The sequence below is a fragment of the Panthera uncia genome, chromosome D4 (assembly GCF_023721935.1).
Source record: "Panthera uncia isolate 11264 chromosome D4, Puncia_PCG_1.0, whole genome shotgun sequence".
Classification (NCBI taxonomy): domain Eukaryota; kingdom Metazoa; phylum Chordata; class Mammalia; order Carnivora; family Felidae; genus Panthera; species Panthera uncia.
In genome coordinates this window covers 6,259,251-6,547,608 of record NC_064807.1, presented here as the reverse complement: position 1 = coordinate 6,547,608, position 288,358 = coordinate 6,259,251, and the positions used below count along the sequence as shown (strand labels likewise).

The 288,358-nt window shown below is 38.0% G+C and overlaps 4 protein-coding genes, 2 long non-coding RNA genes, 1 other non-coding gene and 2 pseudogenes across 14 annotated transcripts in view; 5 read left to right on the top strand and 4 right to left on the bottom strand.

Annotated features, from left to right (window-relative positions):
- The first annotated feature begins 48,445 nt into the window (after nt 1–48,445).
- LOC125913316 (splicing factor 3B subunit 4-like) lies at nt 48,446–49,656 on the top strand (annotated as a pseudogene).
- Nucleotides 49,657–57,272: 7,616 nt separating this feature from the next.
- Nucleotides 57,273–174,041, top strand: JAK2 (Janus kinase 2). 6 transcript variants are annotated; one of them, XM_049643202.1, is made up of 24 exons: nt 57,273–57,352; nt 98,181–98,430; nt 112,200–112,323; nt 118,665–118,782; nt 123,795–123,940; nt 130,890–131,211; nt 131,947–132,066; nt 134,812–134,969; nt 136,738–136,849; nt 139,820–140,006; nt 140,649–140,776; nt 143,199–143,333; nt 144,657–144,744; nt 148,100–148,227; nt 148,975–149,113; nt 150,821–150,972; nt 151,124–151,274; nt 152,106–152,239; nt 160,604–160,793; nt 161,626–161,750; nt 161,923–162,095; nt 170,730–170,847; nt 172,169–172,282; nt 172,743–174,041. In XM_049643202.1, the coding sequence occupies exons 2-24, from the start codon at nt 98,205–98,207 to the stop codon at nt 172,848–172,850; spliced, it is 3,396 nt and encodes a 1,131-aa protein (XP_049499159.1). In that variant the 5' UTR covers nt 57,273–57,352; nt 98,181–98,204; the 3' UTR covers nt 172,851–174,041. The 6 variants fall into 6 exon arrangements, with proteins under 6 accessions (XP_049499159.1, XP_049499167.1, XP_049499194.1 ...); XM_049643210.1 differs by lacking the exons at nt 118,665–118,782; nt 123,795–123,940; XM_049643237.1 differs by lacking the exons at nt 148,100–148,227; nt 148,975–149,113.
- Nucleotides 73,718–73,822, bottom strand: LOC125927982 (U6 spliceosomal RNA). The gene has a single exon (XR_007459518.1). It is a non-coding gene; the product is annotated as a U6 spliceosomal RNA (small nuclear RNA).
- Nucleotides 98,437–107,916, top strand: LOC125931536 (uncharacterized). Its single transcript, XR_007460461.1, has 2 exons — nt 98,437–107,460; nt 107,699–107,916. It is a non-coding gene; the product is annotated as an uncharacterized LOC125931536 (long non-coding RNA).
- On the top strand, nt 123,947–130,121 carry LOC125931498 (uncharacterized). Its single transcript, XR_007460454.1, has 2 exons — nt 123,947–125,715; nt 125,890–130,121. It is a non-coding gene; the product is annotated as an uncharacterized LOC125931498 (long non-coding RNA).
- LOC125928236 (uncharacterized) lies at nt 152,278–152,411 on the top strand (annotated as a pseudogene).
- A 26,842-nt stretch (nt 174,042–200,883) lies between the features above and the next one.
- Nucleotides 200,884–214,765, bottom strand: INSL6 (insulin like 6). Its single transcript, XM_049642666.1, has 2 exons — nt 214,391–214,765; nt 200,884–201,297 (listed from the first exon to the last, which is right to left on the bottom strand). The coding sequence occupies exons 1-2, from the start codon at nt 214,671–214,673 to the stop codon at nt 200,939–200,941; spliced, it is 642 nt and encodes a 213-aa protein (XP_049498623.1). The 5' UTR covers nt 214,674–214,765; the 3' UTR covers nt 200,884–200,938.
- A 40,242-nt stretch (nt 214,766–255,007) lies between these two features.
- Nucleotides 255,008–260,561, bottom strand: LOC125930734 (prorelaxin). Its single transcript, XM_049642781.1, has 2 exons — nt 260,229–260,561; nt 255,008–255,444 (listed from the first exon to the last, which is right to left on the bottom strand). The coding sequence occupies exons 1-2, from the start codon at nt 260,434–260,436 to the stop codon at nt 255,107–255,109; spliced, it is 546 nt and encodes a 181-aa protein (XP_049498738.1). The 5' UTR covers nt 260,437–260,561; the 3' UTR covers nt 255,008–255,106.
- An 18,145-nt stretch (nt 260,562–278,706) lies between these two features.
- The window catches only part of PLGRKT (plasminogen receptor with a C-terminal lysine), a 43,347-nt gene continuing 33,695 nt past the window's right edge, over nt 278,707–288,358 (bottom strand). For all 3 annotated transcript variants that reach the window (XM_049642964.1, XM_049643033.1, XM_049642891.1), the window contains 3 exons: nt 283,564–283,694; nt 282,877–282,986; nt 278,707–279,125 (listed from right to left, as the gene is read on the bottom strand). In XM_049642964.1, coding sequence (XP_049498921.1) covers nt 279,004–279,125; nt 282,877–282,986; nt 283,564–283,694 — 363 coding nt within the window. In that variant the 3' untranslated portion in view covers nt 278,707–279,003. The remainder of the gene's footprint in view (nt 279,126–282,876; nt 282,987–283,563; nt 283,695–288,358) is intronic.

Below are 288,358 nucleotides of genomic sequence, written 5' to 3'. Positions count from 1 at the left end.
TACTTTATTATAAGGACAAAGTGCTTCTCTGGTTGTTTCTCATTCTGTAATCTTCACTGTATATTGATAGAGAGACTTGGAAAGAAAGCATGTGTTTTGAATTCCCTTGACTGCATGTGACCCTTATGGTGTCCCCCACAGTGCCAGGACCAAGGCAGGCTTGATCAGATCTGGGCTCAGACAAGAGTTGGCTCTTGGAGGAATTAGGCAGCTTGCTGGATTTGCTAGGTGAAAATGGTTCTTAGTAGGGATGCCAGTAAATGTTGGAAAAAGATCAGTGCTGGGGAAGCCAACACGGGGATGGCAAGCCAGGAACCAGGAGGAGACGGACCATGCACATAAGGCTTGTCAGAGACACAGATTCCAACGAGAGCAACGGAGACGGTATGATAGTCAGCCAAAGGATCTTCCATCTGAACCAGGATTGGCCATGTATTTTAATGCTGGTCTATGCAAATGATAAGGAGTCCTTTAAAAGCCGTGGCCCAGGGTAGCCTGTCTGTCCTGTCCAGGCTTGAAAAAGCCCATTCCAAGGATGACCAAGGATTTCCAACAGGTCTGTACCACTTTTCTGTGTCATTAGATGCCATGTTCAGACTGCATTTGTACTGATTTATTTTTCATGATTTTCTTTCAAAAAAGGATTTCAGGTGGTTTAGAATAAAAGCACAGATACACTAAGATCAGCACCAGGAATACATGTTAGAAGGCAGAAACCCAAGCAGAGAGGGATGAAATTAACACTATATTAAAAAGTCACGGCTTAAGGAAATGACATTGTTAAGAGCAAAGTCTGGCCCTGCGCTTTCTAGCATCCTCAACAAAATAGGAACTACATGGGTTTTATATTTCAGAATCTCTCTTAAATGCTTTCAAAGTTTTGCAGAGCTAAAAAAGAGTATCTCTTCATCAGGAGAGGAAATTCTGTCTTGGCTGTGAGCCCTGAGAGGGATTGCCTGCAGATCTTTATCTAAGAGGTACTGAGCAATATAATAAATTATTCAGATCTGTAGTATCCTTATTAATACTCTTTTTGATAGTGTTCTGAAAGCAGAGGATTAAAATCTCTTCATTGTAGTTACATTTCTACCTTATTTTTATACATTTTTATGTTATGTATTTATTGCTATATTTGGAACATAAATTCAAGATTATTATTTTTATCATTATTTATTATGGCTTCTGTTAATAAAATGTTCCTATTTATTGCTGTAAATGTTTGTCTCTCAATGCTTTTTGTTATAAAATTGACATGACCAGACACCATAATTGAACCCTTAAAATGGCATCATGAGTTTGCTTATATTAGCCACATTTTGAGTAATTATTATCACAAATCTTTGCTCAATTGGTTTAAATCTCTTCTCTTGCTCCCATCACTGCTTTTGGATTATATGCTATCCTACACGTACATTGCTATCATTCACTACTCCTGCACATTACAAGTTTACCAACTTTTTGAGGCTCTGGAACTATGTATTTTCCAGATGGACTGTGCCAGTTAAGCAGGGCACAGCATTGTATGTACTAGCTTCAAGCAAAAGTGAATTTAGAGTGAAACGCTGGGCACCTGCCTGGCTCAGTTTTGGAAGAGCATGTGACTCTTGATCTTGGGATCATGGGTTTGAGCCCCACGTTGAATGTAGAGATTACTGAAAATGAACTTAAAAAAAATTTCTTTTGGGGCACCTGACTTCAGCTCAGGTCACAATCTCACAGTCCGTGAGTTCGAGCCCCACGTCGGGCTCTGTGCTGACAGCTCGGAGGTTGGAGCCTGCTTTGGATTCTGTGTCTCGCTCTCTCTCTCTGCCCCTCCCCCACTCATGCTCTGTCTCTGTCTCTGTCTCTCTTTCAAAAATGAATAAACATTAAAAAAAATTTTTAATAAAAAATTTAAAATAATGTTAAATAGATTGAAGCTCTGAAATTCCTTTTCTGTGTTTCTTATTTTATATATAATCTGGCAAGCTGATGCCAAAAGTGAACCGCCTGTCATAATAACACCCACTTACCAAGTCTTGTAGATGCCTCACCGATGAGTTTCTCAAATCCCTGGCTTCTAATACTTAAATTCCTGGTGGTATTCATTACTGGAGTCCTTGTCCATTTTCTTTAGGACCCCTTGGAACCTGAGGTTTCCGCATCTCTGTCAACAAAAGCGGGGGTTGAAGTCATTTTATTTACGTAGAATTGTTTACGTAGAATCATTTGTAACTTGTTTCCTTGGGAGTTTCAAATGTGCTTTGCCAACTTTATTACTGCTTGATATTGGGAAAGGGAATGATTTTGTCATCGGTGTCAAAGCTGTCAAGATCTTGTATGAGTTATTCCTGAATTATCAGGCACAAGGTCTCACTGAAATGTTGATTGTTGTATTTTGTGTACTGCAGCCAAGGTGTGGAAGTCACTTTAGCTTATTAAACGGATATTTCTATATCCATACTTGCCTCTACAGGAATGTGAGAAATCAGACAAAGGTGGAAGTGGTAATAAGAAATATTCAATAATCCAAAGTAGCTGATGAAAGCATCTGGGCCATAGAGGGAGAGCCTTGGAGGCATGTTTTATTAGGCTGAAGAAATATGGGTGATGAAAATGTGGTTGGATATGGAAGACCTTCCTAACAATGAAGGTTGTTAAGTCTTGACTGACTAAGCCAGCCAGGCGCCCCGAGAAGGAAGCATTTTAAGTATAGAAGGGATGTGCATCCTTCACCATGCAAGAGAAAGCGACACAACTGAGCCTCGAGGAGACAGGAACCAGAGGCTGGTTTTGCAGCCTGAGAGGCTCTGGAGACCTTGAGTGAATGGAGCTTTCCCATGGTGCTCCTTCATTAACGGACCCTAGCTATTCTTTGCAAGTCTGCTGATTTCTGCTCTGCAGTTGGATTCTTTCTTTTTGATGACTCTATTTCCTCTACCCCAACTTCTGCTTCTTACAAATTCAGTTTGCACAAGGCTTATCAGGGCATCTTTTCAGTTCCCACAGCTGCCATTGCTAGTGACCGCATTGTCATAGTCGAAATTCTCTGGAGGTACCAGAAATCTGATTGGTTCAGCTCACCTTTCCGTACCAGGTAACTTCGGTCACCGTCAGGCAGTGGTCCTTCTCCTGGTCCAACCAGCCGGACTACTTAGTCTCCTCGGGCAGGAGTGGTGTGTAGGACAAGTTGCACGTGGCAGGGATGGAGGGAAGGGCAGACACAGCTGGCGTGTCGCGAATAGAATGTGACCCAGAGTTGGCCTCTCTGTACGCTCTTGTGAACTCAGGTGGGTAGCGAACGTATTTTTCCATAAGGAGGTACGGGTTCATCACGAAGCCTGACTTTCCCACCCCGTTTTAAAGGCAAGTGTCTTCTTAAATATGCACTTATGAAACAATGAGTGAAAGGGTCCAAATCCTCCCATGACCGGTAGGGTTGCCAAATAACACACAGGCTATCCAGCTAGATTTGAATACAGGCGGTGAATACGTTTCAGATAAGCAACATCAATGTTAGTGACGTATGTGCACTAAAAAAATTCTCATTGTTTTTGTTATTTTCTTTTTTTTTAATGTTTATTTATTTTTGAAGGAGAGCGAGAGGCAGAGTGTGAGCGGGAGAGGGGAGACACGGAATTTGACGCAGGCTCATGACCTGAGCCGAAGTCGGGTGCCCAACCGACTGAACCACCCAGGCGCCCCAGTTATTGTTGTTTTCTAAATTGGGGAAACTGTAAGTGACCGGAGGCTTTTCCCAAAGAGAAAGCTACTCCTGAGGCGTGTAATGAAGAGGTCTGAGAAGTAGGGAATGGTCTGAAGTATCCCAACCACCTTCTGCGGGTGGGGGAGTTTAGTTGCATTACAGTATGTATTTCGCGGTGTCTGTATTATAATTTGGTTGGTGCTTAAACTTCTACTCCAAAAAAAAAAAAAAAATCACCGCCGCTCCGTACAGCTACTTTATCCCATGGTGCACCCCAGCAGGGTGACCTGAGGAGAGGTCAACAAAGGGACTATTCACAGTGCCACAGGGAGTGCAGTGCGTAGGAAACCATGGACAGGGGCAACCCAAGGCAGGCACGGTCACCTCATCTCGGCTTTGAGGTTACCTGTCGAGAGACCTCAGCAGCCCTGTGATGACCCTCCAGGTAGAGAGCCATAGTATATATATCTCATCTTCCCTCTCCTGCCTCCCTGGTGCCCTCAGGTGACCAAATCCAAGCAGAAGGCAGCCCCCAGGGAGGTGGAGAGGAGAAGGGAGGTGTCCAGACGGTCAAATGGAAGAGTCGAGCTTCCTCTATGCCAGGCCCTGTTCAGCATGTAGCATGGGCACCTCGCTGAATCCTCACTGCAGCTTTATGAGGAAAGAATTATTAATGCCCCCTTTTACGGATGTGGTAAAGGATTAGTGATAATGGCTCATGGTCACACAGTTAGTAAACAGTGCTGGACTTGTAAACTATCTGTTCATCTTATCACTGTAAAAGACTTTCAGATGACATCTTTTTGTCATATTTGTTTTAAACTTTCATGGTGTTTTAGGGGCGCCTGGCTGGTTCAGTTGGTTAAGCGTCTGACTTCAGCTCAGGTCATGATCTCACAGTTGGGGGGTTCGAGCCCCGTGTCGGGCTCTGGGCTGACAGCTCAGAGTTTGGAGCCTTCTTCAGATTCTGTGTCTCCCTCTTTCTCTGCCCTTCGCCTGCTCTCTCTCTCTCTCTTAAAAATAAGTAAACATTAAAGTTTTTTTTTTTTTTTAACTTTCATGGTGTTTTAAATTTTTCAGTGTTCCCAACTACTAAAAAATCGCTGAGGACCTAGTTTACAAGCCTGTATACATAACCTGCTCACTCAGTGTTTGTTAAACTTCGGGCTGATTTCTGGTTTGGGGTGGCAGCTGTAGCGGGGAGTCCAGATTTAAGAGTTGGGTCAGTCTGTTGTTTCCTTGCGGGACAACTGATGGAAGGAGGCACCTACTCGTAATCCATGGTTCACTGGCAGAAGGCAAGAACCATCAAATCAAGGTTCTCAAACTTCCCGAAGGATAATTTTACAGAATCTTAGACTTGCGAGGGACCTTAGAGGTGACGTCACCTTCCACTTCTCCCTAATGAGTAATTCTTCTTTTTGATTTAATTAGCCCCTTGTGCTTAGGGTTGCCATCTGAGTAAACATATGGAGACAGTGTCTGACCAAGAGGTTTGGTGAAGGGTCTCCAACTTTCCTGAGTGATTCTTCTTGCAACCCAAGACTTCCATTCACAGCTGACCTTTGATGAGTCTTGGTTTGTCCACTGATACCATGGAGGTGGGTAATGTCAGGTTTATTCATCTCCATGAGCTCCTTGAAAATGTGGAGTGCTTCTCAAAGAAGGTGCCAAGCTCTGCTGTTGAAAAAAGTGGTAACAAACTTAGGCCCTCCCCTTAATTCAATTAGTTAAATTTCTGATCTATAAAAATCAGAAGAGGGGAATGTGGGTTGAAAGCTTTAATTGTGAGACAAAGCATGAAAGATGATTCACTTAGTATGTCATATAATTGGAAAGTAGAAATAATGGAATGGAAACAGTGTTTATTTCTGGGAAATGAAACAGAAAGAGATAAAAGCCAAGCAACTTAAAAGAAAAAAAAAAACCTCAAGCCCATTATCTACAAAAGCTAAAGTCTTTCCTTTTATTTAGGTTTTTGAATCATTATTCCCCCAGAAAAGTAGTTTCTATTGAGTTAGTGATTCCTTTACAATTGAATAAATTATTTACACTATGAAATTTATTTCAATTTTATATATTGTACATAATTTTTATATTTTTTCTTCCAACTTTTATGTTTAGAGGTTTTTAGTAGTCAGAGAAGATATTTTGAGTTCAAAAACTCAGTTTCAGAGGGAGGTTGGGTCAAGGGAGAATTTTAGGAGGTTTTAGGAGCACAGGTGTTGTGGGCTTAAACTCTGTGTTCGCCGTGCCTGTCCCTGCAACCCCTGACTCCCCTGAGTACTGTCACCCAGGGCTCCCCCTGCCTGCTCCCAGCACACCTCAGGCACACGTCTATACAGCACACATCTATTGCACATGTGTCTCCCCACTGCTGGACCAGCGGGGCCTGTGGGTAGAATTGCTGTCTCCTTGATCTCAGTAGTCCAGTGTGCCTGGCTCGTAGTAAGTGCTCAACAAATGTTGGATGGGCAGGGAGATTACTTCACTGTCTGTATGACTGCGGGCCAGGGAGATTAGTTGCCTAAGTGACTGTGTGGCCATTGCAGATTTTCTGCTGTTCATGCCTGTTCCTGGAATTTCCTACTTTGTGCCTCTTTTCTTTGACTTAGGACAAACAGAGGCTTTACTCCCACTTAAAAAGCATGTGTCCTCCAGAGAAGTAACTCTTTAAACTTTATGAAGGCCTAAACCTTATTCTACACCTTACGCTGTAGTGTAAATCCACCTATGACCTCTAGTTCTGGGAGAGGGTTTGTTATACGAGGGCGGGGGGGGGGGGGGGGGGGGGGAGGAAAAAGAGGGGGGGGGGGGGGGGGGGGTTGGGGGGGGGGGGGGGGGGGGGGCGGTGATAGAACAAAGGGACTGATGGCCTGAGGGAGGATACAGAAGCGAGGAAGCTGAGGATACAGAGGGAAACCTGGAATTAATTCTGTGTCACCTGCACCACCCTGGATGTTAATGCTTTTCAAAGGGCTCCTTGGGCTGTGAGATGAGAAGAGACTCTTAAAAACATCTTCTTTTCCAGATTTGGGCTTTGCAACAAAGGCCTTTAGAGCTAATGCCTGGGTCTTTGATGTCTAATTCCAGCTGAAAAGAAAAATATGTGAGGGAATAACTTAGGAGGATGGTGGAAATGGCAGGTCAGGAAAGACAGCACTCTTAGAATTTGAGGGTCATTTGAAGGGCAGAATGGCCTTTCTGGTGGCCCTTAAATCATACAAAGCCAAGGAGTTAGCTTAGTCTGCTGGCTGCTAAGATCGGTCCAGGATAATGCTGTAGTTTACTCTTGGGAAAGAATGAGGGCAGCCCACTGTCCTGGTTAGTCTGGGACTGTCCCCACTTTAGCCCTGAAAGTTCTGAATCTTGGGAAACCCCCAGACCGGTGCTTTCTGGGCACCTTTTAAGACCCGGTTATAAGGTTGATTATGTTCTCTTAATCTTAACAGTAACACGACTGCTGACTTGGTCTCTGGTACCTGTGGGAAAAAGATAAATATTTAAATAAGTAAACAACTGGCCCAGTTGGGGAGGATGTCACCTCTGTTCTCTCATTACGATAAGGCAATCTTATAATCAGCAGAGAACTCCCAAATGCGGTTATAAAAGTAACAACAGTTACATAATTAAACTTCCCTTGCTTAAACCAGTAGGAGACATTGCCAAATTTTAATTTAGCGTGTGAAGATAAGTGCTTTACCTGCACAGATGTTGCATTACACACACACACACACACACACACACGATGATTTTTATTTTTCTCGTTTAGCATTCTTTTGTTTTAATTAAGGTTCCACCAGTTTTCACCATATTAAGAGAACGCAGTTGGTTTGTTGTGGTGGAATATCACTTAAATGGGTACCTGTTGCTATTGTTTACTGAAAGCACTGTACTGTGTTCTCAATTTTTTAAATATATATAATGAAACATCCTTTCATTTATAGCCCATCTGCACCTCGTATAAACTTCTGAGAGTTAGCGTCGTTTATAGAGATACCAATATAGAGACAGGAGATCTGGAGAAGACAGAGCCACCAAATGGCCGCTGGCCTTCTTTTTTAAAAAAATTGTTTTAATGTTTATTTTTGAGAAAAAGAGACAGAGCGTTAAGTGGGGGAAGGGCAGGGAAAGGGCAGAGAGAGAGACAGAGGGAGACACAGAATCCTGAGCAGGCTCCAGACTCTGAGCGGTCAGCACAGAGCCCGATGCGGGGCTCGAACTCATGAGCTGTGAGATCATGATCTGAGCCGAAGTCAGACGCTTAACCGACTGAGCCACCCAGGCGCCCCCCACCCCAACCCCATGGCTGCTGGCCTTCTAGTGCCTAAAGAATACAAAGGCAGTAAGATTTCACAAATTGAATCAATAATAATACCCACCAAAGTCATACATTAAAAAAAAAATTAAAAACACGTTACTAAATAACTCTTGGGTTAAGGAGAAAATCAAGTGGAAGTTAAAAACCATGTAACGATGAGTGGACACAGAAGTATGCCTTTACAAAATCTGTGGTTTATAGCCTACATGCTACCCAAGAGGAAAGGTATTTAAATATATGTACTAGAACATCAGAAATATTGAAAATAAGTCAAGCAAACTCACATATAAAAATATAACACCCCAGTCCAACCATCAGTCAAACAAAAATAACAAAAGAAACATTCAGAAAAGGGGAAAATGTAGGGGCGCCTGGGTGGCTCAGTTGGTTAAATTTCAGACTTCGGCTCAGATCATGATCTCATGGTTTGCGAGTTTGAGCCCCGCATCTGGGTCTCTGCTGTCAGCAAAGAGCCTGCTTCTGATCCTTTGTCCCCCTCTCTCTCTCTCTGCCCATCCCCTGCTCTCACTCTCTCAAAAAGAAATTTAAATAGGTTTAAAAAATTAAAAAAAAATAGAAGGGGAAAATGTAAACGATGTAATGGCAGGAAACCATGAAATGGAAAGGGATGGTGGGAGCAGCTGAACTTGTGGAAGCCCTCTGTTTACATAGGGATCTCAGCCACCCGAACTCTGGCTTAGATACTCACCTTCCAGTCCACAGATTGTGGGTTATGGACATTGAAACGGAGACAGAAGGAAGACAGCAGGAAATCCGTGATTGTGCACACCTCTGTGGGGAGGATGGCCCAAGGGGAGAACAGTAACCAACATTTCCCTTAACAATAAATCTTCCTCATTTACAGATGAGAACACTGAGGCACAGGGTAGCTTCGTGATTTCTTCGCGTTCACCATACAGTAAGTGATGGAGCTTGGACTTGAACTCTGGGAGGGCTATTAATTAGAGTTTAATTTGCTACGTGTTGTCAGTTAAAGATGCCATTGGTTTTAGAAACAGCGTGGTTTGTAAACTCCTGTCTGGCTGAGAAGGTCACGGGCTATCGGTCATTCACATTTTAGAGGGAAGTGGTCCACACCTAGCTGAGGCGACCAGTGTGAGAAGAATGGGTCGTTGGAAATGGTTGGAGAGCGTGGAGGAATGTGGTGGGAGTGGTCCTGCTTGGTGGTGATGCCCCTTCGGCATGGGGGGCAGCCGAGGTGTGGAGGAGATGGTAGAGCTAAAGTACAGGAAGGGAAGTGGGAAGATGCCCAAGATAAAGTCTGACTATTTCAAAATTCTGGCAAGGGGAAGCCCCGCCTTAAGAGGAGAAGGACAGGTTCTTCCTCTTTCTCTGTCCTATACCAATCAGTCCCCTCTTCCTGGGCCCCAGAGGGCCAGGCCTGCTAGGGAAAATAGAGCAGGAAGGGACTTCCACACCATCCCTCCTCTCAGCACCGGGCCTCCCTCGTACCCGTGCGTTATCCCAAACGACCTCACACCGTCTTTGCTGGAGCGGCGTGATATGAAACTTGCTCCTTCACCAGGCAGCCCGGGCATGATCTGGGTTTGAGCTAATTGCTAGAAAGTTCTTCCTATCGTTAGCAAAAGTCTTGTCTCTCAACCTTTCTCCATTGGTCCCACTTCTGCCCTCTGTGAGGTGTTTGTTCAAATGGAATTTGATCTGTCATGTACTGTTGTTTTTGGCTGATTTGCTAAGTTGATTAGATCCCTCTATAAACTCAATGCTTTTGGATCAAGGTAAATGGCTGATAAAATGTTCTAGCAATTATTTTTTCAGAAAGATTTTGCCATTGCTCTGTTTTTTTTTCTTAAAGAATGCTCCCAACTTACATACCCACTCTGTGAGAATAGGTTTGTATACAAATCTGTAGAATAATACACATAGAGATCCACATAAAAAAGAAACAATAAGCATATGTTTTATTATTGCTAGGCACTACCTGAAAGCTACTTCAGTACTTTTGTGGTATAATAAAATATAGTATCTATTTACATATTGAGAAGAGGAGATCATCTAGTTAACCAACATGGGAAAATGTCCCATTTCACTTTTAATTTAAAAGGTAACAATGAAGGGGCACCTGGGTGGCTCAGTCGGTTAAGTGTCTAGTCATGATCTCACAATTTGTGAGTTTGAGCCCCACGTCGGGCTCTGTGCTGACAGCTCAGAGCCTGGAGCCTCCTTCGGATTCTGTTTGTCCCTCTCTCTCTGCCCCTCCCCTGCTCACGCTCTCTCTCTCTTTCAAAAATAAATAAGCGTTAAAAAATAAATAATAAATTAAAAGTAACAATGAAAATGACAATAAAGCTCTTTTTTTCTTCCATTCATTTGGCTATGAAACAAAGCAACATTCCTAATAATATTCAATATTTGTTAGGAAAGAGTAAAACAAGTCCTCTCATACATTATCATTGGGATTACAAAAGTCTATTAGAAGTGGTTTTAAGCAATAGCTATTAAGTGATTTTAAAGTATTCATATCCTCTGGTCCCAAAGAATCTTTTGGGAATTTGTACTAAAGAAATAATCAAAAGGTTAAAAAAATATATGACATAAGTTCATAATCCATTACAGGAAAGTTATTCATAATAGCAAAAAAGTTGGTCACAGCTTAAAAATCCCAACGAGAGAGGGGTGCTTAGGTGGCTCACTCGGTTAAAGGTCTAGCTTCAACTCAGGTCATGATCTTGTGGTTCACGAGTTCAAACCCCGCGTCGGGCTCTGTGCTGACAGTTCACAGCCTGGAGACTGCTTCAGATTTTGTGTCTCCCTTTGTCTCTACACCTCCCCCACTCACGCTCTGTCTCTCTCAAAAATAATAAATTTAAAAAATTTTTAAAAATCCAACAAGAGAAAATTGTTAATCAGATTATGGTACATCCACTCAATGAGAGATTAGGCGGCCATTACAAATAATGATTGTGAAAAAAAAAACACTGTGTAATCTAGATGGCCCTCGTGGAAATAGCTTTAAGTCATTAGTGTGAATGGAGAAAAATGTTGAGACTCACTAGTTTGTAAGCATAGGAAAAATTCTTACAGTACATAAAAATTATTTATAGGCGAAATACATTGAAATTATTCTTATTATAGGAAGATGGGAGAACATTTTTATAATTAATGAAGATAGTAGCCCAATGCCTCACTTTAAAACTATATAAATTAATTTTCCTCTGGACTGTTGCCAAGAACTGCATCATGAACCTTGACCAATAGAAACAGATCTATTGCTAGAATATGCAAATGTGAAAGTAAGTAGCCCCTCTCTGAAAATAAGCATCTCAGGGATGTACCCAACTTCTTATTCCTTCCTGTGCTGCTCCTCTAACAAAATCAGAGAGAGACTGCAGAGAAGAAAAGCTTCCCAGAAGCAGAGTTTTGAAGTATTAAAAAGATACTACATAAACCCATCTCCTTTTCTCTGGGATACCTGTTCCCAGTACCCTGAGCTCTGAGTGGAAGAAGTACTCAAGTAGCTAGTTGCAGAGAGAGGAAGAGAGAGGAGACGCTGGCAGAGGGGAACACTTCAGGCCCCGTGACTCTCAGAGAGAATTCAGAGCTGGACTGTATCACTGATTGTTTGGCCAGCGGAGTGGAAGGTGGATTACCTGGTTAAATACATACCTTCTTCTCCGCTCTTGCTATTTCCCTTGAACTCTTACAGAATCTTTGGAGCTTTCACACATTTTTGCTGGCTCCTTTACTCTATTTCTTTTTCTCCAACTTCATTATGGAAGATTAGCTAGTATTTCCAATTGGCCTAGGGTTCCCATTGATGGTGGCAAGAAACACTGGTTATTGGGATCTGCATGATCATTTGAGTCTCCAAAGCTCCTGGTCATTGCAGATTTGGGGACCCAGAGTTAATATAAGGATATGACCGTGTCAGTCGCTTATCACCATGTCTATGCCATTGAACACACAAAACTATGGAATATATTAGTCAGCTATTGTGTAAGAGCGGAGTGACAAATAGCCCCCAAACTCAGTGGGTCGCAAAAACATGCATTTATTTTCCCTTGTTCATGGGTGTGTAGATGAGCTAGGACAGCTCTATTTCCATGGCAGGTCAGCGAGGCTTGTATCAAAGCTTCAGGCTGGGATCAGTTGTGCTCCATGTGTTTTCGTAATCCCATTAACTACCTGAGATACATTCTTTTCCTGGTGGACCACCACGCATAAGCAGCCAAGTCAAGCCACTTGTTTAAGGCCTGTACTCACATTTGCTATTATGCTGTGGGCCAAAGCAAGTTGATTCATTACTGCACCCAAGATCAATGAGATGGGGAAATAATCCTCATTAGAAGTTCACGTGGCAGAGGGAGGGACTGAATAATTTAGAACACTTCTCTAATTTATCATAGGGGACAATGTATAAATAGATTGATTCAAATACTTCAAAAGGAGTACCTACCGATTTACAGAATAAGTAGAATTATGTCCATGTGTGGAAAATATCCCGTTTTCTAATTAGACTAATAAAAACTTTTAAAAAAAGTCAGTTACCATATATTTTTAAAAAGAACATACAACATCACTATATTTTAATGACAGTTCCTGGTTATGACTATGTTGGGTGTTTAGCCAAGTAGGAACCGGTTTAATTGCAGGTGAGTTTCTAATGTTGGGCTACACACACACACACACACACACACACACACACCCCACTTGTTTTTAGGTGTTTGTAATCAGTGAGTAAAATGTGCCCTGAAAGGAAACCACTTGGTAAGAACCACTATTTGGTAAGAAAAAGTGACTCAAGAAAAGAAGTTCCTTGTGGTTTTAAACTTGATTATGTTACAGGTCTCTACAAAAATAGGACTTCCTTTATAAAATAAGCTGATTTAAGGCAAAAGTTTTAAACTAGAGGTGTCTGTTTTAATTTTTAAAAATGAGAACACTTCTTAGGAAAATTTTCTATTTCTTTTAATAGAAAGGCAAGGGGTAAAATAAAATCTGAGTTCAAGCTTGGTAAGTTTTTTTTTTACACGAGAACAACGTTAAACTCTAGCAAAGAGAGCTGGTGGTTCAGAAGAAAGTCAAGTAATGGATTTACGGAAAAATTGGTTATGACTTGTTTTTTCTGTTTGATATTTGAGTTAGTAGCAGTCTTTCCCCCAAATTTTTCTGGCTTTTAGAGTCAGGTTAAAAGTCAAATAGGTACGAGCGATCAGGGAATTAGTCAATAACAGAGAAGGATGGAGTAATTTCAATTTCAGAAAATTCATCTAGCTTTGCCTGGATGGGCAAATGGGACCAGTGAAGTGTGAGAGTTTGGCATTCTGTGTCCCAGCTTAGAGGACTTTCCCCTGAAATGGAACTGTCACTTTGAAGCCCAGCATCTAGTTGCCTTTTTACAAAGAAAAAGGAAGTTGCACGTTCTGATTAACCAGCATTCATTATCCCCAATTAATAAAGAAAGCACAGTTTTTCAGTACTTTACTGCCTGGCCCTCTGGAAGCAATCAAGTGAGGCAAGATCCCTATAGCTATAAGAGCTTTTTTCCTTTTTTCTTGAATAGACAAAAGTAGGGTAATTAAGTGCGTAAGAGCAATGATTTTATAATCACAAAGACTGCAACAGATTTAATCAGTTCTTCGACAAATGCATTAGAGTAATATTCATGCCGTTCTAAAGGCCAGCATTCAACATGGATTAGGAGAGGAAAATGTTTTAATAACATTTCAGCAGACTTCGTATCATTAATTTTTTAAGGTGCCTTTGTATCCATCATTTTATTTTATTTCACAGTATTTCTGAAGCGAGTCAGGCATTTTAATATTCTTTTTAAAGATGTCTCTAATAGAGAGGTTACATTTTCTAAATAAAGTCCTGCAACCACTCAGTGGCTATGATGTAATTAGGCTATGAAGCTTTTGAGGACGTCTAAAATCGGACTCATGCAATCCATATAATGCACTATGAATGCTCAAAGAAACTGTGCTTCATGTAATTTATCCTTATTAAAATAACTTAAAATTTACATTTATAATGGATGTTTATATAGAAAGCTATCTTCCACTGATTAATTTATGATGGAAAAAACACCTATTTTTTTTTCTGCTTTCATGGAAATGGTAGGAAATTTTAAAAAACCTAAAGTGCATTTTTTTCTTTGTAAAGTTATTCTGCACCATTAAATATAACTTGGGGCTCCTGGGTGGCTCAGATGGTTAAGCGTCTGACTTTGGCTCAGATCGTGGTCTCATGGCTTGTGGGTTCAAACCCCCCGTCAGGCTCTGGGCTGACAGCTTGGAGCCTGGAGCCTGCTTCAGATTCTGTGTCTCCCTCTCTCTCTACCCCTCCCCTGCTTGTGCTGTCTCTCTCTCTCTTTCTCTCAAAAATAAATAATAAACATTTTAAAAAATAATAAAATAACTTGAAAAATATTCCAGAGTTTCAACATCCGAAGTCAATAGTATTTCCTTTTATGCATAATTTTCCCCAACATTTTATTATGAAAATTGTCAAATATATTGAAAAAGTGAAGTATCTGTACAGTGAATCATGTATACTCGTGACTTAGATTCTACAATTAGCAGTGAATTTGCTTTATCACATATTCATCCAACCATCTATCTGTTGATCCCTCTATGCATTATCAATCCATCTTATTTTTTAATGCATTTTAAAATATGTAAGTTAAAATATATAAGTTGTAGACATCAGTATACTTCATTCAATATGTAGTGTGCCTATCATTCATTAGAGTTCAATATTTATTTCCGTGTTTTTCTGAGGTAAGCTTTATATACAGTGAAAGCATAAGCTTTAGTGTACCATTCAATGAATTTTGGCAAATGAATATATTTGGGTAACCCAAAACCATATGACAAGATGAGATATTCTCATCTCTTCAGAGAGTTCACTCATACTCCTTCCCAGACAATCCCCACATGCCCATCCCTCCATGTTTTTCCACACAGCTTAGTTTAGCAGCAGTATTTAAGAGTTACTATTGCTGTGCATCCTCACTGACATTTGGTATTGTCAGTCTTTGTATTTTGTCCACTCTGATGCATTTACAGCACTGTCTCACTAACTAGTGATTTTGAGCCCTTATTCATGTGTTTGTGGCTTCCTATATTTTCCTTTGTGAAATCTCAGTTTAAATCTTTGCCTATTTTCTATTGGGCTGTTTGAATTTTTATCTTTTTTTAAGGTTTATTTATTTATATTGAGAGAGAGAGAGGGAATATGTGTGTGAGCAGGAGAGAGGCAGAGAGAGAGGGAGAGAATCCCAAGCGGGCTCTGCACTGACAGTGTGGAGCCCAATGAAGGGCTCGAACCCACGAATGGCAAGATCATGACCTGAGCCAAAATCAAGAGTCAGAGGCTTAACTGACTGAGCCATCTGGGTGCCCCTATTTTGGCATTTTCTTACAAAACATAGTCTTACCTTACAATCTAGTAATCACACTCCTTGGTATTATGCAGGTAAGATGAAAAAACGTCCATATGGATGTTTATAGCAGCTCTAGTCCTAATTGCCAAAACTTGGATGGAACCAAGATGTCCTTCAATGGGTGAATGGGATAAATAAACTGGTAGATCAGTAGAATGGGATATTTATTTTTCAGCAATGAAAAGAAATGATCAAGCCATGAAAAGACATGGGGGAACATTAAATGCATATCGATCAGTGAAAGAAACCAATCTGAAAGGTTACATATTGGATGTTTCCAACCATATGACATTCTGGAAAAGGCAAACTTTTGGAGACAATACAGTATCAGTTATTTCCAAGGGGGTTGAGGGAGGGGGGAAAGGATGAATAGGTGGACCACAGGGTATTTTTAGGCACTGTAACTAGTCTGTGTGATACTGCAATGTGGCTATATGACCTACAAAATCCATAGAACTTTACAACGCACTGAACTCTCATGTAAACTATGGACTTCAGTTAATAATAATGTATCAACATTGGCTCATCATTTATAACAAATGGATCCCACTAAGGCAAGATGCTAAAAATAGGGCAACTGTGAGTAGGGAAAAGAGAGTATGTGGGAACTCTGCCATCTGCTCAGTTTTTCTGTAAACCTAAAACTGCTGTAAGAAATCCAGTCTATTAATTTAAAAAAGATATATACACAAAGGTCAAAGTTTAGTCAAGTTAATAATTTGTACTGATTCATCAAGACAGGCACCTCCTGATTCATCAACCCATTCTTAAATAAAATTGGCTTTTGGGGAGCCTGGGTGGCTCAGTCGGTTGGGCAACCAAGTTCACTCAGGTCCTGATCTCACAGATTGTGGGTTCGAGCCCCGCATTGGACTCTGTGCTGACAGCTCAGAGCCTGGAACCTGCTTCGGATTCTGTGTCTCCCTCTCTCTCTGCCCCTCCCCGACTCGCATTCTATCTCTCTCCTTCAAGAGTAAATAAACATTAAAAAAAATTTTTTTAATTAAATAAATAAAATAAAGCTGGCTTTTTTTCTTCTTTTCTTGTTTTTTAAATCAGAGTTTCTGGTGGTGTAGAAGATAACGACTGTTACTATAGTTTGGTACCACTGCCTTGATTCGTGGTAAGGTGGCAGCCGTTTGACCAACTATTGCTTTTGCCTCATTAGTGTAAATGTCAACCAGTGAAAGTGGTACATATTCTCTTCATATTATTCTGAAGAGTTTTGACCTTGCAAGACTCTACCAAAATATCTCAGGTATCTCTAGACGTCCATGGCTCATCTTTTGAGGACTATTGGACTATGATGTTCCTAGCTGTCATTTTCTTCAAATTTATCCTCTTTGGAATTTTTTGGTATCCTTGGATATGTAAGTTTTTGTTTTTACTAAGCATGGGGAAATTTCAGTCATTATTTTATCAAACGTATTTTTTCATATTCCACTCGTTTTCTTCATGTGAGACTTAATTAGATAAATGGTAAAATATTTGACATTGTCCCACAGGTCCCTGAGGCTGTTTCATTTTCCCCCCCAATTTTGTTTTCTCTTCTTCAGTTTGAATCATTTCTATTAATCTATCTTCAAGGTCACTGACTCTTTCATCTGTCATTGTCAATATGCTTTGAAACCCACTCAGGGAAATTTCATTTTTTTTTCACATATTGTATTTTTGCTTCTAGAATACTTTCTTAGAATGCTAAAATAGGAAATAGTATGGTAGTAAAGAATATTTTACTTCTAGAATAGAACATTTGGTTCTTTTTATAGTTTTTTTAAATGTTTACTTATTTTTGAGAGAGTGCAAGCGGGGAGGGGCAGAGACAGAGGGGGACAGAGGATCCATAGCAGACTGTGTACTGACAGCAGCAAGCCCAATGTGGGGCTCAAACTCACAAACCTTAAGATCATGACCTGAGCCAAGTTGGATGCTTAACCAACTGAGCCACCCAGGCGCCCCACCTTTTTTTTTTTTAACAGTTTTGATTTTTGTCCTTTAAGATATCCTATCCATTAACTCATTATGAGGATATTTTCCTTCACATCCTTGAGCATTATTATGATGGCTGCTTTATTCTCTTTTTTACATTTTTATTCCAGTTAGTTAACATAGAGTGTATTATTAATTTTAGGTGCATAATATAGTGATTCAACACTTTCATACATCACTCTGTGCTCATCACAACAAGTGTACTCCTTAATCCCCATCACCTATTTAACCCATTCCCCCCCTCCCCCACACCTCTCCTCTGATAACCATCAGTCTGTTCTCTACAGTTAAGAGTTTTTTCTTGATTTGTCTCTTTCTCTATCTTATTTTTTCCCCTTTCCTTGATTATTTTGTTTCTTAAATTCCACATGTCAGTGAAATTATATGGTATTTGTCTTTCCTGATGGATTTATTTAGAGAGAGAGAGAGAGAGAGAGAGAGAGAGAAAGAGAAAGAGAATGTATGTGTGAGTGTGGGAGGGACAGAGGGAGAGGAAGGGAGAATCTTAAGCAGGCTCTATGCCCAGCGCGGAGCCTGATGCAGGGCTTTGATCTCACGACCAAAAGATCATGACCTGAGCTGAAATCACGAGTCGGAAGCTTAACCAACTAAAGCGCCCAGGTGCCCCCTGACTGACTGACTTATTTCACTTAGCATTATACTCTCTAGCTCCTCCATATGATGGCTGCCTTGAATCATACTGTTTATTCCTACAGCCAAGACATCTTGGAGTTGGTTTCCATCGATTACCTTTTTGGGGGGTGGAGGGGATGGGTCACATTTCCCTATTTCTTTGTATGTGTAGTAATTTGGAATTTATTATGGACATTGTAAATAATACATTAAGACTTAAATTCTGTTACGTTCCTTTGAATAGTTCCCATTTTTCTTTTTTACTTTACTTGGCTGAACTCAAACTCGAAAGTCTGCCTTTCCTGTCATGGGAAACAGTTTAGCTCTGAATCATCTCGGTTAGCTTAGCTGGGTTGTTTAGAGTATGTGCTGTGCATGTGTAATTCAGAGGTCAACAGAGAATTTGGGAAAGTTTATATGGTATTTACTGAGATTTGTCCCTTCATTTCCAGCTGCCATGTTTGCCCAAAACCATATCTCCTGACTCTTTAAAAGAATTTTTTAAGTTTATTAATTTATTTTGAGAAAGAGCGAGCACATATATGAGTGGGGGAGGGAGGGAGGGAGAGAGAGAGAGAGAGAGAGAGAGGCCGAAGCAGGCTCCACACAGTGACAGTATAGAGCCCAATGCGGGATTCAAACTCACAAACTGTGAGATCATGACCTGTGCCGAAATCAAGAGTCAGCTGCCTAACCAACTGAGCCACCCAGGTGCCCCTCACCCAATTCTTTAAACCAGCAAGACTGCATGTCTTATATCGGAGTGTTGGCTGCCCAGTTTGGCCCTGACCGAGACTTGTCCTCAGGTCAAGAACTATAAAACCAGAAAACTCTCCTGGTGATATTGCCTGTTTCCACCTGTAGACCTCCGTTCAATTTCCACCTTCCTTAGCTTACTCTCTAGTGCTTTCAGATAGTTGTTTTCTTGGTCAACTTTGATGAATGTTTGTCACTGTTTTCATAGAACAACTTTTGGCTTTATTGATACTTTCTATTGTTTTTCTATTCTGTATTTCATTTGTATCAGTTCTAATATTTATTATTTCCATCCTTCTGCAAGATTTGAGTTTAGCTTGCTCTTTTCCCCCCCATTTTGTTAACACATAAAGTTATATTATTGATTTGGTAACCTTCTTTTATTAGAATATATATCTATACATTTTATTTTTATCATGAAGTGATTTCAAAAAGGAGTGAAATCGAGAGAGGAAGAGAGAATTATATATTAAATAGCAATATGAAACATACTTACAATCCAGCTTAAAATAGAAAATATTCGATTCAGAGAACTGTTCCCTAATCCTTCCGGATCTCATTTCCAACCTCCTAACCAAAGTTAATCATCATTGTGAATTTGAAATAGTGGTTACAAATTTTATTTATTATTTTATACTTCATTATATACGTATACAAATTAAATTAAAGCAATATATATAGTATTGTTTTGTTTTAATATTTTAATTGTATCATTATGGTGATTCATTCAGCTCTGTACAGCTCATTTCCAGAGCTGTAGAATGCCCCCGTGTATGCATATACTAAAATTTCTCATCTGTTCTTATGCTAGTAGACATTTTAATTATTTCTAAATTCTTATGATTTCAAATACTGCTCCTCTGAGCATTCTTGTACACATCTGTAAGAGAAAATACTTAAGTGTTTCTTTAGGGCATAAACCTGGGGTGTAATGGCATGGTAAACATATGTAGCTGTTCAACGTTACGAGGTGTTCCCCAACTTATTTCCTCGGTTTCTTTTTTTTTCTTTAATGTTTATTTATTTTATTTTGAGAGAGAGCATGCACAGGGGAGAACCAGAGAGAGAGAGAGAGAGAGAGAGAGAGAGAGAGAGAATCCCAAGCGGGCTCCATGCTGTCAGCACAGAGCCCAATGTAGGGCTTGATCCCACAAGCCGTGAGACCATGACTTGATCAGAATTCGAGTCTGATGCTTAACTGACTGAGCCACCCAGGTGGCCCACCTCGGTTTCTTTTTCTAATGTAAGCATTTACAACTATAAATTCCCTAGTGGCATTGCTTTTGGTATATTCTTATGGGTTTGGGTATGTTGTGTTTTCATTTTTATTCATCTCAAAGTATTTCCTTTTTTCTTGAGCTAAATGGTTATTTTCTTCCAGTTTCATTGAGAAATAATTGACATGCATCACCAGTGTGATGACTTCATTTACATATATCGCAGTGATTACCATGATTGTATGACATGATAACACCATATAGATGCAATGAGAAGAAAGGAAGAAAATGTTCTCCTTATGAGAATTTAAAGGATTTGCTCTCTTAATGACTTTTCTATACATCATACAGTAGTGTTAGCTCTAGTTATCATGTTGCTTATTACTCCCCAGTATTTATTTATCTTATAAATGGAAGTTTGTACCTTTTGACAACATTTTTAATGTTTTAAAATTGACCACCTTCAAAGTATTTTCTAATTTTATTTGTGATTTTTTTCTCTGACCCATAAATTGTCTAAGAGTGTGTTGTTTAATTTCTACATATCTGTAAATTTTCTACTTTTTCTTCTGTTATTAATTTCTAATTTCATTCCGCTGTGGTCAGAGAAGATACTTCGAAAGATTTCAATATTTATAAATTATTGAGACTTGTTTTGTGGCCTAGCTTACCCTCTAACTGGAAAATGTTCCATGTACACTTGAGAAGAATATGTATTCTGCTGTTGTTGAGTGGAATGTTTTCATTCCATTAACATATGTCTGTTAGGTCTAGTTGGAGTGTAGTGTTTTTCACTATTTTCAGTGTTTTTCAATGTTTTCATTATGGGTCTTCTGTCGGTTCATCTATCCATTATTGATCATGGACTATTGAGTGTCCAATTATTATTGTAGACCTGTGTGTTTCTCCCTTCAATTCTGTCAGTTTTGGGGATCTGTTGTAGGTGTATATGATTTTATAATTTTTACAACTACTTAATGGATTGACTTACCAATATATAATGGCCTTCCTTGTCTCTTGTAATAATTTTTGTCTTAAAGTGTATTTTGCCTTGTATTGGCATAGCCATCCCATTTCTCTTTTGGTTATTACTTGTGTAGAATCACATTTTGCTTTCTTTTACTTTCTTTTTTTTTTTTTTTAACATTTATTTATTTTTGAGACAGAGAGAGACAGAGCATGAGTCGGGGAGGGTCAGAGAGAGAGAGGGAGACACAGAATCCGAAGCAGGCTTCAGGCTCTGAGCTGTCAGCACAGAGCCCGACGCGGGGCTCGAACTCACGGAACGCGAGATCATTACCTGAGCCGAAGTCAGATGCTTAACCGACTGAGCCACCCAGGCGCCCCGCTTTCTTTTACTTTCAACCTGTTTATGTCTTTGGATACAAAGTTAGTCCCTTTAAGGCAACATATAGTCAGATCATTTTTTAAAATTCATTCTGCCCATCTCTGCTTTTTAATTGGAGACTTTAATGCATTTACATTAAAAATACTGATAAGGAAATATTTGTTTTCTACATCTCTTATACCTTTTTGTTCCTCAATTATTCCATTACTGCCATTTCTTTGCTTGTTTTTTTTCTATTTTATTGTTTTGATTTCCTTTTCATTTATTTTTTTGTGTAATTTTTTTTCCTTCATGGTTATCCTGGGGATTACAATGAATATCTTAACTTTATAACTTCTTTATAACTTTATGAACATCTATAATGAAGTTTGAATTTATACCAAGTTAGTTTCAACAATATACACAAACTATGTTTCTTTTCTTTTTAAAAATTTTTTTAAAAAATGTTTATTTATTTTTGAGAGAGAGAGACAGAGTGTGAGCAGGGGAGGGGCAGAGAGAGAGAGAGAGGGAGAATCTGAAGCAGGCTCCAGGCTCCAAGCTGTGAGCACAGAGCCTGATGCAGGGCTCGAACCCACAGACCAGACCATGAGGTCATGACCTGAGCTGAAGTTGGACACTCAACCGACTGAGCCACCCAGGCACCCCAACTATGTTTCTTTACTAGTTCATCCTTTCCTCTTTATGTTGTTATTGTCACAATCACATCTTTATCTATTGAGTGCCCATTAACATAGCATTATAGTTACTGCTTTGTGCACTTGCCATATATATCAGATAGAAAAAAAGAGGAGGTACAAACCAAATATGCAATACTACTGATCTTTATGTGTACCTATGTAGCTACTTTTACCATTGTTCTCTAGTTCTTTGTATGGCTTCAAGTTGCTGTCTAGTGTCCTTTCATTATAGCCTGGAGAAATCCCTTTACCATTTTTTGTAAGGCAGGTATACTAGTGACGAACTCCCTCAGTCTTTGTTTATCTGGGTATGTCCTAATATATCCTTCACTTTTAATTAGGGTTTTTAGACCACTGATGTTTAAAGTAATTATTGATAGGGGTGCCTGGGTAGCCCAGTTGGTTAGGTTTCATCCCTTGATTTTGCCTCAGGTCATGATCTCACAGTTTGTGAGTTTGAGTTCATGCTTACAGCCTACAGCTCGGAGCCTGCTTGAGATTCTCTCTCTCCCTGTCTCTGCCTCTCCCCCGCTCACACACTCTCTCTCAAAAATAAATATATAAACTTTAAAAATAAGAAAGTAATTTTTGATATAGATTAATATCTACAGTACTTGTTACTGTTTTCTATTCATTGCCCTTGTTCTTTGTTCCTATTTTGTCTTCCATTCTTTTTCTGCCATTTGTGGTTTTTAAAAAATTTTTTTATGTTTTTATTTTATTTTTGAGAGAGAGAGAGAGAGAGAGACAGATAGACAGACAGATAGACAGAGTGTGAGCCGGGGAGGGGCAGAGAGAAAGGGAGACACAGAATCCAAAGCAGGCTCCAGGCTCTGAGATGTCAGCACAAAGCCTGATGCAGGGTCAAACTCATGAACTGTGAGATCGTGACCTGAGTTGAAGTCAGACACTGAACCTACTGAGCCACCCAGGTGCCCCTCTGCCATTTGTGGTTTTAATTGCATATCTAATGTGAGTCCATTTCTTGCTTTCTTAGCATATATCATGCTTCTTATTTTTTTTTTTTACTTTGTTTTGTGGTTTCCCCTAGAGTTTACAATATACATTTACAACTAATCCAAGTTCAAATAACATCGTACATCTTCATGCTCAGTATAAGTACTTTATAACAAAGTGATCCCAATTCCTCCCTCTCATCATTGCTGTCATTCATTTCACTTATACATAAACATACATAAGGATATATATAATATTATATGCTCTATATTATATATGGACATATTTTCAAATACATTGCTTTTATTTTTATTTTGAACAAATTGTTTTCTGTTAGATCAATTACGAATTGAAAAATAAAATTTTAATTTTATTTTTATTTGTTCCTTCTTCAGTGCTCTTCCTTGCTTTACGTAGTTCAAAGTTTCTGACATATCATTTTCTTCTCTCTGGAGAACTTTTAACATTTCTTGCAAGGCAAATCTCCTGGTGACAAATTCCCTCAATTTTTGTTTGTGTGCGAAGTTTTTATTTTTCTTTCACTTGTGAAAGATAATTTCACAGCGTACCAAAACTTGGCTGATATTTTTTTTTCCTCTCAACACTTCAAGTATTTCACTTTACTCTCTTCTTGCTTCAATGGTTTCTTTGGAGAATCAGATGTAATTCTCATTTTTGCTTCTCTATACATGAGGTAAGTTTTTCCTTCTGGGTTCTTTCAAGATTTTTTTCTTTATCTTTGATTTTTTTTTTTTCATTTTGAATATGATATGCCTAGGTGTAGGATTCTTTCTGTTTGTTTGTTTGTTTTGGCATTATCCTGCTTGGTGTTCTTTGAACTTCCTGGATATGTGGTTTGGTATCTGACATGAACTTGGGGGAAATTGTTAACCATTATGTTCCTTTGTCTCTTTCTTCTCTTTCTGGTGTTTCCATTTCACACATGTACACTTAAAAAAAATTTTTTTTTTTTATTTATTTTTGGGACAGAGAGAGACAGAGCATGAACAGGGGAGGGGCAGAGAGAGAGGGAGACACAGAATCGGAAACAGGCTCCAGGCTCCGAGCCATCAGCCCAGAGCCCGACGCGGGGCTCGAACTCACGGACCGCGAGATCGTGACCTGGCTGAAGTCGGACGCTCAACCGACTGCGCCACCCAGGCGCCCCAAAAAAATTTTTTTTAATGTTTATTTATTTTTGAGAGAGACAGAGACAGAATGAGAGTGGGTTAGGGGCAGAGAGAGAGGGAGACACAGAATCTGAACAGGCTCTGAGCTGTCAGCACAGAGTCCAACGTGGGGCTCAAACTCACAAGCCATGTGATCATGACCTAAGCCAAAGTCGGTCGCTCAACCAACTGAGCCATCCAGGCGCCCCCACACATGTACACTTTTTATAGTTGTTCCACAGTTATCAGATATTCTATTCTGTTTTTTACCCGAGTCTTTTTTAGTTTTGCTCTTTGTTTAGGAGGTTTCTACTGACATATTCTCAAACTCAGAGATTCTTCCTCAGCTACATCCAGTCTACTACTGAGTCCATCAAAAGCATTCTTCTTTTCTGGGGCACCTGGGTAGCTCAGTCCATTAAGCATCTGACTCTTGGTTTCAGCTCAGGTCATGATATTACAGTTTTGGGAGTTCAAGCCCTGCTTTGGACTCTGTGCCTGCAGTGTGGAGCCTGCTTGGGATTCTCTCTCTCCCTCTCTTTTTCCCCTCACCCACACGCACTGTCTCTGTCTCTCTCAAAATAAATAAATAAACTTAAAAAAAAAAGTATTCTTGGGTCACCTGGGTGGCTCAGTCAGTTGAGCATCTGACTTTGGCTGAGGTCATGATCTCACAGTTTGTGGGTTTGAGCCCTGCATTGGACCTTGTGCTGACAAGTCAGAGCCTGGAGCCTGCTTCGCATTCTGTGTCTCCTTCTCTCTCTGCCCCACCCCTGTTCTCTCTCTCTCTCTCTCTCAAAAATAAATAAATGTAAAAAAACGTAAAAAAAAAAAGAAACCATTCTTCATCTCTTTTACAGTATATTTGATTTCTAGCATTTCTTTTTTGATTCTTTCTTAGGATCTCCTCTCTGTTTACATTGCCCATCTGTATCCATTAGAGCCCTTAATATATTCATCACAGTTCTTTTAAATTCCCAGTTTGGTAATCCCAACATCCCTACCATATCTGAGTTTGGTTCTGAGGCTGTATCTCCACAAACTGTTTTTTCTCTTTTAATATGGCTTGAAATTATTTTTGTCAAAAGCCAGACACAGTATAATGGGTAAAAGAGTATCTGGTAAATAGGCATTTAGTGGTGTGGTGGTAGGGGATGGAGAGAGGGGAAGCATTCTATGCATATTTGATTAGACTTTTAGCGAGTCTGTGCCACTGGGCTGTGAGCTTCTCCCTCTCCCTCCCCATTAGGTGGGACTGGATGGCTAAAAAGGGCTAAAATTGGTTATTTCCTCTTTCCCACGTGTAAGGCTAGAGTGGGCAGGAGTCGCATATTTCCCTTCCTCTAGGTTGTTTAGGCTTTGATAAAACCCCAATAGTTGAGGCTTTGGTAAAGCAGTTTCTCTTGAGGCAGCTCTTATTAAGAACAATGGAATGTTGTGCCCTATTTCAAAATGGTTCCTTTTCCCCTCCTCCTGCCAGATGGTAAAGGGCATTTCTCTCCAATATTCCTTGAGAACCAAGTCGGTTACAGTGTAGGTTTTCTTCCCCAGACACTGGTTCCTTTGAAGGTTTCTGCTTGAGAGTTCCGGCTCTAGTTGTCTTGATTCTCTGTATCTGTCTGCCTGCCTGTCTCTCCCGTGTTTTGGGTGGTAGTTTGCCCTGTGAACTCACTTCTATGATGGATCAGAGAAGAGTTGTTGATTTTGTTTGTTTGTTTGTTTGTTCAGCTTTTTATTTGTTGTTGGAATGGGGTGATGATGTCCAAACTCCTTACAAGCTGGACTAGAAACTAGAAGTTTCTCCTTCATTTTTCAAAGAGGTTTTTCTAGATCTAGAATTCTTGGTTGACTTTTTTTCTTTCAACATTTTAAATATGTCACCCCACTGCCTCATGGCTCCATGATTTGTGACTGGAAATCAGATGTTAACCTTATGGATCCTTTGTGCATGATGAATTCCTCCTTTCTTGGTGCTTTCAAGATTTTCCCTTTAGTTTTGGCTTTTGGCAATTTGACATTAATGTGTCTCTGTATGAATCTCTTTTGGTTTATCCTGCTTGGAATCTCTGAGCTTCTTGGATGTGTAGATTTGTGTCTTTCATCAAACTTGGGAGCTTTTAGGCCATTATTTCTTCAGATATTCTTTCTGCATCTCTCTCTCCTCCTCTCACCCAGGACTTCTATTATGTGTATATTAGTATACTTGATGGTATCCCCAGGGTCCCTGGGGCTCTGTTCACTTCATTCTTTTCTCTTTTTGCTCCTAAGACAAGATCCTTTCAAATGACCTATTCAAATTCACTAATTCTTTTGCCAGTTCAAGTCTGCTGTTAAACTCCTCTAGGGAATTTTTCATTCCAGCTATTATAATATTTAGCTACAGTATTTCTATTTCCACTATGGATTGAATGTTTGTGTCCCCCTCCCCCCAAATTCATATGTTGAAATCTAATCCCCCAATGTGATGGCATTTAAAGGTGGGACCTTTGGAGGTAGTTAGGTCATGGGAGTGGAACTCCATGAAGGGGATTAGTGCTCTTTTTAGAAGATGCCAAACAGTTAGCTCACTTTCCACCATGTTGAGGATACAACGAGAAGATGGCAGTCTGCTACCTGGAAGAGATTTCTCATCAGAACCTGACTGTATTGGCATCTTGATCTCAGGCTTCCAACCTTCAGAACTGTTGTGTATATAAACGTGTTTTTTATAAGTCACCCAGTGTATGGTACTTAGGTATAGCAGTCCAAACTGACTAAGATAGTTCCTTTTTATGGTTTTTCTGTCTCTTTGTTGATACTTTCTATTTGGTGAGAAATTATTCTCCTGGTTTCCTTTAGGTCTTTGGGCATATTAAAAGGTTGATTTGAAGTCTTTGTTTAGTAAGTCCTGAGCCTCCTCATGGACAGTTTTTATTAATTTGTTTCCTTGAAGGGGCCATGCTTACTTATTTCTTACATGCCTCATAATTTTTTGTTGAAAATTGGATGTTTTGAATATTGTAATGCAGCGACTATAGAAATATGCTTCTACCCCCTCCCTAGGGTTTGTTGTTTTTTCTTGTCGTGGGTTGTTGTTTGCTTGTTATGCCATTTTTCTAAACTATTTTTTGGAAGTGTATTCTTTGTCATGTGTAGCTACTGAAGTCTGTTCTGTAGGTCATATTTGGACAGTTACTTTAAGTGCCTGGAACCAACAAAAGAAAAGAAAAGGAAGAAAAGAGCCCTCTTCCAGTTTTTGGAGGTTGGTTCTTTGTTGGGGCACTCCTTCAATGCCTTGCCAGAACTTGGCCTTAGACTTTACTTTTGCTTGCACAGAATTTGCAGGCCAGCTAGATGTGAAAGATTTGGGTATTCTTGGGCTTTACCTAAGCGGGTGTCCTGCCTTGGGTATGTTCATGGCCTTCTTGATTCCCTGGTACACATGGGAGCTTTTAAGATCCCTATTCCCCCATGTATTTGCTTTTCAATCCCTCCCATTCTAGTCTGTCTCTTTCTTGTCTCAAGTGTTGTCCTTTGGTCCAGGCTGCTGTGTCTCATACCTCTACCTTTAAATGCCAACAGCAAAAGCTACCCGGAAATAGCCCCAGCCCTGGGAATGCTCTGAGTAGGATGGAACAAAGGGAAACCTTTGTGTAGTTCCTTGAGGGAGCTGCCAGAGAGGTCGAGACCCATAACCACATGACTTGGAGAATGAGGTTTGTATTGCTTCCTCCGGCCCTAGCAACCCGCACAAGGGTTGCAGGCTGTCACCCTCATGGCCACTTTCATTGTCGTTGTTTGTTTGTCTTTGTGGAAAGATTTTTTAACTCTGAATTAAACTTATTGTATAGACATTGGGCTATTCATTTTACCTACTTTTTTTTTTTTAAGATTTTATTTTTGGGTCACCTGGGTGGCTCAGTCAGTTAAGTGTCCAACTCTTGATTGCAGCTCAGGTCATGATCTCATGGTTCATGAGTTCAAGCCCCACATCTGTCTTTGTGCTAAAAGTGGCCTGCTTCAGATTCTCTTCTCCACCGCCCTCTCTGCCCCTCTCCTGCTCATGCTCTCTCTCTCTCTCTCTCTCTCAAAATAAACAAATGAACATTTAAACAAGCTTTTATTTTTAAGTAACCTCTACACCCAACATGTGGCTCAAACTTAACAACCCTGAGATCAAGAGTCACATGCTCTACTGTCTGAGCCAGCCAGGTGCCCCTACCTACGCCTTCTTTAGTGAATTTTGGTAGTGTCTTTCAAGGAGTTTTTCTGTTTCATATAAATTATCCAGAGCATGGCATTATGCTGCTCATAACATTTACTTTTTGTTACTTTATCTATATATATATATATATATATATATATATATATATATATATATGATATGCAGTGATGCCCCTTTTCTTATAAAAATATTGGCAGTTTTTGTCTTGTGTTTTCTCTTTTTTGATAAGTCTCTCTAAAGTGTATCAGTTTTGTTGATTTTTTAAAAACAGCCAGCTTTTGTGTTTAGTGACTTTTTCTATTGTCTTTCTATTTTTAATTTCACTGCTTACTAGTCTTATCTTTATTATTTCTCGCCTTCTTTTTGCTTTGGTTTTAATTAGCTCTTCTTTTTCTGTTTTCATAATGAAAGCTTCTATTTTTGACTTGAGGCCTTTCTTTTTTTCTAACGTAATCAATTAATGGTATAAACTTCCCTCTAATTATTGCACTAACTGTGCCCTAAAAATTTTGATATGCTGTGTTTTCGTTTTCAATCATTAGGGTATTTTCTAATTTCCCTTGTGATTTTTGTTTGCTTGTTTGTTTCATCCACAGAAGTACTTAAAATTGTGTTGGTTAATTTCCAAACTGTCAGTGATTTTCCAAGTAAGTTTCTATTAGTGATATTTAGTTTCAGATGTTCAGATGTTCAAAGCTTGATGCTTTTTCTTTATGTGAGAGAAGGGTGTGAGGAAGTAGGCAGGATCTCATCCTGTCCACAGAGGCTGATGATCACCAAATGCACATCTTAGCCTACCAAGGGAGGCTCTCTCAGTTTCCTAATTAACATCACTTACTTGTCACTGTTAATCTGAGGCATGGCGGGAAGTGGGTGGGCAATTTAAAGCACTGCAGTGGTCTCTTAGCACAAAGCAGCAGCTTCTTTCTTTCTTTTGTTAATGTTTATTTGTTTTGAGAGAGAAAGAGAATGCACGAAGGGAAGGGGGAGGGGCAGAGAGAGAATCTCAGGCAGGGGCATGCTCTCAGCACAGAGCCTGATGGGGGTCTCAATTCCACGACTCTGAGATCATGACCTGAGCCGAAACCAAGAGTCAGACTGAGCCACCCAGGTTCCCCGCAGCTTCTTTCATTACTAGATCTTCTGGTTGTTGTAAGTTTTTGAGTAGGTTAGAGAGCTGTGCGAAAGTTAATTTCTTAACTTTTAAGAAATTAAAAGTTTTTTTAGCCAGCTCATCAGCTGCTTTTGCAGAGGGACAGAGCCCTGGATTCTCTACTCCACTATTTTCAGTTCATTTTATATATTTTAATGAACATAATTTTGGTTGTTGAATAAAATTATATCTGGTAGATTATCATGATTTATTTACAATTTTTCTATTGTTGAATATTTAGCTCATTTATAATTTTTTGCTATTTTAGATAAGGCTACAAGGAGCTTCTCTGTATGTAAAGCTTTTAGCATTTCATTGGATTCTTGCTTTAGGATTCATTTCCAAAGTGCCATTATGAGGTCTGAGACTATAACCATTTTAACATTTGTAATGTGGGGTGCCTGGGTAGCTCAGTTGGTTGAGCATCCAACTTCGTCTCAGGTCATGATCTCACTGTTCATGAGTTTCAGTCCTGCATTGGGCTCGCTGCTGTCAGCACAAAGCCTGCTTTGGATCCTCTGTCCTCTTCTCTCTCTCTGCCCCTCCCCTGCTCGCTCACACACACACATAATGTCTCTCTCTCAGAAATAAACATTAAAAAAACTACAAGGGGGGGCGCCTGGGTGGCGCAGTCGGTTAAGCGTCCGACTTCAGCCAGGTCACGATCTCGCGGTCCGTGAGTTCGAGCCCCGCGTCAGGCATCTGGGCTGATGGCTCGGAGCCTGGAGCCTGTTTCCGATTCTGTGTCTCCCTCTCTCTCTGTCCCTCCCCCCTTCATGCTCTGTCTCTCTCTGTCCCAAAAATAAATAAAAAACGTTGAAAAAAAAAAATTAAAAAAAAAAAAAAAACTACAAGGGCTCCTGGGTGGCTCAGTCGGTTAAGCGTCCTGACTTCGGCTCAAGTCATGATCTCACGGTTCGTGGGTTCGAGCCCCCTGTCAGGCTCTGTGCTGACAGCTCAGAGCCTGGAGCCTGCTTTGGACTCTGTGTCTCCCTTTCTCTCTGCCCCTCCCCTGCTCATGCTCTGCCTCTCTCTGTCTCAAAAATAAACAAAACCTTAAAAAAAATTATAATGCTATTACCAGAATGTTGGAAGGATTGTACCAATTTGTACTTCAACCTCATAAGTAATTTTAAACTTTGAATTTTTCTACAGTGGATCTGTTAATGACAAAATTCTTATGAGAAGTAATATATCTTTTAACTTAACAAAGTGTTTCTCAAACTGCAACGTGCATAAAAAATAACACCAGATTTTGTTAAAATGTAGTACCCAATGCAGTGCGTCTGGGGTGGAGCCCAAGTTCCTGTTTTTCTAGCAAGCTCCCAAGTTGTTCTGATGCTGCTGGTCTGATCCCACTTCGAGTACTAAGGCTTTTGAGGCTTAAGCAGTGATATGAAAGGAAGTGGGAAAGCCTTTACTGGGTTTTAAAAATGAAACAAGTTTGAGAAATGTCACCGAAAAAAAAGTCCCAAGGAAAGTAATCTCTCAAAATTGTCTAAATTAAATCAAAGAAAAGGAAAAGGATGCAAGGTTGTTAATGATATTAATGAAGAGCAAAAACAAAAACAAAATAAAACTAGGGATAGTACCTGTGGTTTTGGCTAAAAATTCAGGTTGTAGAGTCTCTCTCTTACAGAGGTAATCTGAAGCCTGATAGTAAAATTAATGTTAAAGTAGATCTTTTATCTAGCTAAATAAGCAACATTTTCAGTTTTGTTGATCAAACGCATAGGTCTCTTTGGTATCGTGGATTTCTCTGTAGAAATTTCACATAGTAACACAAATATGCCTAAGAATGTTCTTCCCGGGGCGCCTGGGTGGCGCAGTCGGTTAAGCGTCCGACTTCAGCCAGGTCACGATCTCGCGGTCCGTGAGTTCGAGCCCCGCGTCGGGCTCTGGGCTGATGGCTCGGAGCCTGGAGCCTGTTTCCGATTCTGTGTCTCCCTCTCTCTCTGCCCCTCCCCCATTCATGCTCTGTCTCTCTCTGTCCCAAAAATAAATAAAAAACGTTGAAAAAAAAAATTTAAAAAAAAAAAAAGAATGTTCTTCCCAAGTTAAATAGATGCTCACAAATAACTTTATTTTTCATTAGGCAAATTTTAAATATTCTTGCTATTCTAAACAAATTTAAGGGGTGCCTGGGTGGCTTATTCGGTTTAGTGTCAGACTCTTGATTTTGGCTCAGGTCATTATCTCATGGTTTGTGAGTTCAAGCCCCATGTTGGGCTCCATGCTGATAGTGCAGAGCCTGCTTGGGATTCTCTGTCTCCCTCTCTCTCTGCCCCACTCTCTCTCTCTCCCTCTCTCAAAAATAAATGAATAAACTTAAAAGAGAGAAAGAAATAGTGGTCTTCAGATACTCAGCATTTTATAAGTGGGCCAACCACTATGTTGCAATGGTAAACAGATCCCTCTGTAGAGTAATATTTCTTAGCCCATAACTTATGCTTCTTTTTAATGAATGCAAAATTCACACACACACACACACACACACACACACACACACACACCATCGAATGAGGCTCTGATATTAATCCCATTCTCCTCCTTGCTAATAGTCTGTCTAGATAGCTCTGGGACAAGTATGGTGTAACAGTTGTTATTTCTTTGGTAGTCAAATTGCCTGGCTCCTTGAGGATTAAGTATTAAGATCAAGTATTTTAAACATGTGAAGAAATATAAGTAACTGCATCTGGAAGTAGCTTTCAGGGTCAAGTCAATATTAAGAGTCACACCCTTAATGTGTGTTAATTTGCTGGTATGGTATTGGTGCATTAGAGTTCCATGTAGGATGACTCATCCCTCATGCTTGGGGATAAATGAAGGTAAGAATACTTTTTGCTCTATTTTAAAATTCAGTCAGTGATTCCATGGAAGGTTCTGCTTCTTTCTTGGTACTTTTAATTATTGTGCACCTCCTCTTCCAACTCCTAATTTTTGCCTCATAGACCTGGACTGGTACATGCAGCGTTCCTGGGGACTCTTGTGTGGAGGGAGGCAAGGTGCTGAATGGTGAAGAAAAAGGCTGGAGGTCTTCATCAGAGGAGGTTCTGGAAAAGAGTTGTCTGAACGGAGTCGCTCTCTTCAAGTAAACCGGTGGCCTCTATCTGAGTCCTTTCAAGGACTGCTAAATGTATCAGGCTCCCCTCTAACTGTATGACACAGCTACAGATCTCCACCAGAGAAGAAATGATTAGGGGTATGGCTGGCTATGCAATGCCCCAGAAATTAAATATCCAGTGCCTGCGGGATTCCCATATCTTAAAGGGCAAGAGGGGGTGAGGGCAGTTTATTCATTCTAATCCAATATTATAAATTTCACCTTATTTTAAGAATGGGTTTATCAGCATCATGTACAGTTGCGTTTCGACTCTAGCTGTCCGTTGGGATCAACTGGGAAACTTTTTAAAAACACCAGTGCTTGGGCTTCTTTCCAGACCAATTGAGTCAGAGTCAAAAGACAGCAGTTTCCTCTTGGCCTTGGTAATTACCCAAATGCATTAAGGAGGATGAGAACAGAAACGTAAATGCCATTTTTGATCAGCTTGGGAGACACCTATAATCGTGAACCACAATATACGAGGCTGTATGAGAGAAGAATCCTTGCGGCTGTGGAGCTCAGACCCACTCAGCGGAAGATAGTTCTCCAGAGCATGAGACATACCTTGATTTGAAAGGCAAAAGAGTGTTTGGATTAATAGGAGTAGGGTAGGCAAGCTGGCAACAAAAGTTTCCCTGAAACCCTGCTGCCTTCTGTTGCTCCACCTCCTCTGTTTCTAGATCACTCCTTCAAGTATCCTAACACTAAGAGTCCTTCAACCATCCCCTACTGGACAAGCCATTAATACTTTTCTGTTGCCCTCACTGACCTCATATCTTCTCTTCCTTGCTTACCCAATTAAAATTCAATGATCAACTATTATAATCAGTTATTGCACACACCCTCAACTTCCTTGCCCTGTTTTCACTTCCTCTTACTCACCTTGGAAAACTCCAACCCCGCTTTAATTGAAGTTTCTTCATTCTGAGCTTTGACCTGAGCAGCTGAACGTGGGTGGAGAAAACCCCACAACCATGTTTCTGAGTCCCATTTTGAATTCTTGAAATCTAGCGGGCTCTTCACACCACCAGATTGTCCAGCTACATTTTCTTGGTCCTTTCAACCTTCTGCTTTTGTAGATGACTTCACCTTTCACCTTTATCTTCAAACCCCAACATCTGCACCCACTCTCACCCAGATTCACTGTCAGTTGATGACCTCATTTCCTATGCATAGAGAAAAAGTAAAATCACAGAAGACTCCTCTGTCAGTATGGTAGCCATGTAACCTGACTTCTTTTACTCTTCGGCAGCCATGGACGTTCTCCGCTCAAGGGAACCTACCGTGAAGTGTGTAGTTGGCTGATGGCCTCCAGTTGACATGCTTATGGTTTTACTGCAGAGTTTACAGAGAGAGCCCTCCCTTTCCCCCTACTTCTACCTCCCTTCTTGAGTCTCTCTCAGCCAGTGACTGAGCATGGCGAGAGTACGAGAGCCGTGTCCTTTTTGCCCCACATGTGATTCCTCTGACAGGCAGTCAGCTCGAAGACTTCCTCTTGACCCAGCCAAGACTTTCTGAGTAGCCCTGCAGTCTGAGTCTCTTCTTACCCGATCCTCTTTTTTTTCCTTTATGTTTTTAAAGCTTTATGGAGATATAATTCACATACCATACACTTCACCTATTTACAATTACAGTTCAATAGTTTTTATTATAGTCACAGAATTGTGCAACCAACATCTCAATTAATTTTAGCATGTTTCCGTTATCCAAAAAGGAAACTCATGCCTGTTAGCTCTGACTGTCCAAACTGCGAATCCCCTACAGTCTTGGACAACCACTAATTTACTTTCTGTTCTCTATAGATTTTTTTCTCCTCTTGGATAATTCATATAAATGCAGTCACGTAATATATGGTCTTTTGTGACTGGCTTCTCTCACTTAGCACATTTTCAAGGCTCATTGAACATTGCTGAACAATGTTCTGTTATATGGACATACCACATTTTGTTTATCCATCCATCAGTAAATAGATACTTGGGTTGTTTCTCCTTGTTGCCTATTATGAATAATATTGCTGTGAACATTTGTGCATAAGTTTTTGTGAGGACATTTGTTTCCATTTCTCTTGGGTATATTCCTAGGAGGGTCCATGGGCAACTCTGTTTTTAACCTTTCACAGAACTACCCAATCCTCTTTTATTTCTTCTTTTCTTTCACAGATCTCAGACTTGCATCATGGTCTGAAGGCTCTTCCCACCTACCTTCCCACCTTTCTCTTTTATCCTTCGCAAGGGTTCCTCCCGAGAAATCTCTTGCACATCTAATTTTATCCTGGCATCTGCTTCTAAAAGGACCCAAATGTAATGTATTTGGGATGAATGCTCTGTGCTCCCATGTAAGGTCAAACTTTTCATTTGTGATCTAGATCTGTTTCCCCTTCCTATTCAAGGACATGGCTCCAACAATTCCCCTTCTCCTTCCCTCATTATGAATTATTACCTTTGTACTGAACCATTTCACTGGATTACATACATGCTCTTATTTCTCAGAATTGCTTAATTAATTAATCATTCTTCTCTTGGCTCTGCTTCCCCTTCCAGTACTTGCCACATTTCTCTCTTCTTCTTTAATAAAAACTTCCCCTAATACTTGTCTATATTTACCATCCTCTGTCCGTTCTCTCTTGAATCTATTAGATCAAGATTTTGCCTCACTAATCTGCAATTGCTTTTGTTAAGGTCATCATCAGTGACCTCCAGTTGTTCAATACAATAGATAGTCTCCATCCTTTTCTTAGTTGATGTAGCAACATTTGATGCAATCGTGAATAGCTTCTCTTTATAATACTTTATTTGGCTTCAAGGTCACTGTACTGTATTGATTTTTCCCCTATTTTACTGGTCCCTCCTTATCAATCTCATTTGCTGGCTCCTTCTAATGTCTGCAAACTGTGAACACTGGAGTATCCCAGATCTATGTCATTGGACCTCTTCTCTTTTTCTATCTAAATCCACATTCACTCTCTTGGTGATATCACCTAATCCTATGGCTTTAAATATAATTTCTGATGTGCCTGGGTGGCTCAGTCAGTTAAGCTTCTGACTGGATTTTGGTTCAGGTCATGATCTCATGGTTCATGGGTTCAAGCCCTTTGCTGTCAGTGAAGAGCCTGCTTGGGATTCTTTCTCTCCCTCTCTCTGACCCTCCCCTGCTCTCATTCTCTCTCAAAATAAATAAATATGTAAACATATATATAATATCTATACTTATGACTGCCAAATTCATATCTTCAGTGCAGATATTCTCTCCTAAACTTCAGTCTAGTATATTTAGCTGCTTATGTGACTTCTCCTCTTGAATATCTAATGAACTTCTTATACTTGACATATCCCAAACTGAGCTTGTATACCTGCTTCTTACCCAGTTTTCTTCATCTCAGTTAAGGGTGGTCTTACAGTAGCTCAGGCCAAAATCTTGGAGTAATCTTTGGCTGCTTTCTTTTTTTTCTTTTTAGAAAAGGTTTTTAATGTTTACTATTCTTGAGAGAGAGAGAGAGAGAGAGAGAGAGAGAGAGAGAAAGAGAGAGAGACGGAGCATGAGCAGGAGTCAGGCAGAGAGAGAGGGAGACACAGAATCCGAAGCAGGCTCCAGGTTCTGAGCTGTCAGCACAGAGCCTGTTGCTGGGCTCAAATCCACAAACCATGATATCATGGCCTGAGCCGAATTCGGACACTTAACCAACTGAGCCACCCAGGTGCCCCGGTACTCATTTTCTTCAGGCCAAACTTCTGTGCTTCAGATTCCTGCCTGAAGGTACATTACTTCCATAGTCAGACCTTTGCCCAAGGAGTTAAAGTGGTAATTTGTTTTCGATAGATTAGAGGTATTATTGGTACAGGGGTCACTAACCCTCATCTTGTCCTACTAGGGTTCTTATTCATTAATTCACTCATACAATAATATTTCTCAGCACTTGCTGTGTGTCAAACCTTGATTGGTACGGGATATGCAATGGGGAATGAGACAGATATTTCTGCCTTCATAGCTACAAGGGTGTCTTTGCGTTCTTATGCAATGCATTCTTCCTACACCTATCCTACCAGGTAAGAAATAGGTGCATTGCCTGGGCTACATCATCTTTGCAAACACTGTACTGTATAGAACATGGTATTTAGACTTGATGATTGTATCTAGTCAGTGATCCCTATGATCAGTAAGGTTCTTCTACACCAACACTTTGTGGTTTTAGAATTTGATTTGTATTAAATGTACTCAATGCTATCTGACTTCAATTCATTGCATTGTAACAACATAACCTTAATAAAATTAGGGACCCCCAAATAGTCTAGGCATTATACAGTAACTGCATTCAAATATCATGAGTTTAATACCCACGAATAATTGAAGAGAAAATTTGAGTTGTTTTTTTAAAGTTTTTGTTTAAATTCCGGTTAGTTAACATAGAGTGTAATACTAGTTTCAGGTGTACAATATAGTGATTTAACACTTCCGTACAACACCTGGTGCTCATCCCAAGTGCCCTCCTTAATCCCATCGTGTATTTAACCCATCCCCCCCCCCCCCCTCCCCTCTGGTAACCATCAGTTTGTTCTTTATAGTTAAGAGTCAGCTTCTTGGTACGCCTTTCTCTTTGCTCATTGCCTTGTTTCTTATATTCCACATATGAGTGAAATCAGATGAGATTTGTCTTTCTCTGACTGACTTATTTCACTTAGCATAATACATTCTAGTTCCATCCATGTCATTGCAAATGGGAAGATTTCACTTTTTTATGGCTGAGTAATGTATCTATCTACTATCTATCTATCTATCTATCTATCTATCTAATGTATCTATCTCAGATATTCTCTATCCATTCATCAATCAATCGATGGGCACTTAAGCTGTTTCCATAATTTGGCTATTGTAGATAATGCTGCCAAAAAAAAAAATATATCCCTTCGAGTTAGTGTTTTTGTATTCTTTGAGTTAATACCTAGTAGTGCAATTGCTGGATTATAGGATACTTCTATTTTTTACTTTTTTGAGGAATCTTCATACTGTTTTCCACAGTGGCTGCACCAGTTTGCATTCCCACCAACAATGCCAGAGGGTTCCCCTTTTTCCACATTCTTACCAGCACCTGATGTTTCTTGTGGTGTTGATTTTAGCCATTCTGACAGGTTTGAGGTGACATCCCCTTGCAGTGTGATTTACATTTCCATGCTGATGAGTAATGTTGAGCACCTTTTCATGTGTCTGCTGTCCATCTGTATGTCTTTGGGAAAATGTCTATTCTTGTCTTCTGCTCATTTTTTAATTGGATTTTTCATTGTCTGGGTATTGAGTTATAAATTCTTTATACATTTCAAATATTAACCCTTCATGAGATGTGTCATTTGCAAATATACTCTCCCATTCCACAGGTTGCCTTTCAGTTTTATTGTTTCCTTCACTGTGCAGAAGCTTTTTATCTTGACAAAGTCCCAATAGTTCATTTTGCTTTTTTTCTCCTTGCCTCAGGAGATATATCTAGAAGGAAGTTGCTACAGCCGATGCCAAAGAGGTTACTGCCTGTGTTTGCCTCTAGGATTGTTATGGTTTCACGTCTCATATTTAGGTCTTTCATTCATTTTAAATTAATTTTTGTGTTTGGTGTAAGAAAGTGGTCCAGTTTCATTCTTTTGCATGTAGCTGTCCAGTTTTCCCAACACCATTTGTTGAAGAAACTGTCTTCTTCCCATTGGATATTCTTTCCTGCTTTATTGAGGACTAATGGACCATATAGTTGTGGGTTCATTCCTGGATTTTCTATTCTGTTCTCTTGATCACGATATCTATTTTTGTGCCAGTGCCATACTATCTTAATCACTACAGCTTTGTAAAATAACTTGTAGTCCAAAATTACAATGCCTCCAGTGTTGGCTTTCTTTTTCAATGTTGCTTTGCCTATTTGAGGTGTTTTGTGGTTCCATACAAATTTTAGGATTCTTTGTTCTAGCTCTGTGAAAAATTCTGGTGGTATTTTGATAAGGAATGCATCGAATGTGTAGTTTTGGGTAGTATAGACATTTTAACAATATTTGTTCTTCCCATCCATGAATGTGGAATGTTTTTTCCGTTTCTTTTTGTCATCTTCCATTTCTTTCATCAGTGTTTTATAGTTTTCAGAGTACAGGTCCTTCTCTTCTTGGGTTTGGTTTATTCCTAGGTATTCTGTTGTTTTTGGTGCAATTGTGACTGGGATTGTTTTCTTAATTTCTCTTTCTACCACTTCATTATTGGCATACAGAAATGCAACAGGTTTCTGTAAATTGATTTTGTATCCTGTGACTTTACTGAGTCCATGTATCAGTTCTAGGAGTTTTTTGGTGGAGTCTTTTGGGTTTTCTAAATGTAGTATCATGTCATCTGCAAATAGTGAAAGTTTTACTTCTCTTGATGATTTGGATGCCTTTTTATTTCTTTTTGTTGTCTGATTGCTGAGGCTAAGACTTCTAGTGCTATGTTAAATAACAGTGGTAAGAGTGGACATCCCTATCTTGTTCCTGACCGTAGGGTAAATCTCTCAGGTTTTCCCCAGTTAGGATGATATTAGCTGTGGGTTTTTCATTTATGTCCTTTATTATTTTGAGGTATGTTTTCTCTAGACCTACTTTGTTGAGAGTTTTTGTCATGAATGGATGTTTTACTTTGTCAGATGCTTTTTCTGTGTCTATTGAAAGGATCATATGGTTCTTATCTTTCTTTTATTAATGTGATGTGTCATGTTGATTGATTTGCAAATATTGAACCAACCTTGCAGCCCAGGAATAAATCCCATTTGATCATGGTGAATGCTTCTTTTAATGTCCTGTTGGATTCAGTTTGCTAATGTTTTATTGAGAATTTTCACATCCATGCTCATTAGGGATATTGGCCTGCAGTTCTCTTTTTCAGTGGAGTCCTTATCTGGTTTTTGTATCAGGGTAATGTCAGCCTCATAGAATAAATTTGGAAGTTTTTCTTCCTTTTCTGTTTTTGGGAATAATTTGAGAGTATGTATTAACTCTTTAAATGGTCAGTGGAATTCCCCTGGGAAGCTCTCTGGCCCTGGACTTTTGGTTGTTGGGAGTTTTTGATTACTGATTCAATTTTTTTTGCTGGTTATGAATCTGTTCAAGTTTCTATGTCTTCCTGTTTCATTTTTGGTAATATATATGTTTCTAGGAATTTACCCATTTCTTCCAGTTTGTACAATATGTTGGCATATGGTTTTTCATAATACTCTCTTGTAACTGTTTGTATTTCTGTGGTGTTGGTTGTTATTTCTCCTCTCTCATTTGCGATTTTATTTATTTAGATCCTTTCTCTTTTCTTTCTTGATAAGTCTGGCTAGAGATTTACAAACTTTATTAATTTTTTCGAAGAACCAGGTTCTGTTTTCATTGATCTGTTCTATTGTTTTTGAAGTTTCTGTATCATTTATTTCAGCTCGAATCTTTATTATTTTCTTCCTTTTGATGTCTGTAGGCTTCATTTGTTGTTCTTTTTCTAGCTCCTTTAGGTGTAAGGTTAGGTTGCTTGAGATTTTTCTTGTTTCTTGAGGTAGGCCTGTGTTGCTATACTTCCCCTCTTAGGACTGCTTTTGCTGCATCCCAAAGATTTTGGAACATTGTGTTTTCATTTTCATTTGTTTCCATGTAATTTTTTTTATTTCTTCTTTGATTTCTTGGTTGACCCATTCATTGTTTAGTAGCATGCTATTTAACCCCCATGTACTTGTGGTCTTTCCAAATTTTTCTTGTGGTTGACTCCTAGTTTCATAGTGCTGTGGTCCCAAAAGGTGCATGGTATGATTTCAATCTTTTTGTGTTTTTTGAAGCCTATTTTGTGACTAATATGTGATCTATTCTGGAGAATATTCCATGTGCACTTTGAAAGAATGTATATTCTACTGTTTTAGGATGGAATGTTCTGCATATATCTGTTAAGTCCATCTGGCCCAATGTGTCATTAAAAGCCATTGTTCCTTTGTTTATTTTCTGTTTAGATGATCTTTCAATTGATATAAGTGTTGTGCTAAATTCCCCTACTATTATTGTATTACTAATGATTAGTTCCTTTACATTAGTTATTGTTTTATACATCTGGGTGCTTTCATGTTGGGTTCATAAATATTTATAATTGTTAGATCTTCTTGTTGGACTGTCCCTTTTATGATTATATAATGTCTTTCTTTGTTGCTTTTTATAGTCTTTGTTTTAAAGTCCATTTTGTCTGATGTAAGTATTGTTACTCTGGCTGTCTTTTGATAACCATTTGCATGATACATGTTTTCTTTTTTTAAAGTTTTTGTTTAAATTCCAGGTAAATGTTTCTCCATCTCCTCACTTTCAATCTACAGGTGTCTTTATGTCTAAAATGAGTCTCTTGTAAGAAGCATACAGACGGATCTTGTTTTTTTATACATTATGACACCTTACATCTTTTTTTTTTTTTAACCATGTTTATTTATTTATTTTTAGTTTACATCCAAGTTAGTTACCATATGGTGCAACAATGATTTCAGGAGTAGATTCCTTAATGCCCCTTACCAATTTAGCCCATACCCACTCCCACAACCCCTCCAGTAACCCTCTGTTTGTTCTCTATATTTAAGAGTCTCTTATGTTTTGTCCCCCTCCCTGTTTTTATATTAGTTTTGCTTCCCTTCCCTTTTATTCATCTGTTTTGATCTTAAAGTCCTCATATGAGTGAAGTCATATGATATTTGTCTTTCTCTAACGGACTAATTTTGCTTAGCATAATACCCTCTAGTTCCATCCATGTAGTTGCAAATGGCAAGATTTCATTCTTTTTGATTGCCGAGTAATACTCCATTGTATATATATGCCACATCTTCTTTTTTTTTTAATTTTTTTTTTTTTTAAATTTTTTTTTTCAACGTTTTTTATTTATTTTTGGGACAGAGAGAGACAGAGCATGAACGGGGGAGGGGCAGAGAGAGAGGGAGACACAGAATCGGAAACAGGCTCCAGGCTCCGAGCCATCAGCCCAGAGCCTGACGCGGGGCTCGAACTCACGGACCGCGAGATCGTGACCTGGCTGAAGTTGGACGCTTAACCGACTGCGCCACCCAGGCGCCCCATATGCCACATCTTCTTTATCCATTCATCCATCAATGGACATTTGAGCTCTTTCCATACTTTGGCTATTGTTGATAGTGCTGCTATAAACATGGGGGTGCATGTGTCCCTTCAAAGCAGCATACCTGTATCCCTTGGATAAATACCTAGTAGTGCAATTGCTGGGTCATAGGGTAGTTCTATTTTTAATTTTTTGAGGAATCTCCATACTGTTTTCCAGAGTGACTGCACCAGTTTGCATTCCTACCAGCAGTGCAAAAAAGATTCTCTTTCTCTGCATCCTCGCCAATGTCTGTTGCCTGAGTTGTTAATGTTAGCCATTCTGACAGGGGTGATGGGGTATCTCATCGTAGTTTTGATTTGTATTTCCCTGATGATGAGTGATGTTGAGCATTTTTTCATGTGTCAGTTGGCCATCTAAATGTCTTCTTTGGAGAAGTGTCTATTCATGTCTTTTGCCCATTTCTTCACTGGATTATTTGTTTTCTGGGTGTTGAGTTTGATAAGTTGTTTATCAATTTTGGATACTAACCCTTTATCTGATATGTCATTTGCAAATATCTCCTCCCATTCCATTGTTTGCCTTTTAGTTTTGCTGCTTGTGTCCTTCACTGTGCAGAAATTTTTATTTTGATGAAGTCCCAATAGTTCATTTTTGCTTTTGTTTCCCTTGCCTCTGGAGACGTGTTGAGTAAGAAGTTGCTGCGGCCAAGATCAAAGAAGTTTTTGCTTGCTTTCTCCTTGAGGATTTTGATGGCTTCCTGTAAATTTTGGTCTTTCATCCATTTTGAGTTTATTTTTGTGTGTGGTGTAAGAAAGTGGTCCAGGTTCTTTCTTCTGCATGTCGCTGTCCAGTTTTCCCTGCACCACTTGCTGAAGAGACAGACTGCCTTTACTCTATTGGATATTCTTTCCTGCTTTGTCAAAGATTAGTTGACCATACGTCTGTGGGTCCATTTCTTGGTTCTCTATTCTGTTCCATTGATCTGAGTGTCTGTTTTTGTGTCAGTACCATACTGTCTTGGTGATTACAGCTTTGTAATACAGCTTGAAGTCCTGGATGGTGATGCCTCCTGCTTTGGTTTTCTTTTTCAAGATTGCTTTGGCTATTCGGGGTCTTTTCTGGTTCCATACAAATTTTAGGATTGTTTGTTCTAGTTTGAGGAATGCTCATGTTATTTTGATAGGGATGGCATTGAATATGTAGATTGCTTTGGGTAGTGTTAACATTTTACAATAATTTGTTCTTCCTATCTAAAAGCATGGAATATTTTTCCATTTTTTTGTGTCTTCTTCAATTTCTTTCATAAGCTTTCTATAGTTTTCAGTGTATAGATTTTTCACCTCTTTCGTTAGATTTATTCCTAGTTTTTTATGGTTTTTGGTGCAATTTTAAATGGGATCGATTCCTTGATTTCTCTTTCTGTTGCTTCATTTTGGTGTATAGGCATGCAACCGATTTCTGTGCATTGATTTTATATCCTGCGACTTTGCTGAATTCATAGATCAGTTCTAGCAGTTTTTTGGTGGAATCTTTTGGGTTTTGCATATAGAGTATCATGTCATCACAAAGAGTGAAAGTTTGACCTCCTCCTGGCCAGTTTGGATGCCTGTTATTTCTTTGTGTTGTCTGATGGCTAAGCTAAGACTTCCAATACTAGGTTGAATGACAGTGGTGAGAGTGGACATCCCTGTCTTGTTCCTGACTTTAGTGGGGAAAGCTTTCAGTTTTTCCCCATTGAGGATGTTAGCACTGGGTCTTTCATACATGGCTTTTATGATCGCAAGGTATGATCCTTCTATCCCTACTTTCTTGAGGGCTTTTATCAAGAAAGGATGCTGTATTTTGTCAAATGCTTTCTCTGCATCTATTGAGAGGATCAGGTGGTTCTTGTCCTTTCTTTTATTGATGTGATGAATCACAACGATTGTTTTGCAGATATTGAACCAGCCCCGCATCCCAGGTATAAACCCCACTTGGTTGTGGTGAATAATTTTTTTAATGTATTGTTGGATCTGGTTGGCTAATATCTTGTTGAGGATTTTTGCATCCATGTTCATCAGGGAAGTTGGTCTATACTTCTCCCCTAAATCTTTTGATTGGAGCGTTTAGTCCATTTACAAATTAATCATTGATAGATATGTATTTATTGTCATTTTATTACTTGTTTTGTCATTGTTTTTGAAGATTTTCTCTGATATTTTCTTGTCTTTATCACTTTGGTCTCTCCTTGGCACTCAGAGTCCCCTTTTTAGTATAGGTGCTGCCGAAGCAAGCACTCAGAGTCCCCTTTAATATTTCTTGCAGGGCTTGTTTAGTGGTCATGAACACACTCAATTGTTGCTTGTCTGGGAAACTATCTCTCCTTTTATTCTGAATGATAGCCTTGCTGGATAGAGTATTCTTGGCTGTAGATTTTTCCCATTCAGCACTTTGATTATATCATGCCACTCCCTTCTGGCTTGCCAAGTTTCTACTGAGAAATCTCCAGCTTGCTTTATGGATTTTTCCCTTGTAAGTTAAAGATTTCTTTTGTCATATTGCTTTTAGGATTTTTCTTTATTTCTATATTTTGCAGAATTAACTATAATATGTCTTGGTTTTGGCCTGTTTTTGTTGATTTTAATGGGAGTTCTCTGTGCTTCCCTGGATCTGGATGTCTGTTTCCTTCCCCAGATTAGGTAAATTTTCAGATATTATTTCCTGAAATAAATTGTCTGCCCCCTTTTCTCTCTCCTCTTCTTCTGAGACTCCTATAATATGAATGTTATTACATTTGATTGAGTCACTGAGTTCCTTGGATCTATTCTTATGTTGCAAAATTCTTGTTTCTCTCTTTTGCTCAGCTTTATTATTTTCCATTATTTTGTCTTCTAAGTAACTAATTCTTTCCTCTACTGTTCATTGAATCAAGCCTGTTTCCAGTCTCGTTTATTGCGTTCTTTGTTGTTGATTGATTCTTTTTTTTAACTCCTTTATCTTTGTGGTAAGGGTCTCACTGATGTCTTCTATTCTTTTCTCAAGCCCAGTGAGTATCCTTATGATTGTTGCTTTAAACACTCCTTCAGGCATGTTACCTATATCTATTTTACTTAGATCTCTGGCTTTATCTTGTTCTTTCATTTGGGATAATTCCTCCATCTCTGCATTTTGTCTAAGTCTCTGCCTTCTACTTTGTGTTAGAAAAGCCAGTTATATCTCCCACTCCTGAAAGTAATGGTCTTATGAAGAATAGGTCAAGTAGTGCCCAGGTGCTTCAGGGAGTTTCTCTGGTGTGTGCTGCATGTTTTGGCTGCTCTATCTTTCAGGCCAGTCATCTGCAGAGGCTCTTCTTGCCTGCTGTGGGCAGTGTTTGGTCCCTGGCCTGAATGTGGTGAGGTTAAATAGGTGTTCTCTTGTCTGCTTGTGAAATGAGACCTGATACCACCTCCACCAGAACTGAAGCCCTGAAGAGCTCTCTGGTCAGAAGATGTGGTATGGGCAGGGGTTTGTGCTGGTCTTCTAGGGTAGGGGCCCACTGTGCTGGGACTGAGGCAGTGTTGACTGAGAGTGAATAATCTACCCACTGTGTGCCCCAGGCATTTTTCAGATGCTGTTTCCACATTGTCTGCTCCTGGGTTCTTTGTCTGCCTTCTCTCCAGGAACAGGGAAGTGCCCTCCAGGCTCTATCCCAGCCAAGTTCAGTGACCTTTAAAAGTCAGCCTTTATTTGTAACAATGTGGATGAAGCTAGAATATATTATGCTGATTGAAATAAGTCAATCAGAGAAAGACAAATACCATATGATTTCACTCATATGTAGAGTTTAAGAGACAAAACAGATGAACATATAGGAAGGGGGAGGAAGAAAAGAGAAGAGAGGAAAACAAACCACAAGAGTCTCTTAATTATAGAGAACAAACTGAGGGTTAATGGAGGCAGGTGGGTAGGAGATGGGCTAGATGGACGATGGGTACTAAGGAGGGCACTTGCTGTGATGAGCACTGGTGTTGTATGTAAGTGTTGAATCACTGAATTCTACTCCTGGAACCAAGATTACACTGAATGTTGGCTAACTAAAATTTAAATTAAAAAAAAAAAACACACACACACACACACAAAAAACCCTCCAGGCTGTAGGCCCCACTGGTTACAAGAACGCACAAAATTCAGCCCCTCTCATTTTCCAAGCCAATGGCTTTGGGCAAGTGTTCTCCTTGTCTGTTTCTGTGTGTACTTCTCTCTCTTTCTCTCACCCTTCTCCACAACCATGGCTCCCTCCTCTCCGCAGCAATAGTGATCCAATTCTCTCCTGAAGCAGTTCTCCACACTTCTTACCTTCTTCAATGTGGCCTCTTCTCTCTCTTTAGTTGTGGAGTTTTGTTCCATCAGCCTTCAGGTCAATTCTGGGGTCTTTAGGATGATTGATAGTTATCTAGCTGTGTTTGTGGGACAAGACATGCAAGGAGCCTTCTATTCCATTGCCATCTTGAAAATCGAGTTGTTTTCTTAAGAGCATGAAAGTGCATCTAATTTATAACACAAAGCAAAATGTTTTAAAATGATCTCTGCCATCCATCTTTTATTTCCCTACACGTACTGCCACAATATTAAATAAAATTTTCTTCTTTTTGTTCATCCTTCAAGGCATTTGGGCCTCACTTGTCTTTCATCTTTCCCCCTTCCCTCTCTTCTCTGCACATCTGTTTATTTTGAAAGTCACTCTGAGCTCTTAGGCTATTTCTTTTCTTTTCACTTCACCCGTATCATGGATTTCCTACAACAGTGGTTCTTAAACTTTTACATACATCAGAGTCATCTGGAAGTCTTGTTAAAACACAAGTGACTGGGCCTCATCTCCATAATTTTATACAGGAGTTTTGAGTTTGGGCTTAAGTATTTCCATTTCTGACAAGTCAGGCAGTGCTGATACTGCTGGTCCAGGGACCACATTTGGAGAATCACTGCTCTACAACCTAGGAGCATCTGGAGCTGTTCCAGCAAACAAGAGTCTGTCCCTGGGTAGGAGCCTTTGTTATATACTCTATGTAAATAATATTACCTGATTCCTTAAGAATTTAATGAATCAGTTTCCATCATCATATTTATATTCTTTAAATAGGGTTGTGTACAGCCTCTGCCTTAAAAAGAGAAGAATAAAGGAAATAGTATTTATTGCTTGATTGCCTATTCAGGAGACTGTAGAGTGTGGTTGGCTCTGAGGCCAGACCATCTAGGGTTCAGTCCTGGTTTTGCAGGATTTAACGAAGTCCCTAGGAAGGTTACTATTTGTGCCTCAGTTTCTTACTTTTGAAATGAAGATAACGAAATGAACCACTTCACGGAGTTGTTGTGAGGCTCAAGTGATTTAATACATAAAAAGCCCTTGACGGATGACTGGTGTGTTGCAAGCACTCTGATGTCACCTATTATTATTATCAGGATTTTGTTGAGTGTTTTTTATTTGTTATCTCATTATAACTTAAAATCAGTGCTCAAAGGTAAGCACCCCTATTATTCTCATAGGGAAGATTAGGAAACAGAAGTTCAGAAAGGTTGAATAACTGATCAAGTTCCCCCAGGACTTTTACCAGAGTAAAAATCTCTGGTCTTTGTATGTCATCAGTATTTTCCCAAAGGAATCATTTTTCCCATAAGAAAAATGGTATAAGGCTGCTCATTTCAGAAGTATATTTGAATGTGATTGAATAATTACTTGCTTGGTTAGATGGTTGGTGAATTTTATGATCTAGCATTATTATGTCTACTTTAAGTATATTAAAGACAAAGGAAGACAAGGAGAGGTAGAACAGTGGCTGTATAACATACATACTCTGCGAGGTACCTGTCACATAAGAGGTGTTTAGTAAATATTTGTTGAACTATTGGAATTAATGTGATTTGGAATTAAAATCACCTAAAATTAAAGATTCATAATATCCAGAGTTAGTGAGATTATAGAGAAATGGGCATGATATGCTACTCTGAGATTTTTGAAAGTCAATTTGGCAATAGCCCCCCAAATTTAAATATGTATTTCCTTTGGCCCAGACAGTCTCTGTCTATCCTAGGGAATACCTTTGTGCCCATGAAATGTATATATAATGATGTGCAAATTTAGCACTGCTTTCAATTGTGAAAATTACAAACCTAAATGTTGATAAATGCTGGAATTTTTGAATAAATTATAAGTCACCTATTTCATTGGACCCTGTATAAGAGTTAAAAGGCGTGAAGGAAAGCAATACATATTGAATGAAAGATCTCCAATATGTGATAAGTGAAAAAATGGTAACAGAAAAATGGGTAGAATTATCCATTTTATTTATGGGGCTCAAAACTACATCTGTAGGAGGTATGTAGCAGAAAAAAGTCTGAAAAGTTACACACCAGACAGTCATCAATGGTTACCTCTGGCAAGTGAAGAGGGCTAGGGGAAGAGGACCAAGGGGAACTTCTACTTTGTACACTATACAGTGTGTATTATTTGGATTATCCACAAGTAGTATGTATGAACATTTACTTATGAGATCAAAACAGAAAAAAGAAGCTTGTTCAACAAATGTAGTTAGCTCTTTGATATGGATAATAGATAATAGAATAATAAGAATAATAGATGCGTAATTCTTTTTTTTTTAAGTTTATTTATTTATTCTGAAAGAGAGAGAGAGAGTTAGGGGGAGGGGCAGACAGAGAGGGAGAGAGAGAATCCCAAGTGGGATCCATGCTGTCAGTGCAAAGCCTGATGTCAGGGCTCAATCCCATGAACCATGAGATCATGACCTGAGCTGAAATCAAGAGTTGGATGCTCAAATGACTGAGCCACCCAGGCACATGCCCAAGGATAGAGTCAGGGCAGTACAAACGCTACAGAATCTTGAGTGAGGAAGATACCAACTATGCCATTAACTCACGAACATGGCCAAACTCAGTGGGAAACCAATACAGGTGAACAAGGCTCACAAGAACCTGGATTTTGGGGCTAACATTTTCGTTGGCAATTTGGACCCAGAGATTTGTGAGAAGCTGCTTTATGATAACTTCTAGCACCTTTGGAGTGATCTTGCAAACCCCTAAGATTATGTGGGATGCTGACACAGGCAACTCGGAAGATTATGCCGTTATTAGTTTTGCTTCATTTGATGCTTTGGATGCAGCTGTTGAGGCCATGAAGGGCAGTATCTCTGTAACCACCCAATCACTGTGTTCTATGGCTTCAAAAAGGACTCCAAGTGTAAGCACTGTAGCTCAGTATCCAAACAACTTCTGGCAACCCAGAACCCACTTTCCCAGGCTGACTGCCTTCATCAGCTGTTGGCAGATGCATCCCACTCTCCTCACCCCCACCCCACCCCCCAATTCTGTGGTATCATCACTGGGGCCTGGGCTTCCTCCACCAGGCATGCCCCTTCCTCAGTCCCTCCCACCCCCATTGCTGCCCCCTGGAGCCCTTCCACCTGGGATACCCCCAACCATACCCTCACCACCTATGCTTCCTGGGGCTGGAGGACAAGGCCCACCATCAGCAAGAACCCCAGAGGCCGGACATCCTGGATACAGACACTCTTATCCTCACCCATTTCCACCAGGTGGGATGCCTCATCCAGGGATGTCTCAGATGCAACTGGCCCACCATACTCTCATGGCTTAGAATAACCCCCATGCTGGGCCCCAGGCTCTGGGAGGCAGCCACCACCCGACTGTCCCCTGGAATGCCTCATCCAGAACCTCCTCCAATGGACATGTCCCTCCAGTGATCTCTGTTTGGATCTCCCATGGATCACCTGGGTCTTTGCGTCCACATGGATACACTGGGCCTCCTCCACTCATGCCCCCTCGTGGATATGCTGGGCTGCCAAGACCCCCTCGCATGGCTACCAGTGGGGGCCCCTCCCTCCACCCAGACCCACCTCCCGGCCTCCAGTTCCCCTCATGGCCCACTTCCAGGCCATTTTCCTCAGTAATTTCTCATTCTCTTGCCTCCTGTTCTATGGTCCCAATATCTTTCTCAATTCCTTGGACCAATCAGAATTGCTGTAACTTACTAGGGCTAAGGCACTAATTCCTCTCAGGACATTTTTTAGTGTAATTTTTTTTTCATAAGAGGTTTTATTTTATTTTTTTCTGTGTTGCTCCTAAATGTTTTGCAAATGCACAGAGAAAATAAAACTAAACTCCTTGTTTAAAAAAGACAAGTAAGTACTGGGGCATCTGGGTGGCTCTGTTGGTTGAGTCCACCTCTTTTTCTTTTTCTTTTTCTTTCTAATGTGCATTTATTTTTGAGAGAGAGAGAGAGAGAGACAGAGACAGAGCATGAGTGGGGGAGGGGAATAGAGAGGGAGATAAAGAATCTGAAGCAGTCTCCAGGCTCTGAGCTGTCAGCACAGAGCCTGATGCAGGGCTTGAACTCACCAACTGCGAGATCATGACCTGAGCCAAAGTCAGATGCTTAACTGACTGAGCTACCCAGGTGCCCCAAGTATTTAACTCTTGATTTTGGCTCAGGTCATGATCTCATGAGTTCAAGTCCTGCTTCGAGCTCTGCGCTGACAATGCGGAGCCTGCTTGGGATTCTCTCTCCCTCTCTCTATGCCCCTCCCTGCTCTTGCTGTCTCTGTCTCTGTCTCTGTCTCTCTCTCTCTCAAAATAAATAAATAAATAAATGAATAAATAAATAACTTCAAAAAAAATACTTCATAGTCATTCAATTACAATAATCTCAACAAAAGTCCAGAATGACATTGGTGGTTTTTTTTTTTTTTTAAATGTTTATTTATTTATTTTTGAGAGGGAGAGAGAGAGCAAGCATGCAAGTTGGGGGGAGGGGCAGAGAGAGGGAGAGATAGAATCCCAAGCAGGCTCCACGCTGTCAGCACAGAGCCCTGATGTGGGGCTCGAACCCACAAACCGTGAGATCATGACCTGAGCCGAAATCGAGAGGGCACTTAACCGACTGAACCACCCAGGCACCCCTAGGTGTATTTTTTTAAGAAAACAAATTTCAAGTCAGCAAATTCAGGCATATACCACTGTGATGGGTGTCAGGTCTAAAAGAGAAATGAGAAGATAAAAATGTGGAGAAAGTAAGACCACCCTAAAGCAGGTGCTCCCTCAGCACCAGCTGCCTCTGCTGGGAGGAAAATGCTGGCTTTCCCTTTGGCCAACTCTCATCATGGAGAGATAGAGAGGTGCAGCCTCCAAACCTCAGAAAGAGAAGGCATCGAGAGAGAGACTGGGCGTGAGGAGGGGTCTGCTTGTTGAGCAAATACACTCAAGGACAAATTGTAAACATTGGGGGTATGCAGTCTTGTAGGGTTAGAAGTTGAGAACTGTTGTATGTAGCATCCTCTGGTCCAGCTGTGTATTTCATAGGTAAAATTGAAATACACAGTGTTTAAACACAACAGTATGATGCTTGAATATCACATTAGATTTTCTTTTGATCAGTAACGTAGCTAAAGTGGATTGACCATTGCAATTACTATAGATATGGCCCAGAAGATTCACAAAACTCAGTTAAAGACAAAGTTGGGTGAAGCAAGGGAGAAAAGAAAACCCAACAGCCCTGAGAGGGAGTGATGATAGGGAGGAGGCGGTGAAGGTGATGAAAATTTCCCTGCAGGAAATAGCCACCATACTCAAGGGCAGCTTATTTCTGGCTAACCTATGGGTTCTATGTAATGTCTCAGATTGTAACTAATACCTTCTATAGTTATTCTTGACTTCATAATTGAAGATAGACTTGCAAATTTGTGAGTAAATTGGATTTTTAAAGGACATACGTCTTCTCTGTCATAATTTGAGAGGTTTTTTTTTTTTTTTTTTTTTCTTTTCTCATCAGCATGCTATATATCTGTCTTCCTTCAGGTTATTTCACTGCAAGTAGTCTGATGGAAGTAAATCTAGCTTAAGTAAAAAGGACAAATTTGTCATAAGGAAATATTTTCAAGATACCAAATACAGGAAGTTTCTTTGGGCCTTATAAGGAAGAGGAAACTGAAACATTATGAGGACTCATTCTTGGTATGTTCTCTTTTTCTCTTTCCTCTCTTACATCTGCATTACTCTTTTTTCCCCACAGCAAACTAACTTTCTGTGCAACTCCACGTACAGGGAGAAAGATGGTAACACCACAATAGCAGATTTAATGTTAGAGCATGAGTGGCTTCAAGTGAACAGAACAGTCTGAGCAACTGTCTTTGAATCCCAGTTTGGGCTTCCCCAAGAGGGGGACCCTGATTGGCTCAGCTTGATTCATGTGACAACTCATGGTGCAATTAAGAAGCCTGATGGGGTGGGGGAGGGTCATGAAGAGTAACACCGGCTAGAGGTTGGCTGGCTGCTCTGGGTGAAGTAAGGCCATTCCTAGAGAAAGAGGGCAGAATCCATAATCTTTATAAATAAGAACTTTATAAATAAGTCTGTAATCTTTATAAATAAACTAACAATTATGACAGGGGGATTTCTGTTTTTTAAGAGTGAATCATGGTATGAATCCTTTTATAAAGTTTTTAGTGGATTTGTAACTATACCTCTATTTTGAATACAAAATTTTTGCAAAGTAGAACATAATTATAACAGACATTTTGCATATGTCACCAAATAATTATTCTCACTCAAAGGAGGCTATTAATTCCTGGTTTACAGAGGGGAACACTTTTGGTTTTCATGCATCAAAATTAAATTTATCTGGTTATCTCAAGGAGGGACCTGTGTGCCAGGAACACCTTTATCTTTGGGACTATAAGGAAGGATGAGAGGTCTGATGTAGCAGCAGGGATCTGCTGAAGTGCAGAGGAGGTATTGGACTGTTCCATATCTTTCCATATCCTTCCATATCTAACCAAACTTTGAAATGAATGATTCTAAAATATCTGGATGATTCAAAGTAAAAAACAAAACAACAAAAGAAAACAAAAAAAAAACATTGCTTGCTTTTCTGTCTACCCGATTCACACTCCCGCCTTTGCTTTTTGGTTTATATTACTAGACCTGGAATAAATCAGCCTCTCTCCATAGCTATTTCCCTTGCCTTCAGAAAAGTATATCTTCCCTGTCTTGGAAATAAACAAAGTAACTCTCTGTCTATCCCCAACCCTTTGCTTGAATCTGTTTCCCTTTCCAAGGACTTTCCTGGTTTGTTTTTGTTTTTGTTTTTGTTTTTTTTTTGCTGTCACATTTTTTTTTTTTTGCTCATTTTAAGATTAATGTTTTCATTATTTCATCATTTAATGGCATAGTTGTTTGTTTTTTATTTTTTTAATGTTTATTCATTTTTGAGAGATAGAGACAGAGTGGGAGCAGGCAAGGGGTAGAGAGAGAGGGAGACACTGAATCAGAAGAAGGTTCCAGGCTATACACTATTAGCACAGAGCCTGACACAGGGCTTGAACTTCCAAACAATGAGATCATGACGTGAGCTGAAGTGCATGCTTAACTGACTGAGCCACCCAGGCTCCCGTTTGTTTGTTTTATTTACAAATGCAAGTCTTTGCATTTATCTCTGTTACAACTCAGCCCTTATCATTCCAGCCCACACAGTTCTGTGTAATGTGACACATTGTGACAAATGCTTCGGGATTACTAATAAAATCCAACATATTTCTTATACCTCCCAGCTTGGTGAGATCTGTAAATTGTCCTTATCACAACTATAATACACATTTAATAACTGTGCAAAGGGTTTAAAAATACTTTTTCATCTAATCTTCAAAATGACTTTTCAAGGAAGGTATTATTATCCCCATTATACTGATGAAGAAATGGAAGCTTAGAAAATCTAAACGACTTCCTTGGTCAAAGCTGTGATTGAAACCTGGGTCTGCCAGACTCTCAAGCTTAAGTTCTTAAACCCTTGGCTGTGTATTTGCAACCTTGGCGTTGCATCAAACCACCTAAGAACTTTAAAAAGTGATAGCAGCCAAAGCCCCATCTCACAAAACTGTCACAGTCTTGTTGCAGGGGTGGGTTTGGGGAGTGGTAGTCAAGGACCACGGCTGCCATTTTCTGCTTCAGCCCAACGGCAGGATCTTGCTGTGTGCCATACGCTTTGCCCCAGAGGTAACAATTAGCTGCTAGTTTTTACTTTTAGATATGGCCATATCATCAGTTTTGAATCTAAATGTGTAATTCTCCAACCCATGTTTCTTATTTCTCCATATTGTGTGAAAGAATGTCACAAAAGCCTTGGTCCAGTTTGTTCTCATGGAATTCTTTTTTATCCTTATCAAAAATAGGAGAATCTTGGATCGCCTGGGTGGTGTAGTCGGTTAAGTGACTGACTCTTGATTTCGGCTCAAGTCATGACCTCATTCATGGCTCATGGGTTTCAGCCCCATGTCTGGTTCTGCACTGTGCTTGGGATTCTCTGTTTCCCTCGCTCTTTCTCCCACTTGTGCTCTCTCTAAAATAAATAAAAACTTAAAAAAAAATAGAGGAATGTTTCTGAAATATTTGCTCTGGGAGCAAATTTCTAGCTATGCCACTATGAGGGATCACACAAAGAGCTAGACAATTCTCTACAGTGTGAAAAGAGCTCAACATTCCAGGGCAGTATTGACTTCAAACTCATACTACCTTAGTGAGAAGAGAGGCTTGCACTCTCTGAATGATGACACTGGGCAAGTCACTTTCTGGGCAGGTAGGTAGAGATTTCTCAATTCCATAAACTTAAGAATAATGTATTTCCTTTCCAGTCCACCTGTTTTTCATATCCAAATCACTTTTATAAAAAAAAGAGTCCCTTTCCTCACAAGAAACCCTCAATAGCCACTGTTACAAATGACCTCCCCCCTGCAAACAGGCCGTGGACAGTAACAGATACCATGTCTGGTTGAACAAACATGTCATTGTAAAATATAGAAAGATCACTTACTGCATGGAATGCTTCTGCTCTGTTTCAGAGTTCTAAAATGGACATTTTTTTTTTCCTCACAAAAGAGAATGTTTCCATTTCCACAGTTCAGATGATTTTAACTTTAGCTGTGATATTAAAGACAACTTGGCCATTTTGTCTTCTTTGTGTGAGCCTGCGTTCTGGTTTCTACTCCAGTAACAATTTTCTTTTGTAGAAAAAGGGAATTCTCATGATAGTTGCTGCTTGTAATTTCAGCCTTTATATTCGAAGATTTTCGATTTGCCACTGAGTCACAACCAGTTCCAGTTCCTTTTTAGAAATTAAAATTAAGGACTCTCCAGCGTATTTTGCTTGCGTATTTTGCTTACAGAACAGTAACCGTAGGAATGCAATTGTCCTGTAAATCCCTCCCTCTTAGGAGAAAAGGAGGGCTGTAGTTCATTATTTACTTTAAAGGAGTCAGTGTGAATTCAAGTCATTTCCTATCCTGCTATCATTTGCTGAAAGACCTTTTGCAATGGGTCTTATGTAAGAAGAAATGGGGGAGTTGCTTTGGTGAGTTGATTTAGAGAAATCAATAAATACAAGTTAGACCTGAAGCTCAGCATCATTTGTGAGTGGGGAAACAGGGGCTATAAATGCATCCAGTGTTTCAGATTGAAAGAGGGCTAATATGAGAAAAAGACCGTACACAGTTGGGTTCCAGGCTACTCCTTTGGCCTCATCTCTTACCCACTGCTCCCTCCTTCACTGTCCTCCAGCTACGGTGACCTCTTTTCCAGGTCCTTGAACTTACCAAGCACATTCCTTTCTCAGGGTCTTTGCCCCTGTTAGTCCCTCCGCCTGAAACTCTTTTCCCAGATAGTTGCAGGACTGGTGCATTCTCATTCCCCACATCTCTGCTCAAATGTCACTTACTCTGGGAGGTCTCTCTTGGCCACCCCTCGCTAAAATAGCCTACTGCCTCCTCGCTTTCTATCCCTTTACTTTGTTTTATTTATCTTAGTGGCAGTTATACACTGGCACATCATGCGTTTCAAGTATGTTTGTCACTTTATCAAAATCCACGCTCCGGTAGAGCAAGTAGAACGCGCGTTGTGATTACATAGCATCCTTGGGGGCCTTACGGTCCGGCACCTGGTGGATGGTATGCGGATATGTGTTGAACGAATGAGTGGGGCTTTGGGGGACGGTGGGCTATGTTTGTCCTCATTCGCCAGTCCGCAGGCAGCTGGGCGCCTCGTCCCACCCTCACCCTATTCTCGTAGAGGTGAGGGACTGGAGTCGGGCGCACCTGCACAGAACTGCGCGTGTGAACGCTGCCCCAACTCTCGGCGCCACTTCCCCTCGGGCCGAGAGGCCCGGCCTGGGGAAGGACAGGTCCGCGGCACGAGGAACGTGGAAGCGAAAGCAGAAGGGGAACGAACGACCGTGCCCCGGAGGATAACGTGTGTGGTGGCCGGCTGCGTGCAGGGGGCGCCTTCCCGGCCAGGCTGACTCATTCCCAGCCGCCTCCACGGCGGGCGGCCGCCACACACAAACGCCCATCTGGGGAGGGGCGGGCCCAGCCCCGGCGCCCGGCTCCCGCTGGCTCCGCGGCCCGGCTAGCCAGCTCCAGCTCAATTTCCCCGCCCGTTCGGGCTCGGGGGACGCCCCGGGAATCTCCGCGCGCTCCCGCCGCCTGGCCGAGCAGCGGGTCGTGCGTGGCCGCCGCCCGCCAGCCCCGCGGCGCGCGCGCCCGGAGAAGTGCGGCCCGGGCGCTCGGCGCACGCGCACACGCGCAGTCCCGGGGCGCGTGCCCGACTCCCGCCCCCGCCCCCGCCCGCGGGACCGTCTCGGTCGGCAGCGATCGGGCCGCCAGACTGCAGGCGGACTCCGACGCAAATAGGGCGTCCGGACCAGTATCGCCTGAGGCGCCGAGAAGCCGGTGTGGCCCGGGAGAGGGTGGAGACGACGCCTGTGACGGGCTTCCCGGCCGCCCGAAGTGGGAGTGGTGTGGGCTGGAAGAAGGAGAGAGGAAGAGGAGCAGAAGGGGGCAGCGGCGGCCGCCTACGGGCTTCCCTGCGCGCTGACAGGCTGGGCCGGCGCCCGGCTCGCTCGGGAGTTGGTGCCGCCGCCTCTGCCGCTCGGCCCCTGGGCCCGGACTCGCGGCGCGCGTCGGGGCGGAGAGCTGCTGCGGCAGCGCGGGGCCAGGCCCGGGGCTCGCCGCCGAGGGATGTGAGTGGGAGCCGACCCCGCGCGGGAGGGCCCGGGAGGGCCCAGCCTGGAGGACCCCGGCACCCCTGCCCACTCCGGGGGCCCCGCGGATCTCGGCCGGCGGCGGGCGCCGGGCGCCGGGGCGGAGCGGCCCCGGCGGGCCCCGGGGGCGCGTCCTCGCCGCGGGATCGGTGCAGCTGGTGCGTGCGATTGCTGCGTGGCCTCTGGCTGGGGGGCCCGCAGTCGTCTGTCCGCATCCCTCCCACCTCCTGATGCCCGCTGTCCCCCCTGCTAGTGGCCCAGTAAACTTCTCGGCAAAAAAATCTTCCCCCTCGGGGGGGGGGGGGGGGGGGGGAAGCCTGCAACGGCGTGTTTTCCTGTTGCTGTTTGCATCCATGTGTGCCTCGTAGCCGCCTTCCCCCCTCCCCTTAAACCTCTTTAAAATTTTGTAGACGTCCGCACCGCCTAGGGAAGAGCATCTATTTCCCCAGGATTTCTGCGGTAATAACCGCTGCTTGCTTTTTTTAGGTTTCAGAAGCAGGCGAGGGAACAAGATGTGAACTGTTGCTCTTCGGAAGAAAAAGGTCCCCGCTGCCCTTCCCGCGAAGGTGGGTTTGAGATCCCGGCTGCGGTGCTCCGTGGCGGCGGTGAAGGCGAGTGTGGACTGCGTGCGTAGGAAGGGTGGGAACGTGTGTAGACAGGCAGGGCTCACTGAAAATGGCAGTGCTGGACTTAGAATGTGGGTCGGGGAGGGTAGTTCGGGGGGTGTTTAGTGTTGCTCTTGGATCCTTTAAGAAACATTCATTGCTTCTTTTCCTGCGAATTAGAAGAGCAGCGAGGCTTTACGTGGGGGGGTGGGGAGCCTTGCGCCTTAACCCTTTCTTCTCCAGCAGCCAGAGCTCGGTAATCTTTCAAGGAGGGACATTTTCAAGTACTCAGAGATACCTACTGGGAGAACATGTTAGCTGTTGTGCTGGGGTTTCTGCTACCACACTGAATGCTTCCTGGATGGTTTTATCTGCCTAAGTTTGGTGCGTCGGTTGAATTCACCCAGTTTGCTTTCCGGTGGTGATTAATGTGTCAGGAGAAACTCCTTTTCTCTGAATGAAAGGCCAGGAGCGGCCGAATATGTCATAGAGGGGAGGGGAAATGTGGAGAAGGAAATTAGAAGTGGGAATAAGAGCGATGACGACTGCGTTTGGTTTCTTAATAGTGTGTGCAAGCGAGTTGTTGGGCTACTGCAAATAGCCTTGTGTGACACCCAGCAGATGTGAAGATGAATAATCAACCTTTGGACTCCCTTTCCCCACCCCCCTCACCTTTTAGCACAAGTGTGAAAATCACTAGCTTGCATGTGCGACAGGTCTGCAAACTGGATGTGCCCGGCACTTGCCTTAATAGTGGGTGTGTTTACCTGGAGAGGAAAGCCGCAGCCCTTGGTCACTGGATACGCGGGAATGCCTGCGTTGGCTCCAGCTGAATGGCCCGTGTTTTAGGGACAGTTACAGAATAGTTTGTTTCCTATACTGGTGTTTCCTCGGGTTCGAGGCAGGTGCCTCAGGTATGGGAAGGAAACGTGATACCTTGTGTCTCCTTCCCCCGGCTGTTGCTGAAAGGCGGGATGCTTTGGAGGCAGAATAGGAAAAGAGCGCTGGCCCTGGTGTCAGATCTGGGTTTGAATCCTGGTGTTCCTGCCACTTTATGGTTGTATTATTTAACCTCTCCTTGAGCCCCACTTTTCTTAGAAGGTTGTTGTGACGATTCAGTAAGATCATGCATGCAAAATAGTACATCGCTTGGCTACTATTAAAGGCTCCGCTACTCATGGCTGGGCGGGCAGAGGAGATTCAGAGAAGGACACAATGACCCTGCGCGAGGTGGTCTGCCAGGGACCAGTGTTTCTTCCTCTTTAGTAGAAGGAGATAAAGGACTTTTAGGTCTGGAACTGGTTAACAGGTCTTAAAGCCTTTTCATGGAAAGGTTAACTCCTCTCTCTTCTTGACACCCCCTGCCCCCACCGTTGTGCCTCCTTCCCGACTGTTGTGCTGCCCTCTTGTGGTTAAGTGTGCTAAGAACTTTCTTCTGCTCCTCCCCCATCACATTCCGCAACCCCCCCCTCCTCCCCCACCCCCGGTCTTTTGAGGCCCCTTGCCTTTGCTCCCAGTTTCCCAAACTGTGTGCTGAGGTGCCCCGGAGCACCAGTGAACTCAGCCTTGAGCTATTAGTTTGAGGTAGTTCACAGTGTCAACATTAAATTGACACAGTTCTTTCTACAATGTCCTGTCTTTGCAAAGCAGTTTCTTTAGAGGTTGCTCTCATAAAAAGCAACTACTGTATGAGAATCAGTGTGACAGAGGAAATGAGAGTGTGATGTTGTCCAGTTTGATTCCAAGAAGTTGTAGGAGGCTGAACAAGCACTAAGTTGTAAGGACATTAAATGGTTTGAATCTACCTCCTGAAGTATTTCTCTTGGCCTCGGGGGTGCTGTGAAAATATTACTAAGAACTCCCTGAATGGACAGTTTGGGAACCTTTGCCTTAGCTTTTGGTTGGCTTTTCTGATACACACAAAAGTCTTTTTAAATGGAAAAACTGCATTTTTAAGTGTTGGTCACAAATTGTTTCCCTTCCCCACCAAAAGTATTGATACAGTTATTGATAAAATTATTGATATCCCGCTGGTGCCAGCTGATCATGGCTTAGTATATTTCCTCTCCTATTTAATATCTTTGTAGCTTCTTCCTAGTGTTTTCATTTTAAAACTAATCCTATTGCTTATTTGTCATTCTAGTCACTTCCTGGTTTTTCCAGTCCTGTTCTTGGGCTCGTATTTTTGACTTGTCGTGTTGTCATCGTCTTCTTCTTCTTCTTTTCTTTGTAATGTTTATTTATTTATTTTGAGAGAGAGCGAGCACAAGTGTGGGAGGGGCAGAGAGAGAGGGAGAGATAGAATCCCAAGCAGGCTACCTGCTCTTAGAGTAGAGCCTGATGTGGGACTTGATCTCACAAACCATGAGATCATGACCTGAGCTGAAATCAAGAGTCGGACGTTTAGCCAACTGAACCACCCAGGCGTCCCTTGACTGTCTTTTTTTTTTTTTTTTCTTCAACGTTTATTTATTTTTGGGACAGAGAGAGACAGAGCATGAACGGGGGAGGGGCAGAGAGAGAGGGAGACACAGAATCGGAAACAGGCTCCAGGCTCCGAGCCGTCAGCCCAGAGCCCGACGCGGGGCTCGAACTCACGGACCGCGAGATCGTGACCTGGCTGAAGTCGGACGCTTAACCGACTGCGCCACCCAGGCGCCCCTACTGTCTTTTTAAACTCACCATGCCCTAAATGAAAAATCATCATTTTATACCCTTCTGTAATTTCCTTCTCTCCTGGTCATAATAGGCTTTAAATTAGGCATCATCTTTAAACTTTCATCTTTCATTTACCTCTTGTATTAACCTATTTAACATGTTCATATTTCTTTTGTCCCTTATATCTCTGCTTACTTCACTTTACCACCTGAATCCCAGGACTTGTTTCTTCAGCCTACAATATTGAAAGTCATAGCAACCTCTCAGAGTCCAGCTTCTCTTTCTTCTGTTTATCCACAATAGAAGTGTCACTAATACTCCTTATTGTGGCATTTCTTTGTCCCCAAATCTTCAGTGGCTTCCCACTTTCTACCTCTTAAATTTAACTTCCTCTTCCTGGCTTTCACTCTACTGTGTCATTACTCCCTGCCCTGTTTATTCAGTCTTTGGTCTAAGGACCCTCAAAAGGCATTCTCTGCTGTAGTGTTTCAAGCCGCTTTCCACATTTTCTAATAATAGTTATGCTATTTCATCTTTTAACTTTCATTTATGTTTTCCATCCTTCTTCCACCAAGCCCAATTCTGTATCTGTTTGCATTACTCACTAGGTATGAAATAACTAAGCCAGGTCTCAGTCTCATCTGAAAAAAATGAGAATGACTCTAGTACTTTTTCCATAGGGTTGTAGTGAGAAAGAAGTGAATTAATACATGAGAAGTCCTCAAGACCAGTGCCTAGCACCTTAAGTGCACCTTAAGTTTTAGCTTTTATTATTATAATTATTTATCACCACTATTATTATTAGTACTGTTACTATGGCTGTACTCCCAGTTAAAATTCTCCCTCATTTCTGAAACTATTTCTCACTAAATGCAGTTTTTTCCTTTCTATATTTCCAGTTTTTTAGTCATAGAGGATCTTCTCATAGTTTAATTATATATTATGCTTTGGTTGTTTGATGATTATTTCTCTAGTGTTGACCATATCTTTTCAAGTTGATTGTGTATGCTTTGAGGAACACACAGAGTGCTGAGCAGATGGGGAGCATTCAATAAATGCTGTGTATTAAAAAGGAACTCTAGTCAGTTACCAAACAAATATTTGTTAATACCTACGATGTAAAAGGTACTTTGCTATGTCCAAAAGAGATGCAGAAAGATATAAAATAGGTTCCTTTCACTGAGAACTTAAAATGTAACTGGGAAATAAGTAATAAAAGTTATAGATATTTGAGACCATTTAGAGTTGAAACGAGCAAGGAAGGCTTCTGAGAGGAAGTAGAATCAAAACTAGGCAGGATTTGATTTTGTGTAAGAAGAAGGACCTTGTATAGGTGGTAAACAGAGGCAAAATCTGCATGACATTTTCAGAGAACAGTACGGAAAGTAACTTAAGTGAAATGAAGGTTTGTGTGGCAGGGTAGTAAGAAATGAGGTTGATAATATAGATTGGAAGCAGAATACAGATACCTTTGAGTGCTAGGATGAGAAGAATATACTTTGCCTCATAGGCAGCTGAGAAGCTTTAAAAGTTTCGATGGAGAAAGAGCTTGCTAAAAGTATCTTAGGTGAAACAGACTGGCACAGTGCTAAGTATAGTATGAATTGGAAAGAAAAGTGATAGAGCGAGGAAGATAATCTAGGCCTAGTGTTTGGATTTGGTGAAAATAGGACTGGGGAGATGTCACACAAGACTTCATTATAGACTGGATAAGAAAGGAGGATGTGGTGGGGTTGGGGGGTAGGGAGGAAGACAACTCATCAAAGATGACTTTGAAGTTTTGATCTTCAGTGCCATAAGAAATTCAAGAGTGTTGGAATGTCAGGACGTCTGAGAACATCTGGGCTAGCCTCTGAATTTTGTGCATTAGGAATCTGAGACCCAGAGAGATTTAAACATGTGTCCCAAATTACTCAACTAGTTAGTGATAGAGAAAGAACTAGAATTTTTTAAATGGCCATCCTGACAGAAATAGGTATGAAAATATTAGTAGCTAGTTGAAGAGATACAGACAGCTGGACTTAGATTTTGGAGATGTTGAATTTGAGGTAACAGTGAGATAGTCAAGTGAAATAGATAGCTAGATGACTGGAACTTGGTAGAGAAATTTCAGGCTGGAATTGCAGTGCTCAGAAAGAAGAGCAGTGGACCTGAAATTGAGGCTTGGGAACTGCCCATAACTACAGGACGAAAGGAGAGGAATTAACAAAAGAGACAAAGAAGGAGCAGTCTGTCTGAGAGGAAGGTGGGTGGGTAGGTTAAGAGGGTGGGAATGATTATCATGTTGATCACTGTTGATCACTGCTAAGAAATGAGAATCAGAACTGAAAAAAGGCCTTAGAAGTGTATACTAATGTTTTTTCTAACATGAAATCTAGAAAAGCAGAAAAAGAAAATTACTTATGGTTTTCCCATGCAAACATCGCTACTGTTAATATTTTGCTCTCTCTAGTGTAAGAGATGACCTTTGGATTTGACAGTTGGGTGAATAATGGAGACTTCTACACAAAGCTCTCATCACTGGGACTAAATTTGAGAATTTTAGGCATAATAAAGACTGGGATGTATTTTTGACAGTGTTTGTCATTCATCTGTGTCCTTTTATATCACACTATACATGTACTGCTGTTCCTTGTGGGAATTAGCCCTATACTTATTATTTGAGTGAGTAGACATTGAGTGTTTTTTTTTTTTTAATGTCTATTTATTTTTGAGAGAGAGAGACAGAGTGTGAGCTGGAGAGGGACAGAGAGACAGAGAGAGGGAAAAAGGGAGAAAGGGAGAGAGGGAGACACAGAATCTGAAGTAGGCTCTAGGCTCTGAGCTCTCAGCATAAGAGCTGGACATGGGGCTTGAACTCGGGAACCACGAGTTCGTGACCTGAACTGAAGTCGGATGCTCAACCAACTGAGCCACCCGGGTGCCCCAACATTCATTGGTTCTTTTTTTTTGAATTAAACATTTTTTTTAATTTAATTTTTTAAAATTTACATCCAAATTAGTTAGCATATAGTGCAACAATGATTTTAGGAGTAGATTCCTTAGTGCCCCTTACCCATTTAGCCCATCCCCCCTTCAACGCCCCCTCCAGTAACCCTCAGTTTGTTCTCCATATTTATGAATCTCTTATGTTTTGTTCCCCTCCCTGTTTTTATATTATTTTTGTTTCCCTTCCCTTCCCTTATGTTCATCTGTTTTGTCTCTTAAAGCCTCATATGAGTGAAGTCATATGATATTTGTCTTTCTCTGACTAATTTCACTTAGCATAATACCCTCCAGTTCCATCCACGTAGTTGCAAATGGCAAGATTTCATTCTTTTTGAATGCCAAGTAATACTCCATTGTATATATATACCACATCTTCTTTATCCATTCATCCATCAATGGACATTTGGGCTGTTTCCATACTTTGGCTATTATTGATAGTGCTGCTGTAAACATGGGGCTGCACGTGTCCCTTCGAAACAGCATACCTGTATCCCTTGGGTAAATACCTAGTAGTGCAATTGCTGGGTCATAGGGTAGTTCTATTTTTAGTTTTTTGGGGAACCTCCATACTGTTTTCCAGAGTGGCTGCACCAGCTTGCATTCCCATCATTGGTTCTTATTAGACATTCAGTAGCCTGGCAGGTTAGACAAGTGATCTCTGGATGCATTTGTACTGGCAGAATCTAAATCAACTGATAAGGTATTAATTTCTTTCTTTCCTTTTTTTTTTAGTGAGAGAGAGAGAGAGTAGGGGAGAGGGGTGGAGGGAGAGAGAGAGGGAATCATTGAGCAGACTCAGTGCAGAGCCCGACTTAGGGCTTGATCCCACAATTCTGGGATATGACCTGAGCTGAAATCAAGAGTTGGATGCCCAACTGACTGAGCCACCCAAGCACCCCAAGGCATTACTTTCTAAAAGGAAAGAGAAATCCTTGTAGATAACTTATTGAAGTGAATGTAGCATGGTTAAAAGTATTTAGATTAGGAGAGCTGGAGAGGGCAAAACGAAGCATTATCTGTTTTTAAAGCCTATATGGTATAGCTATCAAAGGTGGACTAGGTTCAGATAGTCCCTGGATGGTTAGTTTTGCTTGAATGCTTATTTTGATTTCCCAAGGACATATTTTGGCCTGCTTTTTTGCTGTCAGTCCTTGGGAATAGTGTATTCATTACTGCTTACTAAATGACTTTAATAAATTCTGATTATGAAATTAATTGTCACTAGGTAATATTTTGTAATATGAAAGGCAGTGTGATGTGAAGAAGTGCGCTGTTTTGGAAATAAGGGCCTCGGGGACTAACTGCTGTCAACCTAGTGTGTGAGTTTGAGCCAGTCACGTGATCATTGAGCCTTAGTTTTTTTTCCTCATTTGGAAAATGAGGGAATAAAATAAATCTTAAAAAAAATTTTTTTTAATGTTTGTTTATTTTCGAGAGAGAGAGACAGAGTGCGAGTGGGGGAGGGGCAGAGAGAGAGGGACACACAGAATCCAAAGCAGGCTCCAGGCTCTGAGCCATCAGCACAGAGCCTGATGCAGGATTCGAACTCACGAACCGTGAGATCATGACCTGAGCCGAAGTCAGATGCTTAACCAACTGAGCCAGCCACCCAGGCACCCCTATAATAAATCTTTTTAAAATAACTTTGTTTACTTTAGAAACACCAATAAACATGGTAAACTGTGTACTATGGTTTATAACAAAAATCAGCAATGTCTTGCTCCTCCCCCATCTCTGATTCCTGTTTCCCAGTAAACTACTTTCAAATCTCTTAACAGTGTCTTTTGGTATTTATCTCCATATTTCTAAATAACGTAATCTACCATCAGTAACACCTCTTGTCATCCTGTATCTGTGCCTAAACTCTGCCCTTTTCTCCTTTACAACGAATGAACTCAGGGATGCCTGGGTGGCTCTGTTGGCTAAGTGTCCAACCTCAGCTCAGGTCGTGATCTAACTGTTCATGGGTTCGAGCCCCGCTTCAGGCTCTGTGCTGACAGCTCAGAGCTTGGAGCCTGCTTGAGATTCTGTGTCTTCCTCTTTCTCTGCCCCTCCCCCACTCGTGCTTGGTCTCTCTCTCTCTCTCTCTCTCTCTCAAAAATAAATAAACATTAAAAAAAAATTTACAATGAATGAACTCAGTGTCCCATCTTAAGCTTCTCCTGCTTGGGTACAGAAACCCATCTCCTTTTACCTTCAAGGACTTTACTATTGTATTTCTCCCTCTTTTTCCTGCATTATTAATTTTCCCTTCTACTGGCTCATTTCCAGATGCTATTGCTGTGTGATATAACCACTTCAAAGCGTAGTGATGTAAAGCAGCACTTTATTAGGCTCACAGATCTTACTGGTCAGTAATTCACATAGGGTACACCAAGAATGCCTTGGTTTATTTTATTTTATTTTATTTTATTTTATTTTATTTTATTTTTAATTTTAATTTTTAAATTTTCATGCAAATTAGCATATAGTGCAACAATGATTTCAGCAGTAGATTCCTTAATGCCGCTTACCCATTTAGCCCATACCCCCTGCCACAACTCCTCCAGTTCTCCATGGAGAACTCCTCTGTTCTCCATGCTTAAGAGTCCCTTATGTTTTGTCCCCCCTCCCTGTTTTTATATTATTTTTGCTTCCCTTCCTTTATGTTCATCTGTTCTGTGTCTTAAAGTCCTCATATGAGTGAAGTCATATGATACTTGTCTTTTCTCTGATTGACTAATTTCTCTTAACATTATACCCTCTAGTTCCATTCATGTAGTTGCAAATGGCAAGATTTCATTCTTTTTGATTGCTGAGTAATACTCCATTGTATATATATACCACATCTTTATCCATTCATCCATTGGCTCTTTCCATACTTTGGCTATTGTTGATAGTGCTGCTATGAACATGGGGGTGCATGTGTCCTTTCGAAACGGCATACATGTATCCCTTGGGTAAATACCTCGTAGTGCAATTGCTGGGTCATAGGGTAGTTCTGTTTTTAGTTTTTTGGGGAACCTCCATACTTTTTGCCAGAGTGGCTGCACCAGCTTGTATTCCCACCAGCAGTGCAAGAGAGATCCTCTTTCTCCACATCCTCGCCAATATCTGTTGTTGCCTGAGTTGTTAATGTAAGAATGCCTTGTTTTTGTTCCACAATGTCTGGAACCTCAGTTGGGAAGACTTGGCCAAGGGTATCTTGAAGGTGGGGGACTAGAATCATCTAGAGGTATCTTCACTTACAAGACTGGTAGTTGATGCTGGCTGTTGAGTGAGATCTCAGCCGGGGCTGTTAACTGGAGCATGTTCATGCGGGCTGGACTTTCTTACGACATGGGAGTCTCCATGTAGTTGGCTTTCTTACATGGTGAGTTGAGATTTAAAAGCGAATGTTTCAGTGAACATAGTGTGGACAGGGAGTAAACTCCACTTGTTAATTGGAGAGTGGCAAGGTCACATGTGAAAGAAAACATGCAGGATGAGAGAGATTGTTATGGCTATCTCTGGACAATACTGTTGCCATAGTTTGCCTTTTTTTTGCTGCACTTCACATGCCTCCCACATCCAAAATACGTGAAAAATACACCAACCCCCTTCTCAGAGACCTCTAATTCACATCCCATCAGGACATCAGCTCAAAATTTAGTATCTCATCTACTAAGTCAGGTCCAGATGCTGTTGAGGTTCCTTGGGAACCTTGGATATGGTTTCTTGACAGTGACTGCTCTTTAACCAAAAGTCCTCTGAAGAGACAAGTTGTAGGTTATATGCCTCCACATAATTAACCTACAAGACTGGAAAGGCACGTGTTAATTGCGGTGGCCATTCCTGCCCAAAAAGAGGGACAAAGGAGACACATGGTAGTATATAGCAATTCTGAAACCTGGCTGGGAACACGTTGGCAGTTTCTTGACTAGGGTGCAATCCTGCTGTCTAGAGGTTGTTCTTTGTGGGCCATGACTGCTTCTTTTGGTCATTGATTTCACTTCTGAATCATTCAGTTTCACCAAAAGAACTCATCTGTCTTTGCAACTTAGTAACCATCTGAACTTGCTTCCTGCCTGTAGTCCTTCAGGGTCCAAAAGCCACCTTTTATTTTGTATAGTTATACTGCCCCTTTCATTCTAAGCTGATGTAGCTCCTTTAAAAAGTTCATGGAGGGGCGCCTGGGTGGCTTAGTCGGTTTGGCGTCTGACTTAGACTCAGGTCATGATCTCACTGTTTGTGAGTTCGAGCTCTGCTTCGGGCTCTGTGCTGACAGCTCAGGAGCCTGGAGCCTGCTTTGGATTCTGTGTCTCCCTCTCTCTCTGCCCCTAACCCACTCGTGCTCTGTCTCTGTCTCTCAAAAATAAATAAACAATAATAAAATAAAAAATAAATAAATAAAATAATTTTTAAAAAATATTTCATGGACTTCCTGTGTATTAGTTCATAATCTACTCCGTCAGACAAAAGCCATACCTACAAATCTTTTTTAAGAGGAGCTTTTTCTTATCTTCGGCTAACTGTGAGGCTGCTGTGGAACAATACCCTTAAGTGATCCTTAGAAAATTTTTTGTCTGAAAGGATCAATTTGCTGCTTAGATCTTCCTAAGTTTTTTTTTTTTTTTTAATTTTTTTCAATGTTTATTTATTTTTGAGAGACACAGAGACAGAGCGTGAGTAGGGAAGGGCAGAGAGAGAAGGAGACACAGAATTCAAAGCAGGCTCCAGGCTCTGAGCTGTCAGCACAGAGCCTGACTTGGGGCTCAAACCCATGTACCGTGAGATCATGACCTAAGCCAAAGTCGGACGCCCAACCGACTGAGCCACCCAGGTGCCCCAGATCTTTCTGAGGTTTTAACTGTGGATCTTACAGTCCCACTGTAGATTATCTTTGTCGGGAAGCCCTTTCTTACTTTAAGAATAGTCTGCTGGCTGGGAAGGATGTTCTGAACCCTTCCTTGAAATTGCACTCAAAAAGTGGCTCATTCTTTAGTTTACCTCTCTAATCTCTTAATTATAAAGGCAGCTAGAAGAAGCCAGCTGCTTCTTCAACATTCTACCTAGAATTTCCTTAACTCATTAAGTATATATTACGTTTCCCATGTTACTGTAGGTGCTAGTTTTGCCACACTTTACTATATAACAAGGGTATCCTTTTATTGAGTTTTCAATAGCATTTTCCTTACTTGCCTTTAAACCTTTGTGGACAGCCTTGTTAAAGCTTTTTTGCTTTCATTAAGTCTCCTCAGTGCCCTTTAAATATGTGAATACAACCAGAAGGGTCCTCATCTGTTCTTTGGCTGTACTAGAATTGTTCCCTAACCTGGTGGTTTTATCATAATTACCTAGAGGGCTGATTGAAACATACATTGCTAGGTACCACCCTCAGAGTTTCTGTCTCAGCAGTTCTAAAATGAGACCTAAGAATTTGTATTTTTTTTTTTTTTATTTTTTAAAAAAAAATTTTTTTTTTCAACGTTTTTTATTTTTGGGACAGAGAGAGACAGAGCATGAACGGGGGAGGAGCAGAGAGAGAGGGAGACACAGAATCGGAAACAGGCTCCAGGCTCCGAGCCATCAGCCCAGAGCCTGACGCGGGGCTCGAACTCACGGACCGCGAGATCGTGACCTGGCTGAAGTCGGACGCTTAACCGACTGCGCCACCCAGGCGCCCCAAGAATTTGTATTTTTAACAACTTCCCAGGTGATGCCTATGGTGTTAGTTTGAGGACAAGACTGAGAATCACTGATTTAAAACAGGGTTTGGATGTACCTGGGTGGCTCAGTTGGTTGACTCTTGATTTCAGCTTAGGTCATGATCCCAGGGTCGTGGGATTGAGTCCTGTGTTGGACTCTGTGCTGAGCGTGGAGCCTGCTTAAGATTCTCTCTCTTTCCCTCTGGCCTTCTCCCTGCTTGTGCTCTGCTCTCTCTCAAAAATATAAAATAAGATAAAACAGGGATTGGCACAGGAATCTATGATGCTATGTCTATGATGTTGCTGTTCACTGCTTTTCTTGATGGGCCTAGTACAATCTTGGGAACAGAGTTGCTGTGTGCTGAAGGTTGGACAGTAGCTGTTAGCCTTGCCTATCTTAGGTAGTTATGCTGTGCAGTTTTTTTGTTGGTGTACCATATTTGATGTGTCCCTGATATCTTTGGAGTTTTTCTGAGAAATGGAGCAATATATGCAGCATCAATTTATTAAAATAAATTCTATTTATTTATTTATTTTTTAATGTTTTATTTATTTAAAAAAAAATTTTTTTTTTTAACGTTTATTTATTTTTGAGACAGAGAGAGACAGAGCATGAATGGGGGAGGGTCAGAGAGAGGGAGACACAGAATCTGAAACAGGCTCCAGGCTCTGAGCCGTCAGCACAGAGCCCGACGCGGGGCTCGAACCCATGGACAGTGAGATCGTGACCTGAGCCGAAGTCGGACACTCAGCCGACTGAGCCACCCAGGCGCCCCGGTTTTATTTATTTTTGAGAGAGCACAAACGGGGGAGGGGCAGAGAGAGAGAGAGAGAGAGAGAGAGAGAGAAAGAAAGAAACAGGATCTGAAATGGGCTCTGTGCTGACAGCAGTGGGCCCAATGTGGGGCCTGAACTCACGAACCATGAGATCATGACCTGAGCCAAAGTTGGATGCTTAATTAACTGACTGAGCCACCCAGGTGCCCCCATTTTTGGTTTTTATGCTATTCTTTCTATTAGTCATTGCTTTTATTATTTTTTTAAAAAAATTATACTTCGATCTCTTCTCTACTCTGAAATTATATCTTGAAACTTTCCCATGCTTTCTTGATCCATCTGGAATTTGTGTTAGTGCAAGGTATAAAATGGGATCCAACTTTTTTCCCTCAGATGATTGTTCTAACACTGGCATCAAATAATCTATCTTTGCTATGGGAAATACTAATATTTTAAATTATGTATATAGTTGAGTCTGTTTCCAGCCTTTGTTTTGTTCCAACGGTGGCCTCTGTGAAACTACTGTGATTTCTAGGTCAGGGAATAGTTCTATCAGTTTCTTTATTTTGAAGTTCTGTACAATGTTTAGCATATGGAAGGTATTCCAGTGTTTGAAAATAAAATGAGGAAGTCAACAGCTTAGGGTTATAAGCAGATCTTTGTGCATATTATTTAATTTGATTATTCTATTCAATTTCTTTCTTTATTCTTATTTTACACTTGGATTTAACCTTGGTTTTCTGTTTTTATTTTACTCTTTTTGGCTTTATTGTGAGGTGTTATTTTTTTGTACTTTATGAATGGGTATTTGTTAACTTTGAGTCTGTTCTTATTAATCTATTTTTGGATTTAAATTGTTAAAAACTAACAATATGCTTTATCTGTATTAAACTTGCATATGCAAATTTGCATATGAACCTGATGCGAGGCTCATTCTCGTGACCATGAGATCATGACCTAAGCCAAAATCAAGAGTCAGATGTTTAACCGACTCAGCCACCCAGGCACCCCTATAGTAAATTTTAATATACGATGGGTAAATTTCTTCTTATTACTTTTCTGACAAATATGTTAAGAGCTTTGATAAATTATAAAAATGACAAATACAACAAAGGAAAAATAGGAAAAAGCCAGACACAATTCATAAAGAAATACACATGGACAACAAATATACCTAGCTATCTTCACCAATAATAAGGAGAATTCAATGAAAAATAAGGACTAACTTCTCTTTTTTTTGCCCGTATACTGTTTCTAGCAGATAGTTTGAATTACAAGCTATGCCAAAAAAAAAAAAAAAAAAAAATCCCATCCTTAATCGTAAGAACTTTTAAATGCCTATCAAATACATTCACACAGAATTTAATAGGATCTGCATTATTAGGAGATACACACGTCTTATCTAATAAGTCAGATTCTTGTGTTATCCCAGAAGCGTCTTCATTAGTCCTTTTGTACTATTACGTTTAAAAAAATTTTTTTTTAATGTTTATTTATTTTTGAGACAGAGAGAGAGAGAGACAGAGTGTGAGTGGGGGAGGTACAGAGAGAGAGAGGGAGACACAGAATCTGAAGCAGGCTCCAGGCTCTGAGCTGTCAGCACAGAGCCCAACATGGGGCTCAAACTCATGGTTTCATAGTAGATGTGCTTACTGTGATAGTGTCTACCATTTCTGATTTTATAACATTTTTAATGTAATGTTTATATTCAAACAAAATGAGCAGCATAATGGATTAGATGGTGTGAAGATGAGATAAAAATACTTAAAAAGCAATCTCTGTTAAAGCTTTTTTCCTAAATTAATTTTCCTATATTTTGAATAATTTTATATCTAGAATTCATTTTTCTTATGCCATGTTACCTGGACATTCCATTTTTGACCAAAGAAGAATGTTCAGTCTCTAAAGAACATACAAAATTAAATCAGTTTACATGTAATTAATGTAATCAAAATTAGTGTTACTGTTTTCAAGCAGAAGTTGAGGGAAGAACAAGTTCTGGACCAATTAGTCAGTAGAGCCTAGACCACATTGTCTCCTTTTCTCCTTTTGTTCTCTTTAATAATAGCATCATTGTATAGCATGGGTGTAGTTGGTGCTGTCAGTGATCCACCTTTATCCCCTGGGAGCTTCAGTGTGCTTGAGTTAGTGTTTGCATCTCCCACCAGCTGACTCTTCTTGAAAATGTAGGAAGCCATACTTCCAATGCTCTGGCGGCCAGGCCAGAAGTGCTGTGAAATTAACACTCCTGTGTGTAGCCCTCAGCCACTTAACTCTTCAGGGGTTGCTATTGTACAAACAAAACACTACAGCTCATCCCTGGGATGGGATAATTCTGAGATATTATGCTTTTTATACTGTTTTCTAGAGCCTTTCTGAGGGATTAGGCTCACTCTGGTAGCTGGTTTGAGAGTGCAGTTTATAGGCTGCCTTCCCTTTCTTATACCACTTCTCTGTTTCTCTGTCGTAGTTTCCTAAATTTCAGATCTAATTTACTTTTGAATCCTGTATGAGGTTTTGCTTCCAGGAATATTTAAACTAAGACATCATGTCTTAGGGGATAGTGTGACTAAACTTCAATGAGAAGTTTCATTTTTCAGCAGTTTTATTTTTCAACATATATGAATTGCCATACTTTTTTCATCCTCGCTGCCTATATTATTGGAAAGGGGAAAAAAGGAAAAGAGAAAAAAAGAAAACAAAGGAAAAGAAAACGAAAAGCTAGGGGCGCCTGGGTGGCTCAGTTTGTTGGGTGACGAACTTCGGCTCAGGTCATGATCTCACAGTTTGTGAGTTCGAGCCCCGCGTCAGGCTCTGTGCTGACATCTTGGAGCCTGGAGCCTGCTTCCGATTCTGTGTCTCCTCCTCTCTCTGACCCTCCCCTGCTCACGCTCTGTGTCTCTCTGTGTCTCAATAATAAATAAATGTTAAAAAAAAGAAAAGAAAAGCTCTAGCATCGTCTAATAAAGTGTGAAGAGAAGGGAAAGTGTTAGTCTCTGGATGAGATTAGTTCAGGTGGATTATTGCGTTTAATCATTACAACAGTCCTCAGAAGTCATGGCCATTATTATTCTTTGTTTTAAGAAATGAGGGAAACTGAGTGCAGAAAGATTAAACTGACTTCAGAGTAACATCACACAGGACAGAATTCAAACCCAGTTCCATTTCAAACTTGCGTCCCAAACCAAAGACTATATTCTTCCTCTTTGTTTTCATTTCAGTATTTAAAAATACTTTTTTAAATATTCTTAACATATAGGAAATTAGGAAAATAAAATTGTCTGTATTTGCCATCCACTTTTAACAATATTTTGTTACTTTTTGCTTTGGATCTTATTTTCTTTAAGAAATAAACATTATAGATACAGTCGAAGCCCATCTACCTATTGCTACTCCTGTCTCTCCCCTGTTTACCTCACTAGAGGTAACTACCTACTAGCCTGAAGTTAGTATCATTTTCATGCCTATTTTAAACTTTTATTTTATGTGTATATATATACATATACATATATATATATATGTATATATATATACTAAGTATATATTTAGTATATATAGTAGTACCTGTAAATATATAAATATAATTTATAAATATCTATATCATATAAATATATATATTTATAAATGTAATTTATAAAATATATAGTAATAAATAGAAATATATAACTAATTTATAAATATATAAATAAATCACATAATATCTATATATTAAATATAATTTATGAATATATAAATAAAAATATAAAGAATATAGTAGTATTAAACTGTGGGTTTAAATAGATTGCATCACACATAAATATCAATCTACAACTTGCTTTTTAAACCTCACTTATCTTTATGACATTCATGTATCTGTGTGTTCATATATATAGCTCTAGTTCATTCATTAAAATTGATGTATAATATTCTCATTATGAAGATTCTCCAATTTATATACTGGTTTTTTTCTACTGATGAACATTTAGATTATTTGTTTTATTTTATTATTTTATTTTATTAAGTTTCATTTTAATTCCAGTATAGTTAACATACGATGTTATATTGGTTTCAGATGTACAATATAGTGATTCAACAATTCTGTCCCTTACTCAGTGCTCATCATGTTAAGTATATTCTCAATCCCCTTCACCTATTTCACCCATCCCCCCACCCACCTCCCCCTCTGGGAATAATCAGTGTGTTCTCTATGGTTAAGAGTCTGTTTCTTGGTTTGTCTCTCTCTCTCTCTTCTTTTCCCCAAAATATGGGGTGCTTCACAGATTTGTATGTCATGCTTGCACAGGGGCCATGCTAATCTCTGTAGTGTTCTAATTTTAGTATCTGTGCTGTCAAAGGGAAGCACTGTGTGGTTTTTTTGTTCTTACAAATAATGCTGCTATGAACATGATGCAGTACTACATTCATTTCTCTAGGGTTATAACTAGAAATGGAATTTCTGGTTTGTAGAATAGTTATATCTTCAGATTGATTGAATGTAGCCTAATTGCTCTCTAAAACCAGGTGTTTGAAGGGTCCTTCTGCTCTATATCTTCTCCATCACACTTGGTATCTTCGGACTCCTTAATTTGGCAACCGGATGGGTATAATTCGATATCCCACCTTAATTTGCATTTTCTTAATTACAGGTGAGATCTACCGTCTTCTCCTATGTTTATTGGTCTATTCATGTCTTTCATTCTTTTTTTCATTAGGGTTTCTTTTGTTTATTGATTTGTATTTTGTAGTTACCTTAGTTTATAGTTTGGCTTCTGATCAACAAGGGTTAGTACCATTTGGCATCTGTCAATTTGACAAAAATGTCCTTTTTTGGTTAACTTTTCTGTATGGTTTTGTGTCTCTTCTAAGCACTGTATACCTTGATTAAAAAAAGAAAATCCAGTCTGACGTTCTTTGTCTTCTAGAAAGTGGTTTTAATTGGCTAATTTACATTTATTGTACTTGTTGACATTTGGACTTAAAAATTTTTTGTTACCTTATTTTGCTTTTAATTTTCTTTACTTTTTTCCTTCTTTTCTGCCTTCTTATAGATTTAAAGATCTTATAAGTCTTTTCTTTTAATGGCTAACTTAAACATTTTTGACATAAATACTTAAATATTCACTTTATAAAAAAGCACAAAGTTATTTAGTATACTTCTTCTACAAAACAGGCAAGGAGGAACCAAACACCCTCTGTCATCTTACTCTCAGCTAAAATTTCAGTTTCACATGTTTCTTTTTTCAGTTTTTCATTTTTAAAAACCTGCCAGTACCTAATACTACTTGTACTATATTTAGAGATCAGAATTTTTTTTTTTAACGTTTATTTATTTTTGAGACAGAGAGAGCCAGAGCATGAATGGGGGAGGGTCAGAGAGAGGGAGACACAGAATCTGAAACAGGCTCCAGGCTCTGAGCTGTCAGCACAGAGCCCGATGCGGGGCTCGAGCTCACGGGCCGTGAGATCATGACCTGAGCCGAAGTCGGCCGCCCAACCGACTGAGCCACGCAGGCGCCCCGAGATCAGAATCTTTAAAAGAAAAAAATCTGTAATAAATTTTATGAACAACCTTTGCTTTCAAGTGTACATGAGAGATGAATTGTAAAATACAAAACAAAATCTGGGATTTCATTTCCTGAAACTTTCTGATTGAATAACCTGAAAACACTCTTATTAAGAAATGCTAGATTTGCAACTATGTGAATGGAACTAGAGGTTATTATGCTAAGTGAAATTAGTCAGAGAAAGACAAATATCATATGACCTCACTCATATGAGGACTGTAAGAGACAAAACAGATGAACCTAAGGGAAGGGAAACAAAAATAATATAAAAACACGGTGGGGGACAAAACAGAAGAGATTCATAAATATGGAGAACAAACTGAGGGTTATGGGAGGGTTTGTGGGAGGGGGGATGAGCTAAGTGGGTAAGGGGCACTACTCCTGAAATCATTGTTGTACTATATGCTACCTAATTTGGATGTATATTAAAAAAACAAAATAAAATTATATAAAAAAAAGAAATGCTAGATGAAATATAGCAAACATCCTTTAAAAAAAGCTTTTTCCTTGGGGAGAATTTTGAACATACAAAAGTAGACATAATGGTGAAATGAACTCTTACATACTAATCACTCAGCTTCAATAGCCCTTATTACCTGAGCCATTTCTGTGCCATCTGCTTTCTCTATCACAGTGTTATTTTAAAGCACATTGTAGACACCATATCATTTCTTCCATTATTTCAGTATTCACCTCTACAATATAAGAACGCTTTTTTAAATTAAAAAATTACAATACCTGGGGGCAATCTGGGTGCCTCAGTCGGTTAAGCATTCCGACTTTGGCTCAGGTCGTGATCTTATAGTTCATGAGTTCGAGCCCCACACTAGACTCTGCACTGACAGTGCAGAGCTAGCTTGGATCCTCTGTTTCCCTCTCTGCCAGTGCCCTGCCCTCTCTCTCTGTCTCTCTCTCTCACACACACATTCTCTCTCTCTCTCTCTCAAAAATAAATTAAAAAAGCTTTACAAATAAAAAATTACAATTCCTTAATATCTTAAAATATTCAGCAAGCAATCAAATTTCTAATTGTCTGATATATCATAAATGGCTTTTTAAAATGGCATTGGGTATTTTTTTAAACTAGGATCCAAATAAGGTCCACACATTGTGACTTTATAGTCTCAATCTATATTTCTCCTACGTCTCTTCTCTTTTTTATTTTTAACTACACTAGTTATAATTTCCCACAATGTAGATTTTGCTGATAACCTTTTCATGGTATAGTGTACTGTGGTCCCCTGTTCTCTGCATTTCCTATAAATTCGTATTTTATAGACTTGATTGTATTCAAAATTTTCATACTGCCAGAAAATATTTTCTTACATGTTCTTACATGTTCTTGTTTTATTAATTCTACTTTTTCAGTTGACTGCCTTCCAGTCCTTTTTATAGGATCCTTCCAAATTTCCCTTTCCCTTGTAAATTGGGTTTTCTATAGCATGTTTCCTTCTATTCTTTACCTTCATTGAATGTTGTCTTTCCTAAAGGTATTACATCACATCTACCCTAGGGTCTAGAGGAAGTATTTACATTGCTACTTCCATAGCTCTTTATTATCCTGATACAAAAAACAAAAATCTTATCCTCTGAGATTAATATGATACAGCTTATATCCTCAGTCCCTCCAGTTATCCTTTGCTGCTCTTTTCTTGCCTATTCCTGTGTTACTGAGAATTTTTGACATCTAACTTGGTTTTCCTTTATATTCCTTTTTCTGACATTTTCATGAGGTTATATTATTATCCAGGTGAAGAACTCACCTAAAGACATGTTAAGGTTTCTTTGTATATATTTGACTCTGCAGTGTCATCCACGTTTTATAGCAGTACTGCATTCTCATGATGTCATTCGAATTAAGCCTTGTTATTATCTCAGATTGGTAAACTGTTAATGTTACCAATCTCTGCTCGTATTCTCCGGTATTTTTAGATCTTTTATATTGCATACCTGTGCTCTTGATCCTGTCCCTGTCCATCCTAGGGCTAACACCTTGCTTCTTTGTTTTTCCTTTCTTTCTTTGGTATTATCACTGTTTGCCCCCTCTGGTAGCTTAAGAATTATGCTTTAGCTTATTATGATTATGATTATGATTATTATTTGTTCTCTTCTGCTCTTTGACCATTAGCAGGTACCCTTTCTCTTTTCTGCTCTTCACTCTTTTTTTTTTTTTTTTTAAACATTTATTTATTATTGAGAGAGAGACAGAGCATGAGCAGGGGAGGGGCAGAGAGAGGAGGAGACACAGAATCTGAAACAGGCTCCAGGCTCTGAGCTGTCAGCACAGAGCCCAATGCAGGTCTCGAACTCACAAACCGCGAGATCATGACCTGAGCCGAAGTCGGATGCTCAACCGACTGAACCACCCAAGGGCCCCAGCTCTTCACTCTTAAAAATAGCCATGCCACCTTGATTTCCTTATTTCCTAATTATTCTCTTAATTTTTTCCCCAGATATTTCATATACATTGGTTTAAAAATCAGATCACACAGAAGAGCTTAAAATGCAAAAACAGTTACAATGAGAAGTTTTATTCTTCTGACTTCAGTCCTTTTCTCCCAGAGAAAGTTAGCTTTGACTGTTAACTTTTTGTAGTTCAATCTCTGTTTCACCTATACCACTGTTTCCTTCCCCTTCTCCTCATATTTATTCATTTCGCTGTATTTGATGTCTTTGTAACTTGAGGTAGTATATTATAACTTTATTTCTTGTTCCAGAAACCATAGACAATATTTGTTGATTTCTTACTTTCTAGGGTTAATGTACCTTTACCAAGATTCTCTTTAGCTACCTCTTGCTTTCACTTCTCAGCGTTAAGCATTTGTATTTTTATGTCAAAATGAACATTTACATTGAGTCTAGTAACGTTAATGGGCACTTTAGTTCTTTGTAGGCGATTCCAAATTTGCAAAACAGTAACAGTGTTATATTGAGGATTATTTGTTGTAGAGCCAGGAGCATACTGTAATTTCATTCCCATTCTTGTCAAGTTTTCTTCCATTGGAATTACCTTTTTTTCCCTTTTTTTTCACTGTTATTTTCCTTTATTATATCTTCTGTGGGTGTGTTGTGTTGTGTTGTTTTGTATTGTTTGTTTTTAAGTGCTTCATGGCAAGCAGTCTGATACCACTTTTTTCTGAAGTCTTCCTTCCAGAGTCCTCTCGCTGGGCTGAGTGCGCTTCAGGCCTGCTGCCCAGCTGTCTGTCATCATGTGACTTAACTACTTCTTTCCAGGGTTGGATCTATTTTCTGGACCTGTTGTCATCTTTTTGATTTACTCCTTTGGTTTGGTTGGTATATCTTAAGAAAGTAACTTCTGAAATGCTGCCTTTGAGGTAAACTTTGAATATTCGGATGTTTGAAAATTACTTTATTCTGCTGGGTAAGAATTCTAAGTTGAACACCATGCATGAGATTAGAAGATTCAAAATAATAGTATAGAATGAAAGGAAAAGCCATCTTTACCCTTCACATCCTTTATCTATGCTAGTCTTTTGCTAATTTCTTAATTGCTAAATTCAGTGGATTTTTTTCCCTTCTATCTTATTTAACCTCTTCACAATATTTGATAATTCAACTTGTGATACTCTTTTTCTTTCTTTTTTTAAAAGGAACTCTATTTTTATTAAAATTTATACAGAAAAGCACAATAATCAGAAGTATACATATGGCACAAAGTGAACACTTCCAGCTTTTCTCCTACTTCTCGACTATTTCAAGAATCTGCTACATTCCTCTTTATGTTCTCCCATTTCTGACAGTTATAAATAATTCTTAAATGTTTGGGTTTAAGAATTTGATATCCAACCCTCTTTTTATCTTATATATCTTACATCTGGGCAGCATGTATACTTTATGCCTAATGACTTTAGAATCTCTAACAAAAGCACATAATGTTTTTCTTAGCCTTTGGAAATCTAGCTGCCTATGTGATATCTCAGTCTGGGTGTCTTATTGGTAACTGAGATTCATTATGTGCCAAACTGAATTCATCATTCCTCCACAGCTATTTTTCTTCCATATGTCCTACTCTGTGAATTCTAAGACTGGACACCCAGCCTCCCAAGCCCCAAACCAAGAAATTATTCTTAATTCCTCATATATGAAGCTGATTACTGCGAATCTTCCTTTTAATTGTCTTATAGGTGCTTCATATTCCAAACATCTAAAATCCACTTTCCTGGGGTGCCTGGGTGGCTCAGTCAGTTGAATGTCTAACTTCAGCTCAGGGCATGATCTCATGGTTCGTGGGTTGCAGCCCTGCGTCAAGCTCTGCACTGACAGCTCAGAGCCTGGAGCCTGCTTTGGATTCTGTGTCTCCCTCTCTTTCTCTGCTGCCCCCTGCTTGTGTGCTCACATGCTCGTTCTCTCTCTCTTTCTCTCTCTCTCAAAAATAAAATTTAAAAAAATCCTCTTTCCTTTCAAACTTACTTTTGTTATCTATCTTGGTGCGTAGCATTACTTTTTTCATACCTAGTTGCTTAGTTGGAAATCTCAAATTCAGGTTGATTCCTCCCTTTCTCTGAATGTCCAGTTGGTAATTAAGGTAGGTTTATGTGGTAAACCTATGTGGTACACAGTCCTGTCCTTTTCCCCCTGTGTATTCGAATATTACAGTTCCTGCAACACTTCATGTATTGTTTTATATCTGTCCACATTATTTCCTTTCCCTTCAGATGAAGAGCTTTTAAGGCAAAGGATTGTCTCTTTCTTTTGGAAAATGTTGAATGTGTAAATGAGTATTAAGTAAGTTGCGATAAAGTCAGGTGATACAATAATATGTAAACAGAAAAGTGATGGAATACATTTAGACTAGAAAATTTGACATGAGCGAGCAAGTTTAAAAATTCCAGAATTTCTCTTAAGTTAACAAATCTAATACATACCTGTTTTATCTACATTTTGGCTGAATTACTCCTAAAATACCTTTGTAAAGAGAAGGGAAATATATAAGTAAGTGCAGTATAATGACATTTTATCTTCTTTTATTAAGGATTTATAAAGTAGAATTTTATATTTTACTGTATCACCAGGAAATTTCTATGACAGTTATAGATTACTGTGGTATACTTTCTAAAATCGGCTTCATTCTGTGAACATTGGTTTTAAGTTTTAAGTGATTTTTTCTACTTTTAATTCTTTATAATTAATAGCGAATAATGGAAACCAACATACACTTAAAGGAAATATAGCTAACTTCCAACAGATTAATTAAAATATATTCCAGATATTAGCAATTAGCAATCAGTAAGAAAATGTTTTATGAAATGTATATCAAAGTGGTTTTAAGGTTAGCCTAGAGGCTAATTAAGACATTTTTAGGGGCACCTGGCTGGCTCAGTCAGTAGGGCATACAACTCTCGATCTCAGGGTTGTGAGTTCAAGCCCCACATCGGGCATGGAGCCTACTTTAAAAAAAAATTATTTTTTAAATAATATCATATCAAAGAAAAATCCTACTTAATGAAAGAGGTGATAGAAACAAAAACTAAGGGAAATAATACTGACACCAAAACATGGGTTTTTAGAAAAAGGCCCTCTTATTTTAGATGGAAGTGTATAATAAAGCCAATTTCTTAAACTGACAAATAACTTAAAAGTAGATGAGACTAAAAAATAATTGATACTTCTTGCTGTTCCTTTTTAGCTGTCTTTCCTCAAATGTTAGTTTAGCCTTTGAGGAATGTAGGGAAACAGAAGAGTAGGTACATTATGCCTGAAGCATCCTCCTACCGTAGTTCTTAGCCAACGTTTCTTTGTCATTACCTTAGGAAATTCTGTCTGATAAAAAATATCCAAGCCCTTTTTTAAACAATAGTTGCTGATAAGTAGATCCAAATTTTTACTAACTGATGATTTCTGTTGAAGACATGATGTTCCCAATACCATTGACAAGAAGCTCAAATTGGACTTTCTCTGCCCTTGTGCAATTCACGTTATGTAACTTTTCTTGGCTGTCGCTATACTTGGATGTTTGATTATGGTTTAGGGAGGTATTGCATTAGATATAATTGGCCAAATGTGAACTTTAAAAGTATGTTTGGGTAGCCAGATATCTGGTAGAAACTGATCAAACTAAAGTAGGAATGAGAAGAGGTAAAGACAACAAAACTTTGTTTTGATGCTAACAGCTATCTGGGGGAATTGTTTTACATTTTCTATGTTTCTTCTAAGAATAGATGTACTTTTTAAAAAACAGTTTTATTGAGATGTAATTCACATACTGTACATTTTGCCCCTAACCATACATTTTTGCTTTAAATTGAAGAAGCAAAACTAGAATCTGTGTGAATGGGAATAGTGAGAAATTGTATTTAGATATCATTCTCAACTGCATTCCTGGGATTGACCCCTCTTGGTCTTGATTTTCTGACTTTTTTATGTGTTACTGGTTCCATGTTCTATTGTTTTGCTATGTTCTTGAGAAACATTTGCCTTTTGTGATACTCACATCTAGTTTTGACATCAGAGTAATGATTATAAAATAAAATAATTTGGGAAGTATTTCCTGCTTCTCTGTTTTTGGTAAGAGTTTGTATAGAATTGGTATTATTTTGTCCTTAAATTTTGGCAGACTTTACCAGTGAAGTGATTTGGCCTGGCGTTTTCTTTGTGGATAGATTTTTAATGAAAAATTTGATTTATTGAACAGATGTATGTATGATACAATTCATGTTTTCTGTTTCTTCCTATATCAGTTTTGTTAAAATTACTGGTATAAATCATTGTAATCCCTTTTCCACTTAGTATCTATAAGATCTGTAGTGATATCCGGCTTTTATTCCTGCTATTGATAATTTATGTGTTTTTTTTTCCTTTCATTATTGATCATTCTACTTAGAGATATAAATCTTATTAATCTTTTTCTAAAACTAACTTTTGGTTTTATTGATTTTCTCTGTTTTCTCTGCTCTTCATTACTACTTTCTTCTCTTTTCTCTGGTTTCTTTTTCTAGCTACTTAGGAAGATCATTGATGCCAGATCATCTTTCTTAACATAAGTACTTAAAATACACATTTCCCTTTAAACATCACATTAGCTGTATTTCAAAAATTTTATTTTTTAACAGTTTTTCTTCTTTTATTTTTTTTTACTATGTAATAACATTTTTATTTATTTCTCCAATAGCCAAGAAATAAAGTATAAAATTGTTTTCTCCATTTTCTTTGGAGAAATTATTGAGAAATTTCAATTATTATTTTAATGTTTATTTTTACTTTTGAAAAAGAGAGAGAGAGAGAGAGAGAGCGCAAGCGCGCCTGGGGAAGGGGCAGAGGCAGAGGGAGACACAGAATCCGACACAGGCTCTGAGCTCTGAGCTGTCAGCACAGAACCTGATGCAGGGTTTGAACTCTTGAACTGTGAGATCATGACCTGAGCTGGTTCTTTGAAAAGATCAACAAAATTGGTAAGCCTGTAGCCAGAAATCATCAAAAGAGAGAGAGAGAGAGAGAGAGAGAGAGAGAGAGAGAACCTGAATAAACAGTATTAGTAATGAAAGAGGAGATATAACAGTCAACACCACAGAAATACAAAGAATTGTAACACAATATCAATATTATGAAAACTGAATATTATGAAAACCTGTCTATGCCAATAAATTGGACAATCTAGAAAAAATGGATAAATTCCTAAAAACCTATAACCTACCAAAACTGAAGCAGGAAGAAATAGAAAATTTCAACAGACCAGTTACCAGCAATGAAATTGAATCAGTAATCAAAAAACTTCCCAAAACAAAAGTCTAGGAGCAGATTTCTTCACAGGTGAATTCTGTCAAACTTTTTGGGTTAATACCTATTGTTCTCAGGCTATTCCCCCCAAAAAAAGAAGAGGAAGGAAAACGTCACTGAGGCCATTGTCACCCTGATACCAAGACCAGAAAAAGACATCCCCAAAAAAGAGAGCTACAGGCCAATATCTTTCATGAATATAGATGTAAAAATCCTTAACAAAATTTTAGGAAACCGAATCCAACAATACATTGGAAAAATCATACACCATGGCCAAGTGGGATTTATTCCTGGAATGTAAGGGTGGTAAAATATTTACAGAACAACCAGTGTGATATATTACATTAGTAAGAGAAAGGATAAAATCCATAAGATCACTTCAATAGACACAGAGAAAGCATTTGACAAAATACAATATCCATTCATGATAAAAATTCTCTGTAAAGTAGGTCTAGAGGGAACATACCTCAACATAATAAAGGCTTTGTATGAAAAACACACAGCCACCTCAGTGGTGAAAAACTGAGAGTTTTCCCTCTAAGGTCAAGAACAAGACAAGGATGTACACTCTCACCATTTTTTATTCAACATAGTACTGGAAGTCCTAGCCACAGCAGTCAGACAACATAAAGAAGTAAAAGGCATCCAAATTGCTAAGGAAGAAGCAAAACTCTAACTCTTGGCAGATGGCATGCTACTATGTATAGAAAACCCTAAAAATGCCACCAAAAACTACTAGAACTGATAACTAAATTCAGTAAAGTCACAGGATGTAAAAACAATGGACAGAAATCTGCTGTGTTCCTATATGCTAATAATGAAGCAGCAGTAACTAAAATTAAGAAAACATTCCATTTATAGATGCACCAAAAAATAAGAAAATACCTAAGAATAAACTTAACCAAAGAGGTAAAAGATCTGTACTATGAAACTGTAAAACACTGATGAAAGAAATTGAAGATGATGCAAAGAGGTGGGAAGACATTCCATGCTCATGGGTTGGAAGAACAAATATTGTTAAAATGTCCATACTTCCCAAAGCAATATATAGATTTAATGCAACCCCTATCAAAATACCAACAGCATTTTTCAAAGAACTCAAATAAACAATTCTTAAATTTCTTTGGAACCACAGAAGACCTTGCATAGACAAAGCAATCTTGAAAAAAAAGAACAAAACTGGTGGCATCCTTCTCCCAGATTTCAAGGTATACTACGAAGCTGTAGTAATGAAAACATGGTGCTGGTATAAAGATAGACATACAGATCAATCTAATAGAACAGGAAACCCAAAAATAAACCCACAATTGTATGGTTAATTAATCTTTGACAGAGAAGGAAAGAATATACAATGAGAAAAAGACAGTGTCTTCAACAAATGGTGTTGGGAAAACTGGCCAGCTACATGGAAAAGACTGAAGCAGACCACTTTCACCATACACAAAAATAAACTCAAAATGGATTAAAGATCGAAATGTGAGACCTGAAACCGTGCAGATCCTTGAAGAGAGTGCAGGCAGTAATTTCTCCAGCATCAGCTGTAGCAATATTTTTCTATATATGTCTCCTGAGGCAAGGGAAAGAAAAGCAAAGATAAACGGTTGGGACTACATAAAAAAAAAAAAAAAAAGCTTCTGTACAGCAAAGGAAACGATCAATAAAACTATAAAGCAACCTACTGAATGGGAGAAGATATTTGCAAATGACCTATCTGATAAAGGGTTAGTATCCAAACTATGTAAAGAACCTATACAATTCAACACCCAAAAAACCAAATAACCCAATTCAAAAATGGGAAGAAGACATGGGACCACCTGGGTTGCTCAGTCAGTTAAGTGTCTGACTCTTGATTTCGTCCCAGGTCACATGGTTCAAGAAGTCAGCCCTGAGTTGGGCTTTGCGCTGACAGCTTGGACGGAGCCTGCTTGGGATTCTCTCTCTCCCTCTCTCTTTGCCCCTCCCCTGCTTGTGCTCTCTCTTTCTCTCTCTGTCTCTCTCAAAATAAACATTAAAAAAATGGGAAGAAGACATGCAGATGGCCAACAGACCCATGAAAAGACGTTCAACATTACCTGTCATCAGGGAAAACGCAAATCAAAACTACAATGAGCTACCACCTCACCTATTGGAATGGCTAAAATCAAAAACAGAAGAAACAACAAGTGTTGGCAGGGGTGTGGAGAAAAAGCAACCCTCATGTACTGTTGGTGGGAATGCAAACTAGTATAGCCACTGTTTCCCATAGTGGCTGTACCAATTTATTCCCACCAGCTGTGTACCGGGGGTTCACTTTCTCCACATTTTTAACACCACTCATTTTTTTTTTTTTTTGTCTTTTTGATAATAGTCTGACGGATGTGAGGTAATATCTCGTTGTGGTTTTTATTTTTAATGTTTATTTATTTTAGAGAGTGAGCGAGCACATGTGTGCGTGAGTGGGGGAGGGACATAAAGAGAGGGAAACGAGAATCCCAAGAAGGCTCCATGCTTCCACTGCAGATCTTGATATGGGGCTGGAACTCACAAACTGTGAGATTATGACCTGAGCTGAATTCAAGAGTTGGATGCTTAACCGACTGAGCCACCCAGGTGCTCCTCTTATTGTGGTTTTGATTTGCATTTCCTTAATAATTAGTGATGTTGAATGTCTTTTCATGGTCATATTGGCTGTCTCTATGTCTTCTGTGGCAAAATGTCTATTCAAAGTCATATAGCTTACATCCTCTGTTTTCTTCTAGGAGTTCTATTATTTCAGGTCTTAAATTCAAGTTATTAACCCATTTTGAATTTATTTTTGTGTATGGTGTAAGATAGTGGTCTAGTTTAATATTTTTGCATTTAGCTGACCAGTTTTCCCAACACAATTTATTGAAGAAACTCTCCATTATGTATTCTTGCCTCCTTTGTCATAGGCTAATTGACTATATATGTGTGGGTTTGTTTCTGGGCTGTCTTTTCTATTACATTGGTCTATGTGTCTGTTTTCATGCCAGTACCATATTCTCCTTTGATTACTAAAGCTTTGTAGTATAGTGTGAAATCTGCTTTATTCCAGCTTTATGGAGTGATACCTTCAGCTTTATTCTCCTTAAAATTTCTTTGGTTATTTGGGGTCTTTATTCTTCCATATAAATTTTAGTATTCTTTGTTCTAGTTCTGTGAAAAAGCCTTTGGTATTTTATTGTATTTTATTGTATTTTATTGTATTTTACTGTATTTTATTGTATTTTATTGTATTTTATTTTATTTTATTTTATTTTATTTACTTACTTACTTATTTACTTATTTACTTAGTTAGTTAGTTAGTTATTTAGTTAGTTAGTAGGCTCCATGTCCAGTGTAGAGCCCAACACAGGGCTTGAACTCTCAAGACCTGAGCTGGTATCAAGGTCAGGTGCTTAACTGACTGAGCCATCCAGGCGCCCCTGCCTTTGGTATTTTGGTGAAGATTGCATTGAATCTATAGATTCCTTTGGCTAATATGTGTATTTTCACGTTACTAATTCTTCCAATTTATGAGCATGATGTATCTTTCTATTTACTTATGCTGTCTTCAGTTTCTTTCATCAGTGTTGTATACTTCTCAAGAACATAACTCTTACAAATTCAGGCTTTTCAAATGTAATCTCTTGTAATTTAAAGTTTATTTCTTTTTGAGAGAGAGAGAGAGAGAGAGAGAGAGAGAGAGAATGAGTGGGGGAGTGGCAGAGAGAGGAGGAGAGAAAATTCCAAGCAGACTCTGTGCTGTCAGTGCAGAACCCAATGCGAAGCTCGAACTCACAAACCGGGAGATCATGACCTGAGCTGAAATCAAGAGTTGGACGCTTAACTGACTGAGTCACCCATGCCCCTGGATCTTCAATATTCTTATTTTTTTCATCTGTTTTACTTCTGTTAATTCCTGACAGAGCAGTATTAAAATTTCTAGCTATTAGAGTTGTTTTTCCTATTTCTTTCTTTACTTTTTTGCTTCATGTGACTTGAAACTATTATTACATGCATATGAGAAGTCTAATATATACATCTATTTATTGTAGTTTTTTTTTTTTTTTAATGTCCTGTTTTAAAAGCTGTCATGAAGATATTTTTTTCTGGACTATTATATGACCTTTTACTTATTGGTCGGTTATCTATCTCAAATTAACATTTTTGGGTATTGGTTTAAGTTGGAGGTCAAGATTGCTTTTTCTTCTTGCCACTTAATAGCCATCGACTGACATACTTTTACTGAAAAGACTGACATTTCCACCAAAATGCAGTTGACCTTGTTTTCAGTTAGGTTATCTTATGTGAGGATATTTTTCTCAGCTCTATTTGTTCCTTTGGTCTATTTTTCTATATTTTTTTAAAATATGAAATTTATTGTCAAACTCGTTTCCATACAACACCCAGTGCTCATCCCAACAGGTGCCCTCCTCAATGCCCATCACCCACCCTCTCCTCCCTCCCATCCCCCATCAACCCTCAGTTTATTCTCAGTTTTTAAGAGAGACTCTTATTTTTCTGTATTTATGCCAATACCAACTTGACTTAATTATACTAACTTCACAGTAAATCTTGATGTCTGGTAATGTAAATCCTTCCAGTTGGCTCTTCTAGATTGTTTTGACTCTTGTAATCCTTTGTTTTCCATGCAGATATTAACTTGTAAATTCCCATAACATAAGCTGCTAGGATTTTAATTGGGACTGTGTTGACTCTATATATCAATTTGGAGAAGAGTTGCTACCTGAGCAATATTGAGTTTTCCTATAGTCTTTTTTTTTTTTTTTAAGTTTATTTGTTTTGAGAGATAAAGTGCAAGTGAGAGAGGGGCAAAGAGAGCGAGAATGCCAAGCAGGCTCCACACCGGCAGTGTGGAGCCCGATGGGAGGCTCAAGCTCTGAACTGGGAAATCATGACCTGAGCCAAAGTCAGACACTTAACCTACTGAGCCATCCAAGCACCCCCAGTTTTTCTATACTCTTATATCTGTATGTTCTATTCTTCCATTATTTAACTGGCCTTTATTTTTTCTAGCAGTGTTTTATAGTTTTTATTAGAGTTCTTACAGATATTTTAGTAGATTTATTCCTAAACACTTGACTCTTTGTTACTATTGTTAATGATACTGTTTTTAATCATCTTCATTTTTAAATTTGTTTCTGGTATATGAAAATCAATTAAATTTTGTATATTGATTTTGTATGCACTATCCTTTCTAACTTCATTTAGTAATTGTTATATTCTTTAAATTTTTCTGCATACATAGTCATATCATCTGTGAATATATCAGTTTTACTTCCTCCTTTGTAATCATTATACCTTTTATTTCCTTTTCTTGCTTTATTGTGCTGGCCAGGAACTCCACTCAAATGTTGAGTGATGGGCAACCTGACACTTGATTTCAGCTCAGGTTGATCCCAGGGTTGTGGAATTGAGCCCCAAGTTGGGCTCTGTGCTAAGTGTGGAGCCTGCTTGAGATTCTCTCTCTCCCTCCCTCTGCCACTCTCTGCCATTTATGTGCGTGCTCACTCTCTAAAAAAAAAAAAATTTTTAGGGGTGCCTAGGTGGCTCAGTCACTTTAGTGTTTCACTGTTGGTTTTGGCTCCAGTTGTGATCCTGTGGTCGTGGGATTGAGCCCCACAACAGGCTCTGTGCTGAGCATGGAGCCTGCTTAAGATTCTCTCTCTCTTCCTTTGCCCCTCTCTCCCGCTTGTGCTCTCTCTCTCTCCAAAAAATAAAATAAAATAAAATGAAGATAAAATAAAATATTGAGTGGAAGTCATGATTTTAGACATGCTAATTAAGTTTTTGAATTCAAGAAGCATGAGATCAATATTTAACCATTAAGTATTTTAAGTTATTTTATAGTTATTTTTTATAAGAACGAGGAAGTTTGCTTTTATAGCTAGTTAACTGAGAGTGTCTAATCACAAACCATTGTTGAACATTATGAGTTAGTTTCTACACATCGAAATGATCATATGTTACTTTCTCATGTATTCTAATAATATGATAAATTCTGTTGATTGATATTTTAATGTTAAAATAGCTTTGCTTTTTTGGGGTACACTAACCCGGTTAAGATTTGTTAGTCTCTAAAATATTATTAAATTTAATTTGCTAGTATTTTGTTCATTATTTTTTTCATATATGTTTGTAGGAGATATTTACATATAATTTTCTTTCCTTGTCACAACTTTATTACATTTTGGTATTCTGTTCATACTGTACTCTTAAAATATGTGGAAAATTGTTTTGTAATTTCTATTTACTGATATAGTTTGTGTAAGCTCTTTTTTTATTCTTCAGATGTCTGGAAAAATTCACCAAGAAAGTCAATAGGCAATGAATTTTCTTTGTGGAAAAGTTTTAAGTTAAATATTCAATTTACTTAATAAATGTTAAAAGTTTGAAATTATATCTTTCTTCCTTTTTCAGTGTTTTTTCCTTCCTTTGTCCATTTTAATAAAGTTGTGTGTTTGAGGAAACCTTTTTTCAAATATTTCAAGCTTATTGGAGGATGTTCCTATATTGACATATATTTTTAGGGACACCTGGGTGGCTCAGTCGATTAAGCATCTGACTCTTGATTTTGGCTCAGGTCATGATGTCACGGTTCATGGGTTCAAGTTACCTTCCTTAACTTCTCTCTACCTTGGTTTCCCCTACTGGCAACCATTGATAGTAATAATGTCAATCTCAGGGTTTCTGGGTGGTTCAGTCAGTTAAGCGTTTGACTCTTTGATTTCGGTTCAGGTCATGATCTTACTATGGTTTGTGAGTTGGAGTCCCGCACTGGGTTCTGAGCTGACAGTGTGGAGCCTGCTTGGGATTCTGTCTCCCTCTCTCTCTACCCCTCCCCTGCTTGTTCTCCATCTCTCTCTCAAAATAAATAAAAATAAATTTAAAAAGCCTATATTTTTTGGGGAGCCTGGGTGGCTCAGTCCGTTGAGCGTCCGACTCCGGCTCAGGTCATGATCTTGCGGTCTGTGAGTCTGAGCCTCGCGTCGGGCTTTGTGCCAACAGCTCGGAGCCTGGAGCCTGTTTTGGATTCTGTGTCTCCCTCTCTCTCTGACCCTCCCCTGTTCATGCTCTGTCTCTCTCTGTCTCAGAAAAATAAATAAACGTTAAAAAAGTTTAAAAAACATATATTTTTAATATTGTAAGCTCTGCTAATGATGTCTACTTTCCAATTCTTGATATTGGCCCTTTATTTTCTCTCTTTTAAAAAAATCAATCATTTTAGTGTTTTAGCAATTTTATTAATGGCTTTTTTTTAAAAGCCAACTCTTTGTTTTTCTTTTTGTTCCCCCCCACTGATTTCTGCTCTTAAATATTTGTCCTTCTATGGTTCTTAGCTTAATTTGTTGTTCTTTTCCTAATTTCTTGGTATAAAAGCTCATTCTATATTTTGTTTAACCTTCTTTTCTCACATATGAGTTTAAGACTAAATATCCTAGTAAACACTTTTATTGCATTTCTTTCATATTTTTATCATTTTTAAATTAAAGTATTTTTTGATTTCTTCTTTACACCATTTGCTCTTTAAAAGTGTGTTGCTAAATTTCTGAATATGTGGGAATTTTCTAATCATTTTTGTTATTGATTTTTAGTTTAATCCCATTGTGATAAGAGAACATACTGGTTAATAAGTACATGTTGTGGAGGCACGTGGGTGGCTCAGTCACTTAAGTGCCTGACTCTTGATTTCAGCTCAGGTCATGATCTCAGAGTTGAGAGCAAGCTCGGGTTGATGAGATCGAGCCCCATGTCGGGCTCTCTGCTGTCAATAAGATGCTTCCTTGGAATTCTCTCTCTCTTGCTCCCTGTCTCTGCCCCTCTCCTGCTTGCATGCTCTTACTCTCTCTCTTTCAAAATAAATAAATAAAGATTAAAAAGTACATGTCGTGATACTTTTATAAGTCGTCATAGTTTCCATAATAGATTTTTGATTTGAACACTGTTAGTAAGTTTACATCAGTTCAAATGTAGAACTTTGTATTTTTTAATATATTTTTTCTTTTTGACTGAAGTTATTAAGGATAACATGAATTTACAGAGTATTGAGTGTTATTGATTATCTTATGTCCTATTTTGCGGTTTAAAGCACTTTATTAATTCTTATTAAACTAAGAGTGTTGTTTCAGAGAATAAAGAGTAGGTAGTGATTAAGGTCGCTTTCACTTTTTTATGTTATCCTCTAATGTTGTTATTTCTTCAGTATTTTTAAGAATTACATAAATTAGGGGCGTCTGGGTGGCTCAGTCAGTTAAGCGTCTGACTTCGGCTCGTGGTTCATAAGTTTGAGCCCTGCATTGGGCTCCATGCTGACAGCTCGGAGCCTGGAGCCTGCTTCAGATTCTGTATCTCCCTCTCTCTCTGTCCCTCCCCTGTTTGTGCTCCGTCTCTCTGTCTCTGTCTCTCTCTCTCTCAAAAATAAACATTAAAAAAAAAGAATTGCATAAATTAATCATAGTATATGCAACATTAAACCAACATTATGGGTCTTAAATTGATAAAATGGTTGCTTGCTCCATTGTTCATATTTTTAATATATTCCTTTAGTATTTTTTGACAATTGCTTTATGGTAGAACATGTTTGTTTTCAGAAATTTTCCAGGTGCATTTGGAAAGGATGCGTTGTTGGTGTCCTCTTTTGATTGTATTTTTCAGTGAAATATAGGGAGTGGAAAGTCAGAGTTGGAATGGCAGCTTTGGTGGTAGAGGAGTAAGGATAAGGTACGAGGTAGTTAATTAGAAAAGTGGGAGAGTAAATAGATTAAGGAAATAAATAAAGTAATAAATAGTAGATTGTAGGTGCACAGCACTAAAGGCCCGTTTGAATTTAGAGTTTATGAATTTCAAGATAGACCAATCTCAGTGCATGTGTGTTTTCATCAGCTGTATTTATATATATAGGCAGAAGTTCTGAGTATTGAGTCAAATGTTGAACTGGTTTAGAGTTTCCTTACCATCTTTGGTGTTCTGACCCTTTATTTTGACTTCTGTGAGTTAAGCGTTCTTAAAACTAAAGTTTATCTCTTCTCAGAAGATTATTTTAATATGAATGTAGGCATCTCTAACACCAATGAAATTTCTTCTTTTATTCTTAAATGTTTTATTCTGGTCTGTTTTCTTTTTTCTGCCATCTAGAGCTCTTGGAGTTACACTTCCTGGATTGATGCTCCCTGTTTAGTTTTTGCTCCTATTTCTTTCTCTTGATCTAGGAAACTGGGAGTTTGTCTTGACTTTGTCTTCCAAATTATTTGGTCTCCAGTTGTGTTATTCAGTGTTTTCATTGAATTGTCATCTTTTAAAACTTAACTATTTTCATTCTCTTCTCCTTTTTAGTGATCATGTAATGATGCTTTATGTTTTCAAAAATTCTGAATCTCTCTGAGGATACCAAGGAGAATTTTTATTTATTTTATTTTATTTTATTATTTATTTATTTATTTATTTACTTACTTACTTACTTACAGAGAGCACGTGTGCCTGCAAGCAGGGGGAAGGGCAGAGGGAGGGAGGGGAAGAGAGAGAGAGAGAGAGAGAGGGAAAGAATATGCCAAGCAGGCTCCATGCCCAGCCCAGCTTGGAGCCCAACGTGGGCTTGATCTTCCAACCCTGAGATCGTGACCTGAGCTGAACTCAAGAGTTGGACACTTAACTGACTGAGCCACCTAGGCAATCCCCAAGGAGAATTTTTCAAAATATTCTCTTCCCTGTATTTGTTTCTTCTGGTGTTAGTTTTTGCTGTTCATTTTTGTCCTCCTCTTTTATGCTTTCTTCCTATCCCCCTTCACCTCCAGTGTGTGGTCATCCTTGATTATCTTGGCATATTTATTCTTTTTGTATGTGTGTGCAGAAAACTTTAATGCTTATTAATGCCTTCTTCTGTGTGTATTTTAAATAGAATCTATTTATTTCCTACACTTTGTTTTCTTTGTCATCTGTTCCTGTCTACTTTTTGTCTTCCATCAGTTCTTCAAAATTCTTTCTGATTTTGCTGATAGCACTGTTGCTTATTTTTCCAAGCTATCATGAATTTACTCACATAAACTTTTTATTTTACTCCTTTCTGTCCTTTTGGCTATCGTTGTCATATCTTTTGCTTTTACATCTATTACAAGTTTTACCATATGCTATTATCATTATGCTTTTAAACAATTGTTAATTGTCTTTTAAATAATTCAAGAAAGGGAAGAAAAATGGAATGTTATAGTTACCCACATATTTACTGTTTTTGACTTCTTCATTCCTTTCTACAAATCTGAATTTGCATCACTTATCATTTGCCTGTAATCCAGAGGACTGTTTTTTTTAAGCATTTCTTAAAGTTTTTTGTTGTTGTTGTTGTTGTTGTTGATGTGTACTCCCAGTGTCCATTTATCTGAAAATATATTTGTTTAGCTTAAGTTTTAAAGGTTATTTTTGTGGACTATAGAATTTTAGGTTCAACAGCTCCTTTTCCTCCCTAGCAGCATGTTGTCTTCTGGTCTCTATTGTTTCTGATGAGATGTCAGTTGTATGTCTTATCTTAGCTCTTCTGTATGTAAGTGGCTACTTTTAAGACTTTTCTCTATGATTTTTGGCAGTTTGACTATGATATGACTATATGGGGATTTTGCTGAATGGAGCTACATGAACGATTTTATTCATGGTTTGATTTTTTCAAATTTAGAAAAAACTTAGCCAGTATTTTTCCAAATATCATCTTCTGTCTTGTTCACATGTGTTAGATTGCTCAATATTGTATAGGTCATATGATTTCTATGTCTTCATGCATTTATCTTTGATTCTTTTGCATGTGTATCATAGTAAACACATTTTAGAAAATCCAACATTTGGGTTTGCTGTCAGTCCCATTTCTATATATTTTATCTCTTGACTCTACATCACATTTTTCTTTATGTTAAATAGATTTCACTTGACTGTTGTCTCTTGTGGATGATATCTTGTACAAACTCTGGGCAGTGTGGATTTTAGTCTTTCTTTGAAGTGTAGGGCTTTGTTCTAGCAGGGACTTTACCTTGATCCTGTGGAGACTTAGTTTTAGGCTTTGTTAGGACTGTCCATTTCAGTTTTGCCCTTATTTCTGATATGTGGTTCTTATTCCTCAAGTGTGGTTTTTCTGGAGGTTCAGTGAAAAGCCTGAAATATTTACCAATTCCTTCTACATCCAAACTCTGATTCTCCAGAATCAGATAGCTATTGAAATCTCTTCCTATATCTTTTAGATTTTTAGTTGTTGCCTCTCCCTGGGCTTTTTGGATTTTCATCCCATGCATGGGAATACAGGAGTGAGCCCCTCAAGATTCTCTTTTTTTCTGGGGTACCTGGGTGGCTCAGTCATTTGAGCATCCAACTTCAGCTCAGGTCATGATCTCACGGTTCATGGGTTTGAGCCCCACGTCGGGCTCTGTGCTGACAATTTGGAGCCTGGAGCCTGCTTCAGATTCTGTGTCTCCCTCTCTCTCTGCCCCTCCTCCCCACCCCTTGTCTCAAGAATAAATAAACATTAAAAAAATTTAAAAAAAAAAGACTCTTTTTCTTTCCAGGATTTCTGCCTTCAGTTTCTATCTGTTTACCACCTCCAGAGTTTGTTCCCGGATTCTTCCAGCCAGCAAGACTACAGCTTTGTATAATAGCTCTGTCCTTTTCTCCAGCATCTATTGGGTACTACAAAGACTGTGTAGTTTCCTCAGGATAAAAGATGGATCGATGTGGGGGCACCTGGGTGGCCCAGTCAGTTAAGCATCAGACTTGTGATTTTGGCTCAGGTCATGATCTCACAGTTTGTGGGTTTGAGCCCCATGTTGGGCTCCATGCTGTCAGTGTGGGATTCTTTCTCTCCCTCTCTCTGCCTGCCCCCCGATCTCTCTCAAAATAAATAAAATAAACATTAAAAAAAATATATGGGTAAATGAGGACCTCCTTCACTGTTTTTCTTTCTCTCAGGGGTCAGATCCCCTGTAGTTGCTGTATCTGCTTTTGTTTGCTTGGCATTGCCTTCAGTGTTTTTAAGATATTTTTCCTAGACTTTATAATTGTTATCAGTAAAGCATATGGGTTTGTATCAAAAGCATCCAAATCAGAAAGGAAGAAGTAAGTATGTATACACACACACACACACACACACACACACACACACGAATATTATTCAGCCTTAAAAAAGGAATAAACATTGTTTGCAACAACATGGATGAACCTTAGGGGCAAGTAAAATAAGTCAGAATGACAGATACTGCATGGTACCACTTACATGTGTAATAAAAAAAAAAGTCTAACTCTAAGAAGCAGATAGTAGAAAAGTCTTGCTAAGGACTGGAATTTGGGAGAAATTGGTAAAAGGCTATAGGTTTTTGGTTATAAGATAAGTTTTGAAAATCTAATATAACACATTGACTACAGTTGAGAACATTGTATTGCATAATTGAAATTTTTCTGTATTGTATAATTGAAATTTTCTAAGATAACTTAAAAAAAGTAACTTCATGAGGTGATGGATGTGTTGATTCAGTGATGGGGAGTCATTTCACCGTGTATACAGTGTCAATCATGTTGTATATGCTAAGTATCTCACAGTTTTGTCAATATAGTGGAAAGGTTTTTTTCAAATAAGACTGCAACTTGAAAATTGTTAAGGCCTCACTGAGAGATCTGCTAAAAGATACATTTCAGCAGAAAAAAGTCCAAAAGGAAAGCATAAGGTCCAAAACAATGGTGAGCACAAATTGATGAAATTCTTGCAAATTTGCCCCTTAATGGCTAAGAGTTCATTTTAGATGAATTTCAGTAATTGAGTATAGAAGAGACAGTACTTGAGTATAGTAAGTTACAAGAAAATTTTTAAAAATTCTATATTTTTGAGCAAATTAAAATTGTTTAAATTTGTATATACAGTTGCTTTTGGACTTCAAAAATCTTGCAGTTTTAACAGTTGCTGGCTTGTTGTTTTGTTGTGTTTTTACTCACCAGAAGTCCTATGATATTTGAAGAACTAAGTATTAACTCTAGTATTTAATATAATAAAGTCCTTATAGTTATAGATCTAAATTTCACCTTGCACATCCCTTAATCATGTTTCTTTCCTGTAATGTCTGCACTTAGTACAGTGACGTTCAGAAATGCTGTGTGAGTGTGTTTGTCATTATTTTCTCCTTCTCCCTTCACATAGCTCTGCTCATGATTTAAATGAACGTCTATGGGGAAATCTTACAAATATCAATCTCATGTTTTAGCTGCCACCTAGAGTCTGGTGTAATTGTCCTGCTTCCATTTCTAAACAAAAGTGTGTAAAGGAGTAGTCCTTATTCTATTCCTTTGTCCAATGTCCAATGTCAAGAGGCAAAGTCTTCATTTCCTTATATCCATTAATGGTATTATAGATCTTCCAAGTTTGAATTCCTCGCATTGTCTTTTACCCCTGGCTTAAAAATTTTTTTTATTTGAGTGTACTTTGATTCGAGTTGCATTAGTATCAGGTGTACAGAATAGTGAATCAGTAGCATCTCTCTGTGTTATGCTGTGCTCACTGCAACATCATTGACTTCATACCCTGTGCTGTGCCTTTTATTCCTGTGACTTATTCATTCCATGACTGGACTCCTGGCTTCCTCTGGATTCAGTCAGTTACCAGGTTGCATGAAGTCTTACTGTTATATTACCATTCATCATTCAACCATTGCTGTTTCAATTAAGGATATTACTACTATCTAGACTATTGCCGTAGCTTTTGTTTCTACTTCACTTTTTAATTCATCATTTGACTGTAGGATAAAGTTTACATTCTTTGATCCCTTTTTTTTTTCAAGTAGGCCCCATGCCCAATGTGGGGCTTGAACTCACAACCCTGAGAGTGAGAGTCCATGCTTTGTGGGGAGCCTCAGTGACTCATTCAGTTAAGTGTCCAACTTTGGCTCAGGTCATGATCTCACAGTTTGTGAGTTTGAGCCCCACATCAGGCTCTATGCTGACAGCACAGAGCCTGTGTGGGATTCTTTCTCTCTCTCTGCCCCCCTCCCCCTCACCCCCCCCTCCCCCCCGGCTTGTGCGCGCTCTCTCTCTCTCTCTCTCTCTCTCTCTCTCTCAAAAATAAATAAACATTAAAAAAAATAATAAAAGAGTCACATGCTTTACTGACTAAGCCCAGCCAGATGCCCCTTAAATTCTTTGATCTGACATTCAGACTTTTCTTAATTCTTTACTCTATCAGTTAGGATTGCATTCAATTATAAATAATAAGATGTCTTGTGGTAGAAAGGTGATTCTTGACACTGATTCAGGTGCTTAAGTTTGCCAGGTCTTTTATTCTCTTGGCATTTTCTTCCTGGTTTTAAGGTGACTGCCCTACCCTGCTCGGAGGCAGGTAGGAAGAAAGTGAAGAGAGAAAAGCTAAAAGGAGTCCAGTGGGGCACCTGAGTGGCTCAGATGGTTGAACGTCCGGCTCTTGATTTCCACTCAGGTCATGATGTCACAGGTCATGAGTTTGAGCCCCATGTCGGGCTGTGCTGACAGTGCAGAGCCTGCTTGGGATTCTCCCTCTCTCTCTGCCCCTATCCTGCTTGTACTCGCCCCTTTCTCTCTCTCTCTCTCTCTCTCTCTCAAATAAATAAACTTAAAAAAATTAAAAAACAAAAAAGAAGGTCAGGTCTGCTTTCTTTTAAGGAATGGTTCTGGAAGTACCACCCAGCAACTTCCACTTAAATCTCATTTGTTGAAACTGGTTCACGTGGCTATTCATCTGTGGGGAAGTACAGTTCTTTGGGGGTATGTTGCTCTCCTTAAAAAAATTGGGCCTCTCAAGAAGGAAAAAATGTATCCTGGGTATGTAGTTGCAGTTTTGCCACAAATATTCATCTGTACTTTCAGTCCTTTCCTAAATGGCATAAGTGCTCAAATACTGCACTGTGGCCCAGTTAATTAGAGTATCTTGTGCCTTTCTGTTTCTCAGCACAGTTCTACTCTCCTGGAATGTTCTACATCTTCCGTTCATATAAATCCAATCTGTTGTACAGAGTCAACTCTGTATATGAACTCCTCTAATAAAACTTGTAAGTTTAAACCCAGTTTGAAATGTTACTTACCCCCTGCAGACCCCAGTAAGCAGTTGTCACACTAATTCATTTGTTTTGAATTTATGTTGTCTAGTTGGATCTCTTCTCCTGTTACCTGTGACTGATTTTGTTTGTTCATTTTGTTAGTATTACATATCTGTATTATGTTTCCTCAGTTAAGTTGTAAACTTCAGTTTTATAGGCCTTGTCCACAGGAAGTTTATAATCTCAATGCCTCTCACTGTGCTTTGTACATAGTACACGATATTTATTCAGTTACCAATTTAACAGAGTCAGTGCTTTCAGGGAAGGCTTCTTTGTACATGAGGGATACTTTATCAGTATCACTTTCTTTTGTAATGTTATTGTTTTTTCTTAATAGGCAAATGTTCTGAAAAAACTCTGCATGGGAATGGCTTGCCTTACCATGACGGAAATGGAAGGAGTATCTGTATCTCCTGTACATCAGAATGGTGATATTCCTGGAAATGCTAATTCTGTGAAGCAAATAGATCCACTCCTACAGGTGTATCTTTATCATTCTCTTGAGAAGGCTGATGGAGAATATCTGAATTTTCCAACTGGGGAGTATGTTGCAGAAGAAATTTGTGTTGCTGCTTCTAAAGCTTGTGGTAAATATTCAAAAACATATATTTTCTCCTTGTTAATAGATCATTGTTTCAATTATACTACTCTAATGTACATATATAATGTATTATTCTTTGTGTTTTAAAATGCTTATATGACTGATGGGTATGTTCTTACATACGTAATAAAAGGAGAACGTCACTAGAGTACATTTAAGGTAAATCTGCCTTGGGCTCGTCCTACAGACTGAATGTGTTTCCCTAAGGTTGGTGATGAAATCTATTGCTCTAATGTGATGGTATTTGGAGCTGGTTCCTTCAAGAGGTGATTAGGTCAGTGGGTGGATCCCTTATCAGTGGAATGAGTACCTTTAGAAAAGAGACCCCAGAGAGCTCTGTCACCCCTTCTTCCATGTGAGGACATGGTAAGAAAATGAATCAGAAGAGGGTTTCTGTGAACTAGAAAATGGGTGCTCATTAGGCAACCAAGAGTTTTTAATTCCTAGCCTCCAGAACTGTGAGAAATTTCTGTTGTTTATAAGCCCCTTAGTCTGTGGTATTTTTGTTGTAGCATCCTGAATGGAATGCTTCGAAAGTTGGTACTGAGAAGTGGGGGACTGCTGTAACAAATATCGAAACATGTAGAAGTAGCTTTGGAACTGGGTTTTGAGGAACACGTTAGAAAAAGCCTATCTTACTGTGAATGGACCTTTAAAGGGGATGCTGGTGAGGACTCAGAAAGAAAAGAGGAGAGCCGTAGAGAAAGTCTTAATATTCTTAGAGAATACATAAGTAATCTGAATAGAATGTTGGTAGAAATATGTATGATAAAGGCCATTCTGATGAGGTCTCAGACAAAAATGTGAGACATGTTACTGGAAATTAGAGGAAAAGCAACCGTGGTGAAGTGGCGTTGACCTTAAAAAACAAAAGAGCCAGTTATTTTATCAGCAAAATGACTTTATTTAGGAAGAGCAGAGGAATGGCAGTTTGGGACCAGCAAACTCTAGAGAACCACAGACAACTTCAGAGAACAGAGGAAAGGGCTTACTTTTATAGGAGAAAGGAGGAAGCTGGGAGGAGCGGTTTTCTCGGAGTCCTTATTGGCTGGGTTTTGCTGGGCGGGAGCAAGTCTTTCTTCTGCTGGGGCGTGTAAAGTAAGCCTCTTCCTGTCAGGGAGTGTGATGTAGGCTTAGGGCAGGTAGTAATGTGGGGGAGCTTCCCCTTCAGGGCTGCCTACTCCATTTTATTATATTTTATTATATTATATTATATTTTATTTTATTATATTTTATTTTATTTTATTATTTCATTTTATTTTAATTTAATTTAATTTAATTTAATTTAATTTAATTTTATTTTATTTTATTTTATTTTTTCCTACTCCATTTTAAATGAAGTTTCCTTTTTTTCATAGTGGAAAAGAACTTGCCTGAATTGTGTTTTAGTGTTTTGGTGAAAATAGAACTTGTGAGCAAAGAAATCAGATGTATTTACCTAAGCAAACTCTCGAAGGTGTGGGTTGACTCCTCCTGACTGACTGCTTTAGTAAAACGCGAACAGAAAGATGGAACCGTTAAGCAAAAAGGAAGGCGAACTGAAAAGATTTGTAAAATTCTCAGTCTTTCCATGTTGCAAAAAGTGAGAAAGTGGTTAGAAGAGAGCACTAAGGATGTGGCCAGTGGACCATTTAAGATTTGTGTAGCTCAGCTGTTTCTACATTCGCTAGGAGCTTTGATGGGACAGGCCTCTCCCGTCACAGCTCCTAGTGCCGGGGCCCGCCCTGGGGAGCAGAGTGCTTTCAGAGCAAAAGCTGCCAGAGCTTGGAGACCTGCTTGCTGCCTGGTGCTGCCTCACTCTGAGGGCTCTTCTTGGAGCACTGCCGGCCCCAGGTGCAGCCCCTGCCTTCCAGAGGGTGCAGGCAGCAAACTTTGATGGAGGGTATTGTTTCCAGCAGGGAAGAGTGTACAGGCTCAGGGGACGTGGCTGCCTCCACCTGGATTTCAAAGGATGGAGCCACCCAAAACCATTAGGTACTGGGCTGCCTGGAGCCTCGGGGCCCAGCCTCTGCCGGGTAAAGCTGCTTGGACAGGACTTGCCCCAGTGGGTCCTGTAGGCAAGCCCTCTGTCCTAGGGGTCCTTGACCACAGCTTATCATGTCAAAGAGGATTATTATAGAGCCTTAAGGTCTAATGGAACTTGCCCTGTTGGGTTTTAGACTTGTTGGGGATCTATCACTCTTTTCTTGTTTTCTCTGTCTCCCTTCTGGAGCAGAAATGTCTGTTTTAGGAAGCATTTAACTTGTTCGATTTCACTGACTCACAGCCAGAGTGCAGTTTACCTCAGGTTGAATGGTACCTTGAGTCTCACTCACATAAGATTTAGTTGATATTCAGGTGAGACTTAGAACTTTAGACTTTTGAGTTGATGCTGGAATGAATTAGGACTTTTTGGGGCTGTCGGAATGGAATGAATATATTTTTAATGTGAAAAGGATGTGAATTTGGGGGTACCAAGGGCAAAATGGTAAGTTTCAATTGCCGTATCTTCTCATCTACTTACCTTCTGCAGTTTTTACTCTAGACGTTTTATTTGGGATGCTTTTTAATAATTGCCATTACCTCATCATGTTCATTTTTTTCCCTCATTTTTTTTTTATTAAGTGGAATATATCGTAGTACCTGATTTAACTTTCTTGGTTGGTAATTCTGCCATGTCTGTCATTTCTTGCTATCCTACTGATTGATGTTTCTTCTAGTTATGGGTCATATTTTCCTGCTGTTTTGAATGCCTACAATTTTTTATTGGATGGTGGATATTATAATGTAAATTTGTAACTTACATTGTTGCCTGCTGGATTTTATTATATTCTTTAGTGCTGGCCTTTTTCTGGCACTGTTAGGTAATGGGTGGTTTACCTAGCTGCTTTTGAGAGCTTCTTTATCTTCGTCTTCCCCTCCTCCTTTTCCTTCTCCTTCCTTCTTTTGTTAAATAATTCAATATTTTTAGTATATTCACAGAGCTCTACAATCATGTCAGTTTTCACCACCCCCAGAAAGAAACCTCTTACCCATCAGCAGTCACTTTCCATGTCTTCCCCAACTCCCCCCAACCACAAATCTACTCCTAAGAATTTGTACACTTGGGACATTTCATATAAGTGGAATCATGCAGGCCACATGTGCTTTTTGTGACAAGGAGTTGAATTCCTGAGTCATATCATAACTTTGTGTTTGATCTTTTGAGGAACCGCCCTCATGTTTTCAAGGCATCTGCATCATTTTACATTTCCAATAGCAGAGTATGAAGGTCCCAATTTCTCTACATCTTGATTAACACTTGTTACGACCTTTCTTTTTGATAATAGACATACTAGTGGGTGTGAAGTGATATCTCATTGTGGTTTTCTTGAAAAATCTTTATAGATAAATAATTCACATATCATACATTTCATACTTTTAAAAAGTGTATGGTAAAGTAATTTTTAGTATCTCCAGTTGATTTTAGAACATTTTTTCACCCCAAAAGAAGCTCTGTGCTTATTGGCTATCACTCTCTCACCCCCTCTTCCTTCTTTAGTCTTAGGCATCCCCTAATCTATGTTCTGTCTCAATAAATTTGTCTATCTAGATATTTCATACAGATGGAGACATATAATATGTGACCTTTTATTACTGGCTTCTTATACTCATAATTCCCACCCCAAGGAAATCTTTAGTAAAAGGTGAAAGATTTATGTGATCTGGAGAGAAACTCCAGACCGTTAAACTCATAGAATTTTCATGAAGTTCATCCGTATTTTTTTTTTGCATGTAATCTATTTATTTATTTATTAATATGAAATTTGTTGTCAGATTGGTTTCCATACAACACCCAGTTCTCATCCCAACAGGTGCCCTCCTCAATACCCATCACCCACCCTCCCCTCCCTCCCACCCCTCATCAACCCTCAGTTTGTTCTCAGTTTTTAAGGGTCTCTTATGTTTTGGCTCCCTCCCTCTCTAACCTTTTTTTTTTTCCTTTCCCTCCCCCATGGTCTTCTGTTAAGTTTCTCAGTTCACCCATATTGTAACATCTGTCAGTAGTTAATTCTTTCATGGCTGAATAGTATGCTGTTGTGTGGATAATACCACGTATTGTTTAACCGTTGATCATTTGATGGACATTTTGGCTGTTTCTGCCTTTTGTCTGTCATGAATAACGTTTCTATGAACATTTGTGTACAGTGTGGACAGGTGATTTCATTTCTGCATATATACCTAGGAGTGGAATTGTGGGTCACATCGTAACTCTATGGTTCCTTTTTGAGGAACCACCAGACTGTTTTCCAAAGTGGCTGCACCATTTTACATTCACACCAGTAGCGTGTGAGGGTTCTGATTACTCCACATCCCTAATAACACTTGTTGTTATATGACCTTTTAAAAATTCTATCCATTCTATTGGGTGTAAAGTGGTATCTTGTTGTAGTTTTGATATATATATTTTTTCTGATTAGCAGTTCTTTTGGGTATCTTTGCCTGGCTTACTGGCAACTGTGTATCTTCTTTGGAGAAATGTCTATTCAAATCCTTTGTCCACTTTTAAAATGTTTGTTTGTTACTGAGTTGTTAATAGTTATATTTTCTAGATCCCTTATCAGATACTGTATGATTTGGAAATCTTTTCTCCCGTTTTATGTTTTGTCTTTTCACTGTCTGGATCTGGATAGTGTTCTTTGAAGCAAAGATCTTTAATTTTAACGAAGCCTCATTTGTTTATTTTTGTTGTTGTTGCTTGTGTTTTTGTGTCATATCTAAGAATTCATTACCAAATCAAGTTCATGTGGAATTTCCCCTGCAGTTTCTTCTAGGAGTTTCCTAGTTTAAGGTTTGCGCCCCTTTAAGTTCATTTTTGCTGATGGTTGAGGGTAGGGATCCACTGTCATTCTTTTGCATGTGAATATACACCTGTTACTGACTTCCCCCACTTTATATAGTGTTTATAAGGTTCATACATGTTGTACCATGTATCAGTACATAATTCTTTTATGGATGAATGATATTCAGCTAAATAGTATCAAATATATGATACAATATGGATAAACTTTATAAGTATTGAGTGAAGTGTAAGAAGCCAGTATCAAATGGATATCTACATGCAAATCCCAGCATCATTTGATGAAGAGGCTGTGAGTTCCCATACTCAGTAGTCTCAGAACCCTTGTCAAAGCATCATTTGGCCATAGATGAGTGGGTTTGTTTCTGGATTTTCAATTCTGTTTCATTGGTCTATATGTCTTAATGCCAGTACCATACTCTCTGTATCACTATAGTTTTGTAGTAAGTTTTGTAATCAGTGTGAGTTTTCTAACTTTCTTGTTCTTTTTCAAAATTGTTTTGATCTTTCCTAGTCCCTTTAATTTTTATATTAATTTTATGATTAGCTTGTCAATTTCTGCAATAAAGACAGCTGAGATTTCTATAGGGATTACCTTGAATATATAGGTCGGTTTGGGGACTACTACTATCTCATTGAAATAAGTCTTCCAATCCATGAACATGAAATATCTTTTTGTCTATTTGGGTCTTCTTTAATTTTTTTCTGCAGTGTTTTATAGTGCTCAATGTATAAGTCTTACCTCTTAAATTTATTTATAGGTATTTTATTCACTTGGATGCTGTTGTAAATGGAATTGTTTTTATTATACTTTTTTGGATTGTTCATTGTTCATGTATAGAAATAGAGCTGATTTTTACCTGTTGATCTTATGTCCTTTAACTTTGTTGAATTCATTTATAGGCTCTGACATTTTTTTGGAGGGGTTAACTATTTTCTGTATATAAGATCATATCATGGGCCAATAAAGACAATTTTGATTCTTCCTGCCCAATTTGGGTGTCTTTTATTTTCTTGCCTAATTGCTCTAGCTAGAACTCTCATTGCAGTGGTGAAGGTAGGCATCCTTGTCTTGTTTGTGATTTTAAGGATAGATTTTTAGTCTTTCACTGGTGATTATGATATTGTTTGTGGGTGTTTCATAAGTGCTATTTATCAGGTTCAGGAAATTACCTTCAATTCTTATTTAAGTATTTTTTTTAACTCATTAAGGAGTATAGAGTTTGTTACTTTTTGTGTATAAATCGAGATGGTCATTTTTTTTCTTTCATTACATTGGTTATTTTACTATCTGGAACCACCCTTTTATTCCTGGGATAAATCCCACCTGTACATGGTATATAATTCTTTTAATATTTTGCTGGATGTGGTTTGCTACTATTTTGTTGAGGAAATTTGCATCTATATTCATGAAGGATATTGGTCTGTAGTTTTCTTGTAGTGTCTTTGTTTGGCTTTGGTATCAGGGTAATGCTGGACTAATTAAGTTGTTTAGGAACTGTTACTTTTTCTTTTTTTTTTTTTTTTGAAGATTTTGAGAAAGATTTATTGTCATTTTTCTTTAAATGCTTGATGGAATTGTCCAGTGAAGCCATCTGGTTCTGAGCTTCTCTTGGGAAGTTTTTGATTATGGATTTAATCTCTTCATCTTGTATAGGTCTATTTATAGTTTCTGCTTTTTTCTTAAATGAGCTTTGATAGATTGTGTGTTTCTAGGGATTTTTCCATTTTATCTAGGTCATCTAATTGTTGGCAAATATTTTTTCATCATATTTTATTACATTCTTTTTATTTCTGTAATGTTGATAGTGTTGTCCTCACTTTCATTTCTGATTTTGGTAGTTTGAATCTTTTCTCTTTCTTTCTTGTTTAGTTTAGCTAAAGGCTTGTCAGTATTCTTTATTTTTTTCAAATAAACAATGTTTGGTTTCATTCTTTTTTTTTTCCCCCTGAATTGCTTTTCTATTCTCTTTGCCTGTAGTGTTTATTATTTTCTTTTTTCTATTGGCTTTGGGTTTAGTCTCCTTTTTTCAAAGTTACTAATGGTATCTAGGGAGATTATTGATTTGAGATCTTTATACTTTTTTAATATAGATGTTTACAGTATAATTTCCCTCTATCTGGTTTTGCTGAATCCAGTATTTTGATATGTTGGTTTTTTTGCTTTTATTTTTCTCTATGTATTTTCTAATTTCCTTTGTGATTTATTCTTTGACCCATTGTTCGTGTGTTAATTTTCACACATTTGTGAATTTTCCAGTTTTTCTTTCGTTATGGTTTCTAGTTTCATTCCATTTTTGTCAGAGAAGATATTTTGGATGATTTCAGTCCTTATAAGTGTATTCATATTTCTTTTGTGACCTAACTTATGGCCTATTCTTGTGAATATTCCATTTACATTTGTGAAAAATGTATATTCTGCTTTTGTGGGGTTGTATTCTGTATATGTCTATTAGTTGATTTATAGCACAATTCAGTTTTTCTTACTGTTTTTTCTTATTGTTCTTCAGTCTTGTTTTACTGTCTTTTTAAAAATTTTTTAAGTTTATTTATTTTGAGAGAGAGCACAAGCAGGGTAGGGGCATAGAGAGAAGGGAGAGAGAGAGAATTCCAGGCAGGCACTTGCTGTCAGTGCAGGGTCCGAAGTGGAGCTCGAACTCGTGAACTGAGAGGTCATGACCTGAGCCGAAGGCAGATGCTTAACCCACTGAACCACCGAGGCACCACTCGTTTTTCTGTCTTATTGAGAACGGTGTATTGAACTTTTCAGGTATTATTGCTGAATTGTCTATTTCTCCTTTCAGTTTTCATTTTTTGGTTTACATGTTACATCTTTTGGGGCTAATTTCTTACGTATGTATATGTTTATATTTACATTTTCTTAAGGATTTAAATTTTCATAATGCTCTTTGTCTTTTGTAAACTTTTGACTTAAAATCTGTTTTGTCTGATATTAGTATAGCCATCCCGGCTTTTTTTTTATTAAAAAATTTTTTTTAAATGTTTAGTTTTGAGAGAGAGAGAGAGAGAGCGAGCAGGGGAGGGGCAGAGAGAGGGGGAGACACAGAATTCAAAGCAGGCTCCAGGCTCTAAGCTGTCAGCAAAGAGTCCGACATGGGGCTTGAACTCGCAGACTGTGAGATCGTGAACTGAGCCCAAGTCAGACGCTTAACAGACTGAGCCCCCCAGGTGCCCCACCAGCTTTCTTTTGCTTACTATTTGCGTGGGCTATGTTTTTCCATCTTTCCCATTTCAAATTAAAATGTCTTTAGATTTATTTATTTATTTTATTTTTTAAAGATTTTATTTTATTTTTAGAGAGAGAACACGAGTAGGGGAGAGTAGCAGAGGGAGAAGGGGAGAGAGAATCCCACTAATTAAAAAAACTGAGATTTCAGGACTATAGATGACAAAGAATACAGACTTTATAGTTTAGAAAAGTCAATAAACAACTGCCACCCAAAACAAGTGACAAAAACAAAGGAATTTTGAATTTTTCCGGTAAATGTGAATACTTTCCTGTTTTTATGCCTGCTTTATAAATTTTGGTTGAACATTGAAATGTTGGCCATTTCAAATTTGTAATGTAGCAACCAGAAATCTGATTCCAACTCCGTTTACTTCTATTTATTTTTGGTGTTGTTACCATACTTATCGTGTGTTTTCCTTCTGTAGACATCACAGGACACTTATATTATTGTTGCGTTAAACAATCATTGTTCTTTTATATTTATCCTTTCCCTTGTTCCTCATTCTTGCCTGTAGCTCCCTGCTTCCATCTGCCATCTCTTCCTTTCAGCCTGGAGAACTCCTTTCAGTATTGCTTGTGTTGCAGGTCTGCTGGTGACAGATACCTTCCGCTCCTAATTATCTGAAATGTCTTTTCTTTGTCTTTATTTTTCCTTCAAACTCTCTAAGCTTGCTGAATTTGTGGGGCAGTGTGTGTTTAGCTTTGGAAAACTCTTGGCTGCGCTTTCTTCAGTTTCATGTGAGTCTGGTCCATTTGACATGGCTTACATGCCTTTTATATACTCTGTTCCGTTCTTCCCATTCTGTTACTTTTTGTGCTTCAATTTATGTTTGTTTTTTTATTGACTTGCCTTCTGTTGACTAATCCTATCTTCTGTTGTATGTAGTGTCCTGTTAAATCCGTCTGTTGGTCCGTGAATTAACAGTATCAGTAATACCAGGGAGCTTGTTTAGAAATGCAGTATCTCTGGGGCGCCTGGGTGGCTCAGTCGGTTGAGCGTCCGACTTCAGCTCAGGTCACGATCTCACGGTTCGTGAGTTCGAGCCCCACGTCGGGCACTGTGCTGACAGCTCAGAGCCTGGAGCCTGCTTCCGATTCTGTGTCCCCCTCTCTCTCTGCCCCTCCCCCATTCATGCTCTGTCTCTCTCTGTCTCAAAAATAAACATTAAAAAAAAAAGAAAAAAGAAAAAGAAATGCAGTATCTCTCTCAGGCCCCTTGCCAGAATCCGTGAATAAGAATCTTTTCTTTTTCAACAAAAATCATGCTTTTCAAGCTTTTCAACAAAAACCGTGGAAGCCAAAAGACAATCTCCAGGTTGTTATTATGAACGTTAAATTTTGAAAAATACTAATCTGCCTCATTCTAGCTTATTCAGTTAGGGGAAACAAAAACCTGTTTATTTATACAGTTGACGAAGCCCAGATAGGATATACCCTTGGGATCTTTACAGTAGAACCTATGTTATGTGCCATATACTTTGCTAAGCACTTTATCCATATTATCACAGTTTTTCCTTCCAGCTATCCTCTGAAGTCAGATTTCTGTCCTTATCCTTTAGAAGATGAAGCATAAGCTTAGAGAGATTAACTACCACAAGTTTACCTAGCTAGTAAATACCTGAACTCAGACTTTACCCATATCAGATTTTAAGCTAATGTTTTATAGATTATCACTGTTGAAACTGGAACACTTTTGAGATGTAAAGACAGGCTATTAATAATTATTCTGGGGCAGTAGACAGAGCAAACCTGTCTTGGTCCAGCCAGGTGATCTGCTCATCGTGTCTGCAGCTCTCTGCTGTATAGCACCTCTCTTTTCTGCATAGCTAATTTAGCTTCAGGAGCATTTGCTGCTGCTCGTCCATGCCTATGCGATATTTTGTGTGCTCGGCTTGCCATTACATAGAATGGCTAGATCCTCATGTGCTTTCTTCAGCTTATGCATTACCTCTTCAGAAGCTTTCACTGGAGTCTTTACTTCTTCTGACCTACCTCTGTTAAAATCAGAGCTGAATAGAAGTTAAAGTGATGAAAATGGATTTTACTTGATAAACTACTGTAATAGGGAAGATACTCCATTATAGAAGTGAGCTTGACTCTGAATACAGCCTGAACAAGTGGGGTTTTGTGGCCAAGGGACAAGTTTGACAGGGCATTGGTGAATGGAAAATTACTAAGAGTAGACATCAAGTCTGGGGGGATTCTGAGTAAACCAGCCTAATATGATTCTTGCTAAAGGCAGGTCAATGTGATCAGATATCACCTGCAGGATAATAGGGGTGAGGAGTTTGATTAGATATCTAAGGTGGTTTGCTAAATGGACTTAGCAGGATTCTTGCTAAAACTTGATTCTACGAGGAAAAACATGTATGGGCCGTGTTTGGGAGGGTTCAGAGGGGCCTTGATAAAATTTGGCCAAGCAAAGAATATTTTTCATTTCTCCCCTGTACTTATTTGTTTTTTTGTGGTCTTTACTATCATGGCACTGACCCTTTTGAATTATAGTTCTCCAATGGCATCTCTGAGTTCATCTCTTATAATGTGAGATCCTTAAAGTTAGGCACTATTTTTCCTTTTTGTATTTCCTGTACCCATTTTGTGCTTATTATGTAATAGAGTCTCTGTTAATATTAGTGGAATGTTGACTGTCCTTGCTCTAGAATGATATGGAACCGAATCACACTTAGATAATGGTTTGGAAAAGAAGAAGCACATTTAAGTGCTTTTAGTAAATAAAAATAAAAATAACTTTGATTGGGTGTGTAGGGAAAGAGTTAAAAATGACTGAGGTTTCTGTTCTGTTCTTTTCCGTTGATCAGAGCGTCTGTTTTTGTGCCAACTTAGAATCTATTCCAAATGACATTTCTAGCAATTATGTAACATGGTCCCCCACCATCCCATCAGCCCTAGATGTTATCCCTCTTGTTTTCGCTAGTTGAATGGATATAAGGTGATATCACATAATTTTAACTCACATTTTATTCAACGCTAGGTATTACCATCCTCTCACATGTTTATTAATTATTTTTAATTATTATTAATCATGGATTTGCTCTATTGTAAATAATTTATATCCACTTTTTTGCCATTTTCACTTTTTTATTTTGCTTTTTTAATTCTGATTTTTTGTTATAAAATATTTAAAGTAATACTTCACATAGAAAAATATATATCACTGTAGTCACCACACAGCTTTTCAAATATATCATTTTGCTATTTTCAGATTTTTCTCTGATTCATTGTTATGAAGAATTACATTTTTCCAATTTAGCCATCTCTGCTATTCTAGGATAAATGAACTTTATCTTAGTTTTTTTTTTATTTTTTAAGAATCATTGCAGGATTTGGCTTGCTAAAATTTTAAATATTTAGGATTTTTGTACCTATTTTGGTAAGTGAGTCTATTTGATTATGATATCTGGCTGGTTTTGGTATCATGGTCCAAGTAAACTCACAAAGTATGTTAATTTCCCTGTTCTCTCTTTTTCTGTTCTCTGTAACAGTATACTGAAGGTTGGAATTGTCTTTCATGTTTGGTTGAACTAGTATATAAATTTTATCTGGGCCTCATGGTGGTTTTTCCTTTCTTCTTATTTCTTCTCTTTCCTCCTTTTCCTTTCTTCTCCTTTATTTTTGTAAGTAGATAGTTTCTTTAATGGTTATAGTTCTTTTGAAGTTTTTAATTCTTAAAAAAAATTTTTTTTAACGTTTATTTTTTTTGAGAGAGAGAGAGAGACAGAGCATGAACAGAGGAGGGACGGAGAGAGAGGGAGACACAGAATCTGAAGCAGGTTCCAGGCTCTGAGTTGTTAGCACAGAGCTTGAACTCATGAGCTGTGAGATCATGACCTGAGTCGAAGTTGGACGCTCAACCAACTGAGCCACCCAGGCACCCCTGAAGTTTTTTATTTTTGAATCCATTTTTTAAAATTACATATGGCTTTAAAATTGTCTGTCTACATTTTCAAATTTATTGTCATTGTTTATTCTCTTATTGTCTCCATAACCTATAATTATACTTTTAAAAACATTTTTATTAATTTTTTAATGTTTATTTTTGAGAGAGAGAGAGAGAGAGAGAGAGAGAGAGAGAACGAGCATGAGTTGGGGAGGGGCAGAGAGAGAGACACACACAAAATCTGAAGCAGGTTCCAGGCTCCGAGCTTTCAGCACAGAGCCCTATATGGGGCTCAAACTCATGAACTGTGAGATCATGATCTGAGCCAAAGTCGAACACTTAACTGACTGAGCCACCCAGGTGTGTCAGTTATACTTTTGAAAAATCATTAGTGTTTATCTGTGGTTTTTTTTCTTGATCAGATTTGACAAAGGCTTGTTTATTTTGTTAGTTATTGCAAATAATCAGCTTTTATTTTCTTGATTCTCTTTATTGAATCTTCTGTTAACTTCTGCTCTATCACATTTTCAACTGTCTTCTGGATTATTCTGTTGTTTTTTAATGTATTGAGTTAGATAACTTAGATCATTCTTTGTTATCTTCTGATATAATCAGGTTAAACCTATAATTTTTCCTCTTAAGTATCACTTTAGCTATACTCCATGATTTTTAATACATGTTATTAATTGTTCATTATAAATACTATTTAATTTCTGTTATAATTTCTCCTATAATCTCTGGATATTGAGAAGTATGTGTAAATACAAGAAAGAGTACAAGGATACAGTTTAAAAGTTGTTACTCAATACTGTTTTTATATGTAACTTACTGAAATTATTATATATCTATGAGTAAACAGTTGTGTTGATAATTCAAATGAAAATTTTATATCTTTACTGTCAGTGTGTTGAGTTGGTGTCATTCTTGTCTACAGTGGAAAAGATCAAAACATTACTAGAATAAAAATAACGTTTGTTTTTGTGAGGCTTATGTTTTCAAATATATAGGATTAATTATGTTAACTAACTTGAATTTAAAAAAATTAAAAGAAAATTTTTTAAGTATTCATTTCTGATTTAGCTGAAATGTGGTTAGAGAACATGTTGATTATTCTCTGGCACTTTGGGAGACTTGTTCTTAGACCCCAAAAAATTGGAATGTGTATGTGTGTGTCTATGTGTGAATGTTCTATATGTGCTGGGAGATAATGTGCATTATTTAATTGTGTGGCTTTTTGTTTCATATGCTTTTTAAAAAGTTCAGTAGTCTTCAAACCTTTGTTAATGTACCTTCGAAAATATCTTTGAAAAAAAATCATATACCCCTGCAGTTTAAGATGACATTAAAATATTTTCCTTGTAAGTGTAAAAAGTGCAGAAAGTATAGTTACTGGTGCACTGTGTAAAATTTAACATTTAAAAAAAAAACTGTTGTGCCGTTCTCTTAAAAGTATTCAATGATCTCCAAATAGTTTAGTTGATACTCTCATTATCAATTAAAACACACACAGATTTGAATTCACCTTTCTGTGCAAGATACCTAAAAAAAAGTTAGATAAAATGTTTTTAAAAATCTGCTTGAAAGAGTCCCAGCAATCATATTTTAAAATGTAGGGAAAAAGATTAAATTAAGAATTGAGTTGTAAGTCATGCTGAACCAAAAGATGTCAATTGCTACTGCACTTGTGCCGAATAAGAGTTGTTATTTCAATCCTGTTACAAATTGCAGATGTTCTATAAATGCACTTGCTGCTGTCTGTAATCATTTCTTTTCTTACCTCTTTCCTAGGAATCACGCCCGTGTATCATAGTATGTTTGCTTTAATGAGTGAAACCGAAAGGACCTGGTATCCGCCCAACCATGTCTTCCATGTAGATGAATCAACCAGGCACAACGTACTCTACAGAATAAGGTACTTTCTACAGTAAAGTGACTCATTTAGTGGTTAAAGGGCAAAGTGAGAGAAATTATCAAACATATACGTACATTTTTTCTGAGTTTATCTATTATGAGTGGGGGAAGGGACAGAGAGGGGAGAGAGAGAATCCCAAGCAGGCCGCACGCTTGGCCTGGAGCCCAGCCTGGGGCTGGATCTCAGGACTGCGAGATCACAACCTGAGCCGATCTCGAGTCAGACGCTCAACTGACGGAGCAACCGAGGCGCCCCCAGACATATCTTTAAATTGCAGAGCACTTAATAACAGGGACCAGAGCTTCATTTAAGACTTTTTCTCGACTAGGGGAAGTGTTTATAAATGTTTTTTGTCTAGAATCCTCCGAGCTTTTCTGGTGGGATGCTACTTTACCATTTAGTATTATAATTAAATTTTAAAAAGGATGTGAATGGCCTTTACTAATAAAATCCTGAATAAAATCCAAATAAAATTTGGAATATTGTTGGTTTCCTAGGAAATTCAATATTTTGTGCAACAAAATGTAATCTCCCATCTCTTTTTAATAATTTTTTTTAGTAGAGCACCTGGGTGGCTCATTCAGTTAAGCGTCCAACTTCCACGATTTATGAGTTTGAGCCCCGTGTCGGACTCTGTGCTGATAGCTCAGAGCTTGAAGCCTGCTTTGGATTCTGTGTCTCTCTCCCTCTCTGTCTGCCCTCCCCACTTGTGCTCTCTCTCTCTCAAAAATAAATAAGTAAGCTTTAAAAAATATATAATTTTTTTAGAGTCGAAGTGAAGTAGAGGTATGATTTTGCCAGTGTTATTTGCAGCCGCAAATTATTAGTTAATTTATTTAATAATTTTCCACTCAAAATGATAAAACAAAGAAATACGTTTGATCTGTGGCTCTTATGAAATAGATTCATTCCATGCAGAGTCAGTGTTACATAGTAAAAATGCACATGGACTCATTCATGATTTTTAAAAGGAAAGAAAAGGAAGCCTTAAAAAACTAAAATTCAAGAGAGATATCCTTATCATGGTAAAGGGTAAAGGATATTTACCAAAGGCAAGAAGCAAGTAATATTCTCAAATGGTAAGAGGTCAGAAGCAGTCTCTAAAATCACAAACAAGATAAAAAACAAAAATAGCCACCACCACTGGTTCTATTTAGGATTTTAGTGGCGTTCTCAACAAATACAGTTAAGACAAAAAAATACACAAAATATTTAGTAATTGAGAACAAAGAAGCAAAGAGTCATTATTTGGGGATGCTATGATTGTTAACATAGAAAATGTAAACAAATGTATAGGCATCAATAATAAATGTTCAGCAGAATGCTAGATCTATATGATCAGTATGTTAAAAGTCAACTATTTCTGGAGCACCTGGGTGGCTTAGTTGGGTGGCTCAGTTGGTTAAATGTCTCACTCTTGATTGTTTTTTTCTTTTTTTCTTTTCTTCCTGACTCTTGATTTTTAATGGGATCGAGTCCCATGTCAGGCTCCACACTGGGCGTGGAGCCTGTGTAAGATTCACTCCCCCGCCTCATTCTGCTCCTCTTCCTCACTTGTGCGCGTGTGCGTTCTCTCTCTCTCAGCAAATAAATAAACAAACAAACATTAAAAGAAATCAACTATTTCTGTACACCACAAACAGAAAAGAGGTCATTTAAAATAACAACTAATAGCAACAAAAAATGCAAAGTACCTAGGGTTAAATCTATCCAAAGTAAGACTTTTATGCAGGTTTTAAGACTTTACAAATTTGTATCATTTATTTTATTTTTACTTATTTATTTTTTTAATTTTTTTATTTTTGAGAGAGCGTGAGTGGGGGCAAGGCACAAAGAGGAGGAGACAGAGGATCTGAAATGGGCTCTGTGCTCACAGCAGCAAGCCCGATGCAGGGCTCAAACTCAAAAACTGCAAGATCATGACTTGAGCTGAAGTCAGATGCTCAACAAACTGAGCCATCCAGGTGCCCCCAAAGTTGTATTATTTAAAAGAAGCATGTTAACATGCTCCATAGATTGGCAAAATACCAATATTTTATTGGGAGTATTTTTTTTATTACTTTCTGTAATGACTGTACTTTCTGCAGTTAGTAAGTGTATCTTTTGCTTTGAGAATGTTTGTAGAGGAGAGGTCTACAGTCTTTTTCTGAAAAGGCCATTAGTAAATATTTTAGGCTTTGAAGCTATACTATCTCTGTTTTCACTCTTCAGCTCTGTTATTAAAGTGTGAGAGCAACCATGAATAAGAAGTAAATGAATGGGCATGACTGTGTTCCAGTAAAACTTTATTTATAAAAACTCACAGTGGACCAGAATGGGGCTATGGGCCAGAGTTTGCTGATCTCTTCTCAAGAATTAAAAATTGTTTCCCTTATCAAATTTTGTCCCTTATTAATTTTTTTAATGTTTATTTTTGAATATTAATTATTATTTATTTATTTTTGAGAGACAGAGAGAGAGCATGAGCAGGGGAGGGGCAGATAGAAAGAGAGACATACACAGAATCAGAAGCAGGCTCCAGGCTCCAAGCTGTCAGCACAGAGCCCAATGCGGGGCTTGAACCTGCAAACCGTGAGATCATGACCTGAGCTGAAGTCAGATGCTTAACTGACTGACCCACCCAGGTGCCCCAAAATGCCTTTTTAAAAAATGTTTATTTATTTTGAGAGGGGGGGTGTTTATTTATTTGCAGAGAGAGAGGGAGACAGAATCCCAAGCAGGTTCCGCACTGTCAGCACAGAATCCAGCGCAGGGGTTGATCTCATGAATGGTGAGATCATGATCTGAGCTGAAGTCAAGAGTCGGACACTCAACCAACTGAAGCACCCAGGTGCCCCCCAAAAATTAACTTAAAATGAATCAAAGACTTAAATCTAAGAGCTAAAACTATAAAACTCTTAGAAGGCAATATAGGAGTAAATCTTTGTGTACTTAGAGTACGCATTGGTTTCTTCAGTATGGCACCAAAAGCCCAAGTGACAAAAGAAAAGTATGTTAATTGGGATTCATCAAAATGTATGTTTGTGCATCAAAGGTTGCTGTCAAGAATGAAAAGACAAGGGTGCCTGGTTTGTTCAGTCAGTTGAGCATCTGATTCTTGATTGGCCCAGGTCATGATCTCATGGTTTGTGAGATCAAGCCCTGTTTTGGGCTCTGTGCTGACACCGTGGAACCTGCTTAGGATTCTCTCTCTCCCTCTCTCTCTGTCCCTCTCCTGTTCACATGCATGCTCTCTCTTTCTCTCTCAAAAATAAATAAGTAAGCTTTAAAAGAAAAAAGAATGTGAAAAGACAGCCCACAGAATGGAAGAAAATACTTGTAAGTCATATATCTGATCAAGGTCTTACATCTGGAATACATAAAGAATTCTCCACTGAGAGAATGGAGCCCAACTTGTGGCTCTATCCCATGAACTATGAGATCATATCCTGAACAGAAATCAAGAGTCAGATGCTTAACCAACTGAGCCACCCAGGCACCCCTGGAATACATAAAGAATTCTTAACGGTTCAATAGTACAGTGACAGATAACTCAGCGAAAATATGAACAAAGGATTTGAATAGACATTTTTCTAAATAAGACATACAAATAGCCAGTAAGCACATGAAGGGATGCTCAACATCATTAGTCTTTAGAGAAATGTAAATCAGAAACACAGCAGGACACCAGTTCACCCGTTAGGATGACAAAGATATAAAAGATGGACAATAACAAGTTGTTATGAATTTGCCTAATTATTACTCATGAAATAGGGCACGGGGTGTTGGATGGTGAGCCATGCTTCAACAATAGCACAAGAGAAATTGAAATAGAAAAGTTTATTACTCAAAGGTTCTGGAGGTATCCAGCATGCCTTGAGGGGCCACATGGAGAGATCAAGGCAGGGTACAGAGAGAGACATAGGACCCAGGGCACACGGCTTCCCTAGGGTCTGTGGGTAGAGTGCTTTGGGGTTCCTTGCCTAAGGCCCAATTTGGTCGATTCAAGCCGAAAGAGCTGGTCTTTGGTAAGCTACACGGGAGTCTTATTGAAGGGGCTTTTAAGGGCTAGGTGCTGGAAAACAGGGGAGATTGTTGATCACAAGGGTGTTGGGGAAGTTTTATCAGAAACTCACATTTGCTTGTGACTCAGTGGGCTGTTGTGTAGGGCGTGCACTTGCATGAAGGGGCTAGTGTCAGTTTAAGGTCACTGCAGGCCTCTTGGTTAAACAAAATGGACGCCAAGTCAGCAATACCAAAGACTAACTTAGCGAAACTCTCCACGTGTTGTCAAGGATCTGAACTATTGGGACACTTATATGTTGCTGTTGGAGATGTAAATTGGTGCAGCCACTTTAACAGTTTGTCTTCAAAAAGATGGACGTAGAAAACACACACGCCCTTACGCTTGTACATACTGTTCCTAGCAGCCTTATCCACAATACCAAAAAGATGGAAACAATCCATATGTCCATCGTGTGATGAATGAAGAAGCAAAATGTGGTTTATCCATACGATCAAATATTAACTGGGCATTAAAAAGGGAATGAAATACTAATGTTTGCTATAATGTAGATAGTCCTTGAAAATATTATGCTTATGAAAGGAGGTAGAAAAGGCCACATGTTATACGATTCCATTTATATAAAATGTTCAAAACAGGCAAATTTATAGAGATAGACTAGGGGTCACTTAGAGGTGGAGAGTAGTTGGGATGATTTGGGTATGGCTGTTGGTAGGTATGGAGTTTCTTTTAGGGGGGATGAAGATGTTCTAAAATTAGATTGTGGGATGTTTGTACAATGTTTCAAACATACTAAAAACCATTTTGAATTGTATGCTTTAAATGGGTAAACTTTAAGGTACGTGAATTATATCTCAGTAAAGGTGTAAATGGAGCAATAGAGGTTATGTTTTGTTTCTTTGAAGGACAAGTTTTTAGCTTGTTTCATTGATTCATTCATTTGTACTGAAGTGTTGTTGACATACTCTTGGTTTCAGGTATACAACCGAGTGATTTGACAATTCCGTACATTATGAAATGCTCACCATGGCAAGCCTACTTGTCATCTGTCACCATAGTTATTATAGTATTAGTGACTATATTCCATATGCTGTACTTTTCATCCCCATGACTTCTTTATTTTGGCACTGGAAGTTTGTAGCTCTTAATCCTCTTGACCTATTTCACCTGTGTTCCACTCCCCAAAACAAATGCCCGTTTTTTTCTCTATAGTCTGTTTCTTTTTTATATTTTAGTTCATTTGTTTCACTTTTTAGTTGACACATATAAGTGGAATATGGTATTAGTCTTTTTCTGTATGACTTCTTTCACTTAGCATAATACCTTTTAGGTCTACCTATGTTGTCATTGGCGACATTGCATTCTTTTTTATTGCCGAGTAATGGTCCATAATGTGTGTATTCCACACTTCATGTGTTCATCTGTTGATGGACACTTGGGCGGCTTCCATATCTTGGCTATTGTAAATTATGCTGCAGTAAGCATAGGGGTGCCTGTCCCATTTCAAATTAGTGTTTTCATTTTCTTTAGGTAAATACCCAGTAGTGGAATTACTGGGTTGCATGGCGTTTCTATTTTTAGTATTTTGAGAACCTGCATACCGTTTGTCATCATGGCCGCACCAACTTACAATGCTTCCGACGGTGCCCGGAGGGTCTCTTTTCTCCACATCTTCGCCAGCACTTGTTACGTCTTGTCTTTTTGATACTAGCCATTCTGACGGGTGTGAAGTGGTATCCTGTGGTGATTAACCTCCATTTCCTAAAAGAAGAAGCCATTGTTTTCATACCAGTTAGCATTTTCAGATTCCTCTACCGATATCACTGGATTAATATTAAAACAATTTTTTGTTAATATTTTGTTTCTACATTTTTTCTGTTTCCTCTTGCTTTTGCATTCTGTGCATAGAAGCAGGCAGCTAACGGGAACCTGGGTGGCTCAGTCGGTTAAGTGTCCGACTCTTGATTTTGGCTCAGGTCGTGATCTCACAGTTTGTGGGACCCTGCTTGGGATTCTCTCTCCCTCTCTCTTTGCTCCTCTCCCACTAACACACACACGCTGTCTCCCTCTAAATAAATACGTACATACATACATAAATAAACTTAAAAAAAAAGGCAAAAAGCATATTGATTTTACACTTACGTTTCTTGTATCTTCTGTCTATACTATTATCATGGTCTTACCCAGATTTTCTTTTGTCCCTACCTTGTATTTAACACTGTTAGCTGTGTTTTCTGATTACGGGATAATACCTTTCAGTATGTTGGAAGTGGTTATATGTACATAGTATGTTTATATTTGAACTATTTGGAGGCTGACTGAATGTTTTGTCTTGTAGATTTTACTTTCCTTACTGGTATTGTAATGGCAGCAACAGAACCTATCGGCATGGAGTGTCTCGAGGTGCTGAAGCTCCTCTTCTTGATGACTTTGTCATGTCTTACCTTTTTGCTCAGGTATAATTATATTATCTTACTTGTATACGTGTTAAATGATAAGAATCTTGCTGTGTTCTGTAGCTCTTCATCAGGAAAATCTTCATCTATGGGAAAATTGATGTTCTGTCTTGCCTAGCAGGTACAGAAAGGTAACAAAATTGACTCTTTTTATCACTAGTTTTTAATCTTTTGATCACTAATTTTTAATTTATTATTTATAACTTATAAATAATAAAATCTATTTTATAAAGGTTCCCTTAATTAGCTCTTTTTATTTATTTTATTTTTTTAATGCTTTGTGACATTTTAAGGATTTCACAAAGTTCAGATTGAGTTATAGCACATGATTCACGTAGATATAAGTGTCTGGAATATAAGACAGCGAAATTAATTTAGAGAAAAAAAATTTTTTTTATTCCTGAACAATTTCAGACTTAAATAGTGAGTAATAAAATGTAAAGAAAAGTAGGAAACTATATAAAAGTGAGTTAACAATAGTGTGTTTAGCTCCTCATAAGAGGATGGCTAGGTGTTAATACTTGATCTGAGAGCTGTGTTTTAGTTATTTGTTCATTAATACTGCTGTATTAAATTTTTGTAGTGTATTTGAACATTTTAAAATGTTTTCTTATTGTTACCTTAATTTAAACAATAATTGAAATGTTATGTCATTAAATAACTTCTGTTTTTATGTGCCATAAGACTGAGGAGTAGAAACTAAAGAAAAAATTTATTAGTGCTTTTGAGTAAAGATATGCTCTTCTTATTCCCAAAATGTCAGAGTAAGGAGTTCTGAATCCGATTTGCAAATATCATAGGAAATAGCTACACAGATCCTCATGGCTTACATTTCTTTTCTTTCTTTCTTTTTTTTTTTTTAAATCCAAGTTAGTTAATATATAGTGTAGTCTTGGATTCAGGAGTACAACCCAGTGATTCATCACTGACATTAACACCCAGTGCTCATCCCAACAAGTGCCCTCCTTAATGCCCATCACCCATTTAGCCCACACCCCTACCCAACATCCCTCCAGCAGCCCTGTTTGTTCTCTGTGTTTAAGAGTCTCTTATGGTTTGCCTTCCTCTCTTTTTATCTTGTTTTTCCTTCCCTTCCCTTTCCTTCCCTTAAGTTCATCTGTTTTATTTCTTAAATTCCACATATGAGTGAAATTGTGTATCTTTTTCTGACTTATTTCGCTTAGCATAATACACTCTAGTTCCATCCACGTTATTGCAAATGACAAGATTTCATCCTTTTCGATCGCCAAGTAATATTCCATTGTGTGTGTATGTATGTATACGTATATATGTATCACATGTTTTTCATCCATTCGTCAGTCAGTGGACATTTGGGCTTTCTCCATAATTTGGCTATTATCAATAGTGCTGCTATAAACATTGGGGTGCATTTGCTCACGGCTCGTATTTCTAAGATATCTAAGAAAGCTGGTTCAGTTTGTGAGCAACAAACTGGAAGATATTTCTCTTTTGGGTTATGAGAACAAGAAACTTTCTCTGAATTCTAGTAAAATATATTTAGTAAAAGTTACCATTTTTACATGGACACATTAGTGGCATTAAAGTACATTCACATTATTGTGCAACCATTACCACCATTCATTTTAGAACATTTTCATCTTCCTGGACTGAAACTTCATACCTGTTAAACAAGGTCTCTTGTTTAATGCCTCATGCTCTTCTGGCCCCTGGCAGCTATTTTGCTCTCTGTCTCTGGGTTTGCCTCTTCTGGGTGCCTCGTGTAAGTGGTATTATACAGCATTTCCTCTCTTACAACTGACTTGTCATAACATAATGCCTTCAAGGTCATCCATGTCATAGCATGTCAAAATTTCCTCCCTTTTTAAGGGTGGCTAATATTCCATCGTATAGACCACATTTTGTTTATCCATTTATCTGTTAATATTTGGGTTGCTTCCACCTTTTGGCTCTTATGAATAACACTGCTGTGAACATAGGTGTACAAATATCTCTTTGAGATCCTGCTTTCAATTCCTTTGGATATGTATCCAGAAGTAGAATTATTAGATTACATGGTAAATCTATTTTTTATTTTTTTGAGGAACTGCTACCCTGTGTTCTATGGCAGCTGCACATTCCACCAGCACTGCCCAAGGATTCGTTTCTCCACATCCTCACTAGCACTTACTTTCTGGTTTTTTGATAATAGCCATTCTGATGGATGTGAAGTGATATCTCACTGTAGTTTTGATTTGCATTTCCCTAATGATTAGTGATGTTGAGCATTTTTCTTAAGCTTTTTGGAGGTTTGTACATCTTCTTTGGGTACATTACTATTTGTGTCCTTTGCCCATTTTTTAATCAGGTTGTTGTCAAGCTGTAAGTGTTCTTTATGTATTCTGGGTACTAACCCCCGATCTGCCATATGATTTGTAAATCTTTTCTCCCATTCTGTCTATTGCCTTTCACACCTGTTGATGTGTCTTGTGATGCCCAAAAGTTTTAAATTTTGATATAATCTGATTTTTTTTTCTTGTATTTACCTGTGCTTCTGGTATCATGTCCAAGAAATCATTACCAAATCAGTATCATGAAGCTTTCCCCCTATATTCTCTTGCAGTATTTTATTGTTTTAGCTCTTATGTGCTTGTGTTTAGATCGTTGATTCATTTTGAGTTAACTGTTATTGATGGTGTAAGGTAAAGGCCAAATTTCATTCTTTTGCATGTGGATATCTAGTTTTTCCAGCACCATTTGTTGAAAAAACTGTTTCTTTCTCCATCGAATGATCTTGGTGCTCTTGTCAAAAATAATTTGACCACCACCCAGCTTTTAGATAGCTTCAGTAGCTTTTAAAACCTTTGTTTCAGTAGCCATTAAAAAGAGAGATAGGCTTTTGAGAATAGATACTATGAGGTTATGACTTTATGTTCTTTTATGATTATGTCACCTGTGCTGCAGAACTGGTTTTTATTTTGGTGGCATGCTAATTTAAATCCCATTAAGAAGACGATTTTCCTAAACTGTTTATTCAGCTGCTTTACCGTAATATTAATACTGTGATATCTCATACTTATGATCAAGAAAAATTGTGGATGATTTCTAATTTTGTCTTCCTAGGAAGAATTTTCTTACCTAGCACAGCAAAATAATTTCACAATAGAATCCTAAGTTGTATCTAGATAATAAATACCACATGTAATTTTCTATTAATGTTTCTATTTCTCTAAATCTGTGCCCAGAAAATACATAAGGTAGTAATTAACTTATCCAGCTCATATTGATACCAGGTGAGATTATACGCATATTATAGACTAAATAAAGCAGATTTGACTGGTGCCATCATCAAAGTATAAGATATGTTGAGATTTTTAAATAACTAAAAAAAGTTCAGCCACTAAAGTATAAAGTACATAAGATATTACTATAGAAAGATAGATTTGGGAAAGGTAAGCCAATAAAAGCCCAAAATCAGATGTCCCTTTTATTTTTTTTATTTTTATTACATTTTTTTTTTTAACGTTTATTTATTTTTGAGACAGGGAGAGACAGAGCATGAACAGGGGAGGGTCAGAGAGAGAGGGAGACACAGAATCTGAAACAGGCTCCAGGCTCTGAGCTGTCAGCACAGAGCCCGACGTGGGGCTCGAACTCACGGACCGCGAGATCATGACCTGAGCCGAAGTCGGACGCTTAACCCACTGAGCTACCCAGGCGCCCCAGATGTCCCTTTTAAATTCATTTTCTTCTGAGGATTGTCTTATAGCACCTCAGTAAATAAATAAATTGCTGCCCTGTGACAACCTTTAATGAATTCATAGATACTCAGCAAAAAATGTATATTCCCTCCATATTGTTTCTTTAAAACCTTGGTTAAACATTGGTATTTCAGCTAATATTGTAATTCTTACCTTTCTTATCAAGAAAATTGCTATTACTTTTTAGAATATTGGTGCTTTTTATGTTTTGCTGTTCTTTTCTCCCATTACATGTTCAGTCTGATTTCCATATTCCTAAATCATCTAGACCAAAATCTTGAAATTTTTGTTTTTTCTTTTTCTTCATTTTTTATATCATGATAACGTTACCATTTTTTTTCAAACTCTTTTAGTGTCTTCTGTTCCCTACATCAGATCCTTGTTATCTCATATTTGTACCTCTTACAGAGTCTCCTTGAATACACATTATTTCCTTAAAGCACTTTTTTATTATCATTGGTATGTCTACCAATGGAAGAGGCATGATGCTTTAAGAAAAGGTGCTGTGAGAAACTGATGCTTTAAAAAAATGGTTGTCTGTTGCTTGTTAGGATCAAGTCATTCAAGGGTACCTTCAGTTTGACTCCAACTTAGTTTTCCAAGGTTTAGTCCACACTATTCCCTTACATAAGTTGTCTGCCCAACCAAACTTGTTTGTACCTGTGAATATGCCTTGTGCTTTGTTTTTGTATCATTCCTTCTATTTTATCACCCTGTTTTGTATATCAGAAATTTCTTCATCTTTTAAGACTACATGAAATTTTGAATTTTCCATGAAACCTTCTCTGATTATCTCAACTGGTATAATTTCAACTTCTTTTCAAGTCCTTGAAACATGTGTTGTGTGGCACTTAGTGTAGATATCTGGTGTTATAATACTTTATGTGTTTAGCTTCCCTGCTAGATTTTAGTCTCCTTGAGGGAGACTTCTATTTGTATCTCACACAGTCCTTAGTATAATGCTTTGAACATATGTGGAACTCAGGACATATTTAATTAATTAATGTCTTTTAATTTGGGTAATTTTTATGTAGGGGATATAACTTGGGAAGATATAAGCAGTGAAATAGATTGACATCATATGTACTGTATAATGGGGAACCCAGTTTAAATCAGTTTCCATTGACAAAACTTTTACTAAAATTTTATGGCAAAATAATTGGACATCAAGGAAGGAGGTGACGTTCTTTTTAAATGCATATGTTCTAGAAATTATAGGTTAAAATACGATAGTAGATTAAAATGTGATAGTGAAATTTAAGGTATATTTCCTTCTAAATTTTTTTCCTGTAGTGGCGGCATGATTTTTTACATGGATGGATAAAAATACCGGTGACTCATGAAACGCAGGAAGAATGTCTTGGAATGGCAGTGTTAGATATGATGAGACTAGCCAAAGAGAAGGATCAAACCCCATTGGACATCTATAGCTCTATCAGGTAGTTTCCTTATGCAAATCCATATACATCAATATGAACAGTTGGGAGTTTTTCTATAGTTAATTGTATTTTCTGTGTGTTGATACTTTTTGATCTTATCACAGTTAAAACTTCTATGGGTAACTGTTCTTCCTTGTGTACAACACATACTTTGTGAGATAAAAGAAATTCTTTTTTCCGGCTTTTCTTTTAGTTTTATTGAGACATAATTGGCAAATAGCACTTATAAGTTTAAGGTGTAGAGCATCGTGATTTGTCTTATATATATTTGTGAAGCAGTTACCACAGTAAGTTTAGTTAATATCCATCATCTTGTATAGGTACCAAATAAAGAGAAAGAAAAAGAACTTTCTTTTCCTTATGATGAGAATTCTTAGCATCTACTCCATTAAAAACTTTCTTGTATACCAGACAGCAGTGTTAACTATAGTCATCATATTGTACATTACATCCCAAGTACTGATTTATCTTAGAATTTAAAAAAATTATGGAAAGAGTTGGAGTACTACACAAAATATCACAGGGGTTTGATACCTATTCATTATTTGATTCATTTATTTTGAAAAGGCTAAGTAAAGTCAGAAGGATGAAAAGAACACCTGGAGGCATAATTTCTGATAGCAGATCCTCAGATTGTGTGTGTACATAATTCTGAAGCAGTATTTCTCACATATTGACCCGTATTTTGCTTGAATTAGTATCACCTGAGGTGCTTGTTGAACTTGAAGATCTTTGAGTGCTACCCAAGAATTTTTTTTATGTTTATTTATTTTTGAGACAGAGAGAAAGAGAGCATGAGTGGGGGAGGGGCAGAGAGCGAGGGAGACACAGAATCCGAAGCAGGCTCCAGGCTCTGAGCTGTCAGCACCGAGCCTGACGCGGGGCTCAAACCCACCAACCATGAGATCATGACCTGAGCCGAAGTTGGATGCTTAACTGACTGAGCCACCCAGGCGCCCCAAGTGCTACCCAAGAATTTAGATTCCGTAAATCTGAAGTGAAGTCCACAAATATCAGTCTTCACCTGTTCTCCAGGGGATTCTCTTAAAAATATTAGCTTTATTGAAGTTTCATTAACTTATAAAATTGTAAGATGATTGAAAGTGTGTGTACATCATGGTGGTTTGATATATGTATACGTTGTGAAAGGATTCCCCCCATCTAGCTTATTATCACATCCATCACCTCATATGATTATCTTTTTTATTTACGTTTTTGTTTTTGTTTTTGTTTTTGTTTTTTTGGTGAGAATGTTTAAGCGCTCTTAGCAAATTTCAGTTCTACAATAGTGTTATCATTTAGAGTCACCGTGTTTTACATTCGATCCTTAGATCTTACTCATCTTATAACTGATCCAGCAGATTCTTTTATAAGTGATCCACATTCCACATTCTCCATATTACTCGTTTGCATGTTGAATTTTGACAGTCATGCCTAGTAGGATTTGTTGAAATACTGCTCCTACAGCCCAGCGCAGCTTTAATGGCTGTAAAATTTCTACTCCTTTTAAAGGTACATATTATTATAACAGTTCTTTGAGTTTTTCTTTAATTTCAAGACTAAATCTATGTTTTACATATTGCATACTTAGGATTAAAAGTTTGAGGGTGTTATGAATCTGGTTAAAACTCCCTTTATTTCTCAAGTCCTTCTCTCAATAACTAGTTTTGGTCGCTCCTTTACGGAGTAACTTAAAAACAGTTACGTACCCAATTTGCAGGGTATTAATTAATGTGTTTCCTCTTTGTTTTTAAGTATTTTTGTTTTGTTTTCAGGTGACTGTTACGCCTTAACCATAAAGTTCACCTATTTAAAATGTACAGTTCAAGGGGCACCTGGCTGGCTCAGTCGGTTAAGCATCTGACTCTTGGTTTTGGCTCAGGTCAAAACCAAGAGTATTAATTAATGTGTTTCCTCTTTGTTTTTAAGTATTCTTGTTTTGTTTTCAGATGACTGTTAGGCCTTAACCATAAAGTTCACCTATTTAAAATGTACAGTTCAAGGGGCACCTGGGTGGCTCAGTCGGTTAAGTATCTGACTCTTGGTTTTGGCTCAGGTCACTATCTCATGATTCGTGAGATTGAGCCTCATGTCGGAATCTGTCTCTGCCTTCTCCTGCATGCTCTTTCTCTCTCTCTCAATATAAATAAATATTTAAAAATAAATAAATGTACAACTCAGTATTTTTTTTATTATTGAGTTGTAAGAGTTCTTTACATAATTCTGGTTACAAGTTTCCAGATGAAAGTTAGTATATGTATGATTTGCAGATATATTCCCTATTCTTTGGATCATTTTTTCACTTTCTTGAAAGCGTCATTTCCAATACAAAAGTTTAAATTTTGAAGTAGTCTAATTTATTTTTCTTTTGTTTCTTATGTCATGACATGTTAATATTAGATAAATACTATCTGCCTGTCCTGAAGCAAATCATTCCTATATTGCTTGCCTTTTTAATATAGTTTAACTCAACTGATGTTTTCTGAATTCCTATTTAGTGCTTATTTCTGAGAAATAATCAGGAAACTCTACTCAGTGTTAAACTATTCAAGATTGGTGGGAGAATAGATAAATGATAAGTTGCTGACAGAATGAAATAAACTGTTTTGTTCTCAGAAATATCCACTAGGATATGGATCTCTGATTAGTGTAATAAAATATATATTCCCTCCCAGACTTAAAAAAAACGCATGTAAGGTGCATCTCTTTGTCTGTACCCGTGTGTTAGATGTGTCCCTGTCTGTGAGCACATGCCTCTGGGTGTGTGTGTGCACCTGTACGTGTGTGTGCAGCTCTTTGTGCGTGTGTGTGTTAGATGCTGTTTTGTATGCCAACTCCTAATTGGACATGATGGCTTAGGTGTTAGAGTGTAGAAAGTGAGGGAAATGCATAAGATTTTTGTATTTTCATTCTTTATCTGCTCTTTAAAATCTAAGTTTCTAAAGGGTGGGAAGAAAAGAACTCGAGAATGCTAAGAGTTGAAAGGAGACTGCTGAGTTTGTAAATATCAGGCCAGGATCAAGGCCACTTACATAGCAACTTGAGCTACTCAGCTCATCTCACTGGACTCCCTTTCCTAAAAAACTAAGTGAATAATAAAGTTTCTAATCCTACTCCAACTATAATAATAAGATGCAGATTTTATTTCATAGTACAAAAAATAGTATCGTTTCTAAGCCAAGGCTCAATTTCAGAGCCTTTAGGAACCTCAAGTTTAGAATTCTCTAAAAACTCAATATAAGAAAAGCATGGGGAAAAATGTTTTTATGCTTCAAGAGTTAATAGCTTTAAGTCTCTTGAAAAAAATTTAATGTTTCTAACAAATCTAGCTAGTTCTGATAGTATGACGCTGAAGTGGATTCATCATGTTCAGGAATCACACATTCCTATGCTATTCCCTCCCACAGGATGTATGCCGGGTCCTTTATGCCAGGCATCAAAGTAGAAAGCCTTGTTGTATGTGTTATTTTAAACTCCTCTTTTTATATCCAAATACGTTTTCAAAAGCCTTTTTAAAAAGTAGTCATTGATGGCTGTGTATTTTGCATTTTTGTGAAATGTTTATGTAAATCGCATTCCAAATTTAGTAAGTCTCCTGGTAACTAATGTTTTTGACTGAAGTAGATAAAGTGAGAATCATTTTGTATTCTGATTCTATTTTTAAATCTTTTCAGTGTTTATTCTGTACTTCCTGAGGCTCTCCTCTATGCTATCCAGACTTTTATTAAATTTTATATATTTGCTTATTATATATAATTAATTGTTATGAAAAGAAATGGAGTGTGACTTTTTTTTTTAATGTTTATTTATTTTTGAGAGAGACAGAGACAGAATGTGAGTGGGTTAGGAGCAGAGAGAGAGGGACAAACAGAATCCGAAGCAGGCTCCAGACTCTGAGCTGTCAGCACAGAGCCTGACATGGGGCTCCAACTCACAAGCTGTGAGAGCATGACCCCAGCTGAAGGCGGACACTCAACTGACTGAGCCACCCAGGCGCCCTCAGAGTGTGGCTTTTAAAATCTGAAAAAAGAGTAGAATTTAATGGGCAGAGTGGGGAGTGATGGATTGTGTGGAGACTCGTGGAAAAGGCCTTGTAGCAGAAGGGAGCATAGGAAGAGTAAAGAGAATCAGTATGGCTAGAACCCAAAGAGTTATTAGCAGGAGGTGAAGCAGGGGCTAGACCAGAACCTAGGACCTTAGAGCTATGTTGACAAGGTTAATAACACTCGGAAAATATGCAAGAGGATTAAGCAAGGGTGGAATGATTAAATTTGTGTTTTTAAAAGATCCCGATGACTCCAGTGTAGAAAACAAATCAGACAGTGGAAAGAGTAAATGAAAATGCTGGTCGCCCAGAGAGTAAGGCTATTACAGTATTTCCTCCAGGCGGTGCTGTTCGTAATGAGTTGGTAATGAGAAAAATGGGCAACTAAGAGAAATATTTAGAAGGTAAATCAGGGGAATGTGGTGATGAATGGAATAATGGGGATTGAAGGAGAATGTGGCACCAAGGATGCCTACTGGTGCTGTTTACTTAGGTAGGAAACGCTGTAAGAGGATCTTTTAGGGGCATTAGCAGGACTCAGGAGTTTGGTTTGACACATCGTTTAAGCAGCTTTGGGGACATTGAAATTAAATGTGTAGATTGACTTGTATTTGGAAGATACGGATATGGAGTTTAGAGGTCAGTGCTGCGGACACATATCAGAGTCATTTGGATACAGAGAATCTAGAGAGAAAGAGAGTATAAATAAGAGAAGAGGGCCCATAATAAAGTCTTGAGGAACTTTAACATTTAGTCACCAGGCAAAGGGGAATGAACCTGTGAAGAAGATTGAGGAGTATCCCACGAGACAGTAATAAAATCAGGAAAACTAAGGGGAGAGAGTTTAAGGAGAGGTGCTGCTCCTTAACAGTGCGGTAGGATGCTACTGAAAAATAACAAATAAGACGAATGTGGGAATTTGATTTTAGCAACTTGGAAGTTTTTCTTGATTTTAGCAAAAGCATATTCTGTGAAATGATGGATCAGAAGTTAGACTGGAGTGAATTGAAGAGTAAGTGGAAATGGCTGTATAAACTCTAAAAAACAGCCCAGATAGGCCGTAGCTGGAGGGACATGTGGGATAAAGAGATTTTACGTTTAAGGTGGGGCCAACATTGGTATTTTGTGGATCGAAGAGGATCAAGAGGGTAAAACATCCCAGAGGGTGGATGTATAGAGAGGAAGAGAGAGGCTCCAGGTAAATACAAATCAAAGAAGGGGCTTTACATCATTTATTGTAGCAGGTGCGAAGGAGGAGGGAATGAGTGCACATGTTTGTAGGTTTGCTAGCCGGATATTGAGGGGGCTCTGCTTAAAGAAGCTTTTTTACCTCTAGGAGAGAGGTGAAGTCGCTTGATGAAAGTAAGGAGGAATTCAGCTGAGGGTTCAGGCAGAAGAAAGGTAGGCGGTTTGGGGAAATTTCAGAGGGTGGACGTAGCTGTAGAACTTCGGAGAATGTGTTGAACCAGAGAAGTGTTGTAAAACTGATGGTAATGCTGCAAGCATGTTTGAAATTGGTGATTATGAGTTTGTCCTGCCCTGTCTGCCACATCAGTGAGTCTCCAGCAGCTGTGCTACTCAAGTAAGGAACAGAGTGTTCCTCCGGGGGCTTCAGGTACTTTAGGGAAGGGAAAAGCAGGGGTTTGCTGGCCCATGTGTAACAGCCAGTTCTCGAAAAAACCAAAGATGTGATTTGTTTGTTGTCTTTGCTGATATACGTGGTGTAAAGCCTGTCTATGGCCGGTTTCAGGGTATCGACCTGACGTGCCAGAATGTAGAATTGGGAAGAGACGAACAATAGCCGGTCTTTTTCACCCCTCATGTATGAGAGGGGTACACAACCTCAAAAGCCTAGTAGTAAAATGTTAAATAAAATTTTAAATGTAAAATAATTCGGAAGTGATACATTTTGAGTATTGCCTATATTTTTAATATAATTTATTTATAGCCTTATATAACTTAAACTTTAATGATGGCTCTTTAGCAGTGAGCTCAGTAGTCTTCTGTTGTAATAATAAGCTCTCAGCATGAGTCAGCTCAAGTACTAGCTATAAATACTGAAATACAGGATAGAGTGATAAGTGATACTATGGAATGGTGCACAGAATACTGTCTGACAAAGGGAGGACCATCTAATACAGTCATTGAGAGAGGTTACCTGGATTGGATGATGCTTGAGCTGGGACTTTTGGAATAAGTAAGAGCCAACCAGATAGGAGACGGGTGATGGGAAGAAGGATTAGCACATGGGAAGGCATGGAAATTTAATGTACCTTCAGAAATAAAATTTTCTTCATTTGTCAGATATTTGAGCAGGAGGGAAGTTATCTCTCTTCTTTAGGATGTTTTACATAGAGGCAGAATTACCAAAGAGTCATTTCTAAGTGGAATCATTTGGATTGCAAAGGAATTATTAGGAGTTATTGAAAATGACCTAGAAAATAATGTATACCAAAGAAATATGTTTGCATAAGGAACAACACTGGCTTCCAACAAAATGTAACAGTTTCCAGAATTCAGATACATTTTGGTGTATGGCATCATAGGAAGTATTTGCAACACAGTGCCCAAAAAATGATATGTAAGATGATCAGAGAAAACAAATTTTTAGAGACTCCATTATTAACTAGACTAAGTCTTCATTTCATTAGGGGAAGAAAATTAACATATCCTGTTCTAAACATTTGTGGTAACTCAGAATTTTTGTATATTTTCACGTCTTCAGACAAAACCTTCAGGATTTATATTATACCGGTGCCAGCCCTGTCCCCTTTCTCCACTTGACTACTTCCTGCACTGCTGCATTTACCTGTCGTGGAGAAAGGTGCTAATTTCTCTTTCAGTTTCATTTTAGATTTGTGTTCCAGTTTGTTTTGTCTTTCTCTGTGTGTTCTTCATCCATAGCTACAAGACATTCTTACCAAAATGTGTTCGAGCAAAGATCCAAGACTATCATATTTTGACAAGGAAGAGAATAAGGTATAGATTTCGCAGATTTATTGAGCAGTTCAGCCATTGCAAAGCCACTGCCAGAAACTTGAAACTTAAGTATCTTATAAATCTGGAAACACTTCAGTCTGCCTTCTACACAGAGCAATTTGAAGTAAAAGAACCTGGAAGAGGTCCTTCAGGTGAGGAGATTTTTGCAACCATTGTAATAACTGGAAACGGTGGAATTCAGTGGTCAAGAGGGAAACATAAAGAAAGTGAGACACTGACAGAACAGGTAATCCTTAATGATATGTTCTCCTTCTTTGTTAATTTAAGTGAATGCCAATAGAAACAAAGTAATTTTTCTCATTTGAAACATGAACTTGCGATTCTCTTCTCTCATTGATAAAAGTGGAAGTTTTTAATACTGTGAAACCATCAAGGTCATGTCTATAATTCTTTTCTTATTGTTCTTAAATGGTTTTTTATTTATTTTTTATGACAAATATTACTAATGGTGTTCTTACAGTTTCCAAAAGGGCTTGAATTCTAAAAGTGATTTTTAAGGTAGTTTTGCCTCTTTTTGAAATTTTACCATTATTGATAATAAGCACAGTCATAAAGTTTAATTGAAAAAGTTTAATTTTAATTGATTTTAAGATGATGTCTACTTGTTATTTTTTTAAGTCTTAACACTACAAGTTTTAAGTTTGTTCGTATCTATGTTCTTGGATTATTATTAGATTACGTTCATTCTTTCTTGGTTAAACTTCAACTTTCTGGCAATAGTTCCTATCCATGTTGATTGGATTGAAGGGTACTGTAGCATAATTAGTTCTTGGTAAACAAGACACAGTAAGTCTTAGGGTTAGACTATTGAGGGAGGGAATCCCATTTAATGCTGATCTGTTGCTGTCAATACTTTTTTATTTTAAAGAATTTGGAATGAATGTTATGTCCTTCATAGTCTTATTTTAAAATGGCTCCCTTAGTTCTGCGTGTTTTTAATTTCAAATGCGCTTAATTATAGGATTTACAGTTATATTGTGACTTTCCTGATATCATTGATGTGACTGTTAAACAAGGAAACCAAGAAGGCTCAAATGAAAGTAGAATTGTAACTATCCATAAGCAAGATGGTAAAAATCTGGTGAGTTTGCTCTGTAGTTACATAATGATTACGTTTAACAGTTGTCAGAAATAAGTGCTTTAGAGTCCTGAAACCAGAGTTATTTTCTTGTAGGCATTCTGACGATAGCTTTAAATATAACTCTGAATGTAAACATCAGTTTAGCAAGTTTTTGGGTACAGCTAGCTTCTGTATCGCTACCAGCACAATCTTCCCAGAATGTCTTGAGCATTAATGTGTTTCTCACTCATTTTTATGATTGGCAAGTTAGCAGTTCCTCCACTCCCCTGCTGTGGGCTGTGTCAGTTCCCCGTTGTAATGCTCAGTCCTGACGACCTTCCTTTTATCAGTAGGGATGTGCATAATGCCAGTCATGCTGCCTCATTAAAACAGTGCTTTCTGGGATTCACATAACAAAACGTAAACCAGTCCCAGGTTAGCCCTACCTAAGCTGTAACACGTGATTGGTTCTAAAAGATGGTCCTTTCTCTTTATTTGGTCAGCTTCAGAACACCCACTTATTTTGTTTTTTATTAAAAAAACTTTTTTACTGAAGTATAGTTGACACATAATGTTATTTAGCTTCAGATGTACAACATAATGATTTGATAATCCTGTACATCACACAGTGCTCAGCATGATAAGTGTCGTTAGAAAGCCTGCTTATTTTGGGGCGCCTGGGTGGCTCAGTCGGTTAAGCGGCCGACTTCGGCTCAGGTCATGATCTTGCGGTCAGTGAGTTCGAGCCCCGCGTCGGGCTCTGTGCTGACAGCTCAGAGCCTGGAGCCTGCTTCGGATTCTGTGTCTCCCTCTCTCTGACCCTCCCCCGTTCATGCTCTGTCTCTCTCTGTCTCAAAAATAAATAAACGTTAAAAAAAAATTAAAAAAAAAAAAAAAGAAAAAAAAAAAAGAAAGCCTGCTTATTTTAACTGAAAGGGAGGAACTAAATTCCCTTATACTCTGCTCTTAAATTGCTTACCTGGTTCTGTCAGGGGATGCCTTCATTCTGTAAATGTGGTGTTTATAAAACAATAAGTATTTCTAGAAGAGTTTATTGATGCTAATATGAACATCCTGTAGTAACATAATGTACTTTATGGGATGGTATTTGGACTTGTTGGCTTTATTTTTGTTATTACTTTCTTAATGTTTATTAACATTTTTGAGAGAGAGAGAAAGTGAGCAGGGGAAGGCAGAGAGAGAGGGAGACACAGAATCGGAAGCAGGCTCCAGGGTCTGCACCATCCACACGGAGCCTGACGTGGGGCCCGAACCCATGAACCGTGAGATCGTGACCTGAGCCAAAGTCAAACGCTTGCCTGAGCCACCCAGGAGACCCTTTTTTAAAATTTTTGTTTTGTTTTGTCTTTAAAGTTTATTTTGAGAGAGGAAGAAGGAGAGAGAGACTCCCAAGCAGGCTCTGCACTGCTCGTGTGGAGCCTGACTTGGGTCTCAGACTCACGAACCGTGAGATCGTGACCTGAGCCAAAATCAGCTGTCGGTCACTTGATCTACTAAGCCACCCAGGTGCCCCGTCTTTTCTTTTTATCTTTAAAAGTGTGGTGAAATACACTTCACACAAAATTTAGCATCCTGTTCTAGGAGTTCCACTTCAGGGTGTGTATCCAAAGGAAACAAAGTCACTACCCTGAAGAGAGGTCGGTACCCTCATGTTCATTGGAGATTCCTTGAATGTTATCAGGTTTTAAATATTTTACCAAACTGATGGATAAAAATTGCTGTCCTGTGCTATATTTAATTTGCTTAATTAGAACCTGAGATTGAGCAAGCTCTTACGTGTTTGTAAACCAGCTGCTTGTATGTCTTCTTCTGCAGATTGTCTTTTTATAACCTTTGACTAATTTTCTTTTCTGCTTTTAATTGATTTTGTACATTTTTTGGTTAAGTTTAATCTTAGGTACTATTTTATGTGTGTGTTGCTATTATAAATGGGTCTATTTTCTCATTACACAATCTGACTACTTTTTATATCTGTGAAAGCTATTGATTTGTATATCCTATCTCCCAGTGAATTATCTTTGTGATGTAGTAGTTTAGTAGTTGTATTCTTTTGGGTTTCCCAAGTACACAATCATATAATCTCCAAATAGAGGTACTGCTAGTCTTACATTTCTTTCTATGGCCTAATTATGTTAACTAAATACAGTACAACACAGTATTAAGTATTGGGCTTTCTATCTTATTCCTGATTTTAGGCGAAGTTGCTTCTATTAAATAAGGGTTTTTCCATTGTAAGAGATGTTGCATTTTAGGCTGATTATATGCTCGCTTACGTGTATGTATGATACAATCATGGCATAGCTATATATGATTTTAGTTTATACTATATACATTTGAGTTTACAGCATGAATGTTTTAACCTTAGTAGTGTATACTTGGTATGTAAAAATAAATACTTATTATTTCTAATTAATACCAACTTTTATATCAGACCAGATAGATTTCTAATTGAGATGACTGGCATATTTGTCTAATTGGGGTATTGGGAAATACAGCAAAATTATGGATAAAAGTGAACTAGAAAGATGTGATAAGCCCATATTTGAAGAGTGTAAAATCTCATACATAAGAATTTACAATTCATATTGAGTAATTGGGAGGCATAAAAGACATTTGAGCAATTTATAAGAAAATTAATTTAAGAGAATTCATCTAATGACATGGAGTGGAGAGAATTTTCAATATGTAACATGCAGTTGACCTTTTAAATGATACTTACTATTTCCTTTTCTTTTCTCTGCTTAGGAAATTGAACTAAGCTCATTAAGAGAAGCTTTATCCTTTGTGTCATTAATTGATGGCTATTACAGATTAACCGCGGATGCACATCATTACCTCTGTAAAGAAGTAGCACCTCCGATGGTGCTTGAAAATATACAAAGCAACTGTCATGGCCCAATTTTGTGAGTAATACAGACTTTAAAAGTAATTTTTTTAAAAAGTCAATTAGATACTGACAAAGAATTTTTTACAATGAAGTGATATACGTAGGTTTAGGAGTTTAGGAACAAAATACTAACCTTAATTTCACAGAAGTAGTTTTTTCTTTTCCTTAACAAAAGTTGATTTGCAATCAGATTGTATAATAATTAGAATCATTTAGGATGTCACTTGCTTTCTGTATCGAAGCCTATAAGACTTAAATTGAGATTAAATTTAAATTTAATTAATTAATTAATTTAAGCCTATAAGGCTTAAATTGAGCCTGGTGTTTAGCTGCCTAGGTGTGTTTAAGTAACTCTTGAGTGTTAATTTTTTTTAAAAAAAATCATCCAATTTATATTTCATTAATTTTGAAATACTGCAGAGGAACCACAGTGCAAAATTTAGTAATCATTATTTTTTGATAATCCGGCTCCTCTTACTGAAAACTTGTGTTCACAAGATGTGTTGTGATGTCCCTGTTTCGAAGATGAGTGAGTGGCGTGCAGTGCTTTGTGCGGGGATGAAAGTGACAGCGCTCTGTTTCTGTGCTGTTCAATACAGTAGTCGCTAGCTACTTGTGGCCAGTTAGCGTTCACGACGTGGCTAGTGCAACTGAGGGACTGGGTTTTGAAACTGAATGTAGTTTTAATAACTTTGTACCTAAATAGTGCCCTGTGGCTGCTAGTTCCATATGGATCCACACAGGGACAGACCCTGACTGTAGTACTGGATAAAGCCAAGTGTCCCGCACAGCATCTGTTTAGCCCGAGTTTTAGTTATCGCTCAGCCTGTATGTACTTTCGGATTGGTACCAGGCTTGAAAGACTTGTAAAGAAGAAAGAGTCTGGAAGTGTCTTGACCTTAACCTGCCCTTAATTAAATATTTGCAAAAAACGTATCCGGACTGATGTTTAAGACTTGTTTCTGTCTATACCTCTAATCTGTTTAATAGTAAGTATGGTTGTTATGAAAAAGTTGCACTACTTGAACATTCTATAACTTACGTATTTAGTATTTAAAAACTCCTACCATTCATTCGTTCATTCTTCATCCATCCATTCAAGCATTCTTTCATTTATTTATAGAACATTTGCGGGGTGCCTAATATGTGCCACTGGTTTGTGTATGAGAAATACAGTGATGAATGAAACAGATTTTTCCTGCTTTCATATAGATGACCTTTTAACTTTTCTTTCAAGATGTCCAGCTTCAATAAAACATATAGTAAAATTTGAAAATCAGTAATCTTTGTCACTTGCCATAGGTCTTCTATTATACTTTGGTATTAAATACTAAAATAAGGTATATAAATTTTTATACTAGTAATTGCGATGGTAGCAAAGACATAAGTGTTTTATGATATATTGTTTGCATAGTTAAATGAAGTTTTCTGGGAGTGAACGTGGTTTTTAAAGAAACTAAATTTTTAATTATAAGACAGAAAATTCAAATGAACAAAAAGTTCTTAGTGATTTTCTGTATCTTACTATACCTTTTATTTGTGTTTAAAACCCTTGAATTGATTTGAACTTATCGCAAAATAGCTTTGAAATAGTTAAAAATTGATTTGAACTTATCGCAAAAAGTACTGTAATACTTTTCCTTATAAGGTAATTGATAAGCATATAAAATAGAGGAGACTTATAAAAAGCCTGAGACTTTTAGATTTGACTTTTGATCTCTTAGATTTTTGGTCTTAGTGTCATGGGACTTGCTATATTATTCAAATTACTTCTTTACCTTTAGAATGGATTTTGCCATCAGTAAACTGAAGAAAGCAGGTAATCAGACTGGACTCTATGTACTTCGATGCAGTCCTAAGGACTTTAATAAATATTTTCTGACTTTTGCTGTCGAGGTTAGTATTTCACAATAAATGGTAACTTTTTTTTAAAATTTCATTTCCCATCCCACTCCCCTCCTCTGGCAAAGGTAACGTCTTTATTTAGCCTGTATAATTTCCCCCTCATGTTTATCTACAATTTTTTCTTTTTTTTAATACTCAGAATGACAGCTTTGGATATGATAACTAGAATAATAATGCTTAGTTAAGCTCAGAGATTCTGTATCAATAAACAAGATGTGGGGGCGCCTGGGTGGCTCAGTCGGTTAAGCGTCCATTTCTTGATTTTGGCCTCAGGTCATGATCTCACGGTTGGTGAGATGGGCCCTGCGTCAGGCTCTGTGCTGGCAGTGAGGAGACTGCTTGGGATTCTCTCTCTCTCTCTCTCTCTCTCTGATCTTCCCCAACTCATGCTCTCACTCTCTCTCTCTCAAAATAAATGAATAAACTTAAAAAAAATAAGATATAATTCCTAGGATTTATATAAAATTATTTATAATGTCTTTTCATTTGGTATTTATTTCTTTTTTTTAAACGTTTATTTATTTATTTTTGAGAGAGAGAGAGCACAAGTGAGAGAGGGGTAGAGAGAGAGGGAGACACAGAATCCAAAGCAGGCTCTAGGCTCTGAGCTGTCAGCACAGAGCTTGACGGGGGGGTTCAAACCCACGAACCACGAATCATGACCTGAGCCACCCAGTTGCCCCTGAAATTTATTTTATTTTTTGACATTTGGATGTTACTAGCGTGTCGAATTTGACCAAGTCTCTTCAAGTCTCTTTTTGCAAAAATGGAGATCTTTACCAAAGCACAGAACCAAATGAATCAGAAGCAAATTTTCCTTTTATGGTAATTGGTTATAGAATTAGAATGAAATAGGTCAATAACAAATAAACATAATTTGTTTAACTAGTGGTTTTCCAGTATTAAGAATAATGATCTACCATGTATATGTTTTAAGGATAAAACTACAATGAAACCACACTGTTAATACAGGCAATTTTGAATCTCATCTAACATTGTTTACTACCCCAAATATCTAAAAAGATACTCTTACTTATAAGGCAGTTTCATGGTATAAATCTTTTTTTTCTTTTTCCCTTTTTTTTGTTTTTTAATTAAAAATTTTTTTTTCTTTTTTAATATGAAATTTATTGTCAAATTGGTTTTCATACAACACGCAGTACTCATCCCAACAGGTGCCTTCCTCATGCCCATCACCCACTTTCCCCTCCCTCCCACTCCCCCATTAACCCTCCCTTTAAAAAAAAAATTTTTTTTTTTAATGTTTATTCATTTTTAAGAGACAGAGTGTGAGTGTGGTGGGGTGGGGGGCAGACAGAGAGAGAGAGAGAGAGAGAGAGAGAGACAGAATCTGAAGCAGGCTCCAGGCTTTGAGCCGTAGCCTAGAGCCCAATGCGGGGCTCAGAGTCTCAAGCTGTGAGATCATGACCTGAGTGCAAGTCGGATGCTTAACCGACTGAGCCACTCAGGTGCCCCTCATAGTATAAATCTTGAGAAACTTTATAGCAGCTTCCAAAATTTTCTTACTTACAAAAGTATACAAAGTAATGGTTTGGTTATTCAATTATTTTAATTTTTATAAAATTCAGTCACTTTATATTTAGCATATAGAGTAGATTAATTGTCCATAAGTATATAAGGTGGGTTACTTGATAAGTTTAGCATTTAATATTACTAATAATCTATCCTAATTTCATTGTATCTTTTTACTGTAATATATAGCAGTCCAACATATTTAACCATCAATTCAAAATGTATTTTTTTTGTTTACTTTATTTGCTCAACCTAATATGAGGGCTGTATACTAGAGAGTGTATGGCATAACCCTGCTTTAAGAAATGTATCTTTTGGGAAAACAAAAATAGGAAGATATACCAAAGAAGTACTAAATTGAGCATTGTAATTAGTCAGTATAGACAAACATAGACAATAACAAAAAAGGGTTGCAATTAAGGAAGAGCTTTTGGAGTAGGAAAGATTTGGGGTATTTTGTCAGTTTCATTTCATAAGTGGTTTTAAGGAGGTTGAATATGCTAATAAGTAGCTCAAAAAATAGGTGAATAAAGAAGTTCATAGTATAGCACATAAAACAAACACTGAAAAACTGAAAATATTAAAATCACCAGGAGAGTTAATTATGCAAATACAGTAGTGGTACAGTGAATGGGCAATCATCTTTGCGTATGAAATGGGGTCAGGGTTGTTAGGGAGTACCTCACAGAAAAGATGATACTTGACCCTAATGTTAAGAAATGTCTAGGGGCGCCTGAGTGGCTCAGTCAGTTAAGCGTCTGACTTCAGCTCAGGTCATGATCTCACGGTTCATGAGTTCGAGCCTCGCGTCCTGCTCTGGGCTGACAGGTCAGAGCCTGGAGCCTGTTTCAGACTCTGTGTCTCCCTCTGTCTGCCCGTCCGCTGCTTGCACTCTGTCTCTCGCATTGTCTCAAGAATAAAAATTAAATAAAAAAGAAGTGTCTAAAAGTCCATTGCTCAGAAGGAGAGGATGTATATTCATACGTAGAGAACAGCATGACATTTGCTTGCAATTTTTAAAGTCGCTTAATACAGCTAGAACAGGTTATATGTTGGCTCCGGTAGAAGGTGAGGTTGGAGGTAGAGGCTGAAGCCTGCTCTTGGAAGTCCTTATTTATAAGTTACTTTTAGATTTTGTCTTGTAAATGATGGGAAGTTTTTAAGGATGGTATTATAATTATCATTGCTTTCTTACTTGCTTTTTAAGAAAATCAACTGTTGAGCCATTATGTAAGGTTTGTATTATCATCAGATACCTTTTTGAGGAACCAGGCACTTCTCTCACCCTATACCAGTACTGTGTTAGGATTCACAGTTCATATGTCTAAATGTTCTGTTGGTTGTTTCTGTGATAACATTTTTGTCGCAATAATTACTGTGGCGACCATTGTGATTTTTCCCTCTGTCTTTGTAATTAAACTTATTTAGCGAGATAATGTCATCGAATATAAGCATTGTTTGATTACAAAAAATGAGAATGGAGAATACAACCTCAGCGGGACCAAGAAGAACTTCAGTAATCTTAAAGATCTTTTGAATTGCTACCAGATGGAAACTGTTCGCTCCGACAGTATAATTTTCCAGTTTACTAAATGCTGCCCCCCAAAGTTGAAAGGTAAAATAATTTTCTAGTTAGTATTAAAATACTGGTCATGGATTGTGTATATGGCAAAAGGCATCTTCAGTGTATCGATTACAAAAGAAATATGAGAGAAGCAGCTCCAAACACAAATTAATTTTGTCTGGTTCTCTTGTATAAGGATCCTCAGATAGGATTATTCAGTTTAAGTCTATATGTCACTTGAAGTTCCATAATGCTGAAATGACATTTAAGAAATGACAATCACTTGGTATAAAATCACTTACTGAAAGACTCCTCTGCCAAATCTCGTATGTTGTTCTAAGTAAAAACTTTCATACTCTTTTAGAATTTTAATTTCTATACTTTTAAAATAACGATAGTAAGATTATAAATCCCTTGAAATAAGAGGTTTATTAAAAATTGTTATTAAAATTCCTGAAAAATTATGTTAATTAAGGAAATCATTACAATTTTGGATGTTTGAAATAACTGGTTAAAATGCATCAAAGCCCAATGAATAAATTCCTAAAATAAATTTCTCTTTGTTGGAGAAATGAACAAGTTGTAAGTGTTTCTTATGTATAGAACACATTTTATTTTACCCCTTTGGAGCAGTTTATATCCTCAGTGTGTTTGGTTATGTATATTTTTTTCATTTTTTTTTTTTTTAAACAGATAAATCAAATCTTCTAGTCTTTAGAACCAATGGCGTTTCTGATGTACCAACATCACCAACATTACAGAGGCATAATAATGTGAACCAAATGGTGTTTCACAAAATCAGAAATGAAGATTTGATATTTGTAAGTCATTAGATGCTAATTATTGTCCTTTTTGTCCTTGTAAAACAACTGTTTTCTTGATTTCCTATCCCACATTATATTCATGTGACATTTGGAACTATCCTATTATAACCTATATTATCAAAATTTTATCTCAGTTTAAATATTTTTATTTCTTGTGAAAATGTGATACCAAACTTGAGTTAGAAATGAGCAAGGGGCATCTGGGCATCAGTTATTTAAGTGTCCACTCCCCTCCCATTCTTTCATGCCCGTTCATTTTTTGAGAGAGAGAGAGACAGACAGAGACAGAGAGACAGAGTGCAAGCAAGAGAGGGGCAGTTGAGAGATGGAGACACAGAATCTGAAGCAGGCTCTAGGCTTCGAGCCATCAGCACAGAGCCCACACGGAGCTTGAACCCGTGAACTGTGAGACCATGACCTGAGCCAAAGTTGGATACCCAACTGACTGAGCCACCAGGCACTGCAAGTGTCCAGTTCTTGATTTTGGCTCAGGTCGTGATCTCATGGGTACATGAGATTGAGCCCCACATCAGGCTCTGCACTGACAGCACAGAGCTGGCTTGAGATTCTCTCTCTTCCTCTCTCTCTCTCTCTCTCTCTCTCTCTCTGCCCCTGCCCTGCTATGCTCTCTCTCTCTAAAAATAAATGAACTTAAAAAAATTAAAAATATTTCTTTTTAAATCTTAAATTAAAACTTAAAAATCTTCTTCTGCAAAAGACCTATGTCTTAATTCTTAAGTTCTCAAGAAAGTAAGGGAAATGCATGGAGTTAAAAATAAAGAAGGAACTGAAAACAAAGTGTGCATAAGAGCTGATGTTTGGGCTGCAGGATGATGTTGGGGGGTTGGGATTTGTTTCATTAAACAAGGGAATTAAGATCACAAGCAACACGAAGAAGGGCCAAGCCTTATAAGGCCTCCACAAGACCAGGAGTTAAAAGTGAGACCATCTCAGAATAAAACCAGGACCCTCAAATAAATACATCCCCAGTAAAACAACATGGGTATGAAAAATTCATCCACTAGGAAAAGGAGAAGAAAAGGAGTCTTGTCTGCTTTTGTTGGGTTCTTAGAGAAAAAAAGTCTCTCCTGAGAATTTGTAACTATAAGCTTTCCAGTTTCGATTTCTTTATACCATCTGCATAGTCTGAGAAACCCTAAGCCAATACATTAAAATAAAAGTGTTACCCTGTGATGCTTGGAAGAAGCAAATACAAAATCTTTTTGGAAGAACATACTCTTACCCTAGGCCACCCAGAATCCCCACAAAGAAAATAAACATGAGCTTTTAATCAAAAATTGTAAAACATTCAAGGAAATAATTCAGAATTAGGCAAGAGTCAGCAGACCAACAAACATCTACATTAGACCTTTTAAGAACTTCATATAACAGACTTTTCAGATTGAGGTTATAAAATATATATGTATGTTTAAAGACACAAATGGGGTGGAAAACATGGGGAAAAAACCAAGACATTATCAAAAAGACCAGAACAATTTGGAGAAAGGAAAATATAGAAGTGAAAAATATGCTCATTGACGTTAAAACAAAATAAGGAGCAGATTATCCATTGTTGAAGGGAGAATTAGTGAATTGCAAAATCTGAAAAATTTTCAGGTGCAGCAGATAGGGAGAAAGAAATGGAAATTATGAAAGAGATTAAGGGACACAGAGAGTGGAATGAGGAAGAATAACTGATGTCTGAGTTCCGTAAGGATACAATAGATGGAATTATACAGAATTATAAAGACTTGAATCTTCCTGTAAATAACAGCAAGCAGAGACTTGCTACGTGACCTAACGTTACAAAACTAGTAACAGTAGAGCTTCAGTTTGAACACCGACAGCCCAACTTCAGGGTGCAGTCTTTCAACAACTGTTTTGTAAGGATAAGCAAGAAACACTAGTGATAGCAGTAATAACTAACGCTTATCAAGTCCATGTGGTATGGACTGTACTAAGTGCTTTCATGTATTTATTAATTTATTGTTCATAACAAGAATATGCAAAATTGATTATCCCCATTCCTGAGATAAGGAAACCAGGATACCTGCAGCACAGAGACCAAACAGCCGCAAAAGGTCATGCAACTGGGAGTTCCACACTCTGCCTCCACAGATCAGGCTGTACTGCCTTTCACTATTATGAAAGGCAAACAAGAATATTCGTATGTAAATAAATGTAGGTAAACACTGACACTATGAAAAAGTGATAGTTATAACTAATTCAGGGGGTTTAAGAACATGGTGGAACCAAAATGCACTTTATTCATTAATCCCTATGTTCTGTCTTTTATTACAAAGTACAGTTAATATTTGCTTATGGATTTTTAAAAACCCTTTGTCATTAAACATATTTCCTAATTCCTATATTTTCTTCATCTTTGCTGATTCTTATTTTTCCTTTTTTTCTTTTAAAGAATGAAAGCCTTGGGCAAGGCACTTTTACAAAAATTTTTAAAGGTGTAAGAAGAGAAGTAGGAGACTATGGTCAACTGCATGAAACAGAAGTTCTTTTAAAAGTTCTGGATAAAGCACACAGAAACTATTCAGAGGTGTGTATATTCTTTGTATAGCTCATGTAGTTCATGACATTTAAACATATGCAATCATATGGACACAGCACATTCATGCATGCAGCTTTTCAAAACTGTAATTTTTAAAAGTATACATATCAAGGACCTTTCTGAGGATGCTTTCTGGGGGTGGGGGTGTAGAGAATTATAGGATTTTTTAAATAATAACTTATTTCGGGGCGCCTGGGTGGCTCAGTCGGTTAAGCGTCTGACTTCGGCTCAGGTCATGATCTCACAGTCCGTGAGTTCAAGCCCCGCGTCGGGCTCTGTGCTGACAGCTCAGAGCCTGGAGCCTGCTTCACATCCTGTGTCTCCCTCTCTCTCTGCCCCTTCCCTGCTCATGCTCTGTCTCTGTCTCAAAAATAAATAAACATTAAAAAAAAATTAAAAAAAAAATAATAACTTATTTCTAATTACTCATAATATTGTATTATGGGTATTACTACATTTCTGCATATATTAAGCCAGTGGCTTTCAAACTTGGTTCTCCAGAGCTTTACGGGTTTCTACAGATTTCTTCCATGGTTTAATCTATTTTTAAAAAAATTTTTGAAAGGCACTGTCCTAAAGAATGCTTCAGGTGAAATGCGGATGCCTCTGGGCATGATCTGGAGATGCTAGCCAGCAGAAACCTGCTTGTCAGTTGTCAGGGTCCTTTACATAGCAAAGCATCACCAAACATGACATAATAAACATTTGTGGTGAGTAACATGTCTTAAATGATGTTAGCGGAAGGTGACGTGAAGCATACAAGTGAAAGTTTTTCTAACCCAGGATACCACAGTGTTGGTGGTTGTGATCCTTCACAACTGTATCCAGAAGGTCTAGTCAGAGGTTAGTTGAGTTAGAGTGATATTAATAACATGCCTGACATAGTTGTCATGATATTTTATCTGCACAGTGATCAGTCTTAATTCTTTGAGAAGTTTTTTGAAGCTCTCGTCCATTTACTTAGTGTCTCTGGCGTCTGCCTCTGTTCTCTCCTCCAGGTGCTGTGGGTCTAAGGCTGCTGATCTTGTATCATTCATATTGCCCTGTGCCACTATTGCTCTCTCTCGCTGATATTTTCTTATTCCAGGCTTTCTCAGGGGCTTTCTCTGAATGAACTCTAGCATCGAGGTTGATAGAAGTGTCAAGTCCATCTAAGGGAACCACAGCGCATTAGCCTTGTCTGTGTCCTGAGAATAAGGAAAAAGTGCATTTCTCTTATGACAGACGGGATCTCTCTGACCTATGAACATTTTTAGACACAAACAATAATTCTTTTGTATTTTTTGTATGTTTTTTTTTTCTTTTCCTTAGTCTTTCTTTGAAGCAGCAAGCATGATGAGCCAGCTTTCTCACAAGCACCTGGTTTTAAATTATGGAGTATGTGTCTGTGGAGAGGAAAGTAAGTAAAACTACAGGCTTCCTTATGTTCATATCATGTCTTTCTCAGAGCATCTATTGTGTATATAGAAAATTCAATTTCAGGATCGTAATTAAGTATCAGTATAAACCATGTTGAAAGGAATTAAATATTGTTGAAACCAAAAACATCGTAAACTGTTCAGCAATGTCTTCTAAAAAAGGAAATGAATGAGTGAAATTAAAATGCAGAAAACAGTTAATATGCCTTATGTCAAAATGTCCAAACAGCAGAGTCTTCGAGTAAACATGTCTTATAATCTTTTTTGTTAACCATACCAATACAGATTGTGGCTGGTTCAATATGTCATTGGAATAACTGGCCATTTTAGCACAAATTTATTTGGAATTACATAAAAAAACATAAACTATAGGTTGAATTTGTAGTGGAACTGACTGAAATGATTGGATGTTGATATTTGATATATTCTATGGCTAAATTTAGACTGTTCATAAAAACCAAGTTTACATTCAGAAAATTACATAATTCTCTGTTTTCTATTAGTAATGTGGAGTAAATATGCATCCATGCTTATATAACATGTCTTCATATTTTTGAAAATCGATTGTCTTTTCAAAGACAGTGATTTTCAAATCTCTTCTGTGGAGGTATTTAGGTACCTCAGGGGGTTGATGAAGTGAGAGTAAACCTAAGTGCAGTAATGAGACTACTGCTCACTTATCCCTGACTAGAGTGGTTCTGAATTTCTCTCTTTTTTTAATGATGTTTCTCATAATTTTTCATTAAGGGGGATGAAAGAATACATTTCTTTAAAAAGTCGGACAACAGTGTTTCAGAGCATGTAATTCCAGTTCTTATGCTTGCTTGTATATTTCACTGATCCTGTGAAACACTTTTTTCACATTTAAAAATACCTGAAATTGGGATGTGTGATATAATCAATGATAAGTCATTATTTAATTGGCACTTTTTTTCTTTTACGACACAGAAAACAATGGAACTTATGACAGTCAGTTGGTATCTGTGAAACACAGTAGGTTTTTAGTGCCGCATAAAATAGTTTCATTAAGCTTTGTCCATTGTAACTCTTAGATATTTATTCTTTTTTTTCATTTCCTTCTCTTTTTGACACTTGCTGTGACATAAATTTACCTGTGGTCAGCTCTTAATTATCAGTATATGGATTGTGTTTTCTAAATTAACTATGGGTAGCAAAACAGTCATTAAATTTGTCTTAGTTACCCAGCAAGGTCCAAAACTGATGTATACCAAGTGAGAACTAAGTAATTGTAATATTAGATCAGGCAGAATCACAATTTGAGGTAAGACCTACAGTACGCATTTTAAAACAAATAATGTGAAGCATAGGCCTGTATGTAACATAGGCCCCGAATTGCTCACTAGGCCATGAGCTAACATGGATTGCAGTGTGAAAGTCTGTCAGAATTTCTTTAAAGATATGTATCACGATGCCATGTTGAAATTTTTTGCTTGAATTTTTTTGGTTTTTATTTTATCTTAATTTTCCTTTTTTATGATTAAAAAGATGAAGTCCTTTTTTTTCTCATTTATAGAACTTACTGTTTATGCTTAAGAAACAATAAAATAATCTCAATAAATTTATATTTGAAATTGAGAACCTGAGCTTATTATATTACAGATTAGTACTAGATGACTGTAAATAAATCCTAAACCCAGTTTAATTATTAAATAACATGTCTTAATGTAGAAATAGTCTTGGCTTTGGGGAACTTGGTCAATACTGACAGGGCTGGACATTTTTATATGTCTTAAAGGCAGTCAGGAGTTTTTTAGAAGCAAACCCTTGTTTTTCTGGCAAAATATATCATAATACTATTTTAAAAATATACTTTTGGGGCGCCTGGGTGGCGCAGTCGGTTAAGCGTCCGACTTCAGCCAGGTCACGATCTCACGGTCCATGAGTTCGAGCCCCGCGTCAGGCTCTGGGCTGATGGCTCGGAGCCTGGAGCCTGTTTCCGATTCTGTGTCTCCCTCTCTCTCTGCCCCTCCCCCGTTCATGCTATGTCTCTCTCTGTCCCAAAAATAAATAAAAAACGTTGAAAAAAAAAATTTATAAAAAAAAATATACTTTTAAAGATAAAGCCATGCAAAACAAATTTTTGCTTTTTTGCAGCATAAATTAAAAGGATGAATGGAGTTCAAACTCACATTCTCCTTAATGCCTGTAATAGAATAGACATTGCTATAAATTTTTATGTGTAGAAGAAGAATTTCAGGAAGTTTTGATGTCTAAATACAGTAGTCCCTTCTTATCTGCAGGATATTGTTCCAAGACCCCCAGTGGATGCCTGAAACTGAGGACAGTAGCCAACCCTATATACACTATGTTTTTTTCGTATACGTACATGCATATAATAAAGTTTAATTTATAAATTAGGCACAGTAAGAGATAATAATAATAACAGAACAGTAATGACAATATACTGTAATAAAGATTTATGTGAATGTGATTTCTCTCTCTCTCAAAATACCATATTTTATACTAACCCTTCTTCTTGTGATGATGTGAGATGATAAAATATGTATGTGATGAGATGGAACGAGGTGAGTGACGTAGGCATTGTGACATAGCATTAGGCTACTGCCTTCTGACAGGAAGTCGGAAGGAGGATCATCTGCTTCTGAACCTGTTGACCATGGGTGCTGCAGCTGTGGAAAGCAAAACCACAGATAAGCTGGGGACACTGGGGCACTTTGGTGGCTCAGTAGGTTAAGCGTCTGACTCTTGGCTTCAGCTCATGTTATGATCTCACGGTTTCTTAAGTTCAGCCCCACGTGAGGCTCTGGACTGGCAGCCCGGAGCCTACTTGGAGTGTTCTCTCTCTCTCTCTCTCTCTGTCTCTCTCTCTCTGTCTCTCTGTCTCTCACCCCCTCTCACACTGGCACTATCTCTGTCTCAGAATAAATAAATAAACTTAAAAAAAAACAAAAAACTGGGGATGCTACTGTAGTATCAGGCAAGAGAAGTTAACTCTGAGGAACTTTCATTTGTTTAAAAAAAGCAGCCATAATTCAGTACTAATACATGGAGGTATGCTGGAGTAGTTATATATGTATATTAACATTATAAGAAAAGTACATAACATATATATTATAAATTATATATATACGTAATTGTTTAGATACCTATGTCTTGCTTTTGTGAATAAACTAAAACCCAAAAATACAATGGTATATCGTTGTTAAGTTTTCTTTAAATTAGTAGATTTTGCATAATTCAATCTCTTTACCTATAATACTCATATATTATAAATATATTTTATGAAATTTTAAAATTACATGTATTTTTATTGTATTTGTACTTGAGCCTTATTGTTCGTATATTTTAATGCAGATATTCTGGTTCAGGAGTTTGTAAAATTTGGATCATTAGATACATACCTGAAAAAGAATAAAAATTCTATAAGTATATTATGGAAACTTGAAGTGGCTAAACAGTTGGCATGGGCCATGCATTTTCTAGTAAGTAATAAGTGTAATTTTTTATCAAAAACATTCTGTCTTCCGAAGCAATGTAGAAAGGATCTTGACCCAGGAACAAGAAAGAAATCTGTGAATGAACGTTGAGTCATTTAAAAGAATCTGTTAGTTGGTGAAAGAGATTATTTTAGGCATATATTTATTTATGTAAAATCATTTCTGAAAGAGTTTTGTCATCCTTTCTCTTAAAAGCGCTGGTAGACAGTCTGTAGTTTGTGTCCGTTGGGTTTAGAGAATTTAATAAAAAATTACACAGAAACACGTTCTGCTAGCTACAGATAGCAGAAAATCCCTGCAGAAAATACCTTGTTATAGTACCTGTGGACAACCGGCCCTTATGTGTGGTGAGAAAGCAGCACTGCCAGAGGAGCAGAATACCAGAGGGGCCGCCGGTGATCGGACCCCTCAGAGTGCACCCGTGTCCTGCCGCTGAACAGGAACAGTACTCATTACTGTTTAAAATCGCAGCTTTGGCAAATGAAGTGGAACTGAGTAATTTTAAGATCTTTGTTTCATCATGGGTGCAGATTGGTGTGTCACTTGAAAAGTAAAACAAAAAGCACAGTGCTGCCGTAAAACTTTCTTTTATGTCAAAGCATGCTTCCAAATTAATGTTTATTAGTTAATACTGCCCTATTTTGTTCGTTTAAATCCATTTTGGGACTTTGGATATACTAAGTGTTCAAATATTTGTGGATTGATATTTGAATGTGCATTTAACTTTGACAGGAAGAAAAAGCCCTTATTCATGGGAATGTGTGTGCCAAAAATATTCTGCTTATCAGAGAAGAAGACAGAAAGACAGGAAATCCTCCTTTCATCAAACTTAGTGATCCTGGCATTAGTATTACAGTTTTGCCAAAGGACAGTAAGTTCGACAGGAATCTCATTTAACTTTTTTTTCTTTTTGATTTTTTTTGTTTGAGTATAGCTGACACACAATGTTACATTAGATTCAGGTGAACGACATAGTGATTCCACGTCTCTATTTGGACAGTGGTACAAAAAGCATGTTGTTAATTTTTTTCTCAAACTCTTTTATTGACATGTTCTTGATTAATAATAAAATTCAACTACCATTTTTAGCAATCCAAATTAAGTTATAGTTACATCCCAGTCTCCATTTTTCCTTTCTTATATGCATGTTATCGTGGACTGTAAAATGATTTTTTAAACAGTTTTAATCCCTGCTTGTATGGAAGTTCAGATTTTATCCATTTTTTAATGTGAAATTTCTGATATATTCTTTGAGACACAAATAAATTATCTAAATTTTTCTTTCCTTCAGTCACTAAATAAAATTTTGAGAAGACCTATTACCTACTTTGAGATCTTATTTAGTTTAATTATTCAGCTAATTCTGACTTTTTAAAACTTGAAAAAAAAATCTTTTGTGTTTGTTAGCTTTCTATTTAACAAAGTAAAAATTTCAGTCACATGGTTGAAAGGAGTTTTCTTGGTACAAATAATGTTGTAACTGTATTTCATTATCTTAGCTAGTTTCTCTAATTGAATGTACTAGATGTAGGCTGTCAATTGATCAACATTTGTGCCTTGATGTATCCTATTTGAGCCAACAGTATTGAAACTTGATAGCTTCTCTGACAGTAAAGACAGACAATAAGGTGGAAAATGTTATAGGATCTTAGAACCTATATTAAGGGAAATTTCATTCTTTGGAATGGAAATTAAGGAGAAAATTTCTTCATACGGTGAAAGAGAAAGGAACCTGTACTCTTTAATCTCTTCATTAGCAAAAATATTCATATTGCTTTACCAAAATATACTAAAAGATGCAGCAGATTATCCTTCATTCTTCTATATCATTTTATTTACTTTTCTATTTATCCATACCAGATTACCAGAAGGTGGATTTAAAAGTTCTGTCTCCTTCCTTGGATGACGGTTTTCTGATGAGGTCAAAAAAGACCCTAGCACCTTTACTTGTGAAATTCCATGATCTTAGCAGAGACCACCTGTATCAATTCCGTATTCAGAATATCTTGGGATAATTAAGTAATTCATCTGTCTGTTGGTCCTTGTATTTTCGTGTACAAGTTGGAATTGCCACTGCTCCTGAATCATTAGCTCAGAATGATGTTAACATTACCTTTACTATTTACGCATTGTAAAGAAATACAAAAATCAAAAGGCAATTTAGGACAAGTGTTATGGGAAAAAAATTTTATTGAATGCACAACTCCTAGGAAGGGTAGAGAGAGTTGGACACAAGTTGAAACACTATGGCTCAATGAAAGGAAGTTTAGTTGATCCACAGTTTGTTGTCTAAGATTCTAATTCTCTCCATGCTGCTAACAAATTTTGTGACTTTAGGCAAATTATTCAGTTTTTATGGGTCTCAGTGTTGTCATTGTTAAAGCTGAGATAATGAATTAGATGCCCTCAAAGGTCCCTTGTGGCTCGTAAATGTGTACATTTGCTTGTGTGGTGCACACAACTCACAGCCACGCAAAAAAGACCAGATTATCCAAATCAGTTTGAAATTATTTGCATATTAAAGAATCATTTACTTGTGGGAACTATTTAACCATACTTCATTGCTATCATTTCAAAGTTCTTCAGGAGAGAATACCATGGGTACCACCTGAATGCATTGAAAATCCTAAAAATCTAAACTTGGCAACAGACAAATGGAGTTTTGGTACCACTTTGTGGGAAATCTGCAGTGGAGGAGACAAGCCTCTGAGTGCTTTGGATTCTCAAAGAGTGAGTTTATATCCACTGTGAAGTTGGACTTACTTTGTGACCCTTGATTTTCTTTCCTATGATTTGATACTTTTTAGCCTATCTTATGTTTAAAAAAAAAAAAGCTTGATTATCACATTATACAATTTCTCATCTGGTTCTTTCATTATAGAAGCTCCAGTTTTATGAAGATAGGCACCAGCTTCCTGCACCAAAGTGGACAGAATTAGCAAATCTTATTAATAATTGTATGGATTATGAACCAGATTTTAGACCTTCTTTTAGAGCCATCATACGAGACCTTAATAGTTTGTTTACTCCAGGTATGTATTGATGGAATAGTCTTACTGCTTTTCCGGGTCCCCTTTCTATCTTCATAGTTTTTAACAAATCTTTACTAATTTTGTAATCCCTTACAAGAAGTTCCTCGATATCTTTTTTTTTTTTTTTTGGTCTTAATTTTAATTCCAGTTAGTTAACATACAGTGTTATATTAGTTTCAAGTGTACAATATAGTGAACATTGATGCCTTTTAGACTTAGTCTCTTATGTTCATATGACTTTTCCTACTTCGTACATATTCTAGTTTTCTTGATTCAGCAGTCTCTCCCTTTTTAACAGAGGCCTCTTCAATAACCCGGTTTTACTTTACCAATTAATGAATGTATATTGTATAAGTTTATTTGGCTTATTTGACTTTTTAAAAGCAATTTTTCTTTTTTTTTTGTTTAGCTATATTTTATAGTTGAGTGGTTTTCTAAACATGAAGTAGGTTTGTTTTTATTTGCCCGCTCCGCCTTTAAAATATGTAGCTAAATGTACATATATCTGACCCATAGGTATTTCCTGTTCCAGTACTACTTACCATTCTCACTGCGGAAGTCAAAATAATATAATCTTACTTAAAAATACTACTAAAACTGCCTGTTTTTAGCAAGTAATTTTCCTTTGCAAAAGTCTTTTTTGAAAGCCTGTTAAGTTATGGGTAATAAAGACTTTGTTAATATAGCTTAAACTATTAGAGTTGTCCTATATTAATTTGTATTTAGTGTTTCTAGATCATTCTGATTATTTTGGTTAGCTTGTATACATACCTTTTAACCCAGACGATGTAATCTGCCAGCCCACAGTACTCATGTACTTTCTCTCTCCAGATTACGAGCTATTAACAGAAAATGACATGTTGCCAAATAGGATAGGCACCCTCGGGTTTTCTGGAGCTTTTGAAGACCGAGACCCGACACAGTTTGAAGAGAGACACTTGAAATTTCTACAGCAGCTTGGCAAGGTGAGGTGTCAGAGTTTTTTTACATAGCTAACGTATGTATCGCTTCTCGGCCTTTTGGCTAAGATCAAGTGTAAAGGGTTAACGTATAATCATAGAACATTTTATTCAGAAAATAAAGGCTTTAAAGATTCTCTAATTTTCACTTTCTGCAAAATTTTAGGAAGTATCTATAGAAAAAAGGCTTAGTCATCACATGTTGGAGAAACGCCGTGTTCAATAAATAGCTCCTTTTACTGAAGAACCTCTCAGAACTTTACATGTAGTGTGCATTGAACATCTTTAAGAGGATGATAATTAGTATTTCCCCTATTGATTTGACCGTGGGAGTCTTTCTTGGTAGAGGCACTTCAGTTATGCAGTAGAGAAAGGAATAACTAAGTAAGCCTTTCTACCTATCTCCTTTTCTAGTCGTATCAGGAAGAAATAATCTGTCTGACTGGACCATGTTCATTAGCAAGACAGTCTTCTGTCTGCTAAAAGTCACACAGTCATACATAGCCTACATATTTTAAGTAAGACCAGGAAAAGCTTAGTTCTTTACAGGTCCAATTAAAGTGGTAAGCTCTCTTTCTTCCCCTAAGCTTGTTAGCGTAGAGTTCTGTACCATGTGGCTTACAAATTGGAAATAGAAGATGTGGGCATTTGGGGTGTATTAGTTATCTGTTTCTGTGTAACAGATTACCCTAAAACTAACAGAGGAAAACAACAAACATTTATTTTCACCCTAGTTTAGGAATTAGAAATTTGGGAGCGACTGGGTGGTTCCAGCTCCCGGTCTCTCCCAAGACTGCAATCAAGTTGTCACGCAGGCCTTGCATTCTCATCTGAAGGCTTGGCAAGGGCACGATCTACTTCCAGGTTCGCTCACATGGTTATTGACAGGCTCAGAATATCTGCCTCCAAGCTCACTTATGTGAGCCTTTCTGCAGGGCTGCCTCACAGCATGGCAGCTGAGAGCAGACACCCAAGGTGGAAGTCATGGTCTTTTTATAACCTAATCTCAGGGATGGCATCTCATCACTTTTGCCGTATTCTGTTCATTTTAAATGAGTTGACAAATTCCGCCTACAGTCAAGGGCAAGGGATTGTAGAAGAGCATGAATGTCATAGGTGGAGAACATTGGAAGAGAACTTAAAGGCTGCCAACCGCACTGGGCATCTTGGCCACACCTCTGTGTTGACAGCATCAATTTCTTGGTAGTATGCAGTGTGTCCAAAACTTAATAAACCTTTCGTCATCCACTCCTCCAATTCCCCACTCCTAAAATTTCTCTGTGGACAGTTCAGAAAGCGTTGTCCAGAAGAGTTTGGGAGACGGTGCTTTAGACTTAGTTAACCTCTTCGTTTCACAGGGAGAAAAATTAAGGTCCAAAGAAGTTAAGTAACTTGTCTTTGGTCAAACAACTACATAGTAGTTGTGAGATCAGAACCTTTCCCTATTTCTATTTCCATGTTATTTCTGCTATCTCACGCATATATTTGATTTTGTTTGAGTATGCTTCAGTTTTATTGTCATCTTCTATTTTGTCTTTTTGGGGCAAATCATATACTGTGAAGACATAAAAAAATGATTATTTTATTCTCACCAGGGATTACATTGGGAACAATAAATTGCTTATGGAAAAGGCAGAAAGTATTGTAATATGACTTACATATTTATTACTTACATGTTTGTGGTTGAATACATCTTGATTTATTGTTAGTTATATGCAAATATTTTCATGACCAGACGTATTAGTCATTAGATTAGTAACATGGTCACTAGTCACAAAATCATGAAAACCTTGAAATTATTTTTTCTCTGTTGTTCTGAACAAGCCACTTAATTTCTTTCATCCATAGATCCCAGCTTTTAATGTGAATTATTTTATCTCCCAGAGATTGTTTTTTGGTAGACTGTACAGAAAGTTTTGGAAAATAAAATGCAACTTACTTGAAGTAAAGGGAACAATGTGTAGTGAAGTTTTATTATCTTCAGTTGATGTGGGTATTTTTAATAAGCTTCTTAATACTCATACTTCTGTATTTTCCCAGGTGTCAATATGAACGTGAATATACGAACATTTGTATGATAATAAGGGCATTTTCTAGGAAAACAATGTTTCAAATTCCAAAATCCACTGTAGATTCCTTCACTTTAGGAGTCAGAAATTTTTAAGCCAGTGCATGAAAATCTAAAGGGTAATCTAGGAACCAGACATCATTGGGAGGGTCTGAGTTACTTCTAGTTGTTAGTTTTTTTCCTGAAATGATGTGGGTTTTTTTTTTAATGTTTATTTTTATTTTTTTTTTCTTTTTTTTTTTGGGACAGAGAGAGACAGAGCTTGAACGGGGGAGGGGCAGAGAGAGAGGGAGACACAGAATCGGAAACAGGCTCCAGGCTCCGAGCCATCAGCCCAGAGCCTGACGCGGGGCTCGAACTCACAGACTGCGAGATCGTGACCTGGCTGAAGTCGGACGCCCAACCGACTGCGCCACCCAGGCGCCCCTATTTTTATTTTTGAGAGAGAGTGAGAGAGAGGGAGAGAGCAGGGGAGGGGCAGAGAGAGAAGGACACACAGAATCTGAAGCAGGCTCCAGGCTCTGAGCCGTCAGCACAGAGCCCGACGCGGGGCTTGAACTCACAAACTGGGAGATTGTGACCTGCGCTGAAGTCGGACACTTAACCTACTGAGCCACCCAGGTGCCCCTCATGTGGCTTTAATATACAAATATTTGAGTTCTTACTAAGTTCCAGGTGCCCGACTGGTCACTATGGATATAGGATGTAGCCATTGTCTTGGTAGTTTATAGCTTAGCTGGAGGAGGTGGATTGCAACTAACAGTGTGATAAGTACATTCACTATTTAAATTAAATTTCATACTGATCACAACTTCTAAAATTCTCATAATGTGTGAATTGGTACAAGTGACACTTGTACCAATATTATTTGAGATATCACATAGTTTTCTAATTAAAGATTGCTTTTTCATGTAAAATTCTATTAATAGGGCCCTTACCTAATTTTGGTTATTAGTTGTAAGAATTTTTAAAAAATAGGATACAACACTATGTTGTTATTCAGTACTTGATTGGAATTTGTTTAAAATTGCCCAGAAAAGTGGTGCCTGGGTGGCTCAGTCACTTCAACAGCTGACTTCGGCTCAGGTCATGATCTCGTGGTTCGTGGATTCGAGCCCCATGTCAGGCTCTGTGCTGACAGCCCAGGGCCTGGAGCCTGCTTCAGATTCTGTGTCTCCCTTTCTCTCTTCCCCTCCCCAACTCGTGCTCTGTCTCTCTCTCTCTCTCTCTCTCTCTCTCTCTCTCTCTCTCTCAAAAATAAACATTAAAAAAATAAAATAAAATAAAATTACCCAATAAATATTTCTAAGTCAAACAGTTCTGCAGTGAATTGTAGTATACTTACCTATACAAGAATATTATAAAATTATTTTCAGGAGTATTATCTGACATTATTGGGGTATTTTTTTGTTTTTTATACAATTCCTTATTATTCATAATTACCCTAAAGTCTCATTAATTTAAGCATAATTCATTCAATATTTGCATTAATTCAAATTCAGCTAGATTTAAGTATGTATGTAAATTATGTTATTAAAATGTACTTTTATAAAAGAACACTTAGGCCTATAAATGTGATGCATCTACATATATTCATAGATGGGAGTTACTTAAAAAAAGTTTAAGTTAATATAACAAGCCTACAGTTAGTTCAGTAATTACCTATGATTTACTATCCGCCTATTCAGACTATACTCTTTTATTTAAATTTCTGATTTCTTACATTATTTTCTAAAAGTAATAGATACTTGAACTTCCTTAAAACATCATTATAGTGTTTCCCTCCTCATTTACCTTATTATATAATCCAAACTGTGTATTTCTCCTTTATTTATTTATTCTTTATTAAATATTGATGTGCTTTCTCATAGCTGGCGGTTGAGACTGATTTAGGGGTAGAAATGAATTAGGAAGTATAAACTGGGAGGTAATGGAGCAGTATTCTAACAGCCACACCTCCCCTTAAGCTTTCACCCATTTTTGGAAAATGAATGTTCCAGACAGCAAAGTGTGTACCTTCACTATCTTTTGGCTATCTAAACCACTATCATGGTTCATGGGTTCGAGCCCCTCATCGGGCTCTGTGCTTACAGCTCAGAGCTTGAACCCTGCTTTGGATTCTGTGTCTCCCTCTCTCTGCCCCTCTTCCGCTTGCACTCTCTCTTTCTTTCCCTCTCTCAAAACTAAATAAACATTAAAGAATTAAAAATAAATAAAGTGATACAATCAATAAATCTTAAAGTTTGATTTTTAGAATCAGAACTTACCTTACCCTAGATTCTGTCTGTGGCATTTGTGAGTCTCTCCCACGTCACCAGTTTTCTCTTCTTAAAACAAGTAAAAATATGTACAGACACACCTTTAAACTTTTAACCTAAGCATACTCCTAAATAAAAGAGAAAGAAATATTTGTGTTTAGTGTTTCCTTACATAGTGAGTGCCATATTAGTGTTATCTATGCCATAAAGATTTTCCTAAGATGTCTCCAGCTGTCATTAATTTTCCTCTTTTCTGGAAGCATATAGCATTCATACATTCATTGTCTCTCCACACAATTTAGCTTTTAATTTCAGTCCTTTGTTGTTTATTAGATCTTGGTGTATGGATATAATGAATATAATGAACGTATTTTAGCGATATGTGCTAGTATTTAAGAAAGAGACGTAACAAAGAATACATTAAAACATCGCTAATTTAGATGAGCAAGGAGGAAAGATCAGACTATAGAATTATAAAGTATATTTTCTTTCTTAGAGTGACTTTTTTCCGGTTATGAAAGCGACATGTATTTGTTGCAGAGTAATTGGAAAATACAGATGCATTTCTTTCACTTCAGTCTCTGTACACATACACACAAACTTTGCTTCAGAAGGGAGATCATTCTATATATACAATTTTCTCAGGGTGTCTGGGTGGCTCAGTCAGCTGAGCATCCTACTCTTGATCTTGGCCCAGGTCATGATGTCTTGCTGTGTGGGTTTGAGCCCTGTATTGGGCTCCATGCTGACAGTGCAGGGCCTGTTTGGGATTCTCTGTCTCTCTCCCTCTTTCTGCCCCATCCCTGCTTGCTCATGCTGTCTCTCTCAAATACATAAACTTTAAAAATTACAAAAAAAAAAAAAAAAAAATATATATATATATATATATATATATATATAATTCTCATTATTTTTCATTTGTTATATCAGGATTTTCCCATTATTAATATTCTTTTGAAACATAATTTTGTAAGTGAATATACTGTAATATATTTACAACATTCCCCATTATTGCAGCTTAAAGTTTTTTTCCTTTTGATTTTTAACATTTTTAGTTTTGTTTTAATTTAATTTTTTATTTTTTAAAATTTACATCCAAATTAGTTAGCATATAGTGAAACAATGATTTCAGGAGTAGATTCCTTAATGCCCCTTACCCACTTAGCCCATCCCCCCTCCCACAACCCCTCTAGCAACTCTCAGTTTGTTGTCCATATTTATGAGTCTCTTCTCTTTTGTCCCCCTCCCTGTTTTTTATAACATTTTTAGTTTTTTACACAGTTCTTTGGATTTAACATTATTTTAAACATAATGTAAATTGAGGAGACTGTAAGGGTGACATTTTCAAAATATATTTACAACCGTATGTATTTCTCAGTAATTTAGTTTGTAGGAAGTTAAAGGAAAAATGGTATGGTACTTAGTGGCAGCATTTTTTTTTTTTTCAGTTTTAAAGTTTGTTTGTTTATTTATTTGTTTATTTTGAGAGAGAAGGAGAGAGAGAGAAAGCGAGCACGTGTGTGCAAGTGAATGGGGGAGGAGCAGAGAGTAAGGAGAGAGAGAATCCCAAGCAGGCTCCATAATGACAGCACGGAGTCCCAGGCAGGCTCAAAGCCAAGGAAGCAGAACCCTGAGATCGTGACCTGAAGAAACCAAGAGTTGGACACTTACCCGACTGAGCCACCCAGACTCCCCTAGTGGTAGTTTTTTAATGTAGATATTTTCTAGCTGCATTTGACAATATAATATTAATTTCATCTTCGCTTATTTGAAAGAATTGATTGTTCAGTGGTCTAGCTATTTGTATTGCCTTATTGAAGCAATCTAAAACACCATCTCTACAAAAGTGCACATCACTTTTTCATTTTATAAAAGCACAATTTTTGGTGTACTGCATTCTTTTATTCTTTTCAATTAGCAGCATGGTAAAAATATTCAAAGGAGTACTCAAGACTATTTCCATATTTTTTAAACCAACAGAAATAATGGTATATTTTAATATTCATAAAAAGAGTTAAGAAAATATTGTGAAAACTTTCTTCTGCTATCAGAATTCTAAAATGAGTATTTTTGTGATCTTTTATACTCACGTCCTCATATACTTATATTCTTTACTCGTTGCCTCAATTAAAACCTAGCTTTTTGGAAATCCTCTTTATTACCTATTACTCTCTGATGCAGATCTGGGACACACAGATCTGGACCCTGCTGCTACTTTTCCAAAGTTAGAATCTCCAGCATCATATATAGTCCTATGTGAATATGGTTAGTCTCTCCTCATCATTGGCCAACATCTTGGTTGGTAATCCACATTTCAAGTACTTTTGGTACTCCTTGTTTTCATCTTCACCTTACTCCTGCTATTATTTGGGGCATCCATTGAATACCTTTTTAAATTTCCCAATCTCAGTCTGTGAACATGTTAATGAGTGCACTTTGAATTCTGTAATCCCTTATAATAATCTTACTTATGGAATTCAGACCCTGAAATCTCCCTCTTGACTATAACTTCGTATCTTTAGACTCTTCCCAACACATACATCCTCCTTTGGTGTCTTTGTCATTGCCAGTGTCTTTGACCCTTTCTTGTTCCTGAAGCCTGTGAGCCACCTTCTAGATCCAACTCTCGTTTTCCAGAGGAGGTACACCTCCTGGTACAGCAGTTACACTCTGCTTCCGCTGCTATCCACAGTGCTGTCACCTTCCCTTCCATGATTGTCTCTTTTAACTTTCCCCGTCATTTCCTAGTGCAGGAACAATAAAATTCTGAATTATTTTTTTCTATTTGTGTTTTCAACTCTCGAACACTGTTAAGAAAGAAATCAGATCAATAAACATCAATAAATGTTTATTGTTTCCATTGCAAATTGATTTCCAACATTAGCTGGTACTTAGGATTGTTTTAATTGATAGTTCTTTTATTCTCCCTTATTTGATTTCTTCTGTGGTGCCTGCCCATTCCAAACATTTTCATTCTCTTCTGGTTTCCTGTCCTAAATCTTTCTTCCCACACAGTGTTTGCCTTTACCTTCTTCTTCCAAAAGAAAGTAGAGGCATTCCAAATTTAAACAGTGAGATTGATTTGTGCCTATCAAATTGACAAAGATTTAGAAATATTAACAATGGTTAGTGTTGGCAGGAATATGATAAAATTGACATTTTTTCCACTGCTTATGAGAGCTTAAATCTAGTGAAGGTGACCCCTTCAAAAGTGTCTGCTGCAGCATGTGTGAAGGACCTTTGAAATGTCCATATTCTTTCAACTGCGAGTTCCACTTTTAGCAAATAAATCAACCTTGTATTAGTCTGCTCAGGCTGCTGTAACAAAATACCATACGCTGGGGGTTAAACCACAGATATTTATTTCTCATAGTTCTGGAGGCTGAAAGTCTAAGGTTAAGGTGCTGGCAGGGTTCAGTTTCTATTGCATACTCTCTTCTTGGCCTGCCTCCATATGGCCACCTTCCTGGCTGTGTCTTCATGTGGTAGAGAGCTCTGGTGTCTTTTCCTCTTCTTACAAAGGCACCAGCCATATCGGAGTAAGGCCTTACTTTATGATCACCTCTTCACAGTCTTCAAGTACCTGTCTTCAAGTACACTCCCACTGGTAGTTAGGGCTTATCATAGGAATTTGGGGGAAACACAGACACTCAGTCCGTAACAGACCCTTCCTTGTTCCATCCAGCTCACTGACAGTGATATCAAAGGGTATATTGTGAAGAAGCAAAGATCATCCTGGAAATTAGTGATAGAGATTTAGGAATTATCTTGGCTTATCTTAATAAATCATGTTCATGATTTGTTTAAATGCTTGTTTGAAGTTGTTTATATTTCAGCCTATAATTCCTTTTGAAGAAATCAAATTTATAGACTTACTACCTACCTGTTGAAATATTATTTCCTTTTCTTATTCTGAAAGTTGCCTAATGTAAGCTTAGAGGTATGTCTGCTAATTCTAGCTACTGGAATTTCGCCTAATTAAACTTCATTAGTAATTTCTCTGGAAAACTTGAGATTTCTATCCTCTTGTGATGTGCCGTTTAGGGCAATTTTGGCAGTGTGGAGATGTGCCGGTATGACCCTCTACAAGACAACACTGGGGAGGTGGTGGCCGTGAAGAAGCTCCAGCACAGTACTGAGGAGCACCTGAGAGACTTTGAAAGAGAAATCGAAATCCTTAAATCCCTGCAGCATGACAACATTGTCAAGTACAAGGGAGTGTGCTACAGTGCTGGTATGTTGCCCATTGAAACCTAGTTTGAACTCAAGGTATGTCCTTGGCATCCTGGGTAATAGAAACCTATAATGTCTCAAGGTCTGGACTTCTAATATGCCAGTGACCAAGGAGAGAAGTGTTTATGCCACTGCAGATTGTGCTTGGTGATTGTAGGCTAAATGTTTGTTTATTTTTGAGGGTGTGGGGAAGGCAGAGAGAGAAAGAGAGCATCTCAAGCATGCTCTGACCTGTCCGTGCAGAGCCTGATGACAGGCTCGAACTCACAAACCGTGAGATCAGGGCCTGAGCCAAAATTAAGAGTTGGAGACTTAACTGACTGAGCCAACCAGGCACCCTTCTATGAAAATATTTTTTAAATTAGATACTTTTTGCTCATTACAGATGGGGAGAAAGGAAATTTTCATCAGCCTATTTGGGTTTGCAGAAAGGGTTACATAAGATTAAACCATAACTATTTTAAAGCTTCTTTTCAAAACTTTATTTATTTATTTATTTATTTATTTTTTTAAATATGAAATTTATTGTCGGATTGGTTTCCATACAACACCCAGTGCTCATCCCAACAGGTGCCCTTCTCATTTCCTCAAAAAATTAAAAATAGATCTACCCTATGACCCAGCAATAGCACTGCTAGGAATTTACTCTAAACTTTTTGATTCAAAAAGCTTGTGTTCTTAACTATTACATCACTTAATTTATAATCAAGTTTTGTCACCTTAGACTCAGAGTTTATATATTTTTAAGTCATTTTTATGTATGTTTGTTTTCTATTATTTAACAATAAAATGTGACAAAGTAAAATATTGTGTTCCCCTTTGTATGTTAAAAGGCCGGCGTAATTTAAGATTAATTATGGAATATTTACCATATGGAAGTTTACGAGATTATCTCCAAAAACATAAAGAACGGATAGATCATAAAAAACTTCTGCAGTATACATCTCAGATATGCAAGGTACTTAATATCCTGCCTATTTGTTGTAAGTAAAGAGAACATGCTAAAATAATTGTTACAAAGTCCTCTAGAGTTTTTCTTTGATAATTAAGGAAAGATATAGAGGAAAGACCATTTAAATTATTTATCTTTGTAAAACTTAGCTGAAATAAAAATGTTATTTCATCCATAGGGCATGGAGTATCTTGGTACAAAAAGGTATATCCACAGGGATCTGGCAACAAGGAATATATTGGTGGAGAATGAAAACAGGGTTAAAATTGGAGATTTTGGCTTAACCAAAGTCTTGCCACAAGACAAAGAATACTACAAAGTGAAAGAACCTGGTGAAAGTCCCATATTCTGGTGAGTATATTTTAACGAAAATTTACTATTATTCATAGTTTATCATTTATATGTTTATAATAATAGCAAAAATTTATCATGCTTATGTTGGGCTAAATGCATTTCATGGATTATCTCATCTAATCTCTACGGCAACCCTTGGAGAATATGTATTCTGTCCATTTTAAGCATATCTGAAGTATAGACAGATTAAATAGCTTGCTCAAGGTCAAAAGACCAACAAATGGCAGAATTAGGATTCAAAACCCAGATAGTCTGTTCTCAGAATTTGTGCTTTTAAGTTTTCTTTTTTTTTTTTTAATATTTTTTTTTAGTGTTTATTTTTGAGACAGAGAGAGAGTGTGAGTGGGGGAGGGGCAGAGAGAGAGAGAGAGAGACACAGAATCTGAAGCAGGCTCCAGGCTCTGTGCTGTCTGTACAGAGCCCAATGTGGGGCTGGAACTCATGAACCGGGAGATCCTGACCTGAGCTGAAGTCAGACACTTAACTGACTGAGGCACCCAGGCTCCCCTAAGCATTCTTAACCATGATGGTGCTTTAATCTAGCATTAGCTGAACATTTTATAGCAATTTGAAGCTAAAGGTAGTTTTTTTTAAGTTTATGTATTTTGAGAGATACAGACAGAAAGTGAGCGAGGGAGGGGCAGAGAGAGGGAGAGAGAGAATCCCAAGCAGGCTCCACACTGTCAGTACAGAGCCCAATGCAGGGCTCCAACTCAAACTGTGAGATCATGACCTTGAGCCGAGACCAAGAGTCAGATGCTTATCCGACTGAGTCACCTAGGTGCCCCAAAGCTAAAGGTAATTTTTGATCTTCACTTAGAATTGTGAATTGTGAGGACCATACAAACCTGACTTTTTATGTGGAGTACATTGTTGTTTTTATTGATTTGTGCTTCGATGCAAGGTCTTTTTTTATGTCTTAGTTCATTAATGGTGCATTTTGTTTTATAGGGATGAATCGCTGAAAATGTATTTAAATGTTTTGATTTGTGATAAAATCTAAATAGACTTTAATTCTGGTTTATTTATCTGCTAAAATAATACTATTAAGATTATGTTGTTTAAATCGGATGTTTCTGTTAAGGGATGGGTTTTGTTTTGGTTTTATTTGCATTTTTACGTTTTATTTACATTTTGGGTTTCTGACTTGCAAGTTAGAATTACTAATATAAACACTAAAACTGTCCATTTATGAAAATTTGAGATTCATCAGACTTATTAGAAATATATAGATTATTTAGTTAGCTACTGCTAAGTTCATTGCCCATCCATATCTGTTAGTTATCTTCATTTATTTTGTATCTGTAAATCTTACAACTTATCCCAGCTATTACAAATTGTTAGTCTGGAAGGAAATTAGGTAAGAAAACACAAGTGATTTAGAACAAATGGATTATTGCTGAGTGTGGAACCTACTTGAGATCCTCTCTCTCTTTGAAGAGAGAGGATCACTCTCTCTCTTTCTAAAGAAAAAAAAAAAAAAGAATGGAAACTAGAAATACTGATTACTACTGAGGAATGTGATTAGGAGAGACTTCACATTTCACTTTATACACCCCAGTGTCATTGGAAATAAAATTAATGTGCATAAAAAAGGATGTGGTATATATGTGCAATGGAGTATTAGCCATAAAATCAATGAAATCTTGCCATTTGCGAGACGTGGATGGAGCTAGAGATTATTATGCTAAGTAAATAACTCAGAGAAAAACATATACCATATGATTTCATTCATGTGAAATTTGAGAAACAAATGAACAAAGGGAGAAAAAAAAGAGAGAGACAAACCAAGAAACATATTCTTATATACAGAGAACACACAAATGGTTATCAGAGGGGGATGTGGGGGTTGTTAAATGCGTGATGGGGATTAAGGAGTGCACTTGTGATGAGCAGTGGGTGTTATATATAAATGTTGAGTCACCATATTTTACACTTGAAACTAGTATTACTCTGTAAGTTAATTAACTGGTATTAAAATAAAATCTTATTATACAGAAGAGTAATATTTAATGACATTGTGAGTATTGTAAAGAAAAGCCCTTATCTTTTAGAAATGCATACTGAAATAATTATGACTGAAATACTCTCATGTCCATAATTCACTTCATATCAATTCAATGGGGTAGAGATGGGGGGTGGCTAATAAAACAAGGCAGGAAATGAATGTCTATTGTTCTCTATTTGTGTATGTTTGAAATTTTTCATAATAATAACAGTTTTAAGGAATATCCTGGTGATATCATCATCTAATTATTTTTAGAGTATAAGGAAACTAGAAAATAAGACTCATCTAAACTTATCTGCTTTGGACATGTCCAGTGATACATGAATTTAATTCTTTTTTTCCAGGGTGAGAAATTAAAGAAGTTAAATGGAATTAACTAGAAATCCATAAAGATTAGTTATATGGATTTTAAGCAGTTTGGGCATACTTAATAAATACAATCTGATAAACATTTATTAAGTTTCTACTGTTCCAAACACCATACAAGGAGCTTGGGATATGAAGATAGGGTCAGCATCAGAAAAGCAACAACAACAACAACAACAACAACAAACAACTGTGCCTGGTTACTAAGAAAACCGAACTGAAAAGGAAATGTTTGATGTGGCAGGCATATTCAGCCGACAGGTTCACTACGCATTATCCCTTCCCTTGCAGAGCTCATAGATAAAAAAAAAAAAAATCAAATGTGTGGTCAGTCATTGCAGTGTGGCCAGTCATTGCAATCATTATATCATAAGTGCAATAATGAAGAATATAATGGGAAAACATAAGAATGTGGATAATTCCCCTGAGGGTTTAATCAGAGAAAACTACAACCAGGAAGTGACATTTCAATTATTGATTAATAGTTTACCAGGTAGAGAAGAGCAAAGGTGTTCCCTGAGGAGGAAGACTAGAACTGGAGGGGCAGGGACTTGGAAGTGAGTGGCACAGTCCCAGAGCAAACGGGGAGTGATGGCGGCCGGAAAGGGATTGAGCCTGGTGCGCCGTGTTGATGAGTTCAAGCCTCATTCAGTAGACCGTGTGTAGGTAGGAAATTATAGGCCTCATCCAAGGGAATATCATGTTGAGATTCATATTTTAGGAAGAGAGATCTACTTTTGGTGGAGAACAGAAATTCTCAAAGTGTGGGGACACCAGGTTCTCGTTTTAGGGGGTCCAGGAAGTCAAAGGTATTTCCATAATAACACTAAGAGGTTATTTGTGTTTTCACTCTCATTGTTTCAACTAATAATGTAGAATAATTATAACAATATAAAGTTATGTGAAATTGTTCTCTCTTGTTTTCTCTCAAAGTATCTTTTTGTACTGAACTCACCTTTCTCTGTGAGTTATAAAGTGCCTGTATGATGAGATGAAGTGAGGTGGATGGCGTAAGCCTTGTGATGTGGCGTTAGGTCATCTGCATCTGGGCTGTGGTTAACCACTAGTTACTGAGACCCAAGAAAGCAAAACTGTGGATGAGGGGGGGGAACTACTGTAAATTGAAATTAACTTTTAAATTTCCTGTGACCACAAAACTCAGAAGTATTTACATTTTTCTTCTGGGTTGGGTTATCATTGAAGTTATTATCAGGATACAGTGTTCCAATGCAATATAAATAAATTACAAATTGGATAATTGTTTAAAGTTTTTTATTGGAAGCATTTCTTTTTTTTATGTTTATTTTTGAGAGAGAGAGAGAGAGAGAGAGAGCAAGCGAGCACGAACGAGGGAGGGGCAGAGAGAGAGGGAGACAGAGAGTCCCAAGCAGGCTCCAGGCTCCGAAAGCTGTCAGCACAGAGCCCTATGTGGAGCTTGAACTCAGGAACTGTCCTGAGCTGAAGTCAGACGCTTAACCGACTGAGCGCCCCAGGTGCCCCTGGAGGTATTTCTTAATAAGATAAATGGAGCTATTTTCCCCTCCGATTAGTTCATATATCCCTGTATGAATATTAATTTCTATCATGGGACCAGATTCAGCTTAAATTCTGTTTATTTTGCCTTTTTGTAGATGTGAGCACTGAGAAAAGTTGTGTAAATAAGTATATAGGAATGGAAAGAGTTTTGTTATAACAGTATTCATTTCTGTGACTCTTTCTGAGATGAGCAAAAAAGTATACAATGAAGTACCATTAAAATTTATCTCTTACCTGGCAACTTCATTAAATCCATTCTTTTTTTGAATTTTATTGAAAGTAAAGAATTAAACCACTTGATTTTCAAAAGTGAAATCATTAAAGTCATTCCTTTTCTCAATTTCTGGGAAGTATACTAAAAGTTTTTTAAAAATCTGACTTTATTGTTCAACTCTAGAAGTAAGTGTGTTAAAACTGTGAAATATTAGGGGCTCCTGGGTGGCTCAGTCTGTTGAGTGTCCGACTTCGGCTCAGGTCATGATCTCATAGCTCGTGAGTTCGAGCCTCACGTCAGGCTGTGTGCTGACAGTTCAGAGCCTGGATCCTGCTTCGCATTCTGGTTCTGTCTTCTCTCAAAAATAAAAATAAAACATTAAAAAGAAAAAACTGTGAAATATTATTTAAAAAAATAAATTGCCACATGTGTGGAGGCATGTTTATAATAAAGCATATTCACCAGAGCACCTTCCTTTCAAGATTCCTTCTTTTCTAATTTTAAATATTCAGTTTCATACTTAATTTTGTATTTTTTGTTATAAAGAAAGGTCCCAAATTATGTAAGCTTTGGGCCCTCTATTTCTCCCTGCATGTCTGGAAAAATAAATCACAAGGGCAGCCAAGATAAGCTTGAGATGATACATATCTTGTATAATTAATTTTATACTGTTATGAAAATAAGATAAGTCCTTTCTTATTACTTAGTTTGCAATAAATAATACAGAATAAAATGTAGCTAAGATTAGAATGTATGAAGTAATGTATATGGTAAAATGTTTATTATTCCTTTAGTAATTGTGTTGGGGAGACGTATGTACCAAACTGATGTTTGACTTTGGAGAAACATTAAATAAGTTAGTGTAAAAATCAGAAATAACATCATTTTTATCATGATCAAAATTTTCCTGTGTATTTAATGGAATGGAAAGCTATATACTGCCAAAAACTAGGCCGTTGGAATAGTTTTATTTTTATATTAGCAAGTGTTAAATGTTTTATATAATGAAATGAGACTGACTAAATTTTGTACAAATATTTCAGATGTATGAGTTGATAAAATAGGTTTTAACTAATTTATTGAGTAATGAACACTAAATCTGAAGTATTAAAGAGAACTCATACAGTTTTTATACATGAGATATAGCCATCATATCTTTTAAAGTTATAATTTCATGTAATCTTGCTATCTACATTGCTTTTGTTATTCAAAAGTGCTCTTTGTTTTAAGCTAACAACATGTTTTAGCTTGTCCTAAGTGTTGGTGTTAAGAACTGAAGGAGGGGCACCTGTATGGCTCAGTCGGTTAAGCATCCGACTTCTGCTCGGGTCATGATCTCACGGTTTGTGAGTTTGAGCCCCGCATCGGGCTCTGTGCTGACAGCTCAGGGCCTGGAGCCTACTTTAGGTTCTGTTTCTCTCTCTGTGCCCCTACCTTGCTCACGCTCTGTCTCTCTGTCTGTCTCTCTCAAAAATAAATAAACATTAAAAATTAAAAAAAAAAAAAAGGAAAAATGCTCCTGCTAGAATATTTTTCTGTTGAAGCAGGCTTTTGGATTCATGGAGGATCCACGCTGAGCTGGAGCATGCTTAAGATTCTCTCTTTCTCCTGGGGTGTGCCTGGATGGCTCAGTCGGTTAAGCGTCTGACTCTGAATATTGGCTCGGGTTGTGATCTCATGGTCATGAGATTGAACTGTGCATTGTGCTCTGTGTTGACAGCTTAGAGCCTACTTGGGATTCTCTTTCTCCCTCTCCCTTTGCCCCTCCCCTGCTTGGTCGGTCTCTCTCTCTCTCTCAGAATAAATAAACATTAAAAAAAAAAATTCTTTCACTCTCCCCCTGCCCCTCTCCCCCATTCATATGAGTGCATTCTCTTTCTCGCTCTCAAATCAAAAAAAAAAAAAAAATCTTAAGATTTCCACCTGGGAAGTAAGCTAAATTGTTGATGGCATTCAATGCATAAGGAAAGTAAAATAACCAGCAGGTTTTGGAAAAGTGGGAATGGAGTTCTCTTTGCCTAAAGAATCTATTTAATATGGAAATGTTCAGTAAGTCGAAACACAAAAGAAAGTTCAAAAATATGGTTATAAATTTAGGAGACATTAGTATATAGGTGGATGAATATTATCTAATGGAAAGTTTTGACAAAAAGAGGTTTGATGATAGAACCTTGGGAAACCCTAACTTAGAAAATGGAGAAGGAAAGTGTTGGGGAAATATAATTAGAAATGAAATCTCCTCCCAATTCAGTAAACCTCTGCACAAAGATAGAAAAGAAAGTTTTATTACTGAATAAGCTTTAACCCTGAGCGTCATGTGCATCACACAAGTGATCTGCTAAGAGACTGTAAAGACAAGAAAGAAATCTCACCTCCTTCTGTGGCCAAGCAGATTCAACCCATTACGTACATGTTGTCAAGATAAACAATAGCTAGTCCTCAAGTAAGAGAACTTGACATCACACATAGTTTATCTTAAGTGACTGTCTGTGTTAACTAATTGTCATCACCCACAGGACAGATAGACTTCTCATATTTTTATGGGAGGAGATAGTTTTGCAACTTGGAAGGAGGCACCTGCCGGAAGTTAAACTCTTACTGTCCCACAAAAACTGGGAGGTTGGGTGCTATTTCTGTGATGATTACGTTCCAGAGAGGTGGTTCCCAGGTTCTTGAGAAACATTTTTGGATCATACAGCTGGCAAGAGGCTTTTAAGCAAAGCTTTAAAAAAAAAAAAATTACCTATATTTCAAAAGACACAAAGAATTTACAATGATAAATTTCTAAAGTAAATGCTCTAAGAGGAGAAAGAGTCTTTTCCCTCATTTTCCACAGGGAGAATTGATTTTTTTTTCCTTTGTGATTTGTATTTATCCTTACATAAGTGATGGGAGAGAGGAAAACAGCCTTGGAGATGAGGGAGGAAATTGTAGACAGTGCTTTCATGAAAACCAAAGGAAGAGACTGTTTTGCAAATGTTGGGGAAATAGAATGTCTTCAAGAATGTTTTATTCCATTTGTGGGATAAAACATACATTTAAAGATAAGAATTTTTTAAAAACTTACTATAGAATTAACCATGCTTTTTTATATATATTATCGACAATAAATACTATAGAAACTGAGTAACATGAGCTCATTAAGACCTTGAGTAGTCAGAGAAGGATCTGTGGAAGTGAGGAAGCTTAAATCGGATTTTGAAGGAGGTATTAAACTTGCATAATTCATATAGTTAATCTCACCAGTCTAAAACAGATCTTTGTCGCTATCTTCTGTAATAAGGATAACTTAACAATGGAACCATGATATTCACATTCCATTAGCCCAAATCCTCCCTTGGATAGTGTTGAGACTTGAGTAGACAATGACACTGTTTTCCCCAGTGACTTTGCTTCCTTCTCCCACCACTTTTTTTTTAAGTTTATTTATTTTGAGAGAGAGAGAGAGCGTGAGCAGGGGAGAGGGGGAGAGAAGGAGACAGAGGATCCAAAGCGGGCTCTGTGCCAAGAGCAGAGAGCCTGATGCAGGGCTCAATCTCAGGAACCGTGAGATCATGATCTGATCTTATCATGACCAGAGCAGAAGCTGGATGTTCAACTGACTGTGCCACCCAGGCACTCCTCCCTACCCCCTTCTGATTAACAGGTGCTTATATTAATAGCTTTTAGTCTTGTTCCAGTTTAGAAGCTTTTTTTTTTTTTCCTTCCAGTTGGAAACTTATCTCGATTCATTTCAAGTTTTAGCTTGCAAAGAGCAGCTTATTTTATTTTTTTTAAATTTCAGTACCTGGAAGGTACTTAGCAGGTACTTTAGAGTTCCAGGAAGGTACTTAGTTATCTTTGTTTGGCAGTTTCCCAAGACCATCCGCAGGCTTGATGATTCACTAGGAGGACTCCTAGGACTCAGCATACAGTCATATTCATGGCTGTGATGCGTTTCAGAGAACAGATATAAAGTAAAATCAGTGAAGGGAAAAGCCATCTGAGGCAACACCTGGAGGAAAACACAAACTTTCAAGGGTCCTGTCCCAGAAAAGTCACACGGGACACATGTAATTCTCTGCCTGGCATGTACCACAATTCCAGACTGCCAGAAGGAAGGCAGGTGTTCATTGTAAACCATATTGTTTGCAGAAACATTTCAGGCACAGTGAGCCTCCCTTACCATTTAAGAGCTGCGGCAGCCCTTCAGAAATCTAGTTCCCACGCGCCAGTCACTTGTCAACCTTGCAAGCGAGCGTTTTTGAGGATGGCAGCTTTAGGCCTACTTATGTTAACTTTTCTTTATACCCTTTTTAATCCAACGATTTTCAGGTTAAATTTAGAGTTGGCATATCACATAATTTTTTTTTCTTTAACGAAGTCTAGTTCATTACATTCGTTGTACAGCGTAGTGATTCGACAAGTCTGTGTTACACTGTGCTCACAAGTATAGCTACCATCTGTCACCATACAGTGCTATTATAATTCAAGAAACTGTCTTATAAATGCTTTCCATACATTATAGGTATGCTCCAGAATCACTGACAGAGAGCAAGTTTTCTGTGGCTTCAGATGTTTGGAGCTTTGGAGTGGTTCTGTATGAACTTTTCACATACATCGAGAAGAGTAAAAGTCCACCAGCGGTCAGTGTGCTTTTTATTTACCGTCGGCTCTTTTTAACATGGGAAAAGCTTCTCCCAGAGAATAATAGTAAGCTTAGGACTCATTTTATACCCTCTTACTGGTGATTTGAAGACAACATCCAACAAAACAACCCTAAACTTGTCCATTAAATTAACTTGCATTTTCAAAAGGTTTTTAGTAAACCTAATTAATTGATTCATTCCAGAAGTTATTGAAAAAGTTAAACGTTTAAAAATAGTTTTCCCTGTCTATTCTATATTTTTTTAATAAAGGATAATTAAAAAAGGAAAATATCAGAAACTATATCCTTACAATAAAATGCTATCCAAAAGTTCGAAATCGTATTTGTGGTAAATATTTACTAATATAAGTAAATATCCATGCTATAGTTCCTTTCCATTTTTCCATTTTTCAGTTCTTTTCCATTTTTCAGCCTTCTAAGTAATACTTCAATGAACATAGTGAACATTGTTATATATAAATATTTATCTCTTATCACCTTAGAATAAAAGTGTAATTGTAAGTAAAAGATTAGGAACTCTTTCAAAGGTTTTTGATTATTTCACAATGTTTTTCAGAAAAGCTATACCAGATTGTACTCCGAATAACAGTGCATAAGAGCATACATTTTATCATTTGCTAGTATTTTATGCAGTTTTGTCAAATTGATAGAAGTTATAGTTATTTGATTTTAATTTGTATTTCTCCCATTAGTGTGATTGAGTACATAGTTTTTGGGTATTTGAAATCAGCATATGTGTGTGTGCATTATCTCATGTGCTTTTGCCCTTTATTATGTTAGTAATTTTTCTTACCAGCTTGTAAGAATTCTCTGTATTTAAATAAGCGATGCGTTTGTTGTAAATGTTTCTCTAGCTCATAGTTCAGACTTTAATTTTAGGAATTTTGTACATACGAGCATTTTATCTCCATTGCATTTATGCTTAAATATTCATTCTGTGTTCTTTTTATTATGTTCTCTTTTACAATCTAAATTTTATTTCAGCTGAAATATAATATGATGTGTTAAGACAACTATCAAAAAACCAAAGTAAACATCTTTTAGTTCACTTCTTTTGGGCTCTTCTCAGGGAATTTGTGTCAAATATATTATAGTTATGGAAATGGCACTGTCTTTTCTGAAATATGACTAAAAGGAAGGTTTGATCTTCAAAATAATCTGTTTTTAAAAGGTTTCAAACATATAGTAAAACATACATATACAGAATTTTTCACATTTACTAGAAGTTGAGAAAGAATTCTGGTTCACATTAAATATACCAAAAAAAAAACTTATTGAAAAGTGGATTTATATTGCAGGAATTTATGCGTATGATTGGCAATGACAAACAAGGACAGATGATTGTGTTTCATTTGATAGAACTCCTAAAGAATAATGGAAGATTACCAAGACCAGATGGATGCCCAGATGAGGTAACAAAAAAAAAAAAACAAACAAAAAACATTTTTTTTTGAGAGAGAAGAGCCCGTGTTTTCAAGAGGCGGAGGGGCAGAGGGAGAGGGAGAGGGAATCTTAAGCAGGCTGCACTCAGCCTGGAGCCTGAAGTCAGCCTCAGTCCCACACCCTGGGATCATAACCCACACCAAAATCAAGAGTTGGATGCTTAACTGACTGAGCCACCCAGGCGCCCCCCACAAAACATTTTTTATCCACATTCATCAGATGTTTTCATTCCCTTTTCACAAGGATTTCACGTCACTTGATGACATTTAATTTGCTAAGCTTTTGGATAATCATATGACTGTGGATCTAGGCATAGCCATGACATAAGCCTACATAGGAAAATTAAGCTAGTTCTCCGTTCATGTCTTCATCAATTAAAAGATGGCACCTTGTGTTCATTATAATTTTGGTTTACTTTCTCTTTTATAGATTTATTTGATTATGACTGAATGCTGGAACAATAATGTAAATCAGCGCCCCTCTTTTAGAGACCTAGCTCTTCGAGTTGATCAAATAAGGGACAACATGGCTGGATGAAAGAAATGAACTTCGCTCTGAGACCAAAATAGACTTAACAGAACAAAGTTTTGTATTTCACATTACTGTGGACTATTATTACATATACAATTATTATGTACATCATGATGCTAGCCAGCAAAGATGTGGAAATATCTGTTCAAAACTTGCAAAATTTAGTTTTTCTTCACGAGGACATCAGTAAAAGACATTGTTGAAAAGACCTTAGCAAAGAATTTTATAAGCAGTTTCACAGACCCAATCAATCAGTTAACATCACTTTTCTCTGGCAAAAGAAAAAGTAGACTTTTTTGAACTCAGAATTTTGAAAGATGAAAAAATTGTAATGTAAATTTTGCAATGTTGAAGATGCGCAGAATACATATGTACAGTTTTTACCACAGTGAATGTATAATACCTTGGCATCTTGTGTGGTGTTTTACACAAGGGCTGGTGTTCATTAATGTTTTCTAATTTTTCCATAGTTGACCTACAATAACATCACTATACAAATTATAATGCTCAGATAATTGAATAAGCACCTTGTGTTCTTGTTCATTTATATCACTGGCCAGCAATATAAGCAGATGTACACTTTTAGCTTGTAGTTCTATGTACTGTAAATATTTTTCAAAGCAAAGGGAACAAATATTTAGTTTCACTTGTATAGGAAGTTTCCCCGACCCTAAAGAATACATTTTGAAATGGAACAAGTTTACAAAGATACAACACAATCTATTTTCTTATTTGTCTCCCTTGTATTTGTTTGTGGTAAGTGTGTTTTTAAAATAGAATTATCTCCAAGTTTTTCTAAGACTATAGTGAATAGTTTTCTTTAAAAATTTTGAGATCACAATGTGAGGAATATTGTCCTCCGTTTAGCTCTTGGCTGCTAATAAGATTCTTCAATCCCTGGGACTTTGGTCATGCATTAAATTGAAGCATAAGCCATAAAATAGATTGTTTTTTAAATGTATATGCTTATTGAGATGCCTGATAGGTTAGGATTTTTTTTTTTTTTTTTTGCTAAAGAATATTTTAGGGATTTCAGAAATCCTTGAAGACATTTCCTTTTGTTAGAGATTCTTATATACAAGGGAGAAATGAGAATAAATTGGTGAAAAAGTATGCTTGTTAACTTTATTCAAGAATGCCAGTAGAAAATTCATAACGTATGTGTCTAAGAAGAATGAGAGTATACATGTAAGTGTTGGTTGTTGTCGTCCTTTGTTTTAGCGCTACTCCTCTTTAGACACTGTACGTAAGGAGTGTGGTATGGTAGAGGGGCAGTCTGTGTGTGTTATTTATACCAAGTTTAAAATACTTAGTATTTCAGTTAAAAAGAAAATAGTTTCTTACTTTATTTTCAGTGGTATACGCTATTTTTTTTAAACTTGTACTTAAGGCTTTGGATTATCTATTTTTTGGAGCTGGCTTTGAAATGCAAATTATATAAGAAAATGCCTCATACATAAAGTTTGAAATTTTTTGGTGGGAAGGAAGAAAAGGGAAGAAATGCTTTTTACATTATCTTTAAAGCATTTTAGTGGTAACCAAATGCAGAAAACATCTAAAATGATAGTATATTAGATTTTAAAAGATTTCTGATATCGTGATGAAAGTTGAATATGATTTTTATTTGTAGACTCCTCAAGGACCTGTGTACATAATGCAATTAAGAGATCCCCCATGCTGCTACTTTATAAGTCACAAGTAGCACATCGTATAATATGCTTGATTTCGGAAACTTAAGTGCTGAAAAGTGGATTTTTAAAGGTTTATAACATTTTGGTTGTTTTTAAAAACAAAGGTATTAACTAGATTGCTTTAAATTTTTCTTTCTTAATGTTTCACTTTTTAGTTTTAGGGAGAGTAATCCCATATAAACATTCTGAAGTTTTTAGAGTGGGATGACTACCTTATTATGAAATTCTGAGTTTGCAAGAGAATTATTATTCACTGAGGATTTGCAGTGTTTAAATTTTTATTCTGGTTATACATAAAGAGAAATTAACCTGCACCTGTTCAGTTGGTTCTGCACAAGAAATAGGTAAGTAATTATTGTATCAATTAATACCAAAATGTTTCTTCAAATGAATATTCTTAAGAAATGAGGATAAAGGTCTTCTTAGACTTCTACAATTCTGTAAATATTGCAGTATATTAAGTTATGTAGTCTTTATATAAATCATTCGATACGTCCATGGCTCCTTACTTTGGGAAATAGTGATCGTTTCACGTCACCTATGTATATGCTGCCAGTAATACTATAACTTGCTGTGAAAGAGTGCTTTCTCATGACTCAAGACTTCTGCTTCAAAGTCGAGTGAAATTTTTATCACAACTATAACTTCTGATGTTTAAATTTTATTTAAATAGTTTTATTATGGAGTAGACATAAGGAAATACCTACAGTTCTAAACCTGGGGAGCCATTCTCCATGGGGTGGCATTACGTGGTCACTTTATTGAGACTGTGTTATTTTCTTCATCGTGCATTTAGCATGTTCCTACAAAACTGAAATACCGACGTAATAAATATTCCGAAGTTATTTTCTTTTGTATTGTCACCTAACCAAGGAAGTGGGGCGCACACCCTGATTTAGGGATATGCAGAGAAAGCCTTTCATCATAGTAAACATATCTTTCAATTTTTTAAGAAGCACTTCCTAAGACAGCTATCAACTACTCTGTGCTCTTTATGACCATTTCTGTATCCGCTCCAGTTCTGGTATTTAAATTATTTCTAATGAAAGTTTTTCTAATTTTTCAGTACCACTTATTACAGATCTTTGGGTTTTCTGTATTAGAATAAGTAATAACAGTAAGCATAAGTCAGCAGGATTAGCCAGACAAAAGGGTGGGTTATATGTGACACGCTTCATTCTATTTGAGAAAAATATCACAGTACGGATCTGAGAAAATACTTGGCGTTTACTCCCAGATTTGGGTTGGTTGTACTTAATTTCAAGATAACTAGCACTAAGTGTTTCATGATGCTGACAGTAACATTCAGAGAGATTTCAGAATGACAAGAGAATTTTAAAACTTTCATATTAATCAAATTTATGTGATATGCATATCATATAGCCTTTAACTCTTCATATGAATCAAATTTTTAGTAAAATGCGCATTATAGCCTAAATATTAAATTACCTAATTTTGTGATTTATCAATTTTGTTTTACTTTATTACTGTGTATTATTTTTTAGGTTAAGAAGTTAATTTCTATTGTATTTATGCCATATGGGATTGCTTGGGTGGTGCAGGCCCTAGAATACTGTTCTTTTTCAGTCTTCCAAACCTATAAGGAAATGCCTTATTTCTAACTGAAACACCAGTCTTTATTAATATGGTTTTAAAAGTGGTTAACGATCATTATTCCATCATAAGTCCTTTCTTTGCATAGCAGATTGCTTAACGTCCTGTTTTTTTAATGTAACTATAGCAGGTTCATAAAATAAGCATTAGAAGAGCTTTGAGAGGGCCTCTTCCAGTTTTCCATATTCTTCGATTGCATGAATGGTTTTAATTTTAATACTTGCCTAGGAAGCACGCCTATAGATGCTATTTACTGGGGTCAAGCAGGTCGGTTTCGAGCAATGTGAACAGAAGCATAGCTCTTAGATATTACTCTTGGTAAATAACAGTAAACAGAGCGAGGTCACAAGGCAAAGATGCTATAGCAAGATATGACCGAGACAGCAGGCAGGTGAGAATGCAGATCGTCAGCACACGTGAGAAGACATTATCAGAACCAGTGCTAGAAAGACAAGTGAAAAGTATACAGTAGAAAAATCTTTTGATCAGTTGCCCTTTCAAGTACAGCTGTATACACAGATGAAAATGTTTAGATGCTTTTCACACACAAAAGATAATTAGGTGGGTAGTATTTTTAATGAAAAGGCTTAGGTTCTTTTAAATGCTTGGAGTGTATATGAATCTCTGAATGTGAATTTTCCAGTAGCATGTATAATATTGTGAGTCAGAATTTATTCACTAGAATTAAAAATATTAGAGATTAAGGAAATTCTAGTAAAGAAAATAAAATGAGAAAGATAAATCTAATCCTTAAGGCACTCAGTTGTGAAAATATGTACTTGAAATTTTCTTTTTTGACTACTTGAAATACACAGATGATACTTTCTTCTTCTGCATAATAGTTTTGTTGAAGGTTGCTATAACAGTGAATCTTTATAGCTATCTCAAATTTTAAGTCCATTAAAACAAAGTTTATTATTTTATGTCCTTAGTAACTTTTAAGACCCCTCAATGTTTGGTTGGAGAAAAAAGGAAGATTGTTTACAGAATCAAAGACTTCATTTTGATTCTTAGGAACAAATAACTGAACTCTCTAACACTTTTAATTTGCATAACCAAGGTGTCTAAGCCCTTGATCTGCAAGCTGCTGGTGGCCCAAAGCTAAATGCCGAATGGGAAGTGGTTTGTGTTAAATGACTGCACTTACTGACTGCTGTTCAGAAAGCACTTTAAAAACAAAATAACAGTCACTATTTCCTAGAAATCCTGCCAGAACGTTTCTTTTTTTTTTTTAAACAGGAAAAAACCAGAAGTTTAATAACATGTACGCCTCCGATATACGTGAGATACCCAAAAGAACTAACTTCCCAAATAGGCCAGGCTCTCACTTGAATACCTTCTTCAGCTAAACAGGAGTAAGGTTGCTATGATGTAGAGTCATCTTTGTCTTTCTGGTAAGGAAAATACTCTTACTAATGGAGATTTCCCATATAAAAGAGCTTTCACTAGATTTCCAGAGCTTTTGCTGTATATCCTGTTTCTTAAAAATGATCAGCTCAAAATAATCCTTATGCCAAAGAAGCGTATTTTGCGGTGGCATAGTCTGCTTCCTTTCGGGTCTGCCTTTGAAATTTCAGATTCATTTTATAGTCCAGAAGCTGAGTTGATTGATAGATTGCTCTATAGTTTCACTGAACTAGTCTCAGTCTTTTTTTGGTGGGGGCGGGGGGAGAAGGAGTCAATGCAATGGCCAGTCTTGATTGGAAAGAAAAAAGTTCACAGCACACACCTATAAGTTAGTGCTTATAAGGGGTTCCACAGCCAGGGCATTTGCTGGGCTTTGCCTCTGTGCAGCCAGAACCAGATGAGGGCACTGTTGTCCTCTTCACAGATGCTTGTTGGTGATAGATGGGACTAAATTAGGGTGTTCCTTGGTGCCTGAAGCTGCCTTTGGGGCTAGCATATTGTACGGGTCCAGTGCCTTCTGTGCAGCCATCATGACCTCCCTCTCTAGCCTAGTAGCCTGCTCATCATCTGTAGGAACACCACCTCCAGATGGCACGGAGCACACCGTGGTGACTCCCTTGGGACCACAAGTCCTGAGGGCCTGGGCGGCACCTTGAAGCCATGATGCCTGCTACAAACAGCAGCGCTTTCCTCAGTCTTAAGAATAGATTAGATTGGTTAAAAAGTTGGGTCTCATTTCAGGAGGAGGTGGCGCAGGTGAGATCTCAGTTAGGCCTCCATGGTGCAAGCAGGTATTTAAATAAGAAGAAGCATTTCCTTTAACAGCTTCTGCCAGTTTTCCAGGATACTTATCTGCAGGCTCCAGAGGGAATGTCCCATCATGAGTCACTAAACTGTAGGGGAGGAAAAAGAATTTCCCTCTCCCTTTCTAGGTTCTTGGGTGAGATCCCACCACTATTAAAAAAAAAAAAAAAAAAAGTTAACAGGAGAAAAACAACAGTTTAATAACATGTATACCTCCTGTAAACATGGGAGAAACCCAGGAAAACTATCCCAGACTCTCTCTCTTTTAAAAGAATTTTTTTTTAATGTTTGTTTATTTCTGAGAGAGAGACAGAGTATGAGCAGGGGAGGGGCAGAGAGAGAGGGAGACACAGAATCCGAAGCAGGCTCCAGGCTCTGAGCTGTCGGCACAGAGCCTAATGCAGGACTTGAACCCACAAACCATGAGATCATGACCTGAGCTGAAGTCGGACGCTCAAGTGACTAAGCCACCCAGGCACCCTGCCTCTCTCTCTTTAAAAAATGTTTTAAATCCATGTTTCAATCAGGAATTTTGAGGATAGTATGAATCTCCTGGTATCACTTCTTTTCCTTTCTGTTATTGGTTAAGTGCATTGCACCTTGTTGAGGAGTTACTGATAATATGAGTAAAGGTATTGTTGACAGGGAAAATGGAAGCTGAACCCTGCCTTTTTATTAAAGGACTTGGATTGGGGCGCCTGGGTGGCTTAGTTGGTTGAGCATCCGACTTCAGCTAGGTCATGGTCTCATGGCTCATGAGTTTGAGCCCCGTGTCGGGCTCTGTGCTGACAGCTCAGAGCCTGGAGCCTGCTTCGGATTCTGTGTCTCCCTCTCTCTCTGCCCCTCCCCCACTCACTCTGTCTGTCTCTAAATTAAACAAACATTAAAAAAAAAAATTAAAGGACTTGGATTGAATGTTAGATTCCAAAACTCTGAGTATACCATTGTAATTCCTAAAAGAGGCCCCATGTCTTTCCCAAACTACTATTACAGAGGAAGAAATTTCTTTTTTTTTTTTTTTAATTTTTTTAAACGTTTATATTTATTACTGAGAGACAGACACAGAGCGTGAGCGTGTATATCACTTCAGATCTCCCTACCTATGTACTCACTTATCAGTACTAACACTGCAAGCTACCTACAACTTTCAAGTTGCATCAAGTAATTCATGTTAATAGTTGTAGTAGTGAAGCCATCACCTCTTAAGTGACTTGGTAAAATCCTAAATCCCACTCATGTATTGAGAATAGAGAATAAAATATGGATACGGGCAAAGGAATCCTGGATAGCCTTATGTGAAGATGAATCACAATGGTATATCAACTTAGAATTCTCTGTTAAATAAACATTCAAACAAAGCCGAGATAAAAAAAAATTTAGCGACGCTGAAGCTCTGAGGATATTATCCGTAATCATGGTGTTTTCAGGGAACCCAGTTTGATGTGGCCCCAATCTCAGATAGCAAGGAACCATAAGAAGGTATCTTGGGCCCGGATTTAGTATGAGAGTTAAGGTTTCATATACTGCTTCTCTTTAGAACACGCTTTTTCAAGAGCTGTCACCTCTAAGAGGGTGAATATTGGTATTGGAAGATGAAAAGTCTTACTCTTTTTAAGTTTAGAAAATACATGCAGCACATAAACATATGCAGTGCTTTTAAAATTTCATGGTGGAGAAAATGAGGGAGAAATATTCCAAATAGTGTATGTGAACTAACAATTAGCTGGCATGTGATCTTTCTAAAAAGTCATGTGATTTTAACCTGAGTTGAAAGATTTTCCTTAACAGATACAAAACTTTGGTCTTCTTCAGTTGGAGATAAATCCCTGAGTATCATTTTGTTGTCTTGTCTTTTACATCTCACAATAAGTCAATCAGATATAATAATCCTGTTAAAAACTTAATTTAACATAGCATATTTTGATCATATGCAGCATTAACGGTTTTGCTTCTTAGTTATACAAGGAGATAATAAGAAAGTACTTTTTGATATTAAAGCCATGTCATGTAACTGTATATAAAGCCAAAATGAAATTTCCACAGGGGAAAAGGAAAGAAGCAAGGCCAAATAAAGATCATATGTATGCTGTGAAATTGACCCAGAAGACAAAGTACTCATTTTTGACTAAAAAAACACTACACTTTTTGTTTGGTTTCATTTGGTAGCCATAGGGTGTGGTCTGACGTGTTACAGCCACGTGGTTTTGATTTGCATTTCACTAATGATGGATGATGTTGAGCATCTTTTAATGTGCACTTTTTTGGCCATTTGTGCATCTTCTTTGGGGAAATGTCTGTTTAAGTCCTTTGCTCGTTTTAAAATTGAACTTTTTTAAGTTGTAGGAGTTCTTTTTATATTCTGGATATTAACCCCTCATGAGATCTGTAATTTGCAAGTATTTTTTCTCATTCTGTGGGTTGCCATTTTACCCTCTTGATTGTGTCCTGTGAAGCACAAGTTTTCAATTTCATTGTATTCCAATTTATCTCTTCTTTTGGTGTCATATCTAAGAAATCATTGCCAAACCCAGTGTCAGGAAACTTTCTCCCTATGTTTTCTTCTAAGTGTTTTATAGCTTTGGCTCTTACATTTATGTCTTCAATCCAGTTTGAGTTAATTTTTCCACATGGTGTAAGGTAAGGGTCCGACTTCATCTTTCTGCGTATAGATTTCCAGTTTTCCCAGCAGCATTTGTTGAAGAGTGTCCTTTCCCACTGAGTAATCTTGGGGCACCCTTGTTGAAAATCCTTTGATCATATATGTGAGAGTTTATTTCTGTTTTATTCCATTAGTCTATTTGCCCTGATGCCAGTACCATACTGTATTGATTACCAGTAGCTTCTGTAGTAAGTTTGAAACCAGGAAGTGTGAGACTTCCAACTTTGTTGTTCTTTTTCAAAATTATTTTGGCTTTTTGATGTCCCTTGAAATTCCGTATGAATTTTAGGTTATTCTATTTCTGCAAAAAAATATATAGATTTTTGCATATGTTGGGATTTTGACAGGGATTGCATTAAATCTGTGTATCACTTGGGGAACAGTTAGGATCCTCTTACATTGATTATCTCATTTTATCCATGCAATTCTTAGGCAGGCACTATTATTTTTCTCATTTTAAGTGTGTGGAAACTTAAGTTTAGCAATATACAATAAATTCCAAGTCCCACATGTAGAAGGAAGAGGTGCTGCATTTTGAACACAGGCGGTCTGACTCCAATGCCAGGGTGTAGAACCGTTTCACTCTGTTGCCTTTCGCAGCTTTGGTAGCATACATATAAAGCAGCAATAAAATAGATAAGCTTTCTGGGGCGCCTGGGTGGCTCAGTCGGTCGAGCATCCGACTTGGGCTCAGGTCACGATCTCGCGGTCCGTGAGTTCGAGCCCCGCGTCGGGCTCCGGGCTGACGGCTCGGAGCCTGGAGCCTGCTTCGGAATCTGTGTCTCCCTCTCTCTCTGCCCCTCCCCTGCTCATGTTCCGTCTCTGTCAAAAATAAATAAACATTAAAAAAAAAAATAGATAAGCTTTCTGCAGTGACCCATGGTTATACAGCCCAGGTAGCAAGACAAAATCATTTCAGTTCCCAGTGGATGTTATTTGAATATATTTTTAGTTGTATTACTGCACATCCCATGCTCCAAACAAAGGAATTTAAGTGGACAACAATTTGACAAGCTGTAGAAAGTAAGTCTTTACAGAAGGAGCAGTATAAGGGATAATACTACTTTTTGCTGGATGATGAAAGAAAGTTGAAAGTAAGTGAATTTGGGGGCACCTGCGTGGGTCAGTTAGTCATCCAACTCTTGATTTCGGCCCAGGTCACGGTCTCATGGTTTCATGAGTTCAAGCCCTGCGTCGGGCTCTGTGCTGGCAGCTCAGAGCTTGCTTAGGATTCTCTCTCTCTTCTCCTCTCTCTGCCCCTCCCGCACTCATGCTGTCTCTGTCTCACTCAAATGGATAAATTAAAAAAAGAAAGAAAGTAAATGGATTTTTAAAAAGTTTGGACTAGGCGACCTTTGTCTGTGAGAGTACTCTGCCAGAATACAAGGAAGCATTATTTAAATTGAACACTCTTGGGGCACTTGAGTGCCTCACTCCATTAAGCATCTGACTCTTGCTTTCATCTCAGGTCATGATCTCATGGTTTGTGAGATTGAGTGCCTGCTTGGGATTCTCTCTCTGCTCCTCCCTTGCTCTCTCTCTCTCTCTCTCTCTCTCTCAAAAGAAATAAACTTAGGGGAAAAAATTTTAAGTAAATAAATAGTACATTCTCAAGTCAAGACATATCTTTGGTTGCTTGAAGAACTGAACCATATTTTCCAAAGTGACCATAATTGCTACATGAAGAAGTATTACTGAAATGTGATAAGAGAATCCAACATTTAGATGAAACCATATTATGGCTGTAGAAGCCAAATCCAAGGAAATTACTTTAACTTGCAAATGTCACAGATTTGGTCAGGAGCAGAGCCAGGCTAGAGCCCAGGTCTTCTGGCTCTGACTGATGCTTTAAAACATTTTTTTAAAATGTTTGTTTATTTATTTATTTTGAGAGAGAGAGAGAGAAAGTGCACACACGTGCACATGAGTGAGCGGGAGAGGGGAAGAGAGAGAGAATCCCAAGCAGGCTGCACTGTCAGCACAGAGCCCAGCATGAGGCTTGAATTCTTGCACCGTGAGGTCCCGACCTGAACTAAAATCAAAAGTTGAACATTTAACCAATTTGAGCCACCTAGGCGCCCCTGATTGAATGTATTTTATACTCAACATGCTACATTACCTTATTTTTAAAGAAGTGAGCCAGGGTTATAAGCAAGCCATAAACTTATTTAATCTTTTAACAAACCTTTTTTTGAGGACCTACCGTGGAGACGTATGCTAAACATTGTTGGTGAACAAATATGTTCAGATAGATGGGGTTTTTAATTGAGGAGGGACCAAGAAGTATCCTTAGCTTTAAATTTTTTTTTTTATGTTTATTTTTGATAGAGACAGAGCATGAGCAGGGGAGGGGCAGAGAGAGAGAGGGAGACACAGAATCTGAGACAGGCTCCAGGCTCCGAGCTGTCAGCACAGAGCCCAACACGGGGCTCAAACTTACAAGCCGTGAGATCACAACCTGAGTTGAAGTCAGACACTTAACCGACTGAGCCACCCAGGTGCCCCTGTATCCTTAGCTTTGAAAAGACAACTTGCAAATATGTCCAGGGGAATAAAGCAGAACATTAAGCAGCAACACACCTCTAAAACAATGTTACTTGTGATGAACAGTACAGGAAAATAAGTGGTAGGTAAAAAATGAAGCAGCATCAGTTATGCATATAATATAGCAGGTGGGTATTTAATATATTTGAATCAAATCAATAATCTGGGAAATGTTAACCTAGAACCAAGATTGCAAATCTATTTTGTATGATATTGAATGACCCAGAGAATTACACCAGCTAAAGCCATACTAAGAACTGTTCACAGCTAGCAGTTCAAAACTCTCAGAACTCATCGTATTTTCTCCACAAGAGTTTCTTTTCCTAAGGTACTTAGTCATAACAATGACAACACAATTCTCTTAAGTCATCAGAGCTCAGAACCCCTGAGTAAAAACCTTTGACTATGGTTTTTATCTCTTGCACTCTCTTTGCATTCTTTCTTCTCACTGTCTTCTTCACCAGTCCCCTGTAACTTCCTACCTGGACTATCGTAATAACCTAATTAGTCTTCCTACCTTCTCAGTCCTGCACATCACTGTCAGGTCTTTCTTCCCATAGCACAGTTTTAACCATATCCCTTTTCTGCTCAGGCTTTCCACCTCTTCCCATTTCTTAGAGCATGAAGTCCAGCACCCCAGACTGTCACTAGAGGCAGAGCCATAGTTTAACATCAATAGGTGTAGGGCTTGCCCTGTGGGTTGGAGAGGAAGAAAGTGTTTCCCCCCTTTTTAAAAGACACCATCCTTTGACCACCTTTTCCACTTGGCTCCTGATATTACTTTCACACTGCTTTCGCTAGCATCTTTTTTTCATAATCTTAACAACCGTTATGTCAACATACTTTAAATTACTGAAAAAGCACCACTTTTCAGGAGAATTATCCCCAGGAGGGATAACTCCCTCTGTTCTCCCAGAAACCAGGCTTCTGTCTGTCATTCCAAGTCCTCCAACATGAGTCCCAAACTGACTTACCTAGATTTATCTCTTAATACTCCTCAACAGTAATTTCCAATCCAGCCAAACTGGTTTATTCACCATTCATTCCCTGAAAGTATCTTGTACTTTCAGGACTAGGGAGGTGTGGAAAGAAATGGAAAAAAGTAGAAATGGGTCCAACTGATGGATTGGATGGAAGAAATGACAGGAACAAATCAAGAATGTTTCCTTGGCTTTGGTTTATGGATGAGCTATTTATTTATGTAGGGGAGGAGGGAATTTGGACAGAATTCCATTTGGGACATGTTAAGATGTCCATTATTTTTCCAAGTAGAGATGTCATGTAGGTAATCATTTAAAATAATGGATATAGTTAAGGTCACATAAGGAAGTGTTGTTACAGAAAGGAAATGAATAGAGGATCGGGACCTGAGACAATCTAATATTTAGAGGTTAGGTTGAGGATGAGTCAGCAAAGAAAGACAGAGTGGTCAGTGAAATAAGAGGAAAACAAGCAGGGTCGAATTTCATGAAAGCAAGAGAAATGGGTTTAAGTGGGAAAAAGTGGTCCGTCATTTTAGATGTGTTTACTGAAGCATCAAGTAATAGGAGCTTTGTGAATTGGCCACAGTGAACTGATGGGTAAATTCAGTATAGTTGGAGGACAGCTTCCAGACTGGATCAGGTTGAAGAGGTTACGAGGTTGGTAAGGAAGTAAAGACAGTAACTGTAGATCACTCTTTGAGAAGTTTTTCCATGAAGGGGAACGGGAAAATAAAGTGATAGTGGGCAAGAAGAGAAAATTCTTGAATTTTATTTGAGAGATAGTACATCAAGTTTATATGCTGATGGGGTGAGCCATGAAGAAAGAGACCGATGGAGGGAGAATTTTAAAAGGAGTGAAATTTTGAATGGGATCCAGAGCACAAGAGAAAAATGAGTCTTTAATACATCACGGACACGTCTCCATTTGTAACCAGAAGGAAGATGGTAAAATGGGGTAAATACAAGTAGGTTTTAGATTTGGTAGTAGAAACATGAGAGCATTTTCCTTGATTAACTCTATTCTCACTGAAGTTTAAAGTGAAATACTAGTCAAAACTGGTAATTTGATGGTGCACCCATGTCTGGTTTGATTGCCTTTTTTTTTTTTTAATGTAGCTAAAATTTCTGCTTTTGGCCATGATGGAGGATCTTGAACCAGATGTGCCCTTCCCCTATAAGCAACTAGAAAACTGGTCAAATAGGAAACATCTAAATACAGACATTGGATAATTGGCTCAACTGTGATCCCTAAGGGAAGAGAAATAAATGATGTGAGCCTTACGATAGTTTCAACAATAGAAGGTATCTAGACTGAAGCACAATGAGAAAAACAACAACAAACCAGTCTCACTGTGCTGTGGGTTACTATCAGGCAGTATAACATCTGTGCCCTGGAGTCCCAAAATAAAAGGGGAAGGGAAATTTAAAAATTATTTAAAGAATGAAATTTTCTAAACAATAAGCCTACAAAGTCAAGAAGATCATGAATCTTAAGCAGAATGAACATGATACATCAGGGCACGTTATAAACTGTTAACTTAGAATTATATTTTAAAAATCCTTAAAGACTTTTTAAGAAAATCAGGGGCGCCTGTGTGGCTCAGTCAGTTAAGCAACTGACTTCGGCTCAGGTCATGATCTCACGGTTCATGGGTTCAAGCCCTGCATCAGGCTCTCTGCTGACAGCTCAGAGCCTGGAGCCTGCTTCGGATCCTGTGTCTCCCTCTCTCTTTGCCTGTCCCCCACTTGTGCTCTCTCTCTCTCTCTCTCTCTCTCTGTCTCAAAAATAAATAAAATGTAAAGAAAATCAAAGGTGAGAAGATCTGTCCACTTACTTGTACTCCCAGAAATAATAAAGGATATTCTTCAGACAGAAAATTACACCACATGGGAACTTGATCCGACAACAAAGAAATAAAGAGAGCCTTTGGTGAATATGAGGGCAAATATAAAATGTTTTATTTCTGATTTCCATGAAAGAGAATTGGATTGAGCAGAGCCATCCATCCCCCACTTTCCAGTGCTGCTCTCCTCCTTCATTCCACTTCTTCCATCCCAATGGCCATGGCCATTCTTGGCATCCCCTATGAGTGATGACATCTCATCAGGGCAGACCACAGAGATCCTGAGCTTCAGTGCTGTCTCAAAAAAGATGGTGGAGCACAAGAAGATCAACAACAGTCTTAAACAGTTAAGGGAGCAATTAAAAGAACTTACCGATCAGTATGAAAAGTCTGAAAATGACCGAGGGACCTACAATCACCCAAGTCGGGTCAAACTGCATGAAGTACTTTAGAAGTTAATTGAAAAATTCGTTGTTAGAAGAGCCAAAATATATTGTCAGTTGTCATGGTTAGCTTGAAAAAAGCGGCATCCAGGAACAAGAGTTGCTTTGGATATGATTACATCGATATTTGCCAAGATTCACTGATCTTACAGCATGTCTCATAAGGATGTAAGGAATATTTCTTTTTCTGAGGTGGAGGGATTATCTGAACAGATCAGAGAATTCAGAGGCAATACAAGTACCTCTTACAAACCTAGAATTATTCCAGTATAGGAATACTATCTCCAAAAGGCTGTTTGTTATCTGGCCCAACAGTTAGGAAAAACACTAATGGCAAGAGCTGCTGTTAGCCAACTGGAATGCAATATCTTAATCGTAGTATACAGTTGTACTGTAGACAAGTACACTGGTGAAAGCACCCATTTGATCAAAGAAATGTTTACATTAGGAATCATCAGTCATGCATCATTTTTATGGATTAAAAAAAAATGCCATTCATGGATACTGGTCTCCCGGAAGTACTTCAGCTGATAGGTTGAGAGGACTTTATGAGCTACTCAAATGGATGGATGTGATGCTCTGCATAGTTAAAATGATCATGGCTATCAACAAGTACAGTGGATTCTGCTTTGCTGTCTCCAGATAAATAGAAAAAATATACATTTATTTATAAGCAAGTTTAGATATCCCCCAAATCTACGGAGGTACCATTACAAAGCATGATAAAATAGATTATTAGAAACATTTATAAGGTTTTCAGATGGCTGTAATGGAGCAGACCTGAAAAATGTTTGCACTGAAGCCGGCATATTTATAATTCATGCCGATCATGAGTTGGTAGTATAGAAAGACTTCATGAAAGCAATCAGAAGTAGCTGGTTTTAAGTAGCTAAAGTCTAGATTGGACTACAAACCTGAATTCCAAGAAGCTAAAGTATCAATTGGATTGGAGATTTTTGATAGCTATATGACACATTGGCTTAATGTAATAGTTATAGATGTATGTATGCGATGGCAATAATGATTAAAAATGTATGAATAAAAATTAAAACAAAGTAATGAAAATTTATTACGCAATTTGTAATAGATGTAGAGTAAAAGATATAACGAATAGAAAAGACAGGAGGGAGAAATTAAATATTGCTGAAAAAGTCTTAAACTGCCCGTGAAGTGATATATTATTATTTGAAGGTAATCTGCGATAAAGATGTATATTGTAAGCTCTAGAGCAACTACTAAATATCAAAATTAACTACTAAATATCAAAAATTAAGAGAAATAGCTAAGTAATATAGGAGATAAAATGGAATTATTAAAAAAAATCACCCCAATAGAATGCAAGGAGAGAAAAATAAAGATCAAATGAGACAAATACAAAATAGCAGGAGTGTAGATTTAAACCCAAATCATATTGATAATTAAATTAATCAATGATCTAAACATTCCAAATACAAGACATATTGTCAAATTCAGTGAGAAGGCAAGAACCAATTACATGCTGTTCACAAGGGACCAATGTTGAAGATACGTAAGAAGTAAACAGGTGGAGGGGTACCTGGGTGACTCAGTTGGTTAAGCATTGGACTCTTGATCTCAGCTCCGGTCTCAATCTCAACATTGTGAGTTCAAGTCCTGCAGTGGGCTCTGCACTGGGTGTGGAGCCTACTTCAAAAACAAACAAACAAAAAAGATGGAAGAATTATATACAATGTAAATGCTAATCAAGTTGGGAGTGACTATATGAATATCAGGAATATGATAAAGGGAGACATAATAACCAAAAGCAATTTGTCAAGAAGACATGGCATGCGCCTAGTATTATCAGCATTTTGAAAGACATGAAATATAAGTAATCTAAAAGGACAAATCAACAAATACACAGTTCTAGAAATTTCAACACTTCTAATTGACAAAGCAGTAAGACGAGAGCAAGATCAGTAAATATATAGAACATCGAACACAATGCAAATCAGCCAACTTGACCTAAATGACATTTATAGAACACTCCACCCAACGAGAGCAGAATACACATTCATATCAAGTACACATAGAATAAGCATCAAGATGAAGCATTTGCTGAGCCATACAACAATTCTCAACAAATCTTGAAAGATTAATATTCTTCTCTGTCAACAACGTAACAAATCAATAAAAGGAAGATATTCAGTACATGCTGTGAAACACAGGACACTTAAACTGAGTCAAAGAAAAAATACAAGAGAAAATAAAAAATATTTTGTAGGTGCACCTGGCTGACTCGGTAGAGCACATGACTCTTAATCTCACGTTCATGAGTTCAAGCCTCATGTTGGGCATAAAACCTACTTTCAAAACAATTGTAATGAAAACATAAAAATACGTATGCAGGTAAGCTGTGATAAGAGTGACATTTATAGCTTTAGATTCCTCTATTAATAAGGAAGAAAAGTATAAATAACTTCAGAAACAAGAAAACAAAGGACATTTTTAAAATGTTTTTCATTTATTTTGAGAGTGAGAGCACAAGTGGGGGAGGAGCAGAGAGAGAGAGAACCCCAAGAAGACTCCATGCCTAGCACAGTGTGGGGCTTGATCCCACCAATGTGAGTTCATGACATGAGCTGAAATCAAGAGTTAGGGGCTTAACCAACTGAGACACCAATTGCACCAGAAATTAAATTCAAGTAAGTAAAGAGGAAGAACTAAAGCTAGAAGTATAATTCAACAAAACAGAAAAAAAAAATGAAGGAATACAAGTGAGAGCAAAAGCTGCTACTTTGAAAATATCAATACAGTTGATAAACTTCAGGTAGAATTATCAAGAGAAAAAGTTTAAAAGGACATAGATGACCAAAATCAGTAATTAAAGAGGTTATTATTCATACCCTACTAACATTTAAAGGATCATGAGGGAAATATGAACTTTATGCCAATAAATATGACTAAGGACTTAGACACAACTGATTTCTTGAACGAAAAAATGCCAAATAGACTAAAAAATTTTTAACTTAAAAGGATGCCTGGGTGGCTCAGTGTTTAAGTGGCCAACTCTTGATTTCAGCTCAGGTCATGATCTCACGGTGACATTGAGACCTACCTCAGGCTCCATGCTGACAGCACAGAACCTGCTTGGGATTCTCTCTCCCTCTCTCTCTCCCCCTTCCCTACTCACAGTCTCTATAAATAAACAAACAAAAAACAAACATTAAAAAAATTGTAGTTAAAAACTTGAATCCAAAGTCACTGTAAATTTCAGGAAATAAAGAAGAAATAAGATAATCCTACACAGATTCTTTATGAAAATAAAAGCCAACACTTCCCAACTACCTTCATGAGGCCCCCATTACTCTAATACCAGAAACAAAAAGATATAAGAAAACTATACACCAATATTTCTTATGAGTATTGACACAAAAACCCTTAACGGGTAGCAAAAAGATCCAGGAAAAAGGGAAAAAATATGATATGAATATGTCACCACAGATACTTTAGATTTTGTCTGAGGAATACAAAGTTAGTTTAACCTTCAAAAAAAATCAATGAAATACACACCATATTGACAAGATAAAGAAGAAAACCTATATAATCATCTCATATGCAGAGAGAGCAGTAAACAAATTCAATACTCATGATAAAAAACCCTCAGCAAACTGGGAATAGAAGGGAACTTTTTCAGTTGGATAAAGTGCATCTGCAAAAATCAAGCTAATATCACACTTAGTGGTAAAAGAATGAATGCTTCCCCCCTGGGACTGGAACAAGGCAAGGATATTCACTCCTTAGTCTACATTGTACTGGAGGTCCTAGGCAATGCAATGAGGATGAAAACAGAAATAAAAGACCTCATATTGGAAAGGAAGGAATAAAATTGCCTCTACCCATAGATGACGTTATTTGTGTAGAAAATCCTAAGCAATTTACAAAACAAAACCAAACAAAACAAAAAACCTACTAGACCTACTAAGTGAATTTATTGTATTGTAGGATGACCAAAATACAAAAATTTATTTTTATATACTAGCAACAATTAAAAAGTAAAATTATTCAAAATACCACTTAACATAGAAATAAAATACTTAGGGATACATTTAACAAGATATTTGTAACTACTGTACATTAAAAACTACAAAATCATGTTGAAATTGAAGGCCAAAAAAATGGTCTACACTATTTTGTAATTTTTAGTGTACAGTACTTACAAATATCCTGTTAAGTGTATCCCTAAGTATTTTATTTCTAAATAGAAAGACATACCATGTTCATACATCAGAAAACTCAATTCTCAAAATGATCTATAGATTCAGTGCAGTACCAATCATAATCTCAGCAGAATGTTATAAAAATGAACAAATCTAAAATTTATATGGAAATAGCAAGGACCAAAAATAGCCAATACAATTATTTTTATTTATTTATTTATTTATTTATTTATTTATTTATTTATTTATTTAAAGTACGCTCCTTGCCCAATGCAAAGCCCACCAAGGGGTCTGAACTCACAACCCTGAATTCAAGCAAGACCTGAGCTCAAGACCTGATCTGAGATCAGGAGTCAGATACTTAACCAACTGAGCCAAACAGGAGGCACCCTGGCAATACAATTTTTAAAAAAGAAAACGAAGGTGGGAGGACTTAGACTACCTGATTTTAAGACTTAAAATAAGGCCATAGTAATAAGACAGTGTAATGTCAACATAAGAATAAATGTAGAGATTAATGAAATGGAATACCGTATCATAAATAAACCCACTCATACATATGGTCATTTGATTTTTGTAAGATATGCCAAGGCGACTGGATGACAGAACAGTCTTACAATTAATGTGCTGGAACTACTGGTTAGCCACTTGGAAAAAATGAACCTTGGCCTCTATTTTCACCATACACAAAAATGAACTCAAATGGGTTATAGACCTAACATAAAAGCTAAAACTATAAAACTTCTAGAGGAAAATTTAGAATATTGTAACAAAATTGGCAAAGATTTGCTAGCTACAAAATGCAGAGTACCCCAGTTATAGGAGAAAAATTGATAAATTGAACATCATAATTTAAAATTTCTCTTTTAAAGATACTTTAAGGAAATGAAAAGCAAATCACAGAGTGGGAGAAAATATTTGCTTTTCCTATAGCTGACAAAGGACTTGTATGAAGAATTTATGAACAGGCAACAACCTCTTTGACTCAGCTGCAGGAACTTGTTACTTGACATGTCTCCAAAGGCAAGGGAAATAAAAGCAAAAATGAACTATTGGAACCTCATCAAGATAAAAGTTTCTGCACAGCAAAGAAAACAATTAACAAAACTAAAATGCAACCTACAGAATGGGAGAAGTTATTTGCAAATGAAGTATCAGAAAAAGGGTTAGTATCCAAAATCTATAAAGAACTTATCTAACTCAACACCCAAAAAACCACACCTAATCCAGTGAAAAAATGGGCAAAAGACGTGAACAGACACTTTCCCAAAGAAGACCTCCAGAGGCTGACAGGCACATGGAAAGATGTGCAATATCACTTATCAGGGAAATACAAATCAAAATCACAATGAGATACCACCCCACACCTGTCAGAATGGCTAAAATTAACAACTCAGGAAACAACAGATGTTGGTGAGAATGCATAGAAAGGGAACCCTTTTGCATTGCTGGTGGGAATGCAAGCTGGTGCAGCCACTCTGAAAAACAGTATGGAAAATAGTATATTAAAAATAGACCCAGCAATTGCACTAGGAATTTGTCCAAAGGATACAAAAATGCTAATTCAAAGGGGCACATGCACCCCAATGTTTATATAGCAGCACTATCAACAATAGCCAAGTTATGGTAAGAGCCCAAATGTCCATCAACTGATGAGCAGATAAAAAGATATGGTGTGTGTATACACACACACATACACACATAATGGAATATTACTTGGTGATCAAAAAGAATGAAATCTTGACATTTGCAACAAATGGATGGGACTAGAATGTATTATGGTAAGTGAAATAAGTCAGTCAGAGAAAGATAAATGTATGATTTCACTCATGGAATTTAAGAAACAAAACAGATGAACATAGGAGAAAGGAAGGAAAAATAAGATGGGGAGGCAAACCATAAGAGACTCTTAAAACAGAGAACAGACTGAGGGTTGCTGGAGGGGTGTTGAGTGGGGTGATGGGCATTAGGGAGGGCACTTGTCGGCGTGAGCCCTGGGTATTCTATGTAAGGGATGAATCACTAAATTCTACCCCTGAAACAAAGCAAACAAAATTTATGAAGACCTCTTACACTTCATTCATAAAAAACCCTAAAACGACGCAAAATATTTGTACAAACACCTTATAAGAGGAGATGTGTGAATGGCCAATAAGCATATGAAAGGAGTCTCAACACCATTACTCATGAAGAAATGCAAATTAAAACCACAGTAAGATAGTACAACATCCTCACTACAGTGGCTAAAATTGAAAAGACTATGTCAAGACATATGTAAGTCAGGATCCAGTCTTTTGCACTTTATGGCTAAATATATTCAAAACTCAGGTTTGTAAAAGATATAAACATAAAAATTTGAAAGACTGATAATACTAAGTGTTGGTGAAAAGGTGGGACAACTGGAGCTCACTTTGGAAAATCACTTGACAATTTCTTATGAAGTTGAATATACATTTATCACATGCCACAGCATTGCCACTCCCACAGATTTACCCAAGAGAAATAAAAACACGTTCACAGTAAAACTTGTACATGAATTTCATAGCAGCTTTATTCCTAATGTAATGGAATGCTACACCAAAATTGAAAGGAACAAATTACTGATTCGTGCAACAACACAGATGTATCTGAGAAACCTTATGCTGAGTGAAATTAGCCCAGCATGAGTATGTACTGTATGACTCCATTTATATTCTACAAAAGGAAAGACATCCATACTGGTAATGGTAATCTGGGCCAGGATTGACTTGCAAATGGGCAAGCCACTACTAAGCATTTCGAATTTCCATTTGAGATGAAATCCGTTTACTATCATCCTTGCCTTAAAACAATTCAAAACCACTTTCTAAACCAATGTCAGGGGCTTTATCATTCAAGCCCACCCAAGAAAACATGAATCACATCAGGTACTTGAACAGTAAATTTAACACAAAGAGTTAGATTTGTATTAGAGGACCAAAAAAGAAGTCAAATAGCAAAGTAACACAGAGATTAGAAAACAAAACAAAACAAAACAAAAAAACACATAAAACAAACTTTAGGAGGCAGCTACCATGCCTACACAAAGGAAAGACATTAAGGTTATCAGAACATGGAAGCTTAGAGGAAGGGCACCCATGGAGTGGGGACCCAGATCTCTGAGGAGAATGTATTGTCTGCCCAGCTGGTGCTGGTACTACAGGGGCTTGGGGAAGGGCCCCCACAGAGATGGGGCTCACATTTTTGAGGAAGGGGTGGCAGTCAGCTGGCATTGGTATCTCTCAGGGAAGGTGATGATGCTGGTTGTGGGAGTTGAGGATAAAATGAAAAAAGCTGTCACTGCTAATGGGTAGAAATGCTGCTGGGTGATTTTGAAAGAAATAGGGAGCGAGAGGGGAAAGGGTTCCCTCTAGTGCCCCACTGGCAGCATCTAACAGGAAGCCAGCTAGTAAAGGCAAAATGTGGTGTACAGGATCTGAGTAGCAACATCACAGAAAAATACAGGAGATTTAGGGCTGAGAGCCAACGACTACTAGCCAACAAATCAAAGTAGAAATCAAAGCAGAGACCAAATCAATGAACACCAAACAAATATGTGTGAATGATTTCAGCTCATGATTTTATTGACCCGAGGGTTATTGAACAAGATGCTGGGATCAAAATCTTGACCCAGCTCTACTAACTAGGAAATAACATAAAGGAGCCTCAAAAAGTTGGTTACTCTCAAGGTATCATAGCTTCCATTCATTTTTTCCTGCTTCAGGATTGTTCTAAGGAGTCTATAAGAAAAATGTGAGTATTGCTTCCAAATGCACGAAATCATTGCTAGCACAATTATAAATATTACAAGGTAGACATTAAACCAAAGAACACATTTAAATCATCCTAACATACAAAATATTAAAGTGAGTAGGGACATATACAGCTATGCAAATAACACACTTGGTTATTAATCTCATACTTTTCTAATTCAGACTTTTCATGTGTGTATATCAGTATGCTAATAAACTGTACTTTTATTCTTTTTATTGTTCTCAAGGTAGCTAACTTCTAACTAGCTTGAATCTAGCTTCAGGATAGATTCCAGTGATTCATCACTTACATGCAACACCCAGTGCTCATCCCAACAAGTGCTCTCCTCAATGCCCATCACCCACCCCCTGCCCCAACACCCTCTAGCACCCCTCATTTTGTTCTCTGTATTTGAGAGTCTCTTATGGTTTTCCCCCTCTCTTTTTATCTTATTTTTCCTTCGTTTCCCCTAAGGTCATCTGTTAAGTTTCTCAAATTCCACATACGAGTAAATACGTGATATTTGTCTTTCCCTTACTGATTTACTTTGCTACTTTGCTAGTTAATAATACTATTAAAAGTATTACTTTTAATACCCTCCAGTTCCATCCACGTTGTTGCAAATGGCAAGATTTCATTCTTTTTCATCACCAAGTAGTATTCTAGTATATGTATATATCCATTCATCAGTTGATGGGCATTTGGGTTCTTTCCATAATTTGGCTATTGTTGATAGTGCTGCTATAAACATTGGGTGCATGTGCCCCTTCGAATCAGCACTCCTGTTTCTTTTGGATAAATTCATAGTGGTGCAATTGCTGGGTCTTAGAGTAATTCTATTTTTATAATTTTAGAGGAAGCGCCACACCATTTTCCAGAGTGGCTGCACAGTTTGCATTCCCACCAACAGCGCAAGAGGGATCCTGTTTCTCCACATCCTCGCCAACATCTGTTGTTTCCTGAGTTGTTAATTTTAGCCACTCTGATTTGATGTGAAGTGGTGTCTCAATGTGGTTTTGACTTGTATTTCCCTGATGATGAGCATCTTTTCATGTGTCCGTTAGCCATCTGGATGTCTTCTTTGGAAAAGTGTCTATTCATGTCTTCTGCCCATTTCTTTACAGGATTATCCCTTTTATTTTGTTTTGTTTGATTGCTGAGGCTAGGACTTCCAACACTATGTTGAATAACAGTGGTGAGAGGGGACATCCCTGTCATGTTCCTAATCTCAGGGAGAAAGCTGTTATTTTTTTCCCATGGAGGATGAGATTAGGTGTGGAACTTTCATACATGATTTTTATTATGTTAAAGTATGTTCCTTCTATCCCAGCGTTCTTGAGCGTTTTTATTAAGAAAGGATGCTGTATTTTGTCAAATGTTTTTTCTGCATCTAATGACAGGATCATATGGTTCTTATCCTTTCTTCTATGTGATGTATCACACTGATTGATTTGAGAATATTTGTGATGTATCACATATGTGATGTATCACACTGATTGATTTGAACCAGACCTGCAACCCAGGAATGAATCCCACTTGATCATGGTGAATAATTCTCTTAATATACTGTTGAATTTGAGTTGCTAGTATCTGGTTGAGAATTTCTGCATCCATGTTCATCAGGGATCTTGGACTATAATTCTCCTTTTTAATGGGGTCTTTATCTGGTTTTGGAATCAAGGTAATGCTGGCTTCATTGAATGAGTCTGGAAGCTTTCCTTTCATTTCTATATTTTGGAATAGCTTGAGAAGAATAGGTATTAACTCTGTTTTAAATACCTGGTAGAATTCCCCTGGGAAGCCATCTGGTCCAGGACTCTTATTTGTTGGAAGATTTTTGATAACCAATTCCATTTCTTTGCAGTTATGGGTCTGTTCAAATTGTTTCCTCCCATTTGAGTTTTGGTAGTATGTGAGTGTCTAGGAATTTGTCCATTTCTTCTAGATTGTCCAGTTTGTTGGCATATAATTTTTCATAGTATTCTCTAATAATTGTTTGTATTTCTGTGGTGTTGATTATGATCTCTCCTCTTTCATTCATTATTTTATCTATCTGGGTCCTCTTTTCTTTTTGAGAAGTCTGGCTAGGAGTTTATCAATTTTGTACAGTCTTTCAAAAAACCAGCTCTTAGATTCATTGATCTGTTCCACTGTTTTTTTTTTTTTAATTCTATATTGTTTATTTCTGCTCTAATCTTTATTATTTCCCTTCTTCTGCTGGCTTTGGGATTTTTTTGCTCCTTTAAGAGCTTCTAGCTCCTTTAGGTGTGATGTTAGGTTGTATGTTTGGAACCTTTCTTGCTTCTTGAGATAGGTCTGAAATGCAATGCATTTTCCTCTTAGGACTGCCTTTGCTGCATCCCAAAAGGTTTGGGCTGTCATGTTTTCATTTTCATTTGCATCCATGTATTTTTAAATTTCTTCTTTAATTTCCTGGTTAAGCCATTCATTCTTTAGTAGGATGTTCTTTAACCTCCATGTATTTGGGGCTTTCCAAATTTTTCCTGTGGTTGATTTCAAGTTTCGTAGTGTTGTGATCTGAAAATATGCATGGTATGATCTCAATCCTTTTATACTTGTTGAGGACTGTTTTGTGACCCACAAATGGAAAATGTTGCATGTACACTTGAGAAGAATGTGTATTCTGCTGCATTAGGGTGAAAAGTTCTGAAGTTTGGATGTTAAGTCCATCTGGTCCAATGTGTCATTCTGAGCCATTGTTTCCTTATTGGTTTCTTCTTAGATGATCTGTCCATTGCTATAAGTGGGGTATTTAAGTCCTCTACAATCTTGGTATTGTTATCTGTACATTTGTTTATGTTTGTGATTAATTGATTTATATATTAGGATTCTTTCATGTTGGGGGCATAAACATTTATAATTGTTAGCTTTTCTTGATATCATTAATTATGATGTATTGCCCTTCTTCATCTCTTGTTACAGTCTTTGTTTTAAAATCTAGTTTGTCTGATATAAGTATGGCTACTCTGGCTTTCTTTTGACATCTAGTAGCGTGATAGATGGTTCTCCATCCCCTCACTTTCAATTTGCAGGTATCTGTTGTTGGGTATTTGGCTACTCGATCCACTGGTCAGTCCTTTGCAAAGCTCCTGCTTGCTCATTGTGGTGGATTGTTTGGACCTTCCACCAGGTGTGCTTTGATTTGTTTGTTTTAGTAACCCTGGAAAAAAGGAAAGTGTGTGTGTGTGTGTGTGTGTGTGTGTGTGTGTGTGGGAGGGGAACCTGATACCATACAAAGAGAAAAATGAAAGGGGTGGGAAAAAAAAGACCAAGCAGAGCATCAAAGAAACTATAAGGCTTAATCCAGAGAGAGAGAAAGGAAAATAAAGGAGATATAGAAAAGGTGCAAAAAGAATAGAGTAAAAATGCTTGATTAAACAAACAAAACAGAGAAAAAAAATATATATATATATAGGAATTAACCAAAAATCAAGTCAGAAACTATGAACCTTATTCCAAAGGAAATAAGAAGGTAGAAAGAAAAAGAGAAGAAAAAAAAAAAAAAAAGGCAAGCAGACTAACATACAAAACCACAGGTTAGTTGTCTGTTGGTGCCTGGGACCGTGGCGGTGCTGGTCTGGAGGAGAGGCTGTCTGTTCACTCATTGTCAGTCTCACTCTAGTAGATAAGCAGTTGCCAGGCACGGAGGGGCAGGGTTTAGTGTTAAAGGTCCCACCTCCACTGGGGGCCGCTGTATCGTTCCCTGAAGCCCCACCGTGTTGGTGATGGGGAGAACAATGGCTATGGTGACACCCCAGTCTCTCCTCCCCAGACCTGGTATCTTGAACCATGTTGTTCAGGCAGCCCTCCCCGAATAGTGGCAGTCAGCTTGCCCTGCTCTGTGGTCCCCCACCCGTCCTAGGCGCTGGGCTGGAATTCAAAACCCTATGTCTCAAAGGGCCCTGCACCTGGCAGATTCTGTTCTGCCATAGCACCACTCAGCCTTGCTGATCAAAGGCCTAAAGGGCCGCCTGGGTAGCTTAATCGGTTAAGCGGGCCGACTTCCGACTCAGGTCATGATCTCACAGTTTGTGAGTTTGAGCCCCGTGTTGGGCTCCGTGCTGACAGCTCGGACCCTGGGAACCTGCTTCCGATTCTGTGTCTACCTCTCTCTCTGCCCCTCCCCCGCTCATGCTCTGTCTTTCAAAAATGAATAAATGTTTAAAAAATTAAAAAAAAAAAAAGGCCTTTGGCTGGTGCCTGCAGGGTCTTTTATCCTTGGGGAGGCAATAAACCCTGTTCCCACAGTACTCAAGAAAGGAAACTGTTCTCGCCCAGTGTGCCCCTGAGATCGTCACTGCACCCAGGGCCAGCTCCCTCCCCACCAGAAGTGTGCTCACAAGGTGGGCTGAAAACTCCAATCTTCAGCTCCTGAAGCTATTTGCAAAATCGAAACTGGCACTCTCCTTATTCCCCGCTCCCCAGTCCCTGGTCCAGAGACGTTTTTCTCTTGTACTAACACAATACCACACTTCCACAGCCTGTCTCTTTTGTGTCTCCGCAGAAGGGGTTCCCTTCCCTTCGTGCCTACACCGTTTTAGCTCTAATTCCTATACTCACACCTCTGTCCCGGCCAAGCCGTCTCCCTCCACCTGTGGAGATCTGTCACTCCACAGACTGATTTCCCGGATGTTCCAAGTGATCTGACCTCAACATAGCTGTGTTTGAGGGCCGAGGGAAATCCTGGTCCCCCTATTCTCTGCCATCTCAACTCCTCTGTCTCCTGTATTTTTGTTCTTACACTATAAGGACAAACCTATAATTCAAACTGGACTCAAGTGCATCGCCGCGTTTTGGTCTGAGCACAGGCGATTCTTGCTGTTGCATTTTCATCTAATGCTCAGAAGACTTAATCCACCACTAAACCATGATGTGATCTGTCATTTTGTATCTAAACAGGTGGCTCCCCATATTTAGAAAGGTAACTGAATGTAGACTACCCAGGAACTGTTCAAAAAGTTCAGACATATTTATTAATGCATTATAAGTGTATATGATATAAATACGTGTGAAAAAGAACCTTTGTCCTAAGAAATAACAGCACCAAATAGGAATAAAAAATTTAATTGTAAAGAACATTAACAGTACATATTTGAGAAACTGAGAAATATTTCAAATGATGCTTACTTCCTAATTAACGGTGGAAAGTTAAGAATTCCAATTTGGATTCTATGGATTAAGTTTTTCTCTGATTTGTACCATTAAAAATATTTCACATGTGGACAAAGAGTGGAAAAAATACACCAAAAACTTCGTGTTATAACATCATATTGAGTTGAGATATGCAAGCACATAAATATAGGATTTCAACAATACTCCATAGGACTTTTGCCAGTGGTTCTTGACCTTTAACTGACATCAGAATGAGCTGGAGGGCCTGTACCAATGCAGGTTGCTGTGCCCCACACCCAGAGTTTCTGATTCAGTAGTTCTGGGGTGGGACTCGAGACCCGCATTTCTAGCAGGTTCCCAGGGGATGCTAAGACTGCCGACTAGGTCAGCACTCTATTCTGACCAAGCCAAAAGGGAGTATCACATTATATCAGTACCTTCACAGCAAAGACATAGTATCCTGGAGAGATTTGTGTAATCTCGAGACATTCACTGAACTCTCTTTAAGTCCTCAATAGGAACTTTCTGACCAGTTACTATAATAAAACTCAAGGAATTAAAAGTGTACCTACTATTGCAGTATAAGAGCTCCTACTAGGAGTGGTAGTTGGTTAGTTATTTTTAACGTGGTCGGACAGATGTACTGGCATACTGGAGTGAGCCTAATGGTCATGGGCATCAGTCTGTATGTCATACAGATGGAATGCGGAACATTCCATACTCCATTTAAATGCAGCCTGAGAGAGTTTCAAGCACAATGACAAGCATGAACAGATAATTCTTAAGGTGTCTACATGGATCATGCCACCGCCAGTAAGATCTTCTTCAAATATAAAAATATATGAAAAATAGGGGTTACCAAAGAAAATACCAAGATTTCCTATTAACACAGAAAGTATTATTAAGTGCCCGCAAGTACATTCAGATGGTATTCACAGCAAAGAACCCACAAGGACAATTACCAAAAATAAAGTAAAATAAATATATTAAGCTTTTATTAAGTTAGTATCATTCCTATGATGGTTAGTATATTTCAGTCACAACTGATGGTGCATGTTTCTGTAAGTTTTTATAATCAATATATGGAAAGCATGCAATGCTGAGTTCTTCTTTGGTGCATCCTTTAAGACAACACTTTTCTGAGTATCCCCTGCGCTTTCTTTGGGGATGTTTCCCCCAAAACACACTGCTTAAGGTTTTAATTTTGTTTCTGTTCATCTTCTGAAATTCTAAGATCTCATGAATATATTGATTGATATCTTGTGATGAGGACAATTCTCTTGTCTTATCTGGTGGCAAGTTGGCCCTTTTATATCTGTACTTAGGCAGTGACGACATCTCCAAACTGTTTATTGCTTCTTCCTCAGAGGCAGAAGTAGAAACTGTTGAGAGACAAGAAGAAAATCCTACCTTGTTAAAATCTTCCTTTAGCTGAAAAAGTTAATAATACTAGAATACTAAAGTCTGCTAATTATTAAAAAGAATCACATTTTAAATAATAAAATGGTTTTCGAAAGCAATATATGTATTTCAACTAAAACAGCTGTAGGTAGTATTTTCCTACAAAAAAGCTTAGAAACCTTTACACATTTTTTATGCAAAAACATTTTTTATTGAGATATCAGTCACATGTAAAGTCACATATAAATTCAGTATTTTGAAGCATACAATTCAGTGGTTTTTAGTGTATTCACAAGGTTATCCAACCATCGCCACTGTCTAATTCCAGAACATTTGTATCACTCTAAAAAGAAGCCCCATACCCATTAGCAGTCACCATTTCCTTCTTCCTCCAGCCCCTGGCAATCACTAATCTACTCTTCGTTTCTAAGGATTTGCCTATTTTGGAAATGAAATCATACCACATGTGGCCATTTATGTCTGATTTCTTTCACTGAGCAAAATGTTTTCAAGGTTTATCCATGTTGCAGCATGTATCAGCATTCTATTTCTTTTATGACTGAACAGTTTTCCATTGTATGGATATACCACATTTTGTTGATCCATTTATCAGTTGATGGACATTTGGGTTGTTTCCACCTTTTGGCTATTATGAATACTGCTGCTATGAATATTCACATATAAGATTTTGTTTCAATGTATGTCTGTAATTCTCTTGGGTGTATACCTAGTAGTACAACTGCTCGTTCATACAGTAAATTTAACTTTCTGAGAAATCACCGAACTGTTTTCACAGTGTCTACGCTATTTTACAGAGCTACCATTGATATACTAGGGTTCCAGTTGTTCCACACCCTCATCAACATTTGGCATTTTCCATTTTTGATTATAGCCATCCTAGTGAGATGTGAGGTGGTGCCTGCTGTTGCTTTGATTTGCATTTACCTAATGACTAATGATGTTGAGCATCTTGTCATGTGCTTATTGTATATCCTTTTTGTAGAAATGTCTATTTAAACTCTTCGCCCATTTTTAACTTGGGTTACAGTAATCTCTTCTTATCAGCAATTTCTCTTTCCCTGGTTTCAGTTACCTGTAGTCAACTGTGGTCTGGAAGCAGATGACCCTCCTTCTGACAGAGCATCAAAAGGTCAGTAGTAGCCTGATGCTACATCACAATGCCTACATCATTTACCTCGCTTCATCTCAGCACACAGGCATTTTATCATCTCGCATCATCACAAGAAGGGTAAGGACAGATAACATATTTTGAGAGAGACCACATTCACATAACTTTTATTACAGTATATTGTTTTATGTTATATTTTATTATTAAGTTCTTACTGTGCCTTATTTATAAATTAAACTTTATTGTAGGTATGTATGTATAGGAAAAAACAGCATATGTAGAGTTTGGTACTATCCTTGGTTCCGATAGCCACTGGGGGTCTTGGAGTACATCCCCTGCAGATAAAGTGGGATTGCTGTATTTGTCTTTTTATGCACATCTTATAACTAAGGGGCTAGTGGAAGCCATTTTGGTCTTTGTTGAAATACAAGGAAATGAAGAAGTGGTGATATGCTCAATGAACTGATTGCTATTATACTGCTCTTAACTCAGTATTATTGGAAAAAATCACAATCAATCCAGAAGGTAATTATTTGGAGGCTTGTTGGATTTCCATCATTGCCCTTGCCTATCTACTATCCCTTCTAGAAGGATATATTTGCCTATAATCACTGCTGTGGAGCCAGCCCTTAGACAGTCATGTTCTGAACTACATGATTCTACCCTATAGCCACAGTTGAACAGACTGGAGATTGTTAGTACCTGACCCCAAAGAAACCAATCAACTATGGTGGCCAACAATCCATGCCATGTGAAAACATGAGTTGGCCCAATCAATTTCCTCTCTGTGAACTTACAACTAAGAAGTAATGAGAAAAAGATTAGTGAGAACCAAAACTGAAAGGGGACTGTGAAGCTTGTCATGACAAGCTAAAGCCAAAAAGGAACATAAATACTAGAGGAGAAAAGATTCAGAGAGAGAAAAAGAGAGAAAGTGGTTTTTAAAGCTGATGCAATTCCTTAGGCTTTCCAGAGCCTTTCCAAGTCTTTTCCTACCTCTTGTTTCTATAATAACTATATCCCCTATCATTTTTTCTTAAGGTTATTTAGATAAATTATAGTTAGAGTCCTATTAGAACACCTTTTACTAATTTTATATTTATATATGTATACATGCATGTATTTATTTTTAAAATAGGCTCCACACCCAACATGGGGCTTGAACTCACTACCCTGAGATTACCAGTTGCATGCTCTACCAACTGAGCCAGCCAGGTGCCCCACTAACTTTGTATTTAAAATGCTGAAGCTGAATTGTGGAACATTTAAACTTTAGGATAGATATTAAAGATACTGAATAGTAAGTCATCTAAGACAGATAAATACGTGATTGATTAAAATGGGTCATAATTAACAGAGTACACTGAAGGGAGAAAGTAAATTAGGTTGTCTAGGCACATTGAAGGAAGAGCTTACTGTTGGGATGTGCCAGGTTCTGTCACTCAAAGAGTAAAGAAAAAACAAGAAGAAGGAAACTTTCATGAGTAAAGGCAGCTAAAGACTAGTCAATGAACTACATGTCAAATTGGGGAGGGAATTTAAGGAGAAACAAGCTGTACTCACAAGAAAGCAAGAAAGGTTAACATGAGCATTCAGATAAATGGATTTGAAAAAAAGAGTAACAGAGGGGACCCAAATAGTGAAAAGGTAAGAAATCAGTGAAATACAAAACCCAAACACTGTGTTTAGAAACCCAAAACGGGTTCTTTAAAAGGATTAATAGATACAACTCTAGCCAGACTAATCAAGAAAAAAGAGATGAAACGGACTACAAAAAAGAACAATAGTTGTGTTTTTTAAATAAATGAATATGAGGAATGCTTATACATTTAAAAATCAAGATGAAATGGATGAATCACGAGAAAAATATGAGATGCCTTAACTGGCACAGAAAACTTAGGAAGACAGACATGGGTGGTTTTAGAAGTAGGTTCTACCTGCTTTTCGGGAACAGTAAATTCTAATCATATACAGGTTGTTCCAGGAAAAGAGGAAAAAGGCAAAACCTGGCATCTTTTGTGAACCTAGTGTATGCTTTATTCCAAAACTGGATAAGAGCAACACGATTTAAAAAACAACAACACATGAGCCTATTTACTTATAAATGTTTATGTGGAAGTCCTAAATGAGATATTAGTTAACTGAATCCATACACGTATTTTACAAACATATTAAGAAAGTGTTTATTCCAGGAATTCAAAGATAGGTCAATACCCTAAAAATCTATCAATGCAATTTACCAAATTACTAAGCTCCCTACTCACTCTCAGTTGGGTTTGCTCTCTACCTAAAAGAAAAGGAAAGCAATCATAAGAGACTTGCATTTGGTTCCTTCACCATTTTTTTTACTCACCTTTACAGCCACCATACATTCTGCCTTCCTACTGGTTTACACAGGTGAGCTACGCACTCTAAAGCCAGTTCCTCCATTTATGGACTGGATCTCATCTCCTCTCACCACTCCAGCAATGCTGTTCTATATCCTTCATCATCAACGCTTCATGCCTATTGAATACGCCTATAAGCACACAAAATGTTATTTCTCCCACTTAAAAAAAGCCAAAACCATGTCTCCTGGCCTTGCTTACCTTGCCAGTTACCATGGCAAAACTCCTTTATCGTGTTCTATTATTTGTTCATTCCTTTTCTCTCACTCTGCCTTAAACCCTCTCTAATCGGGCTTTTCCTGCATTGCTGCACCAAACTTCTCTTTTGAAGGTCACAAATGATCTCTCTGTTGCTAAATTCAACAGCCAATTCTCTTCTGACTCACTTTCTTCACTTGGTTTCCAGGACACCACCTTCTCTCTTCTTCCCACCTATTTGTTCCTTTTCTGTCTCCTTTGCAAATATTTCCTCTTCAGCTTTTTAATCTTGATCCCCTAGGGCTCAGTCCTTGGTACTCTTTTCTATTTACACCTCTTCTCTTGGTGATCTCATCCAGTCTTATGGCTCTAAAAATCATCTATGTACCTATGATTCCTAAATTCCTATCTTCAAGTAAGATTTTTTCCAACCCCCAGATTCTTATGTCCTACTTCCTTCCTACTCACTGTCTCCACTTCAGTGTCTCAAAGTCAACATGCACCAAACTGAACTACTGATAGTCTTCTAGACCTGTTCCACGTGGGGCCTTTATTATCTCAGTTGATAGAAACCCTATGCTTCCAGGTGTTCAAAGCAAAAATTCTGGGATCATATTTCAAAAAAATTATTGGGGGGCCCCGGGGTGGCTTCCTAAGTTAAGCGTCCTACTCTTGATTTTTGCCTCAGGTCGTGATCTCATCGTTCTTGGGATCGAACGCCATGTTGGGCTCTGTTTGACAGCATGGAGTCTGCTTGGGATCCTGTCTCCTCTGTCTCTGTCCCTCCCCTGGTGTCTGTCTGTCTCTCTATCAAATACCTCACCCTGCAAAGCAGGGCTCTGCTTCGGATCCTGCCTCCCTACAACCTGTCCTCAACACAGTAGCCAGAGTGATCCCTTTAAAATGCCAATTAATGTCATTCTTCTGCTTGAAAGCCTTTACTCAGAGTAAAGCCAAAATCCTTAAGATTGGTCTAAACAATCGCCCTAGGCCTGCCCAGTACCTCTCCCTCTGCTCTAGCCACACTAGCCTTGCTGTTCCCTGCATAAACGGGGCAGAGATGTATTTACTCTGCTCTTTCCTCTGCCTAAACACCCTTTCCCCAGCTGTCTGCTTGCCTGAATCTTTTACCTCCTCCTTTCTCAAACCTCACCTTTTCAGTGAGCCCTGACATGACTACACTATTTAATCCTATAACCCACCCTCCAGCTGCCCTCACTCCTGATCTCCCTTATTATCCTCCTTCACTCTTTATTTTTCTATAGCTCTTATTACCTCTGAATATTTACTCATTTATTATGTTCACTTCCTACACAAGCTCCATGAGGCCAGACATCTTTGCTTTGTTCACTTCTATATCCCAAGTGCCTGGCACTTAGCAGGTACCCAAGAAGTATTTGGTGAATTAACAAGTAAAAGAAAAATCATATTAATATGCAAAATGATGTCCCCCAAAAGGCCTTAAAAAAGTTCAGCCCTACTTTTAATGATTAAAAAAATAGCAACTCCTTTATCTTGGTGGAGATTATATAACATAAACCTATAAACATTATACCTAATGGAGATATTTAAATGCATTCCCCTTTAAAATTGGGAACATGACAAGACATCACACTGTTACTACTACTTAACAGCACTACAGGACCTGGCCAATGCTAGAAGGAAAAAAAAAAAGACTGGTGTAAGGTTTAGAAAGGAAGTGACAAAACTATCATTTGTAATTGATAGAATCATCTATAGAAACAAACTCTTCGAACTATGAAGATAGTTCTGCATAATTACTGAATAAAGATCAACCTGTAAAAATCCTTTGCATTTTTCTAACCAAAAATCACTCACAAAAATACAATTAGCAACAAAACAAAGTATTAAGGATTATACAATACAGAAAGTCTCTCCTGAGAAAACTTTAAAATTCTAATGATAGAATATGAAAATATTCCACACTTACTTTAAAAACTTTTTTTGTGTGTTTATTTTTGAAAGAGAGAAAGAGAGACAGAGAGTGAGTGGGGGAGGGGCAGAGAAAGAGGGAGACACAGAATCCGAACCAGGCTCCAGGCTCCAGGCTGTCAGCACAGAGCCTGATGTGGGGCTTGAGCCCACAAGCCTTGAGATTATGACCTGAGCTGGAGTCAGATGCTCAACAGACTGAGCCACCCAGGCACCCCATGCTTACTTTATTTTCAAAAGATATAAATCTTCTTCAAATTAATCTATATATTCTATGCATCTCAATTAAAATTACACACGGATTTTAATTTTATTTTTTTATTATACTATGCTCACCACAAGTATAGCTACCATATAGCACCATACAATGCTGTTACGATGTCATTGACTGTATTTCCTAGGCTGTACCTTTTATTCCCATGACTTAGTCATTCCAAAACGGGGAGCTTGTATCTCCCACTCCCCTTTACTGATTTTGCCCATTCTCTCCACATCCTTTTCCTCTGGCAACCATCAGTTTCTTCTCTGCATTTATAGGTCTGATTCTATTTTTGTTTATTCATTTATTTTTGTTTATTCATTTGTTTATTCATTTATTCATTTGTGTATTCATTTTGTTTATTCATGTTCACTGGAATCATGTGGTATTTGTCTTTCTCAGTCTGACTTATCTCACTTAGCATAATACCCTCCAGGTCTATCTATGTTGTCACAAATAGCAAGATCTCATCCTTTTTATGGTTACATAATATTCGTGTGTGTGTGTGTGTGTGTGTGTGTGTGTGTGTGTGTGGGAGGGGTGTGTATACCACTTTTTCTTTGTCCACTCATCTATCAGTAGACACTTGGGTTGTTTCCATTTCTTGGTTATTGTAAATAATGCTACAATAAACATAAGTGCACATATAACTTTTTGAACTAGTGTTTTTTGGTTTTTTTGGGTAAATACCCATAAGTGAAATTACTGAATCATATGGTATTTCTATTTTTAATTTTGAGGAACTCCATACTGTTTTTCACAGTGGTTATACCAATTTACATTCCCACCAACAGTGCAGAAGAGTTCCTTTTTCTTCACATCCTTACCAACACGTTATTTCTTGTCTTTTTGTGTTTTTTTAAAGTTTATTTTTGAGAGAGAGAGCGGGGTGGGGCAGAGGAAGAGAGGGAGAGAGAGAATCCCAAGCAGGCTCTGTGCTGTCAGCATAGGGCCTGATGCAGGCTTGAGCCCACAAACCATGAGATCATGACCTGAGCCAAAATCAAGAGTCAGACACTCAACCAACTGAGCCACCCATGCACCCCTCTGGTCTTTCTGATTTTAGCTATTCTGATAGGTGTGAGATGACATCTCATTGTGGTTTTGATTTGCATTTCCCTGATGATTAGTGATGTTGAGCATCTTCTAATGTGTCTGTTGGCCATATGTCTTCTTTGGGAAAATATCTACTCAGGTCCTCTGGCCATTTTTAAATTGTTTATTTTTTTGGTGTTGGGTTGTCTAAGTTCTTTCTATTTTTTGACTGTCAACCCCTTATCAGATATATCATTTGCAAATATCTTCTCTCATTAAGTAGGTTGCCATTTTGTTTTGTTGATGATTTCCTTTGCTGTGCAAAAGTTTTTATTTTGGTGAAGTCCCAATAGTTTATTTTTGCTTTTGCAAAAATATTTTGCTTGCCTTAGGAGACAGATCTAGAAAAATGTTCCTCTGGCTGATATTAAAGAAATTACTGCCTGTTCTCTTCTAGGAGTTTTAAGGTTTTAGGTCTCACATTTAGGTCTTTAATCCATTTAGAATATATTTTTGTGTATGGTCCAGTTTCATTCTTTTGCAGGTAGCTGTCTAGTTTTCCCAGCACAATTTACTGAAGAGACTATCTTTTCCCCATTGTATATCTTTCTTCCTTTCTCATAGATTGACCATATAGGTATGGGTTTATTTCTGGGCTTCCTAGCTTGTTTTTATATTGATCTATGTGTCTATTTTTCTGCCATTCTGTTTTGAAACCATACTGTTTTGATTACTATAGTTTTGTAGTATATTTTGAAATCTGGAATTGTAATTCCTCCTGCTTTATTCTTCTTTCTCAAGGCTGCTTTGGCTATTTTTTTTTTTTTTGTGGTTCCATAAAAATTTTAGTGTTATTTGTTCTAGTTCTGTGAAAAATGCTGTTGATATTTTGATAGGAATTGCACTGAATCTATAGATTGCTTTGGGTAGTATGTACATTTAAAAAATATTAATTCTTCCAATCCATAAACATGGAATATCTCTCCATTTGTTTGTGTCATCTTCAATTTCTTTCATCAATGTTTTTATAATTTTCAGAACATAGGTCTTTCACCTCCTTGGTTTGGTTTATTACAAGATATTTTATTCCTTTTGGTGCAAAACTACATGGGGTTGTTTTCTTAATTTCTCTTTCTGCTACTTCATTATTAGTGCATAGAGACACTACCAATTCTGTGCATTAATTTTGTACCCTGCAACTTTACTGAATTTATTTATCACTTCTAATAGTTTTTTTGGTGGTGTCTTTAGAGTTTTCTATGTATGGTATCATGTCATCTGCAAATAGTGACAGTTTATCTTCTTCCTTACTAATATGGATGGCTCTTATTTCTTTTTCTTGTCTGATTTCTGTGGCTAGGACTTCCAGTGCTATTTTGAATTAAAGTGGTGAGAGTGGGCATCCATTTCTTATTCCTGATGTTAGAGGAAGGTCTCTCAGTTTTTCACAATTGAGTCTGAAGTTAGCTCTGGATTTTTCATACATGGCCTTTACTATGTTGAGGTATGTTCCCTCTAAATCCATATTGTTGAGAGTTTTATCATAAACGGATGTTGAATTTTGTCAAAATATTTTTCTGCATCTGTTGAGATGATCACAATTTTTATCCTTCATTTTATTCATGTATCATGTTGAATGATTTGCAAATACCGAATCATCTTTGAATTCCCAGAATAAATCTCATTTGATTGTGGTGGGTGATCCTTTTAATTATTGTTGAATATGGTTTGCTAATATTTTGTTGAGGCAGACAGATTTTTTTAATGCTTATTTATTTTTTTAGGGGGTGGGGCAGAGGATCCAAAGCAGGCTCTGCGCTGACAGCAGAGAACCCCATGTGGGGCTCGAACTCACAAACTGTGAGATCATAACGTGAGCTGAGACCTTATGCTTAACTGACTGAGCCTGCTGTCAGCTTAACTGACTGAGTGCCAAGGCACTCCTTGGCAGATGGATTTTTTAAAAAATTCAGTACACTTACTCTTAAATATATAGGGAAGAATAAAGGTCGAGAATTAGCTTAGTGGATCTTAAGAAGAAAAAAAAAACAACATTGGAGATGTGCCCTCCTATAAATGACATCCTACAAAGTCATATCATTAAAAACAGTATAGTAATTGTACGAGGTCAAACAAAAAGACCAATTAAATAGAATAGGAAAACTCGGGCAAACAATAAACAATAAAGGTAAGTCTAGAAGTCAATGGGAAAAAATTATTATATAGTAGATGGTGTTCAGAAAACTAGCTGCTTTTGTAGAGCAAAATAAGACTTCTTGAAAAAACTAAGATAGTAATCCTTGCCATAACAGACACAGTGGTCTCCAGAAGAATTAAGAACCTAATGTGAAAAGTAAATCTATAAAGTTGGACACTCAACTGACTGAGCTACCCAAGCGCCCCCCAAAAAGTTTTTTTGATATCACTGCACCAAACTATCTTTCTCTATGTCAGAGTCAAATAGATCATCAGAAGATTAAAATTGTTGGTAACTGACTTGATCTAACATAGAAATGTGTCCTGCTAGTACAAGTTAAAGTTAATCAACTTTTCAAGCCACATTCAAATGCAAAAGAAATGGCATAATTATACATTCTCTATTGGAAACACATACCTCTCTACAACTTATAATTATTCACTGGAAATTAATAGGATAGATTGTCATCTTTCCTTATAGATTAATAATTTTTAAAAATTTGGCACAAATTCAAGACAGATATATAATTTTCACTCATGGAATTTGAGAAACTTAACAGATGAACATAGGGGAAGGGAAGGAAAAATAAGATAAAAACAGAGAGGGAGGCAAATCATAAGATACTCTTAAATACAGAGAACAAACTGAGGGTTGATGGGGGTGGGGGTGGGGGTGGGTTAAATGGGGGACGGGCACTAAGGAGGGCACTTTTTGGAATGAGCACTGGGTGTCATATGTAAGAGATGAATCATTGGGTTCTATGCCTGAAGCCAGGACTATACTGTATGTTAACTAATTTGCAAATTAAAAAAATGAACTTGACGCAAATTCGTATTGATAACTTAAATCCATTTGTCATTCTCCCACACATTTTAAAACAACTGTAGCTTTATTGCCACATGACATTTCCACTTCAGAAAACTGTCCTTTACATAGTTCCCACAATAACATGTTTCCATGGACATGACAGTTCTAAAACGTTGTAAGATACATTTTCATTTCCAGGGTGCCTGGGTGGCTCAGTCATTTAAGCATCCAACTTCAGCTCAGGTCATGATCTCACAGTTTGTGGGTTGGAGCCCCGCCTCAGGCTCTGTGCTCACAGCTTGGAGCCTGGAGCCTGCTTGGGATTCTGTGTCTCCCTCGCTCTCTGCCCCACCCCCCCTTGCACTATGACTCTCTCTCAAAAATAAATAAACATTAAAAAATTTTTTAAAAAGAAGATACATTTTTATTTCCTACAAATCTTGTTCTACTGAAGCTCCCTCCTCTTTGAATTACTGGCATTTATTCCTCCAGGGAAGTGTGAATAATACCTGAAACAAAGGGGTCATTAATCAGCTCTGAGTTTTAAAGTTACTCTGAAAAAATTTAATAGCCTTGGGGCACCTGGGTGGCTCAGTCAGTTGAGCATCCGACTTCCGCTCAGGTCATGATCTCGGGGTTTGTGGGTTTGAGCCCCGCGACGGGCTCTGTGCTGACAGCTCGGAGCCTGGAGCCTGCTTCGGATGCTGTGTCTCTCTCTCTCTGCCCCTCCTCCGCTCACTCTCTGTCTCTCTCTCCTTCGGAAATAAATAAACATTAATTTTTTTTTTAAACTTAATAGTCTTCAGAGCAGGCTTTGATGAGAAAAGGGATTCCAAAGCTCCTTTTAAATAGCAAACTCAAGCTTGTTGGGGCGCCTGGGTGGCTCAGTCAGTTAAGCGTCTGACTTTGACTCAGGTCATGTCGTGAGTTCCAGCCCTGCGTCGGGCTCTTTGCTGACAGCGCAGAGCCTGGAGCCTGCTTCAGATTCTGTGTCTCCCTCTCTCTCTCTCTCTGCCCCTCCCCCATTAATTGTGTCTCTCAAAAATAAACATTAAAAACACTTAAATAAATAAATAACCAACTCAAGCTTGGATGTCTGAACGTAAAATTTGGACTATAATATAGGTAGTGGGAACGTCAGGCATCTCTGGGAGTTTGCAAAAATGTGGACTGTCAGGGCCTCCCCCCCAGCCCCTCCTGAATGAGAACCTGTGTGTTCACAGTTTTTGTTCCCCAGGTGAATCATATGCATGTTAAAGTGTGAGAATCACTGAATTAAAGTACAAGTGGAAGGCTGGGGAGAGACCCTTCTTCCATTATAAGAGCAAAATAAAGTGAGTTTACATTAGGTAGGTTTAGTGGTAGAAAACGATCAAGATTCAGTCTGATGGTTTCTGCTATGTCTTTCAAAGTTTTCATCCCCTTAGCAGCAATAGGAAGAATGGAATGAGTTCTGTTCATTCATTTATTAAATAAGAAGTTAACAAGCACCTATGATGTGGGAGGCAACTTAATTTGTTTCAGTCATCCACAGGAAGGTGTTTTTTTTGGCATGATAGTCCGTTTCTTTCCTTAATTTCAGAAATCTTGCCTGTAGCAAAATTTGTCCAAATCAAATTAATTACTTTAAAGGCAATAATTTCAATGACACTGTGCTATCGACAGCCTATACATAAAGTTCATTTTCTTTTCTTTTTTTTTAACATTTTTTTTTTAACATTTATTTATTTTTGAGAGAGACAGAGCATAAACGGGGGAGGGTCAGAGAGAGGGAGACACAGAATCTGAAACAGGCTCCAGGCTCTGAGCAGTCAGCCCAGAGCCCGACGCGGGGCTTGAACTCACATACCGCAAGATCGTGACCTGAGCCGAAGTCGGACGCTTAACCGACTGAGCCACCCAGGCGCCCCAAGTTCATTTTCTTTTAAAATGGCAAACCATGTTGGTACTAAAATGTACAACTACAGTTGGAGGAGAACAGTGAATCTGAAACAAGAATATTCTTCCTAAAGACTGTAAAAATATTAAGTATACATTCAGCATATATTAAGCACATACTATGTGCCAGGCCCTCTGCTAGGCGTTTCAGATAAAAACATGCATGAAATAATCCCTATAATATGGTATGGTATACAGGACTGGCCTTATGGGGGTGAGACTCGTGCAGTCACACAGACCCAGTGCTTAGGAGAACTTTGCATTTTCCTTAATGCTCTATTGTCGCAGTCTTGAACGTCTCAAAAATTTTATCTTGCAATTGAAGTGTACTTAAGTATGTGAACTTTTAAGTGAAGTCTGATGGGACAATGGACCGTGTATGTGAGCAGAGGAGATACAAAAAAAGGGGTGGGGGAAGCTTTTTATTTTAGTACCTTCAATGGCCCTTTCTTGCTTTTGAATAAGGTGCCCTGTATTTCTCTTCTGCACAGGGCTGGGCAGATTATGGGGCAGGTCCTGATGATAGATCTACTGTGTTAGGCATTGTGGTAGATGGAAAATGGAGTGAGTAGCTACGAAAGAGTTAGTGATGACCTCACAGGGAAAATGAAACCTAAGAGTTTTTGAAAGACAAAGCTGAGTTTGCCAGGTGACAAGTGTACTCCAGAAAGGGAAAGCTAGAGAAGCAGCAGCATTCTTTTTTATTTTTTTTTATTTTTTTTTTAACGTTTATTTATTTTTGAGACAGAGAGAGACAGAGCATGAACGGGGGAGGGTCAGAGAGAGAGGGAGACCCAGAATCTGAAACAGGCTCCAGGATCTGAGCGGTCAGCACAGAGCCCGACGCGGGGCTCGAACTCAGGGACCGCGAGATCATGACCTGAGCCGAAGTCGGCCGCTTAACCGACTGAGCCACCCAGGCGCCCCGAGAAGCAGCAGCATTCTTACATAAATGTATAGATTTATATGTGTATACTTATTTCCTCTAAGTTAAAAAAAAAAAAAAAAGCTTCATTGTCTGCTGGCAATACATTGGCTTATAAAATTTTTTATTTTTCTCGGTACTAGGCACAAATTCCATTACCCGAGCAAGCTCACCGCCTGGTAGAGCAGATTTGGGGTAAAGAAATGTACAAGGGTGAACAACCACGCCTTTGGTTTATATTTTTACCTGGGTTTGTGCCTCTCGCCCAGGCTGGGAAAGTGGTTTGGGAGCTTTCCAACCGGTCGGGAATGAAGGTCTCAATCTTCTCGTTGGCCTGGGGAAACAGCTGGATCTTGGGGGTTTCCTCCTTCAAGAAGTGCCAGCTGACATTGCCACAGAGTTTTATTATTTCCTTCATGAGGTGCCTGCCGCACAGCCTCCTAGCTCTGCTGATGTCGCTCTGCTCACGGGAGAACCGAACTAACGGGAGCCCCAGCCACAGCAGACACAGGCAGAGGAGCCGCGGCATCCCGGGGCCCCAGCAGCCGGATCCGCGGCGCGGTGTAACTGCCTCCGGGCCGCCCGGCTCCTCCTGGCACCTGCGCTCGTGCCCGCGCCCCCGCCCACCGGCGCCGCGCACGCGCACCTGGCCGGCTTCCGAGCGCGTGCGGACCTCGCGAGAACGCTGAAGCGCGAGGCGTGAGGTGCGAGGCGGCCGCCCTGCGTGGGCTCTCAGAGCCAGGTAGGTGGTGGGCCGTAGTTCTTAAAGTCCTTCATTCGTTTTTCTTGTCCTCCCCTGTAGAGAGACGCACCCGCGAGCCGTGGGGCGCCGGTTAACTGGTAAAATCAGAAAAGGCGTTGCTCCTTCTAGCGGAGTGCCTTTGCCGCCCTTTTGCCTGGTTGGTCCCGGGGCGTCGCTTCCTCAGAAACACGTTCTCTCGGCTCCCCGTTGGGGTGCACCTCGGTTTGTTCGTGCGCTTGTTTGATACCGTCTGCCCCCAAGCCCCCCAGCTGCGTGCGGGCATGTTTGCTTCCCCCTGTACCCCAGGGCCTGGCGCGGTTGGCGTCAGAGGTGTTGGCGCCCCCGGGCGCGCTGGAATGTGCGAGTGTGAGTTCCCCCGGCCCGATTCGGGTTCCGAGCGGCCCGAGGAGAACCCCGCCCGCCCCTCAGGGAGGGCAGCTGGGATGCTAATGTGCCGCCGTCGCGAGAGATTACAGAGGATTGTCTGTTGCCAAATTGTAACAAGCCTGCGACGGGGACCCCCTACGGGGTTTGCCTTCTAAGAGTAACAGTATTTTGCTAAAGTAGGAGCGGGGCGGCGGGGAAGGGCAGGCAGCGCGGTGGGTACCGGTCCTCGGTCCGTTTGGAGAAGATTGGATTGGATAAGTGCAGTGGCTCGGAAGGATGCAGTACCGGCCAGCAGGGGGCAGTCGGGGGCCGTGCGGGAGGAGGAGTGAGCGGCCCCGGGATGCCCGAGACCCGCACAGACCCGCGCGCGCCGTCAGTGTAGACTCCCCGTCTCCCTCTCCTTTTTGCCGCCCGCCTCTGCGTCTTCATCTCCGTTCTCCCTTTTCCTTTCTCCCAGCGTTGCCCTGCTTCCCCTTGGCGTCAGGGGGCGCTGTTCAGTTAGCTGGGCTCGGATTTTTTTTTTTTTTTTTTTTTAAGATCTATGTGATTTGATTAGCACAATGTCATGACCTTCCAGGAAACACAGCGAATGTCCAAACTGTAGTGGGCCGTGAGCCCTGCGAGAACGGAAGACATTCATTAGACTGAGAGGAAGGTTTAAAGCCCACAAAAAAGCCTCTCAAGCAATGTATGTCAGAACCTGACCAATTTGGTTTATACCCCCATTCACTCACTTTGCACTCTCTGTATCCGCGCCCTGCTTTGTGTTTGTTTCTCCATATGCGATTCATTGCAGACTGGCATACTATATATATTTTATTTCTCTACTTGTTTACTGTCTGTCTCCTCCTACCAGAACGTAAGCTCCGTGCAGGCAGGGATTTCTGTTTCATTTTCTTTGATATCCTCTGCCTTGAACAGTGTCTGGCACATACTATGTTCTCAATAATACATTAATGTTAATAATTATAACTGATAATATATATAGCAAATAATAAGTGAAATGTTAATAGCATTAACACTCGTATAATATTTAGTGGATCGATTAATGAATCCTAGAGAATTGACTACTTGTTACTTTTATACCCTATTTATTTCTTACTTTTAGAGAGAGAGAGTGCATAGGGGCTAAAGAGAGAGACAGGAGGTGAGGGACACAGGGAGAGAGAGAGAATCACAGCTGAGCGGAAATCAATAGTTGGAGGCTCAACCGACTGAGCTCCCCCCCCCCCCCCCCGCCCCCGCACCCCTTTATACCCTGTTTCATAGTTATGTCATAATTCTGGTTCTTTACTGCACTATGGTGAAATTTTCTTTTAATTATGTACTTATCTACTAGTTGTAAGATCATTAAGAAGTAGAACCATTTTTGTCTCATATTTATTATCCAGTGCCTAGGAGAATACCTACTAAATAGACCGTTAATAAACATTTTTGGAATGAATGAACACATTCTTAACTACTAATGTTCGTTGTTGTTCTTTTACCTTTTTTAGTTGTTTTTTTTTTTTTTTTACTTTTTGTTATTTTATTTTATTATTATTTGTTTTAATTTACATCCAAGTTAGTTGTCATATAGTGCAACAATGATTTCAGGAGTAGATTCCTTAATGCCCCTTACCCATTTAGCCCATCCACCCTCCCACAACCCCTCCAGTAACCCTCTGTTTGTTCTCCATGTTTAAGACTCTTATGTTCTGTCCCCCTCCCTGTTTTTATATTATTTTTGCTCCCCTTCCCTTATGTTCATCTTTTCTGTGTCTTAAAGTCCTCATATGAGTGAAGTCATATATTTGTACTTCTCTGACTAATTTCACTTAGCATAATACCCTCTAGTTCCACCTACATAGTTGCAAATGGCAAATTTATTCTTTTTGATTGCCGAGTAATACTCCATTGTATATATACACCATATCTTCTTTATCCACTCATCCATTGATGGACATTTGTGCTCTTTCAATTCTTTGGCTATTGTTGATAGCCCTGCTATAAACGTCAGGGTGCATGTACCCCTTTGAAACAGCGCACCTGTATCCCTTGGATAAATACCTGATAGTGCAATTGCTGGGTCATAGAGTAGTTCTGTTTTTAATTTTTTGAACCTCCATACTGTTTTCCAGAGTGGCTGCACCAGTTTGCATTCCCACCAGCAGTGCAGAAGAGATCCTCTCTCTCCACATCCTTGCCAACATCTGTTGTTGCCTGAGTTGTTAATGTGAGCCATTCTGACAGGGGTGAGGGGGTATCTCATTGTGGTTTTGATTTGTATTTCCCGATGATGAGCAATGTTGAACATATTTTTTTATGTGTTGGTTGGCCATCTGGATGTCTTCCTTGGAGAAGTGTCTATTCATGTCTTTTGCCCATTTCTTCACTGGATTGTTTTTTGGGTGTTGAGTTTGATAAGTTGTTTATTGATTTTGGATACTAACCCTTTATCTGATATGTCATTTGCAAATATCTTCTCCCATTCCATCAGTTGACTTTTAGTTTTGCTGATTATTTGCTTTGCTGTACAGAAATTTTTATTTTGATGAGGTCCCAATAGTTCATTTTTGCTTTTGTTTCCCTTGCCTCTGGAGATGTGTTGAGTAAGAAGTTGCTGCAGCCAGGATCAGTGAGGTTGTTGCCTGCTTTTTGCTCAAGGATTTTGATGGCTTTCTGTGTTACGTTTAGGTCTTTCATCCATTTTGAGCTTATTTTTGTGTATGGGGTAAGAAAGTGGTTCAGGTTCATTTTTCTGCATGTTGCTGTCCAGTTTTCCCAGCACCACTTGCTGAAGAGACTGTCTTTATTCCATTGGGTATTCTTTCCTGCTTTGTGAAAGATTGGTTGGCTCATTGTTGTTCTTATTAACAAGATCCAATGAATTTACTGAACAGAACAAATTATTAGTGAAGTGACTTATTTTGAATGAATGAGTTACAGTTATTACTAAATGAACTCCCAACTTATTCATTAGTATCCTGTCCTATTTTATGCCAGGTTATTGCCATAAAGTGGGAGCTACCTAATAAACCACATTTGAGTATGTATAAGTTTTTAAAAAAAAAATACTTTTTTTTTAAAGTTTATTTATTTATTTTGAGAGAGTGTGCACAAGGGGGAGAGGGAGAGAAAGAGAATGAGAGAGAGAGAGAATCCCAGGTAGGCTCTGCATTATCAACGTAGAGCCTGATGCAGGGCTTGAACTCAGGAACAGTGAGATCATGACCTGAGCCGAAACCAAGAATTGGATGCTTAACCCAGGCGACCCTTGAGTATTTATAAATGAGAATTTCATTTATGCAAGATAAAATATGGGATTATTAGGAATTATACTAGAATATTCATTTCTCAAGTTATTTTTAGCATTTTATGTTGATACCTTAATATGGGAACTAGGATTCCCATATTTAATTCTTTCAATTTTTAGGTTTAAAATTTGTAGGATACAATTAATTATAATAATTATAAGCTTGCTTGATTATTATTATACAGGTAATGTCTTCTTTACCTTCTGCTTTCTGTCCAGTTTATTGTGTGTCTCCTACTATAATGTTGGTCTTGTTAACACTTTATTTTTGGTGTTTACTTCAGGTATGTATTCCAGAATACATACCAATAGTATGTATTTAAAGATACGTTTTGAAAGAATGTTAATAAAGCACTTATGTGTTGAGGAATTACCATGTCAGGAATTATTATACATATTCATTTATATGTATTCTTGAATACATACAAGTAATACATATCCAAAGATGTGTTTTGAAAGAATGGTAATAATAACATCATTATTGAGTGATTACTAAGTGCTTGTCCATTTTTACCCCATTTAATCTAAGTGCTTGTCCATGTTTTACCCCATTTAATCCTTGTAGCAATCATATCAAATAGTACTGTAACTATCCCCATTTTATAGATGAAGGAGCTCAGACATAAAGAGATTAAGAAACTTGCCGAAGATGACAGAGCTAGAAAGGGGCAGAGGCCTGATTAGAAATAGTCTCGCTCTGGAGCCCAAACTCTTAACCTACGTTATATAACCATAATTTGTCAAAAAAATAAAAAGAATGTGGTTTGGTGATGATGGTACATGATATCATAATATCAAAGCAAATCTTTTGAGACCAAAACCTTATATGAAAGGAAACAATAGTTCGGGGGGAAAAAAGTCACACAAAAACAAACAAAACTAAGGTAGTGGCCTCAGAATGGGTTTAAAAATTCACTCCATTGAGCGGGGACTGGGTGGCTCAGTCATTTAAGCATCTGACTTCGGCTCAGGTCATGATCTCACAGTTTGTGAGTTTGAGCCCCGCATCAGACTCTGTGTCGACAGCTCAGAGCCTGGAGCCTGCTTTGGATTCTGTGTCTCCCTCTCTATCCCTCCCCGACTAGTGCTCTGTCTCTCTGTGTCTCTTAAAAATAAATAAATGTAAAAAAATAAAAAGAAAATTCGCTCCATTGATAGTAAAGACACTTAGTGCCTGATCCCAGCTATCAGACTAGGTAGCTATACAAACCTGCAGAAATCATATACTACAGGTTACTTATGTGTCTCGTGAGTATAAGAACATGTGGCAGAGGTTAAAGGCAGATAATAATAGTACCTTCTGATAAAGCTATTAAAGGGTTAAATCAGATAATGCATTAAAATGAGATAATACATGAGCCAATAAATGAGAAAATACAATGCCTGACACATAATACTCAGTAACTATCAGCTGTGGTAATTATTGCCAACTCTATTTTTGTTGGAATGTGAGAATCAAATAAAATAATATGTAGAATACTCTTCTAAAAATGTTGTATTCTATTATATATCAGATATCAGACTTTTAATTTGGCAAGGGTTTGAGAGAGTGCATTTGAAGTCAATTTTCATGTTTTTATTTTTAGTATAAAAAGGATAGTATGCAGTCTATATAGTCTTGGTCCAGTCCTAGAAGAGATTTTCTGTTAATTCGGTTGGGGGGAAAAAGTCTTTGGTGTTTAGGAGTTATAAATGAAATAAGTGAAATAACTTTAAGCATAAGAAGCTTAAACTTATTTTAATTATGTTGAAAACATAATGGAGTAAAAACATTACTGGTTAAATGTTGAAATTAACTGTGGAGAGTTTAACTAAAATAATTTATGGAAGGGAAGGGCTGGTGTGGGCTGCAGTGGTCCTGGAAGGCTTCATCTAGGAGACAGAACCTAACTGGGCTTTGATGGAAAGGTAGGCAGTGGAGAGGCAGGGCTGACATCTCAGGAAGAAGGGAACATGGCAGGTGCAAAGGCATGGATGGAACTGAGCGAGACATAGTCTATGGAAATAACCTAGATAATACTTGATGTTTGGGATTAGTAGGAGATGAAGTATGGCAAGAGAATAAAGGAGACTTTAAAATTCAGACTAAGGAGTTTGGATTTTATTCTGTTTATCCTATGGCAAGTAGGAAGTTATCAACTAATTGGGATAAGGTCTGAACATGGTGAAATTAAAGCTTAAGGTAAATAATTTAACTCTATACAGAAGACGATGGAGAAGAAAAGAAAGTGAAGAAACCAACCAGAAGTCCACATTATTGATCCATGAATTTTTGGTGAGAGCTAGGAATAGGATGGAAGGAGTGGAAATAAGCCAAAAGGACTGATAAGAGTGATTTTTAAAGGAAGCATCATAGGATTTGGTGGCTGGTTGAATGTAAGCTGGAGGTAGGAGAGAGAGAGGAATTTAAAAAGACTGGGGCTTTGAGTTATGGAGAATGAAAAATGCTGATGACATTGAGGAGAAATAATGAGGGGAATTGAATTGCACAGTAAAATTTAGACATGACATGTTTCAGATGACTATAAAACATTGAAGAGGAATTACCTAATACAGTAAATGGGAATATGGTGCTGAAGGTATGCTGAGATTTCCAGCCTGGAGATCCAGATTTGGAAATCAACAGCAAAGAGTTGTGAGATGAAGCAGTAACAATTCATCATCTCTTTAATAGATGAGTAGGGTATACAGTTTCAAGACAGAAGAGGGACTTTCATGTGGGAAGAAGCAAGGAAGGAATTAAAAGAGAGAAGATAAGAGAAAGGATGTAAACACAATGATGTCATTTCATAAAAGCACAACAGGAAGTAAATGTAAAGAGAGGGTCATTAATGGAGTGAAATATCAAAGAGAAGTCAAGAAGATGAGAGTTAAGATTGAATTTTGGGATTGGAGGCTAGTGTAGAATCTCACAGGATCAGTTCATAGTGGGTGCTAAAGTGCTTGGAGCAGTTCTCTTGGTTTGGCAGAGGAAGGGTTGATGCAAAGACAGTTTTCTTTGCTTATAAAAAATATTAGGAACAGAGGAAGATTCCTATGCAGAAGGGGAAGTTGATAATGTATAAGGTCAAAGTGCATAGCAAGATAATTAACTGGGTTATTACTTTTTCTTCTTAGATATCTCTTTGCTTGTATTTTCTTCTTGTATATTTTCTCCCATACCATCTTTTCACTTCAAATTTAAACCAAGTATCCAGAGCCTAAGTCTTTACTTCTCTGATAGACTTTTGTGTGGCAGAAAGCAGAAGCTGCTTAAAGTTGTTCCCCCCATGGCCTATAAATACCCAAGTCAACCAAAAAGTATGGAAGCATGCCCAATGGACAAGTAAGAGTGAGAGAATAAGAGTATGGGAGAGGAGAGAGAGAAGATTTACATTAGAAAGAGGTTGAAGTCCTGGATTCCTGAAATGACAAATTACTGCTGTGTTAATGCTCAGTGACAGTGCTGTGGAGAGGTGGAGACCTCAGAAGGGATGGCTTTGTGATATACTTAGGGAAACAGGATTCTGAGCAGAGAAACAAGTACCCTTGGCAGAGTTCTGTTGAGCCCCAGTGAGGGAGGCAAGCACCTGAATTGAGGGGACCATGCAGGCTGGGTGGTAGGTGTCACAGTGGTGAGCCATTGAAACCTATGGGGACTTCATGCTTTGGTGCTAAGACCCTGGGTTTCAAACACAGCTTAATGGGGGAGTTCCATTAGAATAGTGTCTGATGCTAAATTCTCAACCCAGTGACAGAATTGGATTTATATTGATTTGTTAAAACTAAAGAAGAGGGGCACCTGGCTGGCTCAGTCAGTAGAGCATGCAACTCTTGATCTCAGTCATGAGTTCAGGCTTCATGTTGGGCGTGGAGCCTACTTAAAAACAAAACAAAACAAAACAAAACAAAACAAAACAAAACAAAAAATAAAGAAGCTAGGTATTTCTTGTTCAGCAAACACCATGCTTGCAAATTCATACCTGTTAAACAAAGACACATTCTTTTAGGAATTATAAAGGTATGGGTTACATCTCACACAGGCAGGCAGAAGGGTTATATTTTGGGGGCACTTTTCCATCTATAATGGAGGAAAGATAGGGTAGGAGAAGTGGTATGTATGGAAGGTGAGAGTAACTGAGTCACCAGATGGTCGCGAAGGACCTCAGTGTAATCAGTTCAATATGATGGGAGAATAGTGGGGTGCAGAGGGGACCTTGGAGCAAATGGAGTTTTGGAATTGACAATGAGCAATGTGCTGGGGAATAAATAAGATACAAATGGAAGTGTTAAAATCAGCAACAAAGTTTCCATGGTGAAAGTGTGACTCTTGAAAAATGTTGACTTTCTCCCTGAAGAGTTATAATGTATAGGTCTCTGCTTCCTTAATGAGAAGAAGCTCTTCAAGGTGGCCTCAGGGAGGACATGATGAAATTCAGAGGCTAGGTTGTAATTAGCCATGTCTTGGGATTTGGAATATGGGAATTGGTGTCTTCAACTCTTATAATTCTGACTAAACACTAAGATGATACCATTCTAACAAATGTTCATATCATTTCACAGATGATTTTGCATCCATAAATGTTCTTTAACTTCTGAAATGGTGAGCCTGAATGTGCTCCTTTACCAATCTAGCTCTCTTCTAGGATAAAACATTATTTATTCACTTATCTAGAGGACTATTCATTTATGTCACTTCTCTTAGAAGCATGAAAATACCCTAACCTGCAAAATAATTGAGTTTATTTGGGCCCCAAGTTCCAAATGTATTTGGTACTGAACCTGACTGTTTTCAAACATGATTTCTTTTTTTTTTTTTTTTAATTTTTATTTTTATTTTATTTTATTTTTTTTTATTTTTTAATATATGAAATTTACTGTCAAATTGGTTTCCATACAACACCCAGTACTCATCCCAAAAGGTGCCCTCCTCAATACCCATCACCCACCCTGCCCTCCCTCCCACCCCCCATCAGCCCTCCGTTTGTTCTCAGTTTTTAACAGTCTCTTATGCTTTGGCTCTCTCCCACTCTAACCTCTTTTTTTTTTTTTTTCCTTCCCCTCCCCCATGGGTTTCTGTTACGTTTCTCAGGATCCACATAAGAGTGAAACCATATGGTATCTGTCTTTCTCTGTATGGCTTATTTCACTTAGCATCACACTCTCCAATTCCATCCACGTTGCTACAAAAGGCCATATTTCATTCTTTCTCATTGCCACGTAGTATTCCATTGTGTATATAAACCACAATTTCTTTATCCACTCATCAGTTGATGGACATTTAGGCTCTTTCCATAATTTGGCTATTGTTGAGAGTGCTGCTATAAACATTGGGGTACAAGTGCCCCTATGCATCAGTACTCCTGTATCCCTTGGATAAATTCCTAGCAGTGCTATTGCTGGGTCATAGGGTAGGTCTATTTTTAATTTTCTGAGGAACCTCCACACTGCTTTCCAGAGCGGCTGCACCAATTTGCATTCCTATCAACAGTGAAACATGATTTCAACAAGACAAAAATTATAATTGGGCTTAAGTAGAAAATTGCAAGTTTTGTGGTTTAATGTTCACGTGGTCTATCTTGGCAAGATCAATTAAAACATCTTATTACTTTTGTGTGTACCTGGTGTTAGGTGTGTACAAAATGAGTTATATTGGGTTAAATAATTAAGCTTTTTATAATCATTATGAAGTTAATAAAGTTAAAAATGTAATTGATGCAGTGATTCCATTAATTAAAAACAAACAGACTTTTTTAGCATTAAAAAGATTGAAAGGAAGCACATTGTGGAGGGACTGTATATTGTTACAGAACAAATGAAGAATGTAAACACTAATAATGATTCCTCATGTTCTAGTAACCATTCATGACTGATTGTGTCGATGGATGCATCATGGAGAATATACATGATGATAGGTAAAAAATCGACAATTACTCTATTGTGCATATTTTCAGAAAAATTTTTTGTTACAACCTTTTTTACAACATAATTATATTGATAACTTCCTTGTCCTTTTGTTGGGAAAGTAGTGCCTCCCTCACAGAGAGGTGCCTCTCAGTGATGACTTCAGCATCTGTGGCAAATTAGGAATGTTTTGTGACATCATTTTTAAGGTTCCTGCATGTTGGCTGATGGAGGGTGATAAGACTTGCGGTTAAGAAAGATGGGTGGGAGACCTGGAAAAAAAAATCTGTGTCAAGGAGAATCAGGAAAATTATAAAATTTTGTATAGGCCAAAAGTTAACCATTGCCTCAAGATAATTAAACTTGCAAGAGCATCAACAAGCTCACCGTGACTTACTATACAGTATTTCCAGGGTTCGGTCGCCTCGTACTCTTCCCCCTGGTGCTAATGCTTGCACAATGATGCTTTTAACCCCGCTCGCACAGTGACACTATTTGGATAGATTGCTGCTTGCATTTGCACGTGTAGAGTGGGGCTGAGCTCAGGCAGTCAGTGAGGTCTGGAGCCAGGCCCCACGGGCCGCCGTCCCCATTAGTTGACAGCCTGACAGCAACCAAGGGGAGATGCAGACCTGCAGGGTCAGGAGCTCTCCCTCCCGGCTGCTCCAGATCCCCTAGCAGCTCCTCCGGGATGTTGGAGATCCTCCCGTGGTGTTTCTCACACAAAATCATTATGTTATCTAGGAATTCGGTGTCGGGTAACCTCACCTTTTCGTCGCTTACCACTAGGCCGTGCTTTCTCCACAGAGTAGGCTCAGCAGCAGCCAGGCTCCCTGCCCGCCAGCCCGTGAGATTAAAACAGGCCAGCATCCTGGATCGGGTCTCTCCTGCTCTGGCGTTTCAGTCTTTCTCTCGGGACTGCAGCTGCTGTTGCCTACTGCCCTCACCTGTGTACCTGTCCTGGGCTTCAGAATACTTTCCCTTCCTGGCTCCAGGGAACTTTTATAGCCTTTGGTTTAATAACACTCAGCTCTTGAGTCAAGGGTCCCAGCCCCACCCTATTTCTCCAACAGGTTCCACAAAATTTGCTTCCTCAACACTGTTTCTCCCTCTGCACCTCCCCTCCCCTCATCCCGTTTCCCTACGTGCTCTCAGTATTCTTCTACTCCTTGCTTGTTTTAAAATTTGAATTTACCTCTTCTTCCCTCCTCTACAACTATTTTTTATGCTTAAATATTTGTAATTTTTAATGCCATTTTCTTATTTAAAGGTATGTTATGGTTATTATAGAAAATATAGTTTGAGAGAGAGAATAAAGTGAGTGATGGGCATTGAGGAGGGTACCTTTTGGGATGAGCACTGGGTGTTGTATGGAAGCCAATTTGACAATAAATTATATTTAATTAAAAAAAGAAAATATAGTTAAAAAAATAAAATGGACCTTGTAAACTCATCAGCTAGAGATCATCTTAGTTTAATACTTGCTGCACAACCTATTATTTTTACAAACTACCCTGTTTATATGTATTTCGTCTTCAAGCATTAAAAAACCGTACAACAGTTAGATTGATTTCTGTAGTTCCTTGCACATTAGTCTATAGTATTGTGATGGATGGACAGAAAATTGTTCACAAAAGAAAGAAACCTGATGATGTTTAAACCAAGTCCTGTGAAAAGTATTAAAATTCCTAAAATATCACTTTACGTTTGTACAATAATGTGTAAAGTTTACATGGACTTTTCTATTCCATATTGCAGGGGACGGGAATCCTAAGATTAGAGGGATCTTCTGCTCTCTGGAGATCCTGATAAGGGTTAGGAAAACACGTGGACCTCTGGTTTTGTCTCTTAAATCTTAGCACCAGATTGAGGATCTTATAGTGGTGGGTAATCAGATTGTATCACTTTCTACCAATTTCATTTTCTTTTGATTTCCCTGGGTGGTTGGTGAGTTGTTACTAGCTATCTGAATATTTTTTATTTGAAATTGTAATTATCATCTCTAGATACCGGAGAACACACACACACACACACACACACACGCACACACACGCACGCACACACGCACACACACCCCAAGGAAAAATCAATAGGATTTCACAGTTCCAGGAAGAATATGTTGGTGACACATATTTGTATAAAACCCTTTTATCTTTATGATGGATTTATGGTATTCTGTGATTGTTGCATTTTGTGATCAGGTTTTTGTCACTTTTTAAATTTTAAAATAAGTAACACATTTGGCGGAAATGGGCTCATTAGATGACTCTCAGAGTATACATAAACTTTTAAATACAAATTGGATCACATGTTTATAAACCTGTTTTGTTTGTTCAAAATCCAGTCAGACTAGATCTGCTCCACTCAGGTAAGCCTGAGGGCTTACTGGGGAAGTTATAGTACTTTTGGAATAAGCCAATAAAGATTCTCAGTTTCCAATAAAAATATATGATTTAGATCTCTCATAATTGGAGGAATACTATTTGTCAGATACTGGCCATTGTGTAACTCTTCACATAATATCTGTCTAGAGCTATGGGATGGTCAGACAAGTCATTTTAGATACATTTTCATTAAGACAAGCAGTTTAGGAGAGGCTTTTAAAAACTGACGTTTTGAAGGTATTTTTATGGTTTGACCAATTTGGATAACAGACCATGTGCCATAAAGTTCTGCAAAGTAATTGATAATTTAATGTATATTTTTAAAAGTCTATTTTTGTGAAAAAGAGCAAGCATGAGCGCGAGGTGGTGGGGGAAGAGCAGAGAGCGAGGGAGACAGAGAATCCCAAGCAGAGCCCGACCTGGGGCTCGAACTTAAAAACCATGAGACCTGAGCCAAAACACTTAACTGACTGAGCCACCCAGGTTCCCCTGTAATTGATTATTTAGAAATGAATTTCCAGGTGTCTCTTCATATCATGCTGAAAATTCTTTATAAACCTTGTTTTCAATTTTATATGTTCTAGATATTAACCCTAGATATTAACCTTGTTTTTGATTTGCAGTTATTTTCTCCCATTTTGTGAGTTTTTATTTCATGCTCTTGATAGTGTCCTTTGATACATGAATGTTTAAAGATGTTTTCTTTGGGGAGTGCCTGGGTGGCTCAGTTGGTTGAGTGTTTGACTTTGGCTCGGATCATGATCTCACAGTTCATGAGTTTGAACCCCACATCGGGCTCTGCGCTGACAGTGTGGAGCCTGCTTGGGATTCTCTCACTGTCTCTCTCTGCCCCTCCTCCACTCTCACTCTCTCTCAAAATAAATAAATAAACTAAAAAAAAGACAGGAAAAGCTATTTACAAAAAATATTTTTCAGTGTTTTCTTTGGGAGTGCCTGGATAGCTCAGCTGGTTAAGCATCCGACTTCAGCTCAGGTCATGATCTCAAGATATGATCTCTATTGTATCACTATCATGATCCTTGTGGGCTTGAGCCCCATGTTGGGCTCTCTGCTATCAGTGTGGAGCGCACTTCAAATCCTCTGTCCTTCCCCTCACCCCCATCTCAAAAATAAACTTAAAAATTTTTTTCTTGAAATCGACTTATTTTTATTGTAGTATAATTAACATACAATGTCATATTAATTTCAGGTGTACAACATATTGGTTTGGTAATTCTATACATTACTCACTGCTCACCACAATGTGTATTCACCATCTGTCACCATCAATGTTATTATAATATTATTGACTAAATTCCCTATACTGTACTTTCTTCATCTCTATAACTTATTTTATTACTAGAAGTTTGTATCTCTTTATTTCCTTTATCTATTTTCCTATACCCCTACCCTCTATACCTCTGGCAACCACCAGTTTGTTTTCTGTATTTATGGGTCTCTTTCTGCTTGTTTGTTTTATTTCTTAGATTCCACATATAAGTGAAATCATACGGAATTTGTCTTTCTCTGTCTGACATATCTCACTTAGCATAATACCCTCTATGTCCATCCCTTTTGTTGCAAATGGCAAGATTTCATCCTTTTTTAATGCTTGGGTAATATTCCAGTGTGTGTGTGTGTGTGTGTGTGTGTGTGTGTGTGTGTATCCATTCATCTGTTGATGGACACTTCTTTATCCATTCATCTATTGATGGACACTTGAATTACTTCCATATTTTGGCTATTGTAAATAATGGTTCAGTGAACATCAAGATGCATATATCTTTTAGAATTAGTGTTTTTTTTCCTTTGGTAATTACCCAATAGTGAAATTGCTGGATCATATGATATTTCCATTTTTAATTTTTTTGAGGAATTTCCATACTGTTTTCCACAGTAGCTACACCAGTTTACATTCCCACCAATAGTGCATGAGGGTTCCCTTTTCTCACCTTCATCAGTATTTATTATTTCTTGTGTTTTTGATACTAGCCATTCTGACTGGTATGAGATATCTCTTGTGGTTTTGATATTCATTTCCTTGATGATTATTGATGTTGAGCATCTTTTCTTTTTTTTAAAAAAATTTAATTTTTATTTATTTTTGAGAGAGAGACAGAGAGACAGACAGACAGACATGACCAGGGGAGGGGCAGAGAGAGAGGGAGACAAAGAATCCAAAGCAGGCTCCAGGCTCCAAGCTGTCAGCGCAGAGCCTGACGTGGGGCTCGAACTCATGAGCTGTGAGATCATGACCTGAGCCAAAGTAAGATGCTTAACTGACTGAGCCACCTAAGCACCCCATGTTGAACATCTTTTAATGTCTGTTGGCCATCTGTATGTCTTTGGGAAAATGTCTATTTAGGTCCTCTGTCCATTTTTAGATTGCCCATTTTGGATTGTTTGTTTTTTGTGTTAAGTTCTTTATATTTTTTGGATATTAATCTCATATCAGATATATCATTTGCAGATATCCTCTCCCATTCAGTAGGTTGCCTTTTTGTTTTGTTGATGGTTTCCTTCCCTGTTCAAAACCTTTTTATTTTGGTGTAGTCCCAATAGTTTATGTTTGCTTTTGTTTCCCTTGCCTAAGGAAAATATCCATAAATATGTTGCTCAGGACAGCGTCCAAGAGAACAAATGTTTTAAATTTTGTTGAAGTCCAATATATCTATTTTCTTTTGTTGTCTATGCTTTTGGTGTCATATCCATAAAATCATTGCCACATCCAATGTCAACAAGATTTTCTCTTGCATTTTCTTCTAATAGTTTTATTTTTAGCTCTTACCTTTATGTCTCTGATAAATTTTGAGTTAAATTTTATGTATCATGTGAGGACAGTGACCAAGTCCTTCTTTTGCGGGTGGATATCCAGTTTTCCCAGCACCACTTGCTGAAAAGATTGTCCTTTCTCTATTAAATCGTCTTGGCACCCTTTTCTAAAACCATTTGGCCAAACCAAGAGTTTATTCTTGGCCTCCTTGTTCTGTTCCATTGATTTATATGACTGTCCTTATGTCAGTACCTCACTGTTTTGATTACTGCAGCTGAAGCTTTGTAGAAAGTTTTGAAATCAAATTTAAGGGAAAAATAACTTTATTATTACTTATTTTAGTTTTATTTCTGCCAAAAAAAAAAAGTCATAGGCATTTTGATAGGGATGCCACTGAACCTGTAGATCACTTTGGATAGTATTGACCTCTCAACAATATTGAGTGTTCTGATCCATGAACATATGTGTTTTCATTTATTTATGCCTTGTTTAATTGCTTTTAACAAATGTTTTGTAGGTTTCTCTTTGTTTAACTCTATTCCTAAGTGTTGTATTGTTTTTGATGCTCTTGTAAATGGAATTGTCTTCTCCATTGCATTTATGGATGTTCATTGTTAGTGTATATAAATATAGCCAATTTTTACATGTTGATTTTGTATCCTGATACTTTATTGAAATTTTTTATTAGCTCTAACAGTTTTGTGGAATCTTTAGATATTTCTCTGAATAAGATCATATTGTCTTCAGGCATATAATATTTTATTTATTCTTTTCCAATCTGCATGCCTTGTCCTCCCTTTCTGTTATATTATTTTTCTGGCTACGATATTGAATTGAAAGGCTGAAAGTGGTCATCTTTTCCTTGTTCCTGATCCTAAGGGATAAGTTTTCAGTCCTTCACTATTGAGAATGATGTTAAGTTAGGTTTTTCACACATACACTTTATCATCTTGAGGAAGAGTTTTTCTATTCCTAGTTTGTTGGTAGTTTTTTTTTTTTTTTATCATGAAATGGTGTTGAATTTTATCAAATTCTTTTATGACATGTTTTCCTGCCATCATTCTATTAATGTGGTGTATTACATTAGTTGATTTTTGTATGTTGAATTGTCCTTGCATTCCAGGAATAAATCTCAGTCATGATGTGGGTATCCTTTTAATACTCTGTGGAAATGAGTTTGCTGTTTTTTATTGAGGATTTTGTTGTCAGTATTCATAAGGGATATTGGTCTGCAGTTTTCTATGTAGTGTCTTTGTCTGAATTTGGTATCAGAGTAATGTTGGTCCCTGAGAATGAGTTAGGAAGTGTTCTACCTCTTCAAGTTTTTGGAAAATTTTGAGGTTTGATTTTAATTCTTCTTTAAAGGTTTGGTAGAATTTACCAGTGACACCATCTTGTCCTGGGCTTTTATATTTGTTGCCAGAATTTGATTACTGATTCAGTATCCCCACTGGGTATAGAATTATTTAGATTTTCTATTCTTCATGATTGATTTTGGTAGATTAATTTTCTTCTAGGAATATATTCATTTCATCTTGTTATCCCTTTTATGTGCATACAGTAGTAAGTAGTATTCTGTTACAGTACCTTTTACTTCTCTACAATCAGTAACATTATCCCAGGTTTCATTTCTAATTTTAGTAAGTAGAGTCTTCTCTCTCTTTTTTAATCAGCATGCTAAGTGTTTGTCACTTTTGTTGATCTTTTCAACAAAAATTGAAATATCCAACTTTTGTGGTAGAGCTAATTATTCACTGAATTTTATCAGTGTTTACTTCATAGATTTGGGGGCTCTGGAGATTGTTACATATATGTTTGTAACTGTCATATATTCTGAATGAATAAGCCCCATTCTTAATATTTATTGTTATTTGTAACAATTTTTGACTAGAAATCTATTTTATCTGATAGGAGTATAGAATCTCAGTCTGTTCGGTCTGCTATAATAAAACACCACAGACTGCATGGCTATAAGCAACATTTCTGCCTCACAGTTCCAGAGGCTGGAAGTCTGAATTCAGGGTGCCAGCATAGTTCAGTTCTGGTGAAGGCTGTCTTCTGGGTTTCAGAGTGTCAGCTCCTTGCTGTGTCCTCACATAGTGGAAGGGGCTAGGGAGCTCTGTGGGGTTTCTTTTATACAATATTAATCCCATTCATGAGCACCATCATGACCTAAGCACCTCCCCAAAAACCCTACTTCCTAATACTATCACATAGGGGATCAAGATTTCAACATAAGAATTTTGAGGATCACACAAACATTCAGACCATAGTGTATACCAGTCCTAGTTCTCTTTTGGTTCATATTTATATGAAAATTTTTTTCATCCTTTAACTTTCAACCTATTTGTGTCTTTAGATTTAAAGTGAGTCTACTGTAGACTGGATGTACTTACAATATATTTACTCATTCATTCTGCCAATCTCAGCCTTTTGAATGAAAACTTTAATCCATTTATATTTAAAGTGTTACTGATAAGGAAAAGCTTACTTTTCCTATTTTTCTATTTGTTTTCTGTATGTTGTAAAGCTCTTTTTGTCCTTATTTCCTTTGTTACTATCTTCGTTCCTGTTTCTGATTTTTTGGTAATGATATATGTTTATTTCCTTCTCATTTCCTTTTGTGTATATTCTCTCTGTATTTTATTGTGCTCACCATGGTGACTGCAGACAACGTCCTAAAATTATTACATCTAATTTTAATTGATACCAATTTAACTTCAATCCCATACAAAGTTTCTATTTCTATGTAACTCTGTTCTCACCATTTTATATTATGGATGTCACAGATAACCTCTTTTTACATTGTGTACACACTACCATACTTTTGGAATTTTTTTATGTCTTTGTGTCTTTTAATCCTATACAAAATTTTAAAAAAGGAATTTCAAACTACAGTGACAGTAATACTGGTTTTTATATTTGCCCTTGTGTTTACTTTTAAGAGAAATATTTATTTTTCAATATGCCTTTGAGTTATGTCGAGTATTTTTTAATTTTAACCTGAAGAACTCCCCTTAGCATTTCTTTTAGGGCAGGTGTGGTGGTAATAAATTCCCTCAATGTTTTCTTATCTGATATGCCTTATTTTTCTTTTGCTTTTTTATTTTTTGAAAAAGAGGGTGCAAGTGAGTGAGGGACACAGAGAGAGAATCCCAGGAGGGGCAGAGAGAGAGAAAAGTGGGCTCATCCAAGTGGGCCTCGAGCTCACCTGAAGCAGGGCTTAAGCTTACCTGATATGGGACTCAAACTCACGAATTGTGAGATCATGACCTGAGCCAAAGTCAAATGCTTAATGAATGAGCCACCCAGACACCCCCTTTTACTTTCAAAGGACAGTTTGCTATACATAGAATTATTGGTTGTCTGTTTTTATCTTTCAGCACTTGAAATATGTCATTCTACTAGTTTCTGGGTTCTGAGGTTCTCACTGAGAAGTAAAATGATAATGTGATTGAGGGGCCCTTGTATATGACAAATAACTTTCCTCTTGCTGCCTTCAAGATGTTTTCCTTGCCTTTGCCTTTCATTTTTTGCTTCATTATGATGTGTATATTTGGTTTATTTTGTATTTATCCAGCTTGGAGTTTGCTGAGCTCCCTGGATTATACATTCTTGTCTTTAATCAAATTTAGAAAGTTTTAGTCATTATTTCTTCAAATATATTTTTTGCTACTTTTTCTCTCTTAATCTTATGAAATTCCCATAATGTATATAGTGACCATTTGATAGTGTCCCAGAAATCTGTTAGGCTGTGTTTATTTGTCTTCATTCTGTTTCTCAGACTCAATTATTTCAATTGTCTTTTCTTCACATTTCCTGATTATTTCTTCTGAGTGCTCAAATCTGCTAGTGATACCCATAGGTAACTTCTCAACTTAGTAATTTATTTTTTGGCTTTTTCATATTTTCTCTTTGTTGATATTCTCATTTTGTTGACACATTAATTTATTAATTTTCTTTAGATATTTGTAGTCATTTCTTTAGTTAATTCAGTATACTTAGAACAGTTTTACTGAAGTGTTTGGTACATCTAGTGTCTGGGCTTCTGCAAGGATGGTTTCTGTCAATTTATATGGTTCTTTTAAATGGTCTTTGTTTTCATCTTTATATATGCCTTGTGATTTTTTTGTTGTTGTTAGAAATGAGGCATTTGGAAAAACTGCTCTACCAGTTTTAGCAGGTTGTCTCCGAACTGATATGACCTTCCACCAATGAGCTAGACTTGCTCTGATCCTGAGAACAGCCAGAAGTGAAAGCCTATTCTCATATCTTTTCTGAGCCTGTGTCTCGCCTTGTCCTTCCTGTGAGTTTCTCCATTACTCTGTGTGCGCAGGTGCTTTAATGTGTTAATTCCATGAAGAGTTTTGCCCACTTCTTCTCCAGGCTTGAGATTGTCTATTTTAAGTCTCCACCCATAATCTCTTGCCTCTGGTGTTTTGTGAGTCTGTAGACTCTTTGCAGATTTCATAAGCAGTGCCCTCTGCTTTCCCACTTGAGATCTGAGGTGGGTTAAACAAATGCCAGTCTTTTGGATAGCTGTCAAATACAATAACTTACAAATGTCAACTCTTCACTCTGGTTCAAGAGAGGGAGTTACTAGACTTCCCCCTCTTCCAGGCCAAGACTAACACTTCATGTGAGGGTGGGACAAGAACAAGTAAAATACCACAAATCACTAATGTTGTGAAGGTGACATTCATTAAGCTATCATAACTAGATTGTTTTCATGGTTTTCAGAACTTTTCTGCAGTTAGTTTGGCCAGTTTCTGCTTATGTTTCCACAGGGGAACAAGAGCTTGTAGCTTCACAGTCTACCATTTTGCTATTTTCTATTATTAAAGGACATTTTGTAAAATATCTTTAATCTCCCTAAATGGAAATAATACTATGCATAAATAGAAAAATATTCTCTACAAATATATTGAAGTCTTTGCATTGAAAATATAACTGTAAATTATTTCAAGTTTTTACAATTTTACTTTTTCATATATGTTTTATGATAATACATAATTTTAACATGTCTTGGCTTTATCTGAAGAAGCATCTTGTTTCTTTTGCAACTAAGAAAGGTCTTGCACATTGTTTTTTTGATGTAGCATAATTTTTTCAATTGCTTTTATTTTTGACTTTGAAATTCTGTCAACTGGCAAAAGAAACTACTTCAGTATCAACTCATTTCGAGTAAGAAATAATTGAATAAAGCATCAAAGAATTATTGGTTTAGACAGTCATTTATAATGTATCTAGTATGTAATAGGCACTGTTCTAGAAGATGTAAAGAACATGAGTATAAAGTTTTCAGTTCAAGGGCTCATAAAATGTTTAGACATATTTCCTGAGACCTGGCCATCTTGATGAACGAAAGTTAAATGGATCATAGAGCATCTCTAAGCAGACCATAAGGTTAGAACTGAGAAGAGAGAAAGAACACAGATATATTGAATTCTTGACTAGTTTGTGGGCATCCTACATGACTCATCTTTTGGAGTTCTCACTATCGTCCATTGATGTGGACATTTCCTTTTTTTTTTTTTTTTTTTTTTTTTTACAAAGAAGACATCAAGTTGAGAAAGGTGAAAGACCTTGTCAAGTATAACTTTGGCTTTCACATGTACAATATGTGGGCTTACCCTACAGTTGAGGGTCACTGAGAAATTCGGGATTCACAAATTTGGGGCACAACTAACGTGTTCACATGTCCTTGAAAAGAGACAAAGAAACCTTTTTAAAGAAAAGATACAAATGTTCTAATGAATATAGAAGTCCTACCCCACGTCTACTGGATTCTAACATCTCCTTTTTTGCTACTGTATCCCTTGAATCCAACTTGTGTTGGAGTTAACTAAAATGATGAAGGTGAATAGATACAGATCAGTATCTTTGAATGAATCATTTGTGGTGTAAGAGCCACAGGCATGATCAAAACTTTAGGTTGACTTGCCCAATCCCCTTTTTCATCTCTTCTTTCAGCTTACCTCAGCTCTTTAGTCTGTCAGTGCTAGGAATGATTTCCCAGTGTCTCTTAATAGAGACACTGTGTTTCCCTCCCCAAAATTTATTTGTTGGATCCCTAACCCCCAGTACTTTAGGATGTGACAATTTTAAGAGATTGGGCATGTCAAAAGGTAATTAAGGTTAAATGAGGTCATAAAGGTTGGTCCTAATCCAATATTACTTGTGCCCTTATAAGAAAAAAAAGAGGGACATGGAGTTGTGTACACACCAAGAAAACACCATGTGAGAATATAGCAAGGAAGCAACTATCAGCAAGCCAAAGAGAGAGGCCCCAGGAGAAATTAACCCTGCCAGAACCTTGATATCTTTCAGCCTCAACAATGTGAGAAAAAAAGTTACTGTTGGCCATCCGGACTGTATTGCTTTATTATGGCAGCCCTAGCAAATGAATACAGATTTTGGTATGGAGAAGTGATTGTGATTAAAATCTAATACGGTGCAAGTGGTTTTAGAACTGAATAATAGTTAGAAGCTGGATAATAGAGGTTTTAAGAGAATCCGAAAACAAGTTTAGATTGCCTTGAAGAGATTGTTGGTGGGAACATGAATGGTAATGGTGGCTTTGTGTGTGAAATCTCATACAGAAATGGAGAATATGTTATTGAGACTATAGGAAAGATGATTCTTGTTATAAAGTTGCAAAGAATTTGTCTGAGTTTTCTTCTAATGTTGTGTGGAAAGCAGAAGTTACAAGTGATGAACATGGATATTTAGCTGAAGAGATTTCTCAGTGAAGTGTTTAAGGTGCTGCCTGTTTTTGCCTCTGTGCTTATAATACAATGCTAGAGGAGAAAGATAAATTGAAGAAATTGTTAAGGAAAATGGACCAGAACTTGAAGATTGGTAAAATTCTCAACCTATCCATATTGCAAAAAAACAAGAAATTTTCCTGGAGAGGCCATCAAGAATATGGCTTGATGATGCAATAACTCCATAAAGAGATTACCCATGGATCTAAGCAGAAGCCAGAAATAATGACGGGTCTGTGCCAGCAGAAATGTGTCCAGATTGGACTAAAGGAACAAATGTGGAACAAAATGAAAGAAGCCTTGAATTTCTGGGACTCTACAGAATGGAAGAGTAGAACTATTCCATTATGAATATTATTCTTCAGGAAAAGAAGGTAGGGCCTTACCTACAAGACATTTAATGATGATTCAGGGATTAGTAGGGCTGCTTCTGCACCACAGGTCCTGGGGCAAAGCTGCTTCCTCCTTTATTTCAGAAGACAAGACTGCTATCTCCCATTGTCTCATGGGTAAGACTTTTGCCCAGAGTTATGAGAAAGTGCAGCTGCCCAAGGTAGAGCCCCAGCAGGTCCAAAAGGCAGAGCATCAAGCCAAAAAGGATTATACTTGAGCATTAAAATCTAAAGGAATTTGCCTTGTCATGTTATATATACACTTGCTTGGAACCCATCACCTTTTCTCTTTTTTATATTTTTCCCTTGTGGAATTGGGAATGTTTATCCTATGCCTATCCCATTGTTTCTCACCATTGTGTTTTAGAACATATAAACTGCCTGATTTCACAGGTTGTCCTGCAGAAAGGAATTTTGCCTCAGGATAAATCATACCTTGAGTGTCACCCATATGTGATTTGGAAGATCTTCAGATAAGACTTCAGACCTAGAATTGATGCTAGAATGGGTTAAGAATTTCGAGCTGTTGGTGCGTCTGGGTGGCTCAGTTGGTTAACCATTCAACTTTGGTTTCGTCTCAGATAATGATCCCATGGTTTGTGAGTTTAAGCCCTGCATTAGGCTCTGCGGTGACTGTGGAGCCAGCTTGGGATTTCTCTCTCCCTCTCTTTCTGTCCCCCCTCCTCCCGCTTGAACTCTCTCTCAAAAAATATACGTTAAAAATTTTTATTAAAAAGAATTTTGAGCTGTTGGAATGGGAATGAATGTCTTTTGCATGTGAGAAGGTCATGAATTTTGATGGGTTAGAGGATAGAATGTTATAGACTGAATTGTGTACCCCAAATTAATATGTAGAAAACCAAAACCCAAACCCCAATACCTTAGAATATATTGTGTTTGGAGATAGAGTCTTTCAAGAAATAATTCTGGTTAAATGTCATGTAGGTAAGGCGCTAATCAAATGTGACTGGTTTCCTTATAAGAAGAGGAAGAGATACCTGGAATGTAAGCACACAGAAAGAAGGACATGGAAGGACACAGTGAGAAGGCAGCTGGCTCCTATCTAAGGAGAGAGGCCTTCAGGAGATACCAATCCTTCCAGCACCTTAATCTTATACTTCCAGCTTCCAAAACTATGAGGAAATACATTTATTTCCTTCAAACCACCAAGTCTCTGGTATTTTGTTATTGCAATCCTAGAAAATTAACACAGGCAGGTAGCAGTGCTTGTGTGTTACACTTCTGACCAATGCAGTGTAAGAACATATGTGAAGGTTTCTGACAAAGCCTTTGCTTTTCTGATCCAGGCACTAAGCCTTCTCATGTCCCCTTCTTTCCCTATTTATAATGTACGCTGATACTGGGAGATGCAGCAGTCATCTTGGAAGCATGAGGTGGGAGCATAGGAAGAAGGCCTATATGCTAAGCTTACAGCTTACTGGAAAAGTGAGAGAAGCCTGCTGGCATCAGTGGCATGCTAGATGTTTACTCCATAGGCTTCTTTAAGCCACTGTTGCATTATATTCTGTTATTTACAGAGAATACAGTCCTAACTGACACAAATGTATAACTGGTATAATTTTTTTATGTGAAATAAGCTTACATTTTTCAGTTTCTCATGAGAGTATTAGGCATGCTTTGTAAGCACTTGAAGTAGGTATTTAAAGAGTGAATCTCCTGGTCTTTCATATTTCACAGTCAGTATCTTTCCAACTACTTTATATCTTCCATGAATTCCTACCCTTTTATCTGATTGTCCACAGGAAACAACCTACACTTACTCCCTCTGATTCTTAGGGCTTTGAGGAATTTTTAAAATTGTAAAATTTGAAAATCTTACATTTTGAAATCATAGAAATCCGCATATGTGAATGTAAGAAATCATGCAGCAAGGGGCGCCTGGGTGGCTCAGTCGTTCAACTCAGGTCATGATCTCATGGCTTGTGGGTTCGAGCCTTGTGTCGGGCTCTGTGCTGATAGCTCAGAGCCTGGATCCTGCTTTTAATTCTGTGTCTCCCTCTCTCTCTGCCCTTCCCCCGCTCACACGCTTTCTCTCTCTCTCAAAATAAACGTAATAAAAAAATTTTAAAGGTCATGCAGCAAGATCATGTTTATGCTCTACCCAGTTTTTCTTGATGGTAACATCTTGTGAAATTATAGTATAACACCACAACTAGGGTATTGACATTGCTATAGTCTAGTTATAAAACGATTCTAAAGATTAGTTGGCCAACTAATCTTTGACAAAGCAGGAAAGAACATCCAATGGAAAAAAGGCAGCCTCTTTAACAAATGGTGCTGGGAGAACTGGACAGAAACATGCAGAAGGTTGAAATAGACCACTCTCTCACACCATTCACAAAAATAAACTCAAAATGGATAAAGGACTTGAATGTGAGACAGGAAACCATCAAAACCCTAGAGGAGAAAGCAGGAAAAGACCTCTGACCTCAGCCGTAGCAATCTCTTACTTGACACATCCCCAAAAGCAAGGGAATTAAAAGCAAAAATGAACTACTGGGACCTCATGAAGATAAAAAGCTTCTGCACAGCAAAGGAAACAATCAACAAAACTAAAAGGCAACCAACGGAATGGGAAAAGATATTTGCAAATGACATATCGGACAAAGGGCTAGTATCCAAAATCTATAAAGAGCTCACCAAACTCCACACCCAAAAACAAATAATCCAGTGAAGAAATGGGCAGAAAACATGAATAGACACTTCTCTAAAGAAGACATCCGGATGGCCAACAGGCACATGAAAAGATGCTCAACGTCGCTCCTCATCGGGGAAATACAAATCAAAACCACACTCAGATATCACCTCACGCCAGTCAGAGTGGCCAAAATGAACAAGTCAGGAGACTATAGATGCTGGAGAGGATGTGGAGAAACAGGAACCCTCTTGCACTGTTGGTGGGAATGCAAATTGGTGCAGCCACTCTGGAAAACAGTGTGGAGGTTCCTTAAAAAATTAAAAATAGACCTACCCTATGACCCAGCAGTAGCTCTGCTAGGAATTTACCCAAGGGATACAGGAGTACTGATGCATAGGGGCACTTGTACTCCAATGTTTATAGCAGCACTCTCAACAATAGCCAAATTATGGAAAGAGCCTAAATGTCCATCAACTGATGAGTGGAGAAAGAAATTGTGGTTTATATACACAATGGAGTACTACGTGGCAATGAGAAAGAATGAAATATGGCCCTTTGTAGCAACGTGGATGGAACTGGAGAGTGTGATGCTAAGTGAAATAAGCCATACTGAGAAAGACAGATACCATATGTTTTCACTCTTCTGTGGATCCTGAGAAACTTAACAGAAACCCATGGGGGTTTCAACTGAGGGTTGATGGGGGTGGGAGGGAGGGGAGGGTGGGTGATGGGTATTGAGGAGGGCACCTTTTGGGATGAGCACTGGGTGTTGTATGGAAACCAATTTGACAGTAAATTTCATATATTGAACAAAAAGAATTAAAAAATAAAATGATTCCAATACAACAAAGATCTTCATAGTCATACCAAATTCCCTCCCAGGCTTCCCACCCCACCCCCCCCACCCCCGGCCTTAACCTTCAGTAGATAGGTCTTTGTATAATTGTGTCATTTTAAGAATCTTTATAAAGGAATAATGTAATATGTAACCTTTAGGTCTGCCTTGTTTCACTTAGCTTAGTTCTGTGGAGATTCACCCAGGTTTTTGCATGGATCACTACTTGGTTGCTTTTTATTGCTGATTATTATTCTATGACACAATGTACCAAACTTTGTTTAAACACTTACTGGATTTATAATCTTTAGCTGTTTATTAGGAAAAAAAGTAACTTTCCAATGAAGTCTATCTTCTATAACCTGGATTCTCTTTCTCAGTAGCATGACTTATGTTTGAGTTCAGCCACTGGTCTATAGTCCTTCTCCCACCTTAGGCCCTAAAACCCTGCCCAGTGATTCCCCAATGTTACAGCACATTAGATTCACCTGGAGAACTTTCAATAAAAATCCCATGCCTGTGTTGCTTGTCAAAACAATTAAGTCAGTATGTCCCAGTGTCAAAGCTAGGCATCTTTTTTTTTTTTTTTTTAAGGATTTCCTCTTGTGTCCAGTTTGCTGTAGAATTGAGGAATCACCACCTAGTGACTGCCCAAGACCCTGATGCAACATCTTAATAGTAATCCATTTACTTTTAAGTTGCCTATATATTCCTCAAGAAATGGCAAAAGTTATAAATACACCAATCATTAGCAAGAATTAGTGGAATATCAGAAGGACTAAAGAGCATCTTCCTAAAACTGCTCTTTCCATCATTTGTAAATGCCCAGTAATTCTAAAGATTTTGCAGATACTTCTCACAAGGTATAAGGAAGAGACACGGATAAGTGTATTGACTTTTCTTATCTCTATATACGTATGGAGAAGGAAAATATGATCAAATATATATGAAGTTGAATTCTTGGGTTTTGCTATACTGCTCAGTAGTCTTTGAATGGACTTGACATGTTGATGTGTAGTTCACCTCCCTTGCTTTCATTAGTATTCAGTAACTATCCATATTGTCTTCTTTTTCAAATACTTGTGTACAAATCTGTTACATAATTCAAGTGGGCTCACTTGAAAGCTCTGAGACTCTGGGGAACTGAGAATTTCAGAAATATCTTCTGTGTTTGATGCTTTGATGCTAAGACCCCATGTTTCAAGGCACAGCTTAATGGCAGAGTCCTATTAAAATAATGTTTAAGTATGATATTCCCACCCAGTGGCAGAAGTTTAATTTATGTTCATGTGATTAAAATGAAGAAGTTAAATATTTCTCACACAACACAGAGAGTGCTTATAAATTCATACCTGTTACACGAAGAAAGAGTCTTTCAAGACAACTTATTTTATCACTTAAAAATGCATGCTAGAATCTCTTCGAAGCATGAAAGAACCCTAGTTTAAAAAACAACTGAGGTGTGATGTCACCAAATGGCGATGTAGATTGTTCCTGACTTCACTCCCTCTCCTAAGAATAGCAACTGACATCTACCATGGACAAGACACGCTGAAAGAACATGGACTAGGACCATTAACAGGGGAATGAGGCTGAAACAACCCCCTGTACCACAGAGACCAAGACTACATAGAAGAGTAAGAGGAATAGCTATACCTGATGGCATTGCCCTTCCCTCAGGCTCACAGGGCACCTTGCTGAGAAGTCTCCTCTGAGCCTACAGTTCCTCCAGTGGGTCAGGAGAGTCCACGGGGGATATCCAGCTTCACCAGCATTGTGGGTCACTTCATGGGAGTTCCTGCACTGGTTGCACTCCAAGAGTATCCTGGGGAATCTGCAGTACTCAACTAGGGTGAATCTGTGTTGGAACCATGGGGAGGGGCTGCAAGCAGTTAGTACTTGGATCTTGGTGGACCAAGTTCTTATCTGTGAGCTCAAGTAGTGGGCCTAACCAGTGATTTTGCTAATATGCAGAGCCAAGTCAGTAGTATACTCTGACCAAGGAACTCGGTGGGGTGCAGGTCTGCTTGATTCAGGTCCTCAAACAAGGAGTTTTGTGAATCTTGGATCCTAGTCTGCTCACTCCCAGGCAGAAGAGCTGAATCATAGCCCCACCTAGTGTAGAGTATGGCTTCCAGCCCCATCTGACAGGAAGGGCTGACGAAAACACTTAGAAGCTTCTCAGTAATCTAGCATTGCTTAAACTGAGAGATGGGTGGGCAGAGTTTATTGCCCTCAGAGCAAAGTCAGTGCTTCTGTTTGGACAAGGAACTTGAGTCAAGAATACAAAGAACCTTGGTGGCCTTGGAGCTGCTTCTCCTGTTATGCCTAGGGAGGGAAACTATTTAATAGCCTCATTTATTGTTGAATACAAGCCTTCAGCTTGCCTAACCAGAGAACCTTACCAGAACACACAGGAAGCTGCATAGCCCAGCCATCAGCCATGCTTACAGTGGCACTTGAACAGAGAACACAGCTTGTGGGTTTCCCTTCTGCAGAGCAAAATTGGTGGCCTCACATGACCAGGATATTCCGTTTATACTCTTTCCTGGTTCAGGTCCCACAACAATGATCCATGCAGGCTCTGAGTTCTGTATTGCAGCCCCATCAGGGCAGGGGAGATAAGTCATAGCCCCACCTACTGCTAAGTCGAGTATCCAGTCCCAAGCATCTACTAAGCCTGACCAGAGAATTGAGGCAACTCTGGAGCTTATCCTATAGCCTCACTTGGGCAGGGAACCAAGCCAGTGGTCCTATTCAGTTATTCTCAGTCAGTGGCACATACCTCCCCACACCTGCCCTCAAGAGCTTGAACAGTTGCCTCACCCAAAAATAAGCCCTAATAGGAGATACCACCTGCCCCTGAATGTTACCTAAAGACATGTCCAGAAATCCAGATTGAACTGACTGGTGAAGAAATGTCTGCCAAAGCAAACCTGCAAAGTTTGGATATGAGGAGAATGCTTACTCAAATAAGCAGATACCAATGTCAAGAATCAAGAATTATTTAAAAATCAGTAAATATTGCACCAAAGGAAACTAATAAATCTCTAATAACTTATCCTAAAGAAATGGAGGTTTATGAGAATTCAGAAAAGGAATTCCGAAAAAGTCTCTTAAACTTAGCCAACTGCTTGAACACAGACAACTAAACAAAATAAGGAAAATAATGCATGAAAAAAAAATTCAACAAAAATAATAGAAACCATAAAAAAGAAAGAAAGCAGAAATTCTAGAGCTGAAAAATACCATAACCAGATTGAAGAATTCAATAAGGACCTTCAAAACTAGTCTCAATCGTGTAGAAAAAAAGAATCATTGGCCTGGAAGATAGGACATTTGAAGTTACCCAGTTGGAGGAGCAAAAAGAAAAAAGAATAAAAAAGAGTGAAGAAAGAAAGCCTGTGGGACTTCTGAGACACAATGAAAGAAACAATATTCTAAAAGGAGAAGAGAAAGGAGAAAGGGAGAGAAAGTATATTTAAAGCAATAATGGCTGAAAACTTCCCAAACTTGGGGAAGACATCCAGATCCAAGGGGTCCAGAGGACCCCAAAGAGAGTGAATACCAAGAAACATTGTAATTAAACTTTCAAAAGTCAAAGACAAAGAATTATATAAAAGCAGCAACAGAAAAAGGAGAAGTACATGCAAGGGAGTAGTCCATCAGACTACTGGCAGACACTACTGGCAGATTTCTCAACAGAAACTTTTCAGGCCACAAGAGAATGGGATGACAATATTCAAATTATTGAAAGGGAAAAAAAAAAACCTGCCAACCAAGAACACTATACCCAGTGAAGCTGTCCTTCAGAAATGAAGGAAAGATAGATTTTCCCAAATAAATAAAGGTGAGATGATTTATCACCACTAGAACTGCCTTATAAGAAATTCTAAATTCTAAAAGAATTCTTTGAATAGAACTAAAATAATGCTAATTAAAATTGTAACATAAGGCATTATAAAACTCACTGGTAATGGTAAATGTGTAGTCAAAGTTAGATTCTGTAATATGGTAATGATGGTGTGTAATTCACTTAAAATTCTAGTTCATATGTTACAAAACAAGTGTAGTATAAATAACTATAAATAAACAATCTATTATTAGTTACACAATATAAAAATATGTAAATTATAACGTTAATAACTGAAAATGTGAGGAAAAGAAGTAAAAGTGTAAAGCTTAAGAATTCTATTGTGGTTTAGTTTGTTCTTAGTTTAAATTAGGGTGTTATAATAACCTTAAGATATTTTATGTAAGCCTCACGGTAACTACAAGGGAAGAGCCTGTAGTAATTACATAAAAGAACATGATAAAGAAGTCAGACCATATTGATACAAGACATCAAAATGCAAAGACGACAGGTTAAGCAACAAGGAATGATGAATCCAGAATACAACCAGAAAACAGTTAATAAAATGGCAATAGTACGTCCTTACTTATCAGTATTTGCTTTAAATGTAACATGGCTTAAATTCTCCAAAAGACATAAAATTGCTGAATGGATTAAAAAAAGTTCCAACAATATGCTACCTACCAGAGACTAACTTTACCCTTAAAGACACATTATACTGAGAGTGAAGGGATGGAAAGAGATATTTTAAGCAAATGATAACTACAACAAAAAAGCAAGGGTAGCTATATTTGTGTCAGAAAAAAAAGACTTTAATCTAAAAGTGGTAAAAAAGACAAAGAAAATCATTATATAATGCTAAAGGGGTCAAAATTTCAAGAAGATATAACAATTGTAAATATTTATGCACTAACATTGGAGTACCTAAATACATGAAGCAAAAACTAACAGAACTAAAAGGAGAAATAAACAGAAATACAGTAATAGTTGGGGACTTAGTACCCAACTATCAATGATGGATAGACCATCCAAAGAATTGAATAGCAATATAAGCCAAATGGACCTAATAGACCTACACAGAAAATTCTATCTGACAACAGTGGAATATACATTCTTCTCCAGCATATGTAGAACATTTTGTAGGATTAACCATATGTTAGCCCATAAAACAAATCTTAGTAAATTCAAGAAGACTGAAATCATACCAAATATTTTTTCTGACTACAATGGTATGAAACTAAAAATCAATAAAAATAAAACTAGAAAATTCACTAATACATGGAAATTAAACAATAACCTTCTGAACAACGAATGAATCAAAGAAAATTGAAGGGGAAATAAATATTACAGGCATACTTTGGAGATCTTGCTGGTTTGGTTCCAGACCAAAGTCTTGCCTTTAAAGAAAATCCATTGGAACTTCCAAATGCCTGACAGCATCAAACTTACTTTCATCTATAATTGGCTGAAGGACACATTGCCCTTGATTCTGGTTCCCTTTAGTGTCTCACTTAGTCACCCTGACACCTTTCTTTTTTCTAGCCTCTCTAAGATAGAACATGAATCAAACACATGAATCAAATAGACATTGTCAAGAGAAATTTTAAAATATGTTGAATTTAATGAAAATGAAAACACAACTTGTAGGATGTAGTAAAAGCAGCACTTACAGAAAAATTTATAGCATTGAATGCATGTATTAGAAGGAAGAGATATCCAAAATGAGTCATCTAACCTTCTACCTTAGGAGACTAGAAAAAGAATAGCACATTAAGCACAAAGCAAGCAGAGACAATTAGGCTAGAAATCAATGAACATGAAAACAGGAAGTCAATAGAGAAAATCAATGACATCAAAATCTGGTTTTTAAAAGATCAATGAAATGATAAACCTGTGGCTAGATTAAGAGAAAAAGAGGGTAGACACAATACAAATATCAAAAACGAAAGAGAGTCCATCATTACAGATATTATGGACATTAAAAAGATACTAAAGAAATGCTGTGAACAACTCTTTGCCCACGAATTTGATATAATAGATTAAATGGACCAGCTCCTTGATAGATACAATCTTCCAAAGCTCATGAAAGATTAAACGGATGATCTGGGGAAGATTGTGGCATAGGAGGACCCTAAGCTAATCCCATTTCATGTTTACAACTAGATATCATCCCCATCCAAGTAAATAAGCCAGAGAGCAGTCCAAAGCCTGGCAGAACAAATCTACAAGGATAGAAACTAAGGAAAAAATACAACATATCAATGAAATCAGGAGCTGTTTCTTTGAAAAAATCAATAAAATTGATAAACCTCTAGCTAGGCTTACCAAGAAAAATTACAAAGAACTCAAATAAATAAAATCACAAATGAGAGAGGAGAAATAACAATCAACATCTCAGAAATATAGTTATAAGAGAATATTATGAAAATCTGTATGCCAACAAACTGGACAACCTAGAAGAAATGGATAAATTGTTAGAAACATGTACACTGTCAAAACTGAAACAGGAAGAAATAGAAAATTTGAACAGACCAATAACGGGCAAAAAAATGGAATCACTAATCAAAAACTCCCAACAAACAAAAGTCCAGGGCCAGATGGCTTCACAGGTGAATTCTGCCAAACATTTAAGGAAGAATTAATGCCTATTGTTCTCAAACTATTTCAAAATATAGAAATGGAATGAAACTTCCAAATTCATTCCATGAGGCTAACATTACCATGATACCAAAACCAGATAAAGACTCCGCTAAAAAAGAGAATTACAGGCCAATATCTCTGATGAATATAGATGCAAAAATCCTTAACAAAATACTAGCAAACCAAATTTAACAATACATTTAAAAAAATCATTAATCATGATCAAGTGGGATTTATTCCTTGGTTGCAAGGGTGGTTCAATCTTCACAAAAGAATCAACATGATACATCATGTAAGAGAAAGGATAAAAACCATCTGATCATTTCAATAGATACAGAGAAGCATCTGACAGAGTACACCGTCCATTCATGATAAAAATCCTCAACAAAGTAGGGTTAGAGGGAATATACCTCATTATAATAAAGGCCATATATGAAAAACCCACAGCTAACATCATCCTCCATGGGGAAGAACTCAGAACTTTTTCCTTAAGGTCAGGAACAAGACAATGATGTCCACTCTCCCCACTTTTATTCAACATAGTGCTGGAAGTCCTAGCCACAAGCATCAGACAACAAAAAGAAAAGGTGTCCAAATTGGTAATGAAAAAGCAAAACTTTCACTATTTGCAGATGACATGATACTATATATAGAAAACCCAAATACTTCACCAAAAGCTGCTAGAACTGATCAATGAATGAATTCAGTAAAGTTGCAGAATACAAAATCAACCTACATAGATCTGTTGCATTTCCATACACCAGTAATGAAGCAACAGAAAGAGCAGTTAAAACAATCCCAGTTACCTAGGAGTAAACCTAATCAAAGAGGTGAAAGATCTCTACTCTGAAAACTATAAAACACTGGTGAAAGAAATGGAAGATGACACAAAGAAATGGAAAGACATTCCATGCTCATGGATTGGAAGAACAAATATTGTTAAAATGTCTATACTAACCAAAGCAATCTACACATTTAATGTTAAAATGTTTATACTACCCAAAGCAATCAACACATTTAATGTGATCCCTGTCAAAATACTACCAGTGTTTTTCACAGAGCTAGAGCAAACAATCCTAAAATGTGTATGTAACCACCAAAGACCCTGAATAGCCAAAGCAGTCTTGAAAAAGAAAAGCAAAGTTGTAGGCATCAAACTTTTGAACTTCAAGTTATATTACAAAGCTCTAGTAATCAAAACAGCAGGTACCGGTACAAAAATAGATCAGTAGAACAGAATAGAAAACCCAGAAATGAAACCACAACTAAATGGTCAGTTAAAATTTAACAAAACAGGAAAGAATATCCAATGGGAAAAGGATAGTCTCTTCAACCAATGGTGTTGAGAAAACTGGACAGCAACATGCAAAAGAAAGAAACTGGACCACTTTCTTACACACGAAAATAGATTCAAAATGAATTAAAGACCTAAATGTGAGACCTGAAACCATAAAAATCCTAGAAGAGAACACAGGCAGTAACCTCTTTGACATCAACCATAGCAACTTTTTTTTCTAGATCTATCTTCTGAGGCAAGTGAAGTAAAAGCAAAAATAAACTGTTGGGACTAACATCAGAATAAAAAAACTTCTGCTCAGTGAAGGAAAGAGTCAACAAAACTAAAAGGCAACCTATTGAATGGAGAAGATATTTGCAAATGACTTACATAATAAAGGGTTAGTATCCAAAATCTGTAAAGAATTTATAAAACTCAACGTCTAAAAACCAAATAATTCAATTAAGAAATGGGCAGAAGACATGAATATACATGTATTCCAATGAAGATGTCCAGAAGGCCAACAGACACATGAAAAGATGCTCAAAATCATTCATCATCAGGGAAATGCAGTTTAAAACTACAATGACAAATTACCTCACAGCTATCAGAATGGCTAAAATCAACAACACAGAAAAACAACGGATGTTGGTGAGGATGTGGAGGAAAAGGAACACTCATGCACTGTTGGTGAGAATGCAAGCTTGTACAGCCACTGTGGAAAACAGTATGGAGGTTCCTCAAAGAGTTAAAAATAAAATAACCTATGATGCATCAGTCTCATTACTGGGTATTCACCCAAGGAATACAAAAACACTAATTCAGAAGGATATATGCACTCCTTAATATACATTCATACATACAGTGGAATATTATTCAGCCATAAAAAAGAATGAAAATTTGCCATTTACAATGACACGGATGGAGCTAGAGAATATATTGCTAAGTGAAATAAGTAAGTCATAGAAAGAGAAATACCATATCATTTCACTCATATGTGCAATTTTAAAAACAAACAACCAACAGGGAAAAAAGAGAGGGAGAGAAATCAAGAAATAGGCTCTTAATTATAGAGAACACACTGATGGTTACCAGAGGGGAGGGTGGGGGGGGGATGGGCTAAATAGGTGATGGGGATTAAAGAATGCACTTGTGATGAGCAGCAGGTGATGTATGGCATTGTTGAATCACTATATTATGTACCTGAAACTAACATAACCTTGTATGTTAACTAACTGGAATTAAAATAAAAATTAAAAGAAGAAACTGCTGATCTTAATACAAGATGTTAATAATAGAGGAAACTGTTTCTGTGAGTGAGAGGGGTAAATGGGAACTCTGTACTTTTTGCTACATTTTTTTGTAAACTGAAAACTTCTTTAAAAAATAATGTTGAGGCAGAAAGTTAAGATGGTGGAGGAGTAGGAGGACTGAGATTTTCTTTGTACCTCAAACATGGCTGTATTGAGGTCAGATCACTTGGAACACTCAGGGAATTGATCTGCACAGTGACAAAGAATCTCCACAGTTGGAAGGAGACAGCTTGGCAGGGTCGAGGCACATGTATGTGAATTTGTCTCTGTGGAGAGACAAAAGGGAGAGAGCAGTTGTGAAAGTGCGGCATCAAGTGAGCACAAGAGGAAAACCTCTCTGGACCATGGATTGGGGAACAAGAAATACAGAGAGTGCCAGTTTATTATTCGCAAACAGCCCTTAGGAGCTGAAACTTGGAGGTTGGGAAGTGCAGGACTTTCTCTGGAGCAAAGCCGGAGCCTTGGCGCCTGCTCCTGGGGAGGAGGGAGCCAGTCTGGAGTATATAGAGCACAGTAGTGATCACAGGGGCACATTGGAAGAGAATAGTCCCCTTCCTGGAGTACTTTGGGAAGAGGGTTTATTGCCTCCCCCAGGACAAAAGACACTGCAGGTGCCAGCCAAAGGCCTTTTATCTGCAGGGCAGAGGGGCTCTACTCTAGAACAGGGGAGAGGAGCTACACCAAGCTGGGTTTTGAATCCCAACCAAGCGCCTAAAAGGCATGGGAGAACTGTGGAGCAGGGCAAGCTGACCGCCCGGGTTTTCTGTAAGGGCTGCCTAAACAGTGTGGGTTGAGATACCCCATATAGAGTGGAGAGATGCCATCTCGCCCCCAACGCCAACATGGTGGGACTTCAGAGAGCAGCAGACCCCAGCAGAGGCAGGACACACACACACCCAACCCGCCCCTTCGTGCCTGGCAACTGCTTATCAACTGGAGCAAGACTGACTGACCCAACGCAGCTGGCCTCTCCTCCAGAACAACAGTCACGGGTCCCAGGCACCAACAGACAGCTAGTTTTACTTTTTTTTTCCTTTCTTCCCTCTTCTTTTTTTCTTTTGGGATCAGGCTCATAGTTTCTGGTTTCTTTTTAGTGCCTCTCTCTCTCTCTCTATGTATGTATATATATATGTCAATATTATATGTATTATTATATATTGTATGTAATATATAGTATATGTCATATATACTATTATATATTATTTGATCAATATATATGTTGGTCAATATATAATGTGTGTGTGTGTGTATAAATGTATATATATACACACACACACACACATATATATATATATAAATTTTTTTGACAAGTCATTTTTGTTCTATTTTTGTTCTATCTTTTCTCTTTCTTATTCTTTGAATATTTTCCTTTCTCTTTCTCTGGACTTAGACTTATGGTTTTTTGATTCTCTGGCTCCCCTTTCATTTTTCACTTTTTATGGGATCAAGCTGAGCCCACTGCCTTTCCTTTTTTTTCCCCAACAAATTGCTTCAACAAATTGAAGTGCATCTGGTTGAAGTTCCAAACACTTCACCACGATGAGCAAGGAGGAACTCTGCAGAGGACTGGTCAGTGGGATAGAGCAGCCAAAATGCAACACAGAGTGCATGAGATGTACCAAAAAAACACTTCCTGAAGTGCGAGGCCCTGGACAGCGTATGACCCCTTTTTAATATATTAACTTATATATTTAATATATTAATATATATATATTAATATGTGTCACACTCTCAAGTGTGGGTGGCATAACAGGTTTTAAAACACACAAAGACAGAAACCTAGCCAAAATGACAAAATGGAGGAATTCTCCACAAAAGAAAGTTCAGGAAAAAATCACAGCCAGAGAATTGTTCAAAACAGATATAAATAATATATCTAAACAAGAATTTAGAATAACATAAAACTAATAGCTGGGCTTGAAAAAAGCATAGAAGACACCAGAGAAGCTCTTGCTGCAAAGATCAAAGACCTAGAACTAGAACTAATATAAAAATGCTATAACTGAGATGCAAAATAAACTAGATACAGTGACAATGAGGATGGAGGAAGCATAGGAGAGAATAGGTGAAATGGAAGATAAAATTATGGAAAATAATGAAGCTGAAAAATAGAGGAAAAGGAATTTACTAGATAATGAAGGGAGAATTAGAGAACTAAGTGATTCCATGAAACAAAAAAATACCCATATCATAGGAGAAGAAGAAGAGTGAAAGGGAAAGAAGGTTTATTTGAACAAATTATAGTTGAGAGCTTCCCTAATCTGGGGAAGGAAGTAGGTATCCAAGTCCAAGAGGCACAGAGAACTCCCTTTAAAATCAACAAAGACCGGTCAACACCGCAACTGAAACTGAGAAAATACAAAGATAAAGAGAGAATTCTGAAAGCAGGTAGGGGAAAAAGGTCCTTAACCTACAATGGTAGACACATAAGGTTAGTAGCAGACCTGTCCACTGAAACTTGGCAGGCCACAAGGGAGTGTCAGGAAATATTCAATGTGTTGAATAGGAAAAATATGCATCCAAGAATCCTTTATCCAGCAAGACTCTCATTCAGAATAGAAGGAGAGATAAAGACTTTCCCAGACAAACAAAAACTAAAGAAGTTTGTGACCACTCAACCAGCCCTGCAAGAGATCCTAAGGGGGACTCTGTGAGTGGAAAGCACTAAAGACTACAAAGGACCAGAGAACATCACAAAGGACATGAAACCTACAGATAACACAATGGCACTAAATCCATATCTTTGAGTAATCACTCTGAATGTAAATTGACTAAATGCCCCAATCAAAATACATAGGGTATCAGAATGGATCAAAAACAAAAACAAAAACAAAACCAAGATCCATTTATATGCTGCCTACAAAAGACTCATTTTAGACCTGAAGACACCTGCAGATTGAAAGTGAGAGGACTGAGAAGCATCTATCATGCTAATGGATGTCAAGAGAAAGCCGGAGTAGCCATATTTATATCAGACAAACTAGTCTTTAAAACAAAGACTGTAACAAGAGATAAGGAAGGGCATTATGTAATTAAAGGGTCTATCCATGAAGAAGAGCTAACAATTATAAATGTTTATGCCCCCAATGTGGAAGAACCCAGATATATAAATCAGTTAATCACAAATATAAGGAAAACTTACTGATAATAAGACAGTAATCGTAGGAGACTTTAATACTCCACTTATAACAATGGACAGATCGTCTAAGCAGAAAATCAATAAGGAAACAATGGCTCTGAATGACACATTGTACCACATGGACTTAACAGATATATTCAGAACATTTCACCCTAACGCAGCAGAATACACATTCTTCTTGAGTGCACATGGAACATTCTCTAAAATAGATCACACACTGGGTCACAAAACAGCCCTTGATAAGTATGAAAGTATTGAGATCATACCATGCATATTTTCAGATCACAATGCGATGAAACTTGAAATTAACCACAAGAAAAAATTTGGAATGCCCCCAAATACATGTAGGTTAAAGAACATCCTACTAAAGAATGAATGGGTTAACCAAGAAATTGAAGAAAAATAAAAAAAATACCTGGAAGCAAATGAAAATGCAAACAGGACAGTCCAAACACTTTGGGATGCAGCGTTGGCAGTCCTAAGAGGAAAATGCATTGCATTTCAGGCCTGTCTCAAGAAGCAAGAAAGGTCCCAAATACACAATCTAACCTAAAGGAGATAGAAAATGAGCAACAAGAGGCGCCTGGGTGGCTCAGTCGGTTGAGCGTCCGACTTCGGCTCAGGTCATGATCTCGCGGTTCGTGAGTTCGAGCCCCGCGTCGGGCTCTAAGCTGATGGCTCAGAGCCTGGAGCCTGCTTCAGATTCTGTGTCTCCCTCTCTCTCTGCCCCTCCCCCGTTCATGCTCTGTCTCTCTCTGTCCCAAAAATAAATAAACGTTAAAAAAAAAAAAAAAGCAACAAATAAAGCCCAAAGCCAGCAGAAGAAGGGAAATAATAAAGATTAGCATGGAAAAAAATGATACAGAATCCAAAAAAACAGATCAATAAGTTTAAGAGCTGTTTTTTTGAAAGAATAAAAAAAAATTGACAACCCCCTACCCAGACTTCTCAAAAGGAAAAGAGAGAAGACCCAAATAGATAAAATCATGAATGAAAAAGGAGAGATCACAACCAACACCATAGAAATACAATTATTAGAGAATACTATGAAAAAACTTTCATGTGAGAAATAAATTAAGCATACAACCATTAGTTTTGCATGAGGGTTTTAGGAGAACTTTGGTAACATGAGAATTAGATATCTTGAAGGTGTTAACTGATTATTTGAATGTATATAGTAGCTGGTTCACTATAGACTGTACCACTTAAAGTGTGGTCGTATCATCAGAGGTAGTGAATGCAGATTCTGAGACCAGGAACCCTGCCTTGAGGGCTTTTATGGAGGTACATATCAGGGATGCAGGCCAGGACAGGGTCTTGGGAGATACCTTCTGTATCTAAGAATGCCTCTTCATGTGTTGGGGCTGTAAGTTTCCTGGGTACTGCCGTTATTCTCCTTTGAAGGACTTCCCATTTCAGAGAGCATTCTTCCTGGCTTTGTCCAAGATGGCTTATAGCCTCTGAGGTTCTGCAGCTGTTTATGAAGTTTTACAAGGTGGCCTTGGTTAGGACTTAATAAACCTTAAAGGCCTCATTATGGTGAACCATTATGGAGATTTAAAATTTGGGAGAAATTTTTAAATTCTGTTTACAGATATTTGATAGAGATTAACTTGCTATTTAAGTGTACTTTTCTATAAATGCTACCTAAAACTGTATGTGTGTGTAAGTCAAAGGAACTGGCTAAATACTAAGATATTTGTTAACTTACTATTCTAACAAGTTTTCATATCATTTCACAGTTATTTTGTTATAGAAATGGCTTGTAAATTCTCAGTGAACAGAAAGCTTGTTCCCTTGTTAAACAGTTCTGCTGTAATATATGACACTCAGTTGTTCACTCTCTTCTATATATCTGTTCATTTTTCTTCTTAAAAAATAATTTACTTTTAATGTCTTAGATGGTGACATTAGAAGAACCCTAGTTTGAAAAATCCAACTAAATTAAATGGATTTAGTATCCAATCTGATTGTTTGCAATTAATAGTTCAAGAAGACACAAACATCTTTTAAAACCTATAAGAAAAGTCCAAGTTTTGTGACTCTGTATATCTGATTTGAGTTTAAAATCACTAAAAACATTTTGGTCCTTTTTGTGTACCTGGTGTTAGGCACTGTATAAGTTATTTTTTATTTTTATTTCTTTTGCTATTAAAATAATTTGTTTAATATTAAGTAGTGAAATAACATTTGGACATTAGGTCTAGAGGAGAAAGAGTGGGTGACAGATTATAATTTATCAAATACAAATTTTAAAAATAGGCTTATCCTTATTCACTAATGCAAAGCATAAGTTTTTGCTAAGTTATCTATTAAAATTTTTTTAAGTTATTATATGTGTTTAAAATGATAAAGATTATGTCATTTTAAGTTAACAGTATTAAAAAGGCAATAACCCAATTTAATTACCATTAATTTAAAAGGCAAAAATATTTTTTGGAATAAAAAGTTATTATTAACACAAACTATAACAATTCAAGGAATATTTTGTTACACACCAAATGAAAAACCCAAACACAAAATAATGATTTCTCATATTTTAATAATCAGTGGGGTGACAGAACCATCAGTGAATGTGTCAGGAATACATGTGAACACTGGATGAAATACACAATACTTTCATCTCAGCATAAATCAGTAAGCTCTTTCCTGGTACAACCTACGTTACAACACCTGTCACTGTATCTTATATAGTTTGATCTCTTTATTCGAGAATGTGCATCTAACCTTGATCTTCCTAATTGTGAAAGACTTTGGTCTTCAGCTTCATTTTGTCTACCAAGAATACTTTTCTCCACTTCTTCCAAGTTAAGATTAGAATCCTTCAATGAAGGTTGTAGTTCTCTGAAGGATGGCTCCCTCTCAGACAGTGTTGCCTTCAGCTCTTGTGGCAAATCAGGAACGTATTCCAACATCCCATTCAAGGCTTCTGCACCACTGGTGATGGAGGAGGACACGATTTCTAAATTAAAAAAAAAAAAAGGAGGGGGTAGAGAAAAATACTCAAGGAACATCAGAAAAAAAAAATTTTGCAGAGACATGAAAGAACGTATTGTCTTAATAGAATTAAACATCAAAACAGAGTTAACAAGTATCCTGATTAAACAATTTAGCGGATTATAGTTGGGCAGCTTAAATTACTACAGCATTACTAAGATTCTGCTTTACTCCACAGACCTCGTGTCTGTCTTTCTTCATGTCCCCTTAATGCTTTCATCATAGTCTTTGACTCCTTCTGACATTTCTGAAGTCATCTTGGTCATCGAAGAAAACACTCAGTTTGACTCCAGATTAATTTTTCTTACCTGACTAATTTTTTTCTGTTACTAACTTCTGACTTAATTCTAACTTAATCCTCTCAAACCTTCCATGGTGGCAGATTACTGCCTCAGGATAAAGTTAAAAAGGCAGAATTTTCAGCTCCTCTGATCTAAAAGGAGATATTGGTCTCTGACATCCCTCATACATCTATTTAACAATTTCTTTTCTCCAGAGTATTTACTCCAAATCAGTAGTATTTTACATTTACTAGAGAAATGGGCTAAAAGAACAGTGACCAAAATACCAGTGACTTTAAGAAGAGATTGGTATCTGTTGTGCTGCGTGTACTAACTAATGTACTTTGTATGACTTTCGTTCCAGTGTTGTGGATCACGCAAGTTCTGCATGTTAAGGGAGTCTGTTCTTAAACACATCCCAGGATGGGCAAATAAGAAGGTTGGAACTTGGACTGGGAACCTGCAGGAACTAGCTGATGTCTTCCTTTTTTTTAATTTTTATTTTTAAAAAATGTTTATTTATTTTTGAGAGAGAGCACGCGAGCGAGCGAGTGGAGGAGGGGCAGAGAGAGAGGGAGACACAGAATCCGAAGCAGGCTCCAGGCTCCGAGCGGTCAGCACAGAGCCCGACACGGGGCTCAAACTCATGAACTGTGAGATCATGACCTGAGCCGAAGTCGGACACTTAACCGACTGAGCCACCCGGGAGCCCCTGGTATCTTTCTTCTTAGATCAGTTGAACCTGCATTGACTGTTTCCATGTCTCTGGCACTGCCAGGTAAGAGATATAATAAAAAGGAAACATATTTCCTGCTCTCAAAAAACTCTCGGTCATGTAGACTCTCTCCTAACCTTACGTATTCCATGTACACAACTTTGAGAGTTTTAGCACCAGAAACATTAGAAACACAGATGAAGTTTAAATTATAGTATAAACCTGTATCAGTTCTTGCTGTTCTTCATGGACAGCCAACTGTCCTTTTCAGCTTACTAATAAAGTGTGGCTCTTGAAACAGTGGAAACAATGAAGCCAAGATATATAAATCTAAACAATGGACTGTAGATTTCTGGGTAACCATTGATGACTATTGATCAGAGGAAATCACACCCCCTCACCCAGGCAGGCATGAATGCTCTGGGGCTGGCCCCTTTCCTGTGAGTTCTTTAGCAAGGGTCTCCATGCTCTCCTTTCAGCCAGTAACAAACTTCAATAGTTGGGAGTTTTCAAGTGAAAGAAAACAAACTCTAGTATTTTATCTTTCCTTCTAATGCTCGTTCTCATTCATGTTCTAAACCTGACAGATGAGAATTTGTACCATTTCTTTGGTAGTCAGAAGTTTTTGCATTTTCCTTCAGTAAGATACCCCAAGTTTAATTCAATCTCCCCATAAAACTGTCCTTGCTCAAACTTAAACCTTCTCTAGTTGGGGCCTTATTGAATGCAGAGAAAAACTAATAGTAACTTTAGTAACTTTCCATATACTTAATGCCAGTTAATGAATTAGGCAAAACAATTGTAGTTTCTGCTGTGTTTATTCATAGGCTGTGTTTTTGGGCATTCTTTTTCACATCTTGACTATTGTGAGCAATGCATGTGGGAGTGGTAACATCTCTTCAAAATTTGGATTTCATTTGTTTTAGATGAATATGCCGAAGCGGAGTTGCTGGATCATATGGGAATTCTTTCGTGTTGTTGTTTTTTGAGGCATCTCCCCAGTGTTTCCCACAGTGCTTGCACCATTTTGCTTTGCTTTCCCACCAGCAGTATACAAAGGTACTAGTATTTCCACATCCTCAACAATTCTTGTCTTTTTTTTTGATAATAGCTATCCTGACAGCTGTGAAGTGATACCATTGTTGTTTTGATCTCCATCTCCCTGATGATAGTGATATAGAGCTTTTTTCTTATAACTGTTGGCCCTTGTATGTCTCCTGTGCCAAAAATGTCTGTTCATGTCTTCAGTCCATTTTGTAATTGGATTACTACCTTTTTTGCTATTGAGCTGTAGGAGTTCCTTATATATGTCGGAAATTAAACCCTTCCAGATACATGATTTGCAAATACTTTCTCCTAATCCATAAACTACCTTTTTACTCTGATTATTTCCTTTGCTCTGAAGAAGCTTTTTAGTATGATGTAGTTCCACTTGTCTACTTTTGCCTGATTGCACTCATTTATTAAAATTATTTTTTAAACTTATTTTGAAACATTTTCCAATCAACAGCTTTACCTTCTCAAGTGTAAATAAAAGATAATATTCTAATCAACCTGAATTCATATAAACATCTCTCTCTCTTTTTTTACTGTTTATTTATTTTTGAGAGAGAGAGAGAGACAGAGCACAAGCAGGAGAGGGACAGAGAGAGAGGGGGACACGGAATCTGAAGCAGGCTCCAGGCTCTGAGCTGTCAGCACAGAGCCTGATATGGGGTTCGAACTCACAAACAGCAAGATCATGACCTGAGCCAAAGTCAGATGCCTAACCAACTGAGCCACCCAGGGGCCCTCTTAATTACTGTGTTTTGAACTAAAATTACTAACATAGACCTCTTTTAGTTAAAAATATCTCTTATTTTTTAAAGGGGTGCAATGAGTGTTATTTCTGCATACACTCTGGTAAAAAAAAATGGCTAGCTAACAATAATACAAAACAAAAACTAACAATAGAGGTTTTATAAGCTCATGAATCACAAGTTATTTTGATTGATATGTACTTCCAAAATGATTCTTACCTAGTAATTTAAGCATTTTTCTTGATCTTCACTTGCAGGCAATATTTTGTTAGTTTATTTCCAGTTAAATTATGTACTGGGTAGCAATGAAGACAGTCCTTTTAAAAAACTTTAAAATCGCAATACTCTGCTACAGAAACAGAAATTTGGCCAAATAGCTATATTTAAATGTGCTCAGAAAATCGTGTTTAAGTAACAATTTGGAAACAACCTAAATGTCCACTAAGAATGGTTAAATATATATAGTAGATTTGTGACATAAAATACTATAAAAATTTTTTAAATTCACCAAGGTGGGTCTCAAACATACAACTCCAAGATAAGAGTCACATGCTCTACCCACTGAGCCAGGCAGGTGCCCATACATTTCTCATTAACAGTGCCTGTCAGTTTCTCATTTAATGTAGATGTTTTCATTTTCTCATTAAATTCACGTATTTTTTCAGAGTCTTTAGTATCTGTGTTTTTTATTTTTTTATTGTATTTATGTGTATGTTTCAGTCTTTAATATGAGCATATTATTTACTGAGAAAAAGTGAATTAACAAAGGAAACACAATGCAGTCTGGTCTTGCCGACTTTGAATGAGTAAATTTCTAAACTCTGTAGTGTAGAATATAAGCATTAGGTAAAAACTTGCATTAAATAAATCAGTCTCTGACCAACAGTATAGAAAAATAAAGTAAATAGCTTTATAATCGTACTTTAAATCCCATAAAAGAGAAGTAAACGTGCTTAGTGTGCACAATGATTTTACGTGAAGGTCACTTAAATATAGGATATATTATGTAGCCTATAAAATATAGTTGTGATTTATCATAAATTGCATACATGTTTTAAACATAAAACACTATTCATAATTGAGCTTGCCTTTTCTGAATTTAATATAACCCATTACACTGATTAGATGTGAAAGTTTGTATTGCTACTTAAACTTAGGTTCCATTTTATCTCTCTAAATAGTATTACTAACAAAGTTGTTTTTTTGTTTTGTTTTGTTTTGTTTTTTGTTTTAAACCATTCCAGATTTGAGCTGTACTCAATTCTGAGGGGTCAGGTTTTCTCCTGTAGGGGATCAGGCCTTTTTCTTTCTCTTCAATCCCTTCTCTCGCAAATGAACTTCAAGGCCCATTGCAAAGAGGGTGGGAGGCTAGGCTCTCCCCTTCAATGAAATTTACAAATAAAAATAAAATTAAAAGAGATTTTCGATGGTGTGGGCCACAGTCCAGATTTTTTGCAAAGGAGGAGAGTTGTTAAGAAAACCCTTCATATTTACCACTCCAGGATCCTAGCAGTGGTCTCCGAGTTCGGTCCCATGCACTTTGGCACTCAAACCAGCGCACACGACCGTCTGCTCTGTGCCCTGCGGACTTGACTGTGGTGTCCAACCCAGGTGCGCCCCCACCTCCAGCGGGTCTTTGGGCGACAGAACCACCTCTGTGGCTCCCCCTCGTCCCCATCCCGATCATCCTGACTGCCAGGAGTTGAAGGGCACCAAGTGCCTCTCAGGAAAGGCCTCTGCTGTGCCCGATGCTTTCACTTCCTCTGGTGAGATCCCGGGTGCGACCTCACTAGAAAAGCACATTGCAAGAGAAAATTCCAAACTTTTAGGCATCAGCAACCTCGGAGTCAGGGCTAAGCGCGGGAAGCCAGCGCGGTCTGGAGCCGCCCAGCGCGGGTGCGCCTCCGAACACAGCCAATGGGAAGTGGGGAGCGGCGGGGGCCGGAGCGCTCACCTGGGAGTGCGGCGGGTGCCTGCCGAGGTTCCCGGTGTTGCTGACTCTTTCTTCCCAAGGACGATGAGCCGCAGATCCGGATTTGTAGTCGGACAAACTCCCGGCCGCATGCCTTTAACACTTCCTCCTGCTGGGCTGGGATCTCTCTGGCACGTAGGCTCAGTAGCAGCCAGACTCCCAGCAGGTGGGATAAGAACAGGCGCAGCATCTTGGACCAGAAAGCTGCTGCCCTGGGCGTTTGCTTTCCGCTAGAGCCTGCAGCCGCTGACGCCTACCGGTCTCTGCCTGTGTTCCAATGCTGGACTTTGGGGCTGCTTTCCTGGCCAGGTTCAACCAAGCTTTTATAACCCTTGGGTGACCACTTAGACCTGAGTCAGTGGTCCAAGCCCCACCCTTTTCCCCACCCACCTCCTTGGACTTCCCCCTTTCACTCCTCCCAAACCCCCACCCCCTATCCCACCCCACCCGCCCTCCGTTCACCCTCCCCAACTTTCCTCCGCTTGCCCATCTTTCTGTTCTTGGATCTTTTGCAGCTGTATATATTTTTCTTTTCTTACCTTTAAAGTATTTCACATACTTTAGCTAAAGTTAGTGAAGATTTAAACTTTTCTTTATCATAAAGTTATGCATGGCCCTTACACTAAATTATATCAAGAAAAATAAAATTGAAATCACCTATATTCTCATAGTTCAGAGTTTTCCAGCATGACCATTTGTTGTATAACCTAATCTAAATAAGTTCATTAGAATAGTGTCTGGTATATCAGTCATTAAAAATACAATGAATGAATGGATAAATTAATAACAAAAGAGATATCTGATGACTTTTTTAAAAATCCTGGTTAAAAACATTAAAATTATCAATGCATCACTTTAAATTTGTATGATATCTTAAGTTTACAGTGCACTTTCTCTACTGACTTTCCTTGACTCTTCTGGGAGATAGTCTAATTGTAACCAGTTACTTGAATATTTTAATTTCAGATTGTATTGTTTCTATATCCCTAGAGACTGGAGAACACACACACACACACACACACACACACACACACACACACAGAAACAAAAAAATGCCACAATTCTAGAAAGAATATTTTGATAATATAGGTTACAGCACAGAAATCATGTCTATTTTTTTACTGTATTTTATGTTTACTGTATTTAGTGAGCTTCTAATTTAACAGTTTGAGATAATATGCTCATTAAATAATCTTTCTAGATGGACAGTAACTTTTAAGTGTAAATAGGTTCTTTTTTTCAATAATTTATTTCCTTGTGTTCATAATGTATTCAGATTACCTCAGTTCCACCAGGTAAACTAGAGACATGGGGGAAGTTAGGGTAGCTTTGGGTTAAAGTAATAACAATCAGTTACAGATACAGCTATGGGATAGAATATTTCTCATTTCTAGGTTGCTGCTAATTTCAACAGGACCCACTTGGCATTGATCAAATGCTAAGCATTGTGTAATGAAACACACACACACACACACACACACACACACACACACACCAGCCCTGACCAAAGCTATGAGATGGTCAGAGGTAGTGCTTTTACATGGGTTTTTGCTAAAACAAGCAGTTTGGGAGAGGCTTCTCAAAACTGAGGTTTGAAGGTTTTTTTGTGGGTTCACAATCATTGCAAAAAATAATCCATTTGCAAGGCTGCCCTCCAAAGTAATTGCTTGTGTAAAATGTAAATTTCTGGGGGGGAGGGTAGCTTTGGAGGGGGTGGAGTGCATTAAAAATGTAGTAGGTGACTGATACCAGCTTCCTGTGACCATCTCAGATGACCTCAAGGAACAATTAAATACAGGAAGAGCCAGAAAACCAGTTAAGCAAAGGCATGCAAGCAAAATTTTTAAACAATCAGATATGATAGAAACATGTATAAAGATGACCTAAGGGTCTTTCACATGTCTCTGTGGAAGTCAAAAAACCTTAATTGTTACAACCATAACAAATTCTACCTTGTGACTTGTCTTTGTCCTTGTGACTTGGAGAACTGCTTGCAAGCACGCACACCCTTTCTTCTTTTGCATGTAGAGTCCCCTGTATCTAATAAACTTGGGGCAGTTCCACAGAGTAATCTGAAAACCTGTATCCTTGGCTCTCATCTTCAGTAAAACAACAGATAAAAGGATTTACTAGCCTGCTTTGAGGCTGGTTTTCTTTCAGTCATCAGGGGCATTTTTACTTTATCTGTGTCGTCTTGTAGAGTCCTTGCAGTTATCCAGTGAAAGGGCCATTCTCCCGTTTTACAGGGAGAGGAAGCAAGTTGAGAGTAGTCATGTAACTTGTACAAGTTTGTCTAGCGCACATGCCAGATGGGGGCTTACTCTACTGTTAAGAGTAACAGACAACAGTGGGATTCACAGGCTTTGTAGGCATGGCTAAAAGGCATTTCTTTCATGTTGTTAAAAAACAAGAAAGCCCAAAGAAACCTTTCAAAAGAGAAAAATCAAATGTATGCCATACACACATCTGGTAAGTGCTGGAGCTGGATTCCTGCCCATGTCTTCTGGATTCCAAAGCCCCCTTTCTCTGGTTCTCCTGCAGCCAGCTTCAGTTGGAATTAATCTGCATGGTGAAGGTTAATAGATACTCATGAATGCCTTTAATTGTAGGTACAAAGCGGTAAGCGGAACTATAGATCGATTCTTGAGGTTGTTGAGTTGTAGAAATGGTTTCCAGATGTCTCTTGTAGGTAACAGGGTCCATGTGACACAGTTCTGGTCAGTACAGTCATACGCAAGCAGTGGAAGTTTCTGGCAAAGGCTTTGCTTTTCTGATCCAGACACTAAGCCTTTTTTTGTTCCTTTCTTGTCCTAAAGTGGACATTGAGATCCAGAGGTGCAGCGGCCATCTTGGGACCATGAGTTTCAGCAGCAGAAGGAGGAAGGCTTGCATGCTAAGCATAGCTGACCAGAAAGGGAAGAGCCTGCTACCCTCATTCACATCTAAACGAGTGATTCCCTAGGCTTACGTTTAAAGCCACTGTTACAGGGTCTTCTGTTATTCACAGAGAACACAATCCTAATTGATAAGTATATGTGTAAGCAGAGTACATTTTTATATGAGAAACAAATGAAGATTGCATTCATTAGTTTCTCATGAGGGTTTTAGGCACATATTAGTAGCACTTGAGATAGATATTTTAAAGACTGAAGTAATCATTTGAGTGCTTTTACAAGATGGCTTACCACAGATTATCTTTGTACCTCTTAAAAGCCAGTCATCTAATAAGAAGCAGTGACTGTAGATTCTGGGAGCAGGAGACCTGCCTCCAGGGATTTTGTGGAAGAGGTGGTAAGGGACTTGGGCCAGGGCTGTTTCTGTGGAATTGCCTTTTGTGTCTGGGACCGCATCTTTGTCCTATCAAGGCTGTAAATTTCCCGGGTGCTGCCCTTGTTCTCTGGGTTGGATCTCCGTGTCACAGAACTTTGTTCCAGGTGGCAGACAACCTCTGAAGTTCTACAGCCCCTTCTTGAATTCCCTTGCTCATGGTCTCCTGCCTGCACTCCATCCAGTTGGGATCAGCCTGTGGTTCTAAGAGAAACTCAGTTTTTTAAAGACATGAGATTCTGCTCTTTTATATTTCACCATTAATCTTTTTCTACCAGTTTTCTATCTTGTAGCAAATTCTCATTGTTTTCTCTGATGTGTCAGTAGCAAACCATCCCCCTCATTTCCCGTGATAATAAGTAGTGCATCAGATCTGGTTTTGTATGTTTCTTCCATCATTTCATTGGGATCTGTGGAAGAAGGAGAGGTAAACCTTTGTATTTTTTCAAGAGTAGTGATCAGAAATCAGTGCTGACTCTATGTCTCATAGACATCCTTGGACTACTCTAGATATTTATGCTTTCACTTCAGGTTATGCTGCTTTATCAAGAAGACTGAAACAAAAACTGAAGGGAAATTAGGATCTTCAGAAAGTTCTCTTATCAGCAAAACTTTGGGAAATCTCTAAATTTTTCTAAGAGATTAGAAGAGATAAATAACTTCAATATTTTCTTATTTCTACTCAAACAACAATGCATGTGCTAAGCGAATGTTGAGAAAGAATTATGCCACTCTTTGTATACTTCATACTTCTTGTGAACAGGGACCTTAGGTTTGTTCACTGATGATACATGTTTGTCATATAGTAGACACTCAATAATAGGTCTCCAAATATGCTAGTTTTATTGATCCCCATAAATATTAATATATTGGGGCAAAAAATTAAGACCCAACTTTATATGCTGCCTTGACACCTGGTGAAACGGAGAGACTTAAATGGCCTAACCACAAGTTCCCCACCACACTCTGCTCCCACAGCGGAGTCTGGCTTTCCTAGCCAAACAACTCTCCTCAAGAGAACCAGGCCCAGTTCTTACACATCCCTCAGTGGTAGGTTTCATTTTCCTGCCAGCTCATGGCATTACTCAAAGAAGCCAATCACATCCTCTCGTAGTAACTACAGTTTTATCTCACCCTCTTGCTACTACAAGGCCTGCCTCATGTGGCCCCCGGCTGTTCACTGTGTTCTGAGTGCAGCTCCCATTTCGCCTTGTGTGGCTTGCAGTGTCCTCCTACACTGAGCCGTGAGTATATGTGACTAATAAACTGACAGTCTCAGCTGTCCGGTGTTGGGCGTTGAATGTTGTATGTGGCCATCCTTGTAACTTTGGGGCAGAATTTCCTCCCTCACCAATGGGGTGAATAGGGGGTAATTAAAACATTTGGATCATGAACAAGGTGGCCCATTCATGACCAAGGACACCTAGTCAGCTTTAACTAACTCCTCTTGGCTAACTGACTGGTTCCATCATGATATGGCAAAGGCCCCCTCAGACAGAACCGCCAGTTGCTGCATGCTTGTGTTTTGGACACACTTTTTGTCTTTGTCAATATTGCCGTCTCTTCCAACCCTAAAATGCTCTTGTCCCCCAGATAAGAATTGTTGTTAACTTACAATATACCACAGCTTAACATGTTGTTGGGTTTGGCCTGTGTTTGTCTGGCAGGTGGTCTCTGAGCATCCCACCTGTAAAGGCAGAGAAAACTAACTTTAACTAATTATCTCTTGAGGCCCACTTACCAAGGGTCCAGCTACAACAGTGTGGTCACCGCATCCTGGTCACCATCACCGACAGCTTAGGGGCAGCCATGTGGATATTGTGACTGTGCACCCCTGGGACAGGCTCAGAGTTGGTTTTCTGTGAGTTTTGTGGAAAAGGAGGAGACCAGCATCCTGGGGAGAATTAAGCATGGCACCCCAGTTGCAGGCCTGTGGCCAGGTGCTAATGAGAAAAGAAAAGGTGAAGCAGCATTTGGTACCAGCTCCTGCCAAAATACCAGAGGAGTAAGTAAGTCAACACCCTCCTAATGCAAAATCCCAAGCCAGCATACCTGGGTTTTGCTTAGTGTTGCTGATTGCTAGCATGCCAAAGGGCTAATCTGACAATCACGGAACTTGATGGCTTCCATCTGAGCCATAGACCAAAGACCTTATTGTATGTGGACCTTGACCCTAGGGAGATTAACTGACATTCCCTGGAGGAGAAGATGGTTACCTAAGAGGGTGGCCGGCTGCCGGTCTTTTGAACTTTTCCCATAACCACTCAGAAGGTCTGCACTATGGGTGATTGGATCAAGACTGAAACTAAAAGCTATGACTTTTTGCAGTTAGAAATATGAAAATTTTAAATACTGAGAACAAACTGAGGGTTGATGAGGGGTGTAGGGGAGAGGGGAAAATGGGTGATAGGCATTAAGGAGGGCACTTTTTGGGATGAGCACTGGGTGTTGTATGTAAGCGATGAATCATGGGAATCTACTCCCAAAGCCAAGAGCACACTGTGTACACAGTATGTTAGCTAACTTGACAACAAATTGTATTTTTTAGAAAATAGATGAAAACTTTTGAGAGAAATTGTACAGAGAGAGAGAGATGCAGAAAAGAAAGCCAATAGGTGGCTTGTGATTCACATATCCAATAGCAGACAGCACAGCAGGATCCTTAAATACCTCTTCTGCTGCTGCTGCTTCTTATGCTGTTGTCACAACAAAGATCCTGATCCTCAGGGTTACAAGGAAAGACACCTGTGGCATCCCTGTGGCACAGCAAAGGAGTTCATTTAAACTTCTTTAAACCCTATAAAGCAAACATTGCCATGGGGCTGACCACTGAGCCTGATGATACTTGAGACTCTGGGGGAAGATATTTATAAATAAGCATGGGGTAGAGAGGACACCCCCTGACACCAGATTATATTTAGTAGCCAACCAAAAAAGGGAGAGGGAGAAAGAAAGAGAAGGAAGGAATGAATGAACAAACAAACAAATGAACCTGGCTATAGGGGAAGGGGAAGGAAAAAAAAAAGAAAAACTGAGGCCCACAGTTAGACCCAATTGGAAGTCTAAAATTTATTAAAATGATGTAAATGGCAAAGAGATAAAAGCATATTTATTGGCTCTTAAACTTCTACAGCACAGGTTCTGAGTTAATTTTAACATCTTCTGAAATGTACCGATTGGTACCAAATGGACATAATACTGGACTCAAATTACTGGTACACCTGGGGATCCCACTACATATTAATATGGTACCCCCTATAATCCTCAGAGGTTACTACATATGAAATGGAGAACAAATAGGTATGTCTCACTTTAACCATTGGAACTGTTGCCTTGCCTAAGTTACCCAATTGCCCTAAAATAGATCTTAGTGAGCATAGATGCTCTGACCCAATAACTGGTAAATTAAAGTCTTGGGGCGCTTGGGTGGCTCAGTCTGTTAAGCGTCCAACTTTGGCTCAGGTCATGATCTCACGGTTCAGGAGTTTGAGCCCCGCATTGGGCTCCGCACTGACAGCTCAGAGCCTAGAGCCTGCTTTGGATTCTGCATCTCCCTGTCTCTCTACCCCTCCCCTGCTCTCTCTCTCTCAAAAATAAAGAAGCATTAAAAGACATGCATTTTCAATGTGATCCTTCCCATCCTTCTTTGGGATAGCATGATTTTGAAAGAAGGAAAGAAAGAATGAAAGAATGAAAGAAAGAAAGAAAGGAGGGAGGGGAGTGGAGGGGAAGGGAGGGGAGGGGAGGGGGGTTTTGGTACTTACAAACTGGCTTGATAGAATGGGACCCCATTGACTCATCTGTACATTTTTACAAACTCCTGGGCAGTTGTGTAAGACTTACCCCAGGGCACCCCTTTTCCCCATTACCCTTAATCTAGCATCTTTTCTTCATTAAGATGACTGATCCTTCAGATTAGCCAATGGTCCGTGGCTCCCACTCCCAATCTGGACCTTTAATCCAGCCCAAAGTTTCCCTAGTATTTCAACACATTAGAATCACCTGGGGTCCTTTAAGAAACAGTAATATTATGTTGCATGCTAAAACAATTGAATTAGTGTATCCCGGTGCGGGAACTAGGCATCAGTATTTTTAAGCTCACTAGTTGTCTCCAGTGTGCTGAATAGTTGACAAACTACCATGTAGCCACTGCCCAAAGACTCTGATGAAACATTTTAGGAATAATGCTATTTAAGTTGTTACTTATGCAATCCTGAAGAAATTAATAAAGTTAGAATTCCTAAATATACCAGTCTTGAGCTTAAGTGGGTTACGCAATACTTTAAATGTATTGTAAAGAACTGTCAGTATTATAAGGATATGCTAATATGGTGGAAAACAGATATGTATGTATGCTAAGGGGAATATGTTTCCTAATTTGTCTGAGGTTCCAGCCAGTGTTTTATAGAAACACAGTAATTATTCTACTTTGATCTTTTAACAATGGAACATGTGAAAAATTAATACAAAGGTGTTCAGTCATGACTATTAAGCCCAAATAATCATACTTTATTCCTTCCAACTTGATTTTCAGTGTTAACCTTGTATTTTGCAAGGACATCACATGTCACTTATATTTGAAGAGATTAACAAGTTATATTTTATATTTACTTGTATCTGGCTCAATATACCAACCTTGAAACAGCTCAGAATAATCTTTACTAACTATTCTCGAACAATTCTGAAGCACATATTAGCATGCGAGAGAGGACATATTAAAGCTTTAGAAATACATATAATTCTGTTGATATTTAAGGACTATTATTTTTATGGAAACAATGTTGAACAGAATTGCAAATTGCCCTTCTTATATAGTGAAGTTTGTGAGGGTTGATGGGGGGTGGGAGGGTGGGGAGGGTGGGTGATGGGTATTGAGGAGGGCACCTTTTGGGATGAGCACTGGGTGTTGTATGGAAACCAATTTGACAATAAATTTCATATATAAAAATAAAGGAAAGGACAGTCCTGAAAAGGAATTTCATCCTGGCCACAAGAGTATTTGGCAAAAATATTAATATACTCTACCACATCAGTGATTATTAAAATTTTAGTTCATGTAAAAAAAAAATAAATAAAGTGAAGTTTGTTTAATTCTACTTTTTTTCTTGGTTAATATTGACTGATAGATGTGATTCTTTTTTTTTTTTTTTTTTTTGAAAAGTAAGGGTGATGCCCAAAAGCATTTGACAAAAGGAATCATTCTGAACTAAGCTGACTAGTGGAGAAGAAAACTGATGAAAAATCTAGGGCAAGTTCTATGCCTCTGTATTATTGTGAGCTCTCTTCATCTATGATTCAGTGGTTTCTAACAAGTGACTGACTGATTTTTGATGAGGGTGCTTTTCCTGCTGTTTGGTGTGTGTAGAATATCTGCTCATTTAATTACAATGAATGAAGAGACCTTCTTCGTATCTTCTTTCTTGCTTCCAGAGAATGAATGAATCTGACCCAGTAATCAGCTGTTTTGAATATGTAGGACCACTTCCCTAGAAGGCACAGTTTTCTCTGAAAACCCTGTTTTCCTGCTTTCAGGTTTTCTTGTCTATAGGTCCAGATAACTCAGATAATTCTGGATTTTCTACAGCCCTGGTTTCAGTTTTATTCTTTTCAATAAATATCATTTGTTTAATGCATAACTAAATGTTATTTGAATTTTTATTCCTTTTTTTAATGAAGTGTCATCTAAATGCACCTATCAAATATAGCCCCCGACCAAATCACTTTCTCTAGTTTTATTTCTCAAATATGTTCATTGTGTCCATAGAAAATGAATAGTCAGTTCTCTGACAAATAGGGTATACAGTTAATTGATAAACAGAGAAGGGCTTGCAGTCAGCTGTATGCTTGTCCTTTGTCAATTAGAACTCATCAAGTTATAGACTAGAGTGAAAACAGCAACAGACATGGAATACGCGTTGGACATAGGACAGTAGTATTAGGAAATATTGAATGCCTATTATCTGCCAAATACTTTGTCTGCATTATCTCATTTTATCACTCTCAGCAACCTCTGAGCTGAGTAATATTAGTATCACCAAACTAAAATTGAGTGATAGAAGAACAGAAGTTCAGTTACATGTTCAGGTCTGGTGAGCACTGGAGTGAAGGGTTCAAACTGAGACTCAGTCTGCAAAGCTTGGGCTGTTAACACTTGGATACTGACTACAGTTTCCTGAGAAACTTTGTAAACATGATTTCGTTTTGCCCACTCAACAATCAGGTTACACCCAATAGTGGAAATGTTGTAATATAAGCTAAGTACCTTTTAAATTGACATTTTATGCTCCTAGCATCACTGGCTATCTTTTAGTAGTCATCTGTTAATTTTGTATACCTGGAAAGCTAAACAGTAATGGTTATTCATCACTGTTAAGGGCAAAAATATATATACATTTACAACAAAGATAAAAGAGAGTCTAGGGACATCTGGGTGGCCCAGTCGGTCCAAGCGTCCTACTCTTGATTTCAGCTCGGGTCATGATCTCATGGTTCATGAATTTGAGCCCTGTGTTGGGCTCTTCGCTGACAGTGTGGAGCCTGCTTGGGATTCTCTCTCTCCCCACCTCTCTCTCTGCTCCGCCCTCACTCTCTTTCTCTCTCAAAATAAAGAAACACACTTAAAAAAAAAAGAGAGTCTAAATGATTGAACTGTCAATTCAAGGCAATGGTTCTCAGCTAAGGATAATTTGGAGACATCTTTGATGGTCCAACCAAGATAGAGGAGGTTTGCTATTGACGACTAGTGGGCAGAGCCCAGGAATGCTGGTAAACATCCTACAAAGATGGAACAGCCCCCTACCACAAAGAGTTATCTGGCCCCAAATGTAGTGAGGTTAAGAATCCCTGGACTAAGGCAACAGAACAGTCTCATTTATAACTAAAATTATATGCTATTAAAAATTACTGTTAGAATTATTCAAGCAATTATAAATGCTGAAATGGTGGTTGCTTTAATAAATTTATGAGGCTAATGGTCTGGCATATTGAACGTAACAGTATATTTTGGTGAGTTATAAAATATATTGCTTTAATGCTGGTGTTTAGACTCAAGTTCTCAATTAATTGGCAGAGTAGTAGATATGTAAATATTTCAGGAGCCAATACACTTCTCCAAAGTGTCTACACCTCATATAGAAACTGGTTGATGGCCCAGGACTCAGTCCTATTCTATTGAGGACGGGGTTCCATGGTTACCAGGGGTTTTGTTCCTTGGTTGCTTTGGCCTTAGAATCCTACTCTCTGCTCACTGACATTGCCAAAACAACTCACTGGGATACTTTTCTCCAATAAACACAAATACTCTTTAGTGAAAACCTCTCTATCCAAATTCTAAATAAAAGGATCTAGCCTAGGGGTGCCTGGGTGGCTCAGTCAGTTGAGCACCTGACTGTTGCTTTTGGCTCAGGTCATGATTTCACCGTTATGAGATCGAGCCCTACATAGGGCTCTGCACTGACAGTGCAGAGCCTGCTTGATGTTCTCTCTCTCCCTCTCTCTGCCTGTCCCCCACTCATACCCATGCTCTCTGTCTCTCTCAAAATATTCAAAACAAAGGATCTAGCCAATAAAATCAACATCATTAACATAAAATCTAAAAGTAATTTTGTTTCAAAAATTCTGAATATATAAATTAAATGACAGATGTTAAAATTCAATTCTTTCATTCTTCTTCCCTTCTCTTTCTGAATAATTCCATGCTAAAGCCATCAGGAAGGGCAGAGCAAAGGAGGTGTCCAGTGGTGGCTCAGAGGAGTGAAGGAGGCCATCCACACTGGGGGCAGCAAGGAAGGGAAGGTGGCCTAGTGAGAGGTGTGTGGGCCTGACTGGCTAAGGATGGCTTCTGCCCAGTGGGGCAGGTGAGTGGGTGAGGAGCACATCTGTCTATGTGATGAGTGGCCCAACACATGTGGTCGGAGCTCAAGCAGGGTAAAGAGGGGGATCTGTGATGGAAGGCTTCCCAGCTCAGGATATCGACAAACAGACTGAGAAGTGCAAAAAGAAAATGAGGTGATCTCTTAGGAATACTGATGGAAAATTACTAACAACCAGGAATTTCTGTGCCCAGTCAAGGCATCAATCAAGCATCAGAAAAGAACTGTTAAGGGACACCTGGGTGGCTCAGTCAGTTAAGCATCTGACTTCGGCTCGGGTCATGATCTCACAGCTTGTGAGTTTGAGCCCCGCATTGGGCTCTGTGCTGACAGCTCGGAGCCTGGAGCCTGCTTCGGATTCTGTATCTCCTTGTCTCTCTCTGCCCCTCCCCTGCTCATACTCTGTCTCTCTCTCTCTCAAAAAATAAATAAACGTTAAAAAAATTTGAAAAAAAGAACTGTTAAGTTTAGATACGTAAGGTCTTAACAGGTTTCCTCCATTTACCCTTTCTCGGAAAGCTATAGGAGGATGAGTTCCAGCAAATGAAGGAGCACAACATAGGGTATAGGAAACAAAAGATGCAACACAGGAATAAGGAGAAGAGAACCCCTACCATAGGTGAAGGGAGAGCTGAGTACCAGGTGTAGAGGGAAAACAGTCCAGGTGGGAGCAGGTCAGGAGTCTGCAAGTTTGTTCAAGAAGGAGATACTGATAGACTAACTGATGTGAATGGACGTCTTGGGAGAAACTGACAAAGAGTTCATGGCCACAGAAGTGATAAATATATCGAACATTAAGCACATGAAACAACTAGACTTACTAATTCCAGAAAAGCAGGATGCCAAACAAGAGAGAGAACGTAGTATATTTTACTACGTGGCACAGTTTTGCTAAGTGTTCGTCATCATCTCAATGTAAGCCCTGAACATTGATCTAACAAAACGATCACATAAGAGTATTGGAAAGACGGGTCAATCATTGGGAAGGGTGCAAGTGTGTGGTATCGAGACGGTATAAGGTGGGAGAGGTGAGACGGTATAAGGTGGGAGAGGTGAAAGCAATTCCTCATGATTTGTATGATGTGTCAAGAAATTATATTTTTAAAAAGTTGGGAACATTAGGAGATAGCTACACTGGAACGTTACTTAGAGATGTAAAGTTAAAGTTACACTGTTGGTATTAAAATATGAATTAAAATATGAATATGCCATTTCAGTTTAAGTTGATCTGACTTCCAATTTGTAGCACCTGCATCTCTTGCCTCCAGGTTTTCTGGCCTCCAGCGCCCACTTTGCCAAAACACCCTAAGTGCTGGAAAGATAATGGACTGGGAACAGCCCTCCACCAATGAACTCAAAAGTAGGTTTTTATACCCCAGCTCTTGCATTTCTGGGGTCAGATAACTCTGGGTGAAGGGGTTATTCTGAACCATTTCTCAGAGTTCCCCAGCAGGGTTAAGTTGCCCACAGAGGTAACTTCCTGGGTAAGATTTCATTTACTAGCTTTTTTCTCTGTCCTATCTTACTCCACCAATTCCCCACCAGAGTTTCTGGGATTATGTGCCCAAGTAAATGACTTGCTCAAGGCACTATTGCAAAATTTGCTTCAGGGAGATCCTATACTGAGACAGCTAAAAGAGATAAAAGTGATTATCTCTGAGGAAAAAGAAATGGGAGGGAGAATGGAATGTCTTATCCATCACCCATGAGGCTATTTGAATTTTTTCTTTTCCTAAAACAATCCTAGTAGGAAATTGATGTCTCTGCTTGAATTGCTGAAGAGAACTTACTAAAGTTAGAAGTTGAACAGAACCCCCTTTACCTGCCTACTTAGATTTTCAGGCTGTTTCAGAGATGGCAGCCTTGTCCTAAGCTTCCAGATCAGACAAGGAAACTGGCTGGAAGATCAGTCCGGTACTCTGTCCGTAGTCCATGGTTATTGAATTCAGAGACATAACCATCCATAGGCTCAAACTCTATTCAAAACCCAAGTGTCTTTTTGTTGTTTCTAGTTTGAAATAGGTAGCATTAGTTGGAAGCCTTTCAAAAGTTTTAGATCCTTGAAGAGGAAAAGAAAGCATTCCAGAGGCCAACTTTTCTCTGGAGTAATTTAAGAAGATGTGAACTTGTCGAGTATTTTAACCTATATTGGGTCCCTAGCAAGCTCGCTCTCTTTTCAAAATCACCTTGGTGAATAGAATTCACCAAGTAGTTCTATCTTCTACTCAAGTCACATCTTCATCAGCAGTAAATTAATGGTGTGGGGATGGTATGAAGAGAAGGAAAAAAAACACCTGTATTCCTCAAATCCCAATCGTATTATCCTGACATTCTGACAGCTTTTCACAGACCTCCCTTAACACATTTCAATGTATACTAGTATCTCTGATCCATTGACTTTCACATGTATTCAACAACTGTTTCCTTCTAGTTTTTTGAAACCTTCACCAAACCAGAATCCCAGATTGCCAATCCTTTCTAGGACATGAATTCATTGTGGACACATCCTGAACTCTGTTCTTCTAACACCAAATGAAATTCTAATACCAACTCAGGGTCAGTGTCTGCCTATCCCTCACATCCAGGCAGAGCAGAAAACATCCACAGAGTGCTGCTAGCCATAATGGAAGTCCTCCAAGAAAAAAATAAATAAACTGAGGTTAGCAATCCATCATTCAATCCTGTGACACCTGTGGACAGAAAAATTTGAACCAGAAATGTCATCTAAACCTGAGACTTAGCAGCACCATTGAGTCTTTATCAGTGACCTAGGTTTCCAGTTACCTTTATCAGCAGTCATGATGAATTTGTCCTGCCCAGCCACATTTCTTACTGTCTTCCAAGTGGCCAGAGGAACAAGTTAGCACAGCAAAATAAACTGGGCTGCAAGAGAATCCCACAGGTGACTTTGGTCCCTGAGGGGCTCAACTCCCCCTACCAGTGGCTCCCCTGGCAGCCATTTTTGTGCTGTTTACTATGAGGGGCATTTGAGTCAGCTTTATCCCTTCATGAAGACTACTCATTTTTTTTGGCCTTCTTATTTTCTAGGCCTTTCTCACTTTCTCTCCCCCGCCCCTAGTCAGTCTGGGCTTCCTGGTGCACCTGCAGGCCAAGCACTGCTCCAGTCTTCATAAATTCCAAAGTTACCAGTAGAAAAATCATCAGAGATGCTAAGTAGTCATCCCTGAATACTAGAATCTACTTTCTGCAAATTGTACAGTTGGTAGAATGCAGGTATTCCTGAAATCCCCTGTAGGCATCCACAAGGCCAAACCTAAGGAATATTTCCAACCCTCTTGCAGAACAAACACACTCCAAGGCCAAGAGATAGTGTGATCCCTGGCTAGTGGACTTTATTTAATAATATTTTCCCAGCAAGAGTTTGTTCCTTTCCCAGAACAGTGGAGCAGAAACACTATCTAGGTTCTGGCTAGTGTCTCTAGAATATAACCTTTGACCATGCGTGTATTAAATTGTCAAAGTCTATAAAATATATTATGAATTTCAGATTGCTCACATTCAGATTACATTGGTTGTAGATTATTCTTTGTAATTTGAGTCTGCTCCCTCCTCATCTTCTTCTAAACCCTGCCCTTCTTTTTTTTTTTTAATTTTTTAAAAAATGTTTATTTGTTCTTGAGACAGACAGAGCATGAACGGGGAAGGGGCAGAGAGAGAGGGAGACACAGAATCCGAAACAGGCTCCAGGCTCCGAGCTGTCAGCACAGAGCCCGACGCAGGGTCTGAACCCACGAACCATGAGATCATGACCTAAGCCAAAGTTGGATGCTTAACCAACTGAGCCATCCAGGTGCCCTAAACCCTGCCCTTCTAATCCCCTCTTCTAAGGCTCTGAGACTGAGTATCTATGATATTATAGAAGCATATTTTTGATTTTGACTTTCATTGTCACTGTTCTTTCAGAGTCAGGGAGAATCCTGCCAGGAATTCAAAACACCAACATTTTAGTACAAACTACCATTACCAGATGTGGAATTTTAGGTAAATCACAAAAAGCCTCCATTTTCTTGAGAAAATGTGAAAATGGGAGCTTATAGTAGACCATTTCCAAGGGTCTTCTCTTTTTAACATCTGGACAATAACTTCAGTATTTGTCATTAAAACTGTTTTCAGTAGATTTAGGACACTTTTATAATCTTTACAAAGTGAAGTTAGGTACTGGACCATAAAGGACCCTTCAGTTTTACCCCCAAACACAAACTGAGTTGGGTATAATATCATATAAACTTAGTTTATTTGTAATTTTAGTGACTGTAATTTTAGTCCCCAGTTCTCTCATTTAAATATGAGTTAAAAACGTTCAAAATGGCTAAGTACTGTGATTTTATAAACTGTTTTTGCTATTATATTATTTTATTATTATAAAGTGATTTGATTTCCAATAAGGGTCATTCTGGTGCAGAAAATTTTGGGGCCCGTATTTATTTCCTTCCCACCACGACTTAACCTCCACGTGAAGGTGAGGGAATCTCTGCATTGCTTTGGTTAGGTCTGCAGTGTCTTGGGGGAAGATGAACAGCCACATAGGATAGGGATGAGATTTTCCCCAGCTTTGTTTCTAATCACTGAAAAGACACTGGGTGAGGTTACCCTTATTCAAATCTCTAAATCTTTGCTTATAATCAGACCTTAGTTTCTTATTTTTCTTCTAATATATTTTCTTACAACAATTTCCTTATTCTTCTTGTAATATCACAAAGATCTGTAAATATAAGCTACCTGAACAAAGACCACATCATGTTCAGTATTTAGAAATGTTAGATGTCTAGGGGTACCTGAATGGCTCAGTTGGTTGAGCGTCCAACTTTGGCTCAGGTCACAATCTCACAATTTGTGAGTTTGAGCCCTGCATCGGGCTCTCTGCTGTCAACTCAGAGCCCACTTCAGATCCTCTGTCTCCCTTTCTCTCTGCCCCTTCCCAGCTCATGCTCTCTCTCAAACATAAAAAAACATTAGAAAATTCAAAAAAAAAGAAATGTCAGATGTCTAGTTGGTAATCAGAATTTAATAATAATAATAATAATAATAGTAATTAATGCAAGTATTAACATAAATGGCTAACAGCTCGAGTGTCAGAGCAAAAATGTTTGTCCTTTCAATTATAAATGTTATTATATTTCATAATATAAATATTATTATGTTTAATAATAAGGGGAAAAGCATTGGATAATCAGTAATACAAAAGACAATTGGAATATATTTTAATACAGTTGAATTGCAAAGCCTTTATTTAATAGCTCTGCTTTGATTTTTGCCTCACAATAGGCACAAACAAAAATGTGAGTGTGTGTGTGTTTAGCAGAGGCTCTATTGAGTAATAATTACTAACGAACTCAGGGTTAATGCCAGGGTGAGAGGCCAATACAAATGAATGTCCTGGTGGTCCAGAGGGACCCCAGCCTGATATGTTGCACACTGACACACATCTTGTGTAAGGTCTTTAGCCAGTCAGTCTTTGCAGGACACTTAAGCCCATTCTCGGTGGGCCCTGGCTAGACCGTGTCAGGAATGTTCGGACAGAATGATTGAATTTAAGGTAAAAGAAATGCAATTCCAGATTCTGGCATGGTCTATGAACCAGTGCTAGATGTTAAGTATCCTTTAGACCACCAGTGTGCCTCCTAATCACTACTTTCCCATGTCCTCCAGGAAACCCATGCTAATGATTCAATGAAGAGAACTTACTTTCTTCTCCCTCCACAAACTCAAACTAGTTTCCCAGTTTTGCTATTCTTCTGTGTCACTTTCCTGAACCTATGCTCAAAGCCACAGCCTTAGTTCAGGCCCTGGCCAGTACTCGGGTGGACTATTGCCGTTCTTCATTGCATGGGCTCTGGGATCTTCCCCCTATAGTGACTAATTCCAGTAAAACCCAGTGCAGATATTTCATGCCCATTACTCTCAGGATGCAGATTCCTTAAACCCAAAGCCATTCCAGAGATAATCTGTGCCTCCAAGTGCATTTCTTAACACGTCCCTCACAGGAGGAACCCCCCAGCCTAGGCAAATCAAACCAGCAGCAAATCCCTGGAAGTGACATCCTGTCTTGCCTTTAATCAAGCCTCTTCTTCTGCCCAGCATGTCATTGTTCTGCACCTCCTTATCTTCATGGAGAACTTCAGTGCATCCTTTAAGACCTCACCCAACGTTCTCTACAACTATGATTCTGTCAGAACCATATGTTGATATGTGGTCAGTTGCTTGAGTATAATGACTATCGTTTATAACAATGGCTTGTGTTCCCCCTTCAGATTTCATCTCCTCCTATTCTGCTTGGCCTTTCTATTCTTTGGCCATGCCAGGTCTCAGAGTTTTTCCTCTGGCTCTTCCCTTTGCTGAGATCCTTTCCCTGTCCCCCTAGCTGCTCTTCACAGGACTGGTTAATTCACCATTCAAGTATCAGCCCAAACGTTACCTCTGTAGAGAGGCAGTTCCTACTGTCCCAGATCCATAGTCCCCCCTCCCCACATGCTCCCAATCACTCTGTTATCATCCTGTTTTATTTCTACTGGAGCATTCGTCACCATCAGAAATGGTCTTGTTTATCTCCATGTTTGTTTGTTCCTTTCCTCAGTTCTTCCACCCCTTACTAGAACACATTCCTTTGCCTGAGATGCACCAACCTTGTCTGTTCATTCACTCATGTAACCCTAGGGCCTACAATAGTGCTTGATACAGAGTAGGTATCAGGAAATATCTTTGTAACTATTCTATTATATGTAGGGTTTGCAACTGTAGGAATGGGGCTAAATAGGGTTATCTTATGAGTATAGGTTTCCTGGTGAGTGGAAGTAAAAAGGTAGGATCCTAATCAACCTCCCCTCATTGCCACCTCTTTAGCAGCTCTGTCCTGAATCATCATTTGACTGTGTTTACCTTTTGTCTTTCACAGCTGTCTTCGCTTGGCAAGAATGTGTTAAAGGTCTAACCTTTTCAAGGCCTTTTAGAGCATATTCACTGGAGCCAAACCATTTAGGTTCAAGTCTATATATGGCTCTAGGCAAGTAATTTAAGTTCTCTGTGTCTTAGTTTCCACAGCCGTAAAATGATGCCTGCTTTATGGGATTGTTGGGATGATTACAATAATATATGCAAAAAAATAAGTGGCCATAATAAGTACAATATTCATGTTAGTCATTAACATTAGTTGTTTTCTATCATGTAGAGACAGGACAGTCGACAAATCCAAATAAAAGAAGTATTGGTGGGAGAGAAATGTGATAGGGAACATGTGTGACAGAGAAATGAGAGCAGCAGGACATTTGCTTCCAGAAATTCAAAACAACATAATTTATTAATTATACATTTAGATATTTGTAATACACACATATATAGGAAATAAGTTATTTAGAGTACCTCCATAATTTTGTGTTGAATGTTATAAATATTATTTTAAAATCATTTAACAAAACCCATCTTGCATTTTAATATTTTAAAATAAAATCCATTATATCAAAATCTCAAGCATCTAAAAATTGTAAAAACCATGATTCAAGTCAACAATGATGTGTTTTGAGATTCGGTGGGTAAACATAATTTCATTTGTCTACGAAGAATTTACTCTGTTCCCTTCTGGCTTTTTCAAGGCTTTCGAAAGTGATCATTCCTTTCGGCAGCTGCAACTTACTCTTTTCTGTTTCCAGTATGTTCTCAGCTTCACCTTAAATAAAGTACAGAAATATGCAAGGTGACAAAATGGCCATTAGTGTTTTGTGAGAAGGCCAAATTGCTATATCGCAATGACAAGCTGTAACAGTGTTGGAGGCATGCCCCTAAATCTCACATTCACATGTTTCACCCATTGTCCTTAGGGGAAGGAAACTCCCAAAGGAAGGCCATTCTTTCCTTTGGGAGGAAAGGAATTCTGAAGACTCAGAGATAAATGATATGCCATAGATTTTACTTGATAGAAGACAGCATTTTAAAATGTAAAAGAAAAAGAATACCACATGTAATACTTAATCCCTTGAAGGAAAGTCAGGATGGTAAGCCTTAGTTGTGTTTGGAGGGGTTTGGGATGGAGAAGCCAAAAAGTCTTTGCTATATTGCCCTTAATATGTAAGTGACACACATAAGAGGAAATAAAGCTTATTAAAATTCTACTTTTTCAGAAAAGCTAATCTTTTACCTGAAACCACTTATACCCAAAATAATATTAAATGTTCTTTAGTCTGTATACATACATACACACAAGAATATACATTAAAAATTTTTTTTTAATGTTTTATTTTTTATATTTGAGAGAGGGAGAGAAAGCGAGACAGAGCGTGAGCAGGGGAGGGGCAGAGAGAGAGGGAGACACAGAATCTGAAGCAGGCTCCAGGCTCTGAGCTGTCAGCACAGAGCCCTAGGTGGGGCTCAAACTCACAAGCAGTGAGATCAGGACCTGAGCCGAAGTTGGACGCCTAACCAACTGAGCCACCCAGGCTTCCCAAGAATATACATTTTTATAAACAATTCCTCTTTTAAATAACAGCTAGTACTGTCTTGGGCCCAGTTGAAGACTAATTAGCAAGATTAAAAAAATTATAATCTACATTGTTGACATTCTATAAACTTTCCTTGGGAATGAAGGCAAATGTTTCCTTTAAGTACCTCTATTTTAGCACACAGTTTATTTGTACCCCAGGCCCAAGAGGGTGGGCTTACAATTTTCAAATTATAATGTTTCAACCATCGGCAAACATCTTTTTTTTTTTGCCTCTATCTTAAGTAGTAAGTAAAAATCATTATAAATTATATGTAATTAGACAAGCCTTTGATGACATACTAGATGTTTCCATGTGATAGGGCCTCACATACTGCAAATTCTCACCATGTGTTTGCAGAAAGGCTGATGATAAATTCAGTCAAACAAGGGTTGTATATATTGGGTCATCACTAGTTAACAGGGCTAAATGTTATAACCTAAACTTTCGAAGATGGCACATTTCCTGGTAGATTAGAGGAGCCCAACATGGGGCTCTAACTCACAACCGTAAGATCAAGACCTGAGCTGAGAAGAGCTGACCGAGCTGCCCATGTGCCCCTATATATATTTTTTAAACAGGAAATTCCGACAGTGTGTCTTGAAATTTTAAAATTATATGTTCTGTGGATTCTGATGGACCTGTAATAAAATTACTTCCCAAACATACAATCACAGTGTTCTTAGAAAATAAACTTGTTCTCTATTAGTAATATGATCAAGTGAATGCTGTGTAACAGGCTTGACATTTAATAGTACATATTAATTTTTATGAGGCGCTAAGAATTCTAATGTCCATATAAACAATGAAACAATTGAACTCAAGACTAGTGAGTTTTCCCCCCCATTCTTTTTTATGGTGGTAAAATACATATAATATTTACTGTCTTAACCATGTTGAGTCTACAGTTCAGTGGTATTAAAAACATTCATAATGCTGCGCAGGCATCCCTACCATCTATCTCCAGAGCTCCTCATCTTGCAAAATCAGACTAATGAATTCTTAAGCAGATGAGTAGCATGAAACTGAGTAGGTTATTGAAATGAGCTTTAACATTGGTACATCAGTTGTGTAGTTAGTCTCCTGCATAAAATGAGATTGCACTCCAGAATTTAATTTGTAGGTCAGTGTTTAAAATGCATTTTCCCATAGTAATAATGCAATCAAGAAATTTCTAGGCCATCAACAAAAAACTATTTAGCCCACAATATAGCTGAACTATGATATGATACCAATAATGCTTGACCCCAAGGAACATTTTTGCAGAGTTTTTGTGTGGAAAATGTATTTCCATCTTCAAATGGGAATTTTTAAGAACATATAACCCTTGTATCTCTCTAGGCTTGGGAAAGAGAAGTTCTACTCCCTGATTCCAATACCTGCAAAGGAGTCTATACTTCTTCCCTTCCTGTACCAAATCAGTCCCCACAGAGCTTGAGAGACAGTGATGTGCCCACAGAGCCCATGAGAGGAAAGGCTTGGGAAAGCACTGTTTCCAATATGCTCTGGGTCAAAGGCTCAAGAAGAAGGGACAGTGGCAGTGCTATTTTCTAGGGCAATAAAATCCAGAGTTCTGTGCGAACAGCATGGTGCTGGTGATTATTTAACAACCAGCTCTCCCGGAAAAAAAAAAAAGCATATAAGTTTATTATGAACATAAGTTTATTATAAATTTTACTTATATAAAATAAATGTAGCACACAATTTATAAAAAAATAATAAAATGTTCTGTATACTTTATCATAAATTTCCCATAGCAAATTGATTCTCAGAATGTTTTTATTGTTTTTTTCCTGAAATATTATATTCATAGCTAATCTATAGTTGTAATTGATGAGAGAGTATAATTCCAACATGAATATTTGTTGGTATTTTCATTTATACTAATGAGTAGGACAAAAGTGGAAACAATAACATATGTTGGAATGTTATTTGTTTGAGAATGATGTAAACAACTTAGCTGAATCGCATAACAGTTTTTATTTTATTTTACTTTATTTATTTATTTATTTATTTATTTATTTTTCAGATAACAGTTTTTAAATGTTGGGAGAATATTTCCTCAACTGTTTGTGCTAGTCACAGTGTAATAGCCATTGACACAACAAACATTTAAGCACAATCTACAGTATTAACATTTTCTTCTTCACTTCCTTCAGTCTAGACCATGTTGGCAAGCTTTCTTAAAAGGGCCAGACAGTAAATATTTTAGGCTTGTGGGACCTTATGTCTCTATTGCAGCCACTCAGCTCTGTTGTGGTAATGGGAATATATCCACAGACAATTCAGAAATCAATGGGCATGTCTGTGTTTTAATAAAACTTTATTTTCAAAAACATGTGGCCAGCCTGCAGGCCATAGTTTGCCAACCCCTGGCTTAGACAATCAACAAAATAGTAAGTCAAGCCTTGATTTGGTGTTTGCAGATTTCCATGTGTAAATATTCCCACCATGACCAACTTCAGGCTACCAATGGGATGCCACTGAAGTCAGGGTTGTATCTGTATCTTATTGTGTCTGTCTATTGTATCTGCATTTCTGCCATGCAGATACAGTAGATACACATAAAATAGATACACATAACTTAGGAGTACTGATAATAGTAAAATAATGAAAAACTGGTAAGTTGAGTATATATTACCATTGTTTTTAATAGAATTTAATATTATTTTTGTAATTTATTTAATTATAAGTTTATATAATTTAATTTTTAATAATGACTGTATTTAACAACCAGCTTACAAATTCCTGAAAATTTGATAGTTCACGTGAGCTGGTATGAGTTGACTCTAGCACACTGCTATGAGAGGGAGCAGATATGTTGGTCATTGGAAGCTCAGAGAGGGGTCTTGTCAAAATGCCCATAAATGAAGGGATCATAAGGAGAGGATCCTTGAACCAGAAGATGAATCAGAAATAGACTCTGCTTTATCAAAAACTGACCTTTCATTCTTTGGAGAAGGGTTCCATATCCTAAGTCATACTGGTAGGTGAAGACAAAGCCTAATGGAATGATAGGGAAGAGGAAGGCTGGCTTCTTCCTTCTTATTGCTCTGGTTCAAGAACAAAAAAGAATAAATATCAAGAATGGCATGTAAATACTTATCTCCATACTCAATGAAAAAAAATTACCTGCTTTTGGACGAATGTCCTCCATTTTAGAAGGTACTTAGTACGTTTGAGTATTTTACAGAAATAGAATTTTCTTACCCACAACCTCTCCCCAGAGTCTGCAATTCTCAAGAGCAGAGTCTATGACTTGCTCGTCTTTATTTGACATTGAGGCTCAGATTAATCATTTAAAAAATGGTTAAGTATTGCTATATCCCCCTTATGGATTGTGGAGATAAATTAGCAGAGGACTTCTTCTATCTTGGTATTAAGTCAGTCCTGTAACTTATAAAATGGAGAAAAGGATAGAAGAAATCTGAGACACTAGAGGTAGAATTAACTATTTCTACCCTGGTTCTACAGTTATCTCCAAGGACTAAGCTATAAGGGGTTACTGTTTTTACGTATACACTATTTGCAACAAAGTCCTATCTTGGTCAACTTGATAATGATATGTAATGTCAAAAGAAAAAATAAGTAAATTACTTAAGACAAGTTTAAAGTAAATAGCAAACATACCCAGCTGTTAAAGAGATGGCTGCAATGCCAAAAAAAGTTCCAAAATATTTGAGGAATTCTCGAGACCAAGCAATCTGCAAAGCCATCTGCCTTTCTCTCATTTCATTCTGCATCATTAGCTGTCTTTCCAGCTGAGGAAGAAACAAATAGCAAAGTCTGGTTACTCATCTTTTGATTTGGAGCACAGAGTTAATAATCTGCTCTTCCAAGGGATTTTCATTCTTCATTTGTTTTTATTCGTCTTGTTTTTTTTTTTTTTTTTAATCTCAATAGACTTTGACTGAAGTTCCTCTGGACAGCTATCCACAGCTGTCACCTTGGCAGTGAAATCTTCCTGGAATATATATACAGACTGGATATGATATTCTTCTTCTGTGTCCTCAGGTCTTGAATGCATGTGATCTGGAACTTTTATTCAACCCTAAAATATATGTTCAGCCTATTCTGTCACTTGTGAGGAAAGATCTATGTGCTTTTAAATGCAAGTACATCTTATTGGCCATTATTAGAAATTGCATTGAAATCATTTTTCTTTCCAAATTTATCTGGCTGCAAATTGACATTCACTTGATGTAGCAGGTCCATATCATTTTATGATATGATTGTAGAGGGGTTTTACTCTAAGACATCAATAGAGATTTTTCTTTGCCATAATCTTCTTTTTGCCTCAAGTGCTTTGTCACTTTAGTCAGTGTCTTTCGCTTCATTGGAGCAGAAAGCATATACAGCCCAGAGCACAAAAGGAGACTGGATTTCTGAAGGGATATTTAGAAAACACAAGAGAAGCAACTGTCTGACAGCCCATTATTTTGAGAAATTCAGATTCTTTTTTTAAAAATGTTTTTATTATTTATTTTTGAGAGCAAGAGACAGAGTGGGAGTGGGAGAGGGGCAGAGAGAGAGGGAGACCCAGGATCCAAAGCAGCTCCTGAGCTGTCAGCACAGAGCTGAACATGGGGCTCAAGCCCACGAACCGTGAAATCATGACCTGAGCTGAAGTCGGATGCTTAACCGACTGAGCCATCCAGGCACCCCAAGAAAGTCAGATTCTTGAGAGATAAAAGTTGTTTTTTAAATTCTAAAATCTTGGCACTGTGTATCATTAGCAGAATATAGAGGACAGCAAGCATAGAATTCATGATGTAAACCATAGGGTGGGAAGGAATGGGAAATAACGTGACTCCGTTTTCCCTTCTTGCTGCCTTTCTACTGTAAGAAGGAACTAGAAGAAGAAAGGGAGATTTTAGATTTAAAGATGGGGCTTGGCTCCTTGGCCCCTCTTAGGGGTTGAAACTCTGGAGGGTTGTGATGGATTTAGGGTTTGGGGATCCCCAGAGTGCACCTGTGGGCCTATCTTCTGTTGGGAATTCTGGCAAGGGACAACTGAAGTGGAGCAGAAATGGTTGCAAGGCAGATCTAGGCTTAGAGCAGACCTGAGAGAGGCCACTCAGTCTCCCTCAGCCGCCAGGGGGTATGGAGAATGTTTGCAGGGTTCCTGTGTCAACCTGAAGAGGGTCATAGAAGGTAGCTGACAATTGAAGGCAGGTCTGGGCTTACCAGATAGTCCACAAAACCTAGAGCCTGGGGACTCCTTAACAGACACTCAGGCAGGGGCCATAAACCACGTGCTGGGTAGGGAAAGTGGCTGGATATCAGGGGAATAGCAGCATCCTAGAGTCCAGAGATGATGGCCAAGCCAACCTGAAACATGGCTGAATACCCTTCGAGGAAATAACCTGGAGCTGCCCAGGTTGATCAAACAGGAAATAACAGCAGAAAAGCCTCCTCCAGCCAGAGTGTTTTGTGTACATGATGAGTTAGCATGTGAAATGCATCCTTGCTATATTACTTATTCAAAAACTTACATGATAGTTCATAGTATCCCCCCCCAAAGTGATGTAGATGCATCAATTAATCATTTGTGTTGTTATCAAAATGCAGCTGAATCCAATCATGAAACAGATGAACACAAGATCAGTGGTTCTGAATCGTACCTGCACATTGTGAGCCTCTCAGGAACTTTTCAAAATCCCAATGCCCAGGCCCACACCCCGGACCAGTGAAACTAGGATCTGGAGTGAGGACCAGTCATTAATATTTTTTAAAGGTTGCCAGGTAATTCCAGTGTGCAGCTAGGATTGAGAACCACTGCCTGAAAAAATTCACAGCCTAGGTTTTCCCAACCAAAGATCAAGCTGAAATATCAGTCTGAAAACTGATCCTCTGGGAATTCTCAAAAGATTGGGAACAGAGGGCTTTGTAAGGTTGGTGGAACTAATCTGTATGGCACTGTCGTGGTGGAAAGGTGACACTGCATTTGCCAAAGACCTTTAAACTTCACGCACAAAGAGTGAATCGCATTGTATGCAGTAATGAAGCATCCTGGATGGGATCGTGGGACAGAAAAGGAAATTAGGGAAAAACTAATGAAATTTGAATATGGAATTTATTTAATAGTGATATATCAATGTTAATTTCTTAGTTGTGACAGTTAAAATAATGTTAGATATTAACTGTAGAGTATACTAAGTATGGGGTATTCAAGAACCCTGTCCTCTTTTTTTTTTTTAAGTTTATGTATTTTGAGAGAGATGGACAGTATGAGTGGGGGAGGCAGAGAGAGAGAGAGAGAGAGAGAGAGAGAGAGAGAGAGAGAGAAAATCCCAAGCAGGCTCTGCACTGTCAGAGCGGAGCTGGATGCAGGGCTCAAACTCACAAAACCGTGTGACCATGACCTGAGCTGAAACCAAGAGTCAGACGCTTAACTGACTGAGCCACCCAGGCGCCCCTGTCCTCTTTTTCTATAAAACTAAAGCTGTTCTAAAATTTAAGTTTATTTTAAAAATGGTTATGAACAAATCTTATTTTATGTGTCTCTTCTAATAAGAATAGAGGCATTCATCTCTGTATATCATAAATTGTGATAATCAGTAAGACTGTGTATCTACAATAAACTCTGAGCCTAGCATTAAAAAAAAATCTATGCATACCCTCTCTGTGGGCAAAAAAATTCCTGATGAAAGACATCACTGAGCTATAATTTTAATTACCAATTAAGTTTATTAATTATCTCATGCTTCATAAATTATGCTTAAAATCATAGGCCTAGATCTAAATACATTTCAAACTTCAAATTAATTAATGAATTTTATTAACAAACTTTTTCAGCAGCCATAAGGGATAATTCTATTAATTTACCAATAATAGGCATCATGTAAATAAATGTACATTCATTTTCACCCTTCTTCCCCAAATATTGACACATAAGAAATACGAGAAAAAGAGAACATGTACAGTAAGTTTCCTTAATAGTTTTTTTAATTAAAATAATTTTTTTTATTGTTTATTTTTGAGAGATAGAGACAGAGCGTGAGTAGGGAAGGGGCAGAGAGAGAGGGAGAGACAGAATCTGAAATAGGCTCCAGGCTCTGAGCTGTCAGCACAGAGCCCAATGCAGGGCTTGAACCCACGAACCGTGAGATAATGACCTGAGCTGAAGTTGGATGCTTAACTGACTGAGCCACCCAGGCACCCCTCCTTAGCAGTTTTTAACCCAAATCATAAATGTAAAATTCTTCATCCTATTTTAAAAGAATTTTAGATCTTTTTATAATACTAGGGTTTTTTTTGTCTCTTATTTTTGGTATTGCTTTACAAAACAATTTGAAATTAGAATGTTACTTCTTATGATTTCAGACTCTAATGTTCTTATAGGTTTATGTGATACTAGTTTAACAGTTATAGAACCACAATTCATTTTAAAGAGAACATAATAAAAGGGAACTAGCCTATTAAAAATAATTGTAATAGGGGCACCTGGGTGGCTCAGTCGGCTAAGTGTCCGACTTCAGTTCAGGCCATGATCTCACGTTTGTGGGTTTGAGCCCCACGTTAGGCTTTGTGCTGACAGATCAGGCCCTGGAAGCTGCTTCGGATTCTGTGTCTCCCTCTCTTGCGGCCCCTCTTCCACTCATGCTCTGACTCTGTCTCTCTCTCCCTATCAAAAATAAATAAACATCAAAAAAATTTTTTTAATTGTACATAGTAGTAGCAACCATATGCTGACTACATTCATAAAACTGTTATATCTGCTCTTTCTTGTGTATTTTATTTAATTTTAATTAATTTATTTATTTTAGAGAGAGAGTGCATGGGCAAGTGTGGGAGGGACAGAGAAAGAGAGACTCTCAAGCAGGCCCCATGCCCAGCACAGAGCTGGACACGGGGCTCCATCTCACGACAGTGAGATCATGACCTGAGCTGAAATCAAGTCGGTCGCTCAATTGACTGGGCTACCCCAGGCAACCCCCTCTTGTGTATTTTAATTCTTCAGTTTCTGTGTTTATATATATATTTATATTATACATATATATTTTTAAATAAATATATATTTAACATATTAATATATTTAATTGTTATATTTAAATAATTTAATAAAATATATTTTATATTTTATAGAAAAATATATATTTAAGCTTTATCTATCTATCTATTTATTTATTTAGAGAGCACATGAGCAGGGAAAGAGGAGAGAGAGAGTCCCAAGCCAACTCTGCACTGCCAGAGAGGAGCCAGCTGCAGGGGCTCAGTCCCACGAACCGTGAGATCATGACCTGAACTGAAATCAAGAGTCAGACACTTAACCAATTGAGCCACCCAGGCACCCCTCTTTGTTTAAAAAATATTAAGAACAGTCACAAAATTACTGACCTCAGTAATTTATCAATCTCTTGAGTTTCAGAAGGGACAATTACATAAAGTTCCACAGACCACTTAATGCAAGTTTCCCCTTAAT

Bases quoted from the DNA above. Each gene is read 5' to 3' on its own strand.
- LOC125930734 (XM_049642781.1), bottom strand. From the start codon at position 260,436: ATGCTGCGCCTGTTCTTATCCCACCTGCTGGGAGTCTGGCTGCTACTG. The intron at 255,445-260,228 runs GTGAGCGCTCCG...TTTTTAATTTAG, and splicing joins GGCACCCGCCGCACTCCCAG to AAATCGTGTCCTCCTCCATC.
- JAK2 (XM_049643202.1), top strand. From the start codon at position 98,205: ATGGGAATGGCTTGCCTTACCATGACGGAAATGGAAGGAGTATCTGTA. The intron at 134,970-136,737 runs GTGAGTAATACA...CTTTACCTTTAG, and splicing joins AACTGTCATGGCCCAATTTT to AATGGATTTTGCCATCAGTA. The intron at 162,096-170,729 runs GTGAGTATATTT...CATACATTATAG, and splicing joins GGTGAAAGTCCCATATTCTG to GTATGCTCCAGAATCACTGA.
- INSL6 (XM_049642666.1), bottom strand. From the start codon at position 214,673: ATGCCGCGGCTCCTCTGCCTGTGTCTGCTGTGGCTGGGGCTCCCGTTA. The intron at 201,298-214,390 runs GTAAAAATATAA...GTCTCTCAACAG, and splicing joins GGCGAGAGGCACAAACCCAG to TTTCTACTTCTGCCTCTGAG.